This window comes from Lissotriton vulgaris, chromosome 12 (genome assembly GCF_964263255.1).
Source record: "Lissotriton vulgaris chromosome 12, aLisVul1.2, whole genome shotgun sequence".
Taxonomy (NCBI): domain Eukaryota; kingdom Metazoa; phylum Chordata; class Amphibia; order Caudata; family Salamandridae; genus Lissotriton; species Lissotriton vulgaris.
In genome coordinates this window covers 811,588,008-811,876,365 of record NC_141700.1, presented here as the reverse complement: position 1 = coordinate 811,876,365, position 288,358 = coordinate 811,588,008, and the positions used below count along the sequence as shown (strand labels likewise).

Below are 288,358 nucleotides of genomic sequence, written 5' to 3'. Positions count from 1 at the left end.
GACATTGAATGTCTTTGATGGCATGAGGTTGGGGCCACTCTTTGATAGCCTTAACTTTCCTCTCAGCCATCTCTTGACCGTTTGCTGTGAGCATGACGCCCAAAAACTCCACCGTGGTAACGTGGAATTCACATTTCGTGATTTTACAATATAGGTGGTGTTCAAGCAAGGCTTGCAGTATTCTCTTCACATGTATAACATGCTCTTCTGTGGTGGCAGAATAAATCAAAATGTCGTCTATATAGACCACAACATAACGATCCAGGTGTTCTCTGAGGACTTCATTCAAAAAAAATTGAAAGGCGGCCGGGGCATTGCAGAGCCCAAAAGGCATCACGAGATATTCATAAAGCCCGTACCGCGTCTTACAGGCCGTCTTCCACTCGTCACCTTTCTTGATCCGTACCAGGTGATAAGCACCCCTGAGATCCAACTTTGTGTATATTTGTGCGGCCCTTACTTGTTCCAACAGCACTGGGATCAAGGGTAAAGGATATTGGTTCTTGATGGTGATGCTATTTAATGCTCTATAGTCAATACAACAGCGTTTCTCACCATTGGCCTTGGGGATAAAAAACAAAGGGGAGGCAGCCGGTGAACGTGAGGGCCGGATAAACCCTAAGGCAAGGTACTTGTCCAAGTATTCTCGAAGGGCCTCATTCTCTGGCAGGGTTAAAGCGTAAACCCTTCCCTTAGGAATAGTTGCTCCAGGGACCAAATCAATCCGACAGTCAAAATCACAATGTGGTGGGAGTACCTCTACCTTACTATCGCTGAACACCTCCTCGTAGTCCTTATACTCTGTGGGTAGGTCTACCTCTTTTTCTGCAGCTGTTGCTACATGGTGTCTCAATGATAAAGCTTGTGCAGGTCCTTTTCTCTCCGGTACACAATGTTCTTGACAATATATAGAATTAAACACCACCGTGTCAGATGACCAGTGAATCCATGGGTCATGTTTCTTTAACCAAGGAAGACCCAATATGGTTCCGAAATGAGGAGCATCAATGAGACCAAAAGAAAGACGTTCCTGATGTTTATCCTCATATATGAGATCGTACTCTGAAGTTTGGTGTTGAATAGGACCTGTTGATAATTTCCTACCATCCACAGCATACACGGTTTCGGGGTGGATTTTGGCAACAAGATGAACTCCTAATCTTTCTGCCTCTTTGTGATCCATGAAACACCCAGTGGCTCCTGAATCAATCATTACACAAATGATCTTCACTTCATCATGTATTACGATTTTCATATCCAAAAACAAATGGCTTTTTTCTTGACGACAGGGGTGTGTTGAAGGGATGATCATGGCGCTTGAGGGTTTCCCTTCTTCCACCTTCAAGCTTTGGAGTTTTCTGTCTTATTCTCAGATATACCCGCCGCTGCTTGATTGGTACGATACCTCCCAGATTTAGGTCTCACAGGGCAATCACGTAAATAGTGTCCCTTCTTTCCGCAGTAGAGGCATAATCCCTGTTTTCTACGATGATCTTTTTCGCTGAGGGTTAAAGAGGCCCGGACTGCACCCACCTTCATAGCTTCCACTGGCGTAGACGTTTTGTCCCCTGTACGCTTATACACAGTTAGAGGTCGTTCTTTTTTCTTTAAATCCCCTTTTCTATCCTTCATTCTGTGATCCAACCTAAGTGTGAGTTCGATGAGAGCGGCGCTGGTTTTGGGTTGGGGATCTATGGTAGCCAGAGCGTCTTTCAGATCATCCGAAAGGCCATGATAAAAGACGGCTGACATTTTTGCTTCTGGCCAATCAGTTTCCGCCACAAGTCTTCTGAAACTGTTCAGATAGGTTACCAGATCGGAGTTCCCTTGTTTAAGTTCGAGCAAATCCTTATCAGCTGAAAAGGTTTCAGCTCTTCGATCAAAAGTCTTTTCAAATTCACACCGGAATTCCGCCCAATCATATAATAAAGGGTCGTCTCTTCGAACCACTGGAACTGCCCATTGTGCAGCTTCACCTCCTAAATACGATATCAAAAAAGCCACTCTGGCCTGGTTGGTAGCAAACATTTTTGGTTTACACATGAAGTGTAAAAGGATTTGGGACATGAATACTTGTACTTTCTTGTTGTCTCCCATAAACCGCTCGGGAGGAGCCAAAGGTATTTGAGAAGGCATTTCTACCACTACAGACGTGGATGGACCAGGAGTACCCCCAGAACCAGATGATTGCAAAGTATCTACACGTGCCTGTACCTGGGCCGTAACGGCCCGTGCAGCGATAGCTTCTTGTCTGGACGTCACTAATTCTGCCTGTACCACTGCCAAGGCTGCCAAAACATCATCCATGGTGGCCATGGTGTTGATGCAATCAGGAAGAGTAATAACCGTGGGCCAATAATTCTGTCAGGCTTCGTGTCCAAGACTCTTCAGGATTACACCGATGATGTTATGGGCTCCATCTCATGACGTCCCCAGAGTCTGAAGTAAAATACACAGACTACCAGGATAGTCACACGAGGGAATAATAAGAAGATAGAGAGATAGAAAGCCAGGAAGGAAAGGAAGGGAACAGCAGGGAGGGAGATCTGGAACGACAAGTAACAGATATTCAAATACAATGCTTATTCTTGAACACATATAACAAACCACACTTCATTTCCCCTATGTTGTGGCTAGATTCTAACCTCTGCCTACCTGTAAAGAAAAATACAATGGACTATATCTAGGAGAGCTCAAGGGATGGAACCTGGACTTTGGATAACTGGAAATGAGAACACAAGAAGTGGGAGGTTTAACATAGGTCTGACATACGGGACTCTGAATATATATTACGCATTAACCTAGGAAAACACACCTGAAAACATTGTTCTAATGCATAACCAAACCCACTGACAGTTCCTCCCGTTCATTCTCTCCTATAAAGAATAAACAGGAACACAGTTATAAATATGAATGGCAGCTTCTTTTGTTAATACGTCTTAAACTTGAAATCTGCTGGTGATGATTTGAGGAAATGGGTTTTTGCTACAGCCGTAACAAAGACACAGGGTGCAGCATAAAAATGTCCTTGCACCAAACCCAAACACAGAATACCACAACAATTAGTTCACTGTCTGTACTCAATGCACTGGGTATCACCTCACAAGTCCAACACGTGAAGTACTGGAGAACTAAACCACAAATAGCTCTTACGTCAGAGCACTTCCAATGAACTCCTTTTGTTGATTAGATGCATAAGAAAAAAGGTTTAGCAGACCACACGACTCTTAACCTCAGAGCCCACAATCTCTTGAGAAGTTCATTCAGTTACAAGAAAATACCAAGAACAATAGGATCGTTAAATTGTCAATCCCTTTTGCAGAGTTCCACAAAACAACATATGAATATCCTTTGATACACAGAGCGAGTTAAGGATACCTCCGATAGGAAAGATATCAACAAAGTCTAATGGACAAGCGACTCTACGTTTCCGTATGTCCTGAACCACAACAAGGATGAAATCAAAGCTGGATCATGCCGGAACAGTCTTACCGGACTTCTGGACGCGCCACCAGAACAAAACGAATTATCGGCAGCGATTCTGGTCTAACCGGCTCGCTTTACTTCCTGGTATGCGTCACGACGTACGTGACGCCTGGCTCTCCGTCTCTCCTGTGCAGGCATGCCGGGAGTTGTAGTTCCGGCTTCCCGCTGATTCAAGTACCTAAATAAAGAAGAGTTCGGGCGGGCCGGGTTACTCAGATGACGGCCGCCGCGAATCAAAACAGGAGAATCATGACAAGGCCCATAGGAATGAATGGGGAGTTATTCCTTATTTGCGATTATTAATTTGCTAATCGCAAATAAGGAATGTGTAGGAATCGCAATTTATTTAGCGATTCCTACATGAATCCCGTTTTGCAAGTCCTTAATAGCGATTCCTTAATAATCGCTATTAAGGACTCGCAAATCGGGACATTGATGAATCTGGCCGATAGATTTCCCAGATCTCCCACTTTCCTTTTATAAATATTGGCACATTTGCAGCAGCCACCACCATTACTGATGGAAACTCTTGTTGAGGCAACATTCCAGTCTGACAGTTGTGTTGGTGTGTCTAACATTCATATATATATATATATATATATTCACTGAAAAAACCATAGGTTATAGACCATATTTAGTTAGGAATTAGCATTTACAAAACCTTGAAAATTCACTGTCATCAGTGATGTCACTGACCATGTCATGAATGATGTAATATGTGACATGATCAGCAGTGGATTGCGGGTGCGCGATATATAGTTAGTGCAACTAACTATATATGCGAATTTCAATGGTTTTGTGTGAGTAAAATAAGGTTTTGTAAATGCTAATTCCTAACTGTATATGGTCTATAACCTATGGTTTTTTCAGTGAATTTTCAAGGTTTTGTAAATGCTAATTCCTAACTATATATGGTCTATAACCTATGGCTTTTTCAGTGAATTTCAATGGTTTTTTAATAGCAAATATCAAAAGCTGTAAAATGTATTCTTCTTTTAAAGGAAAAATATATTTTATATGTATTTAATATAATTTTTTTATGTATATAAATTTTTTGAGGGAACGAATTTATCAACTATCATGCTGAAGAAGAGTGTGGGGGAAAAAACCCAAAGAGGAGGACTAAGAGGAAAGAACAATCAGTTCAAAAATACAATTGCTTTAAAGCCTGAAGTGCTTTTCCACACATTTACATTTAAATAACCCATATTAGAACATACAAAATATCTACAGAGGAGACGGTGTACATTGACTTTTAGACTCTTCATTGGTACCTACATGTTGGTACTTACATCACCCACACAGCACAACAGCTCTATTCAGAGCTACCCTACCTCAAAGCACTCTAAAATATTATTTTACTATTTCCCTTGGTTTTCCCCTTGTTACGCTTTCCGGAACGCTACCCGGTGCGCGGACCGGGCGCTAACCGTGCGAAAATTTGAAAAAAAAAGGGTTTTTTTTTACATATATGGGCCTCCTCAGCCACCCTCAGAAAACCTAGGGGGTCAGGATATGTCTCCCATGCCCCCTTATACCCATTCCCAACATTGTTTATCCTCCACTTTGTGACTAAATTCGTCCGAAACATAAGATGGCGGACTCCCGTTACGCTACCCGTGAGCTACCCGGTTCGCGTACCGGGTAGCGCTTCCACCGCGAAAAATCGAAAAAAAAATTATTTTATTTTTTTGCCCCGCGGGGCACTTTAATAGCCCCCACATCTATCCTAGGGGGTCAGGAGGGGTCTACCTTGCCCCTTTCATTTATTTCCCCTTTTGTTTATTTCCACCTCTTGTCTCTCGATCCTACCGAGAGACAAGATGGCGGCCACTCCGGACTGTTTAGAATGTTGAGAGTCACCGGAGAGCCAATCCGCTTCTCCTCGCGAAGTTCCCTTACACGTCTGTTACGCGAACCGGGGCGCTAACCGGGACGCTGTCACAGATATATATATTTTTTTGAAAGTTAATTTCTCAAAATCCACTAGAGCACATATCTTGAGACCTAGCAAATGCACATCGGGCAAACAGTCTCTACAATGTTGCCAAGTTTCATAGAAATCCATTCAGCCGTTAGAGCTAAAAGTGAGTCCAACCGCCCTATGGAAAACTCAATGTTAAAAACACGTTTTGGGACCCCCCTTTTTTCTCGGCCCCCGCTTGGCGAAACCCCCCCCAAACTTTCAGGGGACGCTCAGAAACAAACTGTGCCATTTTCCTGAAAATTTCAGCCAATTCCGTCTATCAACGCCAAAGTTATTCAACATAGAATTTTCAGAAATCCTTATTCAAAAAAATCCTAACTATATATACCTACTGGTGACCGCGAGTAGGTAATATATATATATATATATATATATATATATATATATATACATATATATATATATATATATATATATATATATATATATATATATATATATATAACATTTCTATGGCAAAATGAAACCCCTCATTTTGTTCCTTTGCAAATTAAATGTTTTAAGTGTTAACACTTTATTCCAATCAAGATGACTTCAGGTGTGCCATACTTTTGTCATAAGTAAGACTGTTAGCGCTCTAGTTGTTCTTTAGAACACTCTGGGACATTCTGTGACTGGGCTATAGTTGGGCTACATCTGGCTGATATTTGGGCTACATTTGTTTTTTTTTGTCTCTGGTGGCCATCTTTGGGCTACATTGGGCTACATTGGGCTGCATTTGGGCTCTAACATACATATATAGCCCAATGCAGCCCAATATATATTTTTCAAAGTTAATTTTCGTAAAAACCACTGGAGCATATATCTTGAGACATAGCAAAGGCACATCGGGCTACCAGTCCCTTCAATTTTGCCAAGTTTTGTGGAAATCCATTCAGCCGTTCGAGCTAAAAGTGAGTCCAACCGCCCTATGGAAAACTCAATGTTAAAAACACGTTTTGGGACCCCCCTTTTTTCTTGGCCCCCGCTTGACGAAACCCCCCCAAACTTTCAGAGGACGCTCAGAAACAAAATGTGCCATTTTCCTGAATATTTCAGCCAATTCCGTCCATCAACGCCAAAGTTATTCAACATAGAATTTTCAGAAATCCCTATTCAAAAAAATCCTAACTATATATACCTACTGGCGACCGCCAGTAGGTAATATATATATATTCACTTAAAAAAACATAGGTTTCAGGCCTTATATAGTTAGGAATTAGCATTTAAAAAACCATTGAAATTGCGCCTATATAGTTAGTTGTACTAACTATATTTCACGCACCCGCAATCCACTGCTGATGATGTCACATATTACATCATTCATGACATGGTCAGTGACATCACTGATGACCTCTCAAATGACATCACTGATGACATCACTGATGACATCTCATTTGACATCACTGATGACATCATCCAGTGACTGTGTGTTTCTGTAAAGTTTAAATATGTTTTACATATTGAAGAATGAGTGGATGTATAAGTGTCTGGATGAAGGATTTAGTAGGTGCGTGACTGACTGTATGAGTGAGTGATTAAATGTGTCTTACTAAATGCATGGGTTAGTGACTAAACTGTCTGAATGTGTGCATCAGTATGTCTGTTGTTGTGTAAGCTGCTGCATGTGTTGATCAGTAGCTATATGAGTGGCTATATGGGTTATTGATTGGTTGCCCAAGTATTTGAATGGGAGACTGAGTGTGTGTATGGGTGGCTGGGAGGTGTGTGACTCTGTGCATAGATGTGTGAGCAGTTGATTCACTAGGTGTATGAGTTCAAGAGTGCATGTGGAAACAGCTATATGGGCGGTTGAGTGTGTGCATGGGTGTGTTGGTGAGTGAATGGATATCTCAGTGCTACATGTGCAAGTAAGTACATATGTAAAACACAGTGCATGTGAGAGTTGGCATATATAAATGACTATACATGAGAGCCAGTGAATGTGCGAGTGGCTATATGGATCATTGTGTACTTGTATCAGTGATTGTATAAGAGAGTAAGCATGTGTTAGTATATGTTTGAATAAGTAAGGTGTTGTGTGTATAACTGTATAGTTGAGGAAATGGAAGTGTGATTGATTCTTTGCATGACTGACTAGGTGTGTGAGTAACTCCATGGATGAGTGGCAGTGTGTGAGTGTCTGTATAGGTTTATGAGTGTATATGATAGTGTTGTATTGATGAATGACTGTATGTATGAGTGATTCTATGGGTGAATGAGTGAATGTGTGTGTAGACCTAGGAATCAGTGAGTGCGTATGTAGTAACTGGTATTGGTGTGTCAATGGTTTCAAGAATGGTAGTCTGTATTTAACACTGGGTGTATCAAAGGTTATATTAGAGTGTGAGGAGGTGCATCGTATTATCACATGAATGATATCATCAGTGATGTGATCAATGATGTCAAATGAGATGTCATCAGTGATGTCATCAGTGATGTCATTTGAGATGTCATCAGTGATGTCATCAGTGATGTAACTGACCATGTCATGAATGATGTAATATGTGACATCATCAACAGTGGATTGCGGGTGCGCGAAATATAGTTAGTACAACTAACTATATAGGCGCAATTTCAATGGTTTTTTAAATGCTAATTCCTAACTATATAAGGCCTGCAACCTATGGTTAGGTCTCGTAGAGAGACCTTTTGCCATCCATCCACAAAGCTGACTTTTTACGATGAGGATTTTCAACAGTTCACGTGAAATCACGTGACCACAAGCTCCTCGTGCACGAGCTTGCATTTCCCCACAGGCTTCCCCCTGCCAGCAGCATTTGCCACATCAAAGGCTTCAGCTGCCCCGCCCCCATCACTTATTCACGGCCGCAGGCCGTGAATAAGTGACAGGCTTCCCCCTGCCAGCAGCATTTGCCACATCAAAGGCTTCAGCTGCCACGCCCCCGCCGTCACTTATTCACAGCTTCTACTTCCCCTGCTCTCTTCTTCCAGTGCTTGTTTAATCACACGCATGAGATTAGGTTTGATTCTCCAAATGAGGGTGTATAAGGAGACTATATCCTCGACATCCATTTGCCATCAACATTTTAAATTCTCATAGTGATTGTTTTGATGATGAAAAGTTGTCTTTTCCTTCGCCAGCCCACTGACTTCCGCTGAAGTCAGGATAGTGGATTAGAGAGAAGGATGCAAAACGTTACAGTCATTACATAGCGCGTTTGGTTTCCTACTCGTAGTGTTCCTCTCAATTAGGGTGAATTAGCCTATGTGCCTCACAGTGTTCATTGCAGTCCCTTGTGTGTTGTGCTCCATCCATCATGACTTGCTTCTCGTTTCTATATTTCCAAGTACCGTAAGTGTTGTCTTGGACCCTTCCCGGCAACTCCAGTTTCAGCCATTTACCTCTGAACTGAGGCAGAGCCTGTAAGCGTGCCCGCTGTTTTGCATCCTGAAGTTTCTTGGATTCAAATGACAATTTCAACCGGAGCTAGTTTAAGCATTCATTTTCCAACTAGACTGCTATAGGTCAATGATGTTCATTAATCACGGACACGATTTTGCTGCGTTTGCCCAGAGAGGTATGCATACCATTAAGCATTCGAGTCCATCATGACTAAACCTTTCTGGTTTTTAGGGCCATTTGGGTTTTATCCTCCTCCCAAGGAATAATGATGACACAACCTTAGGTCCTGCAGAAATTCGTATGTACAGCGTTTCTTATAGGGATACTTGTGTAAGCACAACACATTTTGTAAACAGTAAGTGTCAGGACTGTCAATTCTCCCCGTGCCAGTTCATTCTTAATGAAATTCTCTTTTCTTGCTAAACAGACATATAAAAAAATAACAAAGCCTGGCTCACAATTCACCTAGCTGATATTATTGAAGCAGCAGAAACACTGCATTTTCGAACCCTTCTAACTTGTCCAGCGTTCTTTTATTCCGCCACGTAAACAAGAGACAAACACAACCTTCGTTCCCTTCAGCGCCCCTCCGAAATGTAGGTTTGTGTACCCACCCTCCCTCTACCCATTGGGCTGCATTCCTCGACTCCAAACTCTCCTAACAACCACCTATCTCCAATGACTGACTCCCACTGACGGGAAACTTAAATCGTGCAGTACTCATTTTTATCCAATCCGGTCTCACTGCATCTGAATGCTGTCACTCTGAGCACACCGAGGCTTTCTTCTTGTGCTCTGTAGACCCAAAGGCAGGCTGTTTTCTAGGCACTGCCACGCCACAGCAGTGTCAGTGAAGGCCACTCCTCACTACCACTCAGACACATCTTACAGCAACGAGCAACATGCAGAGCACATGTATATTAGGAGAAACCTACTCCATTCTCCTCACTTGAGGACGTTTTGAGACTACTGAAGCTTGATGATTTGGTGAATTAAGAAAGCAGAGAGCGCCCTGTAATGTGCCGTAGAAAATATACTGTAAATAGTCCATCCACACTGTCCCAAATATTCTGTATTTATTTATTTGCTTTAAAATGAATCCCCCAACAAAGGAGATTCTGACGATGTGTTTAGTTAGTGCCATATATGCGATTCTTTAGTGCCATTCCTATTTTTGATGTTGTGACCTTATGCTCCTATCCAGCAGTTTGCAGGGTTAGTTGGCACATTTGTTTTGTTTTTAATCAATCATTACATTCCTAGACAAGCGTAGGGTTTTTTGCTGTGTGTGTTTCTGGCTGAACTGCCTAACCTTCTTAAAAGGTCACATTTCTTGAACCAGATTGGTAGAAAAATGCAGAAGGTAATTGCAGTGCAACTTCTACATGCTTGGATGGATATGTATTAGTGCACTTGCCTTAGGGTAATGTTTTTTTCCAAGGGTGCTCAAACGTGTAAGGCTTGGATATTTCTTCTTCTTAGTCCATTTTATTGTAGACCGCAAAACACAACAAAACATAGCATAGCATAACAAAACACAACAAAACATAGCATAGCGTAACAAAACAAAGCATAGGATAGCAAAACTAAACATAGCATAGCATAACAAAACAAAGCTTCGGATAGCAAAACAAAACATAGCATAACATAACAAAACATAGCATAACATAACAAAATACAGCATAATAAAACACAACAAAACATAGCATAGCATAACAAAGCATAGCATAGCCCCCGGGGCCACGCACACAATTCAGCGAAGACATCGCCGACTTCATCAGCCTGCACGCCCTCCCCTCCGCCGACTACATCCTCCTAGGGGACCTCAACTTCCACCTGGAGAACAACAAGGACCACAACACCGCCGCCCTGCTAGACAACCTCGCCAACCTCGGACTCAAGCAACTGGTCAACACTCCCACCCACTACGCCGGCTACACGCTTGATCCCGTCTTCTCGTCCAGCAAGCACATCGCCTTCAGCCACTCCACCGGACTCCATTGGACTGACCACAGCTGCGTCCACTTCAGCTTCAGAAGAACCACGGCCCACCACCACCCGTAACAGGTACCTCACAGGAGCTGGAGCAAGATCACCGCCGACCAGCTCACCACCTCCCTCAACCAGAACCCACCCGCCAGCACAACGGACCCCAACGAAGCAGCCCGCAACTTCACGCAGTGGCTGACCACCTGCGCAGACGACCTCCCACCACTGAAGAACCCTCCCAGCAGACCCAGAAGCAAGAAGGCCTCCTGGTTCACCGACGAACTCAAGGACTCCAAGAAGACCTGCTGCACCCTCGAGAAAGCCTGGCTCCTCTACCAGACCACTGACAACATGACCGCCCTCAAACACGCCACCCCAAGCACCACCAGCTTATCCGCACCACCAAGAAGCAATCACTGAAGGAACGACTGGACAACAACGCCCACGATAGCAAGGAACTCTTCAGCATCGTCAAGGAGTTCTCCAACCCCAACACTGGCAACAACAACATCTCCCCTTCACAAGATCTCTGCGACTCTCTCGCCTCGTTCTTCCACCGCAAGATCGCCGGCATCCACAACAACTTCGGCGCACCATCCACGCACCCAACCGTCGAACCAACACCCCCACCACCAGCCTCCGCACCTGGACCACGGTGACCACCGAAGACACAGCCCGCACGATGAACACCATCCACTCCGGATCTCCGACCGACCCATGCCCCCACCACATCTTCAACAAGGCCGACTCCACCATCGCACCCCAACTCCTGAACATCATCAACACCTCCTTCAACACCGCCACCTTCCCGGAGAGCTGGAAGCATGCCGAGCTCAGTGCCCTTCTGAAGAAACCAACAGTGGACCCCACCGACCTCAAGAACTTCCGCCCCATCTCGCTCCTCCCTTTTCCTGCCAAAGTCATCGAGAAGATCGTCAACAGACAGCTTGCCGCCTTCCTCGAGACGAACGGATCACTCGACCCCTCGCAGTCTGGTTTCAGAGCCAACCACAGCACCGAGACCGCCCTCATCGCAGCCACCGACGACATCCGAGCCCTGCTGGACAACGGGGAAATAGCGGCACTCATCCTCCTGGACCTCTCTGCAGCGTTCGACGCGGTCTGCCACCGCACCCTAGTTCAACGCCTCAGGAACATCGGCATCCAAGAGAAAGCACTGGAGTGGATCATCTCGTTCCTTGCCGGAAGAACACAGAGAGTCCGCCTCCCCCCGTTTCGATCCGAGGCCACCAAAGTCATCTGCGGCGTACCACAAGGATCATCACTCAGCCCCACCCTCTTCAACGTTTACATGAGACCTCTTGCAGCCATCGCACGCCAACACAACCTCAACATCATCACCTACGCCGACGACACCCGGCTGATCCTCTCCCTCACCAGAGACCCCGACACCGCCAGAACCAGCCTACACGAAGGGATGAAAGACGTTGCCGAGTGGATGAAGAACAGCCGCCTGAAACTGAACTCGGACAAGACGGAAGTCCTCATCCTGGGACCATCGCCCTCCGCCTGGGACGACGCCTGGTGGCCCTTCGACCTGGGCACCACTCCCAAGCCAACAGACCACGCACGCAACCTGGGCTTCATCCTGGACTCCTCCCTCTCAATGACAAGACAAGTCAACGCCGTCTCCTCATCATGCTTTCACACCCTTCGCATGCTCCGCAAGATCTTCCGATGGATCCCGACGGAAGCAAGGAAGACGGTCACCCAGGCACTCGTCACCAGCCGACTGGACTACGGAAACACCCTCTACGCCTGAACCACAGCCAAGCTATAGAAAAGACTCCAACGCATCCAGAACACCTCCGTCCGACTCATCCTGGATATCCCCCGACGCAGCCACATCTCCTGCCACCTGAAGGACCTGCACTGGCTCCCCGTCAACAAGAGGATCACGTTCAGGCTCCTCACCCACGCACACAATTCTCTCCACGACCTGGGCCCCAATACCTCAACGACCGCCTGACCTTCTACACGCTCACCCGCCAGCTACGATCTACTAGCCTTGCCCTCGCCGCCGTGCCACGCATCCGAAGAGCCACCGCCGGAGGCAGATCCTTCTCCTACCTGGCAGCCAAGACATGGAACTCCCTCCCCATCCACCTTCGGCTGACCAAGGACCATCTCGCCTTCAGGAGACAACGCAAGACTTGGCTGTTCGAGCAGTAACGGACCCCCTCCCCCAAGCGCCTTGAGACCCTTCCGGTGAGTAGTGCGCTATACAAGTGTTATGATTGATTGATTGATTGAGCAGAGCAAAACATAGCATAGCATAACAAAGCATAGCATAGGATAGCAAAACTAAACATAGCATAGCATAACAAAACAAAGCTTCGGATAGCAAAACAAAACATAGCATAGCATAACAAAACATAGCAAAACATAGCATAACAAAACACAAAAAAACAGCATAGCTTAACAAAACAAAACATAGCATGGCTGAACAAAACATAACAAAACATAATAGCATAGCAAAACACAGCATAGCATACCAACACAACAAAACATAGCATAGCATAACAAAACATAGCATAGCAAAACAAAGCATAGCATAATAAAACACAACAAAACATAGCATAGCATAACAAAGCATAGCAGAGCAAAATATAGCATAGCATAACAAAGCATAGCATAATAAAACACAACAAAACATAGCATAGCATAACAAAACATAGCATAGCATAACATAGCATAGCATAGCACAACATAGCATAGCATAGCATAGCATAACAAAACATAGCATAGCATAACAAAACAGCATAGCATAGCATAACAAAACAAAACATAGGATAGCAAAACAAAACATAGCATAGCATACAGCATCACTCAGCACCACCACAGCATCACTCTGTGGCACCACAACATCACTGAGAACTTGAATATACTTTTTAAGGATGGTTTTATTTTCGTGTAAGTCTTTCTCTGCCTGCTGGTTAGGTGTTCTCTGGCGAACGCAGCTGGATCGTAGGCCGGGGGACGGGGAGGATCCAGGATGCCTTGGGTTCGGGTCCGGTCTTCCAGGGAACCAGGGATCGCCGTATGCAACAAGAGACAAATGAAGTATAAGGACCACGCAGGTACTATAGTTTGAAGGACCGGGGGTGAGGGAAACCAGTGCTCAGGTGTATTTACAAAAGGGCGGTTGTGAGGGGGTTGAGTGCTCGTGAATCAGGGTATCAGGGGTAGCTGTACACGGGCCTATACAGTTACTCTACGGGAGGTGGATTCCGGTGTCCCATCCAACCCGCCACACGGCCCCGTACCTGTTGGAGCCACACTCCTCCCGTGGGAGCGTGGCGGGGCGGCTCGTTGTTCCGTTGGCCTCCTGGCTTCTCCGACTCCTCTCCGGGTATCGAGATGTTCTCCTCGGCTTTGCGGCAACTGCACACTCGCTCCTCGTATTCGCTCTTCTCCTCCTCCTGGGAAACGCTGTCCGTCGCTTCCTGTTTCCTGTCCCCTTTTGACGCTGGCACGTCCTTCCATAGGGGCGGGGCTTTCAGTGCGGGCTCCAAGTTCTTAGAGGTACAGGGTTTTATCCCTTCCTTAACTGTCGGCCACCAGTACTCCGGGTCTCCGGATTTCCAGTCCTCCTCCTCGGGTTGTCAGGCTGCTGCAGGGAGGGAACGGAGGTACGTGAAACATCGGTGGCGGACCACCAGTCCATAGGCTGATCCACCTCTAGGGGTGCAAGGGAACCCACCCCGTCACACATATGTTCTTGGATTTTCGTCACAATAAAATACACTGAACATAATCTTCACAAATGGTATTTACAAAAGTTTAAGCTATTGCCATTATAAATTAAAATAACTTTTATTTAAGTATTAATTATTAAAAAAAATTAAAAACCATTGTTATTTGTAATATCAATACATATAAGTCACGTAAATACAACACATATTGCATTATAAATGCTATAGGTGTCACATTTGCGAAAGTCATTCATTAAGTCAAATCATTAAGATCAAAACAACCCTTGTATTTTTGTTTCATTGATTTCAAATCCGCGTTCGACTGCGTCAATCGTAAACTACTCTGGAAAAAATTAGAAAAAATGAAAATTCCAGCCCCCCTACTTAATCTTATTCGCCTCTTATACTCAGAGACATGGGTGAGTGTGAGGATGGGGGATGGTAAAACACTATCCAAGGCGATCCCAGCTAACGAAGGTCTGAAGCAAGGCTGTGTTTTAGCCCCCCTTCTTTTTAATTTGTTCCTTGCGGACTTACCAGGAATATTGGATGAGGAAAATGCGCACCCCCCGAATCTAGCTGACAAGCGGCTCACATGCCTGATGTATGCGGACGACGTCATACTGATGAGCCACACAAAAGTGGGCTTGCAGCGCTTAATGAAAAGGACCTATACCTATTCTAAAGAGAACAGAATGGTTATAAACGAGACCAAAACCAAGATTATGCTAGTTGCCAAAAACGTTAAGCTGAAATGCAAAAGCCAATGGTTCATGGACAAAATCGAGCTTGAACAAGTAGAGGTCTATAAATTATTATTCGATTCAAGGGACAATTACCAGCTACATAAAAGTGACGCCCAAAGAAAAGCGAACTCACTAGCGGCTGCATTTAGAACTGTGCAGAAGTCGCTTCCCACCCTGTCGTATGGACCTCTCCTGAGCATTGTTGGTGCAAAACTTCTACCCACTATCGCTTATGGTAGCGAAGCCTTAATGGGTAAAGACAGTGATATTCTGAACAAAATCATAACCAGAATATACCGAGTGTTATTTCATCTCCCAGTGAGCGCTTCCCCAGCGCAAGTAAGGTTGGAGTTTGGTCTAACCAATCAACAATATGCAAGGCAAGGTCATTTTATAAAAGTCTGGAATCAAATAAAAAGCGACCAGCAAAATGAGATATCGCTGCTCTGTGTTTTTTAAAAAAGCAAACCTCACTTACTGCACTCTTGGCAGCCTAAACAGCGGACACTCGCTGCAACGTAACCCCTCATTCTTTGGTCGCCGATCCACGAGGGCGAGGCGCGTCACGGACACGCCCCCTCGAGTGGCCACGCCCCCAAGCTGCATAAATAGCGCGCCCAGTGCCCCGGCGGCGCGCTAAACAACATACTCCTGAGGCGGAAGCCGGGAGAGCTAAGAACCTATTTTAATTGTTTGATACTGTGTTTTTTAAAAAAGCAAACCTCACTTACTGCACTCTTGGCAGCCTAAACAGCGGACACTCGCTGCAACGTAACCCCTCATTCTTTGGTCGCCGATCCACGAGGGCGAGGCGTGTCACGGACACGCCCCCTCGAGTGGCCACGGCCCCTCCTACGTCCAGAACTTCCACTATTTATCATGAGTCTTGGTAGGAAGCGCAGCGGACGAGCGCAGCGGGAGCGCCGTCTGCGCGCCGTCTGCGCGCCGAAGGCGCGCTTAAGGCAAGCTCGTCTGCGCTCGTCCGCGAGCGTCCGGGACCAGGGGCCAAGAACTCTGTGGGCTACTACACTTATACGCCTGCTGAACTACTAGCGCTGCGGCCAACCGCCACGACGTGTCCACCGGTTCCCCATAACGCGGCGAAACGTATATCTCACTTAGGCATAGGCAACCTCGCCACCCTTACAAATGCCCCTGCTCCTGAGTACTCCATGCTCACGACCACACCCTGCTCTACCTGCACGTTCAGGTGTATATATCTCAATACCCGCTCCATGATTAAACACCAATCAGATATTTTTCTGCTACTTATGGATAAACAACCTGACATGCTGCTATTGACAGAGACTTGGCTCACTCCGGACTCACTACCGGACATTTTAGCTGCCCTACCCGCAGATTACTACATTCTATCAGCACTCCGCCCAGGCGGAAAAACTGGGGGAGGAGCAGCTATAATCGTTAATAAAAAATTCCAACTTAGACAGCTCCCCTCTCTGCCTCTACCTAACACTGAAAACATAGTCGCCAAAATAGATACTCCCAATGGCTCATTTGTACTGGTCCTACTATATCGCCCTCCCCAAACCATGGCCACATTCCCTTCCACTCTAGCTCAGCTACTGGCACCGTTGGTCACAAACCATCCTAAACTACTTCTGGTTGGGGATTTAAACTTCTGGTTTGACAACTTATCATTGGACCCCCAGGCTGCAGAGATGAGTGAACTTTTCTGTGATCTCAACCTGACACAACACATCCACACTGAGACTCACCAAAAGGGCCATAGCCTCGACCAAATCTGGTCTCTGAACTTGTCACTATCCGCAATAGACATAAAACCCTGCTGTTGGTCTGATCACCACAGCATAAGTTTCTCCTTCCAGTTAGATAAGACTACCCACTTTAAGCTACAAACCAGCAAAACCATTAGGAAATGGACCTCTATGGATATGCCAGCCTTTCTTAACTTTTTGGGTGACTCCCCTCCCCTCGACAGCTCTAATGTGGAGGAGGCCGATGGCCGGTTCAATGAATGGCTTACTGCAGCGATTAACATCTATGCCCCTCCTACGCATCTCAGCAGCTCTAGGAGACCGGACGCACACAAATGGTTCACACCTGAACTAAAAAAACTGAAACTGGAAGTGAGGCAAAAGGAAAGATCCTGGCGCTCCCAGTACTGCCCTCTGGCCAGGGCCACATACTGCTCAGCCAGGAAGACATACCAAAAAACCCTACTAAACCATAAAACTACCTATTACTCATCCAAAATCCTACACTCCACCAATAAGTCAAAAGAAATCTTCAGGATAGTGAACGACCTTTGCAATGACGATAGAACTTCCCCCCCGGTAGTTCCCACACAAGCGCTATGCAACTCCCTGAATGACTTCTTCCGCGATAAGATCTTAATGATTAAACAGAACATCTCCACACTTCCAGCCTGCGCCCCAGTGGATGACATCTATTTCAATCCCTCAACTTTACATTCTTTTCCCCTTATCGATTTGAAAACTTTCTCGGTACTACTGTCCAGAGTCAAATCAGGCTCCCCTATGGATGTCTGCCCCCCCAAATCATGAAAGAAATTGGTCGAGCTATGCCCAACAGCATGATACCCTTGCTTAACGACTCTCTCACTTCAGGGATAGTGCCGAGTAGCTTCAAGCAGGCCCTATTGATTCCCCTCACCAAGAAACCTGGTATCGACCCGCTGGACCTCACGAACTATCGGCCCATATCCTTGTTGCCCTTCCTATCGAAAATGCTGGAGGCGCATGTTACCAACTGCCTCTCTAACTTCGTGGAGGAAACGGAATATCTTCAACCCAACCAAGCAGGTTTCCGGCCTGGTCACTCCACTGAGGCAGTAATACTGGCCGTCCAGAACACCTTGAGGTCCAACGCTGACAATAACCTTCATCAAGCCCTAGTACTTCTTGACCTGTCCGCCGCATTCGACACGGTTGACTATTCCATTCTGGTCAACCGTGTCGAACAGGCGGGTCTCAGAGACTCTGCCCTAGCCTGGCTGAAATCGTTCATCTCCGAACGTACTCAGTCTGTCTGCTTAGGCTCCTTTTCTGCTGCCAAAATCAAGTCTTTCTGTGGGGTGCCCCAAGGCTCTTCATTATCCCCCTTGTTATTCAACTTGTACATGCGGCCCCTTCTTTTCGCTCTGAGAAAGCACAAAGTCACTGTATATAACTATGCAGATGACTTGCAGCTCGTTTTCGTTCTTAACTCCCCAAATGCGGTGGAGGACTTCCAAGCCACTATGACTCTAATCCAGAGTTGGATGTCCTCAAATCACCTTAAATTAAACCCAGGGAAAACTGAGTTGATCCTGCCTGGCAAGAGCGAAATCAGTTGGAGCCCTAACTTCTGGCCTACTGATATGGGCCTCCCCCCTAAGAAATCTCTGACTGTAAAAAGTCTGGGGATAACCATCAATGAGGACCTCTCGCTAAGATCCCAAATTGGAACCGTGGTTTCTTCTGGATTTTTCCAATTGAGGAAAATTAGGAAAATCGCCCATTTCCTCACTCCCTCCGCCTTAATTCAGGTGGTCATGGCCCTAGTCCTCTCCCACATCGACTTCTCAAACAGCCTATACCTTGGCCTACCCGTAGGACAACTCAGAAGACTGCAGTACTTACAGAATCAGGCCGCCAGGCTGATCTGCAAAGTACCCAAATGGGAATCGATCAAACCAGGCCTAGAGAGCCTGCACTGGCTACCCGTGGCTCAAAGAGCGGAATTCAAAGCCGGATGCATCATCTTTAAGGCTCTGCAAGGCAAGGGACCTCTATTCATCAGACAGCTGATCGGAAGATACGTTCCCTCACGGAACCTAAGATCAGCCCACAAAGACCTTCTTGAAGTACCTCGCTTTAAGAAAAAACGACAAGGCGGCAGCGGCTTCCACTTCCTAGCAGCTACCCTATGGAATTCTCTGCCACTAGCCCTCAGACAGAGTAAAGACCTCCTTGCCTTCAGAAAGGCATTCAAGACTCACCTCTTCACAAAAGCCTACTTGAAATAACGCTCCCGGCAGACTCACCCTCTGTTATGTTTTTTATCTTTCCAGCGCCAAGAAGCCCTCGGGCGTATGTGCGCTTTATAAATTTTTAATAACATAACATAACATATGGAGAGAAATAAAAAAGGATACTACCTCCTCTGCAGCTCTATATCTTAGAGATTCAATTAACGAGTTTGGGGCTACGTCTATATGGGAAACTAATATAACCAAGACATCATTCAAGAAAATCGTTAACAAAACCGCAGCCCACCTATCCATTGTAAAGGATAAAGCTACCCTTACAAAGAGGAAACACGCTTGGGTGGTACTAAATGGTTACAATAAGCAGGAGATACAATATCTAATAACTCTGTGGACGCAAAAAAACAAGCAGGTGCTCCTTAATGCGAGACTCGGATCCATGCCAGGGCTTTGCCATCTTCCCCCATGGGAATTTCAAGTAACCCAAACGAAATGCAGACTATGCAATAGGGGTGAGGAAGACATTCAACATCGTTTGTGTATTTGCCCCCAACTCCTCCAAGAGAGAAAATCATTGTGTGAGATGACGTCCCGAAGACCCCTACCTGGAGGCCACCCTCCTCCTCACGTACCTTGTCCGGCACCACCGGGACTGAATCCCTGCCGCCAAAACGCCATAACAGAGACAGGAATCGGAACACCAGCCATCACAAACGAAACCCCGCCCTTCTCTCTCCCACAAGGACCAACCCGAGGAACAGGTCCGGAGGAACCATATCCCGCTGACCCCGGAAGTCCCGCCCCAAAGGCAGCGCCAGCACAGGATAAAACCGGAGAGCAAGTACAACCCGTCGTCGGAGTTTCGTGGCAGGACCCTCTGGCTGGAGACGGAGAAGGAGAGCAGACGTGCGAGGAAGACGTGTGGACAGAAGAGTGGTGCAGTCCCAAGGAGGTGGCTGGAGAGCGGCCGTAACTCACTGGAGAGTTACGGCGGACCGCGTGAGTGCCTTTTGCCTTCTTTTTCCCTACTCATTAGGAGTCCGTGTTAAAGTCCCTGTAAATAACCCCTCTCTCTCCATAGACTCACCGCCCCTGCACTGTATAATACGTATATAGCACCTCACAGAAAGAACCCGTCCGTTACTCTCACGTCCCACCTCAGCACCCTCTCTATTTCCCGACCTGTCTTCCATACTCCCGGTACCCTCCTTCCCGCACTGTCTCTTTCCGCCCCCTCCTGCACTACCCGGGTGACGGTGAGCATTTGTGCCTCGTTGACTTCTGATAGGACTAATGGTCCCTTGTTTTCTTTCCTCTCTTCCGGTCCTCCTTGGAAACTCCCCGTCATCGGAGCCATCCCTGGACTATCGGAGGACGCCGAGAAGCAGAGAAGAACCGAACCTCAGTCCATCGCCGGGAGCCTCCCTTTCTGACTGTTGGAACTATCTTTACTGTTCATCCGCAATAAAAGTCCAATATTGCCCACTACATACGGCCTCCTCGCCTGCTTTTCCGGCCCGCTACGCTCACTCCGCCACATCTGGTGTCAGAAGTGGGATCTGCTGGAGGCATGGAGGCCGTAGTGAGGAAGATGGCAGAATCCCAAGAACAATTCGGGAAACTGATGGAGCAGTTCATGAAGACCGCTGAAGATGACAGAGGACAGCTTCACGATGTCCTGAAAGGTCAGGGGGCGACCCATGAACAAACCATGGTCAAGCTAACGGATGCCGTGGGCCAACAAAGGCCGGTGACCTCTCTTCCCTCTGTTGTCCTTCAAAAGTATGTCCCCGGGGAAGACCCGGACTACTTTTTCACGAACTTCGAAAGGATAGCCCAAGCCGCTAATTGGCCTGTGGACCGTTGGGGCCAATATCTGGGTCCACTCCTCACCGGTGACCTCCAGGCCGCCTACCAACAGGCCAACATACAGGGTAACACACCGTATGCGGACATTAAACGGTGTATATTAGAACGTCTTGGCATCGATGACGATACCTATAGGGTGAAACTACGCCAGGCCAGGGAGAAGCCCCAAGAGAATCCAAGGGCTCTCTCCTTCCGGATCAGGGATCTCGCAAACCGATGGCTGCACCCGAGACCTCCACCAAGGACAATTTTTGGGAGAAAATATATCTGGAACAGTTCCTTAACTCCTTACACCCGGCCACACAGCGCTGGGTAAGGCAGCGCTCCAGACTCACTCTGGAGACCGCCATTGAGATAGCTTCTGCCTATAGCCGTGCCCAGGAACTCCAACAGGGTAAGGACGACCAACCCCATAGGCCCCTGCCTGCTGTGACCTCTCGCCCGACCCGACCTCCCCAGGTCCGCCGACCTGAACCAACACCCCTTTTCCCCTCCCCGGTAGTGTTCCGAACCCCTACTCCTGGACCCCAGTGCTATTCCTGTGGAGGGTTCGGACACATCGCCCGGATGTGCCCGCAGAAGGAGGAGCCGATGGAGGTCGCTTTGTCAGGAACTATCTGTGCACCCCTCCTGGGTATACACCCCCGCCGTTCTACTGTCCTGTATCCATCAACGGACAACAACTTAGGGCCCTTGCCGACACCGGTTGCCGTCAGAGTGTTCTAAGACCACAAGACCTTGCACAGCCGGTCAGCAACCCTACGGGAGTAGTAGCCATCCAATGTGTCCATGGGGACACCAAACAATACCCCACGGCTCAAGTACGAGTCCAACATTCCAAAGACCCCGGCACCTCTCTCACTGTAGGTCTTGTACCCGCTCTTCCAGAACAAGCCATTCTAGGGAGCGATTATCCGGGACTACCAACGCTCTTACAAAAGACCTCTGACTCCCTGACCCAGTGGTGGAAAGACGCTCCTTATCCCGAACAACCAGATCAAGTGCACGCTCCTAAACCCCACAAACCTAGAAGTCAGAAAAGAAGAGAGAAGAAAGAGCACATCAGCGCTTATCCCGCCATCATTGAAGAACACCCATGGCAGACCGACCGAGAGTTCAGGGCCGCTCAGCAGGAAGATCCACTCCTACAGGAAGCCTGGGGAAGAGCCCTTGATCACGAAGACCCCTTACAAGTAGGTCCTTATTTCTATAAGAAAAATGGGTTGCTATACCGAAAAGGGGGTGCCCAACAAAATGCACAGTTGCTTATCCCCGGTCCCTTCCAAGATAAAGTTCTCTTCCTGGCTCACAGTCATCTTCTAGGGGGTCATTTCGGGGACGAAAAAACCAGCCAAGCCGTCTTGGAGAAATTCTATTGGCCAGGGGTGTATCAAAGGATCAAGATCTACTGTCGCGAATGTGTAGTATGCCAGAAGAACAGTCGTCACAGACCACCCCGGGTCCCTTTACAACCCCTCCCTATCATAGACGTCCCCTTCAGCCGCATAGGGATGGACATAATCGGACCCCTCCTGCCTTCCCGTAGCGGGTGTCGCTATGCGTTGGTCATAGTGGACTATGCCACCCGCTTTCCGGAGGCCATACCCCTCCGCCAACCCACTACCCAGACAATAGCAAAAGCCCTGATTTCCGTGTTTTCTCGGGTTGGGTTTCCCCGGGAGATACTTACCGACCAGGGCACACCTTTTGTTTCTGCTCTTATGAAACGTGTATGTTCGGAACCGGGGATCAAACAAATCCGAACGTCTGCATATCACCCGCAAACGGACGGACTGGTAGAGCGTTATAACGCTACATTGAAGCAGACACTGAAAAAACTCCTAGGCCTAGAAGCGAGAAGATGGGAAGATATGCTTCCGTTGGCCTTATTCGCGATTCGCTGTAAAACGCAGAGCAGCACCGGATACTCCCCATATGAATTACTGTACGGGCGTCCCCCTCGTACCCTGCTAGACATGGCACAGGAGGCATGGGAAGCTGAACCGGACCGCACTCGTCCGCTTCCCGAATATCTGGAAAATCTGAAGACTCACCTGTCCATGATACGAGACATAGTCAGACAAAACCTAGAGACCGCCCAGGACAACCAAAAGAGGCAATACGACAAAGGCACTCGCAGCCGGGTCTTTTCGGTTAATGACTTAGTTCTCCTCATGATGCCCTCATCAGACCAAAAACTTCTGGGACAGTGGCAAGGACCCTACACCATCCTTCGGCAGGTGACACCAGTGACATATGAGGTAGAATTGGACCCCACACGGGGCACCTCCCAAATCTTTCATGTCAACTTGCTAAAAAAGTGGGAAGGGCCTCGTCCGGTGATGTCAGGAAACAGTACAAGCCACCTCTTCTCTTTCGACCCCTGTTTTGACCCGGAACTAAACCCCGTACAAATCCAGGAACTACGACACACCTTGGAGTCCCTGAAAGACGTCTTCTCCTCCTCCCCCGGTCGAACCAATGTCACTGAACATACGATTGAAACGGAACCCGGGAAAGTTGTCCGCCTGAGACCTTATAGAGTACCGGAGGCCCGACGGACGGTTATCCGTCAAGAGATAGAAGCCATGCAACAGATGGGAATAATAGAGCCCTCAGTCAGCGAGTGGAACTCTCCTATTGGTCTGGTCCCAAAACCTGACGGGTCGGTCCGTTTCTGCATCGACTTCCGAGAGGTCAACAAGGTGTCTAACTTCGACACCTATCCCTTGCCCCGGGTGGACGAAATGATCGCGAGGATAGGAAAGGCAAAGTTTATTTCGACCCTCGATCTCTGCAAAGGATACTGGCAGATACCCCTCCGGGAACAAGACAGAAAGAAGACTGCCTTTTCCACACCTGATGGGTTATACCAATTTTTAGTCATGCCCTTTGGTCTTCATGGCGCCCCAGCCACTTTCCAACGTGCTATGAGCCACGTCCTGAGACCCCATTCCCAGTACGCAGGTGCCTATCTGGACGACATCGTTATCTTTAGTGACAGCTGGCCCCAACACTTGAGACATCTTTCCAGTGTCGTCTCCTCCTTAGGCTCATATGGATTCGCCATCAACCCAGCCAAAACCACCTTAGCGGCGAAAACTGTAAAATACCTGGGGTTTCTTCTGGGGGACGGTCTGATAAGACCCCAAGAAAGCAAAACCGCGGCCATCCGGTCCCTTCCCTTTCCCCAGACCAAGAAAGACCTTCGCGCCTTTCTGGGGCTTCTCGGGTATTACAGGCGATTTGTGCCCAATTTTTCCCAGAGAGCTGCAGCCCTTACGGACCTGCTAAAAAAATCAAACCGGTCCGATGAGATGCTCCGAAATCCATCGCCCGAAGCATGGCATGCATTCACAGACTTAAAAACCGCATTGACCTCAGGTCCTGTATTGGTACCCCCTGACTATTCGCTACCTTTCATCCTACAAACGGATGCTTCCGACTATGGGTTAGGGGCCGTGTTATCCCAGAAAGATGCCCTGGGTAACGAACGTCCCATACTCTATGTGAGTCGCAAATTATTCCCCAGAGAAAAACAATATGCAGTGGTCGAGAAGGAAGCCTTAGCCATAAAATGGGCAGTGGACAGTCTGCGGTACTACTTAGAAGGCAGAGACTTTGTCCTCTACACAGACCACGCCCCTCTGGAGTGGATGGCCCGGAACAAAGGTCAGAACGACCGGGTCCTACGCTGGTTTCTGTCCCTCCAGCCCTTCCATTTCCAAACAAAACATCGGAAGGGCTCAGATCAGGGTAATGCCGATTTTCTTTCCCGGTACCCGCATTCTCCCTCCACTACAGGAAGGACAGCTAGGGGAAGGGGATGTGAGATGACGTCCCGAAGACCCCTACCTGGAGGCCACCCTCCCCCTCACGTACCTTGTCCGGCACCACCGGGACTGAATCCCTGCTGCCAAAACGCCATAACAGAGACAGGAATTGCGATTCTCCTATTAACATGACCAGAGAATCTGGATTTCATTAAAGACACGGAGGCTGACATTATGCATTTATCCTTTAATAGCAACTCACACAGCCGCACTACATCACAAAGGATAAAGTTCTAGAGTCATAACAAAGGATGTATCTAGGAGATGATCTGCCTCTTTTAAAAGAATCGCAGCAGGAAGAACTTCAAAAGGAACTGAGAGATCCGGTAACGGGAAACAACTTCATGAGATGAAACATCAAGGAAGAAACTTCGGCAAGTAAAAGGCTAGCCGGTTAAACGGAGTTGCCTGAAAGAAAGAAATGAGTAAGAACCAAGAGCCTGAAGAGCAAATTCATCACATGGTCATAGCAAAGATTAAAACCAATTGAAGCAATTCATAAAATCATGCACAAATACAATATATCAAAGATGTAGATGTAATAAGTTGACACCCCACAAGTTGTGAAAGGGAGGAGGGAGGGATAATGTCAGCCTCCGTGTCTTTAATGAAATCCAGATTCTCTGGTCATGTTAATAGGAGAATCGCAATTTCATTACAAGACCGGAGGCTACATTATGCATGTTCGTAGCCCCGAAGGACCACCTCAGACATATGCTCGATAGGCTTACAGTAATGACGAGCAAAGGTATTAGCATTTGACCAGTCAGCAGCTTTTAGAATATCATCCAACTTACCACCTGACCAGAAGGACTTACTGGCCATAGCTCCTCTGACAGAATGTGCTTGAAACTTAGAGAGGTCGACACCAGCGAGCTTCATGGTAGACTTAACCCATCTAGCAATGGAGGTGGAAGAAACAGGTTTGAAAGGTTTCACAAAGGAAACTAAGAGTTGATTTGCGCCATTGGGGCGCAGGAGAGACATCCTAGCGTCATATTCTTTCATGCAAGCAACCACACAAAGTTTAGGAAAGGTGTCAAAACGAGGATAGAAGATAAAATCTGACATCGTTTTGGTTCTTCTAAGTAATTCGAACTTGACACCAAACATATCATAACATCTATTTGAAATGTCTAAGCTTCTGATGTCAGAAACCCTCCTACAGGAAATTAAGCACAAGAGTGTAGCAAGCTTAAAGGAGAGAAGCTTCCTATTAAGGGAAGAATTATCTGGCCAGGAACAAAAAAGGTCTAAAATGCACTTGACATCCCAAAGGGTCTGGTATTTAGGTCTAGGGGGTCTCCTTAGTCTTATACTCTTGAGGACCCTACAAATGATAGGATTTTTACCTACCGATTTACCGTTGATAGGAGCGTGACCAGCGGAGATTGCGGATCTGAAGCAGTTAATAGAGCGATAGGAAAGGCCTCTGTCAAATTGTTCGACCAGAAAATTAACGATATTCACGACAGGAGTCTCCACGGGATCCAGACTCCTTTCTAGGCACCAATGAAACCATTTTTTCCAAATGCTGTTGTATCTAAGGTGTGTCCCAGGTGCCCAAGATTCTCCGAGAAGAGAGAGAGCTGTCGACGAAAGTCCAGACAGCTCGTTAGATTGCCTGACACTTTCCAGGCAAGAAGGTTCAAATTCCCCTCGAGAATAAGACGGTGATCTTCCCCGTCTGCGTTTGAGACCAGGCCTGGAGAGGCTGGGATCAGAAAGGGGATGTCGCATGCTAGTTCCAGGGCTGTCGGGAACCAGGCTTGGGACGGCCAAAAGGGAGTTATCAGGATCAAGGAGCATTGATCCGATCTGACCTTCTGAAGGACTCTCTGAATCATGGCGAAAGGAGGAAAGGCATAACCCAGGAAGTGGGACCAGGGTTGGAGAAACGCGTTCACAGCAAGAGCGCCCGGGTCTGGCATCCAACTGAAGTAGTTGGGAAGTTAGAAGGTAAGCCTGCTGGCGAATAGATCCACGTCCATGGGACCCCAAAAGTGGGAGAGGGAATTGAAGACGTTCACATCGAGTTTCCAGTCCGAGAAGTCTATAAGGAATCTCGAATTCCAGTCTGCTGAAATGTTCGATTTCCCGGGAAGATATTCCGCCCTGAGGGAGATTTTGTGTTCCAGACAGAACATCCAAAGTCTCCTTGCAAGATTGGAGAGATCCGCAGATCTCGTCCCTCCAAGGCGATTGATATAGGCCACAGCGGAAACGTTGTCCATCTTCAGAACAACGGACCTCCCTTGGATGGAGTGTTTGAAGTGTTTGTAAGGGGTAAATCTATTTATAAGAGACGTGTAAATCTAATCAGGGAATATATCACAGGGTAAAGGGGGGGGTTTAAGCATGAAAGGGCAGTTACAATCTAATCAGGGAATATATCACAGGGTAAAGGGGGGGGGGTTTAAGCATGAAAGGGCAGTTACAGCATGTAAGGGCAGTTAATCCGGTTTAAGTACTGTTAATCCGGCTTTAGTATGGATTAAAAGAGCCTTGGGGGATGTTTATAGCGTTTGTAGCACTAGCGCAATGTGTGGAAGTCTCTCCGGCGGCTGGAGCGGAGCAACTGGCAAAATTGCCGAGGAGTGCTCGAGCTCAGCCGCCGGGGAGAGGAAAGTCGCTTGGGAGGAAAGGCACGCAACGCGGGCGTTGCTAAGGTGCCTTCCTCCAAGCGGCGCTTGCTCCGGGAAACCGGAGAAAAGGAAGCAAAGCAGTCGGGAAGGCGAAAGCGCCGAGAAAGCAGTTGGAAAGGCGAAGTCTCAGACGGGTGAGAGGCGGGCAGCGAAGGGGACGCTGCGGGGTCAGACAGGAGAAGGGTGTGAAGCGAAGGACGACCATAAATTGGAAGTCCATGGAGGGGGGGGGGGGGGGGAGGTAGAACTAGCGCCACCCGGGTGATAACAAGTACGTCCCTGGAAGGGGCAGGGCGCAATAGGATTAAAAACTACATAACAATTCAACAATTAAAATTAGCAAAACGACATTAGCGTACCCCCTCAACACAATATGAAAAAGGCATTAGATAAAGATATAAGCCCAATATAGCTTAAACAATACAAGAAAATTGCCATAAAATAGCGTATCAAGTAAAGATATGAGAGAGAAAGAAAGTAGTGACTTATCTGCTGGCGAGCCGCTTTTAAAAGAGGCAGATCATCTCCTAGATACATCCTTTGTTATGACTCTAGAACTTTATCCTTTGTGATGTAGTGCGGCTGTGTGAGTTGCTATTAAAGGATAAATGCATAATGTCAGCCTCCGGTCTTGTAATGAAATCGGAACACCAGCCATCACAAACGAAACCCCGCCCTTCTCTCTCCCACAGGGACCAACCCGAGGAACAGGTCCGGAGGAACCATATCCCGCTGACCCCGGAAGTCCCGCCCCAAAGGCAGCGCCAGCACAGGATAAAACCGGAGAGCAAGTACAACCCGTCGTCGGAGTTTCGTGGCAGGACCCTCTGGCTGGAGACGGAGAAGGAGAGCAGACGTGCGAGGAAGACGTGTGGACAGAAGAGTGGTGGAGTCCCAAGGAGGTGGCTGGAGAGCGGCCGTAACTCACTGGAGAGTTACGGCGGACCGCGTGAGTGCCTTTTGCCTTCTTTTTCCCTACTCATTAGGAGTCCGTGTTAAAGTCCCTGTAAATAACCCCTCTCTCTCCATAGACTCACCGCCCCTGCACTGTATAATACGTATATAGCACCTCACAGAAAGAACCCGTCCGTTACTCTCACGTCCCACCTCGGCACCCTCTCTTTTTCCCGACCTGTCTTCCATACTCCCGGTACCTTCCTTCCCGCACTGTCTCTTTCCGCCCCCTCCTGCACTACCCGGGTGACGGTGAGCATTTGTGCCTCGTTGACTTCTGATAGGACTAACGGTCCCTTGTTTTCTTTCCTCTCTTCCGGTCCTCCTTGGAAACTCCCAGACATCGGAGCCATCCCTGGACTATCGGAGGACGCCGAGAAGCAGAGAAGAACCGAACCAGAGTCCATCGCCGGGAGCCTCCCTTTCTGACTGTTGGAACTATCTTTACTGTTCATCCGCAATAAAAGTCCAATATTGCCCACTACATACGGCCTCCTCGCCTGCTTTTCCGGCCCGCTACGCTCACTCCCCCATACATTGCTAAAAGTTCATCTCAAGTCACGCGGCACACGGTCATGTAGGCAGGCCGTGATGAAATGTATGATCTCAAATTATATCATTTTAAACTCCGCCTTTGTAAAGTTCCTTCTGTTAGCTAAAAAGAAACTCAGAGATGTAACTATAGCAAATACTTAATTGTTGTAAAGGATATTTAATGTCATTTTATATGATTTTAAGCTGGAATATAACTTTAAAATGTTTCTTTTAGTTCAAAATGTTGTAAGATTTTAAATAATCATCACAATAAACTACCTGTGTACCTTTGTACCATTCCCTGACATAGAATAAAAAAATTTGAGCTGGCGCATCGATATTTTCAATTCTATTAAGGACACAGAGGTGAAGATTATCCCACCATAGGTACTGTTGATGATTTTACAGATTACTGACGGTTACCTTTGATATATTTAATATATATTTTAACTTGATTGTTTTGAATTAATGTGATTCCCTCCAAGGCGACCTGAAGGTGCTTAGGAGAGGTCTGAGATCGGTTCAGTGGATGACGACGGAGTTCCTGGTCGAACGTTGGAGTTGGATCGGTGGACAAGAGCCAGGGACCTGCGGAATTCTGTTGGTGGTTCGAGTTTATGGACTTACACAGTTTAGTTTGCAAAGAAAGAGAAAGGACTACCGTTTGTGGACCATATATATTATGGGACTGGTTACATGTGATTGGTGGAGAGAAGGGTCGCTAAGGCTCTTGGGTTATGTAGTTTGAAGTTTTCCTTATCTGCTGTTTAAGCTAAGCGAAGAAAGAGAAGCATAATGCTCGCCTTGGTGTCATAAATAGAATTGAAAATTCATGATGTGCTAGCTAGAATTCTTTTTTTTTAACCCTTTCTAGGAGTAGTATGTGTCAAAGTGTTGCACGTTTGGCAATTTAATGTCACTTGCAAGAGCACTGAAAGAATGGAAATGTCACATAAAAGCTACCTGAAAACTTTGCAGCTACCTGCACCCTCTTGTGACTTCTATTTGTGCCTCTAGACTCGTTTCATACAAGGACACCCAGCCACTTATGAAGAGTCCTAAGCTTCCTCCAGTGCTTTTTATGTCGCTGATGATGCAGTAGTGTTGGATCACACCAGGGTCGGTCTTCAAAGAGCTTTAAAGGAGTTGGGAACGTACAACAAGAAAAATTGCTTGACAGTCAACCAGAGCAAAACAAAGATAATGATATTTGGTAGATATTCCCACAAAAAACATGCTACCTCGAAACTGGGAGACCACCGAATTAGGACAACAGCAGCTTATAAATATCTTGGGGTTTGGCTATTCGAGAGGACTACTCCGGCAAGACATACAAAACACCTAATTGCCAAAACCAACAGTGTCATCCTAAAATTAAGACGCTTAAGCCAACGCCTGTCCAGCCCGACAGCAGATCCCATGCTGAGGGTGCTAAAGGCAAAATTAATTCTGGCTATTAACTATGGCCACTTGGCATTCCTGGGTGCTTTAGACAAATTAGTAGCAGCCGCTCAGATTAAATACCACAAGTCGGTGTTACAAGCACCTAGGTATGCAAGGAACACTAGGCTATGGCTGGAATTAGGCCTCTGTAGACCAGAATTGACCCTTTAGCGGGACCTAATTAAGTATTACATCAGGGTCCTCAAAGCCTCGAATAACACTCTGAAATATCATCTGGCAATAATCTTCAAAGAAGAGGACCCCCCCTGGCAAATCAAGTTGAGCAAAGCACTAGAGACTCTAAATATTGAAGCTGATAGCTGGTCTCTACCTGACATCTTGCAAAAGGCTTAGATAAATATCATGAAACGGCAAGTCCACTCTATTTCGTTCAAAAAGGATCGCGCTGCACTCTGCCATAATACCATCACGTTGGCACTGGACGAATCATATACTTTGTGGGAAGCGCAACAGTACTTACGGGAAGGACTAGGGGCCCAAGCCCGCAGGAACATTCTTTTCATGAGGCTCACGGCCCTTAGAATTTCGGATTTTAATCCAGTATGGGCGCAAGAAGATGGTGCAGTCTCCTGTCGGCTATGTAACTATCACAGGGATCCTGGTTTCCCCTTTTATGTTGCTGACCCAAACTGATGAGTGAACGATAAAGGCTGCTTCGTCCTATACTAAGGGACTCTGGCATCATATTGTGTAAGGATGCGTCAGACTGGTGTCTTTTGGAAACAACATCTATTCTCGCAAGAATGGCAAAGTTTATCGACTTAATTAGATAGCCCTTAGAAGCAAGTTAATAAATACACTATTCCTTAGCTCCTGAAACTGAGACGGTAAAGAAAAGACAGACCGTTATTTTAATGGGTTTTAGTGTAACTTTGGTGTAACATGAAACCAACTTCCGGTTTAAAGGCAAAAAGGATCTTGCAACAAAAAAGGAGAGGCTTGGGCATTGCACTTATTGTAGCAGACACGCCCTCTGATACCTCCACCTCCATAGTTCCATTTCAAGCAATGGCTATCATTATTTGGATATAAAAAAGACTTGTCAGGTCCACCATTGTTTTCCACTGCGCGTGCGCACACTGCCTGTTCCGTCTCAGACACGAGTGAACATTGCCTTACTGCGCATGCTCAGAACTGAATTAGTCACTGCCTCACTACGCATGCTCAGAAATTAAATGTTTTTTTCAGAGCTCTTGAACAGATAGCTACAGCTCGCGAGCTCTACGAGGATGAACGGAGCACGCGCACACAGTAGTACACTTCAATAACGCATGCGCAATAATGAAGTCATACTTGATTCGAGCGTGCGTATAGAATTAGGAGTGCGCGGAGAGTACTGCGCATGCGCAGAGATGAGCTGCGCACCTCACGCGATGGGAGGGCACTGTCCGGTAGCGCATGCGCAGAGAGCCTCGCTGAGGCATGTGCGCCTTGCTGCAGCGGAGGAGGCCTCGAGGCGCTTTGGGTGACCGGCTCAGCTCGAGGCCTTGGCCCGGGGGCCGCCTTTCCTCAGGTAGGGGCCCGGAGGACTCTGTCTAAAGGGGGCCGGGGGGAGGGGCGGATGGAGAGCTCCGGACCCGTGGCCTCCACGGCCTCTCCGTTCACTGAGAGTGGAGGAAAGCGCCGCAGACCACGCCTCGCAGCGCTCCCTGGGGCGGGAGCAAGGCTATCAGTGACGCATCAGCTGTGGATACACAAGGGAAGGGGGAGGGAAGGGGGGGGGGCGTCTGTGAATGACTCCACTGGAGCAGAAGACTTCATGTTAATGGAAGAACCGAGGGGCGCATCTAGGCCCAACCCCCCATGGAGGAGAGGGGGGTGCAACCACCCCCAATCCCCCATGGAGGAGAGGGGGGGCGCAACCAACCCCACCTCCCATTGAGGAGAGGGGGGGCGCAACCAACCCCACCCCCCGTGGAGGAGAGGGGGCGCACCAGGCACAAACCCCCATGGGGCAGGAGGCAGCCAAGCCACCTTCAGAGCTGCTTTTGAGGGCCCAATTCACACCTCTGCCCCATGCCTGGCCTAGAGGCAGACTCAAGGACTCGAGGACAGTGAGACCTGTATCAGCCCGTGGACAGTGAGACCTGTATCAGCCCGTGGACAGTGAGACCTGAGTCAGCCCATGGACAGTGAGACCATCAGCCCATGGACAGTGAGACATGTATCAGCCCATGGACAGTGAGACCTGTATCGGCCCATGGACAGTGAGACCTGTATCAGCCCATGGACAGTGAGACCTGTATCAGTCCATGGACAGTGAGACCTGTATCGGCCCATGGACAGTGAGACCTGTATCGGCCCATGGACAGAGAGACCTGAATCGGCCCATGGACAGAGAGACCTGAATCGGCCCATGGACAGTGAGGCCTGTGTCGGCCCATGGACAGTGAGACCTGTATCAGCCCATGGACAGTGAGACCTGTATCGGCCCATGGACAGTGAGACCTGTATCAGCCCATGGACAGTGAGACCTGTATCAGCCCATGGACAGTGAGACCTGTATCAGCCCATGGACAGAGAGACCTGAATCGGCCCATGGACAGTGAGACCTGTGTCGGCCCATGGACAGTGAGACCTGTATCAGCCCATGGACAGTGAGACCTGTATCAGCCGATGAACAGGGAGACATGTGTCAGCCCATGGACAGGGAGACATGTATCAGCCCATGGACAGTGAGACATGTGTCAGCCCATGGACAGTGAGACATGTGTCAGCCCATGGACAGTGAGACATGTGTCAGCCCATGGACAGTGAGACATGTGTCAGCCCATGGACAGTGAGACCTATGTCAGCCCATGGACAGTGAGACATGTGTCAGCCCATGGACAGTGAGACATGTGTCCGCCCATGGACAGTGAGACCTGAATCAGCCCATGGACAGTGAGACCTGTATCAGCCCATGGGCAGTGAGACCTGTATCAGCCCATGGACAATGAGACCTGTATCAGCTCATGGACAGTGAGGCATGTATCAGCCCATGGACAGTGAGACCTGTATCAGCCCATGGACAGTGAGACCTATGTCAGCCCATGGACAGTGAGACATGTGTCAGCCCATGGACAGTGAGACATGTGTCCGCCCATGGACAGTGAGACCTGAATCAGCCCATGGACAGTGAGACCTGTATCAGCCCAAGGACAGTGAGACATGTATCAGCTCATGAACAGTGAGACATGTATCAGCCCATGGACAGTGAGACCTGTATCAGCCCATGGACAGTGAGACCTGTATCAGCCCATGGACAGTGAGACCTGTATTAGCCCATGGACAGTGAGACCTGTATCAGCCCATGGACAGTGAGACCTGTATCAGCCCATGGACAGTGAGACCTGTATCAGCTCATGCACAGTGAGACATGTATCAGCCCATGGACAGTGAGACCTGTATCAGCCCATGGACAGCGAGACATGTATCAGCCCATGGACAGTGAGACCTGTATCAGCCCATGGACAGTGAGACATGTATCAGCCCATGGACAGTGAGACATGTATCAGCCCATGGACAGTGAGACCTAAATCAGCTCATGGACAGTGAGACATGTATCAGCCCATGGACAGAGAGACCTGAATCAGCCCATGGACAGTGAGACATGTATCAGCCCATGGACAGTGAGACATGTATCAGCGCATAGACAGTGAGACATGTATCAGCCCATGGCAGTGAGACCTCTATCAGCCCATGGACAGTGAGACATGGATCAGCCCATGGACAGTGAGACATGTATCAGCCCATGGACAGTGAGACATGTATCAGCCCATGGACCGGGAGACCTGTATCAGCCCGTGGACAGGGAGACCTGTATCAGCCCGTGGACAGGGAGACCTGTATCAGCCCGTGGACAGGGAGACCTGTATCAGCCCATGGATAGGGAGACCTGTATCAGCCCATGGACAGGGAGACCTGTATCAGCCCATGGACAGGGAGACCTGTATCAGCCCATGGACAGGGAGACCTGTATCAGCCCATGGACAGGGAGACCTGTATCAGCCCATGGACAGGGAGACCTGTATCAGCCCATGGACAGGGAGACCTGTATCAGCCCATGGACAGGGAGACCTGTATCAGCCCATGGACAGGGAGACCTGTATCAGCCCATGGACAGGGAGACCTGTATCAGCCCAAGGACAGTGAGACATGTATCAGCGCATAGACAGTGAGACATGTATCAGCCCAATGAAGCAGCCTGTCCCCCCTGACATCTGGTAAATGCTGATCTATTGCAAATAGGAGAGGAGTTGGCCTAACGGCTAGGGCGGTCAGCCTCAAATCTGGGGAACTGGGTTCGAGTCTCAGCAATGACGCTGAACATTCTGTTATTCTGGGCAAATCACGTAATCTCCCCGTGCCTAACAAAAAAAAAATGAATGTGTCCTCATGTAATGCAACTGGTGCTATGTAAAGCACTCTGATACCCGATTTGGGTCAAATTCGTGCTATATAAAACACTGTAAAAAACAAAATATGTTGTGGGGTTGCCACCAACTTGCGCTCTACGGAAAGGTAGTGTAGGAGCATTTGACGCATTGCACAGAGTGGATACATTACTTTCATGTGGGAGGTATGCATTATGAGGCGGTACCGTAGGGGTAAGAAACGCCAGGTTGAGTCCAGTTTAATCGATCTGGGACAAGTCCCCAGCATGCTATGGGCTGCCTGCACTCGTTCACAAATTAGACACACGCGGAGAGCACAGCCTTGCATAGAGAGGACAATCTGGGTCTAAGGAAATACCCTATAACCGCACACTGGGACACCCTGATTGCAGATCTCCGCACAGAAATAAGTGCTCCTACTATGAATGGAGTTGATAAGATGGGTGAGGAGGGCAGTTAAGCCAAACTTAACAGAAGTACTCCTGCAGAGCACACAGGCTAGTCACACCGAGTTAGCCGCAGTTGGTCGGGGGCAGTGGGGTCACTGCGAGGGGAACCTATTCATACTTGCTAATGCATGCAAATAATATGTTGCAGTGGGTGGGGGAACAGGAGGGCATGCAATTAGTGGGCGGGGGAACAGGAGGGCATCTCCTCTTGCTTCTTCTTTTCCTCTCGCCCCCTTTTTCCTCCGCTGATAGCCATATGCAATGTGCATGTTGTAAATATTGTATTTGTTTTTTTGAAAAACTGTTTAGCTTTGTAATTGATACATGTTCTATACTACAGCATCTGATGATGTTCACCAACAGTGACTATTGCACACATGTTAGCAAGGAACTGTCCAACCTCGTGTCATTTTGTAGCAGGCAATATAATGTAACCATGAACATGTGGTATCATAATTAGCGACCTGCATTGTAATAGCTATTCTTGTAAGTAATGATATGTGTGAATTGTAACTTGAAACAAGTATACTTGAAAATCCAATAAAAACAGATAAAACAAGATGTGATTAACATCACTCATCCTACCTTGTTCCATGTGCTTAATGCACATATTAACCCTGCACTATTTAGAAGTGATGGATTTTATAAATAGGGCAGAATACCAAGATAAATTAGAAACCTATACAAAGAGACTTCATGAAGCAGGGGAGGGCCACAAAACGTGTTGGTTATGCTTTTAATGTCCAATATGGATGGCGGTACAAGAATGTTTTCATAAGGAATGCATTTCCTACTCCTGAACTGGATTTATCTTCTTTGAAGTTAATAAAAGTGAAGAAACTGCCAAAACTGAGTTAGGTGAGATATGTTTTCAGGAATGCTTTTCAGTGAATAGTAAACTGAACACAGTGCGTCAGCACATTGTGTATTTTGCTTCAAATTGGAGTACCGACAAGCAGCTTTGTCGATTCATTTCAAGTGTGTAGGAGTTTTTAAGTTACCACTATACAGCTCTGCAGATGCCCTGTCACAGGCAGGGACCCTAACAAATTCTACATTACTAGTTTTGCCAGTGAAACATCGAGTTTTCCAGGCGTCTCCTGCTCATACTTCAGCTGCTGTTCTACAGCTTTTGTTAACTGATGAGACCTAACAGAAAAACGGCAACCGGTCACACATGCAGAGCCAGTCCCAGATACTGTACTTGTGTGGTGCTGTTTTTCTTCCATACTAGAGCAGTTAACGACTACATGGCATCTGAACACTTGGGTCCAATGTAAAGAGAAGTCAGTGGTCACACTAACCAGTAGGTTGAATATGTGATGCCGTATATTATTAAATTCTCTTCCTCCTCGATCCCCTGCAGCCTCTGTTTTGTCTTTCATCTCTCTCTTTATCTCTGTCTTTCTCTTCTCTCTATTTCTACACATTGAGCATTGGTAACCTTGAATATATCTATTGTTACAGATTACATCAGTGAAGATGTACCAGGCATCATTTAGAGGAAATAAGAGGGGTGCACAGATCAAAGATGGAAAGAAGTGTTCACCCAGGAAAAAAGCTCAGCTGTGTGAAGGCCCTAATAAGAAGGTGAAGAGGATTAAAGAGGAGAAAAGTTCGACCATGGATTGTGGGGACAGCATGTACCCTGAGGAGGACAACAAAGGGGAGCGCCCTTCTGCCAGTGATCGTGAACTCATTGTGGACAAGGTGAAGAGTATCAAAGAGGAGAAACCATCAGCCCAGGATTGCATTGACCTAGAGAATTGTGTAAGGAATCGCAAAAGGGCTAAACCTTCTGCCAAACAGAGTGATGTTATCATGGAGATTGAAGTGGAAGGTGCTCGGCACACCATAGTCTGGGTTGAGCCAGCTAATGAAAAATCCAAGAACTCCACTGAGCCTCAGAAGATGGAAGTTGAGAAGTCATCATCTTCCCACCTCCAGCAGGATTCTAACCACATTGTGAAAACTGAAGAAGGCAAGAAGCAATCTATCAAGGATTGCGGAGTCATCATGGATATTACAGATGGTAACACATTGAAGGACCTTTCTGCCAGGAATTGTGAAAACCGTGTGGAGCAGGTGATACGTTTTAAAGAAGAGAAACCTTCAACTGTGGATTTTGATGATATTATGGACTCTAAGACGGGCAGCAATGAGGAGGAGCATTCTGCCAGCTATTCGGATGACAACTTGGACATAGTGAAGGTTGAAGTAGAGGATCCCACATCTGACTTAAGCACTCCGTGCTCCATGGGCTGGCTTAGGGATGAAGACGGGGGAGAGACATCTGCCGAGAAAAGCAACGACTGCACTGATATGTCTTCCCAGGTTTCAAGTCTCCTTGCAAATACTGAAAAAGGCGAAGATCAGTTTCCCAGGGATTATCAGCACTCTTCACTATATGTCCAAACTGAAAATCAGGAAGAAACCACTAAGAAAACACCACAGGACTTAACCACACAGATAATGTTAAGACCTGATGAAAACGATCCATTGCCTAGTGATCCCCAGAACGGTGCAGAAGGATGGTTGCTTGAAAGCTCAGTCGCAGGTAAGCAATGAATGCTATAGTGTTTATTGTGATACAAAGCACAGTTCTCACCTGTTTTAGAAAAGACCACTCTGATTTTGTGCGATGCAGAACAAGTGTAGGTTTACAAGCACCTCCTCCCCACCTGCCCTAGAGACAGAACTTGGTTGACCCTGGATGATGTGGAGACAGGATTTGGGGTGTGTCTTTGACCTTATTTTCCAGTCTTTTTAGTGCCAGCCTCTCTACCATCAATTCTGTGCGATGCCAAAAGAGGTTTTTTTTTTTTTTAAAAAAAATTTTTGAAGACCTTTATTGTGCATGTTGCAGAAGTACAAATACGGGCCTACAACCATCCGGCCGGCCACACAACTTATGAGCACAGGTGTCAACATTACGATCTACCGGCGGCAACAAATATTACGACAGCAATTGGTCACCGTTACACTGGAAGGGGCATGCCGCCAGGGAGAAGGAGCAGTAAGGTCAAATTTTAAAGTTTTTGATGGAAGAAAAGTCAATGAAGGATAAATAGAAAGGAGATCCGAGTCCGTGCAATGAGTCCACATGAATAGGCGACAATAAAAATAAAATCAGTTACGTGAAGCTCTTTGTCAAAGCGGCAAAGCAATAAAGGAACAAAGCGGTCAACAGGAGCCACACTCGTGCCACTTCCAGTGCCACCCACTCCCAACCATCCCCTATCACTGACCCAGAGAGGAAGACAGCTTGAGAAGGCACAAGAAAATAAAAGAAAAGGCCCATAGAACTAAAAACAAAAATTAAATCTACCCCCCCACCCTGCACCAACGCGGAGGCTACGGCCTACCCCCCCCGACAATGTGCCTGTCGCCCCATAAAGAACCCGAAATGTAGGTCAAGCAAAAGAAGAAGAAAGGAAAAAGGAGGAAAAGTAATACAGATGTCACCGCAGAGTATTGAGAGTGAGAAAAGGCCTTCCTAATCTACAACCCCCAAAAACTACAAGTGAAACGGGAGGAGGAGCCAATCAAAACATTCCCGGTACCCCAGTCAGAAACACAGTCCCCACACAATCTTCGGCTGTTGAGAGCCAGTCATTAGTGCAAAAGCAGTTCAGGAAAAACATTGAGACATGTGCGAATTTAAAAGGAATGTACGACTTCCAACCCCGGTCCCATCAGCCCAGCAGCCGACAACACGTGGAGAACCTAACCCCGATCCGACCCCAGACAAACCCAAAAAACAGAGCGCATGAAAAATACCCGCCCCCACCGAGACAAAGAACCATCATGGCCGCTCATCGACTTAGGCTTAGCCCTGGCCCGAACGTGGATACACCCCCAGACTCACCCCCCAAAAGAGGCCCGCCCACCACATAGCAAAGGAGTAAAATGGCAGGAGGGAGGAGGTCATCAACAAGAAAGCACAAAATGGCCGCAATGAGTCACCAAGGAGTCCCACGGATTTAACAAAATGTACCATGATCCCACCAAAGTCACTCGTTGTTACATGCAGGATAGAAAAGAGGCTCAGCGCAATAGGAATAGGCGGCTGCAACGGCCCAGGCAGGTCTCGAGGCACATACGACAGGGAATCCAGCCACAATGTTGCACACTGCGTCGGGAGGGGAAACAAAGTGTCCCATGTAGAATCTTCAATCCAAGGGTCTCGAGCAGCAGCGGGAGACACAGCGAACTCTGCTAAACCACAGGCGAGGGAAAGCGCAGATTCCCGACACGGTGCAGGCAGCGACAGGCGGCAACCTGGAGGTTCCAGTCCAGTAGTGCACCGTCCCGACCCAGACACCAATTGGTCCAGCCGGTCCCCCAATTCCAGGCGGCCGCGTCGGACGTCCAAGCGGAGATCGTGCAGGGCTGACAAGACGGTTGCAAGCGAGGGTTCAAGCTGTTGCCCCCAGGTCTTAGTTCTCCGGGGGGTCTCTCGAGTCGCCGGTACTCCTACCGTCAGGGCGGCACCGGTAGCTGGCATGGGCGAGCGCACCTCACCACAAAGCCTGGCGGCGCACTCCGCCATCATGTACAGATGGAACCAGCAGTCGCCGACAAAAGGAGAGCACTGGCGCCCTCCCCTCGTAGCTGCTATCCGGGAGCCGTGCACCGTGTCCACAAATCACTCCGCTCGATGTAGGCGACCCTCTGCGTCCGCAGGCGGCGAGGCACGGGGTCCGCGGGCAATGCGCGACCCAAGATGGCCGGACAGTCTCCTCCCGTACTCGCCGTCTCTAACAAGGGCTCCGCCGCGCCGGAGTCCAACAGCTCCGCAAGCCCAGTCCTCTCGCCGCCTGCCTCACTCCGTCTCAGGCGACCGAGCTCGAGAAGCGCCGCTCAGGGGTCACTCTGGTTCCGCCACAGCCAGCGCCGGCAGAGCGCTCCAGCCGGCAGCTAGTCCCCGGGGCACGGCAGGAGGGGTCCTCGTCCGTGGGGTCCAGGGTCAGGAGGCGAATATCTTCGGCTGCCGGGCGAATCGCGGGTCCGGGAAAGCACCGCCGAGATTAGCACCGTTTCGCACACCGTCCACCATCAAGTATGCCAGGATTTAAATGCAGGATTTTAGCGAGGCGGAAAAAGACTCGCGGAGCCGGGAGTCTACAGGTCCGCTCCGGTCGCCATCTTGGCTCCTCCCCCCAAAAGAGGTTTTTATTACCATTCCTAGTGGAAAGCATTGCTATTGTCTTGTTAAAATACTATACATTTGTTCAAGTGCTGAAAGACAAGACAGTTGTATTGCATTTTATTGCAAAATGCATATAATGCTTACTATCCCTATGTGGGACAGTGATGTATGTCATATACATGTTAAAGGGCCAACGGTTGTTCCCTCTCAGTGCTTTGAACTAAACTCTTGATTAATATGACTTCCCTTCCTTAATTTCCCCTTTCTCTTGTCATTCCTAACTCAGTCATGATCTCCCTACAGCACTTTAAAGTGAAAGCTTGATAGTGTTGGGCGCTATAGAAACATAACCCACCATAGTGCTAATGAAAACCAGATACAAATGACATGACTTTCATTTCAAGCAGGAGTGACGATACTGCAATCACTGCACATTGAAGCACATTCTGGCAGATCCAGACTGGAAGGTGGTATCACTGCAGCAAAGTTGAGAGGTTTTGAATTTCTTTCTTAAAGTGTAAATTCCTTGTATCGAATATGGATATCAAACCGCATGGTGCACTGAGGCCACAAAAGGGGCTGAGGGAGCAGGATGTGCTGCCGTTGTGCTGGATCCTCGAAGTATTGTAGGTAGGTGGAGCACTGCGGTTGTTGATGTCCCCGATACCCTCTTCTTGTCCTCATGTGAATTTCTTGCTGCTAGTATATCAGAGCCAAACCAAAGATAATCTCTTGTATAAGCATCAAGTGTTCACTGTGAATTGAGAGAGAGGTCAGCAGAGCCAATCACAAGTTACAGCATGGAGGAGACATCTAGTACATATTGTTTGGGAGCCACAGAGTTTTGAACCACTTCTAACATGGCGGAGGGCCAGTTCTGTGGGGCCTGTGGAGCTCGAGAATATCTAGGCAATCCTGTGACATACTGCAATTGTTCCTGGAATGACAGAACTCAGATAGTACTGCAATCTCAATGAATTGTAAAGTACCTCCTTTCAAGTTCTAAAACATGGTAGATGGCGGAAACTTCATGAAACTGCACCTGATCAAGAATTACCTCTATTATAATTAACCCTTTCAATTTGTAAGATTGAAAAGGGGATTGTGTGCACACCGAACAAGCACCCGCCATCACAATGACAGTCCTATACCGGACTTAAGCATATAATGAAAAAAGCACAGGTGCACCATAAATTAAAAAGTGCAAACACAATAATTGTACAAGCACAAATATTGACGTCCAGAGATGTGATTGGATTGATTGATTTATTTGTCAACAGTAGAAAAACGAACAGCCGACGCATTTCGTCCTGGAAAGTACTTCTTCAGGGCAAAGAAACAAGCGGTAAGCTTATTATGCGGTGTATGCAGTCCTATATTGAAGACCAGAAAATCGGGTTCGATTTCGCATTCTTTAATGAAAAATAATAATGTCCGAGCAACTGAAGGTCTCTGAAATATTGCGATCCTCCAGGATGGACATCTGACTAGGCTGGGGAGTAGGCTAAAAGAAAGTATATTGATCGTACAATCAGGTCAGTATTAATCCAAGCATGAATAAATATTTAGTAAAGGTGCACCAATTCCAAACTGTGCACCTAAGTCTGAGAGTAACCAGTAAAACCTTAGGATACTGTAAACGATATGTCCCCGGATATTTATTTATTTTATTTGTAATTCCGATCAGACGCTATACGGACTGAGGAGACACGACATCTGGGCTTGGCATTCTGTTTACAACGCTCCTTACGAAATACAGTGGAGGAATTACAAATAAAATATCCGGGGACATATCGTTTACAATATCCTAAGGTTTTACTGGTTACTCTCAGACTTAGGTGCACACTTTAATAAATATATGTTTTTTCTTATTTGTTCAATGGCGCTGAGATCTGAATGGTATGAGAGTGCCCTGCATTACACATATCCACAATGGTGAAAGGTCTATAGTGTAGTGAATACAAACTTAAAATAATACAGTTGTAACATGACATCACATTTAAGCATCAACTAAAGGAAAAGTCATAATCAGCAGTACGAGAACGGATGAGCAGGTAGGGCAAACGGAAGGGGAAGCAGGATCAGATGGCAGTTTGTTTTCCCTAAGTCCAACAAATATAGTCTCAATAGATGCGTTCTCACTGTTTGTGGAAGGACACCAGGGTGGGTTTCATTCTTAAATCCACCTCAAAAGCCAGGCTGCACCTGAGAAGGGTCGATGTTGGGTGTGGGCAGTTTCAAAGGAGGAAATCTCAGCCCAGTTAGAACCCTATTCTGGCCTTGATAGGAAGCCGCTGTATTTTGGCATGGATCGGTGTGACGTGGTTGTATTTCCTGGTAGATGCACAAGTCTAGTCTCAGCATTGCATTCAGTTCTCCGTATAGCATGGCAGCAATTTGAGAGCTGCTCACTAGTACTCCTTTGCCATATTCTAAACTAGAGGGAAGGCGAGCATGGGCTGCTGTTTTTGAAAATGGGAGGGGGGAACAAGAGTGGTTTCCTCTTTAGGGCGTGCAGGCAAAGACCTACTGATATAGAGAGCTTGTTGATGTGGTGGATCATCATGGAAAGGTTTGTGTCAAGGGTAATAACAAGTTAAGAGAAGGTGACAGGGTAAAGTCGTGATATTTGGGTGCTATTTCAGTCTGGAGTAAAGGACTTGAACCATTGGTTGAAAAAGGGATACATTTAGTTGTTTACGGGCTTACCATGAGATAGTTATCAGATATCTAAGATTGCATCTTAAGCAGGACTGAAAGCAAAGTATACATTTCACACAGAGGGGGTTTTAATGTTAACTTGGACGTCATCCACTCATCTTGGCAAATTTCGCTTTCATCCCAGTTCTTTAGTGTATCAGGAATTACCTCACAGCTGGTGCTGACAGGAGATTGATCTATTATGTTGTTGAACTAAGACCCAGATCAGGATTGTTTGGTGTTGATACCGGAGAGAATTTATAAACAGGGAAGCTGTTGAGATGGACACAATGAAATTGAGTCCCTTGAATGGTTTGAAGAGATTGACTTCAGGCAAAAAGGCTGCTTTGTAGGAGTTTATTTAGGAAACCGGGGTTTAAATGTCCTTTTGGATGGAGTATTGTTGACCTTGAAGGTCAATGAAAGTCTTTAGGGATCTAAATAGTTGGCTTTTTCCCTTTCCCAGTCATTGTTATTTTTTCGTTTTCTTTTGTCAACAGCAAAGTTGCATTCTCGAAGTTGCAGTTTCCTCCTTTTGTTTTATTAATTTAATTGAAATAAACGAAACTAGAATCAAATCCAACAGTAATCAAACCTATTACTTCATGCAAAAGCCCCACACTGAAGTAAGATAATGTGACTTCATTAAATAGTCATGATCCAACACGCCTCCCCTTCCCCCCCCCCCAAAATTCATTTTCCCCCTTAAGGCAGATCTATATTGCACCAAGTCTACATGGTAGCATGTTTCCATCTCCTCTCTGCAACCATCACATAATATATAGAGGTATACCGATGACTCAGACACATTAAGGTTTCCAACATATCTTGGAGAGGTCCCCAAAAATCTCTCGGCCTAGAGTTGGGCAGAAGCAACTTCGCTTTTGACTCAGCCAATTCGACACACATAATCTTGTCCTTCCACCAACACTTGAAATCTTGGAAGCCTGCACCCCCCCTTGTCAATGCAACCGGTCTCCAACCTAAAAGGGGTACCTTGGCCAACAGCTTCCTATAGTGCTTTGGACATCCATCTCACTCCCTAGTATGAGCAACAGAGGAGTAATGAGGGTCGCACTTCTGCCATGATGACAAGGGTCCCTGTTACTTGAGATTAAAAGGCCGCAATTTGGGGCTACAACCACGCAAGATGAAGAAAGTCTGTGGCAGGGGCAGTGCATCTACGACATGTAGGGTCAGACGATATGCCATGTTTCAACATGGCAGCTGGAGTATAAAATGCCCTATGTAAGTATTTAGAATGAATCAATCAATATTTCTCATTTGCAGAAATATATTTTGTGAGAGCACAGCAAAAGGTCCATTGTTTATCAGTAATATCATGAACCAGATCTGCAAACCATTGCATACAGCCATGCAATTCCGGTTCTGAGGTAGCCCGAGAGAGCATAGTGTACATGTGGGTGACAATTGGCTTAAATAAGGGATTCATCAATAGGAAAGACAGTCTCCCAATCCCCCAGGGCATCCAGAAAGTGGGGGGGGGGGGCAGCTGTTTTAAGACATGTTAAGGTTGTAATAGCTAAGCATATCTACCAATGGAGATGACGCAGAGTTAACAAAGACCTCCAAAGGGAGGAAAGCACAATTTGGGAACAAGTCTTCCATGTTTTTAAACTGTTTGCACCGCAACATGGGAAGAAGCGCTGAGTGAGAATCAGTATGGGGATACAGATAATGAGCAATATCAGCCTGTGCTGCAAACCGATGGGAACCCCCACTGAGTTCCGCCAGCCGCATCAGCGCCCAGCCCGATTGACAGTAAAGATGTCCCTGAATAGGGGCTGGTTCAGAACTACATGAGGCACCCACCTGATATTGTGAATCCAATGATGGGCAAACAGCTTGAGCAACTAAATAGTTCAACTCAAAATTCGGTGTCCCAATCTCACCCCTGTCATGGGCTTCTGTTATTTAAGCCCAGCTAATTGTCGGTTGTTTTCAGCAAATGCTAAAGTGATCATAGGGGAGCATAATTGGGAAAAGAATGCCCTGTAAAGAGGTATAGAGATATTCTGAAATAAGTACCATCGCTTCGGCTGCACATTTTCATTAAGGCAATTCTACCAGCAGCCGACAAGGGCAGTTTAATCCACTGCTGTTTCGAATCAGTAAGTCAGGAGATGCATGTACTATAGTTCACCCTTATTATAGTGTCTACATCCCTGTGATACATAATGCCTCGGTATTGTATCAACTCTGTCGTCCTGCAGAGTTGGAAGTCAAGCTCTGGTCTGGTGGCGGCACGTGTGAGGGGACTAACATTTGTTTATTCCTATTCATTTGGAGTCCAGAACACCGCCCATAAGCGATTATGTCTCAGACGATTGGATGCAAATTGTCAGCAGGATTCTTAACAAGGAGAAGGACGTTGTCCTCATACATTGATAAAAGGACGTTGTCTGCATGCATAGATAAAAAGACGTTCCAGCTGCCAAATCTTATACCCTCATGATGATGGTTGTACCACAAAAGACAGACCAGAAGCTTTATCATAATGGCAAAGAGGAGGGGTGACAAAGGGCACCCCTGCTTCGTACCTGGCTTAATAGGGAACGGGTCTACAACGAGTCATTCACCTGCACCCAAGCCTGCTGTGTAATATGAAGGAGCCTAACCCACTGCATATAGGCCTTACCTCACCTATCCGTTCAAGGACCGTGAATATGAAGCACCATTCAATGAAATCAAATCCTTTCGTAGCATCTAAAAAAGCTGCACCTACATCACGTTGGGGGTTCAACTACAGTGTGATGGTAAAAAGGAGCACAAATTGTCCGCCATATAGCAGCTAGCTATAAACCCTGAGGCTCCAGCTAGACCACAACAGACATCAACGGTAAAAGCCAACGGGCAAGCGGTTTATTGACAGTTTAGCTGTCCACATTGATGAGGGACAAGGATTGAGAGGAACGACCTTGAGCTGGGGATTTGCCTAGTTTTAGCAGCACAATAATGATTGCTTCCATCTTAGATAACGGGAGGCGGCTCAACTTCAAGGTTTCCTCATAAAACAGAGTAGGATCAAGGCCAGATCTTCAGCATACGTTTTATAAAACTCAGCCAGGAGACCCTCGCTCCCGGGCCACTGCTATTCTTCACTTGAATAATAACTTCCTTAATCTCCTCTACTGTGATCGGTTAACAAAGTCGCTCCTTCTGAGAAGCAGATAACCATGCCAACCAGGCATCGCCCAGGAACTCATGTGTATCAGGAGGGTTATCCACAGTGCAGGAGCAATGCAGTTGTTTAAAGAAAGCTGTGAAACCTTTTAGGATCTTTCGAGCCATTGATAATCTGCCCATCCCCCCCACCAAATTTCTATAAAATGATTTGCCGTCCAATCTGTTCAAATCGTCGATGAGTGTATCCCTGGTGTGCTTTCCCTCCTCATAGCTCCGGGACGACTGATATTTGCCATAGAAATGCATCTCCCTGTTAGCTGCTTCTTTATTTTCCTGGATTTTGAGCTGAGGAGGTTCTAAGACATGCGCTCGCCCATCCTTATCATATACCTCCTCTAGTGACTTAACAACTTGCCTGCTTGAGTTGTTGTTCTGGTGTGCTGAAGGTCAATAGAAACGGGTGTGGTCATGACGAGCTGAGCTCGTCATCAGCGCACAAGCACTGTGCTGCATGACGAGCTGAGCTCGTCATTGAAGGGGTTAATAGTGTTTTCAGACTCGCATAACTCACCTCTAAGGGACTTGATGATACCACAGCTCTTGCTGAGATGCTCCACTCGAAATACCACTTCATACTCTTCCAACAGGGTAGAAACAGAGCTCACAGTGCCCTTATTCTCACTAAAATAGTTTCTACTGGCCTGCTGGATCTCATCCCTAAACACACAATCTATGTAACAAGTTCTCTGGGCGAAGCTGCCAGAGTCTAGTGGCATGTGCTTCCGCAGGGAGCTCCAGCTCTAGAATAATTGGTGAGTGGTCTGAGAGCATGTGTGCATGTGAGTGCAAGATGTGGCCCTCCCAAGTATGTCTTTGGCACCACACCATGCATCCAATCTGGAGGAGGAGTCATGCACTGAAGAGTGGAACTTGTAGGCTCGGGTCTGAGAATTCAATGCTCTCCAAATATCTACCATATCATTAGCATGGAGCAAGTCAGCCAAGGTGATTACCACCACCTTATTGTGAGTGCGAGCAGAACCCCTGGTACAATCTATTGATGGGTCTAGAACTGCATTATGGTCCCTTTCTCAAAGCATAGCATGAGTGTTTTTAAACCATGGATGCGCGAGATAACGCGCATAATAAAATCTAAACAATCCGCATTAGGGCGTATGAGTTCACCAAAGTGAGATGTACAGATCCATCCACACCTGGAGCTAATAAATAGCACCCCTCCAGGTCAGAGAACTTGTAGAAATGGTGAAAGGTGATTGGCCTGTGAATCAATATAGCCACCTCTCTAGAATAGGTTGAGTAAGAGGCAAAATATCCATGGTTTTGAATCCCCGGAATGTCTGCGCTGCGGGGCGGTGCCTGGATCCCTTTTGCATACTGTGTGGTCGTGTGGTCGGTTGTCTGGCTTTTGGAGAGGCGTGTGGAGCTGTCTATCTGAGGTCCTGGGCTGGGACCTTCCCCGCACCCATCGGCTGGGGTTGCTGCATGTTATGGAGGGCATTGGTGGGAACATTTATAAGCGTCATCTGCTGCTTTTGGGGCTTGTTGTCGCCAAGCGGACCTAGCCCGGGCGTGGAAGGGAGTGAGGGCCCCTCCCCTGTCTGCGTGGAAAGCTGGATTGCACTATTACATGGGCCTTGAAAAGCCGATCTTTGAGGCGAGGGGCTGCCCACGCAAACACTACAAAATTTGGAAGCGGTGGGCCGACTACCTGGGTCTGTCACTGGATCCCCCAGCGGAGCGAGAAGAGGACATTTGATTGTACGGACATTGTTGGCCCGATTCTGCGACACTCCTGTCGCACTGCACCTACACCCTTTATCTGCTGCTATATGTACACGTGCGTGGGGGGAGGGGTGGGGGGGAGTTACTGGGAGTTGGGGGGGACGGGGGTTGTGGGGTAGGGTGGGTTGGGGGTTTATTCATATTGAGCCTATTTTCGATGCCTGCTTGAACACTTGCTACTCATTTGATATACTGTACCTGTATTGTTGGTGGTGATCTCCGAACTGTGGGGTGCCACAATTTTATTGCCTACTTGCTCAATAAAATTGGTTGTGAAAAAAAAAAATATCCATGGTCACCCCAGTCGGGGTCAAACCAGGGGCCAGACGTTTCTCTTGAAGAAGGCCACAATAACGATATGATGAGTTAAATAAGCTAGAATGTGGGAGCACTTGTGTGGGTTACCAAGGCCAGCTGAAAGAGGACTGGAGGTACTGTTGAGCACAAAATAATCTTCCTTGGGGTCTGTAGAGATCAAAGTTATTCCCTTTAATATGAAATGGAGGGGCGCTGGATATAACATAGCATAGGAAATGCCAAGTTCCTGCAGCTTTTTCTTTACTGGAGTATATTTGCATCTTGCGTCTTGCCGGAAAAAGTGAGAGTGCGCCTCTCCCTCGGCAGGCTTAAGGTGGTACCTGCTCCTTGTAATGGTGCAACTTGGCGATGATGGACCGTGGAGGTGCACACGGAATCAGATGAGGGGCCAGCGCCCGGTGTGCCCCTCCCACTACAAACGTGGGAGAGAGAGTCCAAAGCCATGCTCCAATTTCTCAACATAGGCCTCCGTCCTCCCCATCGCTTTGGTCTCGGCAAAGCCCAGAATTCAAAGAGAGCATGCCTACAAATTTTCATTTTTCAATTTGATTTTTTTCCATTCCCTTCGCTATTTACTTGAGCAAGGAAATGCGTAATGCCACATCATGCTCTACCTCCGAGATTCTGTGCTTAGCTTAAACAATGCGCTTTTGATGATTATCTAAGCGCTCCTTCATGTCAACCTGGCGGTGATGGAGTCAGTTTTTAGTCAATAGTTGAGAGGCTGGTTTAAATTCCTCTCAGGGGGTCTGCGACTTCAGTCAAGGTGGTAGAACCGCTCTCCGCCGCTTCCTCCCCACCAATAGTTTGCTCAGCCTCAAATGACTGTTAATGGCCCTCATGGGACTCAAAAGTGAGCAGAGCTTGCTTATCTAGCTTGCCCATGATACTAAGGATATGAGAAGATACAGGTTCAACACAACACAGAACAGGGCGATAGAAGGCTGGGTGGCAGCAGGCAGAAATAGGCGCTAGGCAACAATCGCCATTGCAGCTAGGATGGCAGCAGGTCATGCAGACCATTGCAGCTAGGATGTCAGCAGCGGGTCAGGAAGACCTTTGCAGCTAGGATAGCAGCAGCGGGTCAGGCAGACCTTTGCAGTTAGGATGGCAGCAGCGGGTCAGGCAGATCATTGCAGCTAAGATGGCAGCAGCTCAGGCAAACCATTGCAGCTCGATAGCAGCCGGTCATGCAGACTATTGCAGCTAGGATGGCAACATGTCATGCAGACCATTGCAGCTAGGATGGCAGTAGGTCAGGCAGTCCATTGCAGCTAGCATGGCAGCAGGTCAGGCAGACCATTAGAGCTAGGATGGAAGCAGCAGGTCAGGCAGACCATTGCAACTAGGATGGCAGCAGGTCAGGCAGTCCATTGCAGCTAGCATGGCAGCAGGTCAGGCTGACCATTGCAGCTAAGATGGCAGCAGCAGGTCAGGCACACTATTGCAGCAAGGACGGCAGCAGCGGGTCAGGCAGACCATTGCAGCTAGGATGGCAGCAGCAGGTCAGGCAGACCATTGCAGCTAGGATGGCAGCAGGTCAGGCAGACCATTGCAGCTCGGATGGCAGCAGGTCATGGAGACCATTGCACTAAGGAGGGCAGCAGCGGGTCAGGCAGACCATTGCAGCTAGGATGGCAGCAGGTCAGGCTGACCATTGCAGCTAGGATGGCAGTAGCAGGCCATGCAGATCATTGCAGCTCGTATGGCAGCAGCAGTTCAGGCAAACCATTGCAGCTAGGATGGCAGCAGGTCAGGCAGACCATTGCAGCTCGGATGACAACAGGTCAGGCAGACCATTGCAGCTCGGATGGCAGCAGCGGGTCAGGCAGACCATTGCAGCTAGGATGGCAGCAGGTCAGGCAGAACATTGCAGCTAGGATGGCGGCAGCAGATAAGGCAGGCCATTGCAGCTAGGCTGGAAGCAGGTCAGGCAGACCATTGCAGCTAGGATGGCAGCAGGTCAGGCAGACCATTGCAGCTAGGATGGCAGCTTCGGGTCAGGCAGACCATTACCGCACGGATGGCAGCAGCAGGTCACGCAGACCATTGCAGCTAGGATGGCAGCGGGTCATGGAGACCATTGAAGCTAGGATGGCAGCAGGCCAGGCAGACCATTGCATCTAGGATGGCAGCAGCAGGTCAGGCACACTATTGCAGCAAGGATGGCAGCAGCAGGTCATGCAGACCATTGCAGCTGGGATGGAAGCAGCGGGTCAGGCAGGGAATTGCTGAAGGATTTGTGTTGCGGTCCATAGAGCCGATACACAGAGCCGCCATCTTCCTTGCAGACTCATTAGCTCGTCCTTCCCCTGTCAGTGTTAAAGTCACCATGGTAGTTGGTGCAGGATGATAGTTGAGAGGAGGCAATATAGTTACATACTTGAGCATCGAATTCCAGTTTCATGTTTGGTGGGTGGTGAAGGATGTGGTACCGAAAGATTAACGGGAAGAAGCTGGAACGCCAACCTGAGGCTTTCTAAAGCTGGGTAGTGGGGGCTCAGGAGCACTCCAGGGGCGATTTGAAGATGATGCTGATGCTACCGCCATTTTTGGAATGCCTGTTCTTACGGATGATGGAGTAGTTAAGGTAAACTAACAAGTAAATAATAGAACTAGCAAAGTCATTTCACTACGATTCAGTGATTGGCATAAGTTCTAGCTTACATAATGTGATGAGATCAGCAATTTCAGCATGGTGGGCATTTTTGGATCTGACTCTGTGTAGCGCAGCTCAAAGTACACTGGACTGGAATGTGGGAAAGAGTGCATTAGGAATGCGATGGATGTGAACAAGATTAAAGGAATGGGATTTTTATACACAATGGCTCAGGGTGGATAAAGTGCCTCAAAACAGGAATGTTCCTGGGCCTTAGGATCAGACACATGCTTCGAGGGCATGAGTTGGAAGGAGGGAACCGAAATCTGGAGAAAGTGCTGAGAGAGACCAAGGGTCGAAAGGGCTCAGGAAGCAGCGGAAGGATAGAATAATAGGAAGTATGGTGGAAGGCAGAGCAACACCCAGGTGGGAGGGGAAATAAGCGGCGTAGACTAGTAGGGTGGTGGGTAAGGGTATTATTAGGCTTGGATGTTAGTTTAGAAGAGCAAACAAGCATTTACAATGCAACGGTTTCGCCTTCGGACACGAGGCATTTCAGAAGCGCTGCACTCACCTTTATCGAGCTAAAAAAGACGACTGAAGCCACAAGCCAAACACGAGCACACATTCACAACACTGGGCATTACGTGTTAGGAGCATTCGGTGCAAAAGTCAACATTCAAAACACGGGGCATTACAGAAACGCTGCACTCACCTTTATCTTGCTAAAAAAGACGACTGAAGCCACAAGCCAAACACGAGCACACATTCACAACACCAATCACAATCACTGCCCTCATGCAGGTAAGAGGAGTCTCATCTTCTATCACTGGGCTCATACATTTCACTGGTGTCCCAAACATTGCATGTCACTGCTCTCATTCACTTCACGCGAGTTTCAAGCTTTGCATATCACTATCCGCTTGTGCTTCACTATGGTCTCACCTACAGATTACTGCCCTTGTACTCTGCAGCGGGGTTTCATCCTCCCATAACTGTCCTCATACACTTCACTGAAGTCTCGTTCATTGCACATCACTGTTCACTTCACTAGCGTTTCACTTGTTACATATCACTGCCCTCTCACACTTCCCTGGAGTCTTACTTCACATGACTGCCCTCATACACTTTAGTGCGGTCTCACCTTCTTATCACTAATATCCTATACTTCACTGGAATCTCACACATTGCACATCACTGACCTTGCTACACTCCATCGCATTCTCACTCTAGATTGAGCTCTCTATCCCCTTGAGTATCTGAGTCTTATTGGCGATACAGTAGGCCTCAGCACCACATTGATGCCCATTAGGCATGTTTCCCTTCAGCTTAGTAGCGGTCCTTACAAGAGGTGGGTAAATGAAGGTGTGAGTGCAGGAATGAATAAGTGTTTGGGCGATGAATGATTGTGCACATGGACGTGTACATTGACAGGTGGATGAGTGACAACGTGGATGGGTGTATCCAGAGGCACCTTGTCCTAATCAATAACTATTGGCTTTCGTTGTGCTTGTTTACCCTTGTATCCAATCTCATCTCTTCTTGGAATGCAGTGTTCACCTTGCTCGTGGAGGCTCCTCAGCGTGTGCTAAACCAGGCAGTATCCGACGAGCTTATGTGTATTATTAACCGGAAGTTGACTGAACAATGTTATCAGAATGTAATATCCTTTAATAGCGCCTATAATAGTATCTTGTGGAAACAACATTTTACTAAACCAGTTTTAGATCTCCAGTTCTGTATACCACTACTTTCACGTGTTGAGTATGTTTAGTTAAATCTGCAGAATACACCATAATTTTATCCAGGTGCAAGGCCATGTAGATAGTAACAAGCATTGGCAAAACCGATATGCCTGTCCTTGGCAAAATGGTGCAGTGTTTTATTTTTTATTTTTACTTTTTATGTAAATTTAAACAAATATGGCATATTAATTTTAATAGAACAGTACAGGTGCTTCAGAGCAAGCAGATGTACTTGCCAAAAAGAATCAATATAAATATGAAAGAGGAAAATATGATTCCAATGGGTGCAAAAGAAAAGTGCTAGTGGCCTTCCATTGCTGTAACCTGCATGTTTAATTTAAGCACATAGAGATAAATAGAAAAATATAATAAAAAGATTAAAGAATGGAAAGGAAGCATTGTCAAAGTATAGTGTTGACCACTATCCCTGGCACTTATTTGTAGCTATATGTGCACGTGTGACCAGGAAAACGTCGTAATTCACAGTGCAGGTGGGCCAATGTCGGAAGTTCATTAACCCATTGACCCAAGTGAAAGCAACATTTACGTGAACAGAGAATGGATGAAAAGGGCTAACCCATTGGCCCTGTATGTATGTATGTATTTTATTTCTGATTTAAAAAAATATATTTTTAATTATTATCAACAAGGATGGCGAGACCTATCAACAATGGCCAGACCTATAAATGATATTAAACTGCACATGGAGTTATGCACAAGCCACAGGGATTATTATTGTAGGAACACACTCCAACATGTCATAAAGAATTTACATTTCATCAGCATATTGGGAAACTTAATGGATAATGGAAATGCTTATGTGCAGTCAACTGCACCGTGCGCGAGATATATAATCATGACAGGTGCCTCTCGAGAATGTTAAATATCCGCCCAGTTTTACAATGGTTATTGCTTTAGCACGAGAAATCAGCCTCAGCCTGCCAGAGTTGTAAAGTATGATGTCTAGGTAGAGTGGGCACCTGACTGGCCATTTTGCTCAAGGATGCATATTTTCCTGGCATTGATTTTAGCAGCTGTTTTAAAGGCGCAGTGTTGTCGTTTGAGAAGTTTCTGTTTCATGATTCTGACCCCCTACATGTACCTTTCCCTCTGTTTCAGTGTGGTGGTATGACCCAGAGGGAGCACCTTTATTGGTGCTACGGGGACACCCTCCACGAAATGAAAACGGCCGCTGAGTTTCTTTAGCTCTGATGCAAACATGTTTAAGCATTCCGCATGCTGGCAGAGAAGGGAATTTGGGTACAAAAAAGCACGAGACACGTTATATTATATGCCCTCAAGAAAAAAATCTATTTGTTTTGTTTCTTAGTACTTTGTTGACCTTCCCTAACGGTCTCCTCGTGACCCAACTACGTCAGCACACAGACTCAGAAACTCGGCTTATGGGTCACCTGAGGTGAGCGGAGCTCGCGCCCACTCCTTGCTTTGCCGTTTTTTTTTCCTGTTCGTGAAAACAATCATTACCAGCACCAGAGACGCCAGGGACTGCCTCTGCAGATAAGCAGTAGCCAAGCGAACTGCTACATCCGCCGCAACAAGGCAGGGCAGGGCGTTTTTTTATAAGGGGAAAATGTAATCTGATTGTGCTCGTAGCCAGGTTTTAACCTTCGGTGGATTTCTTATTCACATTTTTTCAACCTAAGCAATACATATTCCCTATAAAATCGTTTTTATGGAAAAGCAGCAGCAGAGAGAGAGAGCCTCACAAATATCCAGTCAGGAGGAGTATTTACAACATTTCTCAGTTTGGTCTCCGTAGTGTCAGTTACTAACCTTAACAACTGCAGAATTATTACAGCCCCGGAAAATAAACTAGCTGTACGTTGGCTCCGAAAGAGCCCAAAGGAGAAAGAGATCGGATAGTCAACAAGTCAGGTCCCGGGCCGCGCTGTGATTGGCTGACGTCACGGGGGTGTCCCGGGCCGGCAGCCAATCACAGCGCGGCCCAGGAATGACGTCACGGGGGTGTCCCGGGCCGGCAGCCAATGGCAGCGCGGCCCGGGACAAAGGGGCGGGGCTTAAAAAAAGCACCAGAAACGCCCCCGAATCGCGTTTTCGAGAGAAAGCGCGATTGACAGCCTCTGCCTCCCAATGGCTAGCCTCCATTTATGGAGCTAACCAATGAGAGGCAGAGGCGGGGCCGACATCCATACTGAAGACAATAGTTTTCAAACTGGGAGGGGCACTTCGTGCCCCTCGCCAGGTTCGAAACCTAAAAATACGAGCCTAGCCGAAAAGAGGTTTCAGAAGGCCTATGTGTGCTGTAGAGAGAAACAAGGGAGGAGTCGGACAGTGTAGACTAGAAAAGATGGAGCCTGAAGGAGAGTCCGATTAAAAGAGTACAAATGCAAAAGTAGAAGGATGAAAGGTCCTGAAGTGAACCAGACTGATGCAGGCAAGCACCTAGAGAGAGCATATGTCTGCAGAGGAGCTGACAGGGAAGTGTAGACTATGCAGGGGTGCAGAGGAGAATGTACGGAGCTAGAACAGCAATAGAGTGGCTGGGGGAGGAGGAGAGTTTAGATTGAGCAAGAGAGGGTAGTTGGGAAGGAAGAGGGAGTAAATGAGAGGAGGGGAATTGGCGGAAGTGACAGCACAATGTGCTGTATCTCTACAGTTGTAGTAGATAATGGCTCCCTAAGAATCCAGTGGTTGTAGTCCGAGAATCCCACATGAGAAATGCGGATAAAATGATTTAAGACCTGGGTGAGTTTGGCAGCCCAAGAGTCTGCCACTTCTATGGTGAAGGTAGTGCCCAGCCTAATTGATGTTTGATGAGGCTTGAAATCCAAGATGGAATTAGGAAATCTGTCTCCTCTGATGACGGCGCCAAGACAGGAAGCAATCAAACCCACCACGACCATCTACAGGGGAGGTTAGCTGTCTAGAAGCAAGAACAGAAGTCTGTGACCCTTACACTGGGGGATTTTGAAACAGGCAAAACAGCTTGCGTTCCACTGCCACACTGTGTTCATTCCCCTGTACTTAAGACCGCCAGCAGGTCTTGGAAACAAAACAGGTGGAATTTAGCTTTGTGAGAGTCCGTGAAGGGCAGTCAGTGCAGGGACGTCCTTCCAGCAGACCATGTCCTCTGTCCTTCTGTGCATTTAGAACAGGGCAGGATCATGCTTGTGTGTCTTAGGCCCTTTGCTTGCCACATGCAGGCCATAGCTACACAAGTTTATCTTACAGCAGTAGAAGGATAGAAATGTTGTATCTGCTTGTCATCATTTAGCGCTTCATGGGTTGTGCGTCCACATTTTGAAAGTAGTATACCAGAAATGGAATATTGTCCACTGGATAGTTGTCTGCTTGAATTTTCAAAGCATTTACCAGGTAGAACACAGTATTCGTTTGTCTTTATATATATATTTTTAAAGATGCTTACGCTTAGTTTTGCTATCCATTCCATTATTTTGTGGCAAAGCTTATGATGCATTTCAAGATACTGAGTTTCTGTTTGCTGTATCATCTGTGCAACAGCGAGACCGTCGCATTAAATCCAAATCACATGATTATTTGTATCGCTTTAAGAGAGCACATCTACCGATTTACACTACAAGCATTACTCGTCTTACTGTCTGAAGGCACACAGTAATACATGGATTTCTGCTTCTTTTAACAGAGAATGGGATTCTTGCGAAAGCCAGGAGCCTGAGTGTGCGACAGAGGATCTGTGATAATTCCAACCTGCTTCCATGCACAGAATGTAAAAACTGTTTTGATCAAAGTTTGGGCCCGTGTCCAGATCATGCGAGTCACACTCAGGAGAAGCCCTACAAGTGCACTGAGTGCAGTCACAACGTGCAGTGTTCCTCACATTTGATTGGTCTTCACAGATCTCATACAAGGAAGAGGCCTTTCCGTTGTATGGGGTGCGATAAAAAATTTCTCAGCCGCTCAGGTCTGAAACTCCATCAGAAGATTCACACATGCACGGAGTGTGGGATGCATTTTAGGCAAACTACAGACCTGGAAGAACATCAGAGGTCTCATCTGAAGGTGGTGCCACACCCACAAAAAAGACCCTACCAGTGCACAGAGTGCCAGAAAAGCTTTGTACATAAAGGAGATCTGGCAAGGCATCAGCTGATCCATACCGGGATGAAACCCTTTGACTGCTCAGAATGTGGTAAATCCTTTAGACGTTTGTCCCATCTTAAGATTCACCAGAGAACCCACACAGGAGAGAAACCATACAAATGCACGGCATGCAATAAAAGCTTTACTGTTCGGTGTCATCTCCTCAGGCATGAGCAAGTCCACTTTGGAGAAAAGTTCCATGAGTGTAAAGACTGTGGACTCCTCTTTAATCAAACATCAAAGCTGAGGATACATCAGAAAACACACATGACAGGGAGCCATTACAAGTGTACAGGGTGCGAGAAAAGCTTTTTCCGTAGGTCACAATTAGACAGGCATCAGATAATCCACACTGGGGAAAAGCCTCATGGTTGCAAAGATTGTGGGAAAAGGTTCAGGCGGGTGCAACATCTCATTGAACATTCTAGATTGCACACAGGTAAAAGACCATTCCAGTGTACTGAGTGTGATAAAGGCTTCAGTAACTCTTCAGCCCTGGGCAGGCACGAAATGATCCATTCCGGCGAGAAGCCCCATGCATGCACTGAATGTGGAATGCATTTTAGTGAGTTGTCAAAAATGAGGCGACATCAGAAATCGCACACAGGGGAACGACCATACCAGTGTACAGATTGTGAAAAAAGTTTTGCTCAAAGATGGGCTCTGTACTCTCATGAGCGGGTCCACACTGGTGAAAAGCCCTTCCAGTGTCTGAAATGTGGTAAACATTTCAGTCAGATAAGTGGCCTGAGGCAACATGAGAAATCCCACACTGGGGAGAAACCACATAAGTGTGCTGTGTGCGAAAAATGTTTCTTTACCAATTCACAACTTAAAAAGCATCAGAGAACCCACACTGGGGAGAGACCATACCACTGTATGGAGTGTGATAAAACATTCACTGACAGGTCTGTTCTATTGAGCCATCAGAAGATTCATACAGGGGAGAAACCCTTCATGTGTCCGGAATGCGGTAAGCACTTTAGGCGGATGACACACCTGAGAGATCATCATAGAATGCACACAGGTGAGAGAGTGTTCAAGTGCGAGGAATGTGGGAAAAGTTTCATCCACAGCTCAAGTTTCAGAAAACATAAAAAGTCCCAAACCTGTAGATCTTTATTGCAGATTGCGAACACCGAAAATTTCACTTAGGGGATAAGTACTTTCAGAGTGCAATTTTTGTCCCCAAATTTCAAAAAACAATCCTACCTCCTCAAATCCAGAGAACCTCTGCAACAGGCTAAAATCAAGTGAGGAACAGCCAGCTGTGATTACACTAAGGACAAAACAGAACCATTTTAAAAAATACAAACAATACCAGGTAGAATCGAGGTTGTCTTTTTTTTCTTCGCTGTCTTCCTACTTCACAGATAGATTGCACAAAATAATTGTATGCACATGTGTTACCCATGGGGATAATACCCATGTAGAAGTTAAAAAAATGGTAGATTCTCATTTCTCACACTTGTCTACAAAACCCAGCATTCCTTTTGTCCTTTGTCCTGAGTTTGAGGCAATTCCACCTCTGTAAAATTTGAGTCCCCTAAAGGTTTTTCGTAGCTATCCTAAACACACCTGGCTGCAACAAAGAACCAAAATGTACAGAGGGTGCTTAAGCACGTGCGACAATGAACCAGACCGAGGGTGCGTTTGAATCTTTTGCTTATACAAAATACTTTGCTTATCTATGCCAAGACTAGGCCGCTGCAGAGTGCTTGTGGAAGCTCCCAAAGATGGTATTCAGGAAAACCACAGAACATGAGACCACCCCAGTGAAGCCTTTTACCTAAATGGCGTTAGAGATGAAAGACGGTATTTTGTAACTTCTTTGTTGACCTTCCAAACTTTTCAGTGAGAGCATGGAAGCTCAACGTCTGTGGACTGCTGGAACATGCTTGACACTAAATTATACAAGCTGTCTAAAATAACTCCACCTTTGCTTCCCACCAGTAACAATGGATGCTGAGATGAGGGAGTGCCGACTTGTGCATAGGAGATGGTACGGGCTGAATGAGGAACCTTCCTGTTACCCTTCATCAACAGAGGACATGGAACGAGGCAATTAACAACTCTTTCAGACTCTATAATATGGTAGAAGGTTTTTGACCCTCCGCACATTTCACAATGTGAAATTCCAAAGGTAAAATAGGACTTGCAGCTGATGTAGGCAGTTAACATGAATAATCCATTATCTGCTCAGACACAAAGATGTAATAATAAACTGCATTAGAATCCTTTTATGGAATGGTATTAGAAATCCTTCTAACAATATGAGAACCTAGTTCCTTAAAATGTGAATAGCACCAGTGAACAAACGGAAATGGTTAAAATGGGAAAATGGGAAAAAGTGCGACCAGGATTGTAGGAAATGAGGAAAAACACAGGACATAATTGAGGAACTATCAGTGTTAGGGTTAAGAACACGTAGCTGAAGACGAACAGACAATAAAACCCCAGATAAGTAAGTTGAAGAGAAAAATTTTAATTGAACTTCATTGCAGAAATTATTGCTTAGCAATTCAGTAGAATTCCCTACATTCCCTGGTCTTTTTGCTCCTGGGAAGGAGGTAGAGACACTATAAGACAAGTTGCTGGCCTTATTGTCTTCAAAGAAAAAGAGTGAAAAGATTAAGGAAACCTTGTGAACCACTGATGTAATTTGGCCTCTGAGATATTGCAAACTAAGAAATATGATAACAGCAAAGGAGAGAAGAAATAAAAAAGGTGAGCATGAAAGAAATTTGAACAAACAGTTGGTGAGATGCAACAAAATGCTCAGTTTATGGAGGGACTGGAAAATAAAGAACTAATGAAAAGGTGTGGAATGTTAACTCCTCCTATAACAGAGACACAACGTGCTTTTTGATCCTCTAAGAAATAACCTTGGGATTACAAGAGTGTAGAGAAAACTGATGTAATTTTACATTAGATGGGCGGGGTAATGCCATCTCACAAGTGCAAACAAAAGGGCTTTGTCTTGTTTTGCTACCCTTGAAAGGAAACAGTTGAAATGGTACCAGATGTTCTAACATTCAGACTTTTTAAAAAGATAAGGGGTTTCTTGCTAGAACAGTTCAGAATTGTTCGATATGCCATTTTGTTGGGGTTCAAGAGATTGTTTAATGGGGTGACCACGCAGCAGGTGAATTATTTCATATGTCAAATCAATCGGGGCGAGAGGGATATCTAATGTGTGAATTGTTGTTTCATATTCTTGTTCTCTCTTTTTCATATTTTTCACATGCTGTCTCTTTTGAGGAACATTTGTTGAGTCATCTGTTAGTATGACTATTTCTAGAAAAAATAAAGAGATAAAGAAAAATATACTGATTCCTCTTCTCAGTTTAGAAAACATCACAGTGCTTCTTCATCAAGTCCCAAGACCTAGAGTCCTAAACACTTAAATCATCAAACTGATTGCACACGGTGGTGGTAGGAATGGGAAGTATTTGAGTTCATTGGTTGGATTTCATTCAGAAAGCACACAGAATTCACGCTGGAACTACTTGGAAAAAAGTAACAACATAACACGTAAACATTGTTGTAAAACTCTCAAAAGAATTTTGCACCTGCGAACAAGACTCGCCAGACGTGGCATGCTTGATTAGCCTCGCGTCTTCTCTGTGGAAGATGGCACATCTTTGGGCCTCGCCGCAGTAAGGGTTCTGCTCCTGCTCTGTCCGGCCAGTATCGGTGTCATTGCATCTGCCTGGAAGATTCTCTCCTGGCAACAGGTTGGTCTTCTGGCTGGCACTGGGCGGAAGAATCAGCTGTCAGAGTTCCAGAGCATGAGGACACCAAATAGAGGAGAGGCAGGATGGAAAAGATAAGGTTCTTCATCTTGCACCTGCTTCTTTTGGGAAACCCCATTCTCTTGAAGATGTCGGCATGGCTAGCCTCGGATCCATTCCTCTCCAATATAGTCGCTATTCCATTTGTCAAAAGTTCCCTGTGCCACTTTTTTCCTATGATGTAATTTCCTGCCTAGGCCATATATCAAGAGACAGTAATCAGGAAATGATGTGTTGCAATGCTTCAGTTTCCCTAGTATATCACATTCTTCCCCTCCCTAATATTTTCTCTTTTTTCTGCACCAGCTTCCGTATCAGATTCTCTCGTCTGGAAGACTGTAGCCTCAGCTGTTTATCGGCCCTGTCGTAGAGAAGTTTTTATGCATTGCCTATCAAATCCAGTACCATTCATTATCTGCAATCAGAACTATCAAGGTTACTGGAATAGGGAGACACTTGCTACCTTTCATGTGTATATTAAGTGCAGGATGGACCAGGGTTACTGGGAGGAAGGGCCCGTTTGTTGGGCAGTTAAGGAGACGGGAAGATTTCCAAGCATCCAGTCCTTGACAGAAATTCACAGAGGTCAGTCGATGATTCACAGGAACTGCAGAATAGTGCTGGAAATAGATTAGATGGCACAATTTGGGGTTATTAAAATAAGATTTAATGGTAGTAACAATTGGTGAGCAATCATCGACACCAGACCAGGAGTACCCTGATGGGGCAGAGTTAGCAGGATCCTTGAATCCTCCCCATCAACGACCTATACCTAATCAAGACTTGACCTTAATAGTTTATTAATGTGGTGGACTAATGAAGAGCTGGCAAACCCTCATCTTATTAAACGCACCAGAAGGTTTGAAATATTACGCTATGCATGCAAGAAACATGGTGGGCGTATCCAGAGCTTTGCAATATTCCACTATGTGTGCAGGAACCATGGTGGGCGTATCCAAAACTAAGTTGTGCTTTTTATCAGAAGGCAATGAGCGCTTGAAAGTCCCTCCCTAAAGTGGATTAGCGACTGAAGTTAAAACATTGCGCTTCTTGAATTATTTTGGTAGAAGGTTTTTTGTCTTTATTTTATTTTCCCTTTAAACCTAGGAACTGTCAAGTGAAGGAGGGTACATTTTCCTATTTAATGTTTAAAAAAAATAAAAATCTTTTTATTGAATCAAGCAAAGGAATACACATAGATATACATAACAATAAGTAGCATACAGAGACCTCAAGGCATTGACACCTGTAGCAGCAGGCGAATGAAAAGATATTGAAGAAATCACATTTGGGGAAATACAACTAGGTGCAAGCAGCTGGTAGACTTTGCTGCCTCATGTCTAGGTATTGAGTGCATCATGCACTCGATCTTCTCACTCTGGGTTGGATCCTATATCTATGCCCCTATAGAATCCCCATCCCGCCCAAATCTTCTCCCACTTGTGCGGGCAGCCCATTCCCATACATATGGGCTTCTCATTTATCATACACCAGTCTGCGTCCCGCTCCCAGCCTCTCACCAGCGGAGCCGCAGCCGCTCCCCACAATCGTGCAATATTCCGCTCGGCTACTATAAGGCCCAGTGAGAGCCTGGCGTATTTTGGCGGCGGCTTTTTTCTCCAGATATGTAGAATGCACTTATCCCCCATAATTCTCTGCAGTTCGATCCAAAAGTGTTGGATCACTGGGCACGCCCATATCCTGTGGAAGAAGGTTCCCTCACTCCCGCAACCCCCTAGACAGAGGTCTGTTGGGGTGCGTCCCATGTGTCTGAGTGTTGTGCGTGGATAGTAAGATCGATGTAATGTGCGCAGAAAAATCAGTCTGAATCCCGTGTGTATTGCAACCTCTTGAAAGGTCCCCAAAGCCTCCTCCCACTCTCTGTCATCACAGTCCCCAATATCTTCCTCCCATTAGGACCTCAGCGCGGTGAGAATATTGGGAGAGTTATTTGGTAGTTTTTTATAGATCAGGGAGACTGTCTTTTTATTTAATGGTTCAGTTAGGATTCTGTCCCCATTGGGGAGGACTCTGAGAGGGGGATCTCCCCGGAGATATGTGTCACAAGGACATGTTGAAGCTGGAAGTATCTAAATACTTCTGTGGCGGTCAGGTCAAGATGGATCTGTAGCTCCTCCCAAGTGAGCAAATTGCCTTCCCTCCATACATCCCCCAACGCAGATATCTCTATTAGGGTCCATGCTTTGAAGCCCTGGAGGTCACGCACCTGGGAGAGTGCGTCACTTATTTAATGTTTTTAATCATCAAGTAATGTGAATTTTGATTGATTCTTAAAAATCTTGCACAAGCATGTAAGTGGGAAGGCTCTACAGACTGCTCAAATAACAGGAGACTTTAATGCGGTGTTGTTTCTTAGTGATTGCATGCTAGACTTGGAATCAGACATCTCAGGTCAGAAAAGTGTTTCCTCTCATTTAACTCCCATAAGAATCTTCCTGGTCTGCTACAGAAAACAAGGTTGAATCGAGTTACAAAAACAGAAATTAACGTATAAAATGGGTTAGAATGTGGATCAAGTTACCTTTGGTTATAACTTATCACAGGCTTAAAATAAACTTGTAAGGTACAGTTATGACTTAAAACCAAACAAATCAACTGAAATGCACAAGTTATGGGTAGTTACCTGTGCATAATTTATGCAACAGCCATGAACACAGTAAATACTATGCAAATGACCTCATATATTTGGTAACAACGTGTACCAACACCTAAAACCACAATAAAACAGTGCATACTTAAATCACTAAATAAATGACTGATACTTGTCTCTTTCATGGTGGTCAGGGTAATGTACTGTGTAATTTCATCTGTGGTACTATTTACATTTGTCATTGCATCAGTCACATCAACGGTGAGGTCATGAGCATTGCGTTTGGTGTCTGATACATATTGTTGTAATTAATAGGGCGTGATTATATGCAGAGCAGGCACACTTTGTTTTATTAGGAAATATTTCAGAGAAAAAATATAGGTTTTATGAAAGACGCACTACACAGATATTTCAGATATATTTAAGGAAGGAAGAATATTGTTGGGGGTTTTGCAGAATCTTGAAGAAACTATTGGATTGCCTTTTAGAACTCCATGCAACCAACACCGTCTGCTTTGAAGAAAAGCAATGGGGCGGTGACCAGGCTGCCTCCCAGACACAACTAGCATTAATTTTGAACCCCAAAGATAACTTGTGTCTGTTGCAGCAACTGAGGGGGAGAGGTACCAATGACACCATGGAACAATAATCCGTAATAGCCAGCAACAAGACTCACAGGATGGCTGACGAAGCAGTACTCATGTACCAGTAGCCACAAGATAGTCAAACAAGTCAACAGTATTCTTGCAGTATTTTGTGTAATTAACAGGTTTTCCTATTTTATGGCTTGGATGATTTTTCTCGCAGAGGGACGCATATGTCTATGGTACTTTTAAAATAACAAATGTAAACTAATGGAGCCTACAAGTCAGTTCTTTTAAACACTTTGGGCCTGACTTAGTTTGGTGCCTGAAGGGCATTCAACAAAAGCAATGGGTCTCTTGTCTTCCCTATTTTCGCTGCATAGTTGTGTACACACTCTAGGTCAGAGGTCTTCAAACTTTATTAGGGCCAGCCCCCCCCAGGCAATATTTTGTAGGAGCCGGGGCCCCCCCCCATCACTATAATTTCTGGAAATTGGGATTTGGCCTCTTTGACAACCGGTTTATCCCTGAGGCTTCAGCTGACAACTAATTTTCACAATAGCAAAACAACATTAGCAGGGTTTTGTGAAGTTAAGATTTGGGAGTTGTAAATCTGGCCCACAATCACTGAACTCATTCAACACCCTTTGATGGGAAACTTTCTTTTGGGGAAAACCACCACAAGGCCAGTGCATGCACCCCCACCTTTCAGGACCACATATAATACCATGCAGCCTGATCTAGCGAACAAGCAGAATGATGGCAGACCTGGCAACCATATCATTCTCGGGGCAAGGTCTTTGCTCTGAAAGTACATCTCAATCAACTGATATCTCACTGCCATATATGTTAATTTTGTATTATCATGTAATAGCAGAATAGATACCCCGGGCCCTGGTGCAGGTAAAAAAAATGACCTACTTGCTGGGATAGGAATAGACCGCAACTGTCAGGTTTTAATGGACCGAATCTACATTAAGACTGTGCAGGAGGCTTCTTGACAGCACTATCACACATGAACAGGAATGGGTGTAAAACTGCAACAAACGACCTGAAAATGCTGTATTACGGAAAATACTATGGCAAATGGTCAAATGTAATTTCACCTCAAGCTCTGAAAATGCCTGCATCACAGCAGATTTGCAGAAGCCAAACCCTTCTGGTGGTGTTTAAACCCACCCACGTTTCGTGAACATTTCCCTGTTTTAAGTAAGTGTACAGTCCATGGAACTGTTGCATGCCTTACGTGGGTGTGTATGTTTGAAAGAATATCAGCTTGTCTAGTAGTGTGAACTCCTGTTGAGTGATTATGTTTCTACAAGGGCTGTGCAGTGAGGCAAAACTCAATTTATGTTTGGCAGTGGTAAAAATACAGAAGTAGAGAGAAGATGGGGGAATAAGGAAATTATACTGCAGGAAAATGTTTACATTTGACCTATGAGTCGCTTCAAATGTCTAGACAGCTGTGCAATGAACCGATGTAAAAGGCAGCAGCAAGGACGCCAAAAGGCACCAGCAAGGAAAGCTAAGGCCCGGGAAGATGCACCACACAAAGCAGCATATGTTTTTAAGTTTCATTTTGAGTGAAAGTGAAATTCGCTGCCATTTCCTGCCTTTTGTCTCGGATTAAAGGAAGGTCAAAGTTGAAGCCTCCACATATTTATTATTTGTTCTGACTGCTGCCCCCAGTCAGAGAGAGTCCTGTTTTCGATGGCCATGATTCTCGAGAATAAACGTAAAGGGGAAATCTTTCTGTGAAGCTCGCACCCCCCCTGGGATGTTTCCTCGCCCCCCCTGGGGGGCACGCCCCACAGTTTGAAGACCTCTGCCTAGTTGGAGTGGATGGGACATATGTCTTAGGTTGGCAGATGTTCGCCCTGTTTACACTGATAGTTGTGTACACACTCTAGGTGGGGTGGATGAGACATATGCCCCCGGTTCGGAGACATTCACCCTCTTTAGCTGGCTATGCACTGTTAATGGGAGGCCAGGACATCCACTGATTTTGGGCGAACATCCCACTTCCGCCATACTCTAAACTAAGCCTTTTGTGTCAAAATAGTTTTTGTCCAGTGGCGGCTCGTAATGTCGACGATTAGTGGGGCGGGCCGTGGGAACGCACAAGCACAGTCCCATCCTCCCGTCCCTCACAAGCACACACATACTCACTCCCACCCATCCATTCACAAGCGCACACATAAACCCATCATTCGCTAGCACATACCCATGCACACACCCATTCAAAGCACACAGCACTAATTCACATACATTTTTCTTGCGCCCACCACAACTTATAGTATGGGGCATCGGATCAGCCCCCTTTGAGCCAGTGTCTCGAATTTTCGCGAGTTACGGCATTCTTGCTTGCGATCCATGTGCACATTTGCCATAAAATTAGCACCCTTCAGTGTTACGGCTGGTAAACCACTGCGCTGTTTACATTTTAAAAAAAAAACAACATTTTTATGAACGTTTAGTTTACCTCCTTTTCAGTATACTGCAAGGGAACAAGAGATGAATGGATCTCAAAATACAATGAATATAAATGAAAAAACTTACCTTGGCTTAATGGCTTCGTTCCCGCGCTGACTCCGTCCCGAGACTGCTCCCGCCTTCGTCCTGGATTTGAATGTGGGCTCTCGTCATTGAAGGCTGCTGCAGGCAGCCTCCCTCCCCTCCATGGCAGCCGGCGCTGATTGGTTCGGCCGGCTGCCCTAAATACGTCATTGCTCACAGTCTGCATCCTGCAGAACAGAGAGTGGGAGGAGGCTTGGGGGAGCGGCTTGCCCACTGTTGCTAATACTGTCTGTTTGAACAGCCTCTCAGGCTGTCCAAACAGTACGTATTCACAACAGTGGGCAAGCCACTCCCCCAAGCCACTCCCCACTGCCCTGAGGCTCTAGAAACCAGGAAGTTCGGAATCGGCTGACGGCTGACTGCTTTCTCGCCGTGCGAGAAGGGCAGGCAGAAACAAATGGTAGTTATTAATAAATAACTACCATTTGTTTCTGCCTTCTTCTCGCACGGCGAGAAAACAGGTGGGGCGGCGCCCAAACGCCCCCATGGGAGAACCGCCACTGTTTTTGTCTCTTTTTCAAAGCTCTGGTCAGGTTATTAACTCTGCATAATTTGTTCCCTGGAACACAATGCTCCATACTCGTGGCTCTGTCGTCACAGAGCTAGCGGGGCGTGGAATGAGAGTGGTCAAATCTCGACCTGTATGAGAACTAACATGGTACTTTGTTCTAGTGACCGCACTGTTCTGCTGTTGATTCGATCTTGTTCCCCTGAACAGCGGGAAATACTGTTTCGTAGTGAGAATGATCACTGGACTGAGGAGTGGAACAGAACTGTCATGCCTCGAGCCTCCTACTACACTGTCCCTTTAATTTCACACTATTTAGGACACTATGACCCATTGTGAGACGCTTCACGTTCTTGCGTCTAGCTCTGTTCACTTCCGTGTCCGTCTGCTTACTGTTTGCCTGACTTCCGCTTCTTGGGTTCACTTTCTGTTTTGGTGTACCGTAGTGGAGCGTCACCGGCCCCCGCGTTCTCCTTGCGGGCCCCGGTTGTCTCGCTCCGCCGGCAGCGTCCAGCTGTCTATAGGCGTTCTCTTTTGGCGCCTAATTTACATTGCTGCTTGCGACCATCTTTCCCTGACCTTGAGTCCCGCCCGGCGGCCGGGTTTTGCTCCGCCATCCGGCTGGGCTCAGCCTTGATCTTTCCCTGCCCTTGAGTCCCGCCCGGCGGCCGGGTTTTGCTCCACCATTCGGCTGGGTTCTACTTAGATATTACCTGCTAGTGGTTGCTCCGCCTGACAGCCGGGACTGTTCTCCGCTGTCCGGCCGGGCTTATCACTGTCTCCTTCTCGCTTGGGTTGCTCCACCCGGCAGCTGGGCTTGTTCTCCGTTGCCCGGTCGGGTTTTCCGACTTTTTACCCAATTAGTTACATAGTTAGTTCTGCTCCCCTCCTTATCCGCCTTTTCAAGTTGGGTTACCCCTTTACTCCTTTTTGTTTTCTCTTTTCCCTTGCTGGATTCTTGTCCTGAGATTCAGCTTCCCGTATTTGGAATCCTTGCGTGGACCAGAGTGGGTGCAGCTTCATCTCCTCTACGTAGAATCACGGTAACAGCGCTTTTTGCGCTGCATATATATAAATATTGTTTAACAGGTCCTGTTATAACAGTAGTCTCACTACATGTTTTGGTGTTATAGAGGTTCCTACAAATGACAGAAGAGTGGGCAATAGATACATTGCATGCCATCAAACTAGTGGATGTTTCTTCCAGTCCTCTACAGCAGTCAAAGTGAGAAGAGTAACAAGTTTGAATATATTGCATGTACTTGTGTTGAAATAGTAGATACTCACTGATATGTTATGTTCTCTGTGCCACAGCTCCGGATGAGTTTCCTTAAATAAGAGTCCCTATACCACTTCTGCGACAAGTCAGAAAATCCTTTGCCTACCTGTTGTACCCTTTTGGTATGTAATGTTTAAATGCATAAGGGTGTTCTAGTGAATATAACTTTAGTGTTTTCCTTAGATAGGTTACTTACCTGCCTTTCGTTGCAGCCTACCTGTCGTCCAGTTCCTTATTGGAGTCACCACACATCCATTCTGAAGACCACCATCAAGCATCTTTTTTCCCCAACCTTTCCTTGTTTTGTCTCCCTGTTTTCCCCTGGCGTGTCTCTCGTACTCTAGTGTTTGATAGTCGGAAGGCCGTAGGGGAAGGCTGTGGAATACTCTTCGGATTCCGGACGCTCCTGTGGAACTTACCTGCAATCCTTACAGAACGTGAAGCCCACGTGGTGTGTTCTGCCCGAGCGTCATGGATCTCGAAGCAGTTACCTTGGCAGATTTAGCAGTCATGCTAGGAAATTTGCAGGTCGAAACTCAAACACTAATGACAAGAGTAGACACTATACAAAGACATCAAACTGCAGGGGCAACAGGAGGGGGGAACGTCGGTGGTACAAGTTACTACTCCCCCTTCCATCCCTCTAGCACCCCCTGAAAGATTTGCAGGAGATGCAGCGCGATGCGCAGCTTTCCTTAGCCAATGTCAACAGCATTTTTCCTGTAAGGCTACCTGTTTTCCTTCGGACCAGGCCAAGGTAGCCTTTGTCATATCCTACCTTAGTGGATCTGCGGCTGATTGGGCAATACCATTAGTAGACAGAGATGACCCGCTATTACATAGCTACGAGAATTCCGCAAACTATTCGATAGACATATGTATACTCATTCTTCTGATACTGAATTACTAGATCTTAAACAAGGTACGCAAGATCTAGTTACTTATATAACTAAATTTCGCAGGCTGGTGGTCGCATCCGACTGGCCTGAAGAAAAACGTAGTACCCTATTCTACAGGGGTTTGCGGGATGATTTAAAGGATGCCTTATCTCAGATAGTTGACCTCCCTTCCTCCTGTACAGCTCTGATTGATTTGGTAGTGAAGATATTAACCATCGGATTCAGGAAAGGAAGAAAGAGAGAGGAAAACATGAGTACCGATATGTGGCTGTGAAGGATAAAAAGAGTGCTCCAGAGAAAACCAGTGACGATAGTAAACCTATGCAGATAGGTTTAGTTAGAGGACCCTTGACTCCAGAGGAAAGACAGAGTAGAAGAACACTGAGACTCTGCCTGTATTGTGGCAAAGCTGGTCACTTCCTACGAGAGTGCCCAGTTAAACCCACACAGTCAAAGCATTCGGGAAACTAGTGAGCCTGGGTTCTTGTGAGACGAGGAACCCAGGTAGGTCTGGCCTTACAGTCTCTTCCTCCGAATATACCACCACTCCCACTAATCATTTATATGTTTCTGCACATCTAACTCAAGGTGCACTTGGTTTGCATGTGTTGGTAATGATAGATTCCGGGGCATCTGGGAACTACATGGATGAGGAGTGGGCAAGGGAGAATATGATAACCTACGTTGTCATGATAGATTCGAACCCCTAGATAGGTAAGGCACGTTGGTTCCCATGTGATCCCTCTTACTAACCCCGGTGGATTACAACAAGGCCGGATCGGGAAGTAACATGTCTTGCGCCAATTTACCTTAAGGCCCGATAACTCCCCATATCGCGAGAGCAAAGATATTGCTCCTCGTAATGCCTCCTCAGTGTTCTCCAAGAAGAGGAGCAAATCATCTGCTAATGAAGAGATGTACTGTGGTATGCCATTGAACCTCAGGCCCTAGTAACTTTGTCCTGATCGTGCTCTGACCGCAAGGGGCTCTATCGCCAGTGCAAATAGCAGTGGAGATAATGAGCATCCCTGCCTCGTCCCCCTCCCCTAGTCGTACCCTGGCTGTCGCCGAGGAATACAGCACTCTCGTCCAGTTTCCAAATTGTTCGCCCAGTCCGGACCGTTCCAGCGTCTTGTGTAGGAATGCCCACACCAGGCTGTCAAACGCTTTCTCTATGTCTACAGAGAGGACCGCTGGTGAGCATGAGTCATGTTGGCCCTCATCGATAACCCGTAATAATCTTATTATGTTCGAAGCAGTGTTCCTAGTTGGGATGAACCCCGCCTGGTCTGCGTGCACCAGCGTAGTCCTGTATAGCAGGAGTCGGGTCGCCAATATCCGACTTAGAATCTTATAGTCTACTGTCAGCATGGACAATTGTCTGTAAGAGGTCACATCCGCATCTGCCCACCCTGGTTTTAGTAGAGGGATAATCAGCGCCTCTCGCATTGAGATTGGCAGTAAGCCTAGCTCCCCGGCCTCTGTGTAGATCTCCAATAAGCGGGGTGCCAAAATGTCTATATATTGTTCGTAGAATTCTACGGGTAAACCATCTACTCCCGGAGTTTTGTTACGGGCCATGTGTTTAACTACACCGCGGATTTCAGCTAGTGTTATGTCCTGTCCTAGTAGTTTTGCCTGCTCTTCTTCCAACTTTGGGAGCGGGGTCTCTGACAGATAATCCTCTATGTCCATGTCCTCTGCCTCTAGCGTACTCTTATACAGAGATTCATAGTAACTCAAAAACAGAGAAAGCATCTCTGCTTGTGAATAAACCATAACCCCTGTGTCAGTTTCTATTCTCATGATCGGGCCACCCTTCGGCACTGGGTTTGCTAGGCGTGCCAACAGCGTCCCCACTTTATCCCCTTCTGCATGTACTCTCGCCATATAACCCCTATGGTCAAAGCTTCTCAACCGCTCAACTTCAAACGCTACCTTTTCTTTAGCATCTAGTAGCTGGTCTTGCAGCGTCGGCTGTTCCGGCCATCGCCTTCTATTTCCCTCAGTTTATCCTCTGCTTTCGTCACATCAGTAAGCACCACTTTCCTGGCTCCTGAATATTTACTGATGCACAGCCCCCTTATGACGACTTTAAAGGCGTCCCATTCGACCGCTGTGGTAGAAGCCGTTCCCTGGTTTTCCTCAAAGTAATGTTCGATGCCCTCTTGTATTTCTGTACGAAAGACTTGGTCTTCTAGTGTTTAGGGGCGGAGCCGCCACGTAGGGATCGTTGACTGCGCACGCAGCCAATTAATCGACAGCAACTGCGGGTTGTGATCAGATACAGTACTTGCGAGGTATTGAGTGTGCAGCCATGTGAGCAATCAAATGAGAGCACAGAATTGCGTCTATCCTGACATGTAGCTCATGTATTGACAAAAAGAATGAATGATCTCTGTCTCGGGGATGTTGTTTGCGCCATGTATCTATTAATACCCATCTGTCCTGCCAGTCTAATCTGCTTTTGGCTTACCTCCTAACTGGGGAATTAGCTAGTGGAGGATGTGACCTGTCCAGTTCTATGTCCGTTATTGCATTAAAATCGCCCCCCACTATTGCAGGACCAGCCAAATAGTGCGCCAATGCGCCCGATAGTTGGTCCAAAAAGCGTACCTGGTCGACATTTGGGACATACACAATGCATAGTACGATGTCTCTACCGTAGAGCCTTCCCTCCACCGCTACATATCTACCCTCCGGATCTAAAACGTGGCTTGTGGCCTGGAAAGGGACACCCGCTCTCACCCAGATTAGCACTCTCTTAGCGAATGCCGAGTATGCTGTGCTAAAAACTTGTCCCCTCCACCTACGCTGCAGCGCCTGACCCTCTGCTCTGGTGAGATGTGTCTCTTGTAGTAGGGCTATATTGATCCCCCCTCCTCACTAGATCCGCATGAACCTTGTGGCGCCTTGTCATTGTGTTCAAACCCCTTACTTTCCATGTGATACTTCGCAATTCAGGTAATGCTCGCATTGTGGTTACCTCCCAGCTTCATACCTCTCGTGTTATGTTCGCCCACACCATCGTTCCTTCCCCATGCATGAACACCCCATTCAACTCCCTCATCCCTCCCCCCCAGAACAGGACCTAATATCAAGCTATCAGCCCCCATCCAAACTTTACAACAATTCTCACAACTATGTCCTGTAGTAGCCACTACAGGTTGCCTTAAGGGCAATTGAGGGGTAACTTGGTTCCGACAGGCAGCGGCACTCGCCTCAGGCCCCGCCGCCCTTGATCCCCTATGGCAGCTCGCCGCATTTGCCCTACCCCCTGCCACCCCCAGGCACAATTACATGTTTAACCAATCCAAGTTGGCTTGTCAGCTGCCAGCATTCGCTCAGGTAGGTCACTCTTCCAGCATGCCTTACGCTGTTCTGGGCGTAACTGTTGGACCCCTGTTGCTATCTGTTTCTGAGAATTCATTGTCCGATCTCAACTTATCTTCTTCTGACTCCGTTCCCACCACCGATTCAGTCCTCTGCGATCCAGTTATTTCTGCTATCGCCGTCAATGCCCCCTGTCTGTCCGCAGTTCCTTTTCCGTATCCATTGGGATTTACGCATCTGGGACGTTGTAGGTGGTTCAGATTGTTGTCGGCCTTTACGATCTGTGCCCGCTCTGTACGTTTCAAGCCATGTCCATGCTTCCTCAGGTGTAAAAAGGAACTGTGTCGTGCCATCCACAATAATTCTTAACTTTGCCGGGAAGATCAATGAATACTGGATCCCTTCCTCTCTGAGTTCCTTCTTAACTGCCAGATAAGAGTCTCTGAATCTCTTGCGTGTAATCTGGGAATATTGTGACTTTACTATTTCCTACTGTGAAGGGCCCTGCTGTTCGTGCTCTTTGAATCAGCATATCTCTATCTTTGTCGTAGAGTAACTTGGCCACCACCGGTCTAGGTGGGCGGCCAGGCAGCGGCGGCCGAGCTGGGACACTAGGTGCTCTCTAAAGCGTATAGTAGGAAGACAGTCCCTCCGGGGCAACCTCTGATTTGAGCCAGTTCTCCAAGTAAGCAATCATATCAGCTCATCTGTTTTTTCGGGGAGGCCCACCACGCGTATGTTGTTGCGTCGATTTCTACTTTCGGAATCTTCTGCCCTCTTTTCCAATGTCGCTATACGTTCCAGAGCATTCCCTAGTTTGAGTTCCATAGCCGCCTGGGGTCTTGAAGGGCCATTTCGTTCACTTTCACTCTATCCACCAGCTTCGAGTGGTCTGCCCGTAGGAGGCCAGGTCCAGTTGCAACTTGCGCAATGTCCTGTTGTAGGGCTTCTTTCGTTGTCGCTATGGCTTCCAGGATCTTATCGAGATTTTGATGGAGCCCTATGTCCGACATCGCTTCCTCGGACCCTCGCTCTGCTCCACGAGGTTCGTCCTGCCCCGTTGCTTCTTCTTTCCTGTTTTTCAGTTTAATATCCCCCAAACAGTTGTCACTCTAGTCTGTATAGCTATGCTGCGTAGGGTAAGGGGCCACTGATTCCCGCTGCCTAGCCTGACCACCTGGTTAATATTAATCACCCTGGTCGTGTGTGCAAGATCTCCTAAAGTTCCATCTGTGGGTGTCACACAGCTTCCAATCCTTGCTTCTTTATATCCCAGGTATCTCACCACTGCCGCATGGAGGTCCTGCAGTCAATGCCCGCAAGGCCCTTACCACTCGTTATTTCCTGTTTCTTCTTTCTCCCAGTATCACGGGTTCTATTGCTTCATCCGTCTAGCCGTGCGACTGTGTGCAGCTCAGGGCTCGGTTTTCTCAGTGTCCGCCCCTCATGCTCTCTCCCCACCTAGATGGTAGCACTCCCTGTTCGGCCCTCCTCAGCTCTCGCTCTTCACATCATGCCCGGACCCTTTTTTCATGCCTCCAGAGTCCTTGTCCTCCACTAGGCGTTGTAACTTGCCCTGCACGTATCTCACAGGCCCTGGGGTGACCACCTATCTCCCACAGTCGAATTGTATCTATGATCTGTTCTTAGACCCCTCAGTGTCCCTTCCTCATGTGTTTCCTTAATCCACTCCCTCAGCCTGTCGCGGTCGTCCAAACACCCAGTCCTTGCCCATGCAGTGTTGTGTACCCGTCTCCCGCTCCCACCTCCGCAGTACAGGGACTAGGCACACTGCACCACCCTTACTGGGCTCTGCTATCGGGCACTTCTGCTGGCGGTTCGTCTCCCCTGTCAGCTCGTTGGGCTCCGCTCGTCTTTCCTCCGCCGCCAAACCCTCATGGATCCTAGGCCACTTGGTTTTCTCCTTTCCAGGTCTGCAATCTCAGCGCTATGCTGGCTGACCTCCAGGTGCTCCTCCGCTTATTTGTTCTCCACCTCCTCGCCTGCACTCGTAAAGTCAGCTCCGCTGTGTTCGCTTCCCCGTGCAATCCGCTGATGGCAGGGTCTCTGGTCCGTGTCTTCACCAGGTCTCCACCAGGTCTCGTCCCAGGCGTCGGACAGCCCTTTGTCCGCCATTTTAGCTTTCTCTGTCTGGCCGTAGGACACTCCGGGTGTTAATGCGCTCGACTCGATTTGCCTGCCTTCTCCTCCACATTCGCAGCAGGGTGGGTTCCCCAGAACCATGCGCATTTATTTTATCCCAGCGCTGGATGTACAGGAGGTCCCCGAGTCGCGGTATATTTTACTCCTAAGGGCATGTCTGTGTGTCCCATGGCACAGGTGTACATGCACAGATGTGCATGTACACCTGAATTCAGTATTTTACCACCCAATTGGATTGAGTGGTAAAATACCGAATTCTGAAGGCCTGTAGCATTGTCAACAGTGCTACCTACTTCTGGGTTTTACCGAATCGGTAAAATTACCGATTCGGTATTTTACAGAATCGGTAAATTTACCGATTCTGTAAAATAATGGCCCCTACATGTCAAAAACCAATTACCGGTCGGTAACGGCCGAAATCGGCCGTTACCGACCGGTAATTGGCGACCTACATCTGGCCCATAGTCCCTATATTATGCATTTTTGTTGATTTAATACACAGTTTTACAAACTTCGTAGGAACTGTATAACAGTATCTTCACGTACAAGTAATATTTCTTTTTGCAGTTTAGTATCTTCAATAATTGCACGCTATCTCAAAAAGCTTTCTCTATATTTCTAAAGTACAGCATGAAAACTGACCTTTACTTAAGACTTCTGATTGTCGCCTCCCCTTTTTCTATCAAATACCCCCCTTACATGCCACCTTTCTCTGACCACAACCTTCTCAAAGGGGCACATGCATCAAAGTAATCATTTACAATCACCAAATAGCGAATTTTAAGGATTCGCTATTTGGTAATCGCAAATACCTATGCATGAAGGATTCGCGAATTATTTTGCGAATCCTTAACATTCCTTAATTGCGATTAGCAAATTGCGATTCGCAATTAAGGAATGGCTTCCCTTTCATTCTTATGGGCCAAGAGGCCCATAGGAATGAATGGGATTGCATTAGCAATTTGCGAGTACCAAATAGGTACTCGCAAATGCGCATGCAATTTGCAAGGGTGATAGGGGGCCAAGAGGCCACCCTGCAGCACCCCAATACAGGTAAGTGTGTACATGTGGCACACATACATGCCGTAAGGGCATGTGTGTGCGCCACATGGCACTTAAAAAAAAAAAAAAAAGAGCATCTTTCAACTTGAAGTTGGTGGTAATTTGCGATTCCTTAAAGCAGGGTCGCAATTTTTCCATGCTTCCTTTATAGCATTTAGGGAATCTCAAATTGTGATTCCCTAATGCATTCGCAAAATAGGTAATTGCAATTATCTATTTTGCAAATGTGCGTTTGGGTTGATGCATCCCAAATACCAAAATACTGGTCGCAAAGGGGACGATTCTGGGAATCGGCCCGTTTGCGACCGGTATTTTGGTTGATGCATGTGCCCCTAAGTCACATGCGTGTTTGCTTTGTAATGAAATGTAAGATGGATTTGTAGAGCGCTGCTAGTCGCCTGTGAGGGCATCCTGACACTTTAATCTATGAATTTCTGGAAACTGCCCACATCTCCTTTCAAAGTTTACAACCTCTGCTTCCATCAAACTCATACTCCAGGAACTTAACAACAGCTAATCTCCTCTCACTTCGCTATTACACCCACCAACCACCTGCTTGAAATCACAGACCCCTTCACTAATGGTGTCAACCAAGCAAACTGGAGCGCAGACGTGAAGTGGTTTGGTTGAGCACACAAGACTAATCCCAGTAACCAACAATACCCAATAACACTGGACTAACCACTAAACTTGGTTCAGGAGCAGCGTGCTTTTGAGGGCAAAGCTCTTCAACGTCTCGTCAGGGTTAGTAAGCGCTATATAATTGCAGTCACAATCGTTGGGTTTATCTGAACCTGTCTGGTCTCAACAAACAACTTTTCAGGTTGATAGAAAAACGCCTTTAAAGAGTGCAAGGAAATTGATCAACAGGAAAAAAACCATGACTAGAGCTAACACTGTTAGCGCGAAGAACATAACTGAACAAGGAGGGAATGAACATGATTGATTCTGGGAAGGAAAATCTAAGTCCAAGGATAAAGTGTATCCAGGGCAGTACAGGACAGTCAGCAGGGCAGTACAGGGCAATACAGGACAGTCAGCAGGGCAGTACTGGAGAGTAACCAGGACAGTACAGGACAGTCACCGGACAATACAGGACCGTGAAGGGGCAGTAGAGGACAGTCCGCAAGCTAGTGCAGAACTGTCAGCAAAGCAGTACAGGACAGTCACCGGGGTAGTCAACAAGACAGGGCTGCCCCCAGGATAGTACAGGACAGTAAGCAGTGCAGTACATAAAAAAGTCACCGTGGCAGTATAGACAGTCAGCCATGAAGTACAGGACAGTCACCAGGGCAGTATAGGGCCGTCAGCATGACAGGGCAGCCACCAAGATAGTACAGGGCTGTCAGCTATGTATCATGAGGTCGCTGCATGCGTAGGACAAAGCTGGGAAAGGTGATAGATGCTGAGTTCACCCAGCAGCTCTTGAGAGCGTCTCACAACTTCACTCAGGGTGTGAGGTGTGGAGGACAGAGGGATTTACACAAGATTTCAACGTGTGCAAGGTTAGCATATTGGCGCTGTCATGTTCATGTCCCAGAGGAGCGTGAATCAGACTCTTAAGGCAGTGTGCTATAGAAAATATTATTATATTTTAGGACCCCGGACATGTATTGCATCTTTTAAATGCCCTTGCCCAGGATGAAGGAGTCTGCAGTGGTTTCAAATCTTGCACCGCAGACCTGGCCCAGTGGATGAACTTTAGCTGCTTAGAACTGAACGCCAACGAAACTGAGGTTCTCATTGTTTGGAAACAACCCTGTGACGTGGGGGACCCGGACACGGGGCCCCCTGGTATGCCTATTAATGTATCTCCTCTTTTTGTGCAGCACACCGAGGCCTGGAATACCCCTGATGTCATCGGATGCCGACCCGGCGTGGACTCCTTGTATCCCTGCACCTTTAAGGAGGCGGAGCTGGACTGTGGACACACCTTCCCTGCAGAGGTAAAACCCATCCCCGAATCCACGCAGGTGTGCGAGACACCCGGAGGTGGAGAAGGAGACTGGTGGCGAGAGTGGAGAGAGAGCGGAGCGGATTGGGCGGAGTACGAGGACGAAGATCGGAGGACGGAGGCGGAGTACGAGGACGAAGAGCGGAGGACGGAGACGGAGTACGTGGAAGAAGATCGGAGGAAGGAGGCGGAGAACGAACAGCGAGGACGGAGGAGGACGTAGGAAGTACATCAGGAGAAGAGGAATCCGGAGGAGGCTACGGGAGAGACGCCGGCCCCACCGAAGGAGGACGACCGTGACGGCGACTACAGCTGCAAGCCAGGAGGCCAACGGGACCGCGCATCGCCCAGCCACACTTCCTCTGAAGTGTGGCTCGACCAGGTACGGTCAAGATTCAGCGGGTGGGCTGGCATTAGACGGGGCAAGCCACCCTGAGGACACGAGATTCCCACTGCACAAACCCCCCCCCCCCTGCACTGGGTCAGGTCACTTGTTCTGGGTACGGGTGTGCACGTGTGTTGTCCTCACCCCTTTTCCCTGTGTGAACTCTACGTAAAGGCCAGATTGTCTCAGACCGTTTCATTTCTCTTCTTTGCCGGTATCGTGAGGCTCTCGAGACGGCGGAGAGACGGCCTACGACTCCCAGGAGGCAGTGGGAAAGACGGCCCGGAGCGGGAAGGACCATCACGGAAGAATCAGATCCACCCCTACCTTTCTACAGAGTGCCTGTACAAAAACGTAGACAGTATAAAATAATAAAACCTTCACTACCCGGAAAACCTGTGTCGGTCAACCTTTTTGACAACCCTCCCGAAACCCCACAAACCCTCAGTGTGGTCCTCAGCATGGTGGCCAAGGACGCTAGGCTCCTTCCCCAGCCCCACACCTAAAGTAAAAAATCTCGGAATATGGTTTGATGTACCTGGCAGGAAGATGCTTTGCCATACTTAAAATGATTCCCAAGATCTCTGATCTGCTGCCCTTGACTGCGAGGAAGGCGGTCGTACAGGCTCTTCTAATCTCGAGACTGGATCAGGGCAACAGCTTGTACATCGGAGGAGAATCCAGAAGCTTCAAAGGGTGCAAAACGCACTCGTGTCCCGGCCTTGGCAGAACTTCCTTGGCTCCCTTTGGAAAAGTGTATCAGCTTTAAGGCTATGCCTTAAAACCTTCAACAGCAGAGGGTCTCACGACTTGTTAGACTTGGTAAAACCCTATTCACCTGGCCGTTGTCTCAGATCTTCGGCTACTGCACTTGCAGTGATTTCGAGGGTTAGGGAAAGCCTGGATGGGGTGGCTGCTCTTTTGGAGTTTGTGTCTCCAGGTTATGAATACTCTGCCCTTGTGTTTGAGGCTAGTAACCTGTTGAGGCTATTTTTAGGAAAAATCTTAAAACCTGGCTGTTTAGACAAAGCCATTCCTCCTAGTGCTCTTGCTCCAGCTTTTGCCAGGTTTTCACCCCATTATTCCTTCTTTCAAAGGCCTTTTTCACCTGTGCCACCTCTTGTCCATCCTTGTTCCTGTTAGGGTAGCTATCCTAGCGCCGGGATGCTCAAGATGGAGTAATCTGAGTGCTCTAGAAACGTTTACAAATTCAAGGGCTTTCACTCCAATAATTCCTCCTTTTCAATTTATTTTGTTTGCTTTCTAAAATTCTCTAAACTATGATGTTTTCTATGTTAATATTAACATGTTTTTAAGAGTGGTTGACTATGCCCAGTCCGCCATGCTTCAGTGTATTTGCCACATACTCTGTTTGCATGCAGACCACGCCTTGTATTCCCTTTGCCTTGTGTGCACTACATGCATCAGAAACCTGTTCCCATAAGGAATGGTAGCAAGACTGATTTGCATATAGATGTGTCTGAATTGGGGTGGCGAAGTGAGCTACAGAACAATGATGGATTCAACCCAGATCTGTGACTGGGGGTGTGTGTATGAAAAATTTCAGAGCTTCGTCCATCATCTCCTTGTGTTTGCTTTGTTCGCCATAGAGAGGATCCCAGCTTCAGATATCGACACTGGCAGTTGGTTACTTCTGCTACTTCCTGGTGCAGAAGAAGCATGGAGGCCTTGGTCCTATTTTGGACCATCCCCCTCTCAATGCCTTCTTGCGAAAGCACCAGTTGAAGATGCTCACCCTCGGCCAGGTCCTCCCTGCCCTTGACCCTGGAGACTGGATGATCGCAATGGATTCCAGCACGCTTATTTCCTTATCCCTATCCTGCTGGCACACAGTCGCTATCTATAGTTCACAGCGGGAAATCAGCATCCTCAGTTCGCTCTGAACATACCATTGCTGCTCCTGTTTTCACGTTTAAGTGAGAGCAGTAGTCACAGCACATCTCCAGAGGTCAAGGATTTCAGTCTTCCCCTACCTCAATGACTGAATGTTGAAGACATGCTCACCCCAGTAGTCACCCCCACCAGACAACAACGACCCTCCTCACATTGTAGGGGTTTACTATTAATGTGCCAAAGTCACACCTGACTCCTGTGCAGATGCTCCCACTCCTTGTAGGTATTCTGGACCCGGTGCAGTATTGTGCCTTTACCCCCAGAACCTAGAGTCCTCGACATTTGGGCTGTGATTCCGATGTTTTAGTCTTTGTCCTTGATCTCAGTGAGGAGGACTCTGAGGGTCATAGGATTAATGGCGTCCTGCATCCTGCTGGGCAGGTACGACAGATGGCATAGGCAGGCTTTTCACTGAGATATGAAATCTCAGTGAGCACAGCATCAGGGGTACTTGTTGATCATGTGCGATCAAGATTTGCAGTGGTGGTTGCTGTACCATGATTGGGTCACTGAGAGATCCCTCACCTTACCCCACCCAGGATAACTCTATCAGTATTTGTAAAGCGCTGCTCTTCAACCCAGTGACTATCCAGATGCTGAGGGTTTGCTGGTCTCAAGTCGAAAAGCCAGGTCTTGTGTCCCCTTCTGATATCCGTCAGGAAGGGTGATGTTCATAGGTGGAGGGGTCGGCCATTCTAGACCTTGGCAGTGAGGTAGGAGAAGGAATTGCCTCCACTGTGGCTTGTAGGCACGTGTCAGTATCTTGAACCAGCATCTCTTCTGGATGGGGAGCCAATGGAGGTTCCTGAGGTGGGGAGATGATGCGGGTCCACTTGGGGAGGTTGAGGATGAGTCTGGCTGCTGCATTCTGTATGTTCTAGAGTCTCTTGAGTTCAGTGATAATACCGGTGTGGAGCGAGTTTCCGTAGTCTAGCCGGCTGATGACGAGGGCCTGGGTGATGGTCTTTCTGGTGTTGATGGGGCTCCATCTGAAGATTTTTTGGAGCATGGGAAGGGGGTGGAAGCAGAAGGTGACTGTGTTGATTTGGCACTTCATGGTGAGCTTTCTGTCAAGGATGATGCCAAGATTGTGGGCATGGTCTGTTTGTGTGGGTCTAAGCTTAGGGGGCCATTAGGTGTTGTCCTACGGGGAGGTGTTCTTCCCAAATATCAGCACTTCTATCATGTCCGTGGTGAGCTTCAGGCAGCTGGTCCTCATCCAGTCGGCGACACTGATCATGGCATTGCAGAAGTTTTTTCTAGTGGTGGAGGGGTTTTGGGTGACCGAGAGAATGAGTTGGGTGTTGTCTGCGTAGGATATGATGTTGAGTCAGTGGACTCTGACGATGTTGAGGGGTGTCATGTAGGTGTTGGAACAGGGTGGAGCTGAGGGACGATTCTTGGGTTACAAGGCAGAGGATGCTCTTGGGTTCTGAGGTGAAGGGCGGTAGGCGGATTCCCTGAGCTAGTCCTATGAGGAAGGATGCGATCCATTTGAGGGTGTCTCCCTGGATGCCCATGCGGTTGAGTCTGTTAATGAGGGTGTGGGTGGCTACGGTGTTGAATGCAGTTGAGAAGTTGAGGAGAATCAGGGCTGCTGTTTCACACCGGTTGAGGATGGATCTGATGTAGTCGGTGGCAGCTATCAGGTCCGTCATGGTGCTGTGGTCAGTACGGAAGCATTGGGAGGCGTCAAGCAGGTTGTTTTTTCCGAGGTGTTCGGTGAGCTAGTGATTGATGACCTTCTCAAGGACACCGGCCAGGAATGGACAAGTGAGATGGGGAGGACATTTTGAGTTTACTAGGGTTGACGGAGGCTTACTTCAGGAGGGGTGTTTACATCTGTCTGGGAAGGCCGCAGTGGTGATGGAGGAGTTGAGGATGTTGGTGAGTCCTGCACTGATTTCTTTAGTTACGTGTTTGAAGAAGTGGTAGGACAGGGGTCCGTGGTTGTTCTAAAGAGGATGGAGGACATGGTAGCTGTGGTGATCTGCGTGGTGAGAGGATTCCATGTGGTGATCGAGTGGCTGGTGACCGCAAGGGGGAGGATGTTGTTGAAGTCGATGGGTTGTCGATCAAAGTTGTTGTAGATGGTGGCTATCCTGCTGTGGCAATAGTCCAACAGGGTGTGGAAAATTATTGGACAGGGCCAACTATGTTCTCGGTGGCTGACGTGCAGGAGAATTTTGTCACAATGTTGAAGCGCTCCTAGTTGTGGTTCACGCTTGTTTCATTGTGGTCTATGAGTGCGTCACTTTTTGTGTCCTTGAGGCGTGGTGGTACTTGCTGAGGGCTAATTTGAATGCTGTTCGGTCGGTGGGGTCTTTGGTGATGCACCATTGGTTTTCTATTCATTTGCAGTTGTTCGTGATGGTTCTGAGTTTTGGTGTGTACCAGCTGGCTTGTCCTGCATGTCTGCTGGTTTTGGCTGGCTTCATGGGGGCGTCTATATCAACGCATTTGGGGATCCAGTTGGACAAATTCTGGACATCTTATTCCAGGGTTGATGCAATGTAAGGTGTTGAGGGCCTCCATCCACCTGGGTCTCAGTCACTTTGTTCCAGCTGTGGTGGGAGGAGCTCGGGGCTTGGTGGTAGTGCCCTGGGGACCATGTATTGGTGAAGTTGATGATGGCATCGTCAGTCCAGGTGAGTTCAGTGACATGGCTATACTTGACTCTGTCGCTGATTTGAAGATCAGGTCCTACATGTGTTCTGTGCTGTGTGTGTGTTCGGTGACCAGTTGGGTGAGGCCGATGTTGCTCATGCTTTCCAGGAGATTGTGGAGTTGGCATCATCGAGGTGGAAGTTAAGATCGCAGAGTAGTATGTAGTGCTTGGAGTCGATACCTAGAGGGGTGATGAATTTTGAGATGGAATTATAGAATACAGGTCGTGGTCCAGGGGGTCTGTAGGCAAGGGCCCTCTGATAGTTGTCCTGACATTGGTTTGGAGTTGGGAGTTGAAGTGTTTCATGGTAGATGTGATGTCATGTTCGGTGGTGGAGCATCTTAGAGTTTCCTTATCGATCATGACGATGTCTCCTCCGTGTTTATAGGTGTGGTCTCAGTGTATCATCTTGTAACCATCAGGTGTTGCAGTGGCATCAAGAATGCATCACGCCTGGGTTAGGGAGGCCATCTTGGGGAGGTGGAGATCAGAGGTCTCTGGCAGAGGCCCGACTTGACATCAATCTGTTGGTACTGTGGCAATTTGTTTGGCATAGAAAGCCTTCCTGCCCAACGTCAGAGGAAGGCTGGTACAGGTGCTCAAAGACAACATCACTGCCAGGTGCGGGTGGGGTCTTGGACCCTGTGCAAAGAGACGCTTTTCTTCGAAATTATTTGGACCACCAAGCGATTCTCTTGATGGCCTGGTGGGATCTTTAAACATCAGGGTCTATGAAGCCAGTTGCTGGTGCCTGGTGGTCACGGATAACAGTTACATCTGGAGATGGAGCAGGGCAACTTCCAAGAATGGGGTGAACTCTGGCTAGATCATTTCGTCACACCGAAAAAGGGCAATGTCAATAATTTTGTGCTCTGGAGTTTTCATGACCGCTCTTTCAGAGACGCAAATCAGTATGTGCCTTGACACTGGGAAAAGGTTGTGGTTCAGTGCTGCACCCATCGGGTTGACCCACTGCAAGCCAACCTATCCGAAGTATTACTTTTTGCTTCATCTTCAGTTCAGCAAAGACTTGCTTTAGGCACATTTAAGGGCTATTTGTCTGCACCTTCAGATTTTTTTCAGGTTGCTGAACCAACCTTCCTTATTGAAATTACCTGTTTTGATGCATTTTGTAAACAGGTTACAGCATTTGCTCCCACCGAAGCCTTTTATCATAGCACAGTAGGACTTGAAACTAGTCCTCACATTGATATGTACTGCCTTTGAGCCACTGCAAAGCTGTCCGTAGCCTCTCCTCACACCAAAGACAGTACACCATGCACTAAGGCCCATATTTATCATATTGTCATACAGCGCAACGCAGCAAGGCACCATGCCACGCTGTGGGAAAGGGAAAGGGCAGGAATGCACTGTATTGAACATTATACAGTGCATTCCTGTCCTTTCCTAGCACTGGCACACGTTTCGCTGCAGAGCTCTCGCACAGGCACCCTGCGTTATGGTGCAAGGGCGCATTTGTTGTATGCAGGATTGTTTTTTACACCTTCATGCACAAAAACAATCCCAAGAGGCATGTTCCTCTTTCTACATGTGCTTCAGAATGCAGCACACATGAAAAGAGAAAATAAATTAGGTGAAATAAAAATATTTCTCCTGTTTACGACTCACCTGGTGAGGCACAGCATTTTGACGCATTTCCAGATCTACCACTAATGGTAAATCTAGGAATGCCCCAAAATCCATGGGTGGATGCGTGGGAGCAGCCACGCACCACCCATGGAACGCCCCGCTCCACCCATGGAACGCCCCGCTCCACCCATGCAACGCACCCGCTCCACCCATGGAACGCCCCCGCTCCACCCATGGAACACCCCCGCTCCACCCATGGAACGCCCCCGCTCCACCCATGGAACGCCCCCGCTCCACCCATGGAACGCCCCCGCTCCACCCATGGAACACCTCCCTGGGGCAGAGTAGCGGAGGCAGCGATGCGCACTGCCTTGCATCACTCCAGATTTACCGAGCCGTGCAGGGCCACTCGAGGGGGCCTTGTGAGGCTTGATAAATCTCACTTATGTTTTGTGTCAACCTTGTGCCCCCTTGCATGGCGCAAGGGGGACGCAAAACCTTGACAAATATGGCTCTAAGTTCTCTCCAGACAAACTGGTTCTAAGGATTTGAGCTTCCTTTCTTCCAAAAGTGGTCACTCTGTTTCATGTCAGGCAAAAGGTCACCCTCCTTGCATTCTTTGCTTCATCTCACTTGATTAGAAAAGAGCCATCATTTTCAACATCTATCGTACCAAGGATACTAGGAATACTCGCTGGCGCGCAGGACAAGACAGTACACAAAAGTACCATATCTTGCTAGATTATTCTCTGCATCAAAATCTGTTACACACTGACTAAGAAGGAGCCTCCGGAGGTTTTCATGCTCATTCTACCAAGGCAGCCATTATCAAAAATGGGGTAGCCCAAGAAGTTTAACGACCTGGGTAGAATGTACTTTAGAAATACAATGGTCTTAAACCAATACTTTCCTTCCACTGAATAAATCAATATATAGTCAATGTTATCACATAGTCGTGGGATACGTCTGTCAGATCAACCCTACACATTCAATGTATCAATTTCTATAAAGAACAAGCAACAGCAGTAATTTACAAAATTAGGGGCAATTTAATTCATTACGCTTACCACTATCTTTATATCAACAATTTCTCAGGTTGCCCAAGGCAGGTGGCACTCCTTAGGGTATGAAATCATTAATCGTGCGCCTCCTGGACATTTACCTTGATGTGTGACCTGTACATGATACCTATATTACAAGTGCGGATATGGGTCTACCAGTTGATTTTTGTCTAGCTGGTATGAGGATTAATGGTCGTTTGTTGTATATGTCTACCATTTATGAGGGAGAATGTTTTTAACTCATACTGAGGCATTGTTGCTCTATTGAACCCAGAAGCTCTGTCTGGTAATGGGTGACAAATTAAGCATACAATGTGCCCAATTGCAGAAGCCGAGGGTGCAACCTATGGTGGACCAATAGGATTCGGCTGGACACAGCTGATACATTGAATGTGTAGGGTTGATCTGACAGACGTATCCCACCACTATGTGATAACATTGACTATATATTGTTTTATTCAGTGGAAGGAAAGTATTGGTTTAAGACCATTGTATTTCTAAAGTACATTCTACCAAGGCAGTTACCACTGTATTTGCAAACAGAATACTTGTGTGGGCATTTGCCAGGATGCTAAGTGGGTATCAGTCCATACATTCATGACGCACTACTATGTGGCCAACCAGCTCTGTCGAGAGGGGCATTGCGCACACTACGTCCTGAAAGACTTTTTGGGATGAGCACGTTCACAGAATATGCGGTTAGAAGTATCAATCAGGAGAACAAGTTATGTACTTTTGGTAAACCTCACACCTCCCCGTTCTGTGAACTGGGATTCCTTTTCCATCTAAAAAGGTCCCAGGTTTAGAGATCAGAATGCTGGTCAAATCAATCTGCTGTTGACTCTGCATCTGGGGTACAGACAGCCTAGAAAGCAGCTGACATCAGCTGTCTTGGGTGCTGCTTATGTGTGGCTCTGCATATCACTTCAGAGCATAATGAAATTGGCACAGAGCCACATGATGCCACATATCGGCACACAGGGGTACTGCTGAAAAGTTTCCCGAGCTAGTGTGATGCCTGGGGAATATTCAAATGGTGAGGAATCTGCGATTAGAGAATCCACCTGAAAGAGCATTATCAAAGGTAAGTAACTTATACAACAGTTTACACAGGACCTGTTAGCTGGCAGATTGTTTATGACATACAGTAATTCACTGTGTTCTGCATCTTTCCACAGAGAATGGAGCCACCATGAATGTGAGCGCATACCAGAGGATCATAGCTGCATCTCACCAGTGCACAGAATGTAAAAAAAGAAGTTGTAGTCAAAGGTCGCACCTGTGTACACACCAGATGAGCCACACTGGGGAGAAACTCTACAAATGCACAGTTTGTGATAAGTGCTTCCATCGAGCCTCACACCTAAAAGATCATCACAGATCGCACTCCGGGGAGAGACCATTCCAATGCACGGATTGCGAGAAAAGATTCATTTATAGCTCAGGTCTGTTGCGGCATAAGAGACTCAACACATGCCCAGAGTGTGGGATGCATTTTAGTCAGATGTTAGACCTGAAAGAACATCAGAGATCTCACACAGGGGAGACACTGCTTCCAAGAGAGAGACCCTACAAGTGTGCAGAGTGCCAGAAAACCTTCACTCATAGCAGAGGACTGTTGAAGCATAAAATGATACACACTGGAGCAAAACCTTACTACTGCATGGAATGTGGAAAATCTTTTAGACAGTCATCGTCTCTGATGGATCATCAGAGAACCCACACAGGGGAGAAACCGTACCAGTGTATGGTCTGCAGTAAAAGCTTTGCTAACAGCTCAAGTCTGAGCAAGCATGAGTTGGTCCACATTGGAGAAAAGTCCTACGAATGTAAAGACTGTGGCCTCCACTTTAATCAGACATCACAGCTGAGGCTACATCAGAGAACACACATGGCAGAGAACCATTACCAATGTACAGGGTGCGAGAAACGCTTTCTATACTGGTCACATCTAGACAAGCATCAGATGACCCATACGGCGAAGAAGCCTCATGACTGCAAAGACTGTGGTAAATCCTTCAGGCGTAAGTCCCAACTTCTCGACCATCATAGAGTACACACAGGGGAAAGACCGTACCACTGTACGGTGTGTGAAAAAAGCTTCAGTTCTTCTTCAGCTCTAGGCAGGCACAAGATCACCCATTCTAGTGGGAAACCCCATGTGTGCTCTGAATGTGGAAAGCATTTCAATCACTTATCAACACTGAAGAAACATCAGCAATACCACAAGGGAGACAAACCATATCAGTGTATGGAGTGTGATAAAAGATTTTCCTTGAGGTTATATTTATCTTCACACATGAGAGTGCACACTGGTGAAAAGCCCTTCCAGTGTCAGAAATGTGATAAGCGTTTCAGCCACCTGTCAAACCTGAGACAACATGAGAATTTCCACACTGGAGAGAAACCGTACCGGTGCGCCGAGTGCGAGAAGCGCTTCTTTAGTCATTCGCATCTTAGAAGGCATCAGAGGAGCCATACTGGGGAAAGACCATACCAGTGTATGGAGTGTGAGAAAAAATTCAGCCAAAGCTCTGTGCTATTGAACCACATGATGATTCACACTGGGGAGAAGCCCTACAAGTGCAAAGAATGTGGCAAGCACTTTAGGCGGGCGTCTCATCTGAGGGATCATCAGAGATTACACACAGGTGAGAAGCTTTACAAGTGCAAGAAATGCGAGAACATTTTCCCTGTAAGATCGAGCCTGAGAATGCATAAGAAGAGCAACACCTGTGTATCCATATAACTGCACATAATGTCAGCATTACAATTCACAAATGAAGGATAAGAACTTTCAAAGTGCTCGAATGTTTCTGCCACATCTGAACTTGGAGATGACAGCCAAAATGTTCTACTGCCTCTTTTCGATCTAGCAATAATAGAAGTGTCAAAGAGTGAGATCATAGAACCTCAACTTAAGTGAACTGTTGGGAGAAGTTATCTGCTAAATTATACAAACTCTAACGGAATGAAACCTGGGTCTTGCACCCAAAAAGGGCTGTTATGGGAGATACGTGTGCGCAGTAGTTGGTTGAGGCTCAATGAGAGGACACTCCCATTATTCACACAGATGAGTCAAAAGAGAGTGTTTAGAAGACAAATTGTGCATCGCTCCCTTTCAACAATTCAAAGCACAAAAGGAGGCACAGGGTTTTTGAAACCAATCAGGTTTGATGGTTTCCAAAATGTGTCATCTGTGTGACTATAAACCCGAACTTTTGGCAGGACTGCGACCCTCACCCACCCATAGGTGGCACGCTCCATCATTGAGTCCCTCACACAATAGACCAAAGTTTCTGGTTTGGGCTACAACTTCTAAAGAACAGGGGAAGAGCTCTTCAAGCGTTTACATATGTGATTTGGGTCTCTCTCTGGGTGATGGGTGTGAGTCAGGTGTGCTAAATAGTCAGTATAGAGCAATAAAACTACATCTTGGTTCTGATACCAGATTTATAATAAAACCAACAGATAAAGGCCAGGCGATCGTGATCCTTGACACTGAAACATATGAAAATGAATGCCTTAGACAGGTACCGGATACTGGATATTACTGACCTGTACAACAAGACCCCACGTCTAAACTACAGAAGATTATCCAATGATTGGTTCAGAGAGTAAAATTAGCAGAGTGGATAACACGTAAAGAAGTTGAATTTCTGATGAGCGAAAACCCCAAGATCTCGTATTTTTATATGCTTCCTAAAATATACAAACGTCGACGCCCACTACCAGGGAGATCCATTGTGTCCGGTTCGAGCGCCCCCTGGAACCCCTTTCTCATTTGCAGATCATTTCCTGAGATGTATTGTTGCTAAGGTGCCTTCCTATCTACACAATATGAAACATGTTCTCAATACAGTAAAATAATAACAGTTTGATCATTAGAAGAATTAATCAATGAGTTTTGACATTGAGCTTTCTACACCTGCATTCCACACGACGAGACACTCAGGACAGTAGGGCACCTCCTATATGACAACCTACTTCCTATCGCACCTTTTGGGGAGGTAAGTAGAAGAATTAGAAATAACGAGTAACTTGGACCTCTAAAAGCAAAAGAAAAATGACAACCCGATGGGAAAGAACCTTATTAAGAAGCAAATCTATTTGACTTGTCATGCTGAGAAATTGATTTATTGGTCAATTTTGAAGGTGGGGAACTAGAGAACAACTCACTAGGGGCAAGGTGCGGAATGTTAACCCTTCTAAAGATGGGGATAGAAGGAGCCTGCTTTGAACTAGTGCTGAATAATGTTGCATGACCATCTTCCAGTAAGCTATCAGGAGAGAGTGTAGCAACATGTTACAGTTCTAAAGTAAATGTAGTGACTGCTCTGCTTTTTTCACAATGTAGGGTTGAGGAGATGGCATGTTACACAAGCAATATGAAAAAGTAAGTCCAAAAAGCCAATGAGCCTTTTGACTAAAAATGCTAGCTCTGACTAGTGTCCTAATGGGAAAGGAACATCACATGTCTAATAACACAAAAGTTTGTTTCTTTCTTCCAAATCAGAATATCATTAAAAATGTCAAAGCAGCACATAAGTCCATCACATTATCTTTACAAAATACCACCCCCTCTTCCACCCCATCCCCAGCAGACATGTGTCAGTAAAGGCCATGTTTATTAACGATTGTAATGGGATCTGAATTATATTTCAGAATTAAGCATCTGTGGATTAGGATCGAAGATCAGATTTATCAAGACATCATGCTAGCGCAAAGTAATGCAAACCGGCGCAAGGCCTTGACAAACTATTTACTTTCCAGTGCAAATCTTAAGTAGCCCTAAAAGTAACACATAGAGTTCTTAGCACCACCTTTCGTCAAAGGTGTGTCCCAAGGATGACACTTCGGCATTTCTACGCTACCATTTATAGTGTTTTGATCAAAAGACATATTTACTTGGTAGACAGGAATTTGCTCCAGAAATTTTCTCCATACATTTCAAACATTGGTTGTGTGCTGCACTGTACAGCTCACATCCAATGTATACAGTGTTAAAACTATGGTCTAGGTATAGTATTTTGTGCTGAAAGATTCCCTTTCCAGTACAAACCTTGTGCTAGACATCATCCACACAACGTTGTACTGTGGTGCAAAGCTGTGCACTGCCACTAGGAAAGAGAGCAGCAGTGCCATATCTTAGTAGATGAATCTGTAACCTCTCTACCACTAGTGCAACAGAGATCAGCAACTTTGGTTTCTCTACTGCATTGCTCTAGAAATTAATAATTTTGCCCTTGATCTTTTAGTTTAGAAGATGGATCAAATATTAGATTTCCATTTTAACTCTATTTCAACCAATTTGCACTTTTTGAGGCTTGTAACCTTGTTGTTTTTTAAATCTCCATTGTTTTCTTTGATTCTTTCAGACATTTTTGGTTCAAGTTGCATTCCCTTTTAGCCCTCAAATAATTCTTCATAGGTGATACTGTCAATTAGGTTGTTTGGGTGACAGGATGTTGCGAGGGCGACCACATTTTACACATTGTATTTTCTATGGATATGTGTTTATACTAGACCATTCATTATTTCAAGCAGTGTATCTCAAAAGACTATTTTTTTCCTTTGGTGCATGGTAAAGCAAATGTTCTAAAGGTTGTCATTTAATTGCACTAAGAATTTAACAAACAAGGCTTCAGTGCTGTTCCAGATTAGAAAGTTAGCAGCTATGAAATGTAACAGTGCGCAGATATGCAGATATGCTTCATAGAGTTATGGATGGTACTTTGACTCGCAGGATTGTCGTCCCATATATCAATTTTCAGGAGTACGTGAAATGTTGCTATTCTCGGTTTCAGATTCACCAGGAAATCAAGTTACTCCCAATACAACATGTCTTTGTCCTGCTAAGATTGTATGTTTATCGCTAAGGTTTTGATATGTGTTTCCCGTCATTTCATATTAATATAGCTCCTTTGTGTAATCATACACATTTAAAACGCCAACTTTACCCCTTCTCCTTTAACTGCACTTTTAAAGTTGTTAACTTGTCTGTAAAAAGGTTAGAAATTATACATTGTTTACTGCTATTGTATTTTTAATTTCCAGAATACCTGTTCCTTTTAAAATAACAGTCAGTTTCACATTCAAACATTACACTTTTTTTAAATGCCTTCGTGAATCTGAAGTGTATCAAAGTTGGCAAAACTCAGAGTAAATTTTGATATCTGATTTTGGAGTTAAACACATGCCAGCATTTAGATCTTCTGCATCCTTATTTTCTAAATCTTCTAAGTCATTATCAGTGGACAACAGAGTTACAATGTTTAGAACATGGGTACTCACAAACTGTCTCTCGGGGGCCAAATTTACAGTGTGGTTTGTGTCAGAGGGCTGCACCGGTGGGGGCGGGGCTAGAGCAACAAAAAAACTGTGACCATGAGGTTGAACACAGGTCCCTGCAGTGGACGCCTTTGTCCACTGAGCCAACAGACCCAGCATACACACATTTCTCTCTCTCATTCTCTCTCCTTCTCTCTCCCTCTCTCTCTCTCTCTCTCTCTCTCTCTCTCTCTCCTCTCTCTCTCTCTCTCTCTCTCTCTCTCTCTCTCTCTCTCTCTCTCAGTCTCCCTCCCTCCCTCTGTCTCCCCTTCTCCCTGTCTCCCTCTCTCACTCACGCTGACTGTCTCACTCCCTCTCACTCCCTCTCTCTCCCTCACTCACTCTCCCTTACTCACTCTCCCTTACTCTGACTGTCTCACTCCCTCTCTCTCTGTCTCCCTCTCTCTCCTTCCCTCTCCCTCTCTCCCCCTCTCTCTCCCTCATTCTCCCTCACTCTGACTGTCTCCCTCCCTCACTCTCTCTCCTTCCCTCTCGCTCTCTCCTTCCTTCTCCCTCTCTCCTCCTTCTCCCTCCTTCTCCCCCTCTCCTTCCCTCTCCTTCTCCTTCTCCCTCTCCTTCTCTCCCTCTCCCTTTCCTTCCCTTCCTCACCTTCCCTCACCCTCCCTCACCTTTCCTCACCCTCCCACTCCTTCCCTCTCTCCTTCCCTCTCCCTCACTCCCCTCCCCTCTCCCTTAATCCCCTTGCCTCTCCCTCACTCACCCTTGCCTCTCCCTCACTCACCCTCCCTCACCTTCACTCTCCTCCCCCTCCCCCTTCCCCCTCTCCCTCCCTCACTTCCCTTCCCCCTCTCCCTCCCTCACTTCCCTTCCCCCTCTACCTCCATCACTCCCCTTCCCTCTCTACCTCCATCACTCCCCTTCCCTCTCTACCTCCATCACTCCCCTTCCCTCTCTCGCTCACTCCCCTTCCCTCACTCCCTCCCTCACTCCCCTTACCTCCCTCCCTCTTTCCCCTACACCTCCCTCCCTCCCTCAATCCCCTTCCCTCACTCCCTCCGTCACTCCCCTTCCCACCCTTCCTCTCTCCCCTTCCCTCTCCCCTCCCTCACTCCCCTTCCCTCACTTCCTCTGTCACTCCCCTTCCCTCCCTCTCTCCCCTTCCATCTCTCGCTCACTCCCCTTCCCTCTCTCCCTCCCTCAATCCCCTTCCCTCACTCCCTCCGTCACTCCCCTTCCCACCCTTCCTCTCTCCCCTTCCCTCTCTCCCTCCCTCACTCCCCTTCCCTCACTCCCTCTGTCACTCCCCTTCCCTTACTCCCTCCCTCACTCCCCTTCCCTCACCCCCACCCCCCTTCCCCATCCCCCTCTCTCTCCCCACTCCCCTTCCTTCCCTCACTCTCTCTTCTTCCCTCACTCCCTCCACGCTCCCCTTCCCTCTCTCCCTCCCTAACTCCGCCTCCCTCCTCCTCCCTCCCTCCCTCCGCCTCCCTCACTCCCCTTTCCTCACTCCCTCACTTCTGCTTCCCTCCCCCGCCTCCCTCCCTTTGTCTCCCTCTGTCACCTGTGGCGTGTTAGGATAGGCCCAACACGTGGGTGAGGGGCATACAGTAAATGGACACAGAGACAGGTGCACAGTTAGCCGGAAAGACCTCGAGCGGTCTTCCGCCTTGTTTATTTATACCCCGGCGCGAGCCCGCCCCGGGGTATGCGTGCGTGCGTGTATGAAGTGAATACAATGTAGGAGAGAGCCCGAGTGGCTCTCTACATCCCTCCTTCAATTTAGTTCTGTTCTTGCCGCATCCACTTAGTCTCGATTCACGGGGATGCCCAGGCAAAGTTTCTCAGATGCTGGTTGGGTCTCGGGTTAGGCCTCAGACTGTACCGTTGATTCCGGGTACATGGAGGCCCCACAACCCCAGCCGGGGTATTCTCTGCGCTCTCGCTCATGATGGTCGCCCTGGGCCGAGTGCTTTCAGCAATGAGATTCTGCGGTGTCATTCTGGGTGTACTCTCACCGCTTTGCCTGGTCACTGGTAATCTCGGCAAGCTCCCACCTACATCTAAACCTCATCATCCTCAGCCTCTGTCTCTTCCTCGGTTCGGTGTTCTCCAGTTGTCTCAGATACTTTCTTAAAGCATGACACATTCCGCGTCACTACCTGTCCGTTGCGCTTTGCAGTAATCATTGTTCCTTGGACCTTGTCCACTCTCCACACTTCCGTCTCGTACGGTGTGCGGAACTTCCATCCTGGGTGGCGATCTCGCACTACAACCATGTCTCCTTCTTTCAGAGTGGGCTCCTTTGCGTGACGATGCTCGCTCGCCTTCATGTTGGTGTTCTGCCTCCGGGCCTGAATGGTCGCAGCGTCCCTCTCTTCCGGCAACCAGGTGCTATCGGTCGGGATGCTGTCACGGGGTGCTCGTTTAAACAACACATGGGCAGGAGCGCATTTCGTCGTGCTATGAGGCGTTTGTCGGTAGGCTCCTAGAAATTGATCGAGGGCTATTTCCAGATCCTCCCCATTGTCCACGGCAATCCTTAGTGCTCTGTTCAGTGTCCGCATCAGCCTTTCGACTTCCCCATTTGCCTGGGGCCACAGCGGGGTGATTTTTCTGTGCTTGACCCGGAGGCTCTCAAGGTAGGTTTGAAATTCTCTCCCTTGAAAAGGGGGTCCGTTGTCGGACTTGATTTCCTCCGGGAGTCCCATGGTTGCAAAGACGCGGCTCAGCACTCTTTTGACTTGTGGAAACGCAGTTGAAGATATGACTTCCACTATCGGAAATTATGAAAACGAATCAACAAGGACTAACATGTGTCTGCCATCAGGGAAACTACCAAAGTCTATGCTGAGGTGTGTCCAGGGCGTCTGAGGTGCCTCCTCCGTGATCACTGGTGCTGGGGCCAGATCACTGCCCGTGATTGTGCAGGCATGGCAAGAGCGTATCATGGCATCTACCTGGCTGTCCATGGCGGGGAACCACACCTTGCTCCGAAGGCGTGCTTTTGTCTTAGCCATACCCTGGTGTCCTGCGTGGGCTAGACTTAGTGCTCTCTGTTGGAGACCCTCCGGTATGACAATTAGGTGTCCTTGGAGGATGATTCCTTCATCGCCCACGCTCAGTTCGCTGCGTATCTACCACAGTTGTTGTCGCGCGTGGCTCACCTCCGGCCGGAGGCTCGATGCACCATCAAGGAAATGGGCCCAACGGTTTCCTTCCAGAGCCTGGCGAACTCTCGCCAACGTATCATCTGTGGCGGTCGCTTCTCCGATTTCTTTTAGTGACATATTTTCCGGGCACGCAGCTTGCGAGATCATATGGACAAATTCTTCGGCTTCCCCACCTTCCTCTTTTGGCGGATACTGGCTGATGACATCAGGGTGCCAGGATAGGTAGTCGGCCGGGTTGTGCGCCCCCGGTCGGAACACAATTTTGAAGTTGTACCCCTGTAGCTGAACGGCCCAGCGTTCGATGCGTGGGGGTGCCAGCCGGGACGACCCTGCAAATAGTGGCAACAGCGGCTTGTGATCTGTCACCACGGTAAATTCCTGCCCGCACAGGTAAAGGTGAAAATGTTGGCATGCCCATTTAATGGCCAGAGCTTCTCTTTCGATTTGCGCATACCTGGTTTCTCTGTCCGACAGTGCCTTACTGGCATATGCGACTGGTTTCCACTCTTCGGGTCCGTACTCTTGCAGAAGCACAGCTCCCAGGCCTACGGGGCTGGTGTCGACGATCAGTTCGGTCCTGCGTCGGGGTTGGAAGTATGCCATAACGGTGTCATCGAGAAGACTGGCCTTGATGGCTTGGAAGGCCTTGTTGGCGGTTCCTGTCCAATCCCACTTGTGGTCTGCTCTGGTGAGAGCTCTGTGGGGTTCTGCAATCGCGGCCAAGTTGGGTATAAACCGACCGCAATAAGTGGCCATGCCCAAGAAGCTGCGCACCTCGGTGGGGTTTCTTGGAGTGCTTGCTGCCTTGATCGCCTCTGCCTTTTTGGGGTCCACTTTCAGACCTTCCCTTGTGAAAGTGTAGCCGAAGAAATCTATCGACTCCTGGTAGAAGGAGCATTTTGCCCGGTGTAGGGTCAGTCCGCTGTCCACAAGTCTTTGGAGTGTGGCCCTCAGATGGGCGTGATGCTCTTCGAGGGTTGCTGAGTAGACTAGTATATCATCGCTGAGGTTGATTACTCCGCTCAGTCTGGATAGTACTTCTCGTATGGCATTTTGAAAAACTTCCGCCGCGGAGGAGACCCCAAAGCTTAGCCGTGTGTAGCGTCGTAGTCCCACGTGGGTTGAGAAGGTGGTGATATATCTGCTGGCTGGTTCCAACTCGAGCTGGTGGTATCCCGAGTTGAGGTCTAACTTTGAAAACCATTTAGCCCCATTCAGATCCGCCACTATATCATCCATAGTGGGAGTGATATGTCGTTCTCGCTTGACGGCTGTATTGGGCAGCCTCATGTCCACGCATAATCGGATCGCCCCTGGTTGCTTTGGCTTTGGTGCGACCACCAGTGGGGAAACCCAGGGTGTCGGGCCCGACACCTTTTCGATGACACCAAGGTCTTCTAGCTTCCTGAGCTCTTCTTCGACTTGTGGCCTTAAGTTGAAGGGCACTCTCCTGTGTCGGAGTGCTACCGGCCGGACGGACGTGTCTATGTGTAGCTTGAACTTCCGCCCTTTGAGTTTTCCTAGGCCCTGAAACAACTCTGGAAAATCTTTCAGCATGAAGTCTGCATGCGCCTGATGCACCTGATTGGCAAAGAACACCAGGCCAAGCTCCTCTGCCGTGTGGCAACTCAGAAGTGTGCCCTTTTTTCCTTCGGTAATGTGAAACTTCGTTTCCGTGGAATATTCGCCATTGACTACCGTCGTTTGGATCACCCCTCTGAGCGGTAGTGGTTCCGTGCCTCCGTAGGTGTAGATCCTCGCCGTGGAGGGTGTCTGTAGGGGCTTCGGAGACATCTTCTCGTATTGGTCAGAATCCATGACGTTCACGGATGCCCCCGTGTCTATCAGGGCTTTAACTTCGGTGCCTTCTACTGCTATGGAGCACATGGGCGGTGGTCTCCTTCTCGTGGATGCTCTGCTTACGTACGAGACCACGTACACCGCATCGTCCTCATCGTCTTCATACCTCGGTCGTCTTTCTTGAGCCTGGTGGTCCGGAGGAGGTGGTTCGTGGTCAAGCGACAGCTGTCGGATGCGCTGCGTCACTGCCCTGGCTCGCGGACCGGCTGACTTGAATTTTCCTCCCCGACAGACAGCGGCAAAATGGTTCAGACGCCCACACTTGAGGCACGTCTTTCCTTTCGCACCACATGTGGCGGTTGCGGGGTGATCTTCCCCACAGTATCCGCACTGATTACCTCTGGACTGGGCACTTCATGGGCGAGTTGCCGGGAATCTTCTCTGGATTGCGTCTACTCTCTCTTCTTTGATTGGCGTTGTCCTCGCGGTAGCCGGGGCAATCGCCGGCGTGCACAGTGCCGCTTCCATCTCTTCCGCCCTCGCGTCGGACAGCTCATGTGATCTGGCTAGAATTAATATTTCATCCAACGATATGCCCGGTTGGCGGAGGATGAGCTTTCTCAGCAGCTTTGACTTGCACCCAACTATGATTTGGTCCCGGATCTCCTCCCGTGGGTTGGTAAACGGGCAAGTGCTTGCGAGCCGGCGGAGCCGGGCATAGTACATGTCGACCGACTCTGAAAAGTTTAAATTCAAACGTGCCTGGCAGACGGATTCAAAGTCATTATTGAGTTGGGGATCAAAGTGTGCGTTCAAAGCTGCGACCGCAGCGTCGTAGTCGTGCTCAGGCCCTGTGTTGGGGAGTGATTCGAATAGTTCGTAAATTTCTGGCCCACCATATAGGATGAGGAGCGACCTTTTCACCGTCCCATCCGTCTCCCTTGTGCCTTTAAAGTAGAGGTTGAGCCTCCCAACCAACGCCTTCCATCTCAGCGCCGCCGTCGCCGGGTCTGCCGCCTCGCTGAATGGTGGAATGGGCGCTGCGCCAGAGTGTAGGTGGGTGGGCATCGCTTGCATGGGGGCTCCTGCCTGGATCTGGGCCTGTGGCTGCGGCGCAACTACCTCTGGTGGAGGAATGACTGCCGGAGGTGGGTTTTGGCCTGCCCCATCTTGGACCGCTCCTGGCGCCACTATAGACATTGTGCGGCCTTCTTCTCACCCTTCTGGAGCTTTCCGGTGTTATGTCCCTGTGTGCTGCTAGGGTTATTTCCCTGTTCCGTGGTCCTTTGTGTAGTGAAACTATCAGGTTGGGTTTCCGCCGCTTGGCTTTGCCAATGCTTGTTGTGACTTTGCCCTCAGGGGATGTGGTGCGTGTCACTTTTCCTTTTGGCCGTATGTGCTGGAGACAGGGAGCTTAGTTCTACAGGAGTGACTCAGGGGCCGATTTGCCTTTGCTTGTGCTTGATTGGTTTTTTTTTTGTATAGCTCGGGTGAATTTGTGAGCGCTGTCACTCTGCTTCTCCCCGCCTTCCCCGAGCCGCGATCGAGTGAGGCATGGCTGGGGGAGTGTCTCAGGCCTCCACTTGCTTGCAGCTGCGGTGACGGCTGGGGCCGAGATAGGCCTCGCGGAGACCACGTGGTGCAGCCGCGTAGGACGCGCTGGAATGCTTCGTCGCTGGAGCAACCTTCCCTCGGGGCACACGCGTCTGCGCAGGAGGAGGGAGGGACACGCTGGGGTGTCGCGCTGGCGGGGCAGAAGATCGACTCACCCGCAGGTCTTGCCAGGGGGCACCCGACTCCACGCGAGTCCCGCCGGCTGAAGGCATTCCCTCCGGGGAGGCGCGGGGCCTCAGGAGCCGGGACAGGTCGGCACAGCAAACGTGGGTGGGCTCCGCGACCGGAAGCAGGCAGCACGGTGCCACCGATACAACTGCACGGCACGCGTGATGGTAGGCCGGCCTCGTCGCCAATGTGGCGTGTTAGGATAGGCCCAACACGTGGGTGAGGGGCATACAGTAAATAGACACAGAGACAGGTGCACAGTTAGCCGGAAAGACCTCGAGCGGTCTTCCGCCTTGTTTATTTATACCCCGGCGCGAGCCCGCCCCGGGGTATGTATGCGTGCATGCGTGTATGAAGTGGATACAATGTAGGAGAGAGCCCGAGTGGCTACATCACCCTCCTCCCTCTGTCTTTCTCCCTTTCTCAGTGTCCATTTCTCGGTCTCCCTCCCTCTCTTTCCCTCTCTCTCCTCTGTCTCCCTCTGTCACCCTCTTCATCTCACCCTGTGTGTGCCCGGGCTGAGACAGCTTCCCGGACACACACAGCCGCACCCGAGCACTTAACAGGTCTTTAAAAGACCATGTGCATGTTAATGGGGCTTTGCTGTATTTCACCTCCTCTTAGCGCCCCTGCAGCTCCGCTCTGCCTATCACTGGAATGAATCGCCCGGCCCCCACAGAGCAGCAGAGTTTCATGCGACCACTAGATTGGAATCTTACTTGAGTGGGCAACAAAAGAAAAGTAACAGCCTGAGTAATTCCCGGTTACTCAGATTAATTCAAACATTTCACCCATCACTTTTTGATTTTCTGTTCTAGTATGAATGAGGCAGTCAAGCCAACATGAGTCAAATTGAAGGTGCGGTCCGGCAAATCTGTCAGTGGCTCCACCCCTTTCATTGAGCAAAACGACAGTGGCAGCACCCAGACCGATCCCTGTCTGGTCTAACACCAGCGAAAGTCCTCCGCAATTAAATGCACATTTCCGACTGTGCTTCAGCGATGGCGAATAGAAACTGTCTTCAACCTGGAAAGTGTCTTGTTTCTGCATGGGCACACAATGCTCCCTTGAATGAAGCTAGTCTGAGAGGCAAGCACCGCGAGGTCAAACGTGCTTGGTTGAAATTGACCAGAGTTGCGCTCCGGTTGCAGACACTTTAAAAATGTGTTTCTAAAACAGGGGCACGATGTGTGCAAGGGAAGCCTTGCCAGGCCACTGGCGGCCCGCGGGCTGTACTGTAAGTACCTGTGATTTAGAAAGTCTCCATGATAATTCACTCTGTAATATTTAATGGGCGGCATAAGGCAGACTCACCTGTACCCGGCTGTACGAGCACCTGTGGACGGGGCGCATCCAAGACTTCCAGACACACCACACCTGCCATTGCTGTCGGGGTCAAGCCTGTGGCCGACTTAACTTACAATTCCTTACAATCCGCCCCCTTCAACAACAGTATTGGTTTTGGTCAGACACTGACGATGGAGGAATGAGGGCAAACTGCGAGCTGCACCTCGATATTCTTTGAGATTAAAACCAATACTGTTCATGAAGGTAAAATCAATACTGTTCATAAAGGGAACAAATTGTGAATTAATTCTGAGTGAACTCTTGCTGGGGTCTAGGATGGCACTATAATTATACTGATGTTAATACTTCTGTGGGAGACAGATTGATTGTGTGTTCTTTGTTTGAATTGCATGTCTGGAAGGCTACCCCCCGTTTTGTTTACTATTGTAGTCCTGAGGAAGACCCGCTGTGATGTGACGTAATACACAATCATAGGGTTGAAAGTCGGCGGCATTGGCTAATGTCCTGCATCATTTATCGTAACATAAAAAACTAAAATAAAAGATATTTTGAACTTTGAAGCTTGACCATCAGACACTAATTTTTTTTGTTTCATGTATTGTGTATATGTACACTGCTATTTTTTACATTGTATCATGTTTATGTTGTTTGATTTATTATATGAAATATGTGTGTTATGGGCAGCATATTGAAAAAACAAAAAAGTAATGAAAATGTTGTTATGAGATGCAATGTTTGTTATATGACAATGAATATACCAAACTAGAATTTGTCTTTGTGTCTTGTGTGTGATTTGGATGATTTTTCTGACTTCCTGTTTTTGATTAATTTTTTGGGGAAAAGTTAGCACACTAATGGTTGCATTTGGTATCAGGGAACGAAAAATAGAGGTCTTTAACACCTTGACTGCTGCAGTAATTCCCCCTCTGTGCTGCAGATCCATTAATCCCATTGTTCATGGCGAGCTCAGCTCGTCATAAGCACACGACCAGTGTACTGCATGACGAGCTGAGCTCGTCATGAGCAGGGAAGGGGTTAATAGTAAGATACCCCCCTTTTCCTAAAGGGATCATTTTGTGACCCTTCTTTATTGATGTTGATTGTTCAACACCTTTCACATCTTTTGTATCAGAATTGTGGCACCCGACATAACTCTCTGTAGCTTATAAAAAAAAGAAACCACTTTCTAAAAATGGCATGTCAAAAATAGTAATGTAAAATCCAACCACACCAGTAAGCAGGATTTATCACAACCATTCTAAACATACCAAACAAGTCAACACTAATCCTTTCAGATCATGAAATTTCCACTTAAAAATATATAAGGAAATGTCAAATGTTAGCCTCTGAGAGAAGTAGGCCTCACAGTAGTGAGAAACATATAGTCTATTTACCACTAATAGGGCATGCCACACATTTAGGGAGCTTTTACTTACACAGCACCTGCCCAAAGGGCTACGAAGGGCCTACCTAAGGGGTGACCCACGTGTAGTAAAAGGGGAGTTTAAGGCTTGGCAAGTAGTTTTAGATGCCAAGTTAAAGTGGCAGTAAACTGCGCATGCAGGCCCTGTAGTGGCAGGCCTGAGGCAGGTTTGAAAAGCTACTACTGTGGGTGGCACAAGCAGTGCTGCAGGCCCACTATTAGCGTTTAATTTACAGGCCTTGGGTATATGGTATACTACTTTACAAGGGACACACATGTAAATCAAATATGCCAAATAGGTTTGAAACCAATCTTACCATGTATAAAGGAGAGAGCACATGCACGTTAGCACTAAGTAATAGTGGTAAAGTGCCCCGAGTCCTAAAGCCAACAAAAAGGTCTGAAAAATAGGCGTAGAACGGCAAAAGGTTTGGGAAAAACCATGCAAAAAGGGCCGGTTCCAACAGTTTTCATATTTGTTACTTTGTTTGTGCTTCAGCTTTAAAAGCACTGCAAAGTTTGTTGTATATTCAGCAGTTTTCGGGGAAACAATAAAAGTGTCAAGATAATGCTGGTGATTAATGTACCTGCAGGAGAGAGATGGGACTTTTGTCTAGTGTCAATTATGACTGACTTCGTCAGCCCGCTTGCCCTCCCCTCCGCTGACTACATCCTCCTGGGAGACCTCAACTTCCACCTGGAGAACAACAACGACCACAACACCACCACCCTGCTCGACAACCTCGCCAACCTGGGACTCAAGCAACTGGTGTCCACCCCCACCCACCTTGCCGGACACACACTCGACGCCGTCTTCTCATCCAGCACAGACATCGACTTCAGCCACGCCACAGAGCTTCAATGGACGGACCACAGCTGCGTCCACTTCACCTTCAAGAGAACGACGACCCACCATCACCAGCAACAGGCCGCCCGCAGAGGCTGGAACAAGATCACAGCAGACCAGCTCGCCACCTCCCTGAGCCAGCACCCTCCTGCCAGCTCAGCGAACCCCAGCCAGGCCGCTGACAACCTCACGAAGTGGATCAGCAACTGCGCGGACGAACTCGCCCCACTGAGGACCCCGCCCAGCAGACCCGGCAGCAAGAAGGCCCCATGGTTCAACGACGAACTCAAGAGCTCCAAGAAGAACTGCCGAGCCCTCGAGAAAGTCTGGAAAAGGGAACCTACACCGGACAACAGGACCACCTTCAAGCTGGCCACCCGGAAGCACCACCAGCTGATCCGCGCCGCCAAGAAAACAGCATTCAAGGACCGGTTGGACAACAACGCACACAACTGCAAGGAACTCTTCAACATCGTGAAAGAGCTGTCCAACCCCAGCGCAGGAAACAACGACATCACCCCATCGCAAGACCTCTGCAACTCCCTCGCCTCATACTTCCACAACAAGATCACAGACATACACAGCAGCTTCGATAACCAACCAACGCACACCATGACCGAACAACCACCCCCCACCACCACCCTCCACGCCTGGACCCCGATCAGCACCGAAGACACCATCCGCACAATGAACTCCATCCACTCCGGATCACCGACCGACCCCTGCCCTCACCACGTCTTCAACAAGGCCGACGCTGTCATCGCACCCCACCTGCGAGACATCATCAACACATCCTTCAACACCGCCACCTTCCCGAAGAGCTGGAAGCACGCCGAACTCAGTGCTCTACTCAAGAAACCAACAGCGGACCCCACCGACCTCAAGAATTACCGCCCCATCTCGCTTCTCCCGTTTCCAGCCAAAGTCATCGAGAAGACCGTCAACAAGCAGATGGCCGCCTTCCTCGAGACAAACGGATCCCTCGACCCCTCACAGTCCGGCTTCCAAGCCAATCACAGCACCGAGACCGCCCTCATCGCCGCCACCGATGACATCCGGGCCCTGATGGACAATGGAGAAACAGCGGCCCTCATCCTCCTAGACCTCTCCGCGGCTTTCGACACGGTCTGCCACCGCACCCTAGTACGGCGCCTCAGCAACGTCGGAATCCAGGACAAGGCGCTGGAATGGATCATCTCCTTCCTCGGCGGAAGAACACAGAGAGTCCGCCTACCACCATACAAGTCAGAGGCCTCCGAAGTCATCTGCGGCGTCCCCCAAGGATCTTCTCTGAGCCCCACCCTCTTCAACGTCTACATGAGCCCCCTCGCGGCCATCGTACGCAAACACAACCTCAGCATAATCTCCTACGCCGACGACACCCAGCTGATCCTCTCCCTGACCAACGACCCCGCCGCCGCCAGAGCCAACCTACACGAAGGGATGAAAGAGGTAGCCGAGTGGATGACGACCAGCCGCCTGAAGCTGAACTCGGACAAGACGGAGGTCCTCATCCTGGGCTCCTCACCCTCCGCCTGGGACGACTCCTGGTGGCTCCCCGCCCTGGGCACCGCACCCAAACCGACAGACCATGCACGCAACCTGGGCTTCATCCTGGACTCCTCCCTCTCCATGACCAGGCAAGTCAACGCTGTCTCCTCGTCGTGCTTCAACATCCTACGCATGCTACGGAAGATCTTCTGGTGGATCCCCACAGAGACCAGGAAGACCGTCACCCAGGCCCTCGTCACCAGCCGACTGGACTACGGCAACGCCCTCTACGCCGGCACCACCGCCAAGCTCCAGAAGAGACTCCAGCGGATCCAAAACGCCTCAGCCAGACTCATCCTCGACATCCCACGAACCAGCCACATCTCCGGACATCTGAGAGACCTCCACTGGCTCCCCGTCAGCAAGAGAGTCACCTTCCGCCTCCTCACCCACGCACACAAAGCCCTACACGACCAAGGCCCGAGCTACCTCAACAGCCGAGTCAACTTCTACGCTCCCAAACGCCACCTCCGATCAGCCAACCACGCCCTCGCCGCCGTCCCCCGCATCCGAAGAGCGACTACAGGAGGAAGGTCCTTCTCCTACCTGGCCGCCAAGACCTGGAACTCCCTCCCGACCGACCTGCGCCTGACCAAGACCACCTCTCCTTCAGGAAGAAGCTGAAGACCTGGCTGTTCGAGCAGTAGCGGCCCCCCCCCCCCCCCCAGCGCCTTGAGACCCTACGGGTATGTAGCGCGCTTTACAAATGTCACTGATTGATTGATTGATTGATTGACTGTACGTGAGTATCAAGCACACGCATCAAGCTAAATTGGGCTCACAAAAATAGCGAATCACAAAAAAGCCCGTTTGCCAGCGCAATTTAGCCATTCCCAATGCAGGAACCCAAAAAATGAAATATAGTAAAAATCGCAAAAATAAGGAATTGCAAAAAAAGCGAAAGGCTAATTAGCGAATCCTTATCTGCGAGTTCATTAATAGCGAAAGCAAATAGCATTCACAAATAAAGAATCGCAAATAGCGATTTGCACGAAAATCGTGATTTTGCAAGTGCAGATTAAGGGGAATCACAATCAGGTGATAAACAGGAGTAAAAAAAAAATACAGATGCAAAAACTTAGAAACCTATTTAAACTGACCCAGGAGGCCCCTGAAGCTTTTCACTATGGCAACGCTCTACGTGATGGCGAGGAGGATGAGGATCCATGCAGGAGCCCAGCGCAGAAGAAGAATATAAGAGCGGATTTTCCAAGTGCGCATCACATTGTTGGGAAAAATAAAAGTTGAAATCTACGATAAGTACAGGCTGAACGGTGCAATGATCCCTCACCTAATAGCAGAACTGGATCCCCTAATGCGACGCCACACCCGTAGGACCCATGCCATCCCCACACATGTCCAGGTCCTATGTTGCCTGCACCTACTTGCGTCAGGCAGTTTCCAGGGGGTAGTAGCTGCTGCTGGAGGGGTGTCACAAAGCTTCCTTTCGCATTTCTTCAAATCCTTCCTGGACGCCATGATGCCAAGGATCCACACCCACATCACCTTCTGCACAGCCCCACAGGAATTGAACAAGACAAAACTGGACTTCTACCAGGGGCTAAAGGGGCTATGGAAAGATGAGAGGCACTGTTCGAGGGTGATAGTGGGGGAATCATTGAAGAACGCCCAGAAAGAAAGATTTTCGTACTCTGGTGCATAGTCAGGTCTTCATTTAATATTCTTTAAAAGCTAATACAATTCAATATATAATGATAAATTTGTGATAGACTGCACCATTATTTCTTACATTTCTTAGGGGGAGAGCCTCCCAAAGCCCCCTTTGTAGTGGTCTGGCTCACTCACTGCACTTGGTGTGCTCCGTATGGGGACTGGTCTGAAATAATTTGCCAGGGATGCTTGGGGTTTCCAGTCTGGCCCTGAAAGGAGCCTCGTACTGCAAAATTAAAACAACCATCGAAAAGTTATTCATGGAGATGCAGCACCAACCTTCTCAATAACCTTTTTCATTTTCTTGCAAATTCTTTCAATATAAAATACAACAGGAGTGGCGGAGAGTGTTGTTAGCCTCCTTGGCTTAACAACACACTCCTCCACTTCAGAAACGCAGGGCTGCACCATATGTACAAGAATATGGTGCAGCCCTGCGTTTCCCATGTGCTAGCGCTACACTTAACAGGGGAAGATTGTCTATGTACAGGAAGGCCCCCCTTCCTGCACATAAACAATCTTGAAATGTTGTTTTGTCACTTCACATGGAAGTTACAAAATGTCATTTTTTTTAAAGATTGTTGATGTGCAGGAAGGGTCACCTTCCTGAACATGTTCAAGTTCAAGTATTTGTATAGCGCACTACTCACCCAGAGGGTCTCATAAACAATCAAAGGCGTTTTGCAAAAACGAGGAGAAATGAAGCATTTCACCTTGTTTGCCAAGTTAAGACCAGGTTTTCCCTGGCCATAATTTTGGGGCTGCCTCCCATTTATGCTGCCCTTGAAAATAGGGGGCACCGTCAAAATCAATGGGTGTTGCAGGGGAAACGCCCACCGCAACACCCACTGTCCACCCCTTTCACGCCAAGTATTGGGTGAAAGGGGGTCTTATTTACAAGGCACCGTTAAGCCACGTTAATTGGCTTAATGTGGCCTTGTAAATAAGGCGAAGCCCCTATCGCCACGGGAACGTCTCAAAAAATGATGTTTCCATGGTGATAGGAGCTTGTAAATATGCCCCTAAAATCATTAGTAATTCGAGTAGTTGTTTTGTGTGCACACGTGTGATGTTTTTTTCGAATTACTGTTTTAATGTTCGAAATTTAAATCGTACAAATTGCTTGGGGGTCCCCGGTTTCCAGTGGTGACTCAATGGGGGTCCTCAGGAGTCAAAAGTTTGGGAACCATGGGTCTACAGCATATACTTGTGATTAGAGTTATCTCTATATACATATATATACAAATAGTAGATTTGGGTGGGAGTAGGGAGGGTGGGAGGGAGACAGGGGTATGGAGAAAAGGCAAATCAGAAACATTTGAGGATCATCAAGGGGGAAACGAGGGAGAAGGGTAAAGGCCGAGGGAACGGACAAGATGGCGGGCAGGGTCAGGAGAAAAAAGTGGCCGAGAGCAGCAGCAAAATGTCGGCCAGGACAAAAAAAAAGTAAAGAAGTCCATGAGAGTAACCCAGTAAGTATGACCCAAAGTGCCGGGAGAAGTCCCGGGGGTACATAGTTAAAGCAAATCAAAGTCAGGAAGGGAGAGGAGGCGTGTGGGCTCGGGTCCACTTAATCAACGCCGAAGACCATTAGCCGGTCGTGACCCCCGCCCCCCAACCCTGGGAGAGGTTCACTGTCCACGCCGGTCCTAGGCATGGGCGGTATGGGCAGCTGCCCAGGGCCTCGCGCTCCGGGGGCCCCGCCACCGGCCCCGCAGAGTAGATCGCAGAGCAGGGCCTGACATGAAAATACGCTGTGCGCACTCACCATGCACACACGCACCACCACCAAGCTTAGTGGTGTTGGTGCAGTGTGCAGGTGGCATATCGGTTTGATGTGGGTCCTAGGGCCGTCAATCTGGTAGCGCACGAAAGCGCTACCAATGACGGCCCTGGACATCATTTTGGCCAGCCCCTGCGCGCTGTGCTGCTAAAATGCAGTGACGCAGCACGCATGCCGCTCGCGCTCCCTGGCCTGTACAGACTCTTCTTCAGCCAGGAGTGCAGTCGGTAGTCGGTTTGGCTGGGCCGCGTTGGGGTAACGTCTTCAGACAGATGGTAAGTCACGGCCATTGCAACTTTAAGGAAACGGAAGAAACACACTAAGAAGTTGCCGTACACTACAGTCTCTTTCTGTACACCTTACAGCAGTGACTGCAATTACATCTACAGAGAACTATGTAGACGACTGCACATACTTAGCGCAGATAATAAACTAATGTGTTTAATGCCACCAAAACCATAAATGGTTCGCATAGGAGGCAAAACAATTAGGGACACAGCATGCAACAGCTACCTGTCCCTATAAGTGGGATCATAAATACATGGCTCTCCACTACACCAAAAGGATTTCTCAAATACAGCACCTGTAATATGTGTAGTCTGGCAATGCACAAGACATACAGGTTTAGTTTCAATAGAAAGAAAACATTCATGGTTTAGAGTTCAATCAACTACAAGACTAAATATGCTGTTTATCTTTGATGTGCATGTGGGGTCTTTTATGTAGGAAGTACAATTCGAGCCATAATGGAATCAATCAAGAAAATACGCATTTAATGAGAAATAATGACTTAATGTCCCTGTCAGCGAGGTGCATTCATCTGAAGCTCCTATTATCATATTTTTGGGAATAAATCAGAAAGTCAGACGAAAGTCCACCCAAGAGGTGGAAAACGTATGATTGATCTAAAGAAGAATGGAGGCATGGTCAGGGGGTCATGACCAAATTTAATGAAATGTATCATTTCCTAAAGTAGACTGCATTGATTTGTATTGGAGTGCATAACCACATAGTTAAATATGTGGGCTTGAATGGGAACATAGCATGCACAACTATGTAGTGATATATGTTTCCTCTGTTGCTAATAACTATCTAGCTGTTGCAAGATTTAGTAGTTAACATAACTACATTACTATATCTATTTTTATTACATTATTCGCCTTAGGATCTATTCCTGGAGGTACTTAAATACCTGCTGGATGGGTGAATTGGAAAACAAAATGTGTACAGCGGTTGTGTTCCTGAATATGGACTTTTTAAACCATACTGCTTACGTTTATAAGGATATTAGCAATGGGCCTTGACACAGGTCCCTTCTGGGCCCTGTAGTCATGGCCTTAACTTTGCGGGCCAAACCTCTCACTAATTTCTTAATAATGAGTGTAAAAAGAAAAAGGTAACCATGTTTTTCCTGCTTACATTTAATTTCATGTGCTTTACTTGATCTCGCATTCCCTATGAGTGTTTGCTTTTTCTAGGATGTTAATATTTTTGAAGCTACATATTGCTCTTGTCTAGTGCGTAATTTAAACTGAGCCACATCCAGATGTTTATGGCGGGTCAGTGAAGTGCAAGTTTCTTTCAGTCTCAGTGGGGCAGTATGATGTTCAGGGGGGAGAGGATGTGGCACTATGGTCAGAGGGAGCTGCTGAATTTTGTACTCATGCTAACAGTCTCTGCAAATTTTTTTCTTTATTAGTACTAGTGGAACATACAAATGCAGCAGTGAGAAAGGTGACCAGTCAACCTTTGCAAATGGCCCTCCACTTTACAGCAGCACAAGTCACATTTTTTAGTATCTTTTGATCCGTTTGAGCTATAAACTATTTATTAGTTAAAATCATCATATTATGCAGCAGATGATGTATTATGTGGCAAATATGCATGGTGGGAGTTGTAGTTTGACACTGTCCAATAAAGGTTGGCCTTTGAAAGAGCTATTGCTAATGAAACAGGAGGGGGAAAAAAGCCACTGTTCAACTCTGGTCTATTTGTGTTAGCAAGCGGCTAATTTATTGAACACTTTTATAATTGGTGGACGTATGATCATATGGGCAACTGTAGGAAGGTGGATATCTGATTATGGTTACCCCCAAACTTTTTGCCTGGTGTTTAGCTGGTTTTTGACATAGTTGGCCTGGGATCCTGCTATTCAGGGCCCCAGGCTGATTGCTCTCTCCTTAAAATGGACTCCATGTACCCTAGGTGCATAACACAATTGGATACTGGTTCACCTTATAGGCCCCTGTAACAGTGTACCATAGGTACCCAGGGCATAGGTGTATCCAAGGCCTACCAGGGGCTGCAGCTTGTATTGTGCCACCCCTGGCCTGGCCTCCATATTTGACACGACTGGCTGATCACTCAGCTGGGGTAAGTTGGTGTAATCACCTCTTGCTTAGATATAGTATCCCTATATCTAACCTTAACTGGACACATGTTAACCTATAAGCCATTCCTATGGAAGGCCCCTGCAATCCTGGGGGCAGAGTGCGTGGTTTCATGTGAGATGGTGCTCTAGCATGAGCTGAGCCTGTCTGCAGCTGTCGGGAACAACTCCCTTAGCTGTTCCGGGATATTGCCATACCCTATACTCTTAAGTGCATTATAATCCTCACGGTTATATGCTAACTTTGCTTTGGCTTTATCAAAACATGTCGAGTAAGGTGTCATACGAATTGGAATACTATCCCCTCGACAGTTCTGTAGACGGGAATAGCATTCCACCCTTCTAGAGGGACCCGACATGTACATAGCCTTAACCCCGGTTAAAGTTAACCAGAGCCTCAGCATCACAAAATGGATGCTGCCACCACAGACACAAGTCTGACCTCCTGCTGCTGGGAGTCCTTCTAGCGAGGGAGGCTTGGGCAAAGGGTTTCCTGCCTTGGGAGGTGCGAGTACCACCCCAGACAGGTTTTTGTGTATTGAGTAGGACAGGGCTGAATAGAATAAGACATGCCCGGGGCACACAAGGTGTCCCCGTGCATAAGCCAGTCCAAACCGGTCCTGGGACTTTCCAGACCCAGGCCTGGCAAGGAGCTGGACAACGGAAAGGGGGTGTAACCGCCCCCTTCCTGGTCCCACCCAGAGGAGGGACCTAGCAGGTGATCCACCCCTCAGATTGGGAATAAGAGTGGGAGCAGTGCCATAGCACCTCAGATCATCCTGAATCAACTTGAAACTAAGAAGACGACTGGACTTCGACATTCTGCTGCACAGAAGACTGAAGAGTATCTCCCTTGTGGCCTAAGAGTGGCCACCCTGTGAACACAGGCACCATCCATCAACTCGACGTCTGCTTTGCCGCCGCCGGAGCCCAAGCCCAGAGCCTGACAAGACCCAGACTCCCAGACTTCTCACCGCCCGATCCACAGTCCCTGCAAAGAAGGGACCCGTGGAGGCACCGATAGACGTGGGACTGGACCTCTTGAAAGACCCCCGAGACGCTGACTGCGCAGCACCCGAGGCTCCCTCGACGCTGTGCTTTGGGGATTGAGAAGCCCCACAACCGAGCAGCCCTTGCACCGAAGATCAGCCCCCCAGCATTTCCATGATCTGCGTGGGGCCCTTTTGTATCGTGCCACTAGACGCGCCATCCCGGCCATTTGCCATGTGGTCAGCGGCCATCGTTGCGACGAAACCTACAATCTACACTGCGGGTCTGGTTGCTCCAGACTTGCCCTCGCTCCTGTAAAAGGGAGCACCCGCTCTGACCTTCCTGGTCCGAGTGATAAGCCTTTTTCACTTCCTGCGTGGCTTGCATTAGCCAAGGCCTGTTTGCTCCGATCAAATTGCCGACACCGCCATCAGCTAGAGCCTTCGTGGGACAGCTCGTGATCGACTCCTGGACGTCCTCGACCTCTTCGTGTCCACGTGGCTGCTGAGAGAAGCTACACCTCATCGCCTGTTTGCACCCGACATCGCCTGGTTCCAATCTGGTTCCACGGTAGTCACTGGCTAGTGACTTTGAACACTGTCCCCTCTGCTTTCAGGTCTTCATCACTTCAGATCCACCCTTGGATCCACCGGAACTCTTCACATCGAGCCGCCTGCAGCATCTTCAGCTCCAAGCACCATCGACCTGCTTGACAAAACCCGACACTACTTCGCACCTGTGCACCCGCTTCCTGTGGGTGAGGTAACTCAACAACGCCGGTGTTCCTACACTGGTACACACCTCTAATGTCTGTGTCTAAAGTTTCACTCCTCTAGGTCACTCGGAAGGTTCCTAAAACCTTTACGCACCATAGACAATGCACTGGTGAGCGCGTGCACTTTAAGCACTGCACCCGAGTCCCACGGGCCTTTCCCGACTTAGTCACTGCTAGTCCCGATCAGCTCCAGCGATTCCCTGTGGTTTTTTGGATTGCCACTACTTTTTGTCCATGTTACTGATATCCACATTAGTTTGCTTCACTGATGCCAAATAACTAAGATCAAAAGTCCTGCAAAGTGGCTTTCTGTGATGTCGCTTATTGCGATGCAATTTGCAATTAGAGGGGCCTCACATCTTCCCTTTCGCCCGGGGCCTCAGAAGGCCTAGGACCGGCTCTGGGAAGCACCCTGGGGTCGGCTGTCGCTCAATCTTTAGCTTGCAATGTGTACATTCTTTTTGATAATATCTGTATTTTCTAACCTATAGCCATCACTCTGTGTAACTGCAGTATTACATGTCCTTGCTCAAGTTTGTCCCCATCGGTAGTTCGCAGTGTGTCATTTTGAGTGAATCTGTTTTGTAAACATGTGACCCCGCTCTGCCTTAATGTGGCAGTCACACGTCTGGTCACCTCTGTCGTCTCACCCATGATGTCTCTTCTGATGCACTCCGCTCTGTTGTAAAGCGCTTTGAGGCCTCTGGGTAAAGTGCATGCTTTGTACAAGTGCAGAAATAAATAAATAAATAAATACATATGTCTCTGGTGAGCAGTGTCTCCCCGGTGAGTGTCCTGTGCTGGCTCCAGGGGGCAGTGTCTCCCCGGTGAGTGTCCTGTGCTGGCTCCAGGGGGCAGTGTCTCCCCGGTGAGTGTCCTGTGCTGGCTCCAGTGGGCAGTGTCTCCCCGGCGAGTGTCCTGTGCTGGCTCCAGGGGGCAGTGTCTCCCTGGTGAGGGCTCTGTGTTGGGCTCCAGGGGGCAGTGTCTCCCTGGTGAGGGCTCTGTGCTGGCTCCAGGGGGCAGTGTCTCCCTGGTGAGGGCTCTGTGCTGGCTCCAGGGGGCAGTGTCTCCCCGGTGAGTGTCCTGTGCTGGCTCCAGGGGGCAGTGTCTCCCCGGTGTGTCCCCGGTGAGTGTCCTGTGCTGGCTCTAGTGAGCAGTGTCTCCCTGGTGAGTGTCCTGTGCTGGCTCCAGGGGGCAGTGTCTCCCTGGTGAGGGCTCTGTGCTGGCTCCAGGGGGCAGTGTCTCCCTGGTGAGTGTCCTGTGCTGGCTCCAGGGGGCAGTGTCTCCCCGGTGAGTGTCCTGTGCTGGCTCCAGGGGGCAATGTCTCCCCAGTGAGTGTCCTGTGCTGGCTCCAGGGGGCAGTGTCTCCCCGGTGAGTGTCCTGTGCTGGCTCCAGTGGGCAGTGTCTCCACGGCGAGTGTCCTGTGCTGGCTCCAGGGGGCAGTGTCTCCCTGGTGAGGGCTCTGTGCTGGGCTCCAGGGGGCAGTGTCTCCCTGGTGAGGGCTCTGTGCTGGCTCCAGGGGGCAGTGTCTCCCTGGTGAGGGCTCTGTGCTGGGCTCCAGGGGGCAGTGTCTCCCTGGTGAGGGCTCTGTGCTGGCTCCAGGGGGCAGGGTCTCCCCGGTGAGTGTCCTGTGCTGGCTCCAGTGGGCAGTGTCTCCCCGGCGAGTGTCCTGTGCTGGCTCCAGGGGGCAGTGTCTCCCTGGTGAGGGCTCTGTGTTGGGCTCCAGGGGGCAGTGTCTCCCCAGTGAGTGTCCTGTGCTGGCTCCAGGGGGCAGTGTCTCGCCGGTGAGTGTCCTGTGCTGGCTCCAGTGGGCAGTGTCTCCACGGCGAGTGTCCTGTGCTGGCTCCAGGGGGCAGTGTCTCCCTGGTGAGGGCTCTGTGCTGGGCTCCAGGGGGCAGTGTCTCCCTGGTGAGGGCTCTGTGCTGGCTCCAGGGGGCAGTGTCTCCCTGGTGAGGGCTCTGTGCTGGGCTCCAGGGGGCAGTGTCTCCCTGGTGAGGGCTCTGTGCTGGCTCCAGGGGGCAGGGTCTCCCCGGTGAGTGTCCTGTGCTGGCTCCAGTGGGCAGTGTCTCCCCGGCGAGTGTCCTGTGCTGGCTCCAGGGGGCAGTGTCTCCCTGGTGAGGGCTCTGTGTTGGGCTCCAGGGGGCAGTGTCTCCCTGGTGAGGGCTCTGTGCTGGCTCCAGGGGGCAGTGTCTCCCTGGTGAGGGCTCTGTGCTGGCTCCAGGGGGCAGTGTCTCCCCGGTGAGTGTCCTGTGCTGGCTCCAGGGGGCAGTGTCTCCCCGGTGAGTGTCCTGTGCTGGCTCCAGGGGGCAGTGTCTCCCCGGTGAGTGTCCTGTGCTGGCTCCAGGGGGCAGTGTCTCCCCGGTGAGTGTCCTGTGCTGGCTCCAGTGGGCAGTGTCTCCCCGGCGAGTGTCCTGTGCTAGCTCCAGGGGGCAGTGTCTCCCTGGTGAGGGCTCTGTGCTGGCTCCAGGGGGCAGTGTCTCCCCGGTGAGTGTCCTGTGCTGGCTCCAGGGGGCAGTGTCTCCCCGGTGTGTCCCCGGTGAGTGTCCTGTGCTGGCTCCAGTGAGCAGTGTCTCCCTGGTGAGTGTCCTGTGCTGGCTCCAGGGGGCAGTGTCTCCCCGGCGAGTGTCCTGTGCTGACTCCAGGGGGCAGTGTCTCCCCGGTGAGTGTCCTGTGCTGGCTCCAGGGGGCAGTGTCTCCCCAGTGAGTGTCCTGTGCTGGCTCCAGGGGGCAGTGTCTCCCCGGTGAGTGTCCTGTGCTGGCTCCAGTGGGCAGTGTCTCCACGGCGAGTGTCCTGTGCTGGCTCCAGGGGGCAGTGTCTCCCTGGTGAGGGCTCTGTGCTGGGCTCCAGGGGGCAGTGTCTCCCTGGTGAGGGCTCTGTGCTGGCTTCAGGGGGCAGTGTCTCCCTGGTGAGGGCTCTGTGCTGGGCTCCAGGGGGCAGTGTCTCCCTGGTGAGGGCTCTGTGCTGGCTCCAGGGGGCAGGGTCTCCCCGGTGAGTGTCCTGTGCTGGCTCCAGTGGGCAGTGTCTCCCCGGCGAGTGTCCTGTGCTGGCTCCAGGGGGCAGTGTCTCCCTGGTGAGGGCTCTGTGTTGGGCTCCAGGGGGCAGTGTCTCCCTGGTGAGGGCTCTGTGCTGGCTCCAGGGGGCAATGTCTCCCTGGTGAGGGCTCTGTGCTGGCTCCAGGGGGCAGTGTCTCCCTGGTGAGGGCTCTGTGCTGGCTCCAGGGGGCAGTGTCTCCCCGGTGAGTGTCCTGTGCTGGCTCCAGGGGGCAGTGTCTCCCCGGTGAGTGTCCTGTGCTGGCTCCAGGGGGCAGTGTCTCCCTGGTGAGGGCTCTGTGCTGGCTCCAGGGGCAGTGTCTCCCCGGTGAGTGTCCTGTGCTGGCTCCAGTGAGTAGTGTATCTCCTGTGAGTGTCCTGTGCTGGCTCCAGGGGGCAGTGTCTCTCCTGTGAGTGTCCTGTGCTGTCTCCAGTGAGTAGTGTCTCTCCTGTGAGTACTCTATGTTGCTGGCTCCAGTGAGCAGTGTCTCCCCGGTGAGTGTCCTGTGCTGGCTCCAGGGGGCAGTGTCTCCCTGGTGAGGGCTATGTGCTGGCTCCAGGGGGCAGTGTCTCCCTGGTGAGGGCTCTGTCCTGGCTCCAGGGGGCAGTGTCTCCCTGGTGAGGGCTCTGGGCTGGCTCCAGGGGGCAGTGTCTCCCTGGTGAGGGCTCTGTGATCCTATCTCTGCTGAGCAGAGTCCATTCCTGAGAGTGCTCCGTCTTGCTGTCTCCAGTGAGTAGTGTCTCTCCTGTGAGTACTCTATGTTGCTGTCTCCAGTGAGTAGTGTCTCTCCTGTGAGTACTCTATGTTGCTGTCTCCAGTGAGCAGCGTCTCCCCTGTGAGGGAGCTCTGTCTTGCTGTCTCTGGTGAGCAGTGTCCATCCAGAGTGAGATCCCTGGGAGTGAGTGAGTGCTCCCCCTCTGCGCCTGCGCATTGAAGCTCTGCAGCCTGGCTCGTGTGAAGTTTGGAAAGAAGTCCCCCCGCTCGACTCCCCTCAGCCTCCTCCTCCTCCCACGATCGCGCCCTAGACTGCAGAGGAGCAGGGGCCGGAGAGAGGTGCAGCCGGGACCCCGTGGGAGATGTCTTGGAAGGGGTCAGAAGAGGTGAGTGTGCCTGGGGGTCGGTGCTGTGAGCCCTGGAGACCCCCGGGGGGGGGACGGGTACCCCTCAGGGGTGGGTGTGTGTGTGTGGGGGGGGGGGAGGATGGAGGTGCCACTCAGAGGTGGGGGAGGGGAGATTCACTCCTGCCTTTAAAGGGACGCACGAGCTGAGTGCACGAGAGCTTTGCTGCTCTCTAGAAGTCTGTGCATAACATGGACGAGAGATGGAGCTGAAAGCAAGAAGAGTCTGGGAGAGGAGTCCGTGTCAGTGGTGAGTCTGAGGAGTCAGTGTCAGGGGTGAGTCAGTGTCAGGGGTGAGTCTGGGATGAGGAGTCAGTGTCAGAGGTGAGTCTGGGGAGAGGAGTCCGTGTCAGAGGTGAGTCTGGGGAGAGGAGTCAGTGTCAGGGGTGAGTCTGGGATGAGGAGTCAGTGTCAGTGGTGAGTCTGGGATGAGGAGTCAGTGTCAGTGGTGAGTCTGGGATGAGGAGTCAGTGTCAGGGGTGAGTCTAAGGAGTCAGTGTCAGGGGTGAGTCAGTGTCAGTGGTGAGTCTGGGGAGAGGAGTCAGTGTCAGGGGTGAGTCTGGGATGAGGAGTCAGTGTCAGAGGTGAGTCTGAGGAGTCAGTGTCAGGGGTGAGTCAGTGTCAGGGGTGAGTCTGGGATGAGGAGTCAGTGTCACGGGTGAGTCTGAGTAGTCAGTGTCATGGGTGAGTCTAGGATGAGGAGTCAGTGTCAGTGGTGAGTCTGGGATGAGGAGTCAGTGTCACGGGTGAGTATGGGGTGATGAGTCAGTGTCAGTGGTGAGTCTGGGGAGAGGAGTCAGTGTCAGGGGTGAGTCTGGGATGAGGAGTCAGTGTCAGTGGTGAGTCTAGGATGAGGAGTCAGTGTCAGTGGTGAGTCTGGGATGAGGAGTCAGTGTCAGTGGTGAGTCTGGGATGAGGAGTCAGTGTCAGTGGTGAGTCTGGGATGAGGAGTCAGTGTCAGTGGTGAGTCTGGGATGAGAAGTCAGTGTCAGGGGTGAGTCTGGGATGAGGAGTCAGTGTCAGTGGTGAGTATGGGGTGATGAGTCAGTGTCAGTGGTGAGTCTGAGGAGTCAGTGTCAGGGGTGAGTCAGTGTCAGGGGTGAGTCTGGGATGAGGAGTCAGTGTCACGGGTGAGTCTGAGGAGTCAGTGTCAGGGGTGAGTCAGTGTCAGGGGTGAGTCTGGGATGAGGAGTCAGTGTCAGAGGTGAGTCTGGGGAGAGGAGTCAGTGTCAGATGTGAGTCTGGGGAGAGGAGTCAGTGTCAGTGGTGAGTCTGGGGAGAGGAGTCAGTGTCAGGGGTGAGTCTGGGATGAGGAGTCAGTGTCAGTGGTGAGTCTGGGATGAGGAGTCAGTGTCAGTGGTGAGTCTGGGATGAGGAGTCAGTGTCAGGGGTGAGTCTGAGGAGTCGGTGTCAGTGGTGAGTCTAGGATGAGGAGTCAGTGTCAGGGGTGAGTCTGGGATGAGGAGTCAGTGTCAGTGGTGAGTCTGGGATGAGGAGTCAGTGTCAGTGGTGAGTCGAGGATGAGGAGTCAGTGTCAGGGGTGAGTCTGGGATGAGGAGTCAGTGTCAGTGGTGAGTCTGGGATGAGGAGTCAGTGTCAGGGGTGAGTCTGGGATGAGAAGTCAGTGTCAGGGGTGAGTCTGGGATGAGGAGTCAGTGTCAGTGGTGAGTATGGGGTGATGAGTCAGTGTCAGTGGTGAGTCTGAGGAGTCAGTGTCAGGGGTGAGTCAGTGTCAGGCGTGAGTCTGGGATGAGGAGTCAGTGTCACGGGTGAGTCTGAGTAGTCAGTGTCAGGGGTGAGTCTAGGATGAGGAGTCAGTGTCAGTGGTGAGTCTGGGATGAGGAGTCAGTGTCACGGGTGAGTATGGGGTGATGAGTCAGTGTCAGTAGTGAGTATGGGGTGAGGAGTCAGTGTCAGTGGTGAGTCTGGGATGAGGAGTCAGTGTCACGGGTGAGTATGGGGTGATGAGTCAGTGTCAGTGGTGAGTATGGGGTGAGGAGTCGGTGAGTATGGGGTGAAGAGTCAGTGTCAGTGGTGAGTCTGAGGAGTCAGTGTCAGGGGTGAGTCTGGGATGAGGAGTCAGTGTCAGTGGTGAGTCTGGGATGAGGAGTCAGTGTCAGTGGTGAGTCTGGGATGAGGAGTCAGTGTCAGGGGTGAGTCTGAGGAGTCAGTGTCAGGGGTGAGTCAGTGTCAGTGGTGAGTCTGGGGAGAGGAGTCAGTGTCAGTGGTGAGTCTGGGATGAGGAGTCAGTGTCAGGGGTGAGTCTGAGGAGTCAGTGTCAGTGGTGAGTCTAGGATGAGGAGTCAGTGTCAGTGGTGAGTCTGGGATGAGGAGTCAGTGTCAGTGGTGAGTCTGGGATGAGGAGTCAGTGTCAGTGGTGAGTCTGGGATGAGGAGTCAGTGTCAGTGGTGAGTCTGGGATGAGGAGTCAGTGTCAGGGGTGAGTCTGGGATGAGAAGTCAGTGTCAGGGGTGAGTCTGGGATGAGGAGTCAGTGTCAGTGGTGAGTATGGGGTGATGAGTCAGTGTCAGTGGTGAGTCTGAGGAGTCAGTGTCAGGGGTGAGTCAGTGTCAGGGGTGAGTCTGGGATGAGGAGTCAGTGTCACGGGTGAGTCTGAGGAGTCAGTGTCAGGGGTGAGTCAGTGTCAGGGGTGAGTCTGGGATGAGGAGTCAGTGTCAGAGGTGAGTCTGGGGAGAGGAGTCAGTGTCAGAGGTGAGTCTGGGGAGAGGAGTCAGTGTCAGGGGTGAGTCTGGGATGAGGAGTCAGTGTCAGTGGTGAGTCTGGGATGAGGAGTCAGTGTCAGTGGTGAGTCTGGGATGAGGAGTCAGTGTCAGGGGTGAGTCTAAGGAGTCAGTGTCAGGGGTGAGTCAGTGTCAGTGGTGAGTCTGGGGAGAGGAGTCAGTGTCAGGGGTGAGTCTGGGATGAGGAGTCAGTGTCAGTGGTGAGTCTGGGGAGAGGAGTCGGTGTCAGAGGTGAGTCTGGGGAGAGGAGTCAGTGTCAGAGGTGAGTCTGAGGAGTCAGTGTCAGGGGTGAGTCAGTGTCAGGGGTGAGTCTGGGATGAGGAGTCAGTGTCACGGGTGAGTCTGAGTAGTCAGTGTCATGGGTGAGTCTAGGATGAGGAGTCAGTGTCAGTGGTGAGTCTGGGATGAGGAGTCAGTGTCACGGGTGAGTATGGGGTGATGAGTCAGTGTCAGTGGTGAGTCTGGGGAGAGGAGTCAGTGTCAGGGGTGAGTCTGGGATGAGGAGTCAGTGTCAGTGGTGAGTCTGGGATGAGGAGTCAGTGTCAGGGGTGAGTCTGAGGAGTCAGTGTCAGTGGTGAGTCTAGGATGAGGAGTCAGTGTCAGTGGTGAGTCTGGGATGAGGAGTCAGTGTCAGTGGTGAGTCTGGGATGAGGAGTCAGTGTCAGTGGTGAGTCTGGGATGAGGAGTCAGTGTCAGTGGTGAGTCTGGGATGAGGAGTCGGTGTCAGGGGTGAGTCTGGGATGAGAAGTCAGTGTCAGGGGTGAGTCTGGGATGAGGAGTCAGTGTCAGTGGTGAGTATGGGGTGATGAGTCAGTGTCAGTGGTGAGTCTGAGGAGTCAGTGTCAGGGGTGAGTCAGTGTCAGGGGTGAGTCTGGGATGAGGAGTCAGTGTCACGGGTGAGTCTGAGGAGTCAGTGTCAGGGGTGAGTCAGTGTCAGGGGTGAGTCTGGGATGAGGAGTCAGTGTCAGAGGTGAGTCTGGGGAGAGGAGTCAGTGTCAGATGTGAGTCTGGGGAGAGGAGTCAGTGTCAGTGGTGAGTCTGGGGAGAGGAGTCAGTGTCAGGGGTGAGTCTGGGATGAGGAGTCAGTGTCAGTGGTGAGTCTGGGATGAGGAGTCAGTGTCAGTGGTGAGTCTGGGATGAGGAGTCAGTGTCAGGGGTGAGTCTGAGGAGTCGGTGTCAGTGGTGAGTCTAGGATGAGGAGTCAGTGTCAGGGGTGAGTCTGGGATGAGGAGTCAGTGTCAGTGGTGAGTCTGGGATGAGGAGTCAGTGTCAGTGGTGAGTCGAGGATGAGGAGTCAGTGTCAGGGGTGAGTCTGGGATGAGGAGTCAGTGTCAGTGGTGAGTCTGGGATGAGGAGTCAGTGTCAGGGGTGAGTCTGGGATGAGAAGTCAGTGTCAGGGGTGAGTCTGGGATGAGGAGTCAGTGTCAGTGGTGAGTATGGGGTGATGAGTCAGTGTCAGTGGTGAGTCTGAGGAGTCAGTGTCAGGGGTGAGTCAGTGTCAGGCGTGAGTCTGGGATGAGGAGTCAGTGTCAGGGGTGAGTCTGAGTAGTCAGTGTCAGGGGTGAGTCTAGGATGAGAAGTCAGTGTCAGTGGTGAGTCTGGGATGAGGAGTCAGTGTCACGGGTGAGTATGGGGTGATGAGTCAGTGTCAGTGGTGAGTATGGGGTGAGGAGTCAGTGTCAGTGGTGAGTCTGGGATGAGGAGTCAGTGTCACGGGTGAGTATGGGGTGATGAGTCAGTGTCAGTGGTGAGTATGGGGTGAGGAGTCGGTGAGTATGGGGTGAAGAGTCAGTGTCAGTGGTGAGTCTGAGGAGTCAGTGTCAGGGGTGAGTCTGGGATGAGGAGTCAGTGTCAGTGGTGAGTCTGGGATGAGGAGTCAGTGTCAGTGGTGAGTCTGGGATGAGGAGTCAGTGTCAGGGGTGAGTCTGAGGAGTCAGTGTCAGGGGTGAGTCAGTGTCAGTGGTGAGTCTGGGGAGAGGAGTCAGTGTCAGTGGTGAGTCTGAGGAGTCAGTGTCAGTGGTTAGTATGGGATGAGCAGTCAGTGTCAGTGGTGAGTATGGGGTGAGGAGTCAGTGTCAGTGGTGAGTATGGGATGAGGAGTCAGTGTCAATGGTGAGTATGGGGTGAGGAGTCAGTGTCAGTGGTGAGTCTGGGGTGAGGAGTCGGTGTCAGGGGTGAGTCTGGGGTGAGGAGTCAGTGTCAGTTGTGAGTCTGGGATGAGGAGTCAGTGTCAGTGCTGAGCCGGAGATGAGGAGTCAGTGTCAGTGGTGAGTCTGAGGAGTCAGTGTCAGGGGTGAGTCTGGGATAAGGAGTCAGTGTCAGTGGTGAGTCTGGGATGAGGAGCCAGTGTCAGTGGGGAGTCTGGGATGAGTAGTCGGTGTCAGTGGTGAGTCTGAGGAGTCAGTGTCAGGGGTGAGTCTGGGATGAGGAGCCAGTGTCAGTGGTGAGTCTGGGAGGAGGAGCCAGTGTCAGTGGGGAGTCTGGGGTGAGGAGTCAATGTCAGGGATGAGTCTGGGATGAGGAGTCAGTGTCAGTGGTGAGTCTGGGATGAGGAGTCAGTGTCAGTGGTGAGTCTGGGGTGAGGAGTCAGTGTCAGAGGTGAGTCTGGGGTGAGGAGTCAGTGTCAGGGGTGAGTCTGGGATGAGAACTCCGTGTCAGTGGTGAGTCTGGGATGAGAAGTCAGTGTCAGTGATGAGAATGGGGTGAGGAGTCAGTGTCAGTGGTGAGTATGGGGTAAAGTGTCAGTCGTGAGTCTGGGATTAGGAGTCCGTGTCAGTGGTTAGTCTGGGTTGAGGAGTCAGTGTAAGTGGTGAGTCTTGGGTGAGGAGTCAGTGTCAGGGGTGAGTCTGGGGTGAGGAGTCCGTGTCAGTGGTGAGTCTGGGATGAGGAGTCAGTCTCAGGGGTGAGCCTGGGATGAGGAGTCAGTGTCAGGGTTGAGCCTGGGATGAGGAGTCAGTGTCAGGGGTGAGTCTGGGGTGATGAGTCGGTGTCAGGGGTGAACCGAGGATGAGGAGTCAGTGTCAGTCGTGAGTCTGGGATGAGGATGGGGTGAGGAGCCGGTGTCAGGGGTGAGTCTGGGGTGAGGAGTCAGTGTCACTGGTGAGTCTGGGATGAGCATACATGACAGTGACCAAAAACACAATCTCTAATATGACGTTTGTGTTGTACTTTTAACTTGTCTCGGTAGCCACAATGTCCGGCCTTGGTTGGTCTCGCTGAACCAGGACCTGTGTCCATGTTCTCTGTGCTTGACTGGACTGCGCCATGATGAAGCGAAAGAGACTGGAGAGGCTCACAGGAAAGTGGAGCTAGAGAAGGGGGATCACGCAGGTGCCAGAAACTGTGAAACTCCAAAGGCACAGAGATAAAAGATAATCCCAGTCACAGAGATAACGCACTAGGGAGCCATAGCAGTGCTGAAGTGGAGATGCTGCTGTGGGCATGAATCTGACGAGTACCGGTGCTGCATCTGACGAGTACCGGTGCTGCATCTGACGAGTACCCGTACTGAATCTGACGAGTACCAGTGCTGCATCTGACGAGCACCGATGCTGCATCTGACGAGCACCGATGCTGCATCTGACGAGCACCGATGCTGCATCTGACGAGCACCGATGCTGCATTTGACGAGCACCGATGCTGCATCTGACAAGCACCCATGCTGCATCTGGCGAGCACCGATGCTGCATCTGACAAGCACCGGTGCTGAACCTGACGAGCACCGATGCTGCATCTGACGAGCACCGATGCTGCATCTGAAGAGCACCGATGCTGCATCTGACGAGCACTGGTGCTGCATCTGACGAGCACTGGTGCTGCATCTGACGAGTACCGGTGCTGCATCTGACGAGTACCGGTGCTGCATCTGACGAGTACCGATGCTGCATATGACGAGTACCAGTACTGCATCTGACGAGTACTGTTGCTGCATTTGACGAGTACCATTGCTGCATTTGACGAGTACCCTTGCTGCATCTGACGGATATCTGTGCTGCATCTGATTAGTACCGGTGCTGTATCTGACGAGTACCGGTGCTGCATCTGACGAGTACCCGTACTGAATCTGACGAGTACCAGTGCTGCATCTGACGAGCACCGATGCTGCATCTGACGAGCACCGATGCTGCATCTGACGAGCACAGGTGCTGCATCTGACGAGTACCGGTGCTGCATCTGACGAGTACTGGTGCTGCATCTGACGAGTACCCGTACTGAATCTGTGTTGTACTTTTAACTTGTCTCTGTAGCCACAATGTCCGGCCTTGGTTGGTCTCGCTGAACCAGGACCTGTGTCCATGTTCTCTGTGCTTGACTGGACTGCGCCATGATGAAGCGAAAGAGACTGGAGAGGCTCACAGGAAAGTGGAGCTAGAGAAGGGGGATCACGCAGGTGCCAGAAACTGTGAAACTCCAAAGGCACAGAGATAAAAGATAATCCCAGTCACAGAGATAACGCACTAGGGAGCCATAGCAGTGCTGAAGTGGAGATGCTGCTGTGGGCATGAATCTGACGAGTACCGGTGCTGCATCTGACGAGTACCGGTGCTGCATCTGACGAGTACCCGTACTGAATCTGACGAGTACCAGTGCTGCATCTGACAAGCACCGATGCTGCATCTGACGAGCACCGATGCTGCATCTGCCGAGCACCGATGCTGCATCTGGCGAGCACCGATGCTGCATCTGCCGAGCACCGATGCTGCATCTGGCGAGCACCGATGCTGCATCTGACGAGTACCGGTGCTGCATCTGACGAATACTAGTGCTGAATCTGACTAGTACCAGTGCTGCATCTGACGAGTACCCGTACTGAATCTGACGAGTACCAGTGCTGCATCTGACGAGCACCGATGCTGCATCTGACGAGCACCGATGCTGCATCTGACGAGCACCGATGCTGCATCTGACGAGCACCGATGCTGCATCTGACGAGCACCGATGCTGCATCTGACAAGCACCGATGCTGCATCTGGCGAGCACCGATGCTGCATCTGACGAGTACCGGTGCTGCATCTGACGAATACCGGTGCTGAATCTGACGAGTACCACAATCTCCTGCCTTGGTTGCTCTCGCTGAACCAGAGCCTGTGTCCATGTTCTCTCTTCTTGACTGGACTGGGCCATGATAAAGCGAAAGAGACTGGAGAGGCTCACAGAAAAGTGGAGCTAGAGAAGGGGGATCACGCAGGTGCCAGAAACTGAGAAACTCCAAAGACACAGAGATAAACGATAATAATGGTCACAGAGATAACGCACTGGGGAGCCATGGCAGTGCTGAAGTGGAGATGCTGCTGTGGGCATGAATCTGACGAGTACCGGTGCTGCATCTGATGAGTACCGATGCTGCATCTGACTAGCACCAATGCTGCATCTGACGAGCACCGATGCTGCATCTGACGATTACCGGTGCTGTATCTGACGAGTACTGGTGCTGCATCTGACGAGTATAGGTGCTGCATCTGACGGGTACCGGTGCTGCATCAGACGAGCACCGGTGCTGCATCAGACGAGCACCTGTGCTGCATCTAACGAGCACCGGTGCTGCATCTGACGAGTATTGGTGCTGCATCTGACAAGTATCGGTGCTGCATCTGACAAGTATCGGTGCTGCATCTGACAAGTATCGGTGCTGCATCTGAGGAGTACCGGTGCTGCATCTGACGAGCACCGGTGCTGCATCTGACGAGTGAGATCTTTGTGCTTATGATGAGAGCATTTAAGTTGTAATTCTCTTATTATTGGTCCTAGGAGTTCAAGACCGGACCCCAAAACTGGATTATTGTAATAGCATTTACCTCAATATCCAGAAAGGGCTCATGAAAAGACTTCAATTGCTGCAGCATGCAGCAGCCAGACTACTCACCGGCACACCAAAGCATGCTGCTATCTCAGCTGAGATTAAAAAGCTCCACTGGCTGCCGGTGAAAAAATGCTTCCGTTTCAAAGCTCTGTGTGTGGTCCACAAATCCCTCCTTGGCTACGGACCCCTTCAGCTGAAACTAAACTTCCAGTGGTATGTTCCTAGAAGAACGTTGCGCTCTTCAAAAGCAAAACAGGTATCAGTGCCCTTTGTAAAGAAGTTCAACTAGGGGGGCAGATGTTTTGAGGTTGGAGCTGCCAAGGCATGGAACGACCATGCTTCATCTTAGGTGCATAACTAATCACCTGGATTGCAGGAGGGCCTTGAATACTTGGCTCTTTGTCTAATTAGATATCAACTCACCCCCGTGTTTAGGCCTCCGTAGGACATTTGGTTTCAGCGCCAGGACACCCTTAGGTAAAGGTTTGCGCTTTAGAAATTTCAATAACATTAACTTTAACAAGAATATTTCTCCAGTAATGGGGTCCTGCTTTGGACCCTCGACTTCTTACAAATTTCCATTTAATATCCCATATCTAGCTAAATTACTCGAGTCTGCTGCGTCTTCACAACTCTAGTCTTTGATTGGAAAAAACACCCACTGTCCCCTCCCGTTCCAGGTATCTTTCCGTCCAGAGAGAAATATAGGACTGATTCGGCGGTGACCGGTGACATTAGGGTCATAGCCCATACTGAGGTTGTGTGAGCCGTCATCCGGTGACACTATGAGACCAAATCCACTGGAGAGGAGCAGGACGTGGAGTGATCATGGAATGGATCTCTTTATTCCACACAAACCGATCTCAGCAGGTGCGATTATATCTGTAAAAATCTGATCTCACAAATTTACATGGGTATCCTGCTTAGATCTGCCTCAAGTCTCCTTTTGAGGCTGTGGCAATAGTTTGCCCAAACTAATGGCTAGATATGGCCCTACTTTGGTGACTTTTTCAATATAAGGAGTTAGGTCCTGGGACGTGCAGTTGGATGGACCATCAGTAAATACTTATACAAAGAATTACCAGCTGCACATTTCTTTCATGTCTCACATTTAAGAACTACAAACCAATATCAATTGGAGTTTGTAAGGTATGCTTTGTTCATACCTATTTTATTTCATTATTTTTTAAATGTTTCTGTATTGTTTCAACTAAGAAAAAACACTATACATACATATTTACAATTTGTACAAAGCAACATATATATTCTACAACATTAAACAATATATAGAGATGGAATTCATCACATAGAGACAATTTCATCAACAGACATCAATTATTGTGGGGTGCCCTATCTTGACACCAAGTTCATTTACTATCCATGACAACTTAATGCAACTTAATGCACTCTATGTAGGGGCTAGCAGCTATGTGGCATATGTTACACCTAGCTGCTAGCCCCTACATAGAGTGACGATACCTCACACTTTCATTGTAGGTAGCAGAATAGAAGGACACCCTTCCCTCATAGAAAAGAAAGCAAATCTGTGGATCGACTGTTGCTGGAAAACAGGTATAACCATAAAGAGCTAAGCATAGATATGGGACACTATTAGGAAGAGTAGTTAACTAAAACAATGTTGTCTTTATATACATCCTACAGACAAGTTAAGAACAGAGCCCTAATGAGAACCCGAAAATTGGCGTGAGAGGGTTCGAAACGCGTCGGCACATTGAGAAGCAATTGACTTGGAAGTCCTTTAGACTAATTAATTCATGTGTGGTCTTATAGAGCGATTTGTTGCTTAGAGTATTTTTTACTTTTTCCCTTGCATTAAGTTGTTATGGATAGTAAATGAACTTGGTGTCAAGATAGGGCACCCCACAATAATTGATGTCTGTTGATGAAATTGTCTCTATGTGATGAATTCTATCTCTATATATTGTTTAATGTTGTAGAACATATATGTTGTTTTGTACAAATTGTAAATATGTATGTATAGAGTTTTTTCTTAGTTGAAACAATACAGAAACATTTAAAAATAATTAAATAAAATAGGTATGAACAAAAGTCGTTGGAAGCTGAATGGAAATAAGACAGAGGCTCTGATATGGAGAGGCTGCTATCTTTGGAGTCTGGAGTGTTGACCAGATGGGTATACACCTGTTACAACGCATTTGTTACAACGCACTACCGTTACAACACGACTTTTACAACGCATACCATTACAACGCATTGCGCTGGGGGGCGCTCTAGGATAGGGAATAAGTATAATTTACTATCCAACACCTTCCCTAGGGTCCACGGGGACTGGAGTTAGAATAGTAAATTATACTTACCACTATCCAGCACCTCAAAGCGCTATGCGTTGTAATGGTATGCGTTGTAATGGTCGCGTTGTAACGGTAGGTAGTTGTAATAGTATGCGGAGTAACATGGTACATCCACCAGATGCCATTCGTCCTGTGCAAAACGATCATGTTCTGTACACAGCTTAGGTGTTTTGCTGAAAGACGTCCTATCATTATCCACACACGTGGGACAGAGGAGAGATCCTGCAGTTTTCAGGTAAATCATATCTCTTCTGCACCTGCCAGCCAGCTCCATGCGACCACATCAGCTCCATTCTTTGGTTCCTGCCAGTCCGCTCCCAAATAATGTTCAAAGCCTTGACTATTGTCCATCAACTCCCCATGAGCACAGCCCAGGCTGGTGTAACTGCAGCAATGCTCCAGTTACACCAGCCTGGCACCATGTCTTGTCTTCCCAACACACTTTGTTAGCAATCCTCAGAGCTGGGATCGCACTGAATGCTAACAGCGCGTTCTCTGTCGCAGCGGCCGAAGCCTGGAGCAAACGTCCTGGTTCCAATCATTGGTGACTCTCTGTTGGGAGAATATTAAAGCATGCCTTTTGACCTCCAAGGGTGTGATTTGCGAGCCTTTTCATCTGAGGACTACCTGTTTCTGTTATTTTGAGCATTGTTGTTCATTTTAGATTTAATTTATCAGTTTTGTTAGTTGTACAGCACTACGGTGCCTATGGTGAGTGTCACCTCTAACAATAATTAAATGACATGAATCCTTTAAGATTGGGTTATTGCAGAGCAGAGAGGTTTGCAGACCACTCATAACAGCCCAGCTGTCTTCAAAATGAAATCACCAGATGCTGATGGTTTTGCCCTGTACCTCAGTTGTTTGCTAAACTGGATGTTATTAGTGAAATAGCAACTGAAGAGAGTGGGATCAGAGATAGATAGCAGTGATGTGAAAGATGATGTGATCTTCATAAGTTCTTTTCCACCGCGCAGTTCTGGTTACTAAGAGGCTGATCATGTTCTTTACAAGTTGCAGGTTCTTTTCCACGACGCCTCTGCCTATTTCTCCGAAGAGGAGTGGCGACTGTTACAGGGTTGGCAGAAGGATCTTTACAGGAACGTGATGAAGGAAATCCACCAGGCTCTTATCTCACTGGGTAAGATTACATTGTCTTCCAGTGAATGTGTGTTTGATAATCTTAGATGTTTGTGGGCTGTTACTTTAGTATACTTGGCATGTGTACTGGCATGCCTTCTTCCCCAAGTAAGGGAGCGTTGCATGCAGAAAGCGCTCTACCAGCCAACACTCCATGGTGCGTTGCTGCTCTCTGCGCCCTTCATCCTTATGTACCGCCTCGGTCGTAGGCTGGGCAGGGAGGCGGGATTCAGATGAAGAATCATGAGGCAGACACTAAAGTGGGGACTATAGGATTGATGGAATCAACAGAACCTGAAAGTTATCGGTGACACCCGTAACCACTTCTTTAGCTGAGGCAGAGATTCGCTGAGTTTTTTATATTGTACGTCCTTCCTGAAGAGCTGCGTTGTCTATCTGAGTCTAAATTGCGTCTAAGTCTGAGGTGTTCTGTTGAAGATCATGAAAAATAGAGCCAAGTGGGATTAGGACTCTTAACACATTAGATACGTCCAAGGTTTATACTTGTGTTGGATTTCCATAGTTATGTTTCAATAAATTCCTTCATTCTGTTATGATTTACTCTGATGGTGGGCAGTGATCAAGACTTCCAAGCTTGCCGTCACCTCTGCACATACAAAAACGACAATTGGTGCTGCCGACACATGATTTTCTGTAATTTTTCCATACTTCCTCTGAGAAGTTCTCAAAACGTTACTCAAATCTGTTTGTGAGATTGGCTCCTGTTGTTCCGCAAGTTCTCAAGAGCTGGTACCATCAATAACTCCTCGCGCAGGAAACCCTCTTCCGGGTCCTTTCATTGCAACAAATTACACAGAGCCTGAGAGCTGGACAGCCAACAACAAAGTTCTGATTGTGATGTGTTGTGATACATTCACTTTGATATTTAATTTGGGTATGACGGCTCCTTTCACGTTTTAAAAATTACACAGGCATGTCAGTGGCCAAACCATGTGTGTTGTGCTAAGTACTGCATTTACTGCTATGTGTACTGGACTCCGCTTCAATAAAAGTAGCAGTTAGCGTTTTGGAAGGACATGGCACTGCTTGCTGTGAGTATTACCATTATTTTAAACAACAGTGGTCCCCAGAGAAGCGAGATATGAAAGCAAGTAATAAATATAGACTCAATCGTTGCTATATTAAGTGGACATGTCCAGCCGGACAGAGGTCTAACATTTACTTGTTAGGCAATGAAGATAATAGTACATAACAACACATAAAGTGGGGCACAAGCCTGTGCCCTACTTAGCCAATAGAGTACACAACAGGGGGGAAAAAAGACAATAGGGGGCTCAGGCAAAGCTTTTTGGTTTGTTACACATAGGGAATAAAAAATGTCATAAGAACAAATCGCAAAGTACACCTTTACAGGAAAGTTAACAAAAGTTTTTGGGCGTATAAGGTGTTTTACAGTGTCAACGGTGTTTCGATCCAGCGAAAAAATGAGCGGATCATCATCAGGGCATTGATTTCATGCCTGTTTAAATAGAGCCTCATAAGCCCGGGGAAACAAGATAAGGAGGAAAAATACAGGAACGCAAAATTAGGAGACGTACAGTATTTGCAAGAGAGTCAACGGTGACAACGCAGCATGCAACTCGGAAGGAGGACATGCATAGCTCTGTGTAATAGTCCACAGCGGAAGAAGGCCTGTGTGGGTTGCAACGTGATGGGGCGGTAAAGACCGGAAGGGTGAAGGTAGGAGGCATGCTTAGTTCTGGTCTGTGATAATGTGAGGGTCTAGTGCGCTGGGTGGAGGTAACCAGTATCCAGGGGCACTAGCAATGCGAAGCCCGTTGATAGACATGCTGGGCGGTCATGAGCAAGTATCTATAATAGACCAATTGACGAAAAATGCATAATTCAAATATCTGATGCGAGGCATGTGAATCATAGCACAGGAGCATCATGGAGGGTCATGGGCGTTATAAGCCAACTCCATTTACGTAAGGATTGAAACGAATTTTAAGATTTTAAGCCATTCAGGTGACACAAGGTTACACAGCTGTGGGGTGCAATGGGTAATTAGAATGGACCGCCTAACCCTGATGGCAGTGGCATTTTTAAATAGTGAAATTACACCTCATGGGTAATTACGTGCAATGCACCGAATTCCAATTCAATTAGGCGACAGGTTAATCATTCTTTTTATTATCCCTCTGGGAATCCAGAATAAATCACGGGTACTGGTATCCCTCAAAAGGGATTTTTAATCAGTCTGATCCCCCACTTCATTTCTGGTGGAAACGTCCAGCACCACTAAAGTACTTCCTGTCTTTGGCTCACCTACAAACCTGTTGGACAGATGTGACAACCCTATGATAAAGCATGCCACCTTAAAAACATTAAAAAAAATATTTTTCACGTTTCAACAGTACATATCATCATATATGCATTGGGGTTTACAGGACCACCTGTGTATTCAAATCACGGCACTGAGGTAAACCTTGTGTCAGGTTCCCATTTATGAGTGATATACTCCGCCACTAGAAAAGCAGGGGCACCACCCAAATACATGGTAACCTATTGTACCAAAAAAACAAAAGAACTCCTAGCCCCTAGAAGCTCACCACAGAAGTGCTACTAACTCAAGTCCACTTAGAGTAAACATGTCTCGAAGAGACAGCACATGCCCTGTCTACCCAAGGCCTAAAAACAATACTACTCCAGCCCCCCGTCCCCTAGAAGTTCACCACAGATATGCTACAAACTCAAGCCCATTTAGAGTAAACAACATGTCTCGAAGAACAGTGCATGCGCCGTCTACGGGAGACCTAAAAACAACACTACTCCAGCCCCACCTGTCTCCTAGAAGGTCACTCCAGAAATGCTACAAACATTAGTGATCCCGGTAAAGAGGACATTTTAAACCTCAAAGAACAACAAAGCTCTACAAAGCTGGGAACGTCGAAGACCAGGGATGGAAATCTATGTGTGATGCAAACACTTCAAACTGGGCAATCTATATAGAGGAGTACACCCCCAAAGTTCGTCATAGTAGCGGGAGAGCATGATGTATTTGCTAAGCCAGCAGGGCAGAGACTTAGTGCAGCTTGGCGCCCTCCTTAGTATGCTCTACAAAACCCTGAAGCATCACATCCCAATATGTCGCTGGGGGTGTTCTTGCAGGCCTTGCATTTCCGCTCTGCAGAGCCCATGCACTCCACGTGTGCCATTCAATGATCTTTGCCCTCCACCTGTTCCCACCCAATGACCACTGCCCTCCACCTGTATCCACAGAATGACCTCTGCCCTCCACCTGTGCCCACCCAATGACCTGTGCCCTCCCAATGACCTGTGCCCACCCAATGACCTGTGCCCTCCACTTTTGCCACCCATTGACCTCTGCCCTCCATGCGTGCCCACTCAATGACCTCTGCCCTCCCTGTGTGCCCACCCAAAGACCTCTGCCCTCCACGTGTGCCCACCCAATGACCTCTGCCATCCACCTGTGCCCACCCAATGACCTGTGCCCACTCAATGACCTGTGCCCACCCAATGACCTCTGCCCTCCACTTGTGCCACCCATTGACCTCTGCCCTCCATGTGTGCCCACCCAATGACCTCTGCCCTCCATGTGTGCCCACCCAAAGACCTCTGCCCTCCACGTGCACCCACCCAATGCCCTCTACCCTCCACGTGTGCCCAACCAAAGACCTCTGCCCTCCACGTGTGCCCACCCAATGACCTCTGCCCTCCACGTGTGCCCTCCCAAAGACCTCTGCCCTCCACATGTGCCCACCTAATGACCTCTGCCCTCCATGTGTGCCCACTCAATGACCTCTGCTCTTCACTTGTGCCACCCAATGACCTCTGCCCACCCAATGACATTTGCCCTCCACGTGTGCCCACATAATGACCTCTGCCTGCCACGGTGCGATCGATGAGGGTGTGATTTCTGTTTCATTGCCACTGCTACTTTAGCCAAGAGCAAAGGATAAATCTATGACTCTCGTTGTGAATTTTCTTATAATTGAGAGGGGGATACAAGCCCAGGAGGCTGTGTGGGAAAAGTGGAAACTTTAGCGTGGTCCGTTGCCATAGTAATGTCGGGTAGCTCTGCTGTCCAAAACCATTGCAGTGCTCAACATTACCCAAAATATGTGACACGTTTTGGACGGCACGTCGGGCACTGGGGGCACATATGAAGCAGTGAGATTTATAACTTGTAAATGCCAAGAGGGTCTGATGTGTCCTGTGCAGGAAACAGAATTTGATAGATCAGAAAAGGGCATTTCTGGGGTCCTTACATGCTTATTCTAGGGCCTTGAGCCAGTCAGAGTCATTGGATGCCTGCCCCAGTCTTCATACGTATGTCATAGCTGTGCAGAAGCCTCTAAGGGGTCCCTGGAAGACCCCCTATAATCATATGTCCAGGCACCTGGCGCGCCCTTTTTGGGGTTTAGTAGGGGCTTAGTGGGGGGTTCCGGACCACTCTTGTCCCAGAGTGGGGTCAGTGCCTGTTCGATAGGTCCATAGGTCAGCAATGCTCCATCTTGCAGACCATTCTGTCCTCGAAGCTTCTGGGAGCTCAGGGGAGCACCGTTCAAGAGTAGCTCCCCAACCGTAGAAGTTCCAACATCCCCTCAAGATGACGAAGCACTCTTGGGGAGTATATCTCTGTTCTAAGTGGTGAGTACATGGGACTCCTTGTCTCAGGCAGACCCGGACGGTACATGGCAGGAGCGACTGGTGTCTGTGCCAACCACACCAGGGAACAGAAAGCTGTGCACCTATCCCTCCCATAGTCCTGTGTTCTAGTGGTAATGTCAGCTAGCCAATACTACCCACTGGAGCTGTGCCCCAAGAGAGTCTTGAGTAAAGTCCAGTGTGCCCATTCCGCCCCCCTCTGGAGCCTACACGTGGATAGTGCCACACTTTTCCTGTCCTTACCCCCAAATCAGGCCCCCTAGTAGGTAGTGCCCTTCACAAAACATTCAAAGGAGTACGCTTATCAGGGGGAGAGGGTGAGTGCAGAGTTATAGAAGGCGGGGTAGCATAACCATTTTAGATCGGGCAATGCGGCCCATCATGGACAATGGGAGGCTTACTCAAAAGAGGTCTGGTAGCGCCTCAATTGCCTGGCCATATCCAGGTTTCCTATGAGAACGTCCACTAGATTGTGATAAATTTGGACACCTAGGTAGTGGAAAGTCCGGGAGATTTTACCAGTTTGCAGCAGAAAATCTCTCTCTGGAAGAGTACCTCGAAAGGAGAAGACCAGGGATTTATTGTACTTTACTTTGAGCCTGGACACCCTGTCAAACTCTCAAAGTACATACGTCAGAGGGGCTAAATTACAGTGAACATCCTGGTGTAGTGGATCATGTTGTCTGCATATAAAGCAGGATTTGAATCGGAGATATGTTTCGCACCCATGACTCTTGCCGTAGGGCTTTTGTAGAGAAGCCAAATCCAGTACAGCAACTGCGGGCTGAAACCGAACCACCAGAGGGCCCAGAACATATAGTTCCAGTTTAGGTAACTGAAGGCATGTACCAGGTCTAGTGATAAACATGGTAATATGGGCCAAGTCTGGGATGCCTCCTCCATGATCCTGTAAAGGTGCCTAATATTCAGGTAGGTATTTCGGTGTGGGATAAACCCATTCAACTCTGAATGCGCAATGTCTGGTAAGAGCGGCAACATGTGTTCTGCATTGACCTTACAATGATCATAATCTCTGTTCCCATCAACTCACCCAGGATTCGAGCGATCCTCAGGCAAAAGGAGGTTACTTTTGACAAACCAATACAACATGGTAGTGGGGGACCCTAGGGTCATTACATCTAGTGCATGTTGGATTTGGAAGTTTACCGATCTTCCATAATCATCTAGGATGGTAGTTACACACCAATCAAAGACGAGAAGAGATTGCTAGCATTCGGGCTGATATTATTGCGTCTGCCATTTCATTGTCCTTTAACGCGCCTACATGCACCTCCCATTTGTGGTCCAAAACCAGCAATCCGGGAGATTAACTAGCAACGAGCAATACATTTGTGAAATTTCTTTAGCACCTAATTCCTCCATTAGAAATTTCTGAGAATTTACTTTTTGTGCCGCTTTTGGGTTCAAGTTCAAGTTCATTCCACGTTTATTCGGACCATTGGTCCACAAACAATACATGCTGCTAAAAAATTCATCCAACCAGTTAAACAAAACATTTCATTGGGAGGCGCTAGGGGGCGCACGGCGACATGGCCGCCTGAGAAGCAGCTCCGCCGGGCGATCGCCAACTATGGTGGTTATCGCCGATCCCGCCCAAGCCACCGGCCCCTCGATCGACTAGCAGGATGTGCGAAATGGTGGAGCACATAACGAGCTGTGAAACAGCCCCCGACGGACGGCGGCTACCCTGAAATTCGCGGATAAACGTGGCGAGAGATCCGGGCGCCTGACAAGATGGCCGCCGCGTTGGGACATGCACACAACGGCCGAGCGGAGGACAATCGCCACTCTACTATCCAGGAGCGGGGACGCATGGCGGAGGTAGGATTCTGAGGACTGTCCTCCCCACTACCCCTGCATAAAAAATTGTAGCGCTGCGGAGCGCCAGGGACCCACGTTCAGGCATTGGCGGCGCTGCCTGACAAGATGGCGGCCGCGACACGAAAAACGCGGGCATAATCAAATAATCCCCGACTCCGGTGGCAGTGAAGAGACACTGGCGGTGGCCTGACACAGCGGAGGGGAGACCAGCTAGCGGAAGAGCGCCCAGCGTGGAGAACGGTGCGGAGCGCTAGCGCAGAGGGAGACATACCCACGTTCCTGCAGGGTGAGTGGTGCTGGCTACTGGCGGCGAGCACTATGAGAAGCGAACAGTCTGCGATTGTCGGTGCTGCCTAAAGATCTGCGTGGGCTCGCCCCTACCTCGGAGACCTGTGGGCGCTGCTGCCCGACCCCATCAGCCCATGAGAGCAGGCATCTTCATGTTGTTGCGCCAGGGTTGGTGTCTGCTGTGAATAACGTGTCCTTCCTGGCGACCACGTGCGAGGCGGCCCCTCTTGGTAGGACGCTCGCAGACCCCGGAATTACAGGCCTGCGCGGGCTGCACGGAGTGACAACGACCTGGCATGCGTTAGACCTGCGGAAGCGACACACCAGCGGGGATTGCTGCCTGCCTTAAACACTGAGTGTGGGGGGAGTGTGCTGGCCATATTGCAACGACACACCACCTGTGGGATCAGAGAGGCCTGTGATATCCTCTGCCCTGCGAGCTGCCACACTGGGACACTCTCTCTGCACGGTTGAGAGGCCAACAGTCCACTACGTGGAGGGGGTCTGCTAGGCGGCGATCGCCCCAAGGGTGGGGTTCAACACGGCGTCGGCGACCAGACAGACGAGGGCATCGGGGTCCACGTACAGGAAGGCGACCTCCCCTCCCGCAAGCATGGGCAAACCAGACAAACACCAACAGAAGCTGCCCTTTGAGATGAAAAAAACGCAGAAATCCACTGACGGGGTGCTGGAGGAGGAGGCAGGTCAGGCGCCCAATAACAACATCGAAAAGATCCTGCTAGCGATACAATCGAACCTACAGGATATTAATGGCAAGTTAGACAACTTAACTTGCAGAATGGACACCATGGCAGCGCGACAGGAAAAGCATGGGGAGAGGCTGGATGAGGCCGAAACGCGAATATCCGCGGTCGAAGATGAGGCGCGGGCCTCCACCTCAAAGTGCGCAGATATGGAAAGGCTACTGGAGGTTATCAAGGCGAAGGAGGAAGATTTAGAAGCGCGCTCGAGGCGCAACAACGTACGGATCACGGGCCTGCCGGAGTCCACCAACACAGGCCGCATGGAAACCTACGTGGAAACACTGTGCAAGGATCTGTTCGGAGCTGAGGCCCTGTCGCCCCTCTTTATCGTGGAGCGTGCTCATAGGTCACTGGCCCCGAAACCACCGCCCGGTACCACGCCGAGACCGATTGTTGCGCGTATCCTCAACTACCGCGACAGGGACACGATCCTTCGGCTAGCAAGAGAGAAAGGGAAGATCCAGCATCAAGGGAACTCCTTGGAATTTTACCCGGACCACACAGTTGCGGTCCAGCAGGCCCGGAAAGAATATACTGCAGTGAAGACCAAATTGCGTGAGTTGAACATTGTTTACTCCATGATGTATCCAGCACGCCTCAGGGTGGTGTGGAAGGAGAAAGCGACGATACTACCGACTCCGAAAGCAGCACAAGAATTTGTCAAAAGGATTCAACGAGAGATCAGAGACAATTCGCAAAATGAACAACGACGTGACTCGGACTAACAATGAGGGGTTGTTTCATGGTATGCCACTGGTGAGTGTACAGTTCAGTCACCGATCATGCGTTGTAGCATGGACTTTAATCTCCGCACTTGCTAGACTGCTTGAACCTGTTTTCCAGTTTGCCCGGTAGTAGGATTGACTCAACATACACGGAGTATCTGGGTGGAGAGGTCCTAATGGGGCTAAGAGGCCTCTGTTCGGAGATGCGGCTCACTACTAACTTTGCACTGGGAATGCATCACGACACATGCACATCACATAAGGCAATATTGGCGTACACAATTGAGTGACACTATCATCCTGTGGCGATTTCTCAATGCAGGCTAGTGCGCGAGTGGCGAGAAACTGCCCCTTTGTCTGATGTGCTCTGCTCAATATGTTTTGACTATAGGACGCCTCCGTCACTGACTGTGAGAGAGCCCCAATGCACTCTGTGCGGCGAGCAGTAAGGGTGAGAGGAGAGGGATACTGTGCCTTGATGATTAACTGTTGAAATTGCATTGGAGACGCATTGTGCCAGACATGTTGCTCAGCCAGTGGCTTTGTTGTTGGTTGTTCGGGGGGTGGGGGGGGGGGGGGGGGCGGCGAGTATTCACCTGAACTGCGTTTCATACAGCTTCTTTAGCATCGCCCACACCTGTACACCAGGTGGTGAGTTGTGCCCCTGGCGGACCTCTACAAGGGTATTACCCAATAAGAGTTTGGTTCTGGCACTGTATTACTGTTTATGGGAGTTCTGGATTGGTGCACTGGACGGGACTGGCTTCGGCAGGTTGGGGTTGCTGGAGTGGGTGGGTTCTGGGGGGGTGGGATGTATGATTGTACTGTTAGGCCGACAGAATGTGTAATGTCTTTTTGTACTGGTTTCAAGTTGGTCCCAGCTGTTGCTGGGTCGACTGGAGCAACTAAAAGGGAGATGCTAACAATCCCTATGCAATTGATTAGTGATGAACGCTCATGCCTTATGTCATTGGATTTTGATGGGGACCAGGGAGGCGGGTAGACGCAGTTTAAACGTACTAACCTGGAACATTAGAGGGTTCTCACAGCCACGTAAAATACGGCAGATTTTTGCAAGCCTGACAAGGTGGAATGTGGATATAGCGTTCCTACAGGAGTCTCACCTGGCCCCACACTCACAAGTACAACTGGGGGCAAGATGGGCGGAGGAGGTTTTCAGGGCCTCGTACTCTTCTTACTCTAGAGGGGTGATCATTCTGGTGAAACGAGGGGTGGGCTTTGTGAGTCACACAGTAACACAGGACCCTTCAGGCAGGTTTCTAATGGTATCAGGTACATTGAGGGGGCAGAAGGTGACATTGCTGAATGTATACGGTCCTAACACGGATGCCCCGGATTTCTTCAGGGAGGTATGGGGACACCTACAGAAACACAATAGCGCACATATATTGTGTGGTGGTGATTGGAACGTGACGGTTTAGACCGTTCAGCTAACTCGGTGGAACAGCACAAGCACTCACGCACAATGGTGGGACACATGATGAAGGATCTGGGTCTAGAGGATCTTTGGAGGTTGAGGAACACCGACGCGCCTGGGGCCACGCACATTACTGCTTCCCACAACAGCTGGTCCAGGCTGGATTATTGGCTGGGCTCCTCTGACCTGGCACTATGGGTGCGACACCTACAGGTGCTCCCTCGCACGCTGTCTGATCACAATCCTGTCCTACTGCAGCTGGACGTTCCACGATACGCACCCCCCCCCTTCCAATGGCGCTTTAACGCACGTGCTCTAACTGATGCAATTTATGCGGACACGATTAAGAGGGCGATTGAAGATTACTTTGACCTTAATGCCCCATCGACTGATGACCCTGGCATCCTCTGGGAAGCATTCAAGGCCACGATTAGAGGGGTCTGTATTAGCACCACAGTGGGGGTTCTGAAGGATATTAGAACTCAGATACGCAGGTGCGAACAGCAAATGAGAGACCTGGAATCCCTATATGAATCCACTCAGGATATCATACACCTGGCCAAGCTCCGCGAAATACACACAGAACACGAGACCTTTCTAGACTCTGAAATGAAATATTTAAACCGCACGCATGTGGCTAGAGCCTTTGGGGAAGGAGGTCGACCGGGGGCTGTATTAGCTAGGAAGATCTGCACAGGTCGCGGCCAGACTACGATCCTTAGGGTGAAGAACGGGGAGGGTGACACACAAACCCATGCTAATGACATACTGAAATGCTTTGTTAATTCATTTGGATCCCTGTACAAATCCCAGCCCACTGCTCCGGCGGATGACACCTATGCATACCTGCACGATGTAGCGATAGGGTGGCTGTCAGATGCGCACAGGGAGTACTTAGCTAGGCCTATCACAGCAGATGAGGTTACAGAGATAATAGGCTCACTTCCGAAGGGCAAGGCACCTGGCCCGGATGGGTTCACCCCGGAATTTTACAAACAATATGCAGACATACTAGCGCCACACTTAGTAGATATGTATGGCACCTCCTTTGAGAAAGGCATACTCCCCCCCACGTTACGCGAAGCCATGATTATCGCTCTCCTGAAACCATCTAAAGATCCGGAGGAATGTGACTCGTACCGACCATTATCTTTAATAAATGTAGACTCGAAAATTCTTGCGAAGCTTATAGCCAAGCGGCTGTCACCACTGATGACCAGTCTGGTACTGCCGGATCAGTCCGGCTTTGTGCCCACCAGATCGACAGCACATAACACTCGGACTCTATTTGCACTATCGCACTATCTACAACCTTCAGTCAAAGCTGTAGCGGTCATGTTAGACGCGGCGAAGGCATTTGACTCTATTGAATGGAGGTATATGATCACTGTCCTCAATAGAATGGGGTTCCCCAAACGTTTTGTGCAATGGGTCACCCTGCTTTACACGCAACCAAATGCCAGGGTCAGAATTAATGGGTATATTTCGGATCAATTTGCGATTGAGCGAGGGACACGGCAAGGCTGCCCACTCTCGCCGCTGTTATTTGCGTTAGCACTAGAACCTTTGGCATGTCTGATACAACAGAACTACAAGGAATCGGCACTGCACTTCATAGCCAGGCCGCTTCACATATCCTTATATGCGGATGACATGTTGCTGTACGTCCGGGACCCGGAGACTCACTTGAACGCCATACTCAGGGAATACATAAGGTTCGGGGGGCATTCGGGTCTGGCCATAAATTGGTCCAAATCATCTATAATACCCCTCACGGACACCACTTCTACGTTTGTGGTGGACTTTCCGCTGGGATGGCAACAGGACCCTATACGATACCTAGGGGTCATGTACCACAGGGATCCGGATGAGGTGCTTAGGGCAAACTACGGAGTGGTGCTGGCGAAACTGGAGGACAGTGTAAAACGTTGGATACATCTGCCCCTTTCATTGGCGGACAGGATAGCGATTGTCAAAATGAACGTACTGCCCAAGCTGCTATACCTGTTTAACAACATACCAATCACTCCACCACAGGCTATCTTCCGACACATAAACTCCTTGGTGCGGACCTTGATTTGGGCGGGTAAACAGGCACGTGTGGATTTACGGACTCTGACACTTCCACTTGCACGGGGCGGCTTCGGGGTACCTGACTTTCTCCTGTATTACTTGTGCGCACAGGCACAATATGCGGCGTATTGGTATCACGCGGTTCCGTACCTCACTCACACCGCTATAGAGGAGAGCGACGCACACCCTATTCCACTCACAGCAATAATCTCACACACCCGCCCCCCGCTACATGCTAGAGATATCAACACGGTGGATGCTACGGTCAAAGCCTGGCATAAATTAGGGCAACTAGCACACAAGACCCCACTATATGCACCAGCCATGATGCTACACCATCACCAAGAGCTCTCGGTAACTGGGGAGAGCGTCGGAATGTCTCTACTGGCCAAAGCCGGTATCGATAGGATGTGGGACGTGTTCCGAGATGGTGAATTCGTGGGCTTAGACAAATTGGGTTATGTTCATAACCAAACATCCATGTTTCGCTTCACATATTTCAGACTCACTAGAGCCCTGAGGGAGCACTACCCTACGTTCCCTTCGGAGCCGCAATGCCTTGCACCACTGCAACTGTTAATCACAACTAATGATTTATCACACCTGGTGTCTAGGCTGTATTCAGCCGCACAATTGGACCTGGACGGACAAGTGTTGGAGGCGAAGGGGCGGTGGGATGCACTACTAGACACGCCATTGTCTGATGAAGAATGGGCTAGCACATGCGCTCTGACACAGATACTTACACCAAATGGTAATCTGAGATTAATTCACTTTAAATTCCTCCATCAAGTATATTACACACCAGAGAAATTGTTTAAATTTGGGCTTCAGGAGGAGGACAGGTGTAAAAGGTGTAACAAGGAGGGTGCGGGCTTTGCACATTTGGCGTGGGACTGCGCCAAGGTGGAAGGATACTGGGGGGAGGTAACTGCTACTTTATCTGTTATGCTGGAGGAGGAGGTACACTGTACACCCAAAGTCTGCTTACTGGGGATAGTACCGCAGTTCAGGGCCTTGAAGAGGAAGTTCTGTGCGATAGCACTCTTATTGGCTAAGAGACAAGTGGCACAATGCTGGCATAGTCGCAAAGTGCCGAAGTTAAAAACATGGTTGCATGACATGTCCACCTGTCGTGACAAGTTACAAACTTACGAAGAACTGCTGCCAGTTAAGTCACGACCAAAAAATATGTGGGTTTTTCTGGAGGATTATCTGACCTCCCTGCAGGATGATGAGGAACTTCCACACATGGACTGAACGGGTTGCATGACTGCATGAGTGCTGATGGGACGGGTGTGAGATAACGGCGGGAGGAGAGGGACCCTAAGTGTGTTAACACTATTGCTGGGTAGTACATTAGGATTACACTGTACGGTCGGAATTGGGGTATGTTGTTTTATTGTTCTTGTTATTAAAAGAGAAAAAGTGAGACTCAGTTCTAATGCCAGCTATTAACCATGCATACGATACCCTGCAATATTCTGAGACGTGTGTAACATTCGATCACAATGATGGTTAATGGAATAAACGTAGCGAGCCGGCCTCCGGGTTGTAGGCTCATGCTGTGTCAAATGCTTGATTTTCAATAAAGGTCTTGCGCAAAAAAAACAAAAAAAAAAAAACATTTCATTAACACACATAAAATCTCCTAAAACGTATTTGATCTAAAAGCCCACAATTATCTGATCTAAAAATAGCTATTTGTTAAAACTCGTTAAAAAGATATAAAACTGCCTTCACTTTTTGCATATATTTCCCCACAGCAATATCTAAGTGGGCCATTTCTGTCATTAGTAACACAGCCTGGGTCCTAGTTTTAATCTCATATTTCTTAAAAATTGGTTTTAAAAACGTAATACGGAAATCCAAAAACTTCAGACAATCAAACAAGATATGCAGCATATCACATTTGGACCCCAGAGAGCAAATGCAGCTTCCCTCCCCATTGTTCATAGCCCGCTTTACAGAGTTGTTCATATAACAAGGGTTTACCCCAATTCTTACCCTCAGAACTTCATTTCGTAATTTGCAGGTAACTTATCAGTGTAGGGGAAGCATTGACCATTATTCCATGATTCGATCATAAAACAGATCGAAATTTTACTTGCAAGATAGATTTTGTCCTGTGCATGCGATACTTCCTTTCCCGTCGACCTAAGTAACTTTTTATCAATATTAGCCACGGAGACAGTAGAGCATTCATTAACGCTCATCTTCTTGCATAACTTTGTTATTATCCCCCGGTCTCTCTTGCCCATTTTAGTTCACTGACCTGAATTTCATTTTTGCACCATTGTGATATTTTGGTAATTGCGCCTATTTCTAGGCGTTGCCAAAAGCGCAAAAGGACCATACCACCTTGTGTACCCCATGAAGTCAGGCCTAGTTCCAGTCTTACTGCCTGAACCATTGCTGACTGGGGAGCATAAATAACTTTTTTAGGTTTTTACCTTCTTCCACATCCCAGTTTTCCTTACCACTTAGGAACAACAATTCAGCACCATACAAAAATTGCGGGGGTACAATAGCAGCGAAGGCTTTTAGCACTGGATTGTCGGTCATAGCACCATATGCTTTATTGAACAATATCAGACCGCTAATCGAAGCAGAAGTTCTTAATTTAGATGACTCTAAGTGGGTATTCCATTTCAGATTCTGCTCGAACCATAACACCAAGTATCCATACTCTGTTACTGATTCCACTTTTTCTGACCCAATCCACCATGAGAACTCAGTTTCCCTCCGACCAAAGCTCAATGTTTTGGTCTTGTCCATATTTATCACAAGTTTTTAGGTCGAGCTAGAGTGCGCATGCGAAGCATGCGTCTAGCTCGACAACTATTGTTGTCAGTCTCCTGGGAATCTGATACAGCGTTGGCCATGCGCTTCTGCTGTCTCAGATTTGTCCGTGTGAGTGCGCTTCTGAGACGTGCTTGCGCAGACGCACACACAACCCCTGCTTTCGCTTGGCTCGCATGCACTAACGGCGCACACACACACACACACACACACAGCCAGCCCCCACCCCCTGCACACACACACACACACACACACAGGCGCGCGCACACATACACACGCTGCCGCCCCCCCTGCACACACACACACACACACATAAAGACACACACAGACACGCACGCATACACACACCGCCGCCCCCTACCCCTCCTGCACACACACACAGACACACACCCCCGAACCCCCTTACAACTAAGCCCCACTCACCGCATCGCCGCCACTCCTGACTTCTGCAGCCACCGCGGGGCTCTCCCTCAGGCATGGGAGCCCCGCGTCACCAATGCTGCTCTCTGGCACTCCGTGGATGCGGGCTTCACGCAGAAGGCAGAAGTCCCGCCCCACGACCGGCTTCACGCTCCCGAACTTCCGGTAGCTAGGCCAGGTTACAATCCTTGTGCACGGAATGCCATGATCTTCTTGTTATGAAAGAGCTTCCTTGTCAGGACTAGAGTATCTCAGGAATCGCAGTGAGTTTTGTGCTTGTTTATAATTTATTTTAGTGGTATGCCATGTTATATGTTTGTTTTCTTTGATTAATTGATTATAGGTTGGATTTTTATACCAACTGAATTCAAAGTATATGTACAATTACCCATTCAGAAATCTGTTGTGCTATTCTGTTAGCGTCTGAGTCCACATCACTCTGACGTTCTTTGGGAGGCTAAAGCACTTCTTTCAAAACCACAGAGGATTGCACACGAGAAACCATAGACCTCGCAATTCCTTGCCCCTTCACTTGGCACTTTACCTCTGGTTTAAACCTGGAAAGAAATGCTTGTTTTCGGTTGTGCGAGCAAGGTTTTTATTAGGAGGGGCAGACATCAGAGTTAAAATTAAACCGTTTGTGATTTTGTATCCGCAGCAGCCGAAGGCTGGGTTGGCTGTTTCCGCTCACAGTGGTGGCGTTTGGGGTTTCAGAAACATGCATTAAATAGCGTTTATATATCGAAAGCGATCACCATTCTGCGGCCGCTCAGGTACACCTGCATCCAATTCCTCTTCTCTGAAGAATAAAAAATCGAGGCTCTACCGAGAACGCTGCATTTTCTTTACCCTTACATTACATTCCATGATGCTGTTTTAGACGTCTGGTGCAAAAAACAGTCAAGTACGTATCAAAAGCTCGCTCACTATCCATCACTAACAAAGAGCAGTCTCCGCATTACGCATTCTGCAGAAGCCTCTCACTGTTTTTTTCAAATCTTATGCCACACACTGTACCCAACTTAGTTGTTTAATAGGGATTTGTACTTATAGTCTGTCTCGTACCCCATGTACTTTTATTAACATATCCAGAATGATTGACTGAGTAGATGCAGCGTGTACATCATGCACTGACCATCATGTAAACATACAAGGAAGATTTTCCGGATTTATAAAAAGGTTATTTCTTGAACACCTGTTTAACTTTAGTACATAAGATTTTCATCACTGCCTCCAAATACGGTATAGGTAAGATTTTAAACATGAGTTTTTCCACACCCCAAAAGCCTTGACAACACCGCCACGAGCGAAGCACGAGATGTCTGCTTATTAGGTGTATTGCATGTATGGCCAACAACGCTCTTATATTTGAAGCAACTTTATTGCTTATTAAACCTCATCAGAGCTGTGTGAATAATAACTGCATCAGCCCCGTGCCTGAGGTGCATCATCAGAGCTGTGTGAATAATAACAGCTGTGAGCCCGTGCCTAAGGTGCATCATCAGAGCTGTGTGAACAATAACAGCTGTGAGCCCGTGGCTGAGGTGCATCATCAGAGCTGTGTGAATAATACCTGCGTCAGCCCCGTGCGTGAGGTGCATCATCAGAGCTGTGTGAATAATAACAGCTGTGAGCAACAGTATACTCTTGCACACACTCACTGCTCACCAATTCAAAGTTTGCTAAAAAAACCACAATGCCAATAACTCAAACTTTAATGCTGCGAGACCTATTGCATTGTAAATGCTTGTTTCCTTAAGCAGTAACCATTAAATACATTTAGTTTGCTTTGCAAGCCAACCTCGGTCTGGTCCATAATCACCAGATCGTCAGCATAGAGTAAACATGCTATCTGCTTGCCATTTAATTTCAGGCTTGCCCCAGTTGTATTCCCCAGCATTGATGGTAGGTCAGGTAGGAACAGGGAGAACAACAAGGGAGCTAATACACATCCCTGACGCAGACCATTTCCAATTTCTATTTTCCCTGATAAACTGCCATCAATGTCTAAGATTATCTGTGCCCAGTTTTTAGTATGGAGCATTTGTAGCAGCCTCAGTATATCATTAGGAATTCCCTGACTAATTAGGGCCTCCCACAGCAGCAGCTCCCGGTCGACTAGAACAAAGGCTGCACGGAAGTCAACAAAAAAACAGAATAATCTACCCCGAGATTCCATTGACTTCCATGCTATGGCCCAAAGAGCAAAACAATGATCAATTGTAGAATGGGCGGATTTAAACCCACCCTGTTCAGGGGGAATGATTTGGTTTTCCTCTGCCCAATCTTTTAATAAGTTTATTATTACTTTTGCAAAGACTTTTCCCCCTATATCCAGGAGGTTTATCAACTTTCTGGAACAATTCCCGTGTCCAGGATTACCAGGAACATCTTTACAAAAAACTCTGCCCACCATTCTGGACACGTTTTAATTATCATTGCCGGGAGGTTATCTGGTCCTGCAGCGCGGGTGAGGTTCAAACTAGCAATAATCTCCGTTATATATCTTGAGGTAAAGTAGTCCTTTATATCGTCCCTCACCCGTAACCAAACTAAGGTTCCTGGTATTGATTGTGTCGGCCATCTTCCATAAATTTCTTCCAGATAGCCTACCCAGTCATCTTCAGGGACCATACAGGCCAAGGAACCAGATTTTCCCCCCACACTCTCTTGGACTAATATCCAAAACCCTCTTGCATCCTTGGATTCAATCACCTCCAACATGTTTGCCCAGCATTTCTCTTCATACCTTCTTTTTTTATTCGGAATTAATGTTTTATACTTTAACCTTAGTTGCTGAAGTGATTGGTATAGATCCACTTTGAACGAGGCCCTTACTCTTCTCTCCTTCTGTCTTATCAGGGCCTTAGCTACCCTGCATTCTTCGTCAAACCAGGGTTTCCTATTTTTATTATCAACATAGCTACCCAGTCCTGACTTTTTTGACTTGAATTCCTTCTTGAGGGAATCTGCCAGCTTACCTAAGGTTAGTTCAAACTACGGAATTCCTGCATTAGGATGAATTCCTTCAGTTGGTATTGACTTTTGAATTAACTTAAGCTTTTCTATCTGTTCATCTGATATGCAGGTTGTTAGTCGTTTGGGGTAGTCCTCATTGACCTGTTGAGCCCTATCTCTACTTTTACGTTTCGGTATGTGTATTTCTAACTTCAAAGGGAAGTGGTCAGTACCTGTAATTTTCTCCACCTCAAAATTACTTATTTTATCGAAACACCAGGCCTGACAAAATACGTAGTCGATTGCGCAGAGCTGCTGGCCCCTCATAAAAGTCCTTCCCGCTGGCCGGTCTTGCTGAAATCTTCCATTTGCACATACCATGCCCAAGGACCCCATTAGCTGACTAAATGACTCATCCTGCTGTGAGAGTTCCCCCCTTGGAAAGAGTGCTATTTCAATATTATGGGTTTCGAAACTTCATCTGTAAGATTTAGAATTCTGTGATAAGTGAAAAATCTACTGATTTCTGGGGGTAACTAAACAAGGAGACATCTCCACCAGCTGAATTCCCACCACAAGGATATCCTACGATGGAGGAAGTTAGCCAGTAGATTCTACTCCATAGTTAGGGTTCCCACAGAAACTGAGGCAACCTCTGTGTCCCCCCTAAAGTTCCTCGTTTGCTCGACCTGGGTGTTGATGTCATTGCTGCTAAACAATACAGTGGAGAAGATTGTACTAGTTATAGAACTCCTCGGGTGGTGAGGCACCTGTTGTGTGTCTACATAAACAATCATTTCCACTCTATAGAAAGCTGGAACCACCAAAGGCGTGGCTCTGGGGAGGTAACACATCTCAAGTAAGTAACTCCTTTCTGTGCTTTGTGGGGTGAATTTGTTGAAAGAGCTTCAAAGCATTGCACGGTGTGTTTGGGTTTGTGAAACACATCCCTTTCTATGGGTGTTTGGCCAAGTTCAATTCTGCTATCCCACATCTTACCACACAGTAAGAATGACTCGATGAGCAGTAGATGAAAGATTGTTTCTATTTTTTGATACAGGTCCCCTTATTGCTGCCACTGTCTGCACTTTAAGAACGAAAGACAAGTACGAGCCGCAGCCCTTGGAAGAGGAGCCTCCCGTGAGAAGAAACAAGAGGAACCATTGGCCAAGTGAGTAGTAAATACTGGAGATGTGAACTGACTGCGAGGCTTTGGCCTTGTTTGTGTAAGGATATCACACATCCACTCAGACAATACACATCCACACACAGACAATACACATCCACACACAGACAATACACATCAATCAATCAGAACATTTGTTAGTGCACTACTTACCTGTGTGGGTCTCAAGGCACGAGGGGGGGGGGGGGTGCTGCTACTGCTCGAATAGCGGGGGATGGTGGCGAGGGTGAGGTCAGCGTATCGGAGTTGCCGGCTGGAGGTGTAGAAGGTGAGATGTCTGTTGAGGTATGCTGGTCCGGTGTTGTCAAGTGCTATGTGTGCGTGGGTGAGGAGCTTGAAGGTTATTCTCTTGTTGACGGGCAGCCAGTGCAGGTCTCTAAGGTGGGGTGTGATGTGGCTGTGGCGAGGGATGTCGAGGGTCAGGTGTGCGGAGGCTTTTTGAATATGGTGCTGTTCCCAGTGCGGTCGGCCCCCTTGAGTTGTCCCAGGGCGAGGGGTTGGAGCCGACGATGAGGACTTCCGTTTTGTCCCAGTTTAGCTTCAGGCGGCTGTTCTTCATCCACTGGGCGACGGCTTTCATTCCTGGGGGTTGGTTTTGGCAGTGATGGGGTCCTTGGTGAGGGATAGGATAAGCTGGGTGTCGTCTGCGTAGTAGATGATGTTGAGGTCGTGCGGTTGGGCGACGTGGGCGAGCGGTGCCATGGAGATGTTCAACAATTTTGGGCTGAGGGACGAGCCTTGGGATACGCCGCAGATGATCTTGGTGGCTTCGGAGCGGAAGGGGGGAGGCAGACGCTCTGGGTTCTGCCGGAGAGGAAAGAGGTGGTCCAGTCCAGAGCCTTGTCCCGGATTCCAGTGTCGTGGAGGAGTGTGCGTAGGGTACGGTGGTAAACGGTTTCGAAGGCGGCTGATAGGTCCAGGAGGATGAGGGCCGTGGTCTCGCTGTTGTCCAGCAGGGCCCTGATGTTGTCTGTAGCGGCGATGAGGGCAGTGTCGGTGCTGTGGTTGCTGCGAAACCCTGACTGGGATGGGTCCAAGATGCTGTTCTCCTCGAGGTAGCAGGTCAGTTGTTTATTGACGGTCTTCTCAATGTCCTTCGCCGGGAATGGTAGCAGGGAGATGGGTCGGAAGTTCTTGAGGTCTTTAGGGTCGCCTTGGGTTTCTTCAGTATGGAGTTGATCTCGGCTTGCTTCCAACTCTCTGGGAAGGTAGCCGTCTCAAAGCAGATGTTGATTGCTTTCCGGAGATGGGGTGCAATGGTGGTGCTGGCTTTGTTGAAGATGTAGTGTGAGCAAGGGTCTGACGGAGAGCCGGAGTGGCTGGTGTTCATGATTTTGATGGTGTCATCGTCGTTTATGTTGGTCCAGGAGAGCAGGGGGTCGGTGCGGATGGTGGATGTGGGGACGGAAGTCTCGGTGGTTGTCGGGGTTGTCGAGACGAAACTGTTGTGGATGTCTGCGATCTTGCGGTGGAAGGAGGTGGAAAGGGATTCGCACAGGTCTTGCGAAGGTGGGGTGTCGTTGGTGTTGGAGCTGGGGTTGAAGAGCTCTTAGCTGTTGTGTGCGTTGTTGTCTAGGCAGTTTTTGAAGGAGGTCCTTTTGGCAGATCGGATGAGCTGATGGTGTCAGCGTGTGGAGCTCTTATGGGCCTCGTAGCTGTCCGGTGTCTGTTCGCGGTGCCATTTCTTCCCGAGTTTTCGGCAGGCTTGCTTGGAAGCCTGGAGGTCCTCGGTGAACCAGCTGGCTTTCATGCTGGTGTGTCTGTTGGAGGCTTTCTTGATCGGGGCGAGATTGTTGGCGCAGTCTTCGATCCACTGTCTGAGGTAGCAGGCGGCTGTGTCGGGATCTGTGGAGTCGGCGGGTGGGCCCTGGGCGACGGTGGTGGTATGCTGGTCTTCTGTGACTATTGTCCAGCAGCAGTGGGAGATCTGTTGGGTGTGGTGGTGAGTGGTGGGTTTCCGGAAGGTGAAATGGATGCAGCGATGGTCGGTCCAATGGAGTACAGTGGTGTGGCTGAAGGCGACGTGGGAGCTGCGGAGAAGATGGGGGTCAAGCGTGTGGCCAGCGGAGTAGGTGGGTGTTGTGACGAGCTCTCTGAGTCCGAGGTTGGCGAGGTTGTCAATCAAGGTGGTGGAGTTAGTGTTGTTGTTGTTCTCGAGGTGGAAGTTCAGGTCCCCGAGGAAGATGTAGTCTGTGGAGGCAAGGGCGTGTGTACTAACGAGGTCGGCGATGGAGTCGTTGAACTGTGGTCAGAGTCCGGGGGGTCAGTAGACGAGGGTTTCTCTGAGGGTGGTGTTGGGGTCGGTGTGGATCTGGAAGTGCAGGTGTTCGGCGGTGCTGAGTGTGTCGTCGGTGCTGGTCGAGATTCTGAGAGTGTTCCTGTGGACGATGGCGATTCCTCCACCTGTTCCGTTGGTGCGATCCCTGCGGGAGATCTTGTAACCGACGGGGATGGCTATGGTGATGTCGGTTGCTGAGGAGGGGGTCATCCAGGTCTCTGTCAGGAAGGCGACGTCTGGGGAGGTGGAGTCCAGTAGATCCTAGAGTTCAACAGCATGTTTGCGGGTGGAGCGGGTGTTGAGGAGAATGCAGTTGAGGTGTTTGAGTTCTTTCACGGTGGGTGGAGTTCTGGATTGGATGCTGGTGAAGCTGTAATTCCAGCAGGTGAAGGGTCCTTGGGTGCGCTTTAGGGTGGCCCGGAAGCAGGTGTGCGGTCGTCCGGTGTTGAGTGCGAGGAGGGTGCTATCATCGTAGCGGACACGAGTGTCGTGGCATGCGGGGGGGCAGGGGTTCTAGTGTTGGGCGCGGTCCAGGTGCGGACGGACGCAGACGGGCTTGCCTTTGGCGCGGCCGTACCGTGGCCGCCATATAAGGGGAGGTGGGAGGGAGGAGCAGCTGGGAGGCGGGAGCAGGGCGGTGAATGGGCGAGCGGGGGGTGGAGCCGCAGGGGTGCAGACGCAGGAAAACGGGTTACAGAAGGCAAAAGAGGGAAGAAAAGGCAAAAAAACAGAAGTGGCAAAGAGGCAAAAATACAATTAGCAGGCAACAATTAACAGAGGCAACAATAAACAGGTGCAGGCAGAAAATTGGCAGAGCCGAGGGAAGCGGCGAACTAACAGAAACGGCAGCAGCGGGGCATGGACCCACAGGTGGTGCTGTGCGGCATGGGGAACGGCCTACATTACGGAATGACCTCCCACGTGACCTAAATTACTTTAATGCTTGCTAATGTATAGCATAGAAACGGGTCATTAACTCATGATTTCTCCACACGTAAATTTGATTTTTACAAAAATATTTTTATTTGACCTTTTATTTCATTATTTGTTTATAAAAAAGACTATCACATAGCAATTCTAGTTCACATTGTCATAATTTCTTTCAACAGCATAGCATCCAAGGGTCATTAGTTTTACCCTAAACACGAATTTATGTCCATCTGTGTTTGAGATGTTGAACTGGGGAGGATAAATGTGTGTGGTTAGAGACAGTGATATGAGTGTGTAGTATGTGAAGGAGGTATGAATGTGGTGTGAGTATTTATTGGTATATGCTTTCTAAGAGGAAAAAACGTATTTAAAAAAAACATGTTTTATTGTGTCTCCATTACAAATGGTTTCTTTTTACACAGATTAAGATGATGAATATTTAAGAAATGTACTATTAGAATACAACATTTTCTAGCTATCGCAACAAGAATTTTAGATTCTATTAAGGACTCGGAAGCGAGGATTATGCTTTCTCATTTCTTAACTGCAAAACACAGCAGCCTATGAAAATAAAACTATAGGATTGAAAAACTACAATACCCATGAGGCTTTGAATCACGCCTCTATCACAACAACCAATCACAGTGTACATTAAGCATACAAAGCAGGGAGACACTAATCTGGCCTCCTCTTTCTTTGCGCGAATCAGTTCAAGAATAAAGTCTTAAACTCTGAACGGAGAGATAAACAGTTCCAGTAATAAGTTCTCAACGGAGAACAATCCCAAACCAACGAAGGTGTCCGCTTCCATCATTAGGGTACAGCATCTCCATCCGGAGAAGGCACTCAACTTTTGTTGGAATCATTTCCTAAAACAGAAAAACAACTTTGAGAAAGGGAGCCCACAACTGCATTTCTCATTGGGTGGGCATCAAAGTTATTAAACAACATAACATCAGACAACTTTACAGTTGCACAACTGTCCCAATGGGTGGGATAATCCACACCTCCGTGTTCTTAATAGAATCTAAAATTCTTGTCGCGATGGCTAGAAAATTTAGTATTCTATGGCAGGACGGAGGATTCTTAATCTGCTGGTTCAAATCTCATCAATCACAGCATCAGAAACATAAGGAATAGGTTTGTAATAAAAACCTTTAAACATTGAATCTGAAGACCAGTCTGCTGCTCTAAGGATGTCCACCAACCGGGACCCTAATAAAGAGGCTTTAGAAGCCATAGCTCCCCTAGTAGAATGAGCTCCATACACTGAGGCATCAATGCCAGCTTCTGACATAATCCACCGAACCCATCTAGCCAGAGTAGGAGCAGCAACCGGTCTGAAAGATTTTTGCACAGAAATCAACAGTTGACCCAAAGGATCAGCCCTGTGTGAAACAGTACGTTCTTCATAACATTTTAAACACTGTAAAACGCATAACTTATTATTATGTGAAAAAGCAGGATACTCAACTGACCGAGACACAGTCTTAGTCCGCCTTGTGATTACGAAAGAAACGCCCTGCGGAGAAAACATTCTTCGAGCCAGATCTAAAGCTCTAACATCAGAAACTCTACGACATGATATGAGACAGAGTAACATAGTAAGCTTAGCAGAAAGCTGCTTCAAGGAAAGATCATTGTTCTCGGGCCAGGATTCCAAAAGATTAAGAACCTTCGTAACATCCCACAAGGTGGAATACCTGGGCCGATGGGGGTTAGCCACCGAACCCCTTTCAGCAATTTACAGACCAGGGGATGCATCCCCACAGGCTTACCATCGATTTGATCATGACCAGCAAAAATAGCAGACTTGAAATTATTTACCCACCTGTATGCAAGACCTGACTGCACATTCTGACAAGAAATTCAACATATCAGTTATAGATGATCCCTCGGGATCCACCTGTTTTGAAAGGCACCAACCCACCCATCTCTTCCAGGAAGCAGAATATTGTTTCCGGGTGGAAGGAGCCCACGCTTGGTGCATAAAGCTGGCAGCAGCTTGCGAAAGTCCTGCAATGCTCTCATGTCTCCTGAGATCGTCCACACCATCAAGGTTAGTTGGTTCTGCAGGACCAGTGGGTTGCACGACCCCACTGGGTCCTGGAGAAGCATTGGGAAGGTTGGAAGCAGAAAGGGGAGGTTGACTGTCAATTCCAACAGAGTGGGAAACCATGACTGAGTCCACCAGAACGGGGTCACTAACACTAGTGACGCCCTCTGGCGCCGGACAAAGGCCGCCACCCTCGGGATCAATGCAAACGGAGGAAAAGCATAATTCTTCTGCAAGCCCCAATGATGCAGGAACGCATCCGTCCCCATCGCCATCGGGTCTGGTGTCCAGCTGAAGAACAGGGGAAGCTGGGCGTTGAGGCGAGAAGCAAACAGATCTATCTGGCATGGGCTTCGCATAGCCATGATCTGAGCAAACAGCGAGGGATGAAGTCTCCAGTCGCTGTAGTCCCGAAGGAAGCGGGAGTTCCAATCCGCTACTTGATTGAACTTCCCTGGGAGATATTCTGCCACTACAGAGATCTTGCGATCCAGGCAGAAATGCCAAAACTCCTTCACAATTAGAGCTAACATGCGGGATCTCGTCCCCCCTAGTCGGTTGATATATCTCACCGCTGAGACATTGTCCATTCAAAGCAGTATGCAACAATTGCTCTTCAGCGGTGAGATAGACTTGATGGCAAAGGACCCTGCCAGCAACTCCAGACAATTTATGTGTAACTTCAGTTCTTCTGCTGACCATCGTCCTCCTGTGGTAAACTCCCCACAGCGAGCACCCCCACCCCACTGACTGGCGTCTGACTCGACAACCACGTCTGGAGCGGTGCCAAAGATTGCTCGTCCATTCCAAGCAGTCATGTGCTCCAGCCACCACTGAAGCTCCTCCCGAGCTTCTGGAAATAGGGGAATGAGATGGTCGTAATGAAACTTCCTCTGGAGGTAAAAGATTTTTAATCTCTGAAGGACCCTGTAGTGCAATGGGCCGGGGAATATAGCCGGGATCAAGGATGCCAGAAGACCCACAATCCACGCAAGGAAATCATCTCCTTGGACAATGTGGTTCTGATTTCCCTCTTTATGGATCTGATTTTGTTCAGTGGAAGAAGAAGTTGTGCTGACACTGAATCTATCAGGAAACCCAAAAATTCCATCTGTTGGTTTGGTAACATCACAGATTTTTTGGTATTGATAACAAACCCCAGTTTCTGCAACAGGGACGTGGTCCACTCCCGATGTGTGAGGAGGAGATCTCGATCCTGTGCCAGAATTAGAATGTCGTCCAGATACACAATGAGTGGTACACCCATCTCCCGGAGACGAGAGATCACAGGTCTGAGTAGTTTGGTGAACACCCACGGTGCTGAGGAGAGGCCAAACGGGAGTGAGCGATACCGGTACCATCGCCCTTACCATGAGAACTGCAAGAATTTCTGATGTGAGGGGCAGATAGGGACCGTGAGATAAGCATCTTTTAAATCTAGACGGACCATCCAGTCCTTCTCCAGCAGGAGGTCTCGCAATAGGTGAATCCCCTCCATCTTGAAGTGGCGATACACCACAAAGGGGTTGAAATCTCGTAAATTGAGTACTAGGCGCTGACCGCTACCTTTTTTCTGCACCAAAAAGACGGTGCTGCCAAATCCTTCCGGAATGAAGGGTCCCACATCAATGGCTTGTTTGGCTAACAACTCTTCCAGTTCTGAGTCTATAAAACTCTGTTCTAGATGGGAAAAATGGAGAGGATGAGGGGGACAAACCTGACGGGGGCTCTCTACCAGTTCTATCTTGTAACCTTGCACTGTCTGAAGGACCCAAGCATCGAAAGTGAGATTCACCCAATTCATTACAAAGTGCTGTAACCTTCCCCCAAGAGGAATGACAGGATGCACCAGACTTACCAGTGGATTGAGCGTCAAAATTCTTGTAGCCTCTGTTGACACCCCGGTTAAAGCGGCCTCTGAAGCCGCTGGATCTGGCGGGTAAAAACCTGCCTGGTCAGGCTCCTGGGTATACCCCCTGCCACGTCTGGGTGTGTATCCTCTCTGAGGACTGGTGTTGGAGAAGCGGACGGTCGAGCGTCCTCTGCCATGCCCGGCCCTTCCAGAGACCTGATGTAAGACTCTCTTCAGGGACGCCTGAGACTTATCAAGGGATGCAAAGGTGCTAACAAATTTTGCAATGTCCTTAACAAATTTATCACCAAACAACTGACCTTCAGCCAAAGGTCCTGGCTCCGATGAGGTTAGCTCCACTAACTGTGGGTCGATGCGAAGAAGGACGGATTTCCTCCTCTCTGAAGCAAGGGCGCAATTAGCGTTTCCAAGCATGCAAATGGCACGCTGCGCCCAACCCGCCAGCACTTCGGGGTGAATGGCGTCGCCCGTTTCTTGAGCTTGGAGGGCCAGTTCAAGTATCTTAGCTAAAAGGCCTGAAAGGTCGAGGACCTTGTCCTGGCACGCTCTGAGCGCGCGGTCAATACCCTTTTTGGGATCCTTTTTTGTATTTCTTGAGTAAGGTAGTTATGGAAGTGTCAATGTCGGGGGTAATGGCCACCTTGTGGGGTAGGTCTGGGCGTGGGCATTCGGACTTCAGGCGGGCTCTCACTTCTTTGTCAAAGGCCTTGCGCAGGTTAGATTCTAAGTAGCTAGCACCTGCCGGAGGAGGAACCCAATCAGAAGATCTAGGGTGGACAATGTCCGTCGGGTCAAAAGTGAAGGGATACGGGATCACAGGGGAGGGCTCATGTTTGCGCTACTTTGCGCGTTTGCGCGCCTTGGGCGATTGGGACGAGTCTGTGTCTGTGTCAGTACCTGTAGTGGTATCTATCACAGGGATAGGAGAGGACCGGGGCAAGGGAAGGTATTGGGTGACATCACGGGCGTCTTCTTTAGTTTTGTAAATCTTAGCATAGGAATGTACATGAGGCCAAGGGGAGCCAGAGGGACCACTGGGTAGAGGAATCAAGTTGGGCAGAACCAGATGGAGGGACAGGTGTGGGACCGGACGGGACAAGCAACTCCAATTTCTGGGTTAAGGGTAACAAGGGTGAGGATAAAGCTTTGTCTAGCTTAGCATCAAGCTTCTTATCTATAAGGTCCTCCATGGACTCATCATTGTAATACTCCTCGTCACCCTGCTCACCGACAGCGTCAACTTCCTCCTGATAGCAATCAAATTCTGCCATCTTCCAAGTAGAAATAAATTCTTTCAAAAAATCCCCAGAGGGAAGCTTAATTATCAGCCCTAGAAAAAGGGTGTCGGTTGGGAGTGTGCCTGGCGCAGGAGTCAAAGAAACGGTACCAAATTGAAAAGTTGCAGTCTCTGCAGTCCTATTCTAGGACTAATGGAGGGTGAAAAAGGCCCCAACTGCAGCAGCAGGGGGACCGTCCAAAAATTGAGGGAAATAGAGGTCCTGGCACCTCGAGGGTTAATTTTTGCTCATCAGCTCCGTAATCGGCATCAAACGCTGTTTGCAGTGGAACTCAGGCCCCTTATTTGACTCCTGGCCGCGCTGCGGTGCCCCTCTTCAGCCCGGGGTAATGGCGTCTATGATCGGCACTTCGTAGGGGCTGAGCGCGTCTGAGGACGCGCGCGCGGCCCCAGAGACGCACGCAGGGTGTCCGGGAAGGGGCCCGACGTGCTCTCGCTCCCAGCGGTGGGGGCCACTCTCCTCCGGCTCACGGACCGCGAGCGCAGAAGCGGCGGTGCCGGCGGCCGGAGGAGAAAACCAGGAGCACAAAGATAAAGCGCAACACGCGCTGGACGAACACACAACGGGAAGCGGAGCGGGCTCGAAGAAGCCGCCCTCCGATTCCAGACTGGGGTAAGTGCGCAGCGCAACTTGTAAAAGGAGGAACAAAATCTCCTGAAACCAATCAAAGGATCATAATAGAGTACAAATACAGCGAAGAGTGTGTGGTAAATTAATATTACCGAATCATTTTTGCCATATAATTACAAGTCATAAGGATAGCTCAATCAAATGAGAGGCAGAGTCCGTGGTATCTGAGTCATACGGGCTTTAATGAAATGCTTCGAAGCATGGGACATCGGGTTCCATCACCACTCAGGTTCAGGAAGGGACATTCAACATTTTATTAACATCACACATTATATATAGTAAAACAGTATACATGGAAGTGAATACAGTAGGCGTAACAGGTGAAAAGAGAGAGATAAGAACACATGTGCATAACAGGAGGCGTGTAAGAAGGCGTACACATGGGCGTGCACTGGACATGTCAGAGAATCTTCACATGAAACGTCACAAGTGGGTGGATGCATAGAGAAAATTTGCAGAATCAGCAGAAACTTATGACCTATATGCGCGCGCAGCTGAGCATGACGTGTAACCGGGGAGAGCTGGGGGCTTTGACTTTTGCACGAGTAGAGGAGACTAATGTCTGGGGTGTCAAAACGACCTGTACCTATAGCATATCTGATATCGTATGTTTTGAGGATGTAGTGTCTGGAGTAAAAGGTCTCTCGGGCAGGGGCCGTTCATCACTGAATGCTAGTGCGTGCATATGAATCTTCATGTAGAGTGCGGGGGCCATGGGCCTACCATGGTAACGGAAGCAGTAACTTACGTGCATGGAGACAGGAAGGCAGGGTCCTTTGCTCTGCAGCCAGGAATATGTTTACCTATTTCACTAGACTGGAATGTGTTTTCGAGGAGGCTGAGCAGATAACTTGTAGGTAAAACATCATCTTGGCAAGCGAACCAGGCCGAGCCGGGCACCGCTCGTCTGAGGCAGGAAGTAAGGCAGAGGTCAGGGATGCATACCTAAACGGCAGCTTTCAGAGGGAGAGAAAAGAACTCGGAGCCTCGTTTAAGGGCCTAACTCGACTGGGCCAGAAAAACGTGGAGAAAAACGTGAAAGTGTACCATGTGAAAACGTTGGCACCATAGGCCTAGAAGCCTAATTAACGGTATTTTCATGCATGACTGGATAGCTGACATGTTAACGTTGGACGCAAATGTATTTGCGTCTTTCTAGCATGAACAGAAAAGAAGTTACACGACATACAAGGAACATGGGTGCATGGATAGGGTGCGAGTGGGGGACACATTGGTTACCTGAAAATTTCTATTACCTCATTCCCTCCTTGGCCCCTACCAAACCCTTTAAGATATATCTATATTCATGAGACCATCTATCTGTTCATATAACATCATTTGTTCATCTTTTATCATTCGGGAACGGGAACTTGGACCTGGAATACAGGCTGTGGCGCACAAGCCGCAAATCGCTGGCCCACATTGCAGACAGAGACAACAACTGAATACTATGACCAATATTATTCCTAGGAATGATAACAATTTCCATCCCCAAGCGGATATCACACTCCAGAGCCAACCGGACCAAGTCCAGGAGCCTGGATTCTGTTGAATCAGGTGAGCAATTTCGTGAAGCCGTGTGATGGCCTTATACACGGATGGCGCGTTATTAGGAATAAACACGCAACAACTGGATCCGATGACTCTACAAGCCCCGCCCCTATCGGCCAGGATGACGTCAAGGACAAGGCGATTTTGAAGAACTACAAGTCTCATAGCAGATTGTTCTTCGGTCAGATTACCTAAAGCAGAAGTAGTTTCGTTCACTACCGCTTCCAAAGTTCTAGTTAATTTGCGTATTAATTTACTGTTTTGAACAGGACCTACAAAGAAAAAGAATCCTTTATTGAAATCTGTGTATTGTTCCCACGTTGTCTCAGTCTGATCGACAATCGGGGTCTTGATCTCCCTTCTATGTCTTACATTCACAAGACGTGAATTCCTATGATAATCAGGTGGGGCTAGAAAAACAGGTGGCAATAGGAACGCAATGTAACACGTCCCATCCCAATCAAGGGGCAGATGTACATAAGCAGTGTGACCACAAATGAAATAAGAATGGCGAGAGGCTTTGAAAGTAAACTTTCCTTTGTCACTGAATTCGACCACAGTATTACAGTCACTGTGTCCTAGATGTACTGAGCCATTCTTTCTAACGCACAGTTCGCTTTTTACTGGCAGAACTGAAATAAACAGCAAGTTCGAATTAGTCTCGGACTGGACGTTCAGGATCATGAGATTGAGGGAAAAGTTACCTAATTCATACACTTCATTTTCTAGGTCGGTCCCTTTCCTTTGGGGAAGACCGTCTGCGTCTGGGAAACATGCTTTATTCATGACTGTATTCAGGTTTCCCCATATCCAATTGCCTTGGGAAACTTTGGACTTACTGTCTAGGGAGGACATTAAAGTAAACCATGCACCACATGAACCATTATGTGTAAACGGGTAGGGAAAGAGAGGCAGAGCTCCCTTGTATTTCTGATAAGGTGGGAGTCGGCCACATACCCAGCAATTGGTGGCATTGCTGGCCTGATGAGTATGGTGTAACATACGAATGAATGTATTGTTGCGCATTGCTAATCGGTAGGATAATTCATGAGGGGGCAGGTCGCTGAAGGAGTGCTCTACAGTGTCATTAGAGGAAGCATGTACATGAGAATCAAGAGGGAAAAAATATGTAGCATTAAGCTTATGCATATGATCGTAAGACTCAGAAGAAACATGAAAATTAATGCGATTACACATCGACTGTGCAAATTTTTACAATATTGTTCTCTTTTCTTGATACGCCTATCTCTCTGACTACTTGGGTCTATCTTATACATGTCAGAAACCTGTCTAACCGCTTCACCCGAGGGGGACTTAAACAATTAAACGCTGTCTGACTTACTAGACCTCAACTTGGCACGATACTCCTGTTGGGGAGTTTTTTCTAGCAGGGGAAGTTTAGAGTCAGAGTCCGAAAGGGGGCAGTCCTTAATCGAGGTTTCTGGACACAGTCCGCGAAATTTTTTAATGTGGCTGGAGTGTAACCACCCCTTGCGTCCTTCCAACTTGACTGCGGTCCTCGTTGTCATTAACACCAGCTTGGGCTGCTTCCATCTGGGCTCCAGCGGACTTGATCGGTCGAAATTTCTCACATAAACCAGCTCTCCCGGAACGACTTCATGCGGTTTTACTTGGGTGTTGTCCGGAAAGGCAGCCGCAACCTGTGAACGACAAGATTGTAGTGCAGACATCAAGGAGGCCAGGTAATCTGTCAGCATAACACTATCGACATCAGTGATCTTGCGGGGCATGGGCTAACCCCACATATTGGGAGGCCGCCCGAAAACCACCTCATAAGGAGATAGTCCGGTTCTGGAATGAGCAACCATGCGCATATAGAAGAGGGCAACTGGCAAGGCTACTATCCAATCTACACCTTTTTCTGCACAGACTTTGGCTAAGCGTGTTTTCAGGGTTTGATTATGTCTCTCTACGAGACCAGCTGCTTCAGGGTGTCGTACGCAGTGGAACTTCCACTGGTAACCTAACAGGAGTGATACCTGTTTCATAAGCTCGGACGAGAATGGCTGTCCATTATCTGAGTACACAACACGGGGCAAGCCGTATCGCGGGAAGAATTCACGAACCAACTGCTTGGCAGTGGTCGCCGCAGTGTAATCTGGGACTGGATATGCTTCTGTCCATCGGGAAAGGGCACATACAACTACGAGGACATATTTAAAACCTCTACATCTGTCCATCTGGATATAATCCATCTGGAAGACTTCAAAAGGATGGTCAGGAGGATGGAATCCACCTTGTTCCACGGGAACACCTTTGCCTGGATTGAACTGACAACAGATCATGCAGGTACGCACTTTCTGTTTTGCTGCTGCTCGTAAATGTTTGTTGAACCAGAGGTGTTGAATGCTGTCTAACATGGCTTTTTCTCCTAAGTGTGCTGGACTATGTGCGGTGTTAATGATTACTTGAACCATAGAGTCGGAGAGGAACCATGTGGCTCTTCCCTTCGTCATCCATCCCTGATCTGTCTGGATCCCTCCTTGTTCAGTCCATTTCTTGATTTCGTCTGGAGTAGCATGTGTCTGTATGTCGAGTACGTCCAGAATGGGATCCTTCACTGTCATACAATGTGTCTGTGATGTCACGTCAGTCTTTGTCATGTCCGTTGGGATGTCTGTCTGAGCTGTGAGTTTAGCTGTTTGATCTGCCAGGTCGTTACCCTGAGAAATGGTGTCGGTGACTTTAGCATGTGCTTTGCACTTCATGATAGCAATGGATGCAGGTAATTGTATTGCTTCTAACAGAGTTTGAATGAGGGGACCATGCTGTATCTTGGTGCCATGGGAAGTTAAAAAACCTCTCTCTTGCCAGAGGATACCGAAGTCGTGAACAACTCCGAATGCATACTGTGAATCTGTGTATATGTTTACTTTCTTGTTCGTGGCTAGTATACAGGCTTGGGTCAGAGCAATGAGTTCTGCTGCTTGAGCAGACAAGGTGTCAATACGATGTGTTTCTATGACTTCAGTATCAGTGGTCACTGCATATGCGGCCACTAACTCTCCTGTGCTTGTTCTCATACATGAACCATCCACGTAAAGTGTCAGGTCGGGATCGGGTAATGCAATGTCTGTCAAGTCTTGTCTGGGTTTCGTTACAGTATTGATGACTTCTACGCAGTCATGTGGTGTCGGATCAGTTGTGCTCGAGGGTAACAATGTGGCAGGGTTTAATGTGTTGCATCGTCTGATCTCTATGTGTGGCTGAACCAATGTCAGTTCATATCCTGTCAGTCTTGCTATAGTCAAGTGTTGAGTCTGGGTTCGGTTCAGGAGTACTTCCACTGAGTGTGGAACTTGTACTGTCAGGGGATGTCCTAACACTATGGAATCGCTTTGTCTGATTGCTAGAGCTGTTGCTGCAACTGATTTGAGGCACGCAGGCAGAGCCTGGGCCACTGGATCCAATATACTAGAAAAATAAGCACAAGGCTTGTGGTGTCCTGCTTGATCTTGTGTGAGAACAGATAATGCTGTTCCATCGCGTTCAGTAACAAAAAGTGTAAAAGGTTTTCTGTAACATGGTGTCGCTAAAACAGGTGCTTGACATAAGGCTTTCTTTAACTCGTCAAAAGCTTGTGTATGTTCCTGAGTCCAAGGGAGGACAGTCGAAGTCGCTGCCTCCTGTGTTGTCAACTGTATGAGAGGTTTAGCTAGATATGCATACTGGGGAATCCATTGTCTGCAGTAAGAAGTGAGGCCAATGAAGGCCCGTACCTCCTTTTGTGTCTTGGGTTGTGGCAGATGTGCAATTAACTGGATGCGGTCTGGTGTCAGCTGTCTCCCCCATTTGGACAGCAAGTGCCCAAGGTATACCACTTGCTGGGCACAGAATTGTAGCTTCGAAGGGGACACCTTATGCCCCTTTTCGGCCAGAAAATACAAGACAGTCAGTGACGCACGCTCGCAGTCACGTTCGGTCCGTGCAGTGATTAACAAGTCATCTACATATTGCAGCAGAGCAGTGTCAGTGGGCATGTGGATACTGTCTAGTTGTCTTTTCAGTGCTTGGCTGTAAATACTAGGACTTTCCGTGAACCCTTGAGGTGCACGTGCAAATTTGAAGCTTCGGCCATTTAAAGAGAATCCGAATAAATACTGGCTTTCCGGATGAATTGGGACACTAAAGAAAGCGTTCTTGAGGTCAATTACAGTAAAGAACGCTGCTTCGGAATCAATAGCCGTCAAGAGGGAAGATATGTCTGGCACTACCGGATACTGAGGAATGATGCATTTATTCAGTTCTCGAAGATCAATCACCAATCGGTAGACTGGTGGTGCATTTGGGTCAGTTCGTTTAAGAATCGGAATGATCAGAGAATTACATACATTGGAGTCAGTCTCAATAACTACTCCTTGGGCAATGAGCTCGTCAATAATCTTCAGTAAGGCTGTTACAGCCTCGGGTGGCAATTTGTATTGTCGGATTCGGGGCAGTACAACTCCTTGCTTGAGAGTGACACGGTACGGTGTAATGTGCATACAACCTACATCAGTTGGACCTTGTGCCCATAAATGTGCTGGTACATTTTGCAATCTTGGATCAAAATCTCGTAACACATAATGACCTTTAAAGTCACGTAAGAACAATCTCACTCCTTCTGGAGAACAACATATTACAGCACCTAGTGCTTTCAACGTTTTAATACCAAGCAGATTTTCAGGACATGCTTTCGTGAGTAACAAGTCAGTAGTACGGGACAATGGACCAACTTCGAGGGAAACTGGCTTTGACACTTCGTTAACAATAGGCTTTCCTGAAAAACCCAGGGAAACATTCTGTGAGCCTGAGAGGGGTGCCCCTGGAACCTCGCCATGACTAATGGTAGTTCTGCTCGCCCCTGTGTCAATCAAAAATTTTCTGTCTTTCCCTAATACCTGACTATGTACATAGGGACCATCTTGATCTACAGGAACCTCGATGAGGGGCAAGCCAACCTCCCTCTCTAGGCTGTTTCATGTATACTGCTGATAATCGGGGTAATCTGACTGTGCATACTGGTACATTTGTTGCGTGACATGTTGCGTGGCAGCAATAGGCTGGGGTTGGGGTACAGCTACTGTCTGTTGTGCTTGTTGTGGTGGTTGCGTGTTCTGTGGAATATGCTGTGGAACATGCTCTGGTCTAGGTGGACGCGGTCTCTCTTTCGTTTTGCCTGTAGCAATATTGTGTTTCAAAACCAAACATTCATTTATATAGTGACCTGGCTGCTTACAGTAGTTGCAGTTCCCTTTGACGGGAGCTGCGGATTGGCCTGGAGGTGCTGTGCCCTTTTTCTGACCGTCAGCTGGAACAGATTGGGCAACTAGTACTTTAATTTTCGTATCTCTCATACGTCTCTGTTCATGATCATGTTCCTCTCTAATTCTGTTCTGGTAATACTGTAACATTTGTAACATTTGAGAAGGGGTATTTGCTTGCCATGTGCTCTCGACTTTCAATACTCTATTTTTAACTTGTGGTAAGGAATTCTCGACTAATTTGGTTACAAAAAGATGTGGATATGATTCGCTACTTGTTTTCAGGCCACTATTAATAATGAAACATTTCTCGAATCTAGAATAAAAATCACTAGTGTCTTCGTCGTGTTTCTGTTTGCAGGCTGAGATTGCATCCCAGTCTTCCTTTTTAATTGCCAATAACCTCGGCAAAACCTGTACTAATAATCCTGGTAATGCTTTAGCTTTGTCCCCAAGACCAGTACCTGGGACTCGTCTATTTTCTTCGTCTTCTAATTCAGTCCAATTAATCTTTTTATCTCCCACCTCCCATTCTTTCTCTTTCAGCTTTTCGTAAATACCAGCCGGCAACAATACCTTTAACATTTTCAGAATGTCTGAATATGTATGATCCCCCATGAGTAACATGTCTTTTAATTCACGGTGAAAACCTGCTGGATCTTTATCATGACAGGGCACTATTTTCTTCATTTCCAATAGTTCCATTTTGCTTAAGGGTGTGTATACGAATACTCGTTGTAGCTCACCCCCTGGGGTCTGGACGGGATGAACTTCTCGTAAGGGATTCTGTCTGTCTATGTAAAATGGTTGTCTTACTGGGGGTGGAACAGAAACGAAATGTGGAGTCAGGAAAGTTCTGTATTTGTGTCGTTGTTCTAGAATGATATTAATTAAATCGGTACCTAGGCCTCTCCATCTTTTTAGGAGTAATTCTTCCAATATATTATATAGGGGACCTGGATCAGAATGCTGACTCTCATATAGTGAAATGAGATGCTGGATCATGTACATACCAGCAAGTCGCTGTTCGTCTGGGGAAAGAGTCAAAAATGTTTGTGCTACTGAATCATCTTTATATATGCTATCATTTCCAGCCCATTGGACTGCTGACCGTGCTAATTCCTGATCTCGCATTGTACTAAGTTCATGATAACCTATTCTTTCTTTCAATATTTTATCGGTGTCTTGAAACACATGTTCAAGAGAACATTGTTCTGGTATGGGAGAAAGGAAACGTTTCTTGTTTTCTAGACGAATGGGTCTGTCAAAAGGTCTATCAAAAGAATACTGTTTAGGAAGTCTCACTCTACCTACGTACGCCATTGTTCCTGGCGTTTCTTTTTCAGGACTATCTATCTCTTCCTCCTCTGAATTTTCATTCTCTTTTCTCGGTTCCCCTAGTTTCTTTCTCTTTTTCGTGTATTATTATTATTTCTTTGCGGATCTTTTTGTACATGGAATCTATGCAATTTTGTTTATCGTGTTTACCATCAGCTATGTTATTACTCCATTTTATCAACATATCCATTTCTTCTTTGCTTGTGCCTGGCCGATGTCGTTCCCTTATCAAACAATTAATCAGAAATCGTAAGATCATACTTTGTGTCTCAACCTTATGGTGTGCCATGGCCTCACGAATGCATTCTGGTCTCTCCCCTGTTCTAATGAAATGATATATATTGTCTAGATGTTCTTCCATCTGTGGCAGGAGAACCAAATAATTTACGACTCGTCGTAAACGTGATGAGAATAACAGCATGTCGTCTTCGCCTGGTACTGGATCATATCTACAATCTGTAATGAACTCTTTAAGTTTGTCGTACGTCGCTGCTCTAGGTGTGCGTTGTAAAGCTAACTCTCTATACGTCAGTCGTTTTGTCTGAGGCGGGGTGTGAAGATGACCCCCTGTTGCACCTCCTGAAGAGGAAACGTAACCATCAACTAGCTGTGATGTTGTTGCTGGTGTCATTAATTGAAAAGTATGTGCCGGTAATGCCGGACTCTGGGTTGCCGGCATACCGAACGGATTATAAGGACCAACAGTGGTAGGAACAGTAGTAATAGTAGTGACAGGAATGGTTGTGACAGGGACAGTGGTGACAGGAGGGGGAATAACAACGGATGAGGAAGTCGAGTCTTGAGGGGGTGGAGGTGACGCGTCTTGAACAGACTGTACGGACGGAGTAGGCTGCTGTATGTTTTGAACAGGCGGGAGAGGTTGCTGTACATTATTAGTTGGTGGTACGCGTACATTAGTATATGCAGGAGCTACATCATCTAAATAGGAAGAAAGAAAAATGTCCGTTGCGGTTTGTTTGTGACGGAGTTTAGTCGGAACCAATGGTGGTGGCAAGTTACGGGGTGCTTCCGGGGTCGCTTTAGGCAGGCCCTCGGCAAGAACTGGATACAGTCCTGTAATAAGGGCATTTCGTTGTCTGTCCTGTTGTTCTATTCTGACTCGTTCTCCTTCTTCTAGTAACTCTTTTTCTCTAGCTTTTTCGGATTCTTCTCTACTTCTCTCTGCTTTCCTGATTTCTTTTTCTGTTCTTCTATGCGCTTCTTTACGCCATAATTCTATGGCATTTTTCTGGGATTGTCTGGCTTTCTTTTTCCATAATGCTTCTTCTACTCTCATGATGCAATCAGCATCCCATGTCCCTGAGACAGGCCATCTATACTTTTCTTCCAGACCCTTGGTGTAGTCCACCCATAAATCTAGGTACAGTATGGCATCTAAGCTATGCTTATTATACATAAAATGTCCAGGAGTGTCCCTAGGCGGAACAGGAACTGCTTCTTCGAGTATCCCTTTCCTGGTTCCTATCTGACGTAATTTTGAAAACAGTGGCATTGTCGGATTGCTTTATACGTGGACACAGTAAACACAGTAATGAATAGCAAAACAATCATTCATACCACGACATTAAAACCACATTAAAACATATTACCTGACACATAGAAAACACATAAGCACGGAAATCTCGAGTTGCAATACTAGAATACTGAATCACTGAATTACTAGATGCACTGCTAAAACAGTACAGACAATACCGGTCCCATAAAGAGACACGTCTGACCGTATTCACCTTAGTGAACACGTCTGGACCAGGCTTGTGTACCCAGACCTGTCTTGACCGGGAACAAATTAATGAACCCGTCTAGATGCGTTCCCAACAACGGTACTCACCGGGAAGCAAGAACTGAAGGCCTCGGAAACTGGACTGGACTGGACTGCTACGACATCTGGCTGCTACTACGCCGCATACGCTTCGGAACAGGTGGGCCTCCGGATACCTCGGACCTTGCTCTCTCGACTAGGGGCTCTGGTCGGGATCCTCCGCATTCCTCACCGCCTCGTCTGGATGCCGGACCGCAGTCTCCGTCTCCTCCGTGGGCCCGAGGGAGATAGCAGGAAAACCCGCAGGCGTGCACGGTTTCCGTCGCAGCTGTAGAAGGGGTCAAGGCCTGCGTAACATCGCCGGCGAGTGGGGAAGTCCCTATTCGGGCGCCAAATTATGTGGTAAATTAATATTACCGAATCATTTTTGCCATATAATTACAAGTCATAAGGATAGCTCAATCAAATGAGAGGCAGAGTCCGTGGTATCTGAGTCATACGGGCTTTAATGAAATGCTTCGAAGCATGGGACATCGGGTTCCATCACCACTCAGGTTCAGGAAGGGACATTCAACATTTTATTAACATCACACATTATATATAGTAAAACAGTATACATGGAAGTGAATACAGTAGGCGTAACAGGTGAAAAGAGAGAGATAAGAACACATGTGCGTAACAGGAGGCGTGTAAGAAGGCGTACACATGGGCGTGCACTGGACATGTCAGAGAATCGTCACATGAAACGTCACAAGTGGGTGGATGCATAGAGAAAATTTGCAGAATCAGCATAAACTTATGACCTATATGCGCGCGCAGCTGAGCATGACGTGTAACCGGGGAGAGCTGGGGGCTTTGACTTTTGCACGAGTAGAGGAGACTAATGTCTGGGGTGTCAAAACGACCTGTACCTATAGCATATCTGATATCGTATGTTTTGAGGATGTAGTGCAGGGGTGGGGAATTCATATCGCCCGACGCCCAGGACATATTGTTTGCTGCCAGGGACAACAAGTTTTTATGTTTTTATTGTCCCTCGAACAAGTAGGCTCAACTTCCTGCAGCAGAAACCTTTCCCAGAACAGAACTCTCAAAATCCTGCTAAGCTGCTTCCAATTGCGTGCCGAGTTAATGATAACTTTGTAGGACTTAATAGTCCTTTGCTTCACTGACAATGCACAGAAGTGTTTTCCTCCTTTCTGAGCACAGCGCAAGGCACTGACATCTCTTTGAAGGTTGCAGGGCTTTTCTGGCTTACGCTTTTGGAAAAGAAAAAAAAAATCTCTCTGCTTACACGGTTTCATTTAGCACGAAGGCTGCCACTCACAATTGCACTCTGAAAGCATTTAGGTCCGTCACTGTTGCTTGCAAGCAGAATGCGCAAGTACTGCTTTTCACAATAATCCTGTGTTTCCGAGTCTCTGCGCTCCCCAAAGCCTGCCTCGGTGGCCCCTTCCTTCAGAGGTCATTGCCTTTGGTGTAAAGCATGTGGCCCATCACCACCAGCGGCCGAGATCGCGGATGCTCTCCCCCCCAAACCCCCTCCCACTGTGGCTATTACTGTGATCATCGGAGCTATTGTCAGATCTCAGCCCACTAGGTAAGAGGCAGCAAAAGCGTAGTAAAATATAAATGATAAAAGTTGCATTTGTAAAGTTGAATTTTCCATAAACGTTGACGGTCGAAAAAATATTGTGCCCAGCCCTACGTCAAAAAAGTGTTGTCAAAATCCACTTTTTGATGTGGGGCCTCGCACAATATTATAACATTAAGCTTATGGAAAATTCATCTTTACAAATGCGAGTTGAGCATTTATATTTATATTTTTACCACGCTGTTGCTGACTCTCCTACTTAGTGGACTGAGCTCTGATAAAATACCACACTAAACTTATTTATGCGTGTGTTTGTGAGCATGGGCGCATTATTTTATAGGATTTTGACAACACTTTTTAAAGTTTTAGTGAATTGAAAGCTTGTGAGGTTCTAAAGCTAAATCTACTGATTAAGGGACCCCCACCAATAAAACCTGAGGCATAGTGAAACCCTGCCTACAGCAGCTACAGCAGAGGTGAGTTTTTATGGGCCTTTCATCTACAACTTGGCATATAAGAGATGATTAACTAAAAGAAATTTAAGATGGGTTGCTAGAAAAGGGAGTGAAGGATGGAAGAGGGGCAAAGGATAGATGAGTGGGGGAATGTATGGGTGGATGGAAGGATGAATGGACGAGTGGGTAAAAGGATGGATGGATGATTGGGTGAAAGGATGGATGAGTGGGTGAAAGGGTGGATGGGTGTGTGTGAAAGGGTGGATGGGTGTGAAAGGGTGGATGGATATTTGGGGACGGGATGGGTGGATGAGTGGGTGAAAAGATGGATAGGTAAGAGAATGGGTTGCTCTGTGTATGTGAGTGAAAGAATGTGTAGCTGGGTGGATGAAAGGTTGACAAAGTAAATGGAAATCTGAGAGGGATGGATGGATGGATCGGTGGGTAAAATGATGGACGAGTAAATAAATATAAATAAAAGTCTGAATGGATAGAAGGATTTCATAGTAATTTAAAATCTGAGAGGATGGATGTATGGCAAAGTAAATGAAAATCTGAGCGGATGGATGAATAAATGAATGGCAAAAGGAAAAATTGATGGCTGGAAGGCATTATTGATTGATGGGCAAGTCAAATGATGGATGCGTGGGTGGATGGATGCGTGCATAGATTGTGGATGGGAGAACAGATGGGTAGATGTATGGAATGGCCAATGGATGGATGGAACGGGGAAGAGTGAATGAATGAAAGAATGAATGACAGAATGGAAATGTGAAATGGACATGAGCAGATAGATGTAGCATGAAAGAATAATGGACAGATGCTTGGATGGAAGTGACAAAGGAGTTTTAGGGAGGTTTGAGCTCACTTACATCACTTGCTTGGTGCTGTCAGAGTATTGTTCAAAGTGGGGGGTATTTTAACTTTATGGCTATTCCCTTGAATAAAACCATCAAAGGGCTTTTCCGTTTACTTAGCAGCAGAGTACGACTGTAAATCACACACCATAATCTTTTCTTTTTATAAGAACCCCACCTTCGTATCACTCATCACATAGAGGATACTACCTGTGCAAATGGAATAAGCTGTGCAAGCGTGGCCTGTGCAGAGCTTGATTTGTGCACTATACTGAAGATGCTAGGAACAATGGCAAGGCTCAACTATGTCTTACATGAGATCCACATGGTACCCGAGCTACACTGCGTATGATCTTTACAGTGACCTGTGCAGTACATGAGCTGTATGATAGGTATGAACAGTGCTGTGCATGATTCATGTAAGGGGAAGGGATAGTGCATGAGGGAATTGGTAAATTGAAGGTGTAAAGTGTATGAGATGCACTATAGAGGATATAAGTTGTTCTAGAGATGAGGTGTGTCATGCCAGTGGGTTGTGCAGGAGCTATGCAGAACACTAGCTGTGTGGAGTTTGAGCTTTACTTTGCATGAAATCTGCATGGTACGACTTGGAAGAGGCAAATAAGTAAATTGCTGTGAAAGGCATGACCTTTCTTAACATCTTCAATAACAAGTCAGTGCCTGCTGTAACCATAGTACCTTAATAGTTTGTTAAATGGCCCGTCTTCGGGGTTTTTTAATTGATGCATTTTTTCTTGCTGGTTTCCTCAAATCCCCCCATCGCCTCTGAAACAAATTGGTAGTTTCTTAGGGAAATAATATAGTGACACATTTGCATTTTTTGCTAGAGGTAAGGTCGCCCACAGTTTATTCGGCTTGTCGGGGTGCTAATGTTTAAAACAAAATTGTGTAACATGTTCATGGGTCAAGTGCATTAAAGTTCAGTCGAGCAGAGAATTCAAGTCGGATACATTCAAACACAGTCAGCAGGAATCTCCGCTTGCATTACTGATAGGGGATCCAATAAAAGCAGGTGTGCATGGTCTGATACATTTACAAGTTGTGGCTATGTGTATAGCTTAAAGAAGGCTCCTTTATTATGTGCAAGTGTATAAAGAAGAATGGAACTCAAGACTGGTGATTTTATTTTGAAAACAGACAATGTACTCCCAAACAATGTGCTCCTTGAAAAAGCGATGAAGAGAGCACAATATTTGCAACTTAAAAATGGTTGTAGTGTGCAGAAAGCTACAATGCAGAGTTTGAAAACATTAACTACCATTCCAATAAGGAATCATTTAATACATCACCTTTGGTGCATGTCAATATTTAAAAAATAAAATAAAGGCAAATCAAAGTAAAACTACTGAAAGAAAAATAATTAGGGACCCCACTCATAAAAGAATGTAACAAATGTGCATGCAAGATCTATTAAATTGCATGGGTGCAGAATTAGGACTTTCAGAAATTCATAAGCGTTTACATAAGTTGGCCTGGAAACCTACAACAGTTCCATGGTCGTAAACACACTCTTTACAAACATATAATGTATTACCTTTTTCAGGGTGCAGAGGGGGTTAGAGAGGACTTTATGGTGCCGTTAAACAATGTATGTTGCACGCATGCACACATTTGCACTGCAATCCAGGTCTAGAAAAAACAACTCTTTTTGCTAGTGAATACTTTTATAGGTACAAACACAATCTTTGTGTGTCTAAGCCAAACGTACATGTATTGATAGCTTACATTTTGACTCTGGAACTAGATTGCCTACAAATTCTTGCCAAACTATGGAAGTCTACATATTGGATACGGATATAGTGCTTGGCATATGATCACATTTCTAGCAAACCAGGGAACCAAGCTAGAGTGAGATGAAGGGAACTGTCCACAAATTACAATGTGAATAGTGTCAGACAGGGGCAGTCTCCTTGATCCTCAGTTGGTAACTGAGGCACTGGACTGGAAGTAGAATCTAAGTTTATTTACAGTAACATTTTGTGAAAATGAGTGAATGTTTACAAATATAATTGTCAGGGTGGTCCACTAGTCTCTTCCTCTGACTAGAAAGAGAGCATTGATACAATTAGGGCAGTGAACTTCAATATAATGAAAGTGCTGATATATTCAGAGGCTTACCATGACCGTGAGCAGAGCTCACTCAAACAGAGACTGAATATTCAAATATTTTACATAAAAACCTAGTGTGTTGAGAGTCCTGTACAATCAGAAAGGTGGCATGAACAGAGCAAAGTAAGAATATAAATAGTGATGTAAAATGTTATGCTTATACTAACATCACCCTTGCTTGTGTTTTAAGAATTCTTATTGGCATACTCCTATGTTCTTCCCTAACTTCACTCATTCCCTTTTTTCCCCTCCCGTCCCCCCTCCATTCGCTCTCTCATTCTCCCCTACCATAACTCACTTCGCAGGCATTTAGATTGACCTGTTGTGATGATGATCCCATAACCGTTGTTGGGGATCAAAACGACGTTGACAACTACATCTTAACTCCAACTTTTGATTGATGTGGAGTGCAAGATGTTCTTTTATCGTGACTATTGTAATCCATGTATCACTTAAAAGTCACCCTACTAATACATGCCTGAGGTCAGGAAATCTTTTGATTTCCAGAACCCCTTTACGTTTTGCTCACTATATGTTACTGTATGTTTTTTCGTGTTTATTGAAAAAGTAAATAAATGTAATCCGTTCCATTGGGACAATAGTACACCAAACGCTGATTGCAGTTTTGTGGATATGTTCTTATATTTCCCATGACCGGGACCGCTGTCTCTAATAATGTAGTAAAATGAGCCCTGACATAATCAGAAAGGTTGCTATCCAAACTCTTATATGAGAATGCAGTCATAAATTGAAACCACATTGTTTGGTACCAAATGGGACAAGTAGATTTTTTTAAAGGACAAGTAGATTTCTGAAACATTTTGTCCTTCGGACAAGAAGATATTTTATAAAATTCCACACCCCTGTAGTGTCTGGAGTAAAAGGTCTCTCGGGCAGGGGCCGTTCATCACTGAATGCTAGTGCGTGCATATGAATCTTCATGTAGAGTGCGGGGGTCATGGGCCTACCATGGTAACGGAAGCAGTAAATTACGTGCATGGAGACAGGAAGGCAGGGTCCTTTGCTCTGCAGCCAGGAATATGTTTACCTATTTCACTAGACTGGAATGTGTTTTCGAGGAGGCTGAGCAGATAACTTGTAGGTAAAACATCATCTTGGCAAGCGAACCAGGCCGAGCCGGGCACCGCTCGTCTGAGGCAGGAAGTAAGGCAGAGGTCAGGGATGCATACCTAAACGGCAGCTTTCAGAGGGAGAGAAAAGAACTCGGAGCCTCGTTTAAGGGCCTAACTCGACTGGGCCAGAAAAACGTGGAGAAAAACGTGAAAGTGTACCATGTAAAGACGTTGGCACCATAGGCCTAGAAGCCTAATTAACGGTATTTTCATGCATGACTGGATAGCTGACATGTTAACGTTGGACGCAAATGAATTTGCGTCTTTCTAGCATGAACAGAAAAGAAGTTACACGACATACAAGGAACATGGGTGCATGGATAGGGTGCGAGTGGGGGACACATTGGTTACCTGAAAATTTCTATTACCTCAAGTGTATGTACATAACGCAATCAATATAAGAAGTCAAACACCATAAATAATGCATATAAAGTAGGGAGGCACTTATCTGGGCTGCGGAGCAGCAAAGAAAGAGGAGGCCAGATTAGTGTCTCCCTGCTTTGTATGCTTAATGTACACTGTGATTGGTTGTTGTGATAGAGGCGTGGTTCAAAGCCTCATGGGTATTGTAGTTTTTCAATACAGTTTTACTTTCATTGGCTGCTGTGTTTTGCAGTAAAGAAATGAGAAAGCATAATCAGAAGCCTCCGGTCCTGCCATAGAATTGGTTTATACATGGTCAGGGAAACAATATTGTTGAAAGAAATTATGACAATGTGAACTAGAATTGTTATGTGATAGTCTTTTTTATAAGCAAATAATGAAATAAAAGGTCAAATAAAAATATTTTTGTAAAAATCAAATTTACGTGTGGAGAAATCAAGAGTTAATGACCCCCTCCTATGCTATACAGTAGCAAGCATTAAAGTAATTTAGGTCACGTGGGAGGTCGTTCAGTAAAATTGTTTTTTCCCTCTTACTCTCAGACCATATGAATTTAGCTCTTTAGGAGGGCGCTTTCCTTAAATAAAATGGGGAGCGGCCAACCTGCAAGCAGGTTCAAGGGTCGCAGACATCCTCTCACAGACATGCACATCCACTCTCAAACCATAAACACCCACTCACAGACAATACAAATCCACTCACAGACCATACACATCGACTCACAGACAATACACATCGACTCACAGACCATACACATCCACTCACAGAAAATACACATCCACTCACAGACCATACACATCTACTCACAGACAATACACATCCACTCACAGACAATACACATCCACTCACAGACATGCATATCCACTCACAGACCACACACATCCACTCACAAACAATACACATCCACTCACAGACCATACACATCAACTCACAGACCATACACATCCACTCACAGACCATACACATCCAACCACAAACAATACACATTCAACCACAAACAATACACATCCACTCACAGACATGCACATCCACTCACAGACATGCACATCCACTCACAGACATGCAAATCCACTCACAGACAATACACATCCACTCACAGACATGCACATCCACTCACAGACATGCACATCCACTCACAGACATGCACATCCACTCACAGGCCACACACATCCACTCACAGACAATACACATCCACTCACAGAACATACACATCCACTCACAGACATGCATATCCCCTCACAGACATGCATATCCACTCACAGACATGCATATCCACTCACAGACATGCACTTCCACTCACAGACCACACACATCCGCTCACAGACAATACACATCCACTCACAGACCATACACATCCACTCACAGACAATACACATTCACTCACAGACAATACACATCCACTCACAGACAATACACATCCACTCACAGACCACACACATCCACTCACAGACCACACACATCCACTCACAGACCACACACATCCACTCACAGACCTCACACATCCACTCACAGATAATACACATCCACTCACAGATAATCCACATCCACTCACAGACCACACACATCCACTCACAGACCACACACATCCACTCACAGACCATACACATCCACTCACAGACCATAAACATCCACTCACAGACAATACACATCCACTCACAGACCATAAACATCCACTCACAGACAATACACATCCACTCACAGACCATAAACATCCAACCACAAACAATACACATCCACTCACAGACAATGCACATCCACTCACAGACATGCACATCCCCTCACAGACATGCACCTCCATTCACAGACATGCACCTCCATTCACAGACCATAAACATCTACTCACAGACATTACACATCTACTCACAGACATTACACATCCACTCACAAACCATACACATCCACTCACAAACCATACACATCCACTCACAGACAATACACATCCATTCACAGACAATACACATCCATTCACAGACCATAAACATCCACTCAGACAATACACATCCACTCACAGACAATACACATCCACTCACAGACAATACACATCCACTCACAGACAATACACATCTACTCACAGACCATAAACATCCACTCACAGACATTACACATCCACTCTTATCATGCACATCCACTCACAGTCATTACACATCCACTCTGATCATGCACATACACGCACAGACATTACACATCCACCCACAGACCATACATCTCCACCCACAGAACATTTACATCCTCTCACAGAAATTACACACCTACTCACAGACAATAAACAGCCACTCACAGACAATAAACAGCCACTCACAGACAATACACATCCACTCACAGACAAATTGCCTTAGCGCCTGGTGCCAAGGAGAAGATCCCATTGACCACTACAGTGTTATGACCTTTAATCTCAAGAATACTGCTGCCACTTCCAGCACCCAATGACCTCTGTGTTGTTTGGCCCAGAAGCGCTCAGTGTGGGACACGCATGCGGCACTGATGTGTTTTAGCACATTATAGGAAGAGCACACAGGGCACCTTGTGAAGGTGCTGCCAGAATGCTGAGGACCAAGCTCACCATCAAAGCAGCCAGCTGCCAAGTTGGTCTATTCTCTGTGGTCTGTTTGGCCCCCAAGAGGTCAGTGGGAAGACAAAAGCTCTGGAGGAAGAAATCCAGGCAGTTATGGACTAGGAACTTCCTGCTACTCAGACCCAATAGAGCGATTACGTGTTCTTTCCCTGGTACTATAGACTCTTTAACACCTTTGCTGTGGCGGCAATTCCGCCACAGCGCTAGGGGGAGGGGGGGGCCGCGCGGCGCTCCCATGCTCGTGACGGAACCGCTCCGTCACGAGCCTCGGGCATGCTGTGCTTGTGACAGAGCGGTTCCGTCACGGCCCTGCCCGCTCAATAGAAGGCGCTGCGCAGGCGCGCCGAGCGGGCCGTGACAGAACCGCTCCATCACCAGCACAGCGCAACCGAGGCTGGTGACTGAGCGGTTCCATCACCAGCATGGAAGGGGTTAAGGGCAACTATGGGACTGTTGTTGCAGTATAACAGACTGCTCCTCAGAGAGTAGAACTGGATGCTATTGAGAAAGAGTGTTTACCATTGTGTGGAGATTCAGGCTGACTGGTTCTTCGAGGCAGATCACAAAACCCTCAAATTGATGTTCATGAAGGGTGAGAACTGAAGGTTCTCTGGTGTTCTGTCTCCCCCGGGTACTAGACTTCACTGTAGAGCTGAAGGATAGAGGAAACTAGATCTTCTAATACCTTCCACAGGATTACCTTGTCCAGAGGTGCTCATATAAAACATTTTTACAGCATTTAGCACACAACAATATAATGCTGTTGAGGGCATATCTCTGGCCGGGCGGGGTGCGCGGACTGTGGGAGAGGGAGCATCAGACATGATACCGGACCCGAGTTAGTAGAATGTCTGCACATGAGACAGTTCTGCAGATATCCTAATGTCTTACGTTCCGAGGTGACCACAGCATAATTGTGACTCTTGGGGTTTCAGCATCACGTCCTTGATAAAAGATATTGTGAAAAACATTGATATAAGCTTCAAGGCAGGTGGCTGATGTAGTAAAGGGGTTACAAGGAAGAAGTAAGATGTAAATTAATGTAATCCAGGAGTACATCATGAAATCTGGTTTGTTCCAACAGCAGACACAGAAGCCAAAGCTGATGATCCGTTCAGTGTCAACAAAGAGGAGGAGCGACAACAGAACAATTCTCCAAAGCAAAGAAGAAGAGAAAGAAATGGCGGTGGGAGAGCAGGTGAGGAAGGGGGGATGGGAGGTTGGTGATAGGCAGATTCAAAACAATGTCTACAATCTCAGAGAAATGCAGTATGCCATTATTAATACTATTACAGTTCTACAGAAAGATCATAATTGTGCGGATATTTGGCTCTAAAAGGGTATTGTCCTCCTCATCCACTCATCTGCTTTGTTCTACTCAAGAACATCCCTGTGTGGTGAAGAAAATCAGTGACTACATGTGTAGTTCCTACTTCCTGTTTAAGTTTGATGGTGGTTTGATTGTTTGTCTTACTTTCTTATAACTCTTGCTTATCTTCTCAACCCTCTCTTCTCAAGCTTCTCTCATTTTGTTTAAACTCACTTTCGCACTTAGTCAGGCTGCTCGCCTCCATGTATGTTTCACTTTTGTGCCTTTCCCTGTTCCATTCCTTGCGCCTTCATGCCGAATTCTGCGACTTATTGAGGTTGAAACCCTCATTTGCCAAAACAGTATTTAGTGTTTTATATGATTGTGTGAAGCATCATTTTGAATCTTTGTTACCATGCTCCCCCACCTATGATTGAGCTAAAGACCTGAACGTAGAACGACAGCCGGGTGGGAGCAGCCAAGGAGAGCCCGGGCTCTGGGGTCCAGAGGAAGCGTCCGGGGATGATGTGTGTGAATTGATGGGGAAACGAAAACTGAGAACCACATTGGAGGAAAACATCTCACGGAAAAACAATTTTAAGGAAATACAAATAAATCCCAAATGAAAGAAAACATTTTAAAGGATCGATACATTGAAGGAATCATTCAAAATCACACACTTGAGTGAAGTTTACGGGTATTGAGGGTTTTTTTGTATTCAGGATTCGATGATGGTTAGGTGCGTTGAGGGTTTATTTAGAATTCAGGGATAGGTGAAATTTGGGGGTGGGGAGGGTCTTTTAGGGCTCAGGCATGGATGGAGTTTAGGGTGGTATGGGTTTTTTAGAGGGAAGGATGGAAGTGGGGGGGTTTAAAGTTTTTTTGGTTTTACAGATGGGTGGAGTATCAAGCTGGTGAGTGTTTTTAACGTTTACTGATGAGTGGAGTTTTGGGGAGGTGAAGGGTTTATAGTGCTCCGGAATGGGTGGAGTTTAAAGTGGTGTGGGATTTTAAGGTTTAAGGATAGGTGAAGATTATATGTAGAAAGGATTTTTAGGGTTCAGCGATGGGGGAGTTCAGGGGTGGAGATGGGTTTTAGGGGTAATGAATGGGTGATTCTTAGGGGTGGTGGGGTTTTTAGTGCTCAGGGATGATTCGAGTTTAGGGGTGGTGCTGGATTTTAAGGGTTTCAGGAATGGTTGGCGTTTAGTGTTTGTCTGGGGGTTTTAGGTTAAGAGATGGGTAAACGTTAGGAGTAGAAATGACTTTAAGGGTTCAGGGATGGGTGGCGTTTAGCTGTCAGAGATGGGTGGAGTTTGTGTGTGCTGAGGGGTTTTTAGGGTTCAGGGATGGGTAGAGTATAGGGCTATAAAGGGCTTTTAGGTTTCATAGATTGGTGGAGTTTAGGGGTCAGGGACAGGTGGAGTTTATGCGTGGGTAAATGCCATTCATCCTGAAAATTTCCATTAACTGTTTAGATGAAATGGTTTCTCAGTTAAGGTGTTCCACTAAACCGTTCTATGAAATCCCATGCAACCACCCATTGAATCAGAAAACTTTATATACATTTCCCGTAATATGACAAACTTTCTCAATCAATATGAAAAAGATACATTTATGACAACAGATGACCATAACACCCTCAAAAGAAGGGGAACCTCTTATTTTTTGTAAGGAATATGCTACTTACCAGTATGCATCTGTTCTTGGCATGTAGGGCTGCTGACATTCATATCTGTGCATAGATCGCCGCCTAGTGTTGGGTCCGGATGATTGCACATTGACGTCCTGGAAGAGTCTTTGAAGTATCACTAGATAGGTGTCTCCTCCCCCGGACTACAGTGCGCATGGGCATCCTCTCCATCTTCAGATTGTTTTTCGCCATTGTGGCAGAGATGGAGTATGTTACAGTAAGTGATGTCCATGGTAGAAAGTAATAGTGAATGCTGCAGCTGCGACAGGCACCGGGGAGGCGGGCGGGCGATATGAATGTCAGCAGCCCTACATGCCAAGAACAGATGCATACTTGTAAGTAGCATATTCCGTTCGAGGCATGTGGGCTCCTGAATTCATATCTGTGCATAGAATGTATAGCAGTCTCTCCCTTAGCGGTGGTTGCCCGTGCCAGCTGCAGCAGTCTGAAAAAGAGTTTTGAGAACAGCCTGTCCTACAGCTGCTTGCTGCTTGGAGTGTACATCTACGCAGTAGTGTTTGGTAAATGTATGTATGGTAGTCCATGTGGCTGCTCTACATATCTCCTCTAGAGGAATGTTTCCTAGGAAAGCCATGGATGCCCCCATTTTGCGTGTGGAATGTGCTCTTGAGGGAACTGTTAAAGTGCGTTTAGCTTTAATGTAACATATTTGGATGCACAACTATCCATCTAGCTAAACCATTTTTAGGTCTCGGCGTCAACGCGCGGAAGCGCGTCTCCGCCGAGATCTTTTGTCAGCGACTATCATTCCTAGGAGACAGTCCTGGCCACGCGCATCCTTCCAGGCGATTTGTAACTGGAACGCGCGCTGTGGCCAGGCGCTGTCTCTTGGGAAGCGCAAGCACCACACACGCATGCGCATACACACACACACAAGCGCCCATGCACGCACGCACATACATACATACAGAGACACCACCCCTGACTCATACACACACGCGCGCACACACACAAGTGCACCGAGGCCCCCCCCCCCCGCCGTCACCGTCGCACACATACATACACACACACACACGAGCATACACACACACACACACGAGCATACACACACGTGCACCAATCCCGCTCCAGCCTTTAGGAACTTACCTTACCTCAGCACGCGGCGCCCAACCTCCTGCTGGCGCGGCCCCGGGGCTCTACACCGCTCACAGGAGCCCCGGGCCGCGAGACGCAACGACTCCGCCTGTCTCCTCTTCAGTTCCGGTCTGAACGTGGCCCCGCCCCCGTCACTGGCGACCGTGCCTGACTTCCGGGGCGGCCGCGATACGTGCCTAAACAATAGCGATGCGGGCCACTTCATCTTTGGATTTTCATCCTAATCCTCTGGGGGCAAACATACATACAACTGCCCAACTATTTCCAAAAACGTACCCTAACAAAATGACAGATCTATTGGCTTTACCAGTGCATATTTTGTAATCCTTGCGTATTATTCAGAAAATACATATTTTTACTGTTTCTTACAAACGTGTTTTGACCTTCAAGTTATGCTAACTTTAATGATGCTTTAAATGTTTGTTGCATAATATATCCCTCACAAATCTCTGAAGAGTTCTGTGCTCCGCTATGTTAGCAAGTAGGCTCAAATACCTTCCAAGTGGCCTGGTTTCGCTGATAGGGAGCTCTGTTGCAGCTCACATAAAGACAGTGACCTCTCACTGCCTTGGCCTTCGTGTCGGAGTACCTACTTTTATTAAGCATTTTACGTTGCTTTTATATTGCACATGCTCAAAAATGGAAAGTTAAGTGGATTCCTGTTTGTCGAACAGCTGGTTTCTCTGTGTGCATATTTTTGCTACCTACATCCACTGGGCATGATCCTCGCCCTCGAAATCTCTGATTAAGCGTGGAACTTGCCACTCAATGTTTGCACTGGCACTGCCTTTATTGTCCTTTCTGTAGTCTGTGAAAATTCTGGAATGCGGAAAAAAACCTTCACTAGTTTTTTTTTTTTAACATACTAGTTGTTTATCTTTTGTTGCATGTCTTTCTACTACTGTTCCACTAGGATTTGGAAGTAGCTCTGCCTTTGGAAGCAACACCACAGGCGGCTCCTCATTTGGATATGGAACTGCAGCTAAGCCCTCTGGAAGTCTTAGTGCAGGTTTGTATACAAAAACTTATTTTCCCTGAGGATGGCGCTGTCTGAACTATCCACCGTTTCTGTTTTATGACATTCGCGTCTTCGCTTCCCTCGGATTCTAACAGGGAGGTGTCCGCTTTCTGTATTTTTAGTGGTGAGTGGTGAGGGCAGAGTGGTGAGTGGTGAGTGCAGAGTGGTGAGTGCAGAGTGGTGAGTGGTGAGTGGTGAGTGGTGAGTGCAGAGTGGTGAGTGCAGAGTGGTGAGTGCAGAGTGGTGAGTGGTGAGTGCAGAGTGGTGAGTGCAGAGTGGTGAGTACAGAGTGGTGAGTGCAGAGTGGTGAGTGCAGAGTGGTGAGTGCAGAGTGCAGAGTGGTGAGTGCAGAGTGCAGAGTGGTGAGTGCAGAGTGCAGAGTGGTGAGTGCAGAGTGGTGAGTGCAGAGTGGTGAGTGCAGAGTGGTGAGTGCAGAGTGGTGAGTGCAGAGTGCAGAGTGGTGAGTGCAGAGTGGTGAGTGCAGAGTGGTGAGTGCAGAGTACAGAGTGGTGAGTGCAGAGTGGTGAGTGCAGAGTGCAGAGTGCAGAGTGGTGAGTGCAGAGTGGTGAGTGCAGAGTGGTGAGTGCAGAGTGGTGAGTGCAGAGTGCAGAGTGGTGAGTGCAGAGTGGTGAGTGCAGAGTGGTGAGTGCAGAGTGGTGAGTGCAGAGTGCAGAGTGGTGAGTGCAGAGTGGTGAGTGCAGAGTGGTGAGTGCAGAGTGCAGAGTGGTGAGTGCAGAGTGGTGAGTGCAGAGTGGTGAGTGCAGAGTGGTGAGTGCAGAGTGGTGAGTGCAGAGTGGCGAGTGCAGAGTGGTGAGTGCAGAGTGGTGAGTGCAGAGTGGTGAGTGCAGAGTGGTGAGTGCAGAGTGGTGAGTGCAGAGTGGTGAGTGCAGAGTGCAGAGTGGTGAGTGCAGAGTGGTGAGTGCAGAGTGGTGAGTGCAGAGTGGTGAGTGCAGAGTGGTGAGTGCAGAGTGGCGAGTGCAGAGTGGTGAGTGCAGAGTGGTGAGTGCAGAGTGGTGAGTGCAGAGTGGCGAGTGCAGAGTGGCGAGTGCAGAGTGGCGAGTGCAGAGTGGCGAGTGCAGAGTGGCGAGTGCAGAGTGGCGAGTGCAGAGTGGTGAGTGCAGAGTGGCGAGTGCAGAGTGGCGAGTGCAGAGTGGCGAGTGCAGAGTGGCGAGTGCAGAGTGCAGAGTGGCGAGTGCAGAGTGGCGAGTGCAGAGTGGCGAGTGTGCAGAGTGGCGAGTGTGCAGAGTGGCGAGTGTGCAGAGTGGCGAGTGTGCAGAGTGGCGAGTGCGCAGAGTGGTGAGTGTGCAGAGTGGCGAGTGTGCAGAGTGGTGAGTGTGCAGAGTGGTGAGTGTGCAGAGTGGTGAGTGTGCAGAGTGGTGAGTGTGCAGAGTGGTGAGTGTGCAGAGTGGTGAGTGTGCAGAGTGAGTGTGCAGAGCAGTGAGTGCAGAGCAAGTGTGCAGAGCATTGTGTGCTGTTGAGTGCAGAGTGCTGTGTATTGGCAATGTTAATGACAATGGCCATTTATTTTTGATTTAAAGAAAAAAAATGTCATGAGCAATGCCAATAGCTCTACCTTTAATGATGCCGAGACCATTGCATTGCAAATGCTTGTTGGAAATGGGGTTGCCTTTGTGTTGTGGTGAAAAGGCAACAAACAACTGTTTTGTCTTGCTGAAATCTTTTGTCCTGTCTATGTAATATAGGAGAGCCCTCTTACCATCTATTGTGTGTAGAGCCCTTTCAGGTACTGACTGTGGATTTGGGAAGAACACTGGCAGTTCTATTGTTTGATTGATGTGGAAGTGGGATACCACTTTTGGCATGAATTTAGGGTTTGTCCTAAGCACGACCCTATTTGCGTGAATTTGGATGAATGGCTCTTGAATAGTTAGGGCTTGCAGCTCGCTAACTCTTCTAAGCGAAGTAATTGCTACGAGAAAAGCCACCTTCCATGTTAAAAATTGTATTTCACACGAGTGTAAAGGTTCAAAGGGTGGTCCCATTAGTCTGGTTAAAACAACGTTTAGGTTCCAGACAGGTGAAGGTGGGTGTCTTGGGGGGATGACTCGTTTGAGCCCCTCCATGAATGCTTTAATTGCAGGCACCCTGAATAGCGAAAGGTGCTGCCTGTTCTGAAGGTAAGCTGCTATGGCAGCTAAGTGTATCCTTATGGATGTATAGGCTAGATTGCAGTGGTGTAGGTGCAAAAGAGAGCATATGATATCTTGAGTTGATGCGTCCAGTGGGTTTATGTCATTGTTGTTACAATAAATGACAAAACGTTTCCACTTTGTCGCATAGCATGCTCTTGTTGTAGGTCTCCTTGCCTCCTTGATAATCTTCATCCAGTCAGGAGGTAAGTTTAGGTAGCCAAACTCTAGGACTTCAGGAGCCAGATTGCAAGGTTCAGCTGCTGCGGATCTGGGTGCTGAATGTCTCCATGGCTCTGCGTTAAGAGACTGGGTGTTAGTCGTAGTCTTTGATGAGGCACCACGGAAATTTCTAGGAACATGGTGTACCACAGTTGCCTCGCCCATGTTGGAGCAACCAGGATTAGCATCATTGAATGCTGGTGCAGTTTGCGTGCCACTAGCGGTATCAACGGTGCTGGTGGAAAAGCGTAGGCAAATTTGCCTGACCAGTTCATCCATATCGAATTGCCCTGAGACTGCAGGTGTGGGAACCTTGCGGCGAAGTACTGGCATTTTGCGTTTTCTTTTGTGGCGAACAGGTCTATCTCTGGTTGTCCCCACTGTTGGAAGTATGGCTGTAGCACTGTGGGATGAATCTCTCACTCGTGCACCTGTTGGCTGTGTCTGCTGAGCAGACCCGCTATTTGATTGTTCTTGCCGGGGAGGTGTTCCGCCATGAGAAAAATGTTTCTCTGAATGGCCCACTTCCACACTCTCTGAGCCAGATGTGACAGCTGTGGAGAGTGTGTTCCTCCCTGTTTCTGCAGGTAGTACATTGCAGTCATGTTGTCCGTCCGGATCAACAAGGTCTTGTTGCACAGATGTACTTTGAACGCTTTCATTGCCATAAAAATTGCCATCAGCTCCAGTAGGTTGATGTGCATTTTCTTTTGCTGCGTGGTCCATAATCCCTGCACTGTGTGGTGGAGGACATGTGTTCCCCACCCTATCAGGGATGCGCCCGTAGTCAACACTATTTGTGGTACAGGCTCTTGGAACAGTCGTCCCTTGCAAAGGTTTTGTAGATTCCACCAATGCAGAGAGTTGTATGCACGACTGGTCACCAACACTAGGTCATTTAATTGTCCTTGAGCCTGGTTCCACTGATGTGCTAGGCACTCCTGCAGTGGACGCATGTGTAGTCTGGCGTGAGGGACTATGAAAATGCATGAGGCCATCATGCCTATCAGTTGCATAAACACTCGGGCTGGGAGCGAGTGTTGGGGCCTGAACCTTTGAATCAGCGTATGAATGCTGTTTATTCTGACAGAATTTGGCTGTGCTTTTGCTGCCAGAGTGTCTATCGTCGCTCCCAGGTACTGTTGTACGTGGGCAGGCTGAAGATGGGACTTTTGGTAGTTCAGCGAGAAACCTAAACTGTGCAGGAGGTGAATAGTGCGTGACATGTGGCTGGCACGTTGCTGGGCTGACTGTGCTTGTATTAGCCAGTCGATATGGATAGACATGAATATGCTGTCTTCTCAGATGTGCAGCTACTGTCGCTAGGCACTTGGTGAACACCCTTGGGGCTGTTGTCACCCCAAAAGGAAGGACTTTGAACTGGTAGTACTGATTTTGTATTGTAAACCTGAGATATTTCCTGTGTGCCGGGTGTATTGGTATATGGAAATATGCGTCTTTGAGGTCTAGTGTTGCGAGGAAGTCTCCTTGACGCAACAGTGGTAACACCTGCTGTAGAGTGAGCATGTGGAAACGCTCTGATAAGATGTATTGGTTTAGGGGCCTGAGGGACAAAATTGGTCTGAGACCCGTCCTTCTTTGAGATTAAAAAGTACAGTGAGTTCACTCCTGTACCCTGGTGTTCTAAGGGTACTAGTTCTATGGCCCCCTTTTGTAGCATGCTGATGACTTCTTGCTGCAATAAGTGTAGGTGTTCTGCGGACATAGGACGGTGTCTTGGAGGTATGTTGGGTGGTGTGGAGGTTAATTCTAGGCAATAGCCATGCTGGATAATTTGCCTCACCCACCTGTCTGTAGTTGGACTGGCAGGCACTGCTGTAATCTTCCCCCGACCGGTGTTACATGGTCTGGGGGTAGTGACAAGAAGTCACTGGTTGGTATTGGTAGAGGATCTGGTGGTGTTATTCCCTCGTCTTCTACCTTTGTTGTTATTGCCACAGTATCCACCTCTAATGTTCTTGTTGTAGGTGTTTTGCGTGTTCCCTTTGTTGTATGAGTTTTGCTGTGTTGAGCCTCCTCTTGCAGCTCCTCTGTTTTGTTGTGACTGCAAGGCTCCCATAGACTTGGCTGTCTCGGTATCCTTCTTCATCTTGTCTAATATTGTGTCCACATCAGGACCAAATAGATAATCAGGGTTTACAGGTTGATTGAGTAAAGTCCTCTGAACCTCATTTTTAAACCCAGAGATGCGGAGCCACGCATGTCTTCTGAGCATGACACTGGTATTGATAGCCCTGGCTGCTGTGTCTGCCGCATCTAGCGCACATTTGATGGAGGTGTTAGATATTAGCTTTCCCTCTTGTATTAGGAACTCTGCCTGTTCTTTATAAAGGTCAGGTAGATGCTGGAGAATGTGCTCTAGTGTGTCATAGTGTGCCCTGTCATACCTGGCTAACAGGGCTTGTGTGTTTGAAATTCTCCATATGTTAGCTGCTTGAGCAGCTACCCTTTTGCCTGAAGGCTCCAGAATCTTAGACTCCTTGTCTGGAGGTGGAGCCTCACCAGTAGTCTGAGAATTAGCACGTTTACGTGCATTGGATACTACCGAAGAGTCTAAAGGCAGCTGTCCCTTAATGTATGTAGGGTCAACTGGTGCTGGCAGTTAATTAACCTGTGTCCTACATAAGATCAGCAGAAAGTCTGTTACTGGCCAATTGGAATGTCCTCTAGTGCCCCTAGTTCCATGCCAGCAGAAGTCATTTGATATACAGAGCTAAGTAGCAGGGCATGCAGAGGGGGGAAGGGGGGGGGGTTAGGGCGTGAAGTACCACTGCCAAGGAAGATGTGTTCTGCTGAGTGGGGGGCGCCTCACCCAGACACCCCGGCCGAAACTCACAGCGGGAAGTGTGATCCTGAGAGGCGAGACCTGCGAGCCTAGAAGTCTACCAAACTGGGGGGCCTCAAGTGATCCCCGGGGAGGGGGCGCCAGTCTCTATCCAAAAGAAGCATTATGCAGATAAGAGTGATTTGATGGGCTATCACTGGCAGGAGTTAACCCGCCTTCACTCAGCGGAGAGAATTCCGCTGCTCCTGCACCAAGTTTCATTTCCTCTCTCATTAAACACCCCCCTTAAAATACCCAAATGTCATTAAATACCCCTCTCCAAATACCCCAATTGGCAGATCAACACTTTGAATAGCATTGCTTTGTGCCCACGATTTCTTTGCACGCATGGAGCAGAGCTTTCTTGTTTCTTCTTCCTTTGGTTTAACGAGGAGCGCTGACCTCGAGGCACTTTCGCTGCCCGCATTCACCACGTTATTTGAACTCATCAGAGTGAAAGGCTTATTTAGAGAGTCACAGGGAGGCTTGTGGTCTCTTTGTGTAATAACGAGATAGGGCTGCCAGCCGGACCCATGAAACGAGGCTCATGTGGAGGGTGCACTACAGAACTACATGATGAAGGAGGTGAAAAGGACGTCCCTCAAAACGAGAAGTCTAGGACTGCTCCCACCCCCTCCACAGCAGATCCCCGTGGAATAAAGCCGTTTCCCCCAAATCCAGAGGGTGTGTATTTAAAGGGTACCCACCCCTGCCAAAAGCCCCTGGTATCCGCAAAATTAAGCACTTCTCAGAACTTTCTCCTACACATACCGGGTTGGGGGGGCTCAACAGCCCGCTATGTACCTCACGAACCAGAAAGAAAGTTACAAAAAGCATAATTTCGGATCGAAGGTGGCGCGAGAGCACTTTCTCGCTTGCAGTACTGTGGACAGGATGCTTTTCTATGAGTAACACAGAAGAAAAGATCCATAGAAAAAAATCTGAAACTCCTCACAACTCCACACAGAGGGGAACCTGCCCCTCGGACACAGGTGTGATCCCAGACCTGTCACTGGTTGTAGCTCAGCTGCGCTCCGCACCGCGAGGTCACACACCCCCAAGTGGCCGTCTCCCTCGCGCACCTTCCTGGGTAACAGCAGACCCCACTTTAGCGGACCAGCTTCAGGAAGAGGCAAAACATACACAAACCTGGGCTGCTGAGCAGGCGCGTGTTCTTTCCGGGAGTCGCTGAGGGGAAACGTATACTGTCGCTGTCAGGGGGTGGCCATATTAGAACAAGTGTCAGGCTGCCCTGAAGTGTCAGGCTGTTGATGTGAGGAAGGTCAGTCTCAAACTCTGGCTGGTGGTAGCAATTCCAAGGGGCCCAGGTCCATTGACAGGCAATAACAAGGGAAAGTGAAAGAGCGCCATGAGCGCGTTGTAGGCACGCTGTGAGGGTGCACATCGGCATGGCTTGCGGCTCGTGCCCAGTGGCGGCGCCTGTGGACTTCGACGTACTTGAAGAGTGCTGTGTGGCTCGTGTGAACCAGGGAGGGGGCCGCCAAAGCAACAAAGAAAAAAAAAACAGTAGAAAAATCCGGCGGGAGCCCACCTCGCCTTTGTGAATGCTGCATGGCGCGACTAAAGCAGGATTTCAGGCGGGGCTCCTGTGAGCAACACAGAGCCCCGCGTGTTGCTGCAGTGACCGTCTGAAGACGGAGACCAGCCGAGGAGCAGTGCAGAGTCCCACAAGAGCCTGTAAGTGGGGTTAGGCATGCTGTACATGTAAAGCGAGCCGCGCTTGGAGGTTGCGTGCACATAAAAAAAAATAAAGCTATATTGCATGTGGCTTGCGAGGACGGAAGGGGGACAGGAGATGTGCACATCGCATGTTGTGCGTGTTCATGAGCGCGTTCACAACCTCCAATCGCCCCTGCGCGTGCCCATCTCCTGTCTCCCTTCCGAGGCAAGTCAGCAACAATAGATTTTGCTGGCGACAGCGCTTTCGCGCTGCGTCGCCAGGTGAAACCTAAAAAACGATCTAGGAATAAGTCTTTTATTGTTTGATTAATAAAAATCAATACAATCTATAAAACATGGACAGTGATAATCACCGAAGTTCATACAAATTGGTTAGAAATAAATATATAAGAATAAATAAATACAGTAAGGAAGGCCCACTACAATTTCATCAGTTTCAACAAACATGTTACTTATGTTGTGAATAATTTGGGGATAACATGCCGCACAAAAAACATTGATACCACATACACACTCTAAAAATAGTCTTTTATTTGTAAATAATCATCATCAATTCCGTGGGCATTGTAGTTACTGATAAAATATCTCCATATTTACATAGATCATTGCGTAATTCCATTTTTTTTAAATTCAAATATATAAAGTGACTGCGTGCTTATTCCACTGTACTGCGCAACAGTATTAAAATCCAAAAGATTTGGTGAATGGGCATCAGCATTCTGCAAATAAAGGGGTAAATCTGCCATAAAAAGATTAAAAAATGACATGGAGCTAATACGCAACCTTGCTAAAAGCCTCTAAAAGTCCTCCTTTGCCTTCCGAACCTCATTCTTATATGTTCTTCTTAAGTTTGCCAATAGTCGCTTTTTAAGATCTTTATGAACACAGTTCGATTGCTTATATATTGCCCAAGTTGCTTTACTAATGACTTCTCTTGTAGGTACAATTTGTGCGAGTACCACCTGTTGTTTTTTGGCCTAATTGGTTTGCACCCGGGCAGTTGTTTAGGGGGAAAGAGGTCTGCTAATAAGGAACATAGACAAGACCAGATTTCAACCATCGGTTTTCCTGATTGAAAATCTCCGAGTGCTGAATCTATTTTAGTTTCTGCAAAGACTAAGATCTCAGATTGGTTGTCTGGATGCCATATCATTCTTCTTAATTTACAGGCGGCTGGCAATTGGTCAAGGTTTCATGTTTTGGCTGGTATTCAGCTGTTAGGGCTAGTGTTATGATTTGAGGTTTGTGGTCACTCTCCACACGAGCTGCAACATGATACCCCTAAATTGCAGATGTTAACCGTCTAGAGACAATGGTGTAGTCGATTTTAGAATTTTGCCTGAAGTTTTTAAAGGTTGATGGTCTTCTTGCAACAGCATTGGCTTATATTTTTAAAGATGATAACAGCAAATCTGGGGTATGTCTTTACTTAGCAAATCCGAAGAGGGCCTAGTGACCACGTGCATGTTGAAATCGCCCGAACCAGTAGTAGGGTATAGGAGGGTCAGAGTATGAATTATATCTAGAAAAAAACGTAGGTGGGGTTGATTAGAATTAGGAATGTCAGGAGATATTTATTTGAAAAGAATAGTAACATTAAATTGCAATACTGTTAAATAAACTGCTTAATTTAGGGGAAATGCTGAATATGGCTTGGTTCAAGACCTTACTCCTGAAACCTTGTAGATATGTGTTCTGTGATGGCCCGCTCCTTTATATGCTCTTTGATGTCATTGTTGTTTACACCACAAAGACAGATAGCATGTTGAATAACACATATTTGCGTTTGTTGTAAGATTAAGCTTAGATTTTATTTTGTTCTGTTCCACAGCATATGAGGTGGTTTCTGTCCGCATAAAAGATGAGGCTGAGATCTACTGCATGGACTCTGAGGCCAGCAAGAGAAAGGAAGCCCTCAGCAGCCCCAGGGGTAAGTTTACTCTGCTTGAAACCCAACTTCTGCATCACTTATAACAGTTCATAACTCTAGAATCGCAGGATGAGATCTATTCTGATGGTGTACTTGTCAAGTCCTTTGCATCTGTTCTCACCAGTGTTACAAATCTTTGAATCAACCTCATCTGCACCGCGATGCACCTCTGCTGGTGGGGAGCTCGGAGCCTACAGAGATTTTCAGAAATGTAATGGAGGCCATTTGTGTAGACATTTCTGGGTGCCACTTGAAACTTTCATGGTGGTGAGTGGGCAGTGGCAGTGTCCTTAGCTGCTGAGCACGGCGCTGCCATTGCATTATACTTGCTGTTCTTTTAAACAATTTTACTTGTGTTGTTGCTAATTGTGGGACAGCGTTTTTAGGCTGCTTTTAAAACTGGAAAACTGAACTAACAAATTCACTTGTAGCAGTCTAGTGCTCCCGACCTGCAGATGCTTGTAGGGATAAAAGGAAGATGCTTAATCGGCCGCGCAGCGGACGCGCGCAGAGAGCGCGCCGGCGGTGCGCCAAAGGCAAGCCCGTCTGCGCCCATCCGCAGCCGTGCGGGGTCCGGGGCCAAAATCACTGCGCAAAATGCGGTAAGAGTTCAGTGGAGTGCAAATCAACTCTATGACCTCTGTCCCAATACCCCTATGGCTTGCTACCACAGCGTAAAAGTGGATGAGGATATGGGTTGTAAAGAGTGTCAATTTGTATTCTGTGTGGCAGATGAGTTTAATCGAGAGGCAACGAGGCTTTCATGTGGTCTGTTAAATTTGAGATCCATGAGCAAGCATAGGTTGGATATTTTCGACCTACTAACGGATAAGAAACTCGACCTCCTTTTCCTTACGGAAACTTGGCTGGGCCCCGACTCGGAGCCAGACATAATTGAGGCACTCCCCTTGGGGTACATGATTGTTAGGCTGGATAGGATGTCAGGCAGAGGTGGGGGGATAGCCATTGCCTTCAAACAGCCGCTTAGCTGTCAATTGGAACCTTTAACTATAGCTGATAGCGAGGCGGGCGCTTTTACAATTAGGGTGAACCCGCGCATTACGGTAAAGTGACTCTTGGTCTACAGACCACCGGGCCCATATACTCGATTTGTCGCTAGCTTGTTAGAAGGTATTATGGAATCTGCCCTACGTAGGGATAAGCTCCTCCTATTAGGAGATTTTAATATGCATTTAGAGAACTCCCTCCATAAGGGGGCTGTAGATCTATGCCAGGAATTACAGGCACTACAATTCAACCTGAACTCGAAGATCCCTTCCCATAATACACATAGGGATGGCCACTTACTGGACCCAGTGTTTGCTAATTGGGGTGAAGTAGAAGTGAACCTGCCCATTCCTGTTCCCTGGTCTGATCACTTCATTGTTCCTTTTGTGATGCGAATTCCAGGACCTAGAGCCCCGGAACAGCCGTCGCTTAACCGTCCGTGTCGTAATTGGGCTGGCTTCTCCCGGGCAAAGTTCAATGCTGCCCTGACTAAAGGAGGGCAGCCGGTGGGCATTGGTGTAGAAACCGCATGTGGTAATCTTGGAAAACGCATAAGAGAGGCCCTTGATAGCACTGCCACGTTACGTCTGAAGAAATCACTGAGTAGGTCTCTAAAATCGGCCCCATGGTTCAACGCCGACTTGCGCCTAGTTAAGACTGACTGCAAACGTCTAGAGAGGCAATGGAGGGTAGCTTTTCTTAATCAGGCCAAACTGGAATATCAAGATAAACGGAGAAATTACCATGGATTAATCAGGCGGGCTAAAGCCACGTATTATGCAGAGAGAATTGGGGAAGCAGAAAATTCCACTAAGGAATTATTTAGGATCTGTAGGGAAATCTCCTCACTTAAACCATCTGCAATACCCACGGAAAGTTCAGAGGAATCTTGCGATCATATCGCTGGCTTCTTTTCTGAGAAAGTGGCCACGATATACTCCTCCTTTCCGGGAGCTAAAAGAAGGGGTGTAGAGTTTGTGGAGCCCAAGTGGGATGAGGGGGGAGCTCATAGGCTGGATAATTTTACCACCCCTCCCCCGAGATGCTCCAAAAGATCTGCAGGTCCATAAAGTCAGGGTCACCCAGGGATCCCGCCTCGCCTAAATTGCTTGCGGAAAGCCTTGATATCCTGGAGCCCTACGTCAGGCATCTTTTAGATGTGCCATTTAGAACGCACACGGAGCCTGATGACTGGAAGCAGGCGGTGGTACTCCCACTTCAGAAGAAGCCTAATGTCAGTTTTGAGAAATTGGACAATCTCCGCCCCATTCCGCTGTTGCCCTACTTGGCAAAAGTAGCAGAGAAGGCGGATAATCTTCAACTCATGGCCTATGTGGAGGAAGCCAATCTGCTCCACCCTACGCAGTTTGGGTTCAGATCGCTCCATTCAACAGAGTCAGCTCTACTTATGGCCACTGAGACCATCAGACAGGGAGTGGATGAGGGACAGACTATGGCTCTCATCCTATTGGACCTGAGCGCCGCCTTTGACACTGTAGCACATTTCACCTTGCTACAGTGTCTGAATAAGGGTGGTGTCTCAGGTGCAGCGTTAAAGTGGCTACAATCATTTTTGACGAATCGTAGGTTCCAGGTTAGGCAGGGCGCCCATTTTTCCAGAGCTATGGAATTGGATCAGGGTGTACCCCAGGGATCAGCCCTGAGTCCCACCTTGTTTAATCTCTACGTCTCCCCTTGGGTAAGTATAGTTGAGGGTATGGAATGCGAATTGTGTCATACGCTGATGACACATAGCTGGTCATCTCTCTGTCACGGGCACCTGATCTGGCTGCACCCAACTTCAGAGCTTGCATGCAGAAGCTCGCCTCCTGGATGGATGACAACTGCCTGAAGTTGAATGGTAGCAAGACAGAGGTGCTCGTGGTGGGGGGGGGGTCGAGGGCCGTCTGTGTGGTCCTCGGCATGGTGGCCACCTTGCTTAGGACCAGTCCCCATGCCCTGTCAACAGGCCAAGAATTTGGGGGGGTGGATCGATTCGGACCTTACATTTGCACCGCAGATCAGTCGTGTGGTGTGGGCGTGCTTTGGTGTCCTGAAAGGTCTACGTAAAATCATTGACCTTCTCCCTATTGAGGCTAGAAGGACACGGTGCACATCCTGGTCACATCACGATTAGACTATGGTAACCTATTGTTATTGTTATCTGGCTTTTATATCGCGCCAAATCACCGTCAGGTCTCAAGGCGCGTCTGACAGATGCAGCAACAAGAAGTAGAATGAACAGGGATGCAGATTATCTATTACTATTGTACTTGGGTGCCACGGTTAGGACCCTTGACCGTTTGCAGGTGCTGCAAAATGAAGCCGCCCGGCTTGTCTTGAGGCTCCCAAGAAGAGCAGCCTCTAAAGCGGCCTTGGAGGCTCTTCATTGGCTTCCTGTCAGGAAGAGAATTGTGTTTAAGGCCTTATGCACGTGTCATCGGATCATTCAGAGTAATGGACCTAGGCCCCTGCAGACTTTAATCACTACCTATAGGCCTGTCCGCTCCCTCAGGTCTACGGGAACTGGCCTGTTGGTGATCCCTAAAATCAAAAAGGCCCGCATGGGTGGCAGATCCTTCCGGCTCCTGGCAGAAAGGAGCTGGAATAAACTCTCATGTGAGCTCCGCCTAGAAGCCTCGGAGGTCAGGTTCAGAAGAAAGCTCAAAACACATCTGTTCCTTCAATAATTTCATGGCCGCTCGTAGCACAGTAGGGGCATGGGGTGCTCGAAGTACAGAAGGGGGCGTGGGGCTTTTCACTCACCACAGCGCGGGGACACGCCGGTGTGCGTAACCAGGCGCTTTATAAGCTCCCTTATTATTATTATTATGGGTCAGTGCTTTTTTAATAATAGTGAAGTGTTTTCCTTCTTTCTTTATTATTTATTTTTGTGATTTTATATAGTGGGGACATGGCCCGGAGGCATCAGAGTGCTTTAGAATAAAGCAGACCATGACAATAACAACAAGCATTGGAAATGCAATAGGTCTCGGATTTATTTGAGTTAGAGCTAATGGCATTGTAAATGGCAATGTCTTTTATCCATGTGTTATGGAGTGTATGCATGTGGTGTGTAGTAGAATTATGTGGGTTGGATTGGAATTGTAGCAATGGTGGCATGCTGCGCTTTGGGTGAATATGTTTAAAAGTAGAGTGCACCATACTGCGATTGCTATAATAGTTCATTGTGGATGCGTTAACAATTGATGTGTGCACTGATGGCTGGTGATGTGTGTGCCTGTAGAAATTGTGCAGAGATGGCTCGTGGTGTGTTTGCTTGGTGGAAGCGTGCACTGATGTCTGGTGGTGAGTGCGCCTGGTGAAAGCATGCACTGACGGCTGGTGTTGTGTGTGTGTTTGGTGAAAGCGTGCACTGACGTCTGGTGTTGTGTGCCTGGTGAAAGCATGCACTGACGGCTGGTATTGTGTGTGCCTGGTGAAAGTGTGCACTTATGGCTGGTGGTGTGTGTGTGTTTGGTGAAAGCGTGCACTGACGTCTGGTGTTGTGTGCCTGGTGGAAGTCTGCACTGACGGCTGGTGGGGTTTGTGCCCAGTAATAGCGTGCACTGACGGCTGGTGGTGTTTGTACCCGGTGAAAGCGTGCACTGACGGCTGGTGGTGTGTGTGGTTGTGTGTGTGGTTGTGTGTGTGGTTGCGTGTGTGGTGGTGATTGAGTGGGGGTGAGAGTGCAGTGGTGAGAGTGGTGACAGTGGTATGTGTGTGGTGTGTGTGTGGTCTTATGTGTGTGGTCTTATGTGTGTGGGTGTGGTGGACTTAGAGTGTTCGTACCCTGCACACTTACACACTGCCCCTACACACTCACACACTGCTCACCCTACACACTCACACAATGTTCACCCTGCACACACACACACTGTTCAGCCTGCACACTCACACACTGTTTACCCTGCACACTCACACACTGTTCACCCTGCAAACTCACACACTGTTCACCCTACACACTCACACACTGTTCACCCTGCACACTCCCACACTGTTCACCCTGCACACTCACACACTGTTCACCCTGCACACTCACACATTGTTCACCCTGCACACTCACACACTGTTCACCCTGCACACTGTTCACCCTGCACACTCACACACTGCAGTCACTGTCACTCTGCAGTCACTCTCACTCTGCAGTCACTCTCACTCTGCACTCACTCTGCACTCACACTCACTCTGCACTCACACTCACTCTGCACTCACTCACACTCTACACTCTGCACTCACACTGCACTCACACTCTGCACTCACTCTGCACTCACTCTGCACACACTCTGTACTCACACTCACTCTGCACTCACTCTGCAGTCACACTCACTCTGCACTCACACTCACTCTGCACTCACACTCACTCTGCACTCACTCACTCTGCACTCTACACTCACTCTGCACTCACACCCACTCTGCACTCGGTGCACTAACACTCTCTCTGCACGCTGCCGTCATGAAGTGGAGGAGAACTCGGGCGACAGATGTAGGTCGTCACTTCAATCAGGCTGAGTATTTCCGGTTTAAAAATAAAGCGAAAACAGGTTTGGAATGTTATTTTAGAAGTACTTACTGAGGTCCAGAGGCCTCTCTGAATGCAAGTGTAAACGTTATAGAAGTATTTACGTTTTATTAGGCACTCATCCGTCCTGAGTTTTGCACGTAAAAGGAAATCATAGAGACAACAGAAAAGTGAAGATGATTTAAAAGCAGTTCTTTGCAGAGTGTCAGTGAACGAAGATATGTATTGTGGGAAGGAGTTCAATCTAGGTCTGGGAGGGCCGATCAGTGACAGATTATATGTAGAAAGGATTTTTAGGGTTCAGCGATGGGGGAGTTCAGGGGTGGAGATGGGTTTTAGGGGTAATGAATGGGTGATTCTTATGGGTGGTGGGGGTTTTTAGTGCTCAGGGATGATTGGAGTTTAGGGGTGGTGCTGGATTTTAAGGGTTTCAGGAATGGTTGGCGTTTAGTGTTAGTCTGGGGGTTTTAGGTTAAGAGATGGGTAAACGTTAGGAGTAGAAATGACTTTAAGGGTTCAGGGATGGGTGGCGTTTAGCTGTCAGAGATGGGCGGAGTTTGTGTGTGCTGAGGGGTTTTTAGGGTTCAGGGATGGGTAGAGTATAGGGCTAGAAAGGGCTTTTAGGTTTCATAGATTGGTGGAGTTTAGGGGTCAGGGACGGGTGGAGTTTATGCGTGGGTAAATGTCATTCATCCTGAAAATTTCCATTAACTGTTTAGATGAAATGGTTTCTCAGTTAAGGTGTTCCACTAAACCGTTCCATGAAATCCCATGCAACCATCCATTGAATCAGAAAACTTTATATACATTTCCCGTAATATGACAAACTTTCTCAATCAATATGAAAAAGATACATTTATGACAACAGATGACCATAACACCCTCAAAAAGAAGGGGAACCTCTTATTTTTTGTAAATTATAGTTTTAAAATGTTTTTGGAAAGTTTATAAAAGCGATATTTATTAGCTTCCTTCACTTGTCCACAGGATTTCCTTCGCTAGATGTGGACGCTCCTTTGAAGGAAGAAGAAGAATCGGGGGCAATTTTCATTGATCATCTTGGTGCTAAAATTGGGGAGAGCAGCAGCGACCCCAGCTCAGGTACTGCTTCTGATTCTTCCAATGAGTGAGATTACGCGGTAAGTGGCTCCCTACTACCAAGTCCCAGTCCCAGAGAGAGAGCGTAACGTCCTGGGTCGGGACAGTGAGCGCCCCTTTCTTGTCACATTGCAGAGAACTGAAAGAGAGTCGCCCAGTGGTAATCCTCTGGGGTAAAGCAAATTGACTGTAGGTTTACTGAACAGAAAAAATAAAGAAAACAATTTAAAATTCATGTATTTCATTGTTGTCAATGTAGTCCATACAAGTTTGTAAAACCAATTATAACAAGCATTTGCAATGCATTAGGTCTCGCATTTGCGAGAGTTTAAGCTGTTGGCATTTTAAATGACAATGCCTTTTATTTATCTGTTTTGCTAATTGACACATAAATAATAGGCATTGTCATTTAGAATGCCAATAGCTCAAACTCTAGTAAATGCGAGACCTATTCAAAGAAGCGGCCGCCATTGTACCGGGCTGCTCGGAAAGTGAAAGCTTGCATGGCGCTGTTTGGCAGTTAATTAACCTGTGTCCCACATAAGATCAGCAGAAAGTCTGTGACTGGCCAATTGGAATGTCCACTAGTGCCCCTAGTTCCATGGCAGCAGAAGTCATTTGATATACAGAGCTAAGTAGCAGGGCATGCAGGGGGGGGGGTCAGGGCGTGAAGTCCCACTGCCAAGGAAGATGTGTTCTGCTAAGTGGGGGGCGCCTCACCCAGACACCCCGGCCGAAACTCACAGCGGGTAGTGTGATCCTGAGAGGCGAGACCTGCGAGCCTAGAAGTCTACCAAACTGGGGGGCCTCAAGTGATCTCCGGGAAGGGGGCGCCAGTCTCTATCCAAAAGAAGCATTATGCAGATAAGAGTGATTTGATGGGCTATCACTGGCAGGAGTTAACCCGCCTTCACTCAGCGGAGAGGATTCCGCTGCTCCTGCACCCCCAGCTTCTGCACCAAGTTTCATTTCCTCTCTCATTAAACACCCCTCTTAAAATACCCAAAAGTCATTAAATACCCCTCTTCAAATACCACAATTGGCAGATCAACACTTTGAATAGCATTGCTTTGTGCCCACGATTTCTTTGCACGCGTGGAGCAGAGCTTTCTTGTTTCTTCTTCCTTTAGTTTAATGAGAGGCGCTGACCTCAAGGCGCTTTCGCTGCCCGCATTCACCACGTTATTTGAACACATCAGAGTGAAAGGTTTATTTAGAGAGTCACAGGGAGGCTTGTGGTCTCTTTGTGTAATAACGAGATAGGGCTGCCAGCCGGACCCATGAAACGAGGCTCATGTGGAGGGTACACTACAGAACTACATGATGAAGGCAGTGACAGGGACGTCCCTCAAAACGAGAAGTCTCGGACTGCTCCCACCCCCTCCACAGCAGATCCCTGTGGAATAAAGCTGTTTCCCCCAATCCAGAGGGTGTGTATTTAGAGGGTACCCACCCCTGCCACAAGTCCCTGGTATCCGCAAAATCAAGCACTTCTCAGAACTGTCTCCTACACATACCGGGGGGGGGGCGGGGGCTCAACAGCCCGCTATGTACCTCACGAACCAGAAAGAAAGTTACAAAAAGCATAATTTCGGATCGAAGGTGGCGCGAGAGCACTTTCTCGCTTGCAGTACTGTGGACAGGATGCTTTTCTATGAGTAACACAGAAGAAAACATCCCTAGAAAAAAATCTGAAACTCATCACAACTCCACACAGAGGGGAAGCTGCCCCTCGGACACAGGTGTGATCCCGGACCGGTCACCGGTTGTAGCTCAGCTGCGCTCCGCACCGCGAGGTCACACACCCCCAAGTGGCCGTCTCCCTCGCGCACCTTCCTGGGTAACAGCAGACCCCACTTTAGCGGACCAGCTTCAGGAAGAGGCAAAACATACACAAACCTGGGCTGCTGAGCAGGCGCGCGTTCTTTCCGGGAGTCGCTGAGGGGAAACGTATACTGTCGCTGTCAGGGGGTGGCCATATTAGAACAAGTGTCAGGCTGCGCTGAAGTGTCCGTCTGTTGATGTGAGGAAGGTCAGTCTCAAACTCTGGCTGGTGGTAGCAATTCCAGGGGGCCCAGGTCCATTGACAGACAATAACAAGGGAAAGTAAAAGAGCGCCATGAGTGCGTTGTAGGCACGCTGTGAGGGTGCACATCGGCATGGCCTGCGGCTCGTGCCCAGTGGCGGCGCCTGTGGACTTCGACGTACTTGAAGAGTGCTGCGTGGCTCGTGTGAACCAGGGAGGGGGCCGCCAAAGCAACAAAAAAAAAACAGTAGAAAAATCCGGCGGGAGCCCACACCGCCTTCGTGAATGCTGCATGGTGCGACTAAAGCAGGATTTCAGGCGGGGCTCCTGTGAGCAACACGGAGCCCAGCGTGTTGCTGCAGTGACCGTCTGAAGATGGAGACCAGCCGAGGAGCAGCGCAGAGTCCTACAAGAGCCTGTAAGTGGGGTGAGGCATGCTGTACATGTAAAGCGAGCCGCTCTTGGAGCTCGCGTGCGCATAATAAAAAAAAATAAAGCTATATTGCATGTGGCTTGCGAGGACGAAAGGGGGACAGGAGATGTGCACATCACGTGTCGTGTGTGTTCATGAGCGCGTTCACAACCTCCAATAGCCCATGCGCGTTCCCATCTCCTGTCTCCCTTTCGAGGCAAGTCAGCAACAATAGATTTTGCTGGCGACAGCGCTGTCGCGCTGCGTCGCCAGGCGAAACCTAAAAAACGATCTAGGAATAAGTCTTTTATTGTTTGATTAATAAAAATCATTACAATCTATAAAACATGGACAGTGACAATCACCGAAGTTCATACAAATTGGTTAGAAATAAATATATAAGACTAAATAAATAAAGTAAGGAAGGCCCACTAAAATGTCATCAGTTTCAACAAACATGTTACTTATGTTGTGAATAATTTGGGGATAACATGCCGCACTAAAAACGTTGATACCACATACACAGTCTAAAAATAGTCTTTCATTTGTCAATAATCATCATCAATTCCGTGGGCATTTTAGTTACTGATAAACTATCTCCATATTTACATAGATCATTGCGTAATTCAATTTTTAAAAAATTCAAATATATAAAGTGACTGCGTGCTTATTTCACCGTACTGCGCAACAGTATTAAAATCCAAAAGATTTGGTGAATTGGCATCAACATTCTGCAAATAGAGGAACTTCGCGCGCATCCGAGATGGCCGCGTGAGCACAGGGCTCCCGAGACCCTCGCCGCCCTCCGCATAAATCCTGAACGATATCCTGAATACGAAGACGGGTTATTGGAGATGAAGCTCAGCTGATGGAATAGTCGCTTTCAAAAATTGAATCGGACTTCAGGAACCCCTACTACAACATCCTGAACTTTCAAGGCCCACCCCATGGCGACGCCTGGGGCTCTAGTCGCAAGGATGCCCAGGCAGTAGTTGAACAACAACGGCCCGCTGGGCTCAGCTTGCTGCCTGGAGTTAGCTTTCGGTTTCGCTTTCGGTCATTGGCCCTGTCCTGTCTCGAGATCTATCTGGTTGCCCGAGGTCTAGCTGAACTCTGTGGATTCACTGTGTGCCATCGGTCGCGGGCTTTTAAGTGCCGGGCCACAGCTGCTGGCGCCTGCTTCTGAGGACTCCGGTGGGTTGACAGCGAAGGGCCATTCTCACCAGGTCTCACAGGCCCGTCGGGGGCACTTTGCCCAACATGGCGGGCTGGCCCGATAATGAGAAGCGGAAAACCAAGACAACTCAAACAAACGTCATGGATCGGTATACCCAGCCTAAGGGGTCCCTCGGTGCTACGAGTAAGACTCTGGAGGAGGCAAGGGAGGACCCGGCTGCGTCGATCGAGTTGACCCTGCAGGATGTCATGGGCGCCATTGCTGGTATCAAGACCTCCATCGGCCAGCAATATGAGGCTCTTGCCCTTAAGCTCGACACCGTAGCCATTGACGTCAATTTGATTAGAGCGGACTTATCGAAAACTAATGAGAAGGTCAAATCTTTAGATCTAAAGACCTCCAGCCTTACGACCGATGTGTCTGACTTACAGACGGAGGTCGGCAACTTGCGATCCTCCAATGATCTCATGGCTCGTCGACTTGAGGATTTTGAAAACAGGGCCAGACGTAATAATGTACGTATTATTGGGGTCCCTGAAAATCGGACAATCCTGCTGCAGATCTACTTATGGAGGACCTCATTTTAAATCATCACGCCCCCAGAGGCCTAAGTAAATTCTTTGCCGTGGAACGTACGCACCGGATACCGGGTGGAAAGCCGAAGCCGGGTGCCCCTCCGAGGCCGATTATCACCAGGATTTTGAACTTCAGAGACAGAGACGCTATCCTGCAGGCGTCGCGGGTGGGTGGCCCAGTGAAGTTTGAAAACACAACGGTGAGCTTCTACCCGGACTTTACCCAGTTCCTTCAAAGACAGAGGATGGGGTTTCAGGGGGTGAAGCGACACTTGAGAGACATGGGCTTGAAATATGCGATGGTGTTTCTAACCAGGCTCCGTGTCGAATATGAGGACCGAACGTTTTTCTTTGACCGCCCTGAGAGCGTGAGTGACTGGTTGGACACTTTACCTAAGTGGAGCAATCAGACGGAACACTCGGTGGAGCGGAGGGTGGCGTGCCGGAGCAAGAATGACAATGTGGTTCCTGTTTTACGAACATTTAACATACCATAAAGCTCGGTTTGATATCTTTCATACTTATGTGACTTATGGCGGCATACCCGAGGGTGGCGGGGGGAGTGGAATTCTTTCCTCCCCTGGGTTACTTTTTGTAGACTAGTTTAATGTTATGGCGACAGGCACACTGAAAGTTGGGGATGTTTCTGAGTTTAATGCAGGGGTGCAGGGTGTGAGATGTTGTGACGGGATTATGTTGGGGGTGGAAGGGGGTGTTTGGGATTGTTTTATTTTTTCTCAAGGCAACGTCGATTCTTCTATCTGGGCACTGTGTTATCCATGGGGTGGATTCTGCATTTGCTGCTGGGATGGGGGTAGTGGGTTCAAACTGCTGTGTTGGAATGTCAATGGGTTGGGGGATAGGATAAAGCGGGGAGTAGTGTTGCAACTGTTGAGGCGCCTCTCCCCTGATGTTGTATTGTTGCAGGAGACGCACTTGATTGGAAACACTTGCCATGCCATGAACCGGCGAGGATATCGTCTGGCTGTACACTCTGGGTTCACTACTGGCTCTAGGGGCGTGGGCATCCTTGTCAAGAACTCCCTCCCTTTGGAAATAGACAACGTGGCCCTGGATGATAGGGGGCGTTACACTGTAATCACAGGGAGGTTGGAGGCGAGGACTGTTTCGCTGGTTTCTGTATATGTCCCGCCTGGTCTACAGACCTCGACTTTTACTGATCTTGGGCGTTTGATACTGGGGCTCCCAGATGGTATTCTGGTGATGGGTGGGGATTTTAATTCAGTTGTCTCCGGTAGTGTAGATCGCTACCCCCCCAGAGACCTCACCAGGTCATAGTCCTGGTTAAGTGGGTTTTTGGAGACTCTGGGCTTGGTAGACTGTTGGAGGTTGATGCATCCGGGACAGACACAGTACACTTTTCACTCTAGGGCCCACGGCAGTCTCTCCAGACTTGACTATGTCTTGGTGCCGGTGGCGCAGGCCTCCTCTGTCAGGGAAATTAGACATCTGGCTCGGGGTATATCAGATCACTCCCCACTGTGGCTCCAGATCGACACTAGTATGAGTGTTGAGGGATGGGTTGCCCCGATCAATCCCTGGTATCTCCGTGACCCCAAAACTCGAGCTGACTTGATTAAGTCCCTGGATTAATATTTTGCTGAGAATGAGGGGTCCGTGTCCTCCTCTGTGTCATTGTGGGAGGCATTTAAGACGGTCATCCGAGGACAGGCAGTATTGTTAATTGCTGGTGCCAAGAAAAGTAAAAATGAGGAGGTGGTCCGCTTAGAGACTGAAATAACTGAGCTAGAAAGGAACCTGGAACTGGGTGTGACTCGTAACAAACTTCATGCCCTCAGCCTCAAACAACTGGATTATAGGGCCCTGGTGACGGATGCCGTAAAAGTCATGAGTAGAGAGCAGCAGGGCAGACTGTATGATGTGGGTGATGAGGCTGGGAAACTGATCGCTTGGCTGGATAAAAAGGAGAGGGCAAGTCGTGTGGTTCCTGTGATTGAGAAACTTGATGGAGTGTGTGTGACTGATCTGGCTGAAATTGTCGAGTGTTTCGCTGAACATTTACGTAAGGTGTACTCCCCAGTCTCCAATAGACCGGAGGAAGACTCCCATCTGTTGTTGCGTGACATTGCATTGCCTCGCCTGTCGGATTAGGATAGGGACTTAATGGATGCGGTATTCTCAGCTGACGAGGTGGCCCTCGCTATTCGCTCCGTGCGCTCGGGATAGGCCATGGGCCCTAATGGCCTGCCCATCGAGCTCTACAAGCTGCGTCCTGACAAAATGGCGCCCTATCTCCGTGATATGTTTCTAGAGTCGCGAGACGTTGGTTCCCATCCTCGTGATCAGCGTCTTGCTACCATCGTGGTGATCCACAAGGAGGGGAAACCGCGAGATCGATGTGCGTCGTATAGGCCCATTTCGCTCTTAAACGCCGAACCAAAAATTCTCGCAATGTTGTTGGCAAACCGCTTGATAAAAGTAATTGGTGACTTGATTCATCCGGACCAGTCCGGTTTCATCCCACATCGCAATACAGCGCTTAACCTGAGGCGCTTGCATGGTGTTCTCGCGAGGGCGGCGTCGCTGCGTGAGCCGGCCATTTTGGTTTCTCTGCATGCTACAATGGCTTTTGATACGGTGGAGTGGCCATACCTCTGGGCTGCTCTTGCAAAATTTGGTTTTGGTCCTGGTTTCATTAGCTGGGTGAAACTTTTGTATGAGGTGCCGTTGGCACAAGTGGTGGTGGATGGTCAAGTCTCTAAGCCTTTTGTTCTCGGGAGGGGTACGCGTCAGGGCTGTCCTCTGTCCCCCCTTCTGTTCGCCCTTGCCCTGGAGCCCTTGGCTGCCTGGCTGAGATGGGAGCCTTCTATGAAAGGTATTCAGTGGACCCCGGAGTTTGAGGATCGCATATCGCTCTACGCTGATTACATTCTGTTGTAACTTACGTCCCCTTGTAAGTCGTTGAATGTATTGTTTGATGTGCTCACATCGTTCGGCAGGAACTCCGGTCTTGTGATCAACTGGACCAAGTCCTGTGTCTATGTGCTTTCGGGTGGTACCCCCCATTTGCCGCGCCGTTGTCCTATCCAGGTGTCGCAATCGGGATTCAAGTACTTGGGGATTTTTTTTACCTTAGAACCTGTGGCTCGTTATTTTTTTTTTTTAAGTAATTTTTATTGTAGACACACTTTACACAGGCCAATAGTTGCACATATTCAGCATCATTCACAGTGCTACAGTCAGGTTCATCAACTTCTCGTGTACACAGCCTGCAGGCCCACATCCCGGGGGCCGGGCGGCGGCAGTAATTTCGCACCCCCATGCCTGGTTGCTCTTCCTCAGGAGTATGGACTCGGATTTGTGTGTGTGCCTACTTTTCCGTCCTCGCCTAATGAAACCCCGAACTCCCCCCCCAACTTTCCCCCCAGTCCCAAAAACCCCTTATCCCCCCCCCCCTGTTCCCTCCTCCCCCCCCATCATCCGCACGGGAGCCTCCCGTTGTGTATCTCTAACCTCGGGCTTCAGGCTTTCTCCTCCACCGGTTCTCTTATCACCAGATTATTGTACTGTGCTGATCCCTGCCACGTCTAGGTCCTCCCCGTCATCCACTATTCCACTATCCCTGAGGCCTTGTACCATTACCTCCCAGGCCGTTGCTTGTTCTAGCGCTCTCTCATTAGCTGTTCTACGCGCCATCTGATACCTATGCGTGCTATCGCAGGCCGCCCATTTCAGAAATTCGTTGTACCACCTCCTATACGTCGGGCTCGCCCTTGCCTTCCAGTTTCTGGTTATCTCACGCTTGGCTACCATTAAACCCATATCTATGAACTTGCTCGAGAGCTTGTTTTTGGGGGTATGTGGAAACCAATGCAGGATGCACGCCGCTGCATCCTGTCAACAGTCCGGTCCGTCACCTCGTTCATGGATTCACCCACGGCTCGCCAATAGTCTGATAGGGCCGGGCATGACCAGAGCATATGCACCAGCTCGGCTCCATCTGCCGCGCAGCGGGGGCACCTCGCATCAGTCGCGCCAAAGTACCTCAGGATTCTCCCAGGGGTCATGTACGCCCTGTGCAGTATGAAATAATGGATAACTTGAAAACGAGCGTTCCTTGTGCTATTACGCGCCCTCCGCACCAGCTGCGCCCACGTCGTGTCCGGGATGGGCTTACCCAGGTCAGTTTCCCACTTGAGTTTCAGTGCATCGAGGGGCGGCAGGTGCTCGTGGAGCATTCTGTTGTATAAGCAAGATACCGCTTTCACCGTTCCCGCCGCCATCATGGTGTATTGGCACGCCATGGCCGTCTCCGGCTCCGCCAGTCCCAGTCCCCAGTGTTTCTGCATTGCTCTCGTCACAGCTGCATGAAGGAGATAGCCCCCGCGTGGGAGGTCAAAGCGTTCCTGGAGGGCGGAGTACGGGAGGAGCTCCCCGTTTTCGAAAAGGTCCCCTACCACCTGTATTCCTACCTCCTCCCACTGCAGCAGGCGGGACCTATCGCCTCCATGGGGCAATGCTGTCAACATGCCCAGTGGCATCTCCGGGGTGTAGGGGTGCTGAATCCCTGCCCGCTTCTGTGCTCTGTTCCAGCAACGCCGAAATGTATCCTGTTCAAGGGACAGATCCTGGGCGGCGAGTTTCTGTCCTAGCGCGATGTAGGCTAGTATGTGTCGTGGCGTACCCCGCAGTCGTTTATCTTCCGGGCCTCGGTAAACCCGAGCCACCTCTAGCGTGAAGATCTGCAACTGGGCAGCGAGATAATAGAGCTCATAGTCTGGGAACGCCAAGCCGCCCTCATCTTTCAGGCGGGTGAGTGTCGCCAGCGCCACTCTACATCTGCCCGTCCCCCATAGGAAGGAAGTGAGCTGGGAGCGAAGTCGGCGGAAAAAGGAGCTGGGGATCCAGATCGGAAGCGTTCGGAAGAAATACAGCAGCCGCGGGAGGGCCACCATTTTTAGCAGCGCTATCCTACCAGCTATGGATAGCGGAAGCGTGGCCCAGAATGCCATGCTACCCTTCAGCCCCCTGACGCATCTCTCCACATTGCCCTCGAACAAAGCCGTCGCTGTGTGATAGACGTATACTCCAAGATAGTGGAGACAAGTCGGCTCCCAATGAAGCAGCGGTCTGTGTTCTGGGCGGGCCGCGTCCTCCTTCAGTGGAAAGAGGCTCGTCTTCGCCCAGTTAACTCTTAGGCCCGAGAGGTCGCCAAAGCGTCCCAGCAACTCCTCCGCCCCCTCGAGCTCAGTCGCGTCGTTGTCCAGGAACAGCAGGAGATCATCGGCGTACAGCGAGATAAACTGTCGCCCGTCACCAGTTTGCACACCTGCGAAGTATCGCCCCCTGCGGGCTTCCACAGCCAGCGGTTCGATCGCTAAAGCGAACAGTAATAGGGACAGGGAGCAACCCTGCCGGGTGCCCCTCTCCACTGGGTACTGATGGGACACCAGGGATCCAACCCGCACCCTCGCTACGGCCGCCGTGTAAAGCACTTGTGTCCACCGGATATATCCTGCGGCCAGCCCGAAACGCGCCATGACTGCATATAGATAATCCCACTCTAGACTATCGAACGCTTTTTCTATATCGACCGAGAGGGCAAGTGGAGTTCCACTCCCCTCCTGCAGTTCTTCCATGAGTCGGATAAGCCTTCTAATGTTTAATGTCGTGTTCCGGGTAGGGATAAAGCCGTTCTGGTCCTCGTGGACCAGGGTGGTCATGTGCGGTAGGAGTCTCGATGCCAGTATAGAGCTCAAGATTTTATAGTCGGCCGTGAGCATCGAGAGCGGCCTATAGGAGGCCGGACTACTACCTTCTCTGCCAGGTTTCAGTAGCGGGATGACTATCGCTTCCCGCATCGATGGGGGGAGGCGACCCGTGGTCCTCGCTTCTTTGTACACAGCCAGAAGCCGCGGCGCTAAGGCGTCGACATATTTGCCATAAAATTCGATGGGCAGGCCATCTATACCCAGCGTCTTATTACGGGCCATGGACTTAATAGCTGTTCGGATTTCCCCTAAGTCGATGTCCCTTCCCAAATCCGTCGCCTGCTCGTCTTCTAGGCGCGGTAGGGTGAGGTCATCCAGGAAAGCCTCCGCCTTCATTTCCCGGTCGCCCGGGGTGCTACTATAAAGTGTCTCGTAGTATCCCTGAAAGCCGTCCACTATGGCCGACTGGGTGTAGGACAGATTACCCCCCTCCCCGGCAAGTTGCAAGATAGGGGAGCAGCGTTTCGTGGGGTTGGAGAGCCACGCCAACAAAGTGCCCGACCGGTCGCCTTCTACATGAGATCTCAGCATGTATGCCCGGTAATCGTAAGCCCGTAGCCTTTCCACTTCAGCCGCCACCGCCTCCCTGGCCGAGCTAACCGTGCCCTCCAGCTCCGGCCTGCCTGGTCGGTCCCTCTCCGCTGCCCTCAGTTTGGCGTCTGCCCTCTCTAGGTCGGTCAGCAGCACCCGCCTCGTGCCTACGAACTGTGTGATGCACTGCCCTCTCACTACCACTTTGAAGGCATCCCATTCCACTGCTCTAGAGCCCGTGGAGCCCTCGTTATTGGCGAAGTATTGTGTCAACCCCTCCTCCAGGGCCGCCCCGAATATCGGGTCCTCTAAAGTCTCCGGCCGGAGCCTCCAGGTTGGCACCCTAGGCTTTTCCGTCATCCAGTCTAAGTGGATTAAGAGCGGATTGTGGTCCGAGACCGTTCTCGTCAGGTATTCCGACCAGGCAACCTGCGTCAGCACGTCTCGTGTGCACAATATCGCATCCAGCCTAACATGGAGTTCGTGTACCCCGGAGTAAAACGAGTAATCTCGGTCAGTTGAGTGCTGCGCCCTCCATGCATCAGTTAACCCCCAGCTCTCTTGCCATTCTTGCCTACCCTTAGCTACGCGGTACACCAGGGAATCTCTCAGGGGCGGGTGGGACCTATCCAGTTGCACATCCGCCACAGAGTTAAAATCCCCTCCCATGAGTATCGGACCCACCAGGAAGTGCGCCAGTGTCCCCGACAAGCTCGCATAAAAGGTTAATTGGTCTATATTCGGGGCATATACACTGCATAGGACTATAGCCTTACCCCGCAACCTGCCCTCCACTACTACAAATCTTCCCTCTGGATCTATCAGCTGTCTAGTCATTTGAAAAGGCGTCCCCGCCCTCACCCAGATCAGAGCGCCCCTTGCGTAGGCCGAGTAAGAGGTGTGGAAAACCTGCCCCGCCATCTCCTCTGTAGTGCCACCCCTTCCTGCTTCGTGATGTGTGTCTCCTGTAAGAGCGCTATATGTATCCCTCTCCTCTGTAGGTAGGCGTGCACTTTATGCCTGCGCTGCATCGTGTGTAGTCCCCTCACGTTCCAGGTCATGCATTTCAAAACATTCGAGTTAGCCATTGTCCCATAAGTCACGGTTCTTCCCCCCCTCCCTATTCACACTCCCGCGGATGATGGTCCCTCCCCGTCCCCAAACAGAACCTCCCAACTGGTCAACCCCTAAGAAAGTCAAAATCAGCGTCTGCAGAATCCCCCCATCACCAAACCCCAACTGTGGTGTTCCCCCTCCCCCCAGAACAGGCCCCAATATCAAGATACCAGACCCCATCCAAACTCCCTTAACTCAGAACCCCCAGGTATTTAGTTCCCAGCCGGAGCTGCAATCGCCTTAAGGGCGTGCGGAGCGAGGCCTCGCCCAAGAGGGGGCTGCATGACCCAGGCCCGCCGCTATCCCCCCACTACGGAGAACAGCGCATAGCCAGTCACCCAGCGCCCATGCCTGGAGCTAACTCTCCCGCTAAGCGGGTGGACCCCCCTCAAGGCCCATTCCCCTTACCCAACAGGTCCAAGTCAAATGTTCAGGATTTCTTCTGCTGTTTGCGGCGTTACCACCGGATCCTTGGCATCATGGACCCCCGACAGGTCCGACTCCGAGCCCGAGGCCGATATGATCGTCTCTGTGTCCGTGCCTCGTGTGGATTGAGAGCCACCCCCTTTCCCAATGGTGATCACTGCTTGCAGCGCAGCTTTGCGCTCGGCTTCCGTTTGCGAAGCGGTCGGTTTCCCGGCTCCGCGACGTCGCTTGCGCAGTCTCTGCGATTGGCGCGGCCCCGCCGGCGCTCTTTCCCGTTCCCTTTCCTTCTCCTCCCGAACCTTGGCGCCATCCGTGCCCGCTTTGTAGGATTCCCACCAGTCCCAAGCGTCTGCGGCCAGGTTGAAAAACATTGTTTTGTCGTCCACCACAATTCGGAGTCTGGCAGGGAACAGCAATGAGTATTGGATGCCCTCTGTGCGCAGCTCTTTCTTGATCGACAGGAAGGAGGCCCGCTGCTTCTGCGTTTCGAACGTGAAGTCCGGGAACAGCGTAACCCTACTGTTCGCGATTTGGAACGGGCCATCGTCTCGGGCCCTTTGTAGTAGCAGGTCCCTGTCCCTGTAGTGCAGCAGTTTAGCCACGATAGGTCTCGGTGGCAGGCCTGGTTTGGGTGGTCCGGACGGGACCCGATGAGCTCTCTCCAGGGTAAGGAAGGGCGACAAGCCCTCAGGTGCCACCACAGTTCTTAGCCAGTTGTCGCAGTAGGCCAGTAGGTCCGTCCCCCCTTCGCTCTCCGGCACACCTACGATTCGCACGTTGCTGCGACGGCTTCTGTTTTCCGCATCCTCTGCTCGACGCTCTAATACCTGAATCCGGTCAAGAGCCTCCGTGAGTTTTCCCTCAAGAGTTTTGTGGGCCGGAGCCAGGACTTTCAGGGCCCCCTCAGTCTCCGTCACTCTGTCTTTTAATTTGTCGTGGTCGGCTCGGAGCAGGCTGAGCCCCGACGCCACCTGCGCAATGTCGTTATGCAGCGCTTCTCTCGTTGCTGTGATGGCCTCCAGGATTCGATTCTGCAGCCTCTTCAGGTCCGGGGACTCCCCCACGTCTCCTTCCGCCGCTCCCGAAGCCGTCGCCTCCTCTTGCTTGCCTTTTGGCTTCCCCATAATGGCCTGCGCGTGGTCTCGGGGCTCGGTGCAGCACCCACTCGTCTCACTGCTCCGTCAGCGTGGCGCGAACACTCACAAAGCTAGGCCACCCTCCCTGTTCAGGCATCCAGCGTTGGCAGTCAGTGTCGCCGGGTAGGGGACAGACACTAGGGGGTACGTGCGTGGTGCCCCAGGCCGTGAGTGGTGGGGCTCCGATGTCGCAGCGCCGCCAAGGATAGGTTTACTCCCATCAGTCGTCCGCCACTATCCGGGGCCAAGGCTCACTAGCTCTCGTGGCCCCCCAGCAGGCAGTCCCAATCACCCCCTGGCGTGCTTGCCTCCCTCGCGGTCAATTCAGGGCGCTCCTGGTCGTTGGGCTCTCTCCCCCTTCCGTGCCTCTCTCAACCCCCCCTGCGTGTCGCTCTGCTCTGTGGCTCACCGCATAGTTCAGGGGGGGAGGGGGGGGGGGGGAGCGTTCAGGATCCCTCCGGTGCGCCGGGCCCCAGCCGCGTCTGTCAGGCCTCAGGGTGTCCGCAGCGCGCAGCGCTCTCCCCGCAGCCTTCCCGGGCCGCTCGCTCGCGGCCGCTCCGCTGCTCCTCGGATCCTCCGGGAGAGAACTCCTCAGGGCCCCCGGGGGGGGGGGGAAGGGGCGTCTCCTCACCGGTTTCGATCCTCGGCGGGTCCCGGCCGTGTCCCCAGGCGTCGGCCCACAGTTTAGACAGCCGGGCGTCTCGAGTCCGTCGCTGCGGCCGCCATTTTGGGCATTCCTTCGGCTCGGCTCCGGCGGCTCTGCAGTGCGGCGGAGGTCGGTCCTCTCAGCGGCCCCTTGATCGCTCCGCTATCGCTCCAGCAATGCCCACGCTCGGCCCGATGATTTCCAGGCACAGCGCCGGGCTCCCCGCAGCAGCAGGCAGGATTAGTGTGGGGAATAGGCGCGGAGCTCCGGGCTCACGCCGCCATCACCCTCAGCGTGCAAGCCACGCCCCCCGAACCTGTGGCTCGTTATGATCGTAACCTGCTCCCTCCCCTCCAGAGGTTAAAAACTGATGTTACGGGCTGGCTCAGGCTACCGCTTTCACCACTTGGGCGCGCGGCCCTCTTTAAAATGATGTCCTTACCGCAATTTTTATACGCGCTCCAGAATACTTTCGATGTTGTTCCGGCGAGTTATTTTTGTGGAGGTGGAGAGTTTGCAGAGGCTATATATATCAACAAAGGAAGAGTGTCCGTCAGTATGGCGTTAATATAGTGGAGATAGCACGTAAAAATATGAGGCCAGCTGTGGTTGGTCAAAAGACTGGACCAACTTTCAAGAAAAAATTCGTAATTTTTTCAGGAAACCCTCACTCACCCTAGTGGTGACATGCTTCATCATCGGGTCCACTAGGGAGATCGAGTACCTCCCCAGTGTGCTACGACGCCAGGAGACTGCGGAGCAGGTTTTGTGAGAGTGAAGAGTGAAAAAGGTGTGGTTAAAAATGTCAGAGGTTGTCCCAAAAAATCATTTATTCGCTGGTCAACTTGACATATTAAAATTAAGAACTATGTGCAGGGAAACTATCCAAAAGAAATACTGGTGTTTCCCTGTTAGGGGAAGGTCAACATGTTTCTGCCCTTTAAGTGTATGAATTTACAGGGCTTTCGTCAGGACCAGTAAGCGAGTGTTACCTCAACAGGTATAGGCGCGATAAGGCCTACCCTGCCGTAGGCAGTGAAAGTTAAAAAGTAGCACTATGTGTAAAAATTGGTGCGTTAAAAATACAAACCAAAAGGCTAGGGGATTTACCTCTATTGCGAGGAGCCCAGAAGTCTGCAGGTAGGTGAAAGACAGACAAACAAACAACACACAAAACATAAAAAGAACAGACAGTCGTTATTGATCATGTTTTGTTGCCATTCAACTTATACTGTGGCGTGATACGTGCTAACAAACCTATCAATGGCCGTGGCCGAGATGGATTGCATTGTAGAATGGAGGTTGTGCCCAAGAACCAAGGTGATGGGCCTCAACTAGCACCAGAGTCGAGTGATCTGGCACAAGGCGTTGCACAATTGGTGAGGTAATGTAAATGGAGGCTTGCAGTGCTAAGTCCATCCGTGTGGGAAGCCAGGCGGCTGCCCGTAATTATAACATTACCCACACGGATGGACTTAGCACGGCACAACCTCCATTCTACAATGCAATCCATCTCGGCCACGGCCATTGATAGGTTTGTTAGCACGTATCACGCCACATTATAAGTTGAATGGCAACAAAACATGATCAATAACGACTGTCTGTTCTTTTTATGTTTTGTGTGTTGTTTGTTTGTCTGTCTTTCACCTACCTGCAGACTTCTGGGCTCCTCGCAATAGAGGTAAATCCCCTAGCCTTTTGGTTTGTATTTTTAACGCACCAATTTTTACACATAGTGCTACTTTTTAACTTTCACTGCCTACGGCAGGGTAGGCCTTAGCGCGCCTATACCTGTTGAGGTAACACTCGCTTACTGGTCCTGACGAAAGCCCTGTAAATTCATACACTTAAAGGGCAGAAACATGTTGACCTTCCCCTAACAGGGAAACACCAGTATTTCTTTTGGATAGTTTCCCTGCACATAGTTCTTAATTTTAATATGTCAAGTTGACCAGCGAATAAATGATTTTTTGGGACAACCTCTGACATTTTTAACCACACCTTTTTCACTCTTCACTCTCACAAAACCTGCTCCGCAGTCTCCTGGCGTCGTAGCACACTGGGGAGGTACTCTATCTCCCTAGTGGACCCGATGATGAAGCATGTCACCACTAGGGTGAGTGAGGGTTTCCTGAAAAAATTACGAATTTTTTCTTGAAAGTTGGTCCAGTCTTTTGACCAACCACAGCTGGCCTCATATTTTTACGTGCTATCTCCACTATATTAACGCCATACTGACGGACACTCTTCCTTTGTTGATATATCTACTGATTGGGGACTAAGAGTGCCCTTAATCCCTGTCTCTCCCTTTGTTGACTGAGTTTGCAGAGGCGACTGATTTGGAAAGGACGCTCACGTATTGCCCTCTCCAAGCTCACGCTTCCTTGGTACAACGGAGGTATAGCACTTCCGGATATCAGGCGATATTACTGGGCCGCTCAGTTGGGAGCGATTAATCATGGAATGTATGGACCTGCCTCTAATCCTGCATTCGAGATGGATAAGTACCTGTTACCGGGTGGGGACTACAACAGGGCCCTTTATTCCAAAGCAGCGGGTAGGGAACTCTCGGGGCCTACCAAGATAGCAGTACGAGTGTGGTATGATGCGAGTGCGGCAACGGGATGGGGGGATCGCCTGACCCGTGCGACTCCGCATTATGCGTCTGAAAGACTGGGTTCCTTATGGAAGACTAAAGGATTTAAAAAATGGGATATGATTGGCATTAGCAGGGTGAGTGACCTATGGGTCAAGGGTAAAATCATGACCTTCGAGGCACTAAAGGTAGAGTATGAGCTGAGTGATAGAGAATTCTTCTGTTATGCCCAGATTACCCACGTGCTGCGTTCGGTTTTTCCTGAGGGCATTGACATTCACAAATCCTCCCCACTAGAAGATCGGGTGCTTGACGGCCATGTGCCCGACAGCACCATTTCTTTGATATACATGTGATGGAAAGAGTCACGGGGGTGGCATTGCTGCCCGAAGCAAGGCGTTGCCTGTTGAATGTCTGGGAACCGAATGACTATGACGTGGCACAGACTCAGTGGGCGACCCTTGGGAATATGATTGCTAAGAGAGACATAGCGCAGTTGTGGGGATCCCAGCGGCCGCCCACGGTCGTGGCGTGGAAGGAGAACATGGATTGGTGTATGTTTAGGGAGAAGACGATGTATGTGGCACGGGGTAGGCCCAAGAAATGGAATAAAATTTGGAGCCAGTGGAACTCCTACCGTGGAAACATATGCATGCCTCCATTCGTGGAGACCCCAGAGGTTCCTCTCTCCCCCTGATCCGACATTCCAAGTATTGTGTAACCGATATGATCACTGCTATTGTTTCCTCACTGCTCCCCCCCCTGTGCCAATGACGTCTGTATTAAATTGTTCTGCGGTCTCCTTCCTTCCTGAACACATGTCTGAATGTAATGTCTTATTGCCTTGCGTGTAAGTTCTTTTTCTTTAATAAAATAAAAATTATATAACAAAAAACATTCTGCAAATAAAGGGGTAAATCTGCCATAAAAAGATTAAAAAATGACATGGAGCTAATACGCAACCTTGCTAAAAGCTTCTAAAAGTCCTCATTTGCCTTCCGAACCTCATTCTTTTTTTTTTTTTTTGGTAAACCTTTATTGACATTTCACAGTTACAGTCAAAGTCCATCAACCGGCACGGTTGAACAAGGGTACAGAGGTAGTGCAGTCAAACAATGTAAATCAGGATCAATGCAAAAGTACACCTCACAGTATCAATGCGCAACTCAGGAGAGCTGAATAGAACATGGTCACAGGATTAGAAAGGTTTTTTTTTTTTTTTTAAATAAGGGAAAGCAGGATCTGATATCACACAGTTAAACCTCGCCAACACTAGGGTTACACGTGAGACAGGATATTTACGGCAGGACCATCATAGGCAGGGTATGCGTAGCAAAACGTACAATCAGGATATTCAACAAACAGTGCAGAGCCCTGCCCAAACAGTACCTGTCCGCCACGTAATAAAGCATTAGAACAGAAACCCCTATACTGAACTAGAGAAACGCACAGTGAGTTACCTCTAATCAGACTCACAGAAAAAGAGAAGAAGAAAGAAAAAAGGAAAGAAAAGCCGAAGTATTAACATGAAAAATAAGGCCATAGAACTAAAAAACGAATCAAAAACAATACCCCACCCCCATCCCCCCACCCTGCACCCCTGCATACGACCACGGCCTACCCCCCTAGCAGCGTGCCTGTCGCCCAGTGTCTAAACCCGAAATATAGAAAGAAGAGACAAAGAAGAAAGAAAGAGACAATATTCAACACGAAGTAAAAGGAAAAGAAAAAGAAATGAACGAAAACCCCACAAAAGGGGAAGAGAAACTAGGGGGGTCCCCAACACAGGCACCCGACCCCCCCCCCCGCCGCCCCGCACCCCTGCAATAATACCGTGGTGGATGATGAAATATAAAAAACATAAGCAGAGTCAAAATCTCTTGTACAGCCCACCCCCGCAAGCTATCCAGGCAAGATGGAAAACTCTCCGTGCTAGGGCAAAGGAGCCGAGTGTCATTGTTGTACATACAGTTCGCCGGCCCGAGTCAGAAACATAGCACAAAGTTATAAGCGAGAGAGAACAAGTAAAACAGCACAGTGAGCGGGCGGCCAACTCAAGAAGAACAGGATGCCCTGCAATGTTCCAAGTAGCTGCACCGTCAGGGGCGCCCGCCGCCATTTTGCGTCTTCATTTCCAAGCACATTAAATAGGAGAACCAGGCCGGCCATTTCGTAGTTGCAAAGCTCAACATCAGGAAAGGCAAGTAAAAGGAAGATGTATCAAATGTGACCAGCGGACACCCCGAGTACCCGACGTAGGCTTATGAGAAAGTGTCAAGTAGGCAGTCAATGAAGAGCATACAAGAAGTGATACTTGCGCAAACATTCTCCCACGTCGCCGAGAAAATCGGAGCAGGGTCCCACCACCAAATCTGTGCAATAAAGGCCGAACAATGGCTGCATGGACAAAGTCTCGCACTCAAAATGCCTGCGGCAATGTGTCCCTCCGTTCCGGTGGTATCCGGCGCCCCCCTACATTAAACCATTTCCAGCTCCTTCCTTTCAGTGCACGGGGGACGTCCACTCCACTCCCCGGCATTCACCGTGCGCACTTCCAACGCATACTGTGGTCTCACCATTTCAAATCACCACTCGCAGGGGGGACCCCAAATCCCAATGCCGCTGAAGCAAGTGTCATGGCCGCCCGCCCCAAGTCCGATAAAAGGGGAAATGGAGTCAGCATCCCCACGCCACTACCCATTAGTGTCTGTGCTCCACAGCAAGTGAATAAGCATGATCGGGCCCCCACAATCCAAAAGGCGCCTTGGTGGTACTGCGCCGCAGCCAGTCCCACGCAGCGGAGATGTGGAGTAGGCAGCCCCTTGCAGGCCAGGCAGCACGCCATCCGAGCAGCCAGCAACAAGTAGGGGACGAATAAGTCCATCAAGGAGAGCGGGGGGGGGGGGAGACACCAAACCGGCGCTGAAAGCAGCATGCGTTCTGTCCTCCCGGTGTATGGGTAGTGCTGGAGCCAAGTCCACAGGGGCGGGCTGACCTGTTCAGTTGTGGGGTGGTTCCTCCTGGAGCTCTGCGTCCATTGTTGTCGATCTCGCTGGCGGAGGCGTAATCACGCCAGGGCCCGGCTGGAAGTCGCGCGCAGGCCAGAAACACAAATGCCCGTAACTCCGCTCCCAAGGCGCGGAAAGCGCTCGGAGTCAAACACATCCACTCGGCCCCCCCTCCGACACACGGAAGCTCCGGAGCTGTGCAGGGCGGACGGGAAAATCAGGCGGCGGGAGAGGAGAGCCGGCGGAGCCGGGCACTCGTGCGACCATCTTGGCCGCTGGCCCGGCCCCGCCCCCCGAACCTCATTCTTATATGTTCTTCTTAAGTTTGCCAATAGTCGCTTTTTAAGATCTTTATGAACACAGTTCAATTGCTTATATATTGCCCAAGTTGCTTTACTAATGAGTTCTCTTGAAGGTACAATCTGTGCGAGTCCCACCTGTTGTTACTTGGCCTAATTGGTTTGCACCCGGGCAGTTGTTTAGGGGGAAAGAGGTCTGCTAATAAGGAACATAGACAAGACCAGATTTCAACCATCGGTTTTCCTGATTGAAAATCTCCGAGTGCTGAATCTATTTTAGTTTCTGCCAAGACTAAGATCTCAGATTGGTTGTCTGGATGCCATATCATTCTTCTTAATTTACAGGCGGCTGGCAATTGGTCAAGGTTTCATGTTTTGGCTGGTATTCACCTGTTAGGGCTAGTGTTATGATTTGAGGTTTGTGGTCACTCTCCACACGAGCTGCAACATGATACCCCTAAATTGCAGATGTTAACCGTCTAGAGACAATGGTGTAGTCGATTTTAGAATTTTGCCTTAAGTTTTTAAAGGTTGTTGAGTTGATGGTCTTGTAACAGCATTGGCTTATATTTTTAAAGATGATAACAGCAAATCTGGGGTATGTCTTTACTTAGCAAATCCAAAGAGGGCCTAGTGACCACGTGCATGTTGAAATCGCCCGAGCCAGTAGTAGGGTACAGGAGGGTTAGAGTATGAATTATATCTAGAAAAAAACATAGGTGGGGTTGATTAGAAACAGGAATGTCAGGAGATATTGATTTGAAAAGAATAGTAACATTAAATTGCAATACTGTTAAATAAACTGCTTAATTTAGGGGAAATGCTGAATATGGCTTGGTTCAAGACCTTACTCCTGAAACCTTGTAGATATGTGTTCTGTGATGGCCCGCTCCTTTATATGCTCTTTGATGTCATTGTTGTTTACACCACAAAGACAGATAGCATGTTGAATAACACATATTTGCGTTTGTTGTAAGATTAAGCTTAGATTTTATTTTGTTCTGTTCCACAGCATATGAGGTGGTTTCTGTCCGCATAAAAGATGAGGCTGAGATCTACTGCATGGACTCTGAGGCCAGCAAGAGAAAGGAAGCCCTCAGCAGCCCCAGGGGTAAGTTTACTCTGCTTGAAACCCAACTTCTGCATCACTTATAACAGTTCATAACTCTAGAATCGCAGGATGAGATCTATTCTGATGGTGTACTTGTCAAGTCCTTTGCATCTGTTCTCACCAGTGTTACAAATCTTTGAATCAACCTCATCTGCACCGCGATGCACCTCTGCTGGTGGGGAGCTCGGAACCTACAGAGATTTTCAGAAATGTAATGGAGGCCATTTGTGTAGACATTTTTGGGTGCCACTTGAAACTTTCATGGTGGTGAGTGGGCAGTGGCAGTGTCCTTAGCTGCTGCGTACGGCGCTGTCATTGCATTATATTTGCTGTTCTTTTAAATTATTTTACTTGTGTTGTTGCGAATTGTGGGACAGCGTTTTTAGGCTGCTTTTAAAACTGGAAAACTGAACTAGCAAATTCACTTGGGGCTCACCTGAGGGGGGCTGTACACCTGCTCGGAGACTGCTCTCGATTTCCCCCCTTCCCGCCCCGGTCTGACGCGGTGACCAGCACCGTTGCGCGGAGGGCGAGGAAGGGAAGAGACAGTCACTTCCGGTGGGCGGGGGGGCGGGTAGCGGTCTAGTGCTCCCGACCTGCAGACGTTTGTAGGGATAAAAGGAGGATGCTTAATCGGCCGCGCAGCGGACGCGCGCAGAGGGCGTGCCAGCGGCGCGCCAAAGGCAAGCCCATCTGCGCCCGTCCGCAGCCGTGCGGGGTCTGGGGCCAAAATCAACTCTATGACCTCTGTCCCAAGACCCCTATGGCTTGCTACCACAGCGTAAAAGTAGATGAGGATATGGGTTGTAAAGAGTGTCAATTTGTATTTTTGGTGGTAGATGAGTTTAATCGAGAGGCAACGAGGCTTTCTTGTGGTCTGTTGAATTTGAGATCCATGAGCAAGCATAGGTTGGATATTTTCGACCTACTAACGGATAAGAAACTCGACCTCCTTTTCCTTACGGAAACTTGGCTGGACCCCGACTCGGAGCCAGACATAATTGAGGTACTCCCCCTGGGGTACATGATTGTTAGGCTGGATAGGATGTCAGGCAGAGGTGGGGGGATAGCCATTGCCTTCAAACAGCCGCTTAGCTGTCAATTGGAACCTCTAACTAGAGCTGATAGAGGGGCGGGCGCTTTTACAATTAGGGTGAACCCGCGCATTACGGTAAAGGGACTCTTGGTCTACAGACCACCGGGCCCAAATACTCGATTTGTCGCAAGCTTGTTAGAAGGTATTATGGAATCTGCCCTACGTAGGGATAAGCTCCTCCTATTAGGAGATTTTAATATGCATTCAGAGAACTCCCTCGATAAGGGGGCTGTAGATCTATGCCAGGAATTACAGGCACTACAATTCAACCTGAACTCGAAGATCCCTACCCATAATACCCATAAGGATGGCCACTTACTGGACCCACTGTTTGCTAATTGTGGGGAAGTAGAAGTGAACCTGCCCGTTCCTGTTCCCTGGTCTGATCACTTCATTGTTCCTTTTATGATGCGAATTCCAGGACCTAGAGCCCCGGAACAGCCGTCGCTTAACCATCCGTGTCGTAATTGGGCTGGCTTCTCCCGGGCAAAGTTCAATGCTGCCCTGACTAAAGGAGGGCAGCCGGGGGGCATTGATGTTGAAACCGCATGTGGTAATCTTGAAAAACGCATAAGAGAGGCCCTTGATAGCACTGCCACGTTACGTCTGAAGAAATCACTGAGTAGGTCTCTAAAATCGGCCCCATGGTTCAACGCCGACTTGCGCCTAGTTAAGACTGACTGCAAACGTCTAGAGAGGCAATGGAGGGTAGCTTTTCTTAATCAGGCCAAACTGGAATATCAAGATAAACGGAGAAATTACCATGGATTAATCAGGCGGGCTAAAGCCACGTATTATGCAGAGGGCATTGGGGAAGCAGAAAATTCCACTAAGGAATTATTTAAGATCTGTAGGGAAATCTCCTCACTTAAACCATCTGCAATACCCACGGAAAGTTCAGAGGAATCTTGCGATCGTATCGCTGGCTTCTTTTCTGAGAAAGTGGCCACGATATACTCCTCCTTTCCGGGAGCTAAAAGAAGGGGTGTAGAGTTTGTGGAGCCCAAGTGGGATGAGGGGGGAGCTCATAGGCTGGATAATTTTACCACCCCTCCCCCGAGATGCTCCAAAAGATCTGCAGGTCCATAAAGTCAGGGTCACCCAGGGATCCCGCCTCGCCTAAATTGCTTGCGGAAAGCCTTGATATCCTTGAGCCCTACGTCAGGCATCTTTTAGATGTGTCATTTAGAACGCACACGGTGCCTGATGACTGGAAGCAGGCGGTGGTACTCCCACTTCAGAAGAAGCCTAATGTCAGTTTTGAGAAATTGGACAATCTCCGCCCCATTTCGCTGTTGCCCTACTTGGCAAAAGTAGCAGAGAAGGCGGATAATCTTCAACTCATGGCCTATGTGGATGAAGCCAATCTGCTCTACCCTACACAGTTTGGGTTCAGATCGCTCCATTCAACAGAGTCAGCTCTACTTATGGCCACTGAGACCATCAGACAGGGAGTGGATGAGGGACAGACTATGGCTCTCATCCTATTGGACCTGAGCGCCGCCTTTGACTCTGTAGCACATTTCACCTTGCTACAGTGTCTGAATAAGGGCGGTGTCTCAGGTGCAGCGTTAAAGTGGCTACAATCTTTTCTGATGAATCGTAGGTTCCAGGTTAGGCAGGGCGCCCATTTTTCCAGAGCTATGGAATTGGATCAGGGTGTACCCCAGGGATCAGCCCTGAGTCCCACCTTGTTTCATCTCTACGTCTCCCCTTGGGTAAGTATAGTTGAGGGTATGGAATGCGAATTGTGTCACACGCTGATGACACACAGCTGGTCATCTCTCTGTCACGGGCACCTGATCTAGCTGTCCCCAACTTCAGAGCTTGCATGCAGGAGCTCGCCTCCTGGATGGATGACAACTGCCTGAAGTTGAATGGTAGCAAGACAAAGGTGCTCGTGGTGGGGGGGGGGGGCGTCTGTGTGGTCCTCGGCATGGTGGCCACCTTGCTTAGGACCAGTCCCCATGCCCTGTCAACAGGCCAAGAATTTGGGGGGGTGGATCGATTCGGACCTTACATTTGCACCTCAGATCAGTCGTGTGGTGGGGGCGTGCTTTGGTGTCCTGAAAGGTCTACGTAAAATCATTGACCTTCTCCCTATTGAGGCTAGGAGGACACTGGTGCACGCCCTGGTCACATCACGATTAGACTATGGTAACCTATTGTACTTGGGTGCCACGGTTAGGACCCTTGACCGTCTGCAGGTGCTGCAAAATGAAGCCGCCCGGCTGGTCTTGAGGCTCCCAAGTAGAGCAGCCTCTAAAGCGGCCTTGGAGGCTCTTCATTGGCTTCCTGTCAGGAAGAGAATTGTGTTTAAGGCCTTATGCACGTGTCATCGGATCATTCAGGGTAATGGACCTAGGCCCCTGCAGACTTTAATCACTACCTATAGGCCTGTCCGCTCCCTCAGGTCTACGGGAACTGGCCTGTTGGTGATCCCTAACATCAAAAAGCCCCGCATGGGTGGCAGATCCTTCCGGCTCCTGGCAGCAAGGAGCTGGAATAAACTCCCATGTGAGCTCCGCCTAGAAGCCTCGGAGGTCAGGTTCAGAAGAAAGCTCAAAACACATCTGTTCCTTCAATAATTTCATGGCCGCTCGTAGCACAGTAGAGGCATGGGGTGCTCGAAGTACAGAAGGGGGCGTGGGGCTTTTCACTCACCACAGCGCGGGGACACGCCGGTGTGCGTAACCAGGCGCTTTATAAGCTCCCTTATTATTATTATTATGTGTCAGTGCTTTTTTATTAATAGTGAAGTGTTTTCCTTCTTTCTTTATGATTTATTTTTGTAATTTTATATAGTGGCCGGAGGCATCAGAGTGCTTTAGAGTAAAGCAGACCATGACAATAACAACAAGCATTGGAAATGCAATAGGTCTCGGATTTATTTGAGTTAGAGCTAATGGCATTGTAAATGGCAATGTCTTTTAGTCATGTGTTATGGAGTGTATGCATGTGGTGTGTAGTGGAATTATGTGGGTTGGATTGGAATTGTAGCAATGGTGGCATGCTGCGCTTTAGGTGAATATGTTTAAAAGTAAAGTGCACCATACTGCGATTGCTACAATAGTTAATTGTGGATGCGTTAACAATTGATGTGTGCACTGATGGCTGGTGGTGTGTGTGCCTGTAAAAATTGTGCACAGATGGCTCGTGGTGTGTGTGCTTGGTGGAAGCGTGCACTGCCGGCTGCAGGTGTGTGTGCCTGGTGGAAGCGTGCACTGACGGCTGGTGGTGTGTGTGCCTGGTGAAAGCTTGCACTGACGGCTGGTGTTGTGTGCCAGGTGAAAGCATGCACGGACGGCTGGTGTTGTGTGTGCCTGGTGAAAGTGTGCACTGATGGCTGGTGGTGTGTGTGTTTGGGGAAAGCGTGCACTGACGTCTGGTGTTGTGTGCCTGGTGGAAGTCTGCACTGACGGCTGGTGGTGTTTGTACCCGGTGAAAGCGTGCACTGACGGCTGGTGGTGTGTGTGTGTGGTTGTGTGTGTGGTTGCATGTGTGGTGGTGAGTGTGTGGTGGTGAGAGTGTGGTGGTGAGAGTGTGGTGGTGTGGTGGTGTGTGTGGTGTGTGTGTGGTTTTATGTGTGTGGTCTTATGTGTGTGGTCTTATGTGTGTGGGTGTGGTGGACTGAGTATTCGTACCCTGCACACTTACACACTGCACCTACACACTCACACATTGCTCACCCTACACACTCACACAATGTTCACCCTGCACACACACTGTTCACCCTGCACACTCACACACTGTTCACCCTGCAAACTCACACACTGTTCACCCTGCAAACTCACACACTGTTCACCCTGCAAACTCACACACTGTTCACCCTGCACACTCACACACTGTTCACCGTGCACACTCACACACTGTTCACCCTGCACACTCACACACTGTTCACCCTGCACACTCACACACTGTTCACCCTGCACCCTCACACACTGCAGTCACTGTCACTCTGCAGTCACTGTCACTCTGCAGTCACTGTCACTCTGCAGTCACTGTCACTCTGCAGTCACTGTCACTCTGCAGTCACACTCACTCTGCACTCACACTCACTCTGCACTCACACTCACTCTGCACTCACTCTCACTCTGCACTCACTCTCCCTCTGCACTCACTCTCACTCTGCCCTCACTCTCCCTCTGCACTCACTCTGCAGTCACTCTCACTCTGCAGTGACTCTCACTCTGCACTCACACTCACTCTGCACTCACTCTGCACTCACACTCACCCTGCACTCACACTGCACTCACTCTGCACTCTACACTCACTCTGCACTCACACTCACTCTGCACTCACACTCACTGCACTCACACTCTGCACACACTCACACTTTGCACTCACACTCTACACTCTGCACTCACTCCCACTCTGAACTCACTCGCTGCACTCACACTCTGAACTCACTCTCGCACTCACTCTGCACTCACTCACACTCCGCACTCACTCACCATCTGCACTCACTCACACTCTGCACTCACACTCTGCACTCACTCTCCTACTCACTCTGCACTCACTCTACACTCTGCCCCCACTCACACACTACACTCACAATCTGCACCCACACTCTGCACTCACACTCTGCACTCACTCTCACTCTGCACTCACTCTCACTCTGCACTCGTTCACACTCTGCACTCACTCTGCACACACTCTGGACTCACACTCACTGCACTCACTCAGCACTCACACTGCAGTCACACTCACTCTGCTCTCACTCTGCACTCACTCTGCACTCTACACTCACTCTGCACTCACACCCACTCTGCACTCACACTCACTCTGCACTCACTCTGCACTCGCTGCACTAACACTCACTCTGCACGCTGCCATCATGAAGTGGAGGAGAACTCGGGCGACAGATGTAGGTCGTCACTTCAATCAGGCTGAGTATTTCCGGTTTAAAAATAAAGCGAAAACAGGTTTGGAATGTTATTTTAGAAGTACTTACTGAGGTCCAGAGGCCTCGCTGAATGCAAGTGTAAACGTTATAGAAGTATTTACGTTTTATTAGGCACGCATCCGTCCTGAGTTTTGCACGTAAAAGGAAATCATAGAGACAACAGAAAAGTGAAGATTATTTAAAAGCAGTTCTTTGCAGAGGGTCAGTGAACAAAGATATGTATTGTGGGAGGGAGTTCAATCTAGGTCTGGGAGGGCCGATCAGTGACAGATTTTCAGGACGTGCACGTAAAAAACAATTTCAACCTAAATAAACAAGCGGCACTTCAACAGATCGCGAAAGCGATCCAATTGTAATTTTTTTTTTTTTTAAAGCCTGCAGTGGTGCGCGGGTGCCACTGCGAGCACATGTTCTGAATTATCACGGCTGTCAAGTCGTGATAATTCAAAACATATGGCCTTTGGTGCCCGTTACAGACACCAATAGGCCATAGGTGGAGCTACGCCACCACCTATGACATATGTTTAAAAACAGCACGCACCCGAAGGCCAATGAAATTGGACCTTGGATTCCACAACGGCACGAGCGTTGTGGAATGCAAGGTCCACTTTCCAATCCCCCAGAATAGGCTCTCGCTGTGTGACACTGCATGCGCAGTGTACGCTAGGCCCGGGACCTAAAAAAGGTACATGTACATTTAAGGTTGAGCGATCACCAGGTCGGCCTCCCCTGTGAGCTGGAGCACTTCACACATTTTCATTGTAAAGCAAAGCAATGGAAGGCAGGCGGCACGGTACCACGTGAAGATCTGCAGTCGATGTACAGGTTGAGGTTTGTATGCACTTGGCGGAATCGTTGGGAGTGGTCTAGGTCAGCTGTCGTTGAGGTCTTTTTTAAAGTTGGTTGAGTGGAGGCCAGGTGGGTGAGGGATCCATATTCTTGCGGCGCTTCCAGAGAAGGATTGGTTCATGTATCCTTCGTGCTTGAAGGTGTGGGGTCTGAGGAGGAGCAGTTGAGCTTTTCTAGAATATCCGCTGACGCCTGAGGTTTTGAGTTACTCTAAGAAGTCTAAAGTTAAGAATGGTGTTCTGTCAGAAAGAGGCTGACGCATGTAGGGACTGCTCTGAGAAGTCCTAGGTGGACGCTGGAATTGCCGAAAGGGAGTGCAATTCCGTAGTCTAGTCTGGAGAGCAAAAGTTCCTTTCGATAACAGATTTAAGTTTGTGTTCTGGGATGAGGTTCCTGATTCCCCACAGAAGCTTTAGCTGGAAATAGTCACTCTTAGCCATGGAGGAAATATGGTTCTGGAGATTCATACATCTGTCAAGGGTGAATCCCAGAGATTTGGCATATTGAATGATGGAGGGGCGGCGTCAATGTCTGGAAGGAGATCCAGCCAGTCTTGGATCTGTAAGTTCATTTTCTTTGCAGAGATAAGAAGAAATTCTGTTTTCGCAGGGTTTAGTTTGAGGTGGTTATTAGCAATCCAAGCTTGAATTCTATTCAGGGTTTTGGATAGGCGGGTGACGTCTTTGGCATGAGATCTTCAAGTAAATTTGGGTGTCATCGACATATAGGTCGAAGAGGATTCCGGAGGATTATGCAGAGGAGTTCCAGGTAGAGGTTTAAAAGGGGTGGGGAAAGAATTAAACCTTGGGGGACTCCTTGTTGCAGGCTGACTGGATCTAAGACTGCTTTCCCAATTTTTACGATTTGGGAGCAGTTTGTTAGGTATTAGGTGAATCTCTCATGGATGGCTCCACCAATACCCATTCGATGCTTCAGGGCGTCTACTAAAGCCAGGTGGTAAACTGTGTCAAGCACAGTAGAGTGGTCGAGCAGCGCAAGAAGACAGGAGTTACCCATGTCTAGGATGCGGAGCGCGTCGCCCGCAGTCTCAGTGTTGTGGCGCTGATGGACTCCAGATTGAAGGGAGTCAAGGAGGTTGTTGTCAAAGATGTGGGATGAGAGTTGGGAGGCTTCTCAACTTTCAGTCACCTTGCTTAGGAGAGGCAGAGTGGATACTGTGCAGAAGCTGTTAAAGTCGTCTGGAGCCAGAGAATGTGTTTTTAGGAGAGGAGAAATTTGACCCAGTTTTAGACAGTCTGGGAACGATCCCTGATCCAGTGATGAGTTAACCAGGGTTGTCCAAATGGGGAGAAGCAGTTTAGCTCGGGATTTACTGATGGACCCTAGAATGGCGTCGCAAATAGGGATTTACTGATGGAGCCGGGCATGGCATTGCAAAGATGGTGAGAGGGTTTCACCTCTAATAGAGTTCATAGTAGATTTGCCTCTGAGATTGGGGAGAAGGAGGACGATTGTTGCAGTGCCTTTCCAGGCAGTATCTCCTCTATTATGTTGTTGACTTTGGTCAGAAGTGAGATGTTAATGTCTTTAATTCTTTAGTCAAAGAACTCTGCCAAGTTATTGCAAAGGATCTCCAATCGTTGTTGGCTCGATTAATTGCCTCAAATATTGGTTTCAGTCTGTTATTGGCCATATAGAGGAGGGATCTGATATGTGTTCAATCAATCAATCAATCAATCATAGCATTTGTAAAGCGCACTACCTACCCGTGAGGGTCTCAAGGCGTTGGGCGCTGGGGGGTGGGGAATGCTGCTACTGCTTGAAAAGACAGGTCTTGAGGAGTCTTCTGAAGGACAGCAGGTCTTGGGTCTGCCGTAGGTGGATGGGTAGGGTGTTCCAGGTCTTGGCGGCGAGGTGGGAGAATGATCTGCCGCCGGAGGTCGCTCTTCGGATGCGGGGGACTGTGGCGAGGGCGAGATCAGCGGAGCAGAACTGGCGGGTGTGGGTGTAGAAGCAGAGTCGGCTGTTGAGGTACGCTGGGCCGGTGTTGTGGAGGTCCTTGTGTGCGTGGGTGAGGAGCTTAAAGGTTATCATCTTGTTGACGGGGAGCCAATGCAGTTCTCTCAGGTGGGGTGTGATGTGGCTGCGGCGAGGGATGTCGAGGATACGGCGTGCAGAGGCGTTCTGGATGCATTGAAGCAGTTTCAGGAGTTTGGCCGAGGCTCCTGCGTAGAAGGCATTTCCGTAGTCCAACCTGCTGCTGACGACGGCCTGGGTGACCATTCTCGTTTCGGTTGGGATCCACTTGTAGATCTTGCGGAGGGTTTTGAAGCAGGAGGAGGAGACGGCTTTGACATGTTTAGTCATGGAGAGGGTGAAGTCGCGGATGACCCCTAGGCTGAGTGCGTGGACGGTGGGCGTTGGAGCAGTTCCTAGTGCGGTCGGCCACCAGGAGTCGTCCCAGGCCGAGGGTGTGGATCCGAGGATGAGGACCTCCGTCTTGTCCGAGTTCAGCTTCAGTCGGCTGTTCCTCATCCATTCGGCGACGGCCTTCATTCCTTCGTGGAGGTTGGTTTAAGCGGTGTGGGGGTCCTTGGTGAGGGAGAGGATCAGATGGGTGTCATCAGCGTAGGAGATGATGTTGAGGTCGTGCTGTCGGGTGACGTGGGCGAGCGGTGCCATGTAGATGTTGAACAGTGTTGGGCTGAGGGATGAGCCCTGGGGTACGCCGCAGATGATCTCAGTGGCTTCGGAGCGGAAGGGGGGGACGTTCTGTGTTCTGCCGGAGAGGAAGCAGGTGGTCCAATCCAGGGTGTTCTCTTGGTTCCTGGCGTCGTGGAGATGTGTTCATAGTGTGCGGTGGCAGACTATGACGTAGGCGGCAGACAGGTCCAGGAGGATGAGGGCGCAATTTCTCCATTGTCTAGCAGGGTCCTGATGTCATCGGTGGCGGCGATGAGGACAGTTTTGGTGCTGTGGTTGCTGCGGAACCCAGACTAGGATGGGTCCAGGATGCTGTTATCTTTGAGGTAGCAGGTCAGTTGTTTGTTGACGGTCTTCTCGATGACCTTCGTTGGGAACGGGAGCAGGGAGATGGGCCGAAAGTTCTTGAGGTTCTTGTGGTCCGCCTTGGGTTTCTTGAGTAAGGCATTGATCTCGGCATGCTTCCAGATCTCCGGGAAGGTTGCTGTCTCAAAGGAGGTTGATGTCGTCGTTGATGTTGGTCCAGAAGCGCAGGCGGTTGGTGCAGATGGTGGCCATGGGGGCGGAGGTCTCAGTGGTTGTCGGGGCGGTCGTGGCGTTGAAGCTGTCATGGATGTCTGCGATCTTGCGATGGAAGAAGGTGGCCAGCGAGTCTCACAGGTCTTGCGAAGGTGGGATGTCGGTGTTGGAAAGTTCCTTCACGATGTTGAAGAGCTCTTTGCTGTTGTGTGCGTTGTTGTCTAGGCGGTCTTTGAAGGAGCCCTTTTGGCTGTTCTGATGAGGTGATGGTGTCTGCGTGTGGCATTCTTGTGGGCTGCGTAGCTGTCTGGTGTTCGTTCACGGAGCCAGTTCTTCTCCAGCTTTCGGCAGGTTTGCTTGGAGACCTGGAGGTCTTCAGTGAACCAGCTGGCTTTCTTGCTGGTGTGACTGTTGGAAGGTTTCTTGATTGGGTGAGGGTTTTGGCGCAGTCGTCGATCCACTGTCTGAGGTGGCCGGCGGTGGTGTTGGAGTCGGAGGCTGGGCTCCGGGTGAGGCTGGTGGGATTGAGGCTGCAGGCGTCAGGCTGCAGGTGTCGTCTGTAGGCTTGAGGCAGGTCAGAGGTTGCCGGATCTCAGTTGAGGATCGCTGGGGGGACCTCCTTGTGATATTTTTCCACTCGAGCTTGGGCCGGGTTCGGCTGGTGCAGAGTGGGATGGATTCGCAGTCTCTGGCTGGCACCAGAAGCTGCACTTTGAACAAGTCCGGTGTTCACGGGAGATTCAGTCATTGAAGTGAAGGCAGGTCCTCCACCTGTTGTTCATTTGCTTCGGGATCTAAACATAACAGAACCTCATTATTATTTTTCATTACAATCTCTTTTTAGCAAGGTGTTTACCCCCACTTTATCCCATCTTAGGGTGTACCCATTTTTACTTTGTAGACTTGGTTTTGGAGGGCATTTTACCTTTTTTTTCTTTTGTGGGCCCCTTAAGAAACTAAAGCTCAATAAAGCATGGTCACTGAGACCAGACATCTTAACCTTAAGTTCTTTTGAGGTACCACTAAAAGTGTCAGAGGTGATTATGTAGTCAATAGCGGAACATGCACCGGCCCTATAAAAAGTAGGGTCCAGCTCACCTGTACCTACATTAAAGTCGTTTCTGATTTTAAGCTGCCAAGAGATCAGTAAATTGTTTAGGGCATTACCAGAACCAACATGATTGAAATGGCGGATTGCCCCACCATTGTGGGCAGTTACCCCACATATTCGTGGCTCATCTTTATGGCAACTACTGGCGTTGAAATCACCTACCCAAAGAATTAATAAGTGTTTGGGGTAATTGTATATCAACTCCACCATAGTTCTAGCAAAGTTCTTCTACCACAGAAACTGGATTCATGAAGTTATTATTATAGAAATGTATTAGCAAAAGGTCTCTGTTATTATGTCCCTTTGCAATTAATATGTGGAAATAAGGGAAGTTATTCCAGAAAGACAGTAATTTAAATTCTAAAATATTGGAAATCAAAGTTAAAATGCCTCCCTTTGCTCTCCCCCTTGTTGATGTTAGTGCTGGTGTATGGAAGGAGCGATAGATGTATGATATCCTCCTCCCATGTTTTTTGCAAGCATATTATATGTGAGGTTGTCAGTTCCTCATGCCATTCAAAATTGTCCCTTTTATTTTTAGGTCTCGCACCTGCAACGCAGCGAAAAGCGCTGTCGCAGCGAGACCTATAGCCGTCAGCCATGCTTTCAAGGGCTTAAAGGGGGACAGGAGATGGGCATACGCAGGCTGCAGGCGGATCAGATCGGGACGCGCGCGTTTACCACGTTGCACATCTCCTGTCCCCCTTCAGTCTAGGCAAGGCAGCTGCATGCAGCAAGAAACACACACATACACACGCACCAGCCGCCCCCAACCAGTGCACCTGTACTTATCTCACTCAACAACAGAGAGAGACACACACACCAGACGCCCCCTGCCGCTTTCCCCTCCTCCCTCCGACGTTTCAGGCCACGTTCTCACCTAAGCCTTCTGATGCACGGTCCTTAGCCCACGCTCTCCGACTCGGCCAGCTCTTTTTAGGTCTCGCACCTGGCCTGCGCCATGGCTGCTGGCGGCAGCGGGAGGCGCCACTGCGCCCTGTCCTTCCACCCGCGCGTCTTCCTGAGGCTCCGGCTCCCTCTCGGCTGCCCGCGTGCCCCCGTACTACTCTTTGCCCGCACTCCCGTCTCGCGCTCCAGCAGCCTCCAAGCCCAGGTAGCCGTGCCGCGGACGTCAGCCGTGCGCGCGCTCACACAACTCCTGCTTGCTATTTCTCTTATGAGTCTGGTAGTTGTTTATCTGCAACCAATTTATAGCCATTTATACCTTGGGGATCATGCTGGCAATGGAGATATTGATATTTGAATTTGAACTGTGTTCACTACTATGGTTAGCGGCACTCATTAACTAAATTCCGTTTGTCGAAGAATAGCCAGACCTGAAGCTCTGCTGTCTAAGGTTTGTAATATATACGTTGTATTTTAATCCCTCACTGTATTTTATTGACCGGTAATGTACTGTGTATTTTAACGCGTTGCTGTATTTTAATGTGTATTGAACTTTATTATCCTTGTCGCCTAACTGGATCGAATAAAGTTACTTGGTTGATTGATTAATTGGCAGGTCTCTTGCTGAACGAAACTTTGCCCTGTTCAACCCTCCTAGAAGAGCATGGTCTCTAGAGAATGGAAAGGCTAGCAGAGTGATATACAGTAACATCTGAAGGGACAGCGTAGACACGTTTTATGGGTTTTCTTTGAACAGCTCCTAAACGTAATCCAATTTGAAAGGCTTTTATCTTGCATTCAGAGGACATAGGCCTGCCTAGGGACTCACCACCAGGTTGCTAAAGGGTTGTCGCGTCCAGGCATCATTAGTAGAACCTAAGCTAACTCCCTTATTCCCCATAACTGAGAAGTCAGAACCCCCAACCCATGTAAGTGTGTGGAGAATAGAACAAAGGTAGAAACACTAAAATCTGAAATACTAATTCACACCAGTAACCGTGATGTCTATATAGATGGGCACTTGCACATACAGAACATTATTAAAATGTGTCGTCCACCCAACAGATACAAACCAAAAAAAAACAAATGCTGCTCCAGTTACTATTTCACATATGATGCTGGCTGAAATCAGTAAGGCCCCAAAAAGCAGCTCCACAAACAGAATCCAAACATCACAAAACCCACTAGTTTCAAAAAGGAAACTGAGTTTTGAAACACAGCCATGACTGCCAGTGCTCTTTTCCTTTAGTTTCACTAAATGTTGTTTTATTATGAGGGCTTTACAAACTTAAGACAGAATTCAACTATTCAGTATGGTTGTTTAACAGTCATTCTAAAAGAAAACCCTACCCTGGCTTTCTATGATTGCCTCTACGCTGGGGTTGTATCTCTTGGACGACCCCCTTGCAAAACCTTTCAGACTTCGATGGGTCACCACTGGCACAGGCCTCTGCCAACAGCCCCATCAGAGTTGCCTGCCCAGCTCTCCTGCCAGCTGTAGGTGAGAGCTCTTATGCACAGAGTTTTTACTACATATGTTGGACAATGCTCGTTTTCATTGTAGGGTTTGTTTGACGCCTACAATGCATTACTAGTTCGGGTATGAAGAGGCAAAGAGTGCTGCTTTTCACCCTCCAGACAGAAATACTATATTTCTGTGCATTTCTACAGGGCTTATTGAGTGCTAGAAGTTTACAGGGAGCCTCGCACTTTGACGTGCACAGTACCACTTTCAAACCGCTCCAAGACTGATCCAAACACAGCAGAGCCATTAAGATCAGGTCCGCCAGTGTGATCCGGGAGGCTCCCTCAAAAGAGCTAATTCTTCCTTCCAGGGGATGTACTCACACCCACACGCAACTGCAATATACTCTCACTGGTAAGGCCTCTGCATCGGTATAACACACCGGTAATAAACTGAGACCCAATCAGAACACAGCCTTTGCTGACGCTTTGTGTCAGTTCCATGAAAATCCTGAAAACACCAAGGCAAAGTGCGCGCGCACAACTTCCTTCAGGAACTCTTCACCCGCTATATAAATGACTACAGACTCAGGAAGATGATGTGGAAACCTGATATGGTCAATGCACACAACTACAGATTCTGATTTCTAGCTATAGAGTATGATGTGCAGCGTTTGTACACAAAAGAGAGGCTTAAATTATAAAAAAGAGGTGGACTGTGGTTTTAGACCACTGAATCCAGATTCATGTATTACTTTTCCAGCAATGAAGATTACAGGAAAGTAATAGGTTGATTACCTCATTACCAGCTCCCTTCATCCTAGTCATAATGAATGAGGATATAAAAAAGCCTCCAAGCCAATAAAAATCTTTGCCAAACATTTTATTTATTTTCTCTTTTCACAAGCCAAATATGCATACAATTACTTAATTGAGGCTTGTAACGCACCTTTAGCAAAATATTTGGAGTCATCCTATTTACCTCAATACGGATTTAGGGAAGAGGGTGCCCATCTCTAATGGGACAAACAGTGAAAGATGGCCTTGGGGAGGAGTAAGGAAATGCTGTGGTGCTTTGAGAGAGCTATGATCCCCAAGAAATCAAAACAAGCATTTACAATGCAATAGGTCTCGCATTATTAAAGTTTGAGCTATTGGCATTGTAAATGACAATGCCTTTTATTTATTTGCATCGGTGCGTAAACAAGGACTTTGTACATAGAGTCCATGCTTATGAGAAGCAAGGCTGGCAGTCTCTTTTACTGCCAGCCTTGCTCATCGTAAGCAAGGACTATGCGCTCAAAGTGCGTGTTTAGGCACCGTTTGCAGGTTTTAAAAACAAATGAATAAAAGACATTGTCATTTACAATGCCAATAGCTCAAACTTTAATAATGCGGGACCTATTGCATTGTAAATGCTTATTATATCCAGCTATATTCCACGTGAAGAGTGTGAGCTCATTTCCATCTATTCCTATCAAATTGTCCTCTATTTGATTGGGCCTTATGTCGCTCAGATAAAGGGCGGGTCTCGACCCACTCTACATCTGTGGCTGGGTATCCCAGATTTCCCTAGTGGTGCATGTAGCAAGAAAGCATACTCTGTACAAGCCACAGGCGACACCCTCCCATCAGATAAGGCAAACAAGCATGTCTTGACGCTGCTGGAAAGTGCGCGGTGGTGGGAGCAGCCACCCAGTGGCATATTGTCAGTTCTTTGGGCTTGCTTGCTGTTTTTTTAAACATAATTTTTATTGATTTTTTTACAGTCATCATAACACATATGACTCATGTTCAACACAAATGACAAAAAGAATAAAGATGTAACAATCATGAATACAAGTGTTACAGCCAAAATGTTAGCAAAAAAATGGTGACTTGTACATATTAACTCCAAGTGATACAGTGCCTTATTGTCTAAAAAGAAGAAAAAAGAAGTTATCGAGTCACTTGTGTATGTAAATATCTGGCAATAGAAGCACCTCTCTTCTAACCGCCTCTCATCCATTGGACAATTTAGAACATTATTACATGACCCACATGCTGCACCACCTCCCCTGACTCTTACACCTTCCGCCTTAAACACACACACAAAATATAAGCAACATGCCACACCTCACAACTTTGCTTCCCCTTGCCTACTTCACAACAATGTTACACCACAAAAGGAACACAGCACTCCAACTCACTCTCAAACACCATCTCCAACTCATACACACGCTGACCGATCAAAATGCCTTTTTAGCATGCTGGATGAGGAACGCGATACAGAACAGCAACACGATTGCTATCCTAATACCTGCACTAAAACACACCTGCTACAAACCCAGACAATACTGATCACTCTTATACAAAACAAAGTGCCACTATCACCAAAGGCCACTCAGTAAACTATCTACTAATAAATGCTCAATCCCTCTCTAAAAACAAGCATCACATCTATGACCTTTTCACCGATGCAAAACCAGGCATACTATTCATAACCGAATCATGGTTGGGAGAGGATATGGCTCCAGTCCTGCATGAAGCCATTCCTCTAGGCTATCAAATAATCATCCAAAATTGTATAGCCAAAAAAGGAGGTGGTCAGGCAAACAATACATATCACTAAAATTGACAACATCTCCATAAAGAATTGTGAGGCTCTTCTAACAAGATGCAATCCTACACCGTCTTCCTCCTGTAACTTCCTGCTCCTTTACCAACCTCCATCTAGCGAGGCAACATTCCCAGAAGCACTTCTAGACACAGTCTCAAAGCTGATAACAATACACTCCAACCTTAACATTTGGTTTGATAAACCCAATATGACCCATCCAAAAACAATAATCACCGGCCTAGACACATTGAACCTGCATCAGATTGTCCACAATCCAACACGCACTACTGGACATATTCTAGATGTAATTTTTGCTAATAGTGAACAAGTTACCTTTCAAACTATAACTCCAGTCACATAGTCAGACCACCACTTGCTTGCTTTCCAACATAAAACAACGCTAAGCGACTCACCTGAAACTACCTTATATCCATCCACCTATCGGTCGTGGAACAACCTTAATTTGGAACACTTGCAAACACAACTAGCATCCAGTGCAAATCTGGAAACCATAAATTCTGTTCAAAATCTATATGAGTGGCTACAGGAGGCTTTTGACATCCTGATACCACTCAAAACCACACAACAGAACAAAAGAAAAAAGCGCCTTGGAGAAACATAGAAATAAAAGACATAAAACAACAAATTAAACAGCTGCAACGTACCTGGCTCAAAACAAACGCCAAACAAGGCAAACTTCACCTACAGAAAATTAACAGATTATACAAGTTGGCTATCAAAAAAGCTAAGAAAAGGTACTATTCAGACAGAATTCAAAATGCTAAATGTGCAAATAAAGAATTCTATAAAATACTCAATGAATTTCGCAAACCAAATTGCCGACAAGGAACTCATCCTGTTACTCAAGATTTCACAGACAAACTGGCAAATCATTACACGGACAAAGCAGACATGTTGGACTTGTACTTAAAACAGAAACAAAGCACCAGCACTAACCCTTGTACAAAACAACAATCCAGGAATGCTCTAATCAAGCCTCTCCGTTCCTTTCAACACATCTCACATGATAAATTTATGGACCTGGTCAAAGCAAGCAGACCTGCCGGCAGCCCTTCTGACCCCGTCCGCCACAAACTTTCAAGACAATTCTTTTAACAACCTCGGCTGCCACTCTAATAAGAAGAATCATCAACTACTGAAATATTTCCAGAATAACTCAAAAAGTCATACATACGCCCTTTACTGGGGAAAACAAACTTGGACCCGCTGAACCCTGACAACTACAGACCCATAACAAATTGGCCTTTCCTGGGCAAACTGATAGAAAGAGCAGCGTTCACCCAGATGTCACAATTCATTGAAGAGAAAGTCATACTTTCAGACTTCCAAACAGGATTCCGTCCAGGAAGAGGCACTGAATCTGCCCTCCTTGCCATCTGGGATGACCTAAAGAATACAGTTGATCACAACAGGATTGCTGCGCTACTCCTCTTGGACCTCTCAGCTGCCTTTGACACGGATGACCATGACACTCTGAAACAAAGACTTTATGAAGCCGGCATAGAGGGAACTGCTCTAGACTGGAGCGCGTCCTACCTTCAAAACAGAACTAATGTCATCCATACCCCACCTTTCTCGTCCAAACCGTACTCCACAAAAGCTGGGGTCCCTCAAGGTTCTATCATCTCGCCCATGCTTTTCAACATCTACATGAAGTCATTACCAGTACTGATCAATAAATGTCACCTCATGTGCTATAACTATGCAGATGACACGCAAATACTCCTTCAACTGGCATGCTCCAAAGACATTGGAAATCACCAATTTTCAGCTGTCTCGGAGCTGTGGATCAGTGGATGACTTGGAGCCATCTCAAATTAAATGCTTCAAAAACTGAAATACTCACGTGTGGCGATTGGAAACATTAGAACCCGCTTGCCGAATGGCCTGGTGAACTGGGATCACTGCCTAAAGTATCGAAGGAAGTAAGAAACCTTGGAATGATCATGGACTCCAGGCTTTCGATGAAAGTCCAAGTGGATAAACTAGCAAGATCAAGCTTTGCTACAATAAAAACGCTGCAACGAATTTTCCCTCATTTGGGATTTCCACACAAGGTCCAAGCTACCATCTCCCTTGTCCTGTCCAAACTCGATTACGCCAATAGCCTCTACCATGGATCACCTTTAACGACCATGAAAAGACTACAACGGATTCAGAACTCGGCTGCCAGACTAATCTTGCATATCAAACCACATCTCCCCTGCCTTGAAAGCCCTGCATTGGTTACCGGTTGCCAGAAGATCCACGTTCAAGCTGCTTTGTATCACCCACAAAGCAATACATGGAACAGGACCACTCTTCATCAGGAATAAAGTCACCAAACACATTCAACAAAGAAACCTCCGCTCTAAAGGAGCATCTCGCCTCAAAATCCCACCATACAAGAAAAAACCATGGGTGGCACATCCTTTTCTGCACAAGCTATGGAACTCTTCACCCCACAACATAAGGTCCACCGACAACCACCTTAACTTCAGAAAACTACTCAAGATACGGCTTTTCCCCGTATAAGCACCATACGCAAACAGTAACTTACAGCATATCCCTCTGTATATAAGCATTTGTTTTCACTATAGATATGTACCTATCTTTGTGTATTACTTTGTATAAACATGTAAAATAATTTTATGTTGGTAAGAGAAAAAATAATAATAATAATAATAATAAATAAAATAATAAAAAATAAATAAAAATCATTTTTGGTCTACATGTACATACTTCCATTGTGCATCTATGCACCTTCCATGTACTTGGATCTGTGTGTCTGTTACTTTTCTCCTGAAAAAGCATATCCAATGCACTACCCTATTCCTCATCCTGTGCCTTTCTCAACATCTTTAATCTACATGTACTTACCTCCTTTATGTATCTATATACTTTCAATGTACTTATGTATCTATATATTGATCACTTTCTTCTAATTTAGCATTTCCAATGCACTACCCTATTTCTCAGCCTATACTTCGCTCAATATATCTTCTCGCCCAATCTTCTGACTCATCTCAAACGTCTTTCTACTACTCCTTCCAATGCACTACCCTATCTCTCATCCTATTACATCTATCAATACATCCTCTACATCCACTCTCTCATTTATCCCAAACACCATACCACTACTATGATCGCCAAAATAACCCTTTCTAGACTTTCTCCTACTCTACCCCTCATTGCATCATTTGACACCTCTTTTTACTATACCGATACCCTAAAACAAACCTTTCTAAACTCTTCCATCTGAATCCTCCCCTCCAAAACTCCTTTTTACTCATCTAAAAGCCTCCTACTGCTAAGACCTAAAGAAAAAGAAATCCTTCACTCTTTTATCCCTCCACTGTCCTTTTCAATCAAAATGAACAGACTAACATGTTCACTTCTCAAATTCCATATTCTACTGTACTAATATACTACCCAAATAACTGAATAACATATCCATTACTCAAATTACTTCATATTTAAACTATACTAATTTTCAACACTAACCCCTTATGGGTTCCGGAGTGGCGAGCTGCTCGCCAGAAAAGCTCTTCAACACCCAACAGGGGTAACAAGTGCTATATGAATGCAAATCTTTCTTCCCCTTTTATCCCTCTGCTATCCTTCTCATTCCAAGTAACGGACTAATATCCACCACTGAAATTACTTCATATTTCACCATATTAATTCACCACTAATCCTTTATAGGCTTCCTGAATAGCGTGCGTCAACAAGCGCTATATAAATACAACCCTTTGTCCTCCTCTATCCTTCTGCTATCATTCCAAATCCAAACAACTGACTAACCTATCCACCATTTATTTATTTATTTTAAAGTTTTATAGAGCGCGAACTTGACCCGTGAGGGTATCAGAGCGCTTTACAGGTTCAAAGAGTAATACAGAAAGATCGGTTGACAAATGATAGCAATAAATCGGGGGGATATACAGCTATAAAGGGTCATATGGTAGGCAGGGAATCAAAGGGGTATGTGCAAGGAGGGAGGGGGTGAAAAGGTACATAGGAACATTTTACAGAATATATGGTCATACATTAGGGAGGAAAGTGCAGGGGTGCTCTACATTACAAGGCTGAAAAAAAGAAGAAAAAAAAAAGAACTATAACACAGTGATCTTCACAGAGTTAAGGATCATACAATAGAACAGAGTATCACGAAGGTAATAAGTCTCTCGGTGCTTGTGGAGCGGGTTAGCCAAGGAATTTAGCCATGAGGTAGGATTTAGCCTCTTTTTAAAAGCGTGCCAGGGAGTGGATACTTCTAATGTCAGGCGGGAAGGCGTTCCATATTCTTGGAGCAGACCCGGTTAAAATGTACTTGCATGTTTCACTATACTAATTCATTTGAAAAACAACAACCTAGGCTACTAATATTTAAAACACAATAACAATAAAAATGAAAAAGAGCAATTGGCTACAACTGGCTACAAAACTTGGTATTTTATTAAGTAAAAAATAGACAAATCAGTTGCATAACACAATAATAAGGTTAAAATTTCACAGAACACATTATCATAAAAAACACTTTACACAAGTTAATGCAAACACAAGTTAAAAATTATCTATAGTAGATAGGTGGCACAATGAGTCTCTACGTGCGTTTCGGCGGCCAGCGCCTTCTTCCTGGAGTAGCCACGCAATTTTTAGTAGGAGTTTTTGTGAAAATAATCGGATACAGTTATAGCTTCTTGTTTGGTTCTTATTGGTCAAATGTTGCAGGAGCTGATTAATTAGAAGTTAATGAGTTGATTCCCGCCAGCCGGAGCCCTTTGTATATAATGGCGCTGAATGATATGAAAAAGTTGAATTCTTCCAAGGTATCTCTGGATATCTATTGGTTTTTTGAAGTAGGTGTTAGTACTATTTTTTGATTTGTTGTACAGTCTCTTGGGCCCAGGTTACGATCTGTGATACGATCTGATAACGATGAGCTGCTTTATATAGCTTCCCAAGATAATGGAGTTTTGTATTCCAAAGGTATGGATGGTGTTTTAGGGTTCTCGGATTTCGGACACGAAAGAATAATATTAAAATATCTCCCTGCCTGAGGATGATCGGCAGGGCTCTCTATGTCCGGCGGCGGGTTGTTCTGTCTGGCGATACGAACGCGGGACATGGTAATTTCCCGCGTTCGTATCGCCAGACAGATCTTTTAATATTATTCTTTCGTGTCCGAAATCCGAGAACCCTAAAACACCATCCATACCTTTGGAATACAAGACTCCATTATCTTGGGAAGCTATATAAAGCAGCTCATCGTTATCAGATCGTATCACAGATCGTAACCTGGGCCCAAGAGACTGTACAACAAATCAAAAAATAGTACTAACACCTACTTCAAAAAACCAATAGATATCCAGAGATACCTTGGAAGAATTCAACTTTTTGATATCATTCAGCGCCATTATATACAAAGGGCTCCGGCTGGCGGGAATCAACTCATTAACTTCTAATTAATCAGCTCCTGCAACATTTGACCAATAAGAACCAAACAAGAAGCTATAACTGTATCCGATTATTTTCACAAAAACTCCTACTAAAAATTGCGTGGCTACTCCAGGAAGAAGGCGCTGGCCGCCGAAACGCGCGTAGAGACTCATTGTGCCACCTATCTACTATAGATAATTTTTAACTTTTGTTTGCATTAACTTGTGTAAAGTGTTTTTTATGATAATGTGTTCTGTGAAATTTTAACCTTATTATTGTGTTATGCCACTGATTTGACTATTTTTTACTTAATAAAATACCAAGTTTTGTAGCCAGTTGTAGCCAATTGCTCTTTTTCATTTTTATTGTTATTGTGTTTTAAATATTAGTTGCCTAGGTTGTTGTTTTTCAAATGTATTATTTTCCCTGACCTAGGAACTATAAGATCCATGTACTCAGGGGGTCCTTGTTAAATATACGTCACTATACTAATTCAACACTAATCCTCTATGGGCCCCGGAGTATCGTGCCACTCGCCGAAAAAGCGCTTCGACGCCTAGTCAGGGGTAGTAAGCGCTATATAAATGCAATTACAATACAATACAATACGCTACAACACTAAAACAAAAAAAAACGATGAAACTTCCTCCCTCCTCCCCATTTCTCTGGCCCACTATTTTACAGCGTAACATATTAGAAAATTGCATTCACTCCGTTAAAAGCAAAAAAGTTCAAAGTATATTCATTTATATATCCTTAGGCAATAAAAGACATGGAGTAGTATGGCGTCCTATAGGTTCGGTCAGATTGACAAAGGGGGATGTGGGAGATGTGGGTGGAGTGGGCCTGATCCGAGATGTCTGAGAAGTTAGTGAATCTATGGCTTTAAATGCTTCTAGCATTTGGTCCCATTCCATAGAGAGGAATCCTACGCAGTCCTCGAAATTCTTCTTGCCTAATAGTTGCACTCTCTGCTGTACCCCATTGGATCATTTCGGTTTGCCAAGAAAGTGATGTAGGAGGAGAAGCAGATTTCCACCTCATTGTGATGGCACGTTTCGCTAGGAGTACAGCCAAGTCGGCAAGTCTCTACTGAAACGTCTGTCTCTTGGGGCGTTTATGTAAGCCCAATAGGCAACTGTCCGACGTTGACCAAACAGCCGTACCAGTGACCTCCTGCTCTCGGTAACTGATTGTTTACCAGTATACCTGTAAACGAGGACACCCCCATAGCATATGGAGGAGGTCCGTGTCTGCCTCCTGACACCTGGGGCAGGAAAGCTGTGTGTTAGGGTACATGCGATTAAGGCAGTGTGGTTTGAGGTATGCCCTATGCAGTATCATGTACTGTAAGCACTTAAATTTAGCGTTACTGGAAACTTTCTTGGGAAATTCTAAAATAGAGGCCCACTCTTTATCTGTCATTGTCCTCCCCAACTTGAGCGACTACTTAGCTCGGAGTGGAGTTAGCAGTATTCCTGAATGTGCCAGGATACCCCTACAGAGGCAACGGGTGAGATGGCGTCCTTCTCCCATTAGGTGTATTGCATATCGCCGGGTCTGGTGGCTCAGTGGACTAATGCATCCACTGCAGGGACCTGTATTCGACCTCATGGTCGCAGGTTCAAATTTAGGCGGTTCCACTGAGCCTTTCATCCATCTGAGGTCGATAAAATGAGTACCATTGAGTTGGGTAATAATAAACATCTGTTATTCAGCGCCAAGAGACCTTTGGGTGAACATGCGCTTTACAAATACACTTGTTATGTTATGTTATACTAGTTCATGCTTAGGGGGTTCAATCTCATTAGGGGACCAATGGAGTTTGACATAATGAGAGATAGTGGCATGAAGGAGAAGCAGTGTCCGGGGGACCCCTTGAGTACGTGATCTGCTAGTGTATCCTCTATGAACAGTGCTCCAATTGTCAACACCCCTTCCTGTGCCCATGGGGATACAGCTCTTTTCGAGATTAATCCAGTTGCAATAGGTATCCCAAGCAAGGGGATATTGGGAGAGTATGGTATGACCCTTTTGGTGCATTGAAGAGACTTCTTCCAGTACATTAATGATGTTTTAAGCAAAAGGGGAACTGTGGGTGGAATCTTAGCTTGCGGCAGAGTAGAGTGTGAAGAATGCCCTGGTTAAGGAACAGTGGTATATAGCCAATCTCCTGGATATGCAGCCCCGCTAGCTAATAGGATAACCACTGCCGTTGACTGGCCATGCAATATGCTCAGAAATCTTGTGCGCCAAGACCTCCCTCTTCAGGTTGCAGCTGTAATTTTGCTAGGCCCACTCTCCTACGTACCTTACCCCAAATGAGTTCTGGCAGAAGTGTACCAAGCATACGAAAATTTTGAGCTGGAATTATGACCAATAAATTAGTGAAAAAATATAGGAGACAGTGGTAGCGAGATCCAAAAAGAAACCTGCGTCCGGAGTGATCTTATTGCCTTCAGCAAGTTGCAATCTATTAGGTCTTGGGGAGTTCTCTATTTGTATACCTAAATACTTAAGTGTCTGGAGTGGTCATTAGTATTAGGTCACTAAAGGTTACTGAGTCTGATGTGTCTTTATGGCGCATATAAAAAGGATACGATTTATTTGCTTTGATGGCCAGGCCCAATCTCTGTTCAAATGTTTTAAATATAGACGGAATGGGTTCCAGGTTTGTGGTAAGGTCTTTTAGATATAGAATAATGTCATCCGCATATGCTGACACAATGGGGGTTGTATGATCAATTGGAATCCCCAAATCTATGGCCTCTTTGCGGAGCTTAATGAATTGAGCCTCTAATGCCAAGACAAACAACAGTTGCGACAGGGGGCATCCCTGTCAGGTACCCCTGGTTATAGAATAAACAGCAGATATGTGAGAGCCTGTCCTGGCCCGAGCCGTGGGGCCGGAATAAAATATTTCAACCCACCTCAAATAACCTCTTGGAATACCAAATGTTTCCATTGAAGACAACACGTAAGTCCAATCGAGTGTATCAAATGCTTGCTGCATGTCAAGAGAGATACACCCAGTTGTACGAGAACGGTCCGCTGCAGTTTCAATTATATAAAGGAGGCGTCTGAAATTTAGGGATGTACTTTGACCCGGTATAAAGCCACATTGATCAATGTGGATACGTTTTGGGAGGTAGGGGAAGAGGAATGAATGAATGAAATGATCTTTATTCGGATTATGAAAAATCCATAAAAGTACATACAGGATGAATCATTTAAAATACATAAAAACATGTATAAAAGTTAAAATACAGCCCAATTAGGCATGAGCAGCATATGTGGCATAAGTGCATGATACAAGATATAAGACATTAAACAATTTGGAAGAGCATTCATAGATTTCTGTTTAGATAATACCAATAACATTGATTCCATACAAATAATTAAACCTCTATACAATTTATATTTAGAGTTTAAAGTGCGTTATGCATCCGAAGGCCATTATGCATGTTCCATACTTGCCCTCGATTTTACACAGGCTTTTATGAAGCAGCTTATAGTGAATATGACATCATCGGTTGGTAACATTTGCAAAAATTTCAATGCCAATTTAAAGTCTCTTAGATTGTATTTTCTGAAAATTGGCATTAGATAATGATGGATATACAATTTATAATGGCCACAGAAAATAAAGAAATGCAGTAAACTTTGTTTCCCACTGACAGAACACGGACAGTCATGTTCTTCTAGATTCTTATTATAGCCGAGTGGGAAGCTCAGTAAATTTACAATACTGCCATCCCGGAACCTAAATAAAAGGCTCCGGTTCCATCTTCCTATCGGTAATGACAAATATCTACGGGGCTTGTGGGGTTTATTTAAAACATCATTACCTGTCTCAGTTAGTGGGAAATATTTAGTGATAGCTGGTTTCATTATTTCAGTTCTCATACGTTCCTCTTTATATATCTCATACAATGCCCGTTTTACATTATTCTTGTGGGCGGGCACAATAGTATTTGGGGAGCTAAACAAAGAGCCATGTCCCACGCTAATCAGGCTAGTCTTGACCGCATTTAGCCAAGGTATGAGATGGGATCGTTCATGAGATAGACAATCTGAGATTATACTACGGGTCAAGGAAGCCGCTGGATTTGTCCATATTTTTAACCAAAAAAGCGTAGGCCTTGACCTAATAAAATCAGCTATATATGGTAACTTAAGTTCTTGGTGACAAATGAAGGTTGGCGCACAGGAAATACCACCCAGCACCTTCCTGCAAAATCTATTTTCCTCCAGCTGCAAGGGCAGGCTATTACAATAACCCCACACTTCAGATCCATATGTCCCAGTTGGCAGACATTGGGTACGATAGATGTTTAACAGGGGGGTAATCACATCAGCCGTTCTCGGTTGGCGAAGAGATAAAATTGAATTAATTGATTTACCAATCTTATTTCTTGCGTGGGCAGTGTGATGCTGCCACGAGCCTGTGTTGGAGAATAATAACCCTAAATAGGGGAAAGTGCTAGTGCATTTTAATTCATTTTCACCACTTTTAATTGAGAGGATGTTATATCTTTTTGAACCACAATTCATAATAAATGATTTTTTAAAATTGGTATTTAAACCTAAATCAGACATAAAAACAACAAACCCTGTAATTAATGAGCGCAAAGCATTTGGGGTACGCCCCATCAATACTGCGTCATCCGCATAAAGTAAGGTGGTAATAGGGGAACCATTAATAATTGGAACATCCTTGGAGTTCTTGCTCAGGGCAGGGCTCAGCCCATTAATATATAAAATAAAAAGCAAAGGGGCGAGTACACAGCCCTGCCGGACTCCTCTTTTAATGGAAATATCACCAGATAGTTCACCATCATTGTTGATGCGTACTCTTGCCTTAAGGTCCCTGTGTAAATATGAGAGAAAATATACTAATGAATCATCTAAACCATATTCGAGCAATTGTGACCAAAACCTGGAACGGTTGACAAAATCAAAAGCGGAACTCAGATCCATAAAACCTAAATAAAGTGGGGACTTTTTAACAATAATGTATTTGGCCATGATTAGGTTCAAGTTGAGACACTGCTCAACCGTACCCACGTGGCTTCTAAACCCCAATTGGCTGCAATGTAACACATTATTATCCTCAGCCCATTCCCTTATCCTCTTGAATAGTACCCTACCAAGGACTTTTAATGTATTGTCGATCAGTGAGATCGGACGGTAGCAGGCCGGATCGGCCCTGTCACCTTTCTTGAATATTGGTACGATGACACTGTTCGACCAGGATTCGGGGATGGAGCTGTCGGTCAGATTGTTAAATAAGTTACATAATAGAGGGGCCCAAAAGTTAATTTCCGATTTAATCTGGTCGATAGATAGACCATCAGGGCCAGGGGCTTTATTACTAGCACTATCCGAAATTGCATCCTCCACCTCAGATATGGAGAAGTTCGGTTGTTCAGCATTATTTAATGACAATGTAGAATCTATAGTAGGGGCTGCTATATTATAGATTTTGGAGAAGTGCTCCACCCAGACCTCTCCATTTATGTTACAGTTGATTGGTTGGATGTTAGAACCAAAAGACCTGAGTGATTTGACTTCTCTCCAGAACCCCGCGGTGTCTTTTAATAAAGCAGTCCGCGTGAGTGACTCCCAGTGGTTAACCACTAAAGCCTCAGTTCTTGTCCGTAGGGCGAGTTTATATTTGGCTCTTAATTCTCTCACTAGGTTAAAATCCCTAGGATTTTGTTGTAAAGCCGCCCTCAATTCCCTGTTGGCCTTTGAACACGCGGAATCAAACCAGCGAGGGCTGTGATCTATATTGGGCCTAGATGGTTTAGAAGATTCCCTTCTCACTGCCCCACAAAGATTACTAAATGCAACAACCAATACTTCGCCAGTACTATCAAATGACAAGCAGGTGTCTATTAACAGTGGATGCTTTTTGATTACCTTGGCTAGGATAGCTTTATTATCCACCCCTTTCCATATTAGTCTTAGTCTATCGGTAGACAATACCAAATTTTGTGGCCCACTCTCAGTCTTCGAGGCAGCCTTTGTGGTCTGAGGATGGTCTAGATGTATTCTAAGCGGATAATGGTCACTATATGCGCTGCAAATAACCTCAGCTTTTCGAATTATATTACACAGGGATGGACAAAGAAATATATAATCTATCGTGGAGGCGCAGCCTTGACCTATATAGGTGGGTGCAAATTTGGTTTCAGCACTAGTTCCAGCAATTTCCATAGCATTTACTAGATTACGAGATGCTAATATATTCTTCAACTCCTCACCATTTCGACATGGGGCACTAGTGCGATACATATGGGCGTTAAAATCTCCTCCTATACAAATACCGTCATAGTACCCATACTTCAGCCCCTCCGCGATATCATCAATAAAGTTAAACAAAGACAAAAAGTTTCCATTGGGATGATTAACAAAGTCATTATTATAAAAATTAAAAATTATACATAAAATCATCCTGTTAATGTATTTCACAGCCATAAAACATTTGCCTGGTGTTGGGATCGGTTTGGTTTGTACCCCAGGTTTTATCTTAGACCAAATAGATAACCCCCCGCTTGGGCGTCCCATGGATGAGGCTAAGGCCTTTAAGTTATAACAGCAGAAGCCCTCCATTGTGGGGTTAGTTAAGCACCAAGTTTCTTGGAGCAACAGTAAGTCACAATTGGTGTTCACCCAGTCAGACCATTCTTTGATTTTCAGTTTGGAGTTAAGACCCGCTATGTTCCAACTTACAATAGAAAGTACAGAATCCAAGGGGTTATTGTTCATAGATTGGCCTCTTCCAAAAATCCCTGTCAAGGAATTTAAAGCTACCTGATTTCCATTGGTGAAAGATGGTAAAGGAACAACTGAGTTGGCTGGCTTAATTGGAGAGGGTCAATCCAGCATATCCAAACCTGACAAAGGTGCAAATCTGTTAAATGTGTTGAAAGGGAAAGCAACTGGCTGAAAATGCATAGCTGGTGGCTGAGAGTACCTGGGTGGGGGGTGGAAATGCATTAAAGGCGGTCGAAATTGCATAGGTGGCTGTCTGTAAAAGTAGCTTAAAGGTAGCATAGTTGCAACCGTGGAAATAGCTGAGCAGTTACCACTTATGTTAAGCAGATGTCTTACAGTTCCAGGATTTTTAAAGTTAAGAACAACACAATCCCCGTCCTTATCTTTAGGTAGTGGTCCAATCCAAGGCACCCTGCGAACCGATATGATTTCTCTTGATATATCATATCCAACCCCCTTGTGTTTAGTTAGCCAGTCTATACATTTGTTTCGTAATTGTACCCAGGTTTCCCCCTGATCCTCCCTCAGCACTGGTACTCCTGCCAAAACCAAGACGAACGGGCAGGCATCCGGTGGCAAGTGTAGGGGAAACACAGGCCCTTCGTGTTTGCGAGGCTTATTGGACCCTACTTGGGTGGAACCGGTGTTGTGAACTGCAGCTGATGTTGTAGCTGTAGTAGGTTGGGTAAGGCTGTCATCCTTGCTGATGGCATTTTTGTTAGTAGTAACCAAAGGGGTAGTTTTCCTAGGTGCAGGGGTTGGGATGGTTTTAGCAGCTATACTAGATTTTGCACATTTGACCCCTGTATTAACAGTTCGCGGTTGGATTGTGGGTTGTGTAATGGACGGTGATGACGTTTCCAGGTTTTTCGTGCCCTTATCCAATGTAATACGGACGGCCTGTGTTTTTGATGACAGAGTGTTGCTTAAGGATTCAAGATCTTTTAAGAGACGGTCGGCTCTAATTTGATCCAGAATGATAGACCCCTTCCTTTTGGCTTCATCATTTTTAACCAGGTTATCTAATCTGTCCAATCTTTTAAAAACATTATTAAATTGGTTGATCATAAGTTTCTCCAATCGGTTAAAAATAGTGTCCACTATAGTTTCAATAAGGTTCCCATTTTGTTTGGAGAGGTTATAATTATCTCCCATTAGTGTTGTTTGGGTCCAGATAGTATTAAAATTCCCACCGGGGTGAATGGTGGGCGAAAGGGAAGTGCTATCTATATCCACCGAGTCTTTTTCCTCCATAGGTACAGTTACCACCCCCAAAGATTTTTGTTTATTCCACAGGCTTTGGGGAGTAGGCTGGCTTTTATTCAATGAAGGTTGTTTCCTTTTATTAGCGCTTTGCTTAGTAGTACCTCTTTTCCTTTTTTCCCCTCCCAGTTTGTTACTACAGGAGTCCGTAATATCCAGGGTAGTGACATCACCCTGGGAAAGAGGTATGCTAATAGGGATAGTTTCTTTGAACGGAGGTACCGGTAGGCTAGCAGCAGCGGTTGTTAAAGGGACAGAATCTGCAGCTATATAGGTGACAGTGTTTTCATCTTCCAAAATAATGGGCATGTCTACAGATGGAAATGATGGCTTAACCACAGTAACCTCGGGGATAATATGGATATTTCCAGTAGCACTCGATATGTTATTGGTAACAAATGAGCCCATGGAGAACCTCCTCTCGGTCTCTACAATTTCATTGAAGGCAGTTTCAATCAATGTTTCGAAGGATGTAATGAGAGAGACAGAGGCAGAGGTATCAGCACCCTGGGAAGATATATCGATATGGGTGTTTGTAGTAGTGGAATCGCCCATATTTGTGCTTGGGTATAACACTTACGTTTGAGGAGATCTTAGGGGGGTGGCCCGCCCGACCACAGTCGTCCACGGACGGCCACAGACGGCCCGCCCTTTTCCCGGGCTTCTCCCGCGCGCGACTCGCGGGTGCGAGAGGCGTTCCCTGCTTATGAAGCGCCTCCTGGCGCGTGTCCGTCGTTACTTCCGCCGCGTCCACCCCCGGGGCAGCTGGGTGGGGTGATGTAGTTCCCCAGCTGCTGCTGCACCGGGTGGATGGCGGTGGATGGCGGTGTGGGCGCTGGCCGTTTCCCTCACGGCGCGGTTATGGAGCTGAGCAGAGCAGGGGTACGTTTTTCCAATCACGTTGGCCGTTCCCCTCACGGCAGGTTTGGCAGTGCTTTGGTGTCCCCAGAGCGCTTCGGCGCTCCCTGCTTATGAAGCGCCTCCTGGCGCGTGTCCGTCGTCACTTCCGCCGCGTCCACCCCCGGGGCAGCTGGGTGATGTAGTTCCCCAGCTGCTGCTGCACCGGGTGGATGGCGGTGGATGGCGGTGTGGGCGCTGGCCGTTTCCCTCACGGCGCGGTTATGGAGCTGAGCAGAGCAGGGGTAAGTTTTTCCAATCACGTTGGCCGTTCCCCTCACGGCAGGTTTGGCAGTGCTTTGGTGTCCCCAGAGCGCTTCGGCGCTCCCTGCTTATGAAGCGCCTCCTGGCGCGTGTCCGTCGTCACTTCCGCCGCGTCCACCCCCGGGGCAGCTGGGTGATGTAGTTCCCCAGCTGCTGCTGCACCGGGTGGATGGCGGTGGATGGCGGTGTGGGCGCTGGCCGTTTCCCTCACGGCGCGGTTATGGAGCTGAGCAGAGCAGGGGTAAGTTTTTCCAATCACGTTGGCTGTTCCCCTCACGGCAGGTTTGGCAGTGCTTTGGTGTCCCCAGAGCGCTTCGGCGCTCCCTGCTTATGAAGCGCCTCCTGGCGCGTGTCCGTCGTCACTTCCGCCGCGTCCACCCCCGGGGCAGCTGGGTGATGTAGTTCCCCAGCTGCTGCTACACCGGGTGGATGGCGGTGGATGGCGGTGTGGGCGCTGGCCGTTTCCCTCACGGCGCGGTTATGGAGCTGAGCAGAGCAGGGGTAAGTTTTTCCAATCACGTTGGCCGTTCCCCTCACGGCAGGTTTGGCAGTGCTTTGGTGTCCCTTGGGAAGAGGAGTTTAGCCAGTATTTTACAGAGTGTTTTATACTCGGTAGATAATAATGAGAGGGGACAATAGCCTGACATGTCACGGGGTCTCTATTCGGTTTGAGGAAGGAAATAACCAGTGCTTGAATAGTTGTTTTTGCCATCTTGTAGAGGTTCTCTAGGTGCGGGGTCAGTTTTGCCGGTAAGCCATCCAGACCCGGTGTCTTATTTCTGGGGCGGTCTTTGATGGCTTCTCTAATGTCTGTTCTAGTAATAGGGGCTTCCAATTCCGACTGAATGCCTGGTGACAGTTTGGGAAATGTGAGGTTGGGAAAACGACCTTTACAACGTGGTCAAAACACTGCAATACATTTACATCGCTGTTTTTACAACGCAAGTCGTTACAACGACATGCGCTGGATGGCGCTCTAGACTAAGGAATAGTGTGATTTACTATTCCAACACCTTCTCTACTGTCATACTATTCCTAAGTCCAGCGCCCTCCAGAGCATGTCGTTGTACCGACTTGCATTGGAAAAACAGCGATGTAATGAACTGTGATCTAAATGATCGCGTTTTATCGTCATACATTCGTGAGGTTGTTCAAAAAGGTTGCAATGTATTCTTGTGATGCAACTGCTGGAGCACTGTATACATTTTTGTAATATGTACAAAATGACAGATTAATGTCTACTTGGGTAGAAACAATTGTCTGGGCTTGCTTGCTGTTAAGGTATACCAGGTTTCACACGGAGGGAATGGAGGTGCTGGTACAGCACCACCTTGAAATCTACAGGAACAGGTAGGAAGAGCTCCTAGCTGAGGGGGAGATTATTTTGAATGCAAGCACCTGTTGTGCACTAGATGTTTCCCAATGTATTAACATGAGCATTCTGCTATTTAGGCATGTATGGCCATACATCTCAGGGTTCAAGCTGGAGGTACTACAGCATCTTCTCATGATCACGTTTGATGGGGACAACTCTTTGGGCCCCAAGTGGATGAGATGTTGGAAAAATAAAGAAGGGTACCGATACAGCAAAGTCAATGGGCGCACTTCAAGCTGCTACTACAAGGGAGACCTTTCACAGGCTTCAACCCAGGGGCAAGGCAAAAACCACAGACCCCAGCCAGGTGCAAACCTTCCAGTGGCATCAGCCGGCCTTTCATGAGTCACAGGCAGGCAGCAGATATACAAGGGACGGCTACTGGGATAACATGAAAGGCAGGGGCAGAGGGTGCTCTGGCAAAGGAGCCTTCACCTCCAAACACTGACTTACCCATGTGCCCCCTATCACACAACACCTGTTGGGCGTGATGGACTGTAAGATTTCCATCCCAGCTGGGTGGAAATCAGCTCAGAGCAATAGTTTTGCAGTAGTTCAGCAGGACTACTACCTAAAATTCCACACCAACCCCTCGATTCCCAATCACCCCGTCCGCAAACACATTCTAAACGAAGAGCACCTTACTCTCCTGTAGGATGAGGTAGAAGCCCTCACTCAAGAGGGCACCGTACAGCTTGTGCCACCACACCAATGATACAAAGGTGTGTATGTATGTATGTTTCTTTAGCGCAAACCTAGTCACAGGCAGCAGTGCGCTGGACATAGTCAAAGGCAAACTTAAAGTTGAAGAGTAATAGGAGGGAAAGCTGAATTATGCACGGTTTATGCCTTGTGATGTAGTGTTCTATAAAAAGGTGAGTCTTCAATTCTTTCCTAAATTCAAGCAGCACTAGGGTGGTCCTGATGGATATGGGGATGTTATTCCAGATTTTGTGTGCATAGTTGGAAAAGACCTGCTACCTTATTTTTTGTTTTTTTATGCATCTCAGTCTGCAATTTGATGGTGTCCTAGCTGCTGGCGTGCCGAGAACCACCAGAGATGGTGAGCTTGTCCACAAGATGAGCAAGGAACTGGTTCCAATGACGTTGTCAATGATGCATCTGGTTTTGAAGATGTTGTGGGCCGACAGGAGGAGCTAATGGAATTCTTTCAGGGTGGAGGTGATCATATTTGTTCAGGCCATGGAAGAGACCTGCTGCGACATATAGTATGCACCTAAGGGGTGCTATTGTTGATTGTTGCACCCCTTGTGCTGTACTCATTCCAAAGCATGACCACACGTTTGATGTGGTGGAAGGATATGTAGCATTTTACCAAATAAAACCATCAGAATATTTTTACATTTCTCGCATAGGCCACATGCTAGGTGTGCCGCGTCTGGTGACACAGGTTCGAATTTGTACACCCAGTGCTTTTTTTAAAAGTTTGGGTTCTACTAAAACAGAATTTTAGCAAAGGACTCTCCTAAAAACAATGGGGCATATTTATGAGAGGCTTGCGCCACTGTTGCGTCACTTTTAGTGACGCAAACCTTTCAACCATATATATGAGGCCATTCAAAGCCAATGTAGGTGGCATTGTATTGCCTCATAGATATGGAGTAAAGCAAGGCAGCACAGATCGCTGTGCTGATTTACTCTGCGCTCTGGTGATATTCCTTTAGTGTTGCGGGTGGTATTCCGTTAGTGTTGCGGGTGATATTCCATTAGTGTTGCGGGTGGTATTCCATTAGTGTTGCGGGTGGTATTCCATTAGTGTTGCGGGTGATATTCCATTAGTGTTGCGGGTGATATTCCATTAGTGTTGCGGGTGGTATTCCATTAGTGTTGCGGGTGGTATTCCATTAGTGTTGCGGGTGGTATTCCATTAGTGTTGCGGGTGGTATTCCATTAGTTTTGCGGGTGATATTCCATTAGTGTTGCGGGTGATATTCCATTAGTGTTGCGGGTGGTATTCCATTAGTGTTGCGGGTGGTATTCCATTAGTGTTGCGGGTGAAATTCCATTAGTGTTGCGGGTGGTGTTCCATTAGTGTTGCGGGTGGTATTCCATTAGTGTTGCGGGTGGTATTCCATTAGTGTTGCGAGTGGTATCCCATTAGTGTTGCGGGTGATATTCCATTAGTGTTGCGGGTGGTGTTCCATTAGTGTTGCGGGTGATATTCCATTAGTGTTGCGGGTGATATTCCATTAGTGTTGGGGGTGGTATTCCATTAGTGTTGCGGGTGGTATTCCATTAGTGTTGCGGGTGATATTCCATTAGTGTTGCGGGTGATATTCCATTAGTGTTGCGGGTGGTATTCCATTAGTGTTGCGGGTGAAATTCCATTAGTGTTGCGGGTGGTGTTCCATTAGTGTTGCGGGTGGTATTCCATTAGTGTTGCGGGTGGTATTCCATTAGTGTTGCGAGTGGTATTCCATTAGTGTTGTGGGTGATATTCCATTAGTGTTGCGGGTGGTGTTCCATTAGTGTTGCGGGTGGTGTTCCATTAGTGTTGCGGGTGATATTCCATTAGTGTTGCGGGTGATATTCCATTAGTGTTGCGGGTGATATTCCATTAGTGTTGCGGGTGGTATTCCATTAGTGTTGCGGGGGTGTTCCCACGCAACACCCATGGAATTTAACGATTCCCCACATTTACAAAACCATGGAAACCTGGGGATGCGCCGGTACCTCATGCCTCCCAGCGGAGGCGCAATGGTGAGAAATAACATTATTTCTCCTAATTTCTAACTCTTTCCATGCGTGCAAGCCTCCCAGGATTCTCTTTGTTCAGGAATCTGCCCCTTCCTGAACAAAAAACAATTCTGCCGGCAACACAGGCACCCTTGCACCATGGTGCAGGCGTGCCGCCTTGGCGCTAGGCTTCCAAAACAATGCCAGTGCACGGGGAAAGGAAAGGAAAGGAATGCACCGTGTTGGATATATACAGTGCATTCATGCCCTTTCACTTTGACGTAGGGCAGCGCATCAAGGTGACTTACGGTGCTGCTTTATGACAAAACCCCATTAATGAGGCCCAACCACAACATAATGAAGAATAAATGTACTTATATACTTTTAAAGAGCATTTAAATTTATATATGACTTGCATACTTTGAATCGAAGTTGCAAACTTTTGAGGAGCCCATATGTAATGTATGAGCTTTGGGGAATAGCAGACCTGGCCAAGTGTTTGCAAACTTCAAAGGCGACCCAAACTCGGCCCGCTGGTCTTGGTGTTTACTAGTTTCAAGTTTCAAGTTTATTATGTTTTGGCTCTCAATGAGGGCCACATAAAAAGAAAGAAATAGACATTACATAAAGCAATAATGACAAATAATATAAATATATGAACTTACATAATCAATAATACAGGACAAAGCACAAGAATTTATCAGTTTTAAGGTGAGCCACGGCATCATTACAACAACCTAATAAATATTTAAGAACCCTTTAAAAAATTTAAAAATCCTACAACAAAACAATTCATTAGGAGGGCAGTAAAGTGCATGTATAAACGATTTAGCATTTAAGATTCCCAATTGTAGACAAATAGGCTTAATCCATTTAAGTCGCAGAGAACGTAGGGCAGGGCAAACAAACAAGACGTGGTTACGATCTTGAACAGTGCCATTACAGAAATTACATATCGGGGAGCTTCCGTGCCATTTTGCTAGGAGTGAGTTAAGTGGGAGTAGATCATGTCGTAGGAGATACCATAACCTACGCACTCCGTGAGGAACATTCCAAGTCAAATATTGTTGGGTCAGCTTGGGGGAGTATGTCTCCAACAAAGGTTCCCTATTATATAATTTGGGTTGGGCAAGGGTATCCAACCTATAACATAGCTCCCACGAGGCTTTTTTTAGTGAAATTTTAAGCTCAGAAGGAGAAAGTGAGAATAGGGTATCCTCATCCACCTCCAACAGGGCCACAGCTTTCCTAAAATTTTTTAGTAAGGAGGAAAAATCATTAAGATTACCCAGTAATTCCTTTTTAACAAGCTCTCTTAATGTACCTGGTTTTCCTCTAGCCAAGCATGCTACCCATCTTACTAATGCCACCAATGCCTGTGTCCAACAGCTGCGAAGTCCAAGTTCTAGTCTGCATGAAGATGTGGAACATGCATTGCTTAGGGACATAATTTTCCGAAGCACCCGTCCTTCCATTTTTTGAAGGAATCCCCAATATTTCATTTCCACTAATTCTATTCCATACATGAGAGTAGCTGGCACTTTTGCTTTAAAGACTTCCAAAAAAAGAGAGAAATGTCTCTTCCCCGTAGCTTTATATAACGAACATAACCCCATTCCATGGGTCAAAGCTTTACGAGAGTTATGTTCGATATGAGGTGTCTCACTAAGATTAGATGATATTATTTTACCCAGGAACGGATATGTTTTAACTACGTCTAGCCTTTGCCCCCCTATAGTCCACCTATAATTGCTTGATCTACATTTTCTTTTACCAAAAATGCACATGATTTTACTTTTTGACGAATTAATTTTCATATGGTGCATTACAGCAAATTCATGCAATGCAAGCAGGCGATTAGATAGACCCTTCGGGGTCAAATCCAAAATAAGAATATCGTCCGCGTACATTAGGATAGATATAGCTGATCCTCCAATGTTCGGAGCAGCACCCTCACAAGATGAGATATAAATTGGGAGGTCAGCTATATACAAAGAGAACAATATAGGTGCTAACATGCACCCTTGTTTGAGGCCGTTCTGAGAGGGAATAGATGTTGTAATACCCTCTTCACCACCTTGCAATACCTTACACCATGTATTCATGTGCAAAGAACGGACCAACGCAAGTAAGTATCCTGGCATACCCAATGTCGCCAGTTTTCTCCACAGCGTTGGGCGGTCCACTCTGTCGAACGCCGCAGAGAAATCAATAAATGCGGCATATAAGCCACCATCACGGATATGTACATACTTGTCGCTGATCACCTGTAGCATCGTCAAATTATCTAGCGTTCCGTGATCTTCACGAAAACCAGTTTGTTCCATTGGTAAAATCTTATTAGTTTCTGCCCATTCCATAATTAACATTAATACGCATTTAGCGAAAATTTTTCCTATGGCATCTAATAACGCTATTAAGCGGTAATTAGATGGCAGCTCCCGATCCCCCTTTTTAAATATAGGAATTAATATGCTGCCCCTCCAGGAGTCAGGGACAGTTCTGGTTAAAAAGCAGGCCTGAAATAAAGGGAGAAGAATCCGACTCCAACTAGAAATATCCTGCTTAATGATTGTCATAGGGAGTTCATCTGGACCCATGGCTCCAGTAGAGCGCATACTCTTTATCGCCAACACTATTATTTTTTCTGTAGGTAAATTGCATTTTTGTAAATCATTTGATTCAATCATACCAGTATCCTCCAATACTTCATTTTGGGCATATAATGCGGTTATAAATACTGTCCATACTTTTTCGCTTATGGATATAGGACGGGGAGTTATTATGGTACCACAACCTTTTCTTATTATAGACCAGAATTCTCTGGTTCGATTAAAGGTTATTGCCTCCCTCAGGCTAATCCAAAGAAGGTCCTCTTTTTCTTTTTTCAGTTTCAATCTCAGTCTAACTCTTCTGCGTTTTAATAATGCTAGTAGGGACTCATTTTCTGCCGTTCTATTAAGATACTGGTTCCTGATTAGTGCATTTATCTCCCTATTCAGAAAAAATAGTGGACTAGGTGAGAAGTGAGGTTTTTTTGGACCTCCCTTTTTCTTGGCGAATCCAATGACTTTTTTAATAAAAATTTCAAATTGCAGGAATTCTGTTCCCTCCCACTGATCAAGTTCTAATAGGGTTTGAGCCAAAAGGCTTTGTACTTCCTTCATGGAGGAGAAACCCCAAAAACATCTACCTGATCTTTGATCAATAGTGAGATCTCTATGCTTTAAGGACCAAGCATTAGTTTCAGAAGGGGTTAATAGAAGAGTCAGATTTATTATTTTGTGATCACTCAGTATAGAATGAGTGACCTCCATATCCTCAATCAAGTGGAATGACTCAAAATCCGTGATGGCATAGTCCAAAATAGACTCTCCCCTATACGAACCATGTGTAAAATGGGCAGGACTATCAGAGGGCATTCTGCCATTAATAATAAGCCCTTCTAAAAGGCTTAGTTCCTCCAACAGGATCTTACCTCTTTTACTAGTTTTTATATTAGGAGGCCAGGACATTTGGGGTATATTATATACCTCTTCCTTCAGTTTATTTCTAAACTTAACTAGAGTAGAATTAGATATTTTACTGTTTAAATCTCCAACCATTAGTATAAAGGGGGGATATTCAACATTCATTAGATTCGCTACATAGGAAAACATTCGCTTCATGACACAATTAAAACATTCCTCAGGGGGAATATATGCATTTAAGATAACAAACGAGGACCGTGTTCCAACTTTGCCCAGGTTAGTGATAGTTACAGATTGAAAAAGATTACTAGAATCACAATAATGCGTGTAATGCCATTGAAAAGAGGTAGATAACAAACAAGCGATTCCTCCTTTCGCATGACCTTTTTTTGAGGGTTTTGCAGGGGCCTCTAGAACATAAAACTCATTCCCTATATAGGGTAGCTTTTTACACCACGTCTCCTGCAAACATATTACATCGACATTTAATTTAGATAGAAAGTCAAATTTCTCAGAGGAATTAAACATGCCAGCAGCATTCCAAGAGACAATTTTTAAGTTATTGTTAAAGATGTTGGAAAAGTCTTGGGTTGTTCACACAGTTAGTAGAAAGAACCCCCGGCAGCCAGTTCCACCTCTGATTGTCTTCTATTAAAGGAACATCTGCATGTTCAGGCAATGGCAAGGCCTGAGATACCATTCTTTTGCCTTTTGAGATCCAGATTTTCAGATCTTTATTACCTAAATAACCATCATTATATATAGATGCTGGATTACTAATACTATCTCTAGGGGCAATAGATGTGGATCTATTATAGAATGGCAATACATCAATTCCTCTACATTGGAAAAATTCCGCTTGTTGTAAAACAAGATTAGAAATTATTTTTGAATAGAATATTACTCTTGTTCGATGTCCAATGCTTGATTTTACTGGGAAAACCAGATCAATATCATTCGACAAAATCAGTTTTAAATTTTCAGTTTCTTTAAAGCAGTTTAGGAGCCGAGATCTATTCATTTTTACATCTTGGTCAAACAACGGAAGAAAATCCAGTATTAATGTATCTACTGTTTTCATTTCACATTTTACTGGTTGAGGAGTTGGGCCACTAATAGTATTAAGTTGGGGACGAAAAGTAAATGCAGTTGGATTTAGTACTTTTACTGTTTGTGGCGGAATGTCTATAACATCAGTCAACACAGATAGAGGTTCCGGAACTAGTACCACATGAGCAGAAGACTGCTCATTTGTACAGCTCTTAATCGTACTATCATCTAATACATCATTAGATTCATCGGCCACTACTTTATTTTTTGTTACATTCAATAGAGGATTTTCCCCATTTCCTGGCTCCTCTCGTGCATCAGCACATATGCTTTGGAAAATAATTTGCCTTGGTCTTTTTTTCTTATATTTACGTAGTAACTTCCTATTTTTTCCTTTTATTCTTTCTTTTCTAGTTTTAGTTTTAGTCTGAGCCTGCACTCCATCTTGGCCCTTTTTTCCATTGACAAAGATTGGGAAAAGATCATTTCCCGTCGTTTGCACCATCTCTATTAGACTATCATCTTTATCAATACATTCTTTAGATTTATTCTCTCCAGATAGGGCAGAGCTCTTCGGGGGTGGATGGGTGTCTACATTGGCAATTAGTTTCGAGGGAATATTGCCCTGCAAAAGATTAGTACAAATTGACAGGCTCTGAATTGCGGATTCTGTAGAGGGTAATTTAATCTTTTCTACTACAGGTTCAGAGGTCGGTGCTTGGACATTAGCACCCTTCTTCGCCAACATTTCCTTCAAAATCTCAGACACGGATGATAGAATACAATCGGAACTCACAGCAAATTTACCAAGGAGCAACAGAATAGATGACAATATTTGTTCAAGCGCAATCAACGATTCTGATATCGGTTTCTCATTTTTTGGGTAGCTAGATTGAACAAAAGAACAAATCCCTGATATATTAAGGTGAGGAGATTTCAAATCACTGTTTATTAAATAGTCATCTCGAGATTTGTTTGTTGGTGTGCTACTATATAGAAGCATTCCAGATGGTGTTGCTCTAATTGGAATATTACTGTCCGCTACCTGGGCAGAGGATTTCTTATCCATATATCGACCACAAAGTTCAAGATCAATATTAGTAGAAATGGATGTAGCAGCAAAGTCTTCACCTTCCTTTTCTCTCTCAGTAAAAATATTATGATCATGTGCCAAGAAAATACTATCCATCTTTTGAGGGGAAATAGATTGTTTTAGTTCAATCGGTACACCAATGTTTGAGTCTATTTCTAACTTAATTTGTGATTGGGAGTGAGGCAATAAACCAGACTTAGAACTTATTGGGTCTTTTGCAAGTTTATTTCCTGATTTTTCCCAAATATGATCCAGTTGCATCTGACCTTTTATTAACGCACTATTTTCTGATTTTTTCCTCAGGCGTATAGGTTCAGATATCACTTCTTCTTTATCCTTTAGTACTTTCCCAGAGCGTAGTTTCTTGGTAGACATGATTAATCTTTAAGATATAGTCCTTCCGTTAAATTATAAAAATATAAATAGTCGGTTACGGAGGATAGCCGAAGAGATCACAATAAACAGATAGCAGGAATATAGTCCTAAGGTCGTCCGTATATTGATATATGTAAGTTTGCTGCAATATCAGAGCAGCGAAGAACGAATAAAACTAAAATAACAGGGCCCAGCCCGGCCTACCTCGGCCACTGAGGGCCACAGAGGGCCCGCCCTTTGCCCGGGCTTCGCCCCGGGCGTCCCGCTCGCGTCCCGCGAGACGGGGGTGATGCGCTATTTGAGCGCCTCCAGGCGCGCTGATGACGCTGTTACCGCGTCGTGCGCCGCTCAGCCTTCTGGGGAATGCAGTTCCCTCGACCGCACTCCTCGCAGCCACCTCCTACTCCCGGATGATAATGGAGTCGGGTAGCGCTCGGCGGGAGGCGGGAGGGCAAGACAGCGGCAGGTAAGGGTGCTCCACGGGTCAGCAGCAGCAACAGAAATCCAATAGGAAAAAGTCCTGTTGGTGTTGGTGTTTACTAAGCTGGCTGACGGTTCGCAGCTTTGGAGTGTGTCGGATCTTGATCCACTTGTCTTGGTGTTCGTAAATGTTTGTTAGGAACTTTGATGGATCACCCCTTACAGCAGGTTCTCAAGTTCATGAGTCCTTATTTTGACGCCATTAATCCAGTGCATATATCCATTTTTAAAATTTTACAGCAAGCTTGGGGTCAAGTTCTCTTTACCGTGCTCCCTTATGCCTTAATATTTTTGTAACCTACATGGGCACCAAGCTCTGCATTGGATAAAGACAACTGCCACAAAATGTTTCAGTCTCAGCCATCTAATCAGAGCCTTTGGGTTCACTGAGCCGGCTTTGGGTCTGTGAACCGAATGAGTAGTGAGGTTGGAACAGTACAAATGTACCTATAATAAACTAAAAGGTGAAGGGTCATAGACTGACACATATTAAATAATTGAAAACAGACTATGAGATAAGTAGAAATATCTAACAAAACAATGTGAAGAAGAGACGGGCCAATCGTAAATTTGTATTAACAGATGGGAAAATTCCATGTAGCAGTTGTTTGGCTTATCTTATTATCAAGTACATAAAACAGCAAGAAAGAAGGTTGGTAATTTGTTATGATTATGAAATTGATATCTGGATACAAGTTAATGATAGTGATCCCTGACAAAATCTATTCACAGACCTATCAAGTTAGTGTTCCTCTGATAACTAGTTACATTCAATTACAAGTTTCCCTCTGCCATTCCATCTCTTGCACATGTGTGCCACCATTTGACACATTTGTGGTCATGTACAAGCAATGTGTGAGACCATTAAAATGTACTTCCTGCCTCTATGAAGACCCACTGTTTCCTTGTAGTTGTTTCCTTGTTGTTTTCCTGCAATGTGGTCATCTTGTTTCATTCTCATTTTAATGTATATAATTAGCCCACATGTTAAATCATTAGGAGTTCAAATAGGACTATAAGTGGGTTTCTTTGTTCCTCGGTTCATATTAAATATATGATGAGTAATAACTTTTTACGACATGAATGTTAATGGGGATTAGATTCTAGACATGCTGCCATGTACAATTCTAATGACTTACTCTGCTTTAAATCTAGCAGGCAATGAAAGTATGGAAAGAAAAAGGAAATCCGGAGGTCATCTGAAATTGTCTAGGAAATCCACATTGTGTACATCTTTTCCAGAACACATCAACACAGTTGTCCGGCAGAGTTCTGACGAGGAAGCAAACTCCAGACGGAAGCTGTGGTCAGACTGCTATCGACAGCTCAGAGAAGAGAATTCTGCACAGTGCGGAAGCAGTTTTAGCAATCCACTACACCTCGTGTTACAGCAAGGACAACTTGAACCAGGAGGATCCGAGAATTATAATGCATTTCAGGATAATCATAGAAAATCACAATTATTTAGTGTTCTTCAAAGCACACCTAAATATCCGAAAATAAACTCTGCTACGGATAGTAATAAAAACAGCAGTCTGAGGGAAAAGTTTACTAGACCATTTAGAACAAATTCAAGAGAGAGACCATATACATGCACTGAATGTGGCAAAAGCTTCTTTCAGAAAAGCTGTCTTGTCACACACTATAGAATCCACTCAAGCGAAAAACCATATTTGTGTACTTTCTGTCCTAAAAGATTCAATCGGAAAGATTATCTCGATGGACATATACGAATACACACTGGGGAGAGACCTTATAAATGTATGAAATGCGACAAAAGCTTTGTTTGGAAAAGTCATTTTAACAACCATCAAAAAAAGCATACATGAGGCAAACCAGTAAAAACAATGGTTTTATAAAGTAGAATAAAAGACGATATCACTAAACAACCCTCGTGTAAAACAGATAAAATATCAGCATTCATTCTTTGATCAGGAATAGGACATACAATCCCCAGGGTCCTAGGACTTCTTTTTATAAATAATGTAACCGCAAACAGCTGCCATCAAACTGACTACTTTGCAAAGGATTTGCTGAATACAGCACAGATACATTTGTGTTTGTCTCAAAGACTTCAAAAGCTATTGAAATTTATGTGGAGTTTCTCACCTTACTATTAATAAAAAAAATACAAAAGACGGATAGACCTGGCTGCCTTTGAGTTTTTTTCCAGAAAAAAAAATATCTAGAGATACAAGGTATTAATAATCCACTGATGGACAGGACATAAGATGAACCTCTTTACAAATGATGATGTCAGAAATTGCTTTTTGGTTAAATGGAAGAAAGACTTAACACACCCACCAGTATTCATAATAAACTGAAGGTTGAGGTGACATGCCTGGGATAAACCTAATCAAAGCCATATCAGGATATTTTCTCCAAATAATATACTTGTTACCAACTTAATATGTGGACTCAAAACCCTTTACTGTTACTGTGGGAATGTGTATGATTGGTATGACAACGCTACATAAACATTTCTATATTACGCTGTCTCATTTGTCGTATTCCAAATAAATATCACGAAAAGTGTAATCAAATATTTCCCGGTTGAGGAGAGGGGAGACAACAAATATAGATGCAAAGCATATGCACCAATGTTAATACAAGTATTAAGCACACATGCAGACTTTCCTGCACTGTCTTTGCCTTCCTAAGGTAAACGAGATGGAAGCCAAGTAGATGGACAGTCTCCTTGTTAGGTTGGCCACTGCCCACTGACATCTGCCACTCTGCCTCCCCAAAAAATCTTAACCCTCCTGCCCCCCAGGTTAGTCTAGCCTTCTGGATTTCTTTTGGCAACTGGACTGACCACTCCCTGGACCTCATCTATTTCAGTGGAGAAAGCAATATAGCCAAGCTCTTGCTGTGATGACGTCAAGGGAGGCTTATGTTTCAACATTTGGAGACCCTCCTAATTTGGGAGGGACACAGTCCTGGGAGGTGGTGCTCCTCCCTGGCTCTCTCACTGAGTCTAGCAGATCCCTCTTAATATGTGTGAAAGTATGTATGTTCTCTCAGTGACTAAAGGTTTCAGGCCTTGGGATTACATACCTTTAGAATCTTGGAATGGCAAACGCATTTCATTTGTAATTTATTTTGGAGCCTCAGAAAACAGTTGGCTTTCCTTTGGCATCGGTTTTCTCGCTATATGTATCATGCCTTCAAAAATCATGCCTCGCTGTCACTGTATAAATGCTGTCACTGTCGCTTTCTTCATGTTTTCCTACATCATTTGCTGCCATTGTATCTCTGTCTTTCGCTCCAGGACTCATAACACCAGAAGCAAACTTTTACTCTTTATTGTAATCTCATGTTCATGCACAGAGAACAACACAAATCATGGAACAATTTTCTTTCACTATCTTCATAACACACCAAACTAGTGCCAGCATTGTGAAGGTGTGCATTACCAGCTACACTTCACAGATGACATTTTTGTCTTATCATTGAATAGACACCTCTTGGGCCACTCGTATCACCTCGTGCAACTGATCTCTTCTCCTAGCTTTGTCCTTCCCGCTTCAAGTTACCTTCTCAAGTGTCTCTGTTTACATCTTGCCATACACCAGATGCGCTCCGGTTTGAATTAGTTCCAGCTGATTTTAGATGCATTTTGCTTTTGACCCTCTGTACATTACATATTTCGCAGCAGGCTAAAAGCAGATTTTTCTATGACATGCCAATATTAGGCGTGGAAACGAAAAGCGGATGGAAGCCCACCTGCAGCTATTTGCGTCATTGCGCGGAGATCGAAGGTGTCCTGATCAATAATCTTTACTATGTTCTGCATAAATGTAGGGTACGTATGCTATACATGACCAATGATGGCAAGAAGCAAAGTTCCAAACATCTGAAAATTGCCACTGTAGTGCACAGACTTAAGCAGTAAAGTAAGAGGGGAGGACAAGCAGTGCCCGAAGACCAAATGTAGAGTTCTGGGACTATAAGAGCCAACCTCAAGCTAAAATCCTAATTTGGGGCTTTTAAGTGAGCATTGATTTCCTGGCTTCTGGTTGAACTTTTAAAAAGTTTCAGAGAGTTGGAAGATGAAAAGGTAGTTGTCGGGTGGGTGGGGGGTCTCATGCAGAGAAGGATTACTTTAGGAATTTCAGCATTGTTTAGGCTCTTCCCATTGCAGTGTTTTTTGGATGCCTCCCATCCCTCCGCTTCCTTCTCTGGTCTCCTTCAATGTCTTCTGACTGGTTGTCTAAAGCCCTGCTTGGTGCCTTTCTGTAATCAATGGATTGGACGTTGGTATTCACAGAGGCTGGAGTGCTGAAGCTTAACCTCTCCAGTGCAATACTGGAACTTCTGTAAGTGTAAGTTTTTCACCTGAAAACCACAGAACAAGTCTTGAATATTCTGCATCAAGCTTCGTTCTCGAGTCCTAGCGGTGCTCTAGTTAGGAGTAGGTGAGTGAAGGACGGGCGGCCATCATGATTGAAACAAAAGTAAACAAGCATTTACAATGCAATAGGTCTCGCAGCATTAAAGTTTGAGTTATTGGCATTGTGTATGACAATTTGTTGCATTACATTTTTAGCAAACTTTGAATTGGTGAGCAGTGAGGGTGTGTGCAAAAGTATGCTGTTCTTGAAAGCAGTGTGGTAGAGCAGAGTTGATCCCTTTAAAAGTGGGCGACCCCCCACCCCAGCAGAATCCACTTAGAAACATGAATGTTAAACAAAAGTGACATCTACAGTGTAGGTGAGGATATGTTGACAGAGTGAGCCAAGCACATGGCTAGTTGCTCTCCCGCCCCCTCGGTCCCCTCTCCTCCTCACCTTGAACTCGCTTTTGTGCTGCAGGGTGTATTCCAGGGTCCAGAGGCTCCACAGAAGGCTGGCCAGCTGCTCGGTGACCTCGGGCCCCCGCCCCCTGGTGCTGCCCCAGTACTGGTCCAGAGACTCGGAGCCATCAAGCCCATCCAGGCTCTCCAAGCGCACTTCAGAGCTCTCCAGCCCCCTCGGCCCCCGGTACTATTCCAGCGCCAGGTACTCTGCGAAAAGGTCGGTGTTGCTCAGGCACTGCAGCAAGGCGTTCATTATGCATGTGTTCCAATAGTTCTTATCTTTATGGGGCCATGTGTTTAAATACATGGCCCCATAAAGTCAAGAGATCGAGGCTTGTCTTGTTTTCCCTCTCGTGTCTTTTCCCAGCTCCTCCACCCCACTCTCTCTGCAATCCCTCCCCCTCCCTTCCAATAAATCATGGGGCTCTCTCAGGAAGTTCTGCGTGATTACTTCTCAAAGTTTGTTTTTTGGTAGGCACAGAGAGATTAGGTGATTTGTCCAGAATCACATTGGAGTCGACCCGAGGCTTAACTTTGGTTTCCAAGCGATAATGTCAGCAGTCTAGCCGTGAGACCGCATGGGACATTTAACCTTGTAGGACATTATAGTTGAGACTACAAGTCCCAGAAAAAAAGGATAAGCAGGCCTGGGAGCAGCTAATCACACTTGGCGCTGGGAACTTGGCAGGGCTGCGGCCCCTCACAATTTACTTGATGAACTGTGTGATCTTGGGCTTACACCTTCAGCCAATTCTACAGCAGGCTCTGCGCCTTTATCTGTAGACGGAGGGAGCACTTGGAGACAAGGTTCTGATGTTTGGTATTTTTCAGCAGTGCCCGAGCCCTGATTTTTATACATTAATTGTCCATTTCTCCCAATTTTGACGATCCTGGGCTCTCCTGCGCTCCCCTCCCTCCATTCTGGCTGTCGCGTGATTTTTGGAAAGCGTCTGAAATTGCCCTATATGAAGTCTGCTGCTTCAATGATAGACCGGCTCTGCCACTGCCACTGCCCCTGCTTCTCAGCTGAAAAATATGTCACGACAAACGTACTAATGATGTGTCACATAAAAGACTTTGCGAACTCAGGCTCGCAATATAGGCAGGGGCAGGAGATGCTGACGCATGCGTTGCAAACCTGTGCCAAGCCAAGTGATGTACGAGCGTCACCTCATCCCACACACAGCGCACAATTATCAACCCCCGAAACATGAGAGGCCCTGACTGTACCTGCGGCAAACAGATTACTCACACGGGGCTGTACCAAACATATCTGAGCGCATAAATGCTAACCGTGAAATGACAAGTCCCAGAATGTTCCCATGGTTCTTCAGGCCAGACAGCCCCGGGGTCCGAGGGGAGTCAAGGATGCGCGGGGAACCTGGCACCCCGGTGAGCCGGGGGGATGGCGGTCCGGGAGGAGTGGGTGCTGGAGGGCCGGGAGGGGGCTTGGAGCTGAGCCGGGAAAGAGTGGTGAGGGTGCGCAGGACGTGGCCCATGAGCGAGGCAGAGCCGCGGGGCCAGGGCGGGAAGAGCCGCCGCCGCAGCGACTTCTCCTTCGGGCCCATGGGGGGTGGGGCGGGGCATACCTCTGCCATGACAGCCCCAGCAACGCGGCACTTCCTGTTACCACCGGAAGTCGGCATCGATATAGAGAGAGGACACGTCTTTAATGAGGCCATGTACAATGAGTCAAGAGAAGACAAGAGGCAAGCTCCGGCGGGGAAGCTGGTGCATGGTAGCCGACTCCACAGGATCGAAGACCGGGTGAGTCACTGCCCGATAAATACCTTGCCCTGCGTTCGCGCACCCATCACGGGGGCGCCAGCTATATCTAATGAGAAGAACCCTCCCCTCCCCAATCCCGGGAGCACCAACACACCGCAGAGCGCTTCTCCACCACGGATCAAATTATGATTAACCCGTTTCTGCTGACTGCAGTGGGGAGGAGGGTCCTCGGTGTGGGGGCCGTGGGGGGGGGGGTTGTGCTGTGTGAAAGGAGCACTCCTGTGCGCGGTGATGGGCAGTGGAGCCGGCGGCGGAGGGGGGAGGGAAAGTGAAAGTGAGCAGAAGTCTTGCAGTGGAGACAGGAGTTGGGTGTGCGCGCGTGTGTTTCTGTCTGCGCGCGGCCCGCACTGATCCGATTCCTGAGCCTGCGCGTGCCCATCTCCTGTCTCCTGGAAAGCAGAGCCGGTGACTATAGGTCTCACAGCGAGAGCGCTTTCGCGTGTAATCGCAGGAGAGCCCTAATAAAAATGATGGTTGTTCCAAGCCAGCATTTCCTGAGTAGAGATATACAACAGTCTGCATCAAGAGGGCCTGGATCAAACCCAACTACACAGAAGGAGATACTGATGATGGCAGTGGATAGATGGTGAGGCTAAAGCAGCACCAGGAGGATGGGAGGAAGCCTAAAGCCATACGTGTGCTCACAAATATTGGACAAGCAACAGAAGGCGGTTGTAATTCACCCCTAAGAATCAAAGGATAGATTTAGGAAAGATAAATGGAGATATGGCCGAGATGCCCGGCACCCCCTCTCAACACCAATTCCCCATGGGAGGAGACAGACACAGGTTTGAGCTTTTGGAAGGCGGGGGGGAGTTACCCCCCGGCCGTATTTATTAAAATATGAAACAAAATTTAAAACTTTAAATTAAAAATGTTTCATACATTATGTACAATTTTACTTTCATTACATTTTGATGAAGACATGTTCTTTGGCTAACCTTAACAGATCTCTAATACAAAGGTTTCCTAGCCGAGTCTAGCATCCTGAAAATGCATACATTCTAAAATAAAATTGTACATCCTAGCATTAAGGGCCAACGGCAAGGTCTTAACCGGTGTCAGATCCCTACTACCAAATTCCCACCCTCACGGTGTGAGTGGCGCATGCGCAGAGGACTTTACCCTCGTTGCCAACTGTAACTTCCCTTGTCGTGGGGGCCCCCTTTCACTCGACGCCATTTTAAAGGTCGTCCGAGTTCCCGTGTGAGGTTTCTGTAAGAAGGACAGCGTGGACTCCCCCCCCCTTCCCCACACTCTCTTCCGCTGGAGCGGATATCCGGCCCCCGGGAAATTCGTAGGAGGGGCATATAGCCGTCTCCCCCCTGGGAGGGGCCTATGGCCGTCTCCCCCTAGGCGACCCATCCGTCGTGGGTGCCGCCTCCCCGGGCGCTCCCATCCATACTGGGTGGCGCCCCCCCTAGGGACCTTGAAATTACTGCTCACCGATCATGACCTTACCGCCACAGGCCGGATAGTTGACAGAGTATCCGGCCCCCCCACACCTCCTAAAGGTCATGCCTCCTCAAACCCACTAGCCATGCTATGAAGTCTCCTATGAGTAAATCATTCCCCGCCCTGGACAGGTGAAACCCCATCATTCAAGTAAAAGTGATCACCCTGAATACAACCATGGGGAATACTTTGCAAATGTGCGGAGCGAAACAATTTCCCAATTTTATTGTTGACCCTCTTTACTGAGTGGTTCAACGCCGTCACAGAGAAACCCCCCGCCAAACTCTCCTGGGGATCATGTGGGACCAGGCAATTGTGCACCCCAGGAGCCTCCTAGCCAACCAACTGACTGCCGACAATATGTGTTCCACTAACACTCTTCTTCCCAGTCTTACCAAGTCATTGCCCCCCAAGTGCACTATGATTATAGATGCCGGTGACCTTTGCCGCCCTAATAGACCCTCCACAAACGCTTGAAATTGGTCAAAACAGAGGCCTCCCTTCCCATGGAAGGTCACTCTGAACCTGTATTCCCCAGATGCGTGAGTCGCGTCACCTGCCATGAATACTTCCCCGGCGCGCCTCACGTAGGAGTGGCCCACGACCCATACCACTTGCTCTCCAGTCGGTGATCCTCGACCGCTGGTCCTCTGGTGATAGGTTGATCCCAAATTCCGCCCTGCGTCACAGGCTTGCGAAACTGTAATTCAAACAAAAGACAACAAGCGTGAGTGCATTTCGTCAGTCTTTTACAACATGTGCAGTCGCACATACCTCTTGAAACAGTTCGAGGACCAACGGCCTAACTGTTTTACTTCTTCCGCACCCAGACCCCGAGCCGTAGCCTCAGTAGCGGCCCCTATTCTGAATGAGTGGGTCCCAAAATCGCACGGGTTCATGCCTGCCGCAGCGATTGTAAGTGCCAGCACCCTCTGAAACTGGAATTTCGTCAGAGGGGTGCCATCCTTGTGTCTAAGCAGGCTCCCTCCCCATGTTGCCGGCCTCTGTGCCAGGTAGTCCTCTAAATACCTTATCGGACAAGTGGGGCTCCCTCGAGCGCGCTGCACAACAACACTACTCCCTATAGCTTCCTGGTCTGTCTTGGACCTGGCTATCGAGATTAGCATCGAATCACCCCGTATTTGAACGGGATCCCTGCATAAGCCTCCCTCCATATCTTTCTTGTTCCTCGCCACGAGTTCGCTTACCCGCATGGCCCCATGGAATGCCAAGGCGAAAGCTGCCCGGAACAGAACTGCTGCGGAAGGGGAGGAGCATGTCTCATCCAGCTTTGCTAATAGCAGAGACAATCTCTCTAAACCAATCGGGTGCCTCGTATCTTGTCTGCGACCCTCCAGGCGTTGCCAACCGCGGAGCGCCTTCCTGACTAAAAAGGTACCCGTTGGGTCCCGTATGCCGTGGAGCTGTGCCATGAATGATGTGGCCGCCCTATGTCTGTTGGCAGTTGCAGCTGATCGGCCTTCTCTATGAAGCGCCACTAAGAACCCCAGGAAGGATTCCTCTTGCCCCCAGCTATGTCTCCCTGCCGAGCCTAAAAAGGCGCAGTAAGAACGAAACGCTCCCTCATAGGCTTTCCTCGTCCTGGGCGCTAAGCTGGCTGCCACGAGGTCCTGTAATCCGGGGCACCGATCAGCCATAGTGCTTCGGGGAACGGTGCCGCCACTAGATCCGCTGTAGGTAGATAGCCCCTGAAAGCCTGCATGTGTGAACGAGAGAGTGCATCAGCTGCATTATTCAGTACACCCGGCACATGTTTTGCCCTGAACTGTACATTCAATCTCATGCAACGTAATACAATTTCTTTCAACAGTCTCAAGATCCACTTGCAGCGTGCTGCCTGCTGATTAATGCGCTCGACCACTATGCGCTCGACCACTGTCATATTGTCCGACCAAAACACTACTGAGCGGTCCCTAAAATCATCTGGCCATGCCAACAGAGCCACCCAAATGGGAAACAGCTCCAAGAACCCAATGTTACCTGTTAGGCCACTGGAGTGCCACTACGTCGGCCATACTTGCGCCGACCATCGGTTACCAAAGATGGCGTCAAATCCCACGCTCCCAGCTGAGTTGGTCCACAAACCCAGTTCGTCAGACGATGCTGGGGGTTTGTTCCACGCCACTCGACCGTTGAAGTCCGCCAGGAATGCCAACCAAATGCGCATATCCTGGCGAACCTCTGCCGACAGTCTCGTGCGGTGGTGTCCCTCCTTGAGGCCGGCCATAGCCTGTGCAATGGAACGTGAGAAGGGGGGAGCCATTGGTATTACTCTCAAGGCAAAGTTAAGCTGGCCCACTGTTTGTTGTAACTGGTGCAGGGTCACTTTTTCTTTAGCCAGGCATTGTATTAAGGAAGCCCTGAACTTGGCCACCTTCTCCATTGGCAGACGGAAGCATCCTTCTACAGAATCGAGCTCAATTCCCAGAAACTCTAGTGAAGTAGATGGCCCCACTGTCTTACCTGGTGCCAATGGGACCCCAAACTCCTGCATGAGAATGCAGAAGTCCTGCAGTGCCTGTGCACATTTCGTAGTGCCTGCCGGCCCTAAGAACAGGAAGTCGTCTAAATAGTGCATCACCTGTCTATGCCCTGTGGCCTCGGTGAACGCCCATTCTAAAAAACAGCTGAACATTTCAAAATAAGCACAAGAAATTGAGCAGCCCATGGGCATGCATTTATCCATGTAATACTTCCCCTGGAACGTAAATCCTAGCAAGCGCTGGTCCCGCGGGTGTACCGGGAGCAACCTAAATGCTGATTCAATGTCTGATTTCGCCAGCAGAGCACCGGGGCCCAGGTGATTCAGTAGGTCAACGGCATCGTCGAACGATGCGTACCGAACTGAACAGACATCCGGGTCAATGGCTTCATTCACCGAAGCCCCCCTCGGGGCCGACAGATTGTGAATGAGTCTATACTCCCCTGGGTCTTTCTTCGGAACCACTCCTAGAGGTGAACACACGAAATCCGCCACTGGCGGGCATGGAAAAGGTCCTGCTACCCGTCCCAAGCTGACCTCTTTGGTAATTTTCTTGGCTGCCACTGCCGGGTTGTGTTGAACGGATAGCTGATTTTTACAAAAGGGGCTCCCCCGAAAATTCCCTGCCGGGATGTTGAAGCCATATAGGAAACCATTCCTCAAAATCCCGGCGGATACATGATCAGGGTATTTGTTCAGCCAGGGAGTTAAAGCCATGATGTCGATGGGTGAAGACGATTGCTTCCCAAGCATCACTTCAATCCTGCTTGGATCCCCCCTTTCCTCCCGAACTACCGCTCTTGGACCTACAGCTACTTTCCGGGTGTGAGGAGTTCCCACAGCCCACACATGCATGCCGGAACCTACATGTTCCCTGGGGCCTGTTACACTTACCTCTGTTGAAACCCCAACAAACGCCGCGCTTGCCCCCATTTCCGCCGGTCTTGGGCTGTGATTCCCCACCGGCGCTCGCTCGAAAGAGCTGCGCCGGCCTTTGTGGAAATGTCCCAGACCCGCTCCCGCCCGGCGAGGACGTACCCGCCGATCCAGGCAAGAGCTGTTTGTGCCATGATACCGTGTCGAGGCAATCCCACGTTAAAGTTGCATCAAACTCTTTAGACTTTCGAAAGTGAACATCATAACCTTTCCACTCATTCCCCCCGTACATGTTATAAAAATCCATGATCCTGTTCTGGTAACATGATAGATCGGGCAACACTTCAGGTTTACGTTCCCCCATTACTGCCGTAAATACAGAGAAGGCCTTCACCCAGTTCGCTACGGTCACGTCGACCCTAAATTCCGCCATCTTGGCCTGCCATACGCTGGGGTGCCATAAATCTTTCTGGGTCTTTGCGTACTCTATCTCACGATGGTCGGTCAATAGTGAAAACATATTAACATATTTGTCCCCCCATATCATTTCCTTCGTGGCCGCCGGGATGTGCTGGGCTACCCTTTCGCGCCTCGAAGGCACTGAACTCTCCCCTACCATTGGCAATGGGTTCTTACCGGGTTCAACCGCCGTGTCTGCTGTCTTTTCTCGGCCAACCGTCATCACTCCCGGTGCCACCTGTGGGGGAATAGAAGGAACATTCGCCGTCCCGGCTTCTCTTGACTGCCGTAACTGCTCGATTATTAATCTGGCTTCCTCGGCCGGATCCCCCGCAGCCACTGCCCCCCCTGTTTTCTTCTTAAGCAAGGGTAATACTGCCGCTAACTGAAGGGCCAGTTCTGGGGGCATCTGATCATCCTCAACCGGAGTTATTACCACAGGGATTGGTAAACCCACATCTGGACTCGGTGCTGGGCTGTCCAATGGTGTGACGGGGTCTGCTGGGGGTACCTCCGGGACCGGGCCCTCCCCGGAACCCGCCCTCTTCTTACTACGTCTCCCCCTACCCTCAGGGGCGACTCCCGGCAAGGCCGGACCCATCACCTTCTTAGGCCGCCCGAAAGGTTGTTCTGGGCTGCTATCTGCTTTTTAACCTCTGCTAAGCCCCGACCGATCGAATCTACTTTACCCAGTTTTCGGTCCATGACCGCCAATCGGTTCGACAAAGTGCGCAGTATCTTCTCCAACTCGGAGCTCTTTCCCGCTTTTTTGCCGGACATGACTTTGTTCACTCCGTTCGACTTGATCGACGAGGTCCTAGATCCTTCACACGCCTGATACTGAAAGAGAAACAACAAAGATTACAAGTTCTCAAAATTGCTGCTTGTTCCGTCGAGGGCTCACGAGCAACGAGTGGTGCAGCCTTCAGAGCACTGGAACAAGAGGACGCTTCCTTGGATTCCCGCTCTATTTATCTGTCTGCGGGAGGGCGGGGGCCCTCCTCGAGACGCCCATCTGGGCGCGGTCTTCCGGGCGGGTGTCTAGGACAACCCCTTCTGGGCGGGAAGGGCGTGCTCCGGCTACGCGGCTTTGGGCATACCAGCCGAACCACGCCCCCCCGCCAAAAACGGTTTCCCGGAGGGAGCGGGGCACCCATCCATACGTTCGGGGGGACCGAGTGGTCTTCCCTTTCCATGAACTTGTGGCCAAAAAAACTTAGAAACAATGAGCAACCCTGGCTTCCTAATAATGCTAATTATGATAACTTGCTTTTAAAAATTGCTGCATACCTCCAGGAATCAACCTCATGACCTGAAGATCACAACAGATGTCAGTAGTAGGCTGGCTGCAAAAGATGAACTCAGGCTCCTGGAGACGAGTCAGAGTCTGAGATGAAGATGGCGAACACACCATGCTTCTGTGATTGTAACCACTGAAGATGCTGATAACTGAGGGCGCCGGATCTTTCGACTATGGAAGAGGATGGGGCTCAGGAGGATCTGCCTCGCATATTCACTGCTGGTATGTCACTCCTCATGTCCTTTGGAGGCCCCTCGCGAATCCTCCTAATAACCCACGCAAGTCCCCCTAATAACCCATTCAAGTCATTTCGATGCCTCACTCAGGTTTTCTCAATGCCCCCGCTGGAGTCTTCTTGATGGGCACGCCAGAGACCTCTCAGTGCCTGCCTCGAGTCCTCTTGATGGCTCTAATTGAAACCTCACAAAGGCCCCACTCAGTCCTCTCGATAGCCACATTTTAATCCTCTTGTTGTCCCCTCCCAAGTCCTCTTGATGCCCCCACTCCAAACCTCTTGATGCTTCAAGTCATAGATGCCCCCCCAAGGCCTCTTGATGCCCCAGTGGAGTCCTGTCCATGCCATCCTCAAATCCTCTCGACTGCTCCACTTTGAGTTCTCTAAATGCGCCCCTCGAGTTCTCACAATGCCTTGATGAGTTCTCCAGAGGTGCATGAATTGTCATGTAGTTACTCTGACACAAGTCCTCTCAAATCATTCTTCAAGTTTTCTACTACGCCCCTAACAGACAGGGTACATTCTGGTGTCCAGGAGGTGGGCTTGAACTGTAGCTACTGTCTCCGATACGTCCTGGTGCCCAGGAGGTGGGCTTTAACCATGGCTACTGTCTCTGATACATCCTGGTGCCAAAGAGGTGAGCTTTAACAGTTTTTATTTATTTATTTATTTATTTTTGATATTTAATAAAGCGCGAACAATTGCCCGCAGGCGTCTCAGCGCTGTACTGTTGCAGACATCTCCTATGCTCGGCTTCATGCTCTTAGAGGTTAAACAACCAGGTTTTCAGTTGCTTTCTAAATGACAGGAGGTTTGGGCTAGATCTAATGGACTGGGGGAGAGTATTCCATAATTTCGGGGCAGCCACCAGGAAACGTCGATCTCCCCAGGTGACCATTTTAGTACGGGGTACCACCAGGTCGTTCAATTTGGCTGAACGGAGAGGTCAAGAAGGATTGTATGGAATGAGGTGGTCTCTCAGGAATTGAGGGGCTTGTTGGTGCAGTGATTTATAAACTATGCACAAGGTCTTGAATTTAATTCTATTCCTGATGGGGAGCCAGTGATAGCTTCTTAAGGTGTCAGCTATAGGTTTGAATCTAGGGATTCCCGAGACAAGTCTGGCCGCTGCGTTCTGTACTGTCTGCATTTTCTTGATGACCCTGATTTGTGCATTGGCTAACAAGCCGTTGCAGTAATCTAATGCAGACAGGACTAGCGCGCTTACCAGTGTCTTGCCTGCGCTCTTTGGGAGAAATTTTTTACCAGTCGAAGTTTGTAGAACGCCGTAAAGGCCGTCTGGTTAGCATGAGCCATGAAATTCAAGTTGTCATCAAAGATAACGCCTAAGTTCCTCACCTTGGGTGTTGGTTTAGGCAGAACTCCAAAGGATGGTGGCCACCAAACTGAGGACCAGATGGGACTAAGGTGGCCGAAAGTTACCACCTCGGTTTTTTCGGAGTTCAATTTTAAACAGTTTGCTGACATCCACTGTCCGATGGCCAGCATACCTGTTTTAAAACTCTCCACTACAGTTTCCCCATCATTCGTGACGGTTAGAATCAGCTGAGTGTCGTCCGCATATGAGGTAAGGTTCATCCCGTGGGCTTTGATGGTTTTAGCAAGGTCCGACACATAGATGTTAAATAGTGTCGGACTTAGGGATGAACCTTGAGGTACCCCACATGGCAAGGAAAACTCTGCTGATTCGAATGGTCCTAGGGTTACTGCTTGTGATCTATCCGTCAAGAATGATGCCAGTAGATCCTTGGCTAGGCCCAGTACACCCATCTTTTCAACACGGTCGACCAAGATCTTGTGGTCGACCGTGTCTAAAGCTGCAGATAGGTCTAAAAGCACCAGCAGTGCTGAGCCTCCTTGATCTCGGATTGTTCTGATATCATCCGCCGCCTTGATTAGAGCCGTTTCTGTTCCATGAAACTTGCGAAATCCAAATTGGGTTTCGTCGAGAAGATGGTGCTGCTCGATAAATGCTGCAAGTTGGATGTTCATGGCCTTTTCTGCCACTTTGGCCAGAAAAGGGAGGTTGGCAATAGGCCTGTAATTTTTTAGCTCTGTTTTATCTAGGCCAGATTTTTTCAGAAGGGGCTTCAGTAAAGTTTTTTTTAAAGGAATCTGGTAAGTTCCTGTGCAAAACATCAGGTTGCAAATTTGAGTTATCACTGGAATCAAGGTGTCCATTAATGGACGAAGGGTTTTCAGAGGGCATGGGTCCAGTGCTGAGCCAGATTTAATAGAACTGATGATGTCTTGAACTTGGTTTTCTGAGATTTCCACAAACTGTGGAAAGATGTTACAAGTAGTTGGCATATTTATTTCGTTAGTGCTATGATTGGCAGAGGAAGTGAATGCAGAATAAATATCATTCCCTTTTGTAAAAAAGTAAGATGCTAATGAGTCACAAAAGCTTTGTGATGTTGGAGGGTTAAGGTCAGGGGCATTTCCTGCCAAATGCTTGGTTATCTCATAGAGCCTTTTATTGGAGTGTTTTGCGTTTTCAATTTGATCCTTGAAGTACTTTTTTTTGGCCTCCATGATCAAGGATTTGTACTGGGATAGGAGTTCTTTATAGTTATGTTTACTTTCATCGTCATAGTTTTTCCTCCAGTGCCTTTCTTTGTTTCTACAAAGCTGTTTATGTTTTCTTAGTTCCTCAGAATACCAAGGCGCTGAAGGGGAGTTCCTGTTTCTAGATAGAAGTTTAACCGGTACTAATTTGTTTCTTAAACCAGCACTACAGGAACCAGTAACTTCCATACAAATAAGCAAGTTTTTTGTGCAGCTTTTTCCTGCACAGTTCTGCATAAATATAACCCTGCAGTGTTTTTTTATTTTTCCAGTTCTGAGGGATGCCAGTGCGCAGTAACTAGGTTACCCATAAGTGCACAAACTGAGATGCACCTCATCTAAACAGGGTGACAAATGGCAGGCCATTGCACTCCTCCAGTGATCACCTCTCTATGCAGGACCCCCAGCTGATGCAAGTGATCACCTCAGACACCTCTCTCTGCAGGACCCCCAGCTGGTGCAAGTGATCAACTCAGAAACCTCTCTCTGCAGGACCCCAGCTGGTGCAAGTGATCAACTCAGAAACCTCTCTATGCAGGACCCCCTGCTGATGCAAGGGATCACCTATGACGCCTCTCTATGCAGGACCCGAAGCTGATGCAAGTGATCACCTCAGACGCCTCTCTGTCCCGGACCCGCAGCTGATGCAAGTGATCACCTCAAAATGTCTATCTGCAGGACGGTAAACAGACATAATATCGAGTCCAAAATATCGATTGGACAAAATATCGAGTAAAAAATATAGACTGGACAAAATATAGACTAGACAAAATATAGACAACAAAAATATCGACTAATATCGACTAGAATAGCCAAAATATCGAATCAAAAATATAGACTAGACATAATATAGACTAGAAAAAATATAGACAACAAAAATATCGAAAATAAGGTAAGTTATTAATATTTAATAATATGTGAGTAATATAAATCTGTAGCGGGTTGTGGGTTTATAGGGGAATAGGGTGGGAAGTAATTTAATTAGAATTAATTAATTATGTAAATTTAATCTAATTGTTAATTAAATAATAATTGGTAAATAATTAAAATATAATAGTTAATTAAAAATGATTAATTGATAAATAATTAATTTTTAGTAATTTATTTTCTGTAGCGGGTTGTGTGTTTATAGGGGAATAGGGTGGGAAGTAATTTAATTATAATTAATTAATTATGTAAATTTAATCTAATTGTTAATTAAATAATTGGTAAATAATTAAAATATAAGGGGTAATTAATTTAAAATAAATAATTGATAAATAATTAATTTTGTAAAATTTATTTTCTGTAGCGGGTTGTGTGTTTATAGGGTTCAGGGTCAGTTTTCAGTTTTTGGGTAAAGGGGTATTTTTAGGGTTCAGGGTCAGTTTTCAGTTCTTTGGTAAAGGGGTTATTTTTAGGGTTCAGGGTCAGTTTTCAGTTTTTGAGTAAAGGGGTATTTTTAGGGTTCAGGGTCAGTTTTCAGTTTTTGGGTAAAGGGGTATTTTTAGGGTTCAGGGTCAGTTTTCAGTTTTTGGGTAAAGGGGTATTTTTAGGGTTTAGGGTCAGTTTTCAGTTTTTGGGTAAAGGGGTATTTTTAGGGTTCAGGGTCAGTTTTGGGTTTTTTGGTAAAGGGGTATTTTAGGGTTCAGGGTCAGTTTGGGGTTTTTGGGGTACAGGGATATTTTTAGGGTTCAGGGTCAGTTTTGAGTTTTTGGGGTACAGGCGTTGGCTTTCTCTACTGTAGCACCCACTGGAGTGGGAATAGTAATTTTTACCCCTACGCTATCCAACGATCTCTGTAATGTAGCACCCACTGGAGTGGTTACATTAAATTTAAACCTTTTGCTATGCCACAGTAAATATATTCTATATGTTTTATTAATAACATGTATTAATATATATATGTATTATTATTAATTTTAAAATTTACATTAATTATGTAATAATGTTACATGTATTTAATAATTTTAACAATGTTTATATTTTAGACTTGTGTGTTTATTAATTGCTTTTAAAAGTTTATTCATTGTACCTTACTCCTCGCACAGCGAAAAAACGCTGCCGAGGGCGGGGGCTTGTTGTATTGCTGAGGCACAATTGGCCGGAACAGAAAGCCACGCCCACCAACCGTAGCCACGCCCCTTTTTCGTCAAAACGTGCGCTGAACACGAGCGCTGCGTCTTTGCTGCTGAATCTCCTGAGGCACAGCCGGGAGAAGGGACCCCTAGCACTATTTTAGACTTGTGTGTTTATTAATTGCTTTTAAAAGTTTATTCACTGTACCTTACTCCTCGCACAGCAAAAAAACGCTGCAGAGGGCGGGGGTTTGTTGTATTGCTGAGGCACAATTGGCCGGAACAGAAAGCCACGCCCACCAACCGTAGCCACGCCCCTTTTCACTCCCCACCTCATCCCTATGTAAGATGTGCCCTTACAGGAAGCGCAGCGGACGAGCGCAGCGGGCGCGACGAATGCGCGCCGAAGGCGCGCTTAAGGCAAGCTTGTCTGCGCTCGTCCGCGCCGAGACCGGGCCCAGGGCATCCCCCCCTGCCCGAGCTCTCCCGCTCCACAAGGCAAACAGATACAGCAGAGAAACACTCATGCTACTAAACCCTTTGGCAGGCAGAGCTAACTGCCCTCGTCTAAGTCCCCACTTTGAGTCCGAGACCAATAGTCTATGTCCCAACTGCCTAGGGTGCCTGCCTCATATCAATCCCCTTCCACTAGTTTTACATTCGAACCCTGATCAGAACACAGGATGTAGGCACTTCCTGCCAACACACGCCGTCCCCAAACAGACCATTAAGGGAGAACTAGTCAGTTGACTATTAAACGTCAGGTCTCTGCCGAAACACGCCACTGAAATACAGCTTTTGGTCGAGTCCAACCATTTGGACATTTTATTTCTGACTGAGACATGGACGGCTGCGGGAATGGAACTAGAGCTAGGGCCGGCCTGCCCGCCAGGATACAAGATCATTCATAAACCTAGGACCATAGGACGAGGAGGAGGAACAGGGATCATCTTTAAAGAGGAGCTAAATATTGCTACCTTAGATGTCGACACGGTTTCATGTGCTGAAATACTTGGGATATCGATCAGACATGACTCAGGCCACTGCCTCACGAGCCTAATCTGCTATAGGACTCCGGGACATATCAACGCAACACAACAGCAGGAATTGATTGCCGTCATCAACAACATATCAATCTCACACAGCAAACTACTGGTACTAGGAGATTTCAATCTTTGGGATAATGACCAACTACACACGGCCTTCCACAATATCACCCACTCTTGGGAAAACTTAGGGCTGAAACAGTGGATAACTACCCCCACACAAACAGGGAAATACACTGGATCTAATATTTGCTGCAGAGGATCTTATTACAATGAGAACAACGCTCCCAGTAGATTGGTCAGACCATCACCTCCTACTTTTCAACATTCACACCATGACTAATACAGGACCTACTAATACACAGAGCAGATCCTTTATTGGACGCGATTGGAAAGGCCTGCTAAAAAGGAAAGAGAAAGGAAAGTTCAATCTCCATCACATTGGGAATTCGTTCAACCCAGAGAACGACATCACCACTAACTATCTCACGTTGTGTAAAGAAGTAACCAAAAAGCTCGACGATACTGTACCCCTGAAAGTAATCAGGAAAAGAGGAAGACCCTCCGCGCCCTGGTACACGGATAACCTGAAGGCACTGAAAAGAGCCTGTAAAAACGCCGAAAGGATGTGGAGAAAAAATTACTCGGAACCGGAGAAACTGATATGGAGACAAACCATTGTAAGATATAAAAAAGATATCATCGCAGCCAAAGCAAACTTTTTTCGCCGACTTACTACTCCACAGCTCTAATAAGTCCCGTGACACTTTCAGGATAATCAGAGAGTTATCCAATCCGGATTGTGCGAACAGTCAAATTAAGCCCTCACAAGAATTATGCGATGACTTAGCTTCCTTCTTTCAGGAAAAATCAGTAAAATCATTGAGGGAATGAAGGGTGCTTCCATCTCCTCTGAGCAGAATAATAGTAACCCCGAGAATAGGGATAAGAGCGAAGACAACGCAGGACGACCCAACCCAAAGGCTACCTTAGAAAATTTTAAAGTCCTTACAGAACAAGACTTCACAAAAATTGCTCTTAATACAACCTCAGGGTCCCCTCTGGACCCTTTGCCTCACAAAATAGTAAAGGAGTTCAGGGATGACCTTTTCCCAGTATTGCAACAGCTTTGCAATCAATCCCTCATTTCTGGCACAGTACCAAAAGAATGGAAATTGGCGGTTGTTACCCCCCTATTAAAGAAACCTAATCTAGACCCGAACTGCAAAAAAAACTACCGTCCTATATCGCTCCTGCCATACCCTATAAAGATCATAGAGCGGTGGGTCAGCAGATCCCTTGCCCTCTTCCTAGAAACCAACAACATCCTGGAAGAGGAGCAATTCGGTTTCAGACCAGCTCACGGAACCGAGTCAGCTCTGCTGACAGTTCTGGATGACCTGCGAATGAGGGCGGACAGGGGGGAATCAGCAATCCTAATTCTGCTGGACCTGTCCACCGCATTCGATACGGTGAGCCACGACATCCTGCTGACAAGACTAAAAAACATTGGAATCGGCGGAGTGGCGCTCGATTGGTTTCACTCCTATTTAAAAGACAGATGGCAGGCAGTAGCCATCCCCCCATATCAGTCGGAATTTGTTAAAGTCCCACATGGCATCCCACAAGGGTCCGCAATCAGTCCGATACTTCTTAATATATATATGCAACCCCTGTTGGGCATTATCAAGGCCCACGGTATTAGCGTGATCAACTATGCGGACGACACGCAGCTGATGATTTCCCTTGATGGTGCCCAGGCCAACTCACTCACGTCTTTCCATACCTGCATGGCAGAAATGACACTCTGGCTAAACCAGAACTCACTACAATTTAACAGTGATAAAACGGAAATAATGCAATGCGCAGTTGGCAGAATTACCAGAAGTCTACCCACCGATTTCTGGCCCTTGGACTCGGGGGAGTCATTAACCCCAGTGAAATCAGTGAAGAATCTCGGAGTCAGCTTTAACGACTGTCTGAGCTTAGAGACCAATGTCAACAAGCAGATGAGTAGCTGCTTTGCTTTAATGAGAGGACTGCGAAAGCTGCTACCCCTCTTACCAGCGCAGGTCAGAACCACCATAGTTAGGAGCACCATTCTCAGCCGCCTGGATTACTGTAATGCTCTGCTTCTGGAATCCCCGGCCTATTTGATCTCCAGACTGCAAAGCATCCAGGCGGCAGCAGCGAAGCTGGCACTCTCACGAGAGCGAAGATCCTCTACCACCCTCGCTCTAGCCGATCTTCACTGGCTACCTGTACATCAAAGGATCTGCTTTAAATCCCTCTGCATTGTCTTTAGGGCAGTACACGGAATGGGCCCCCGACCACTTCAAAAGAAATTCAAATGGTATATACCCACACGGTCCCTCCGTTCCTCATCTTCCAACCTGATAAGCATACCCAGGATCAGGAAAGCCACTTATGGTGGCAGAGCTTTCAGCATAGCCGCAGCCCATCTGTGGAACAAATTGCCTATCGACATCAGGAAAACAGACGAACTGATGGCTTTCCGTAAAAAGGTGAAAACATGGCTCTTCCCCAATGTTTAATCTCACCAGAACTTTATACTATCCCCCTCCTCTGATGCACAGTATTTTCAGCAATATGTACACAGCGCCAGGATGCCCGTAGGGTTGCAGAAGCGCTCTACAAATGCTATAAATAAAATAAATAAATAAATTTTAAAGACATAAAAAAATCGATATTTTGACAGTCTATATTTTTAACACTCGATATTTTAAAGTCGATATTTTTGTACTTACCTTAGTGAAGATAGAAAGTCGATATTATGTCCCTCGATATTTTGTCATCGATATTTTGGGAACTCGATATTTTGGTAGTAGATATTATTTCAGTGATCCCTGCAGGACCCCCCGCTGATACGAGTTATCACCTCAGATACCTCTCTATGAAGGACCCCCCGATTGAGGCAAGTGATCACCTCAAAATGTCTCTCTGGGGCGTCGTAAATCTGTAGCTCCTTCTGGGCCCGCAAAAAAGCCAGTGAAATCCGCCTAATATCCGGCTGCTGGAGAGCAGAATTGGAGAGCACTGCCTTCCCGGTAGGGTCCTGAGTCAGGGGAGGCGTCCTGAGTCCTCAATGGTGCGGAGCCCTGCCACAGCAGCGACGGGCCCTCTCCGAGATCTGCAATGCACTCCGGCTGGAGAGGAGGCGGAGTCACGTAATCTACTGGCCCGCCTGCTGAACACGGTGCCCGGGAGCTGTGCCACTCAAGCCCCAGCACCTGCCGCCTGTGCCAGCGATTTCCTCCAGACTCCAGCATTGTGAGGTCCTGGGTGCGGCGCTGCCCGGATCCTGCAGGCAGACACATCCCCTGCTGGCTGAAATCTACCACATTACCCTCTGCCTGAGATCGTTGTGGTGGGCCAGCATCGACACCACTGGACAGAGGGGGACAGCCTAACAAGGTATTGGGGAGGGCAAACTGTGGGCGCTGTGATATCTTGTGGTCGCGCTAGCGCTATTAGAAGCGGTGCCGCGATATCAAATAAAACTCGGGAGACCGTGCTTGGATTTACTCGTGGCTCCGACTGCTCGCATCGGCCACGCCCCTTTCTTATGTAGCGGGCACGTAACGACACGCGCCCGCGCTAACGTGCCCTCGCAGGCGCGGGTAGACTGGAACGCTACCCTGCGCCGCAGGACACTACATTCCTTCTAACCTTTATTTGAACAAAACATAATCAGCATTATAGAAATAACGAGGGTCTGTTACCAGTCTCTTGATTTCCAGTCTCTAGATGGTCACACCATGAAGACAGCTAGCCAGGAGGATGGTGCGGGATTCTGGCGCAAACCATACCTGGATTGCTCCCCCCTTGACGATGGCACGGACGGTGTCACTCTCGGCGAGGTCCCACTTGTCGGAGACCACACTGGAGAGCTTGGTAGACTCTCCCTTGGTGTTTCCGGCATTGGCTGGGTGTCCTGGTCCATTTGGTTCTCATTTTCGGCAGGGTATTTTCCTGGTAGTTCATAGTCGTCTTCCGTCGATTGACTGGGCCTGGTCGTCGGGCGATCCAGCTACTGATGACCTGGTGCTCCGGGGTGTGCCTTCTTGAAGAACGAGATGTTTCGAGTGACAACTTCGGATCCACTTTGGGCGGTCACCATGGTGCCAGTTCGGCGGAGGACGGTCCAGGGCTTGTGCTCGAATGGGAGCTGGAATTTGCTCCCTGGATATCGGTCTTTGATGTACACGTTGTCTCTTTCTTGGATGTCCGACTCTTTGGCCCGTCTCCTGGCGCTGGCTTGGTCGTTGGATTGGGTCCGGTTAGCCAAGGTTCTTTCCACATTTACTCGGGCTGGGACCCCGTTTGGATGGTTCGGGATGGTGTCCTTCACTACTCGGCCCATGGCTGCTGGACCGGGAGCTGCTTCGGTTGGGAGATGAGGTGTCAGCGGGTACTCTCTCAAGAAGCTGTAGATGGCTCTTTCCACGGGTGATCCGTCGGCATGTGCAATGCGTATTGTTTTGTTGAGCATACGCATGAATCTCTCCACTTCCCCAATGGCCTGGGGCCAACGGGGAGTCACTTTCCTGTGGTTAATCCCCCAGTTCTTTAGGTAGTCTGCAAACTCCTGTCCCTGGAAGAGTGGGCCATTATACGTTTTGACCACCTCGAATATTCTGTGCGTGGCAATAGTTTTTTCGAACTTGGTAATGACCTCCGTGGCTGTCTGGCTCCCCACGATCTCCACCTCTGGATACTTTGTGAAGTCGTCGATGATCACCAGTGCATAGCGCCCATCAGGGAGATGTCCAAAGTCTGCGCTTACACATTCCCACAGCCTTTTAGGGTTGTCTTCAGTGATGACCGGGTGAGGCCGATCTGATTGCCCTGCTGCTTGACACCAGGCGCAGGGTCGGACGGTCTGTTCTACCATTGTATCCATTCCTGGGAACCACACCTTGGCCCTCAGCCGACTCTTGGTTTTCACCATGCCTTGGTGCCCCCGGTGCGCCAGGTCAATGGCCTGCTGAGCTAGGCTGAACGGCATTATCAATCTTGGTCCTCGCAGGAGGCAGCCTAGGCTGTCGACCGACAGTTCGTCTTTGACCCGCATCATGGACTCTAGTGCCCCTTTCACTTGCGGTGTCCGCCTGTTCAGGGTGGCTTGAATCGGGCGCCAGTCATTCACTTGGACAGCCTCGGTGACCAGTTGTAGACACTCGTCTCCCTGGGTGGCTTCGATGATGGCTTCCACTCATTGGCAGGGACCAAGCTCTCTCCAGTACTAGCCGGACGTATTCTTTGGTATCTTCCGCCTCTTCTCTTTCCGCTTCTGTGTTTGTTCGGGGATGTCTCGAGAGGTAGTCTGCAGGATTCGATGAGCCTGGTTTGTACTCTACCCGGTAGTCGTAGCCCTGCAGCTGAAGTATCCACTTCTCAATCCGTGGAGGGGGTTTGGACACTGAGTCTTGAAATAGGGGTATGAGCAGTTTGTGGTCCGTCGACACCGTGAAAGGATGACCATAAACATAGACATGAAAGTGTCGACAGGCCCAGTGAATGGCAATTGTTTCTCGCTCTATCTGCGAATATCTTTGTTCTGTGTCCGTTAAGGAGCGGCTGGCATATGCAATCGGGGCCCATTCACCATTGCTTTGTAGTTGAGTGAGGACTGCCCCTAGCCCATAGGGGCTGGCGTCCACTGCGACAATGGTGGATCTGGTCCGGTCAAAACAGGACAGGGTTGTGTCCGCTGACAGAGCCCGTTTCGTGGCTTTAAAGGCTTGTTCCTGTTCTGGGACCCACTGCCACATGGTGGTGGACTTTGTCCGTTCCCTCAAAGGTTTAGTGATGTTAGAAAGATCGGGGACGAAACGTCCGCAAAAGTTCACCATGCCTAGGAAACTCCTGGTTTCCGAGATGTTGGAGGGGCTGGGGCTTCTTGGACGTCCCTCACCTTTTCGGGGTCTGGGGCAATCCCTTGGTCTGAGAAGGTGTAACCAAAGAAGCTGATCTTGTTTCTCAGAAACTGACACTTCTCCCGGTGTAGGGTCAGGCCGGACTCTTTGATCCTTTGTAGGACTCCCCTCAGCCTTTGATGGTGATCTTCAACTGACAATGCGTAGATGAGCAGATCATCGCTCACGTTTAAAACTCCTGGGAGCCCACTGAGGACTTCACGGATGGTGTTTTGAAACACCTCAGCGGCACTCGAGATCCCAAAATTGAGGCGTCGGTACCTTCTGAGGCCTACGTGCGTGGAGAAGGTGGTTATGTATCGAGAGTCTGGGTGTAGTGGCAGTTGGTGATACCCCAACCGGAGGTCCATCTTTGAGAACCATCTTGCACCGTTCAGCTCTCCCAGTATGTCGTCGATGGTTGGGGTTAGGTGTCGTTCCCTCTTTACTGCTGCGTTTTGGAAGGCGCATGTCCACACAGATTCGGACTTGTCCCGGCTGTTTCGGTTTCTGAGCCACCACGAATGGGGACATCCACGGGGTGGGCCCACTGACTTTCTCAATAATGCCCCGTTTCTCCAAGGCCTTCAATTCTTCCTCGACCTTCTTCCTCAGGTGGAACGCGATGCGTCTGTGTCTCAGTGCCACCGGTTGGACCAATGGTTCGATATGGAGGGAGACTTCCTTCCCTTTCAGGCATCCGATGCCTTAGAAGACATCTCCGAAATCTTCTAAGATGGCCTCTAGTTCATCTTCCAGCACTGCCATGGCGAACTATATGAGCCTCAGCTCTTCTGCTGATTGTCCACTAATTAACATGCCGCTGCCTTCCTTGGTGACGTACACAGTGGTGGGGACTTTGAGGCCGTGGTTTTGCAAATCCGTTTGAAACACCCTATGAGTGGAATTGGCATCTTCTGGCCATATGCGAACACCCTGATCCTTGCTTCGTGGAAGGGGGGCTTATTACTGAGCTGGTTGTACACGTTGGCCGCCATCAGTTCAATGGATGCTCCTATGCCGATAACGGCTCTCACCTTCTGCTGATGGACTTTGATTCGGCCTTTTGGCAGACGTCGCTTCTTCCGCCAAGGCTGAATTGCAAACACATAGTGGACCGGATAGTCACTTGTGTCGTCGTCCATGTCTTCGCTGTCTCGTTTCTCCACTACTGCTTGAGCAGCTTCCTTCTTTGACTTCGTCGACCGGCATACTGCCGCATAGTGGTTCATCCACCCACACGTGCTACACCTCTTTCCTTTCGCCGGGCAATCCTGCATGCGATGGGGCGGTCCCCCAAAGTATCCACACTCTTTTTGCTTATCCTGCTGTTTCTTGCCAGCAATTTGGCGCGCTTTTGGTCCCACTGCGTTTGCTTTCTCCGCCATGTTGACTTGCTCCGTTTTGATGGGTCGGTGGAGGGCTGCTTCCATGTGGGAGGCTCTGGCCTGCGACAGTTCCTTGGAGCGCCCCAGCTTGAGGATGTCTGCTAGTGGCTTGCCATCTTTCTGAAGGATGGTGACTGAGTTTGGATGAGTAACACCCTTGAATTACCTGTCCTCGAATTTCTTCCTGTTCATCACGGAATCCACATGTGCTGGCCAATTCATTCAATCTCCCATGGAAGGCGTCCAATGTCTCCTCTGCTTCCTGTTTAGCCTGGCAAAAGATGAACCTCTCATAGTCTTTGCTCGCCATAGGCTCAAAGTGCACGTTTAAAGCGTTGAGGAGGATGTGGTACGTCTTTGGCGAGGCTTCCACTATCGTTTTGTATATACTGTGGATATTTCTTCCTCCTAGGTGAAGAAATAATGCTCTGCGCTTCTCCCGGGCCGTGCCTGCCCCTTCGAAGTAGATCTGGAGACTATCAACCCAGCCTCTCCAACGCGGAGCGAGGGACGACGGAGCTCCATCCACAACTAACGGTTCGATGGCGGGAATTAACGCCATTTAGGCGCTTGCGTGGTGTGCCTCGCGGCACGTCTGCTGCTCACCCACTTCTCGGGTGCGCTGGCGGATGCCTGGCCGAGATCGGTAGGGACGACGGCAGAGTTTGTGCTTGTGGCCGGCCTTCCCTCCCTTCTTCCACGTAGGCTGCTCACCTGGTGCGCAGCCCTGTCCTCTGCAGTGGGCTCACGCAGCACTCAGTCACCTGCCAGTTCTAGGGCGTAAGGAGGGTGCACCCCTTGAGGTGTCTTCAGGTGTTCAATGTAGCTGGGCACAAACAAAGGCTCCAGGGACGACACAGCTGCAGTACCTGGGAACCTGAGCTCCTTACCACCAAACACGAGGCATCAGTGCTCTCTGCAGGGCCTCGACACAGTTGCTCTCAAAAAAGCCCAAATTAGGAGTGGAGTAGAGATGACCTGCACAGCATGGGGTCTGTAAGCCCCTCGTTGCCAGTGTGATATCTTGTGGTCGCGTTGGCGCTATTAGAAGCGGCACCGCGATATCAAATAAAACTCGGGAGACCGTGCTTTGATTTACTCGTGGCCCTGACTGCTTGCGTCGGCCACGCCCCCTTTATTATGTAGTGGGCGCGTGTCGACACGCGCCCGCGCTAACGTTCCCTCGCAGGCGCGGGTAGACTGGAACGCTACCCTGCACCGCAGGACACTACAGGCACCCTCCCCTGCTTGGTCCTGTAGTGGAGTCCGGTCCAGGACACTGGGCACTCTCACCCTGGCTCACGCTGGATATCCTTGGCCTACGGATCTACAGGGGCCCGGTACTCATAAGGAGGGACCTTTTGCTGTTGAGGGGCCCCATGCTTGTGACTCTGCTGTTTGGGGCTGAACAGTGCATGAGCAGTGATCTCCGCTACGACTAATTGCCAGGGTGGGCCTTCGCCTGGTAGCTGGGGGGGTCCCTGCGTAATTGATCAGCGTCAAGATACCGGCATTTCTGTGACCACCGTAGCCAATCGAGGCCTCGGCATGGAATAGCTGGGAAACCCACTGCTGGGTGTACTGTGGATCCTGGGAGGACCGGACAGATGCAACTGCCCCCCCCCCCCGAGTGATACGCTGAAGTGGCTGGATCCCGTCAGTGCGCACACCCTGCCATTCAAATTGAGAGAGCTGGAGACTGTCACCATCCCCAGCCTATGGGCCTGAGACTCCTGGGAAAAAGTGCTGTGCCGGAGTGGTGGCACATGGGGACGTGGCTGTGCCTCTATGTCTCCATCCGGAGCAAAAGCCTTTAAGACGAAACCGAAAGGGGCCCCGGCTGCGACACAAGCAAACAAACTAGACAAATAAACAGTCCCGTGACACCAACGCTCAGAGAAGGGGGCGGATGAAGACAAGCCGGCCGGAGATGAACCCTCCCTTAGCTCAATTATGGCGGTGATCCAGTCAGTGGGCACGAACTTGGAAACTAAAATCAATAAGGTCACAGTAGAACTGAACCTCATGAGTGCGGACATGCAAAAAACCTCTGAGAGGGTCACAGCGACCGAGGAGAGTATAGGGGGCCTCCAGTTTGCAGCATGCAAGCTAGAGGAATGCGTGCAGAAATTAACACACCAACACAAAATGATGGCTTTGCAGCTGGACAATCAGGAAGGGAGGGCTCGCCGCAACAACATTCATGTGGTGGTGTTGTAATCGAATCTAGGCCCCTAGTGTAATTATCCCGATTCATGCCTTTATATAGGTATACTTTATCATATCCTTATATAGGCATAGAAATCACTACCCTATTTGGTATCAGCCATACAGCCCAAATACGGCATCGCTACTGCCACTAGGTTCCGAGAATTAACAACGATTTCTTGGAAAAACCTGCCTTCAGCAGCTAGGAACTTCCCCCTGCTTGAATATTAAGTTTTCCAAGAATTTAGCCTTTGAGTGACGATAATAAGTCCAAACATGCGTCAAACTCGGCACCTTCAAAGTATAAATATGCCCAGGTTTGCCCAGTTAAACACCGAGTGGTTTGGAGCAGATCGACCATCTACTTGCCCGACGCCCTGCAGCAGCAAGTGCTGAAGGAAGCCGACCCTCCAGCTGACGCACTGAGAAAGACGCTGTCTTTTCTCTTCCCAAGAAATCTAGCTCCAGTGTTTCCAGGTTACCCTTGCGGGTTACTGGGAAATCGAGTTCTGAGAGAGAGATACAAGACCTCCTTCATTCTAAAACCAAGGTACGGAGCTGATCAGACCTCTTAGAGAATTCTTGGAATAGAGTCCTGGCAGAACTACTAAACAGGCAACTCCTCACTTACTTCCTCCCTAGTACTAGACTCAGGGTAGGTACACCGGGGTAGGCGTATTTTAGAAGCACCAGTTGAGTACTTTTAGTCATTATTTATTACTGTATGTATTTTATACGTTTTATGCACTTTATGGCCTAGAAACCATATCATGCTTTTACAGTACTACTTTATAATACTGTTCGTATTATATGCATTGTACTTTATAACCAGTATTAAGATTGTAGCAGTTCATTTACAATGCTTGAGAAAGAAGACTGTTCAATAAATACTTTTATTGAAAATGCCTGTCTCTCTATTTCTCTGCATCTCTGGTTAAACTAAGCATGCACGATTGACTGAGTAAAATAGTTATCTATTGTTTCCACGACTCTAGAGATTTGATTTCTTATTCTTGGGAAACAAAGTTGTCATGTTTATGCAGTTGTCAGAAACGAATCCCTTCTTGTGAATTCGAGAAAGTTTCTAGTGACCTCTGAGCTAGCTGGCACTCACAATTAAGTGTAATATATTCGGTAGAGACCTAGTAGACCTCAGTCCTACGTCTAAACAACAGTATATATTATTCCAATGCGCAGAGCCTATTGGGAATATAGGAACTACGCTACATGGCGCCCAACGTTTGGCAAGGCGATAATTTAACACTAGATGCTAGAGTAACTCAGTCGTGCTTTTCACACAGACCCCTTTTTCCCGTAAAATACTCCAATAGACACATGGAGTGGGTAAAAGGATAATATCCGCCAGAACGGAGTAGGACGAAAATCCTATGTATTAGTTTTTGGTTTATTCAACGTTGAAGGATACAGTGTTCCAAAATATTGTGCACCTAATCTTTGTTTCCTTGAAACTTGTTATGCAAACTTTCATTAAACAATGTCAGTTAACGGCGACAACAACGCAACAGGTGGAGCTGCAGTAAATGCGAATCAACCGGGTTTAGACGTTACTGGGTTTAATGAAAATGACGATGATGCAGTAATCATCCCGGCAAATATAAGGAAAACCATAAATATAAAACTTATAGAAAAGGGGGTATCATCGAGAGGTGATAAAGTTATATTTGTGATAGAGGCACATGAATATCGGCAGACAGAGGTATTATATTCATGGATTACTTTTCCACAAGCAAATCCAGTAACAAAGGAGTTCCACTACTACAAAGCAGAGGAACCTCCAGCGGAATAAGTTCCTTTCAAGGACGTTGAAATTCCACTAACTTACCAGGAGCATCAGCTCTGGTTTAATGGCGCCCTACAACATCAAAATCACATTACCAGGCTCGGTCCACTAGGTAGACCAGGAGCTACATGGCCGGTACTAACGAGCTATACACCACATCCTGACATTAACTGAATGACAGGTCCAGACTGTTAGCTCAGCTGAAACAGTCAATTAAAATACACAGACAATTGGTTCAATATGTCATGAGGAATTTAACAGTCCAACCTGCTATAAGGATTCCACAGCACACCCCTTACCAGGGGAACACAAATAAAATAACACCACAGACTATTCAATCAGTCATTGGTAAATTACCCGCAAAAAGGGAACACATTCCGTTCTGGTTAGCTCAAAAAACTACTCATATAGAGGCAGTATTCCCTGATAGTACACCTCATGAGAAACACAGAATTCTGATAATCTGTTTACCAATGGGGATAGCACCACATGTGGAGGACTGTGACACTTGGGGTACAGTCTTTGCTTCAATCTACATAAAAACACATGGTAGAACGTCTGGTATCACCGCCATGGACGGTACGAGGCAAATTCAAAATGAATACGGTCCAGAACCGGCCTTAATCTAGGCATGAAATTACTGAAAGATTTCAAACAGGT

At 47.9% G+C, this 288,358-nt stretch overlaps 3 protein-coding genes across 9 annotated transcripts; all 3 read left to right on the top strand.

The window, feature by feature from the left end:
- The first annotated feature begins 31,924 nt into the window (after positions 1 to 31,924).
- Positions 31,925 to 60,259, top strand: LOC147678856 (uncharacterized). The gene is made up of 3 exons (XM_086946286.1): positions 31,925 to 32,052; positions 36,832 to 37,921; positions 56,475 to 60,259. Exons 2-3 carry the CDS (start codon positions 36,847 to 36,849, stop codon positions 58,085 to 58,087), a joined length of 2,688 nt encoding a protein of 895 aa, XP_086802412.1. The 5' UTR covers positions 31,925 to 32,052; positions 36,832 to 36,846; the 3' UTR covers positions 58,088 to 60,259.
- A 26,313-nt stretch (positions 60,260 to 86,572) lies between these two features.
- LOC147678855 (uncharacterized) lies at positions 86,573 to 88,063 on the top strand. Its single transcript, XM_086946299.1, has one exon. It carries the CDS (start codon positions 86,609 to 86,611, stop codon positions 88,061 to 88,063), a length of 1,455 nt encoding a protein of 484 aa, XP_086802425.1. The 5' UTR covers positions 86,573 to 86,608.
- A 26,973-nt stretch (positions 88,064 to 115,036) lies between these two features.
- On the top strand, positions 115,037 to 259,145 carry LOC147678854 (uncharacterized). Of its 7 annotated transcripts, none has more exons than XM_086946294.1 (9): positions 115,037 to 115,226; positions 127,138 to 127,258; positions 146,281 to 146,391; positions 175,614 to 175,727; positions 179,561 to 179,656; positions 188,415 to 188,513; positions 195,031 to 195,144; positions 215,855 to 215,953; positions 258,412 to 259,145. In XM_086946294.1, the coding sequence occupies exons 1-9, from the start codon at positions 115,203 to 115,205 to the stop codon at positions 259,083 to 259,085; spliced, it is 1,452 nt and encodes a 483-aa protein (XP_086802420.1). In that variant the 5' UTR covers positions 115,037 to 115,202; the 3' UTR covers positions 259,086 to 259,145. The 7 variants fall into 7 exon arrangements, with proteins under 7 accessions (XP_086802420.1, XP_086802419.1, XP_086802418.1 ...); XM_086946293.1 differs by having other exon boundaries at positions 127,132 to 127,258; positions 258,415 to 259,145; XM_086946292.1 differs by having other exon boundaries at positions 127,132 to 127,258.
- The last annotated feature ends 29,213 nt before the right edge of the window (positions 259,146 to 288,358 follow it).

Coding starts and splice junctions, on each gene's coding strand:
- LOC147678855 (XM_086946299.1), top strand. CDS start 86,609: ATGAGCCACACTGGGGAGAAACTCTACAAATGCACAGTTTGTGATAAG.
- LOC147678854 (XM_086946292.1), top strand. CDS start 115,203: ATGTCTTGGAAGGGGTCAGAAGAG. Junction 127,259..146,280: donor CCAGGCTCTTATCTCACTGG/GTAAGATTACAT, acceptor TTTTTGATACAG/GTCCCCTTATTGCTGCCACT. Junction 195,145..215,854: donor CAGCAGCGACCCCAGCTCAG/GTACTGCTTCTG, acceptor TCTGTTCCACAG/CATATGAGGTGGTTTCTGTC.
- LOC147678856 (XM_086946286.1), top strand. CDS start 36,847: ATGTACCAGGCATCATTTAGAGGAAATAAGAGGGGTGCACAGATCAAA. Junction 37,922..56,474: donor GCTTGAAAGCTCAGTCGCAG/GTAAGCAATGAA, acceptor TTCTTTTAACAG/AGAATGGGATTCTTGCGAAA.